This window comes from Pongo pygmaeus, chromosome 11 (genome assembly GCF_028885625.2).
Source record: "Pongo pygmaeus isolate AG05252 chromosome 11, NHGRI_mPonPyg2-v2.0_pri, whole genome shotgun sequence".
Classification (NCBI taxonomy): domain Eukaryota; kingdom Metazoa; phylum Chordata; class Mammalia; order Primates; family Hominidae; genus Pongo; species Pongo pygmaeus.
In genome coordinates this window covers 63,921,447-64,165,239 of record NC_072384.2, presented here as the reverse complement: position 1 = coordinate 64,165,239, position 243,793 = coordinate 63,921,447, and the positions used below count along the sequence as shown (strand labels likewise).

Below are 243,793 nucleotides of genomic sequence, written 5' to 3'. Positions count from 1 at the left end.
CTCATAAGGAGCAACCTAGATCCCTGACAGGCATAGTTCACCAATATGAACTATATTAGATTCTCTCTTATGAGAATCTAATGCCCAGCTGATCTGACAGGAGACAGAGCTCTCGCGATAATGCTGGTTCACCAGCCGCTCACCTCCTGCTGTGCGGCCTGGTTTCTCACAGTCCATGGACTGGTATGGTGTGGTCCAGGGCCCAGGGGTTGGGGAGCCCTGGTATAAAAGATCCCAGAGATCACACCCTCTGTGACCCAGGTCACTTCTGGGCCTTAATTTTGACATTAGGAAAATAAAGAACTTGGATTCCCTGAACTGTGACCCAAGGATTTTCTGTCTTCACGGAGTGCCCCAGGATTCCTCACAGGCTGGGAATTAGTGACCCCTGGGTTCTCCAGTGGTCAGTGCCTCGGTGGGCGAGGATGCACTGAGATGGGGGAGGGGAGCTGCTGCTGTCTTCTGGAGGCAATGTTTACCTTTCCCTGGGCAGAGGTTGTTGAAATTAAGAAAACCTGGTAAAGTAGATGCCAGGGACAGATATTACCTAATTTGGTCAAAGAACAAAGACCCTGTGAAACATTTGGAAATCCTCAACAGTGCATAGGGACGGGCACACTTACTGGAAGAGCAGGAACAGCATCACCCAGCATTTCAGAGTAGGGTTGCTGCATCTCAGAGGGTGAGCATAATAATGCCATTACTATTTCAAACAGTCTGGGTTTTTGAGAAGGAAGCTTCTGGGTTGGAATATTGACTGCACCAGCTACTAGTGCTATGTTACTAGTGCAAGGTACTCCATGGCTTTGAGCCCCAGTTTCCTTTTGTGCAAAATGAGATAAACATCTAATTTATGGAGTTGTTGAGAGGTTGGAATAGGTAGCGTAAGGCAACCTGGAATTCATTAATGTAAGCTTCTCTCATTACCATGAAACTAATAGTCTTTCTAATTCCAGACACCTTCAGGTTTACTCATGCTTTACTGAGAATTCTCAAAATCTCAGTAGTTTTCTATAATGATTGGACTCCTTGCTCCCCATCAACCCCCCAGTCTTTGGCTGCGGAGTGGATGGAAGAAGAGGCACGTGGGGAAGGACTGGGGCAAACCCCCTGGTGTCCTGGCCTCCCGGCCTCCTGGCCCGGTGGGGACTGTCATGGCGGCCCAGCAACAGATTAGGTGATCTCAGATGGCAGAGCAGGAAGAATGCAAGGGTATGAGGGTCAGGGCTGCGCGGACCCCTATCCCGCCTGCGGTCCTCCCGGCAAGCCCAGCGGGAGCGCCCGCTCGGCTGGGTCCCCGCCTCCAGCGGCGCCGGGGCAGCCCAGACCCTGGGCTCAGCCTCGCGCCCCGGTGCCCACCTGGGGAGGCGGCGGTCCCGGCCTCGCGTCCCGGATCGGACGGCGCGGGAGCAATGCCAGCGGTCCCGAGCGCCCCGGGCCACGCGAGGGGCCGGCCAGCCGCTCTCGCGCCCTCCCCGCCCCCTCCCCGCCTTGCCTCGCCGTCCGCGGCCCCCACCCACCGGCCGCTCCTCCCCTCTCCCCACCCTCCTCCTCCGCCCCCTCCCCTCCCCCGCCGCCTCGCAGATTGCTCGGCCGCGCGTCTCAGCCGCCGGGGCCCCGAGCGCAGGCGGCGAGGCCACCACACCTGCAGAGCGCTCGGGCTGCCCAGCCGGCACCTCGCCTCCCGCCGCGCGATCCCCTTCTCCCCACGCGCCGAGTCTCCCATGACGCCCGAGCCCCCCGGCCGGCGACAATGACCACTTCCCTGCAAGATGGGCAGAGCGCCGCGGGCAGGGCGGCTGCCCGGGATTCGCCGCTGGCCGCCCAGGTGTGTGGCGCTGCCCAGGGGAGGGGCGACGCCCACGACCTGGCGCCGGCACCCTGGCTGCACGCGCGAGCGCTCCTGCCCCCTCCGGACGGGACCCGCGGCTGTGCTGCAGACAGGTAGGCAACCCTGGAGGGCGCGGGGGAGTGTCCTGGCTGGGCAGCCGGCGAGGGGGTGAGGAGGCCGTCCTAGGGGGTGAGCCATGTGCCCAGAGCTGGGCCAAGTTTGTAAAAGTCTCTGAAGACAATCCCCTTTGAGCTGGCTCCTACCGGATCAGCAGGACATTGCGATCTCACAGCGCCTTATAAATAGCATCACCGTTTCATTGAGAGCTCTCATCTCTCTCGCCTCTGCCCGTCGATGGTGAAACTAGGAGGTCAGGCTGCAGGTTGATCACCTTCTGTTCCTTCGTGGCCATGCATTTTCACAAAGTAAACTCTATTTTATTTTATATATTTTAAAAAATGGTAGCATAAATGTATTCACCTCCCACATAGAGTCTTACAGCGACCCTGTAGAAGCAAAGCATGGATTGACATTTGAGCAGTCTTGCTGTTCGGCAGGAAAGAATAGAGGCTTTAAAGGGTTTCCCAATCTACATAGCATTCAGCACTAAGTGCCTTTAGAGTTGCACATACTTTCGGAAAGATAAAAGGTTACCACAATACAAAAATCTATAGTCCTTTATATTCATACATTTAAATGTTACTTTTTTTTTCCTGATTTTCAAAGCGCTCCAACTTCAGTGAAGTTAAAATTACTCTCCAGTGGACTATAGTCTATAGTACATTTATACTAGCAAGTTCTATTAACTTACCTCCTCAAAACACTGCCTTGCTGTTTAATATCTATAAGCACTTGAAAAATCAACAGACTGTGTGTGGGCAACATTGTGAATGAAATTTGAAGTGAGATGAACCACAGCTATAATTAATAAATCATAACTTCCAAAAGTGATTAGTAAAATATCATAAGGATGAATGCACTAAATGCAACTTAGAGACTGTCAGTATCATGGATGCATAACAATGTATGACTTCTCAGGTGATGTTTGGATTAGTAATTGTATAGTCTATATTTCTGTTTCAGGAAAATTATCAAAAGTGATGGAGTTTCTATGCCTGGTGATTTAAAGGCAAAAGAGAGAGAGAAGGTGGGGGGGGTGGATGGGAGGAGAGAGAGAGAGAGAGAGAGGAACTATAGGAGATTTGTTTGTATCTAATTAACATACTATATTTTGACCCATAGAAAGTACATCACAGACCTTTTCTGTATACTTTATATAATATGAGCTTTGTCACAGAGTGGTACATGTTCGCCTTAGCACACTTTTTTATCCTGACAGCAATTATATTTTACATTCTGTTTTATGTAAATTACATCCTATGTTCTCTTACTGTAGGAGAAAAAAGAAAGATCTTGATGTTCCGGAAATGCCATCTATTCCAAACCCTTTTCCTGAGCTATGCTGTTCTCCATTTACATCTGTGTTGTCAGCAGACCTGTTTCCCAAAGCAAATTCAAGGAAAAAACAGGTATGCATTTTTAAATTTTAAAATTCAAAAATCTTGGGAGTTCTGAATCCATACAGTCTTTAAGATGTTCCATAATTTACAGTATTAACAAAGGATTAGCATGGGCTCTGTTAAATAACTCTGTTGACTGACATGGTCCTTTGGCATTATTTTCCATTTAGGGCCTTATTTTTCTAAGCTGTATAATGGGAGTGTTAAAACCTACCTCCGATGGTCTTGGGATGGATTAAAACAGAGAATATATATAAAGTGCAGTGGTTGAGAGCAACGATCATCCACCAGATAGGTAGGAGAGATGATCATTTTTAAGCCAGGAATTGGGCAGAGGCTGGGGCGGGGTGGCCAGTAGTAGTGGGGTGAGAAGGGGATTGACTGATTCCTTTAATACTTTCTTTAATTTTTCACATTTTCAACCCAAGCCAACCTCATTTACTAAAGGAAAGTGATATAGTGATGCTGTGGCAAAAGGTACTTAGAGTTTAGGGTCAACATGTCTTCATTTCAGTGGATTCCTCAGTTTGGAGGCTCTGGCTGCAGAAGATAGATGACTTGTAGTGATAATCAGAAGACTAAGGACCATATCTTTATGATTTTCTTCTTTTCTAGTTTGGGACTGACTTAAGCAAATTAGATTTTAAGGACCAAGAAACTAACAGAAAATACATCATGGCTATACATTTGGAGGGGAAAAAAATAGTGTATCATAGAATAATTCATCTCTTGTCATATACTTTCTCCCAGTTTTGACCCAGTAAAACAAAGAGAAGCCTCACTAGACAAAATGCACCTTAGTCTTACAAGGGTGGAAACGATAAATTGAAATAGCCAGGCACTTGAAATGGGAGAAGGATAATGAGCAGAGAGGACAAGACAGTTGGCCATTTTTTTGCATCTATTGCTCTCTTATTTCTGCACCTTTATTATTTCTAATGGGTTCAGCTATGTGTATTTATATTTTTAGGAATGGAGGAAATACCTTAGGAAGCAGATGAATTATTGATCATATACAGCAATGATAGAGACGGTAGGAAATATGTTTGATGGAAGCCCTGTGTATTTATTTTTTGGGGGAGGGGCTTGCGGTCACTTGGTACACAGGTTTTTGGGTAAGGATTGGAGAAAATGGGAGTAAATTTTTCTAGAAGCAGAACTATGTTCTGAATTGGCATCTTTGAAATGGGAAATAAACCCTTAAGTGGGTGGGACTGTAACTTTGTTTGGGGAGACAAAGAGGAGACTCTCTTGAGACCTTTATTATCAGGATGAGGTTTAAAGTCAGATCCCAGGGAAAAAACAGCCCTAGTGAAACTTCCAAGCTGTTTGAGAGTTGACTTTTTGGTTTGGGTAGAAAATGGAAGTAAGGATAATAGATTTGACTGTGTGCCACGGTAGTGGGGGGAAAAAAAAAAAAAAAAAAAAAAGAGGCCGGGCGCCACGGCTCACGCCTGTAATCCCAGTACTCCCAGCGCTTTGGGAGGCCGAGACAGGCAGATCACGAAGTCTGAAGATTGAGACCATCCTGTCCAACATGGTAAAACCCCGTCTCCACTAAAAATACAAAAATTAGCTGGGTGTGGTGGCCTGCACCTGTAGTCCCAGCTACTCGGGAGGCTGAGGCAGGAGAATCGCTTGAACCCAGGAGGCAGAGGCTGCAGTGAGCTGAGATTGTGCCACTGCACTCCACCCTGAACGACAGAGCAAGAATCTGTCCCCCACCGACACCCCTCCCAAAAAAAAAGATTCTGGATTGTCCTTGAGCCAGAGTAAGAAAAGGAAATGTCTGATGATGACATAATGGTCATCTGGAAGAATTTAATAGGTAGTTCCCAAATTACTAAGGGCCTGCTATGTTTCTCACAAATGCTAGGCAGTAAGGCCCCTAGCTAAGCAGCAATACCACGCAAGATATATTTAAAAGATGGGGCTTTGATTTGGGGTTGCGGGTGGAGCCCGAACCAGAAGGAAAGTAAAGGGAAGGAGATCTGGGCTGACTCACTTTAATGCTATGAATGGACACTTGCAGAATGCCTGTGTCTAAGAGATTTGTTGATGATACAGGGTTTGTTTTGAATAGAAAGTGAGAAGAGGTGTTGGTATGCTTATGTTAGTATAGGGGACAAAAGAGAAAGAATGGGTAATGTGCCAGGGTTAAGGCAGGATGTGCCCTAAGTGTGGATAGTCATCAGACTAGAGTAAGATGTCTTAGAGATTGATGACATTTCCTCAGATCAGGTTTAAATTGGAAAATGGGGAAAAAAATAGCAAACTGGAAATGAGGAAAAGGTGATATTGTTATTGACCACAATAGGTTTCCTGCTCTGACCTTGTATCCTGTGTCCACAATGAACTTCTCAAAGAACACTGTACCCACACACACAGCTGTACTGTTCCCTGAGCAGAGAGTCCCCGCTTGATTTTTAAAGATCAATCCCAGAGGGCTGTCCCTACCTTTGAAGGACCCTTCTTGTTGATCTATTCCTTGGCCCAATGGTTGAGATCTCTATGAAGACAAGGGTACCCCAAAGTTAAGGAAGAGGGAGGCTGCTTTTTACTTTCTTTTATGTTTCCTTTTTCCCCCACCTGGACTTTGCATTTAAAACTGATCCTTTTGCTTTAGTTTCTTTATACACACTCAGTTCTTTGAAATGAGGAAGGTTTTGAGAATGGATGACTCTATGTAAGTGAGTCCCCCAACTCAGTAGCTTTGTAACACATATTACCCTTTTATAAGATGCTGTTTTTGGCCCAGTTTATCTGTAACCTTCAGCTGAGATGATGTAAGTGACTGTGCGATATGTTCTACTGAGTATTATTTATGGTTGAAATATTATAGGAGAAGATGTCTCTTTACTTTATATTTTCTCTCACTTGTACTTGTTATTTACAAATCAATGACCAGAAAATTTGAGATAATCCAGACTAAAAATGTTAAATTTCATCTGGCCTTTCAAAATCACAGTCAAAAACCATCTTACAAGTCATAAATTTTGTTTACTATTTGAGATGCCTACATAATGCATGACTGGTAAAGTGCACTGAAGCCACAATTGGGATATGCTTTATCACTTTTTGCAAATAAAATGTCCCAAAGTGTACAATACTGTAGGCTTTCAGTACCATTATTTTTAAATGAAAGCTAGAATGAGAGAGAATCCATATTCTTTTTTTTTTTTTTTTTTTTTTGAGAGGAGTCTCGCTCTGTCGCCCAGGCTGGAGTGCAGTGGCGCAATCTCGGCTTACTGCAAGCTCTGCCTCCTAGGTTCACGCCATTCTCCTGCCTCAGCCTCCGGAGTAGCTGGGACTACAGGCGCCCGCCACCATGCCCAGCTAATTTTTTTTGTATTTTTAGTAGAGGCAGGGTTTCACTGTGTTAGCCAGGATGATCTCGATCTCCTGACCTCATGGTCCGCCCGCCTCGGCCTCCCAAAGTGCTGGGATTACAGACATAAGCCCCTGCGCCCCGCGAGAATTCATTGTCTTTATTCCCTTTCCCTCTTTTTATAATGATGGCCAGATTTCCTAGGCATCTTTCTTTGTGTTTACTAATAAAGCAAATTTAAAGTATGCCTTCCGTTACATACATGGTCCAGAAAAGTTACTTATATTAAAAGTGACTTCCATTATGAACTTAATCTCTTTTTTTCTAATTTCTGATTTAAATTTATAAGGAAATCATCTGTTAGTAATGAACCCTAAACACCTATTGTTTGAAGAAAAGCAAAGAGTTAGAAATCTTTGTTTAGCTCTTGCAGCAGAATCAGTTCTTGTCTTTTTTGTTGACCCCTAGGTAATTTTTGTGCTTGGACATAGCCTGTGTGGTAGCTCTGGTTAATTGCTTCCCAGGACTATGTTGTACAACTAAGTAAGAATACGGCCTCTGAAGGCTTTAGAGATTTAAAAAATGCTATGAAAAACTGAGTCATGAAATGTTTGAGTTGGATGGGATTTTTCACATCTTCTATTCCAATGTTCTTCTTTAGTGATATGTAAATTGAGTTTAAGGAATGCTATGTGGCACAGCCAGCACCTGAAATCTAGATTTCTTGAGGCTTTGACGGTCCCTTTTTAGGAAGGTACAATTTCTAAAGAAAGCGAGGACTGTAAATAAGAGTAGTATAATAACACATGTATACCAGTGTTATTAGTTACAACTCTCCTCATAACACAAGAACAGGGGAGACAAACACCATTTGTTAATATTCATCTAAGGACCTGGAATTCCTCTTTTTATTTCTTCCCGAATTGTAACTGTTTTTTCTTCTAGCTTTCTTCTCCATCTTCTCCCTGAAATTGGTCTGAGAAATCTATTAAATATTTGATTTTATTATCAAATAAGATTTATTAGTATTATTAATAACCAGCTTTTGTGTGTAGTTTACAGTCCACAGGATATTATTTCATGGGAACACAAGAAAATGAGTATGTCACCTGCATTTTAAGATTACAAAAAGAGTATGCAAAAACCAGAAGGGATTTGCCCATGCTTCCACAGTTGAAATAAAGGGAGATCAAAAAGAATATCGTGTCTCAATGTGTCCTGTCCCTCACCACACTGTTTCTAGTCTATTCTTTATTAAATTAAGCCTTTTTTTGGTATGTCTCAGAAAAAGAAAATTTTATCTCAAATAATTAAAAAATTAGTTTTCCATATGCTCGGCCTTTTATTTCTTTTTTTCTCTACCATGTCACGGACTTTCAAAGGATAAGCAGATCTCTGTCCCCAAATTAAAGGGCCTCTTATATCATTCCTTTGTGATGCCAGTAATTATCTCACTTTGGACATGCTGAACTTGTATGTGTGGTCCTATAGGAATCTTGTGTGGCTGCTACATTAACTGAAATTTCATGTACTTGTTTTTCTAGTATACATAGAAGTAAAAGAAGAGAAACCCTATGTACATATTGTAGTTTTTCCAGACTCAGCAATTATCAAGATTTTGCCTCATTTACTCCATTTCTTTTTAAAAAATTTTATTTTCTTTGATAAAGTATTTTGAAGTATATCCTGGACACCCCATCATTGCATCTCTACATAGTTTAGTATTCATCTCTGAAAAATGAATTTTCTTTTATATCCCAAATGCCATTATTCCCTAACAGAAATAACAGCAATTCCTTGGTATCATCTAAAACCATTCATAATTGAATTTTCTCAGTTGGAATGGCTCATGAAATTCTCAAATTACAAACTGCTTAGCTTTCAAATGTCTGAAAATTAGCTCTTTGGAAGTTTAATTTCATTTTTAGATGGAAACAACATCATAAATTGTGTTTAGGCCCTCTGAGCTATTTTACAAAATCCCATTTAATTGGAAACAAAACATATATGCAGAAAGAATAATAGAAACAATACTCTCTCCTATTAGGGTTTCAAACAAATCTATCTTTCCAACGGCCATTTGCTACTTTTGAATGCTGTCACTTGATGAATATAATTTTTTGGGAGAATTTGAAAGTGTGCAGATCTTTGTAGCAGTGTTGAAGCAGGCTTTACAGCTGTGCTTCTCAAAGTGTGGTCATTAAATCACCTTCTTCAGAATCAGCAGGGATGCTTATTAAAAATATGGATACTTGGACCTCTTGCAAAACCCACTGAATAGGAATGTTCTGGGCGAGGTTATAGGAATTTGATTTTTTATATTTTTTTCTCTTTGACATGTATACAAATCAGTGCTACTCTTAATCTCTACCATTTTCAAACTGGGGCAATTGGACCTTTCAAAACTGAGGACAGTTCTGTTTTGTTGACAAAGGTGAGTATGTTACAAATGGCCTTTAGTTGGTATTTTAGCCAGGTATTGATTGTTCAGACAAAACAGAGCCTCAAATGAACCAGCCTGAAAGGCTATGTTGTAGTACCTGAAGGCCAAAAGGTCACTGGTCTCATGAGAGGCTGGAATTGGGAACAAGAAAGTCAGCAAAAATCAAGTCAACCACTTTCTCTATTCTCTCTCTTTTGTTCTCCCACAGACATACCACATAGTCTCTGCCTCTCCTTGCAAATTCACACCATTTTTGAGATTTCTTTGCAGTCTTGCTTGCCCTGATTTCGTGTCAGCGCCAGTGGACCCAAGTGGCTGCTCCCAAGTTTTCCACCTATTAGTGGTTCAGTACTAGGTAACTGACTGGGAACTCTATCTGGAGAGGTATGTTAGTCCAGTGTGTCCAGCTCCTATTCAATCAGATGTGGCCAAGGGGACAGTGAGCCCTGGACCACTGTTTAGTCTGCAAGGGTGTGGTAACATGTGAGAAAGAGGTACAGGTTTAGGAGGTATGGCATATGGAGGCACTGTGTCCTAGGGGCAGCTAGTGTCCTAGGGGAAAAAAAAAAGATCTCAAACAGGACACAAAAACTAATTCTAATCATATTTATATGATATATGATGATCCACCAATTGGTTTATTTGACTTAACGTACCCAGTTCAGAGTGTTCAGTTCCTTTGTCTCAATTCACTTAATGTACATGAAGCATACTTATGAGGCAGTAGTTTCAGTTGATGTCACCCTTCAGGGATGCTCAGCTTCCTTGTCCATTTTCCTGAGCTTACATCTTACTGAGGTCCCTTAATCCCTGATGACAGGAGTTACCAACTCGGGTTCCTTCCCACCTTATGCTAGTTACCTTCACTGTAGGAGAAGTTAGCTTTCTTTTCCTATTTTAAAACTTAAATCCCCTAGCAGATCTTCTATTTGTCAAGGTTTTATTTCTAGTTTGAAGGTTGCCTCTAATTTTTGGTTAATTTGCAGGGTACATTTGCAGTCCAAGCTTTATCTACAATTTGGGTTTTCTTTTTAACGTTATTGAAATCTCACCTTCTGGTTTGTTTTTCCCTAGGGGCATATAATATGTTCTGTCAAGAGAAAGAAAATTGGAGTCATCCATGGTTCAATATAAGTGTGGATTTTAATTAATAGAAAAAAGATTTCTGCAGTCTTATGGATATTGCTTTGAAAAAATGTCAGCTTATGTCAAATAGTAATAAACTCTATTGTATAAGTATATACTCATGTGTATTTCAGTGGTGGTAAGCAGACCTGAGAATTGTCCTTTTGGCATTCCAGATAAAGGTCAGCTCAAGGGAGACCCCAGGGAATGGCCACAAGTCTTTGCCAAGGCAAGAGAGTAGAAAGAAAGGGTTCAGGATTAATTTAGAAGAGAAATGGCAGGACTTACATAGGGAGACCATCCTTTACTTCTTGTCCTTTTCTTTGGCCCACTCATTTAACATTTTTTCAAAGCCACAGAAAAAATAAACACAAATAGGAGGTTTAATATTCTTAACCAGCTTACAAATGCTTGTATTCCAGAAGATCTTTAGTAAATTGGCCATTTATTCACATACATTTTTCCATAGACGTATTGTTACATGCAGTGGTTAGGTTGTCAGGCCAAAGCCTTAAAATCCATAATGACTCCAAAGTATAGTACTCTTACAACATTGCGTGCACCATTTTTAAAATTGCTTCTGTGGAAAGATGTGTCAATATGATGTGATTGAAAGATGTTGGAACAGGAATCAGCAAACCTAGTTTTTAATACAGTCCTACTACAGATGAGGGGTGTTATATCAGCCCATTGCTCACCCTTTCTGTACCTGAGAGCTCTACGATTTTATTGTATTCCTAGAGCAAGTGATTCTTCTGGCTCCAGAAGCAGTAATAGCTCCTGTGCAGCAGATATAGGAGTCGCGGAAAGCAGGGTTTCTTTTGTTCCACTAGCCCTAGAAGCTCCCTCTCAGCCTCTGTTCAGGTATTCCCATATAGTGACCACACTTTTTTGTGATGAAGAGTATGTTTGGGGTGCCATAGGACAAAGAGCACAGGAGTCACATTCAAGGAAATAATTGGGGCAGAAGGGTCTGGTTAAACTAGAAACTGCAGCAAAGTCATAGTTCAAATATTAGACGAAGAATCAGAAAAGGAGTCACATCTAGTAGGAGCCAGCTTGAGTGGTGAAGTTAAAGTACAGGACCAAGTATCTAAACTTAGAAATAAGGATACGAGATAAGATGTGAGCACTTGAGACCGGCATAGGTCCAATACACATTTGGCTGTACTTGGTTTAATAGGTATGGGGTGGTTGTAACCTCTGAATTCTCTAAATTTATCTTTCTCCACCCTCAAATCATCTATTTGATTACTTAAGCCAAAATTCAAGGAGTTCACTTTCTGTTCTTGTTAAGTACTGCTACATCTTTCATCAAAGTAGGCTTGAATCTATATACATCTCCCCATCTCTGCTGCTACCATCCTAATTTAGCCATTGTCTTCTCACCTACAGGAGCCCCATAAATGGCCTCCTTTCTTCTGTTAGCTTATCTTGGTTCATTCTACATACACTTGTTACAGGGAACTTTCGGAAATGTAAATCACAGCATGTAATTTCCTGGTTTAAAAAATTTTAATACCTTAGAATGAAATCCACATTTCTTCCTTTGACTGGCAGGACTCTCCATGGCTTTGTCCCTGGCTACCTCTGAAACCTCATGTACATTCAACCCTTTGTTCATTAGACTCCAGCCACAGTCCTATCTATTTGTGAACTTAGCAAACTTTTTTTTCTATCTCAAAGGCTTTATCTTAGCTGTTTTCTGAGTCTGAAACCTCTTTCCCTGGCTCCTAACATACCTGATTCCTCTTTATTCTCTAGATTTCAGTATAAGGTCATCTCATCAAGGAGATTTATTTTTTTGACCAGCCTAAAGTAGCCTGTTTTTTTTTTTAAATTTTTTTTTCCCATCACATTTCTCAGTTTGTTTCCTTGGCTGCACTTACCGTAATCTGAATTGTCTCATTCATCTATTTGGTCTAGTTGTTTTATTCTTTTTCCCGCTATGTGAATTATCTTGGCTTTATTGTTCTTGGGTTATTTCATAGAAAGAATGAATGAGTAAATGGATTATTGAAGATACATAGTTAAAACTAATTTAACAAATTATATTTTGACATATTTATTCTAATCATTATCAGTCATCTTCATTAAATTAGAATAAAATTAAATTTGATTAACAGATTCTATTTACCAAAATAAATTATATTTTTATTTTTTAAAATTTTTTCTTGACAATTATTTCTTTGTAATGCAAAAATAAAATTAAATCTAGATCCTGGACTAATTGGATTTTAAATGTACGTATCTTTTGCTTTCATTTAACACATATGAAAATTTGATCATGTGTAATCAAGATATTTCTGATTGTATACTTTTTTATATAGTATAATTGTAAGTGAGTGCTCAGTGAACTGCTATACTTTCTTTAGGTTTACTGTGTGTTCATAAGATCCACAGCTTTAGAAAAGATTAAGTGGAAATATTAGTTAGGTTTATAGTGTGAGTCTCTCAGAGCAAGTGGTATATGCTAGCAAATGTTTTAATTATTAAGAATTAATGTCAGTGGTGAATTATTTAGGTCAGTGTTCATCACATGGAAATGGGGAGACATATACCCTTTGAAAATACATGAAGACTTTCCAAGGGTTTTACAAACATAGATTTAAGAGAATCAGTTTTCACTTCCTGAGAACCCACCTGTGCTCCCAGTAACCTCCTCATGGTGCATTACCCTGGGGCATGTAAACGTCCAGGGCATCACACACAGGGAAAGCTTCCTTTAATGATTAATCAAAGCATCACAAATAAGAAGGAGTTCCTTTTTAATGTCTTAAGCCTCTTTCTGTTAAGGGTGAATCATGGTAGAAATGAGGATTTTGACCAGTGTTGAAATATTTTGAATTCAGATAGATGATGGTGTGATGAAGTAATCACAATTTTCACTTTTCAGTTTTTGACTTCAGTTCTTCCATGTCCTGACTGTTGTCAAAGAATATATAATAACCCTTGAGGGATAACTTCTTAAGAGCAAAGCAAGGAGTGCATCAGTGAGAAATATTGATTACTGAAATGGCCTTTTGTCATGTGTTTAAATGTATTATCTGCTATTCTCGATACATATTTATAGGATGCTGAAAGAAATCCTATAAAAGCACTGAATTTATGTAATTTATATAATAAATATATATTTATAAATGCAAAGAAATCCTATAAAAGCTGAAAGAAAATGCACCTACAAACACCTGATATGATATAGGTTAGTGCTGCTAGTGAAGTTCCATGGGAAGTAGACTGGGAGCACAGGTTTCCCTTCAGGAAGTTTGCTGGGGAGAGCTCGTGGAAACAATACTTGTAGGAATGGACACAGGGAGAAGTTGGGCTGCAGTACAGCCACAGCAAAGGTCCAGTTGATCCCACAGGAGAGCTCTGGAGCTGGATTGGCCCTACAGGATTGTTCAGAATTAGGGCACAGGTGCTGGGCTGTCTAGGAAATGTCAGAACTTGGGCATGGCAGCTTTCTTTAGCATAGTGAATGGCAGTCAGGGAGGCCTTAGCCACAGGTCTTAGTGGCTGATACTCTAACAGCTGGGAGAATGAGTGCTTCAGTCTTGAAGGAGATGGGTTTGATGCTGTGCCACAGCATCTGCCATAGTTAGTAACTGATCTTTTAAAATGTTAATAGAAATCTTTTTGGGGACTACCAAAGTTTTCAAGATAAATTGGTGAAAACTCAAGAATAAAACATGTACATGATTTCTTTCAAATTTTGTATGTGTTATTCAATATTGTACTTAAATCTATTTTGGCAAATCATACGATAAACTCTTTATTCCAATTCCAGTCAATTCCCATCCTATTTTATCCTAAAATATTTTAATATTTTCTAATACCTAAAAAATGATATGCTAGCTACTGGACTAGTTTTTTAATGTGCGTGTACCATTTGCATTCCTGAAAAACATAAGAAATTTTTATCATGGTGACTACTACATTTAATAGAACTATTTCTAATTTTATACTTGATTTTTATTTAGTTGTATCGAAAAGCTGAAACCCAGTGGTGGAAATGTACAGTAACACAATTGCCAAAGGAATTCTATGTACTTCCTAGCACTTCATCATACTCCCCAGAACTCTTAGTTCTGTATTAATTTAACTTTTTTTTCTTTTGTTTTTTTCCATTTGTCCAAGGCATGAACCAGGCATTGGCAACTGGGATATATAAGGGGTTGCTTTGCTTTGTTCCTAGTTGATATGAGATAGGCACCATCAATGTATTACTTTAATTTTGATTGCTTTCAGCTATTTCTCTTCTAAGATATAATTCATAATTTATTTTTCAGTGTTTAAAATTTTTTTTTTCTCAAAATGTAACTAATTTGTTTGCTTTTTTTTGAGAGAGAGTCTTGGTCTGTTGCCCAGGCTGGAGTGCAATGGGTGATCTTAGCTCACTAAAACCTCCACCTCCTGGGTTCAAGTGATTCTCCTGCCTCAGCCTCCTGAGTAACTGGGATTACGGGCACTCGCCGCCACGCCTGGCTAATTTTTGTATTTTTAGCAGAGATGGGGTTTCACCATGTTGGCCAGGCTGGTCTTGAACTCCTGACCTCAGTTGATCTGCCTGCCTCGGCCTCCCAAAGTACTGGGATTACAGGTGTGAGCCACTGTGCCTGGCCAAAATGTAACTAATTTGAATTGAAAAGTAAAATTGGACTTTATCTGATAAAATGTAAGTCTAATTTGGCCAATTGCTTTGAGAGTGAGGATTAACTTTCCAATTATATGGCTGACAGTTTTCTTTAGAAACTAAATCTAAAGCCTTAAACTTTTGATGAAAATATATGTAAGACACATTATAAGACAAAAGCATCTTAGGAAAAAAAATTGGAAACGAATCATGCAGAAGCCTCGTACTTTGGTTTGGCCAAGGTATGATAAAATCAACACATTTTCCGCGTGTATTAATTTGAACAAAGTACATTTAAGTTGAAGGGTAAAAAATCATTAATGGCTAATGGTAAAGCTTTGTTGATGGTAAAGCTTTGTTGAAACTATCCAGAAATTGATAAAATGAATGAATCAGGGTGACAAATCTTTATCAAGCCAGATGGTTTCTAATTTGTCGTTTTCAGTTGTATTATATGAGGTCCTTAACTGATTTGCTGGTTGACTGATTATTAAAGATTATTTTAGCTCTGGTGGAGTTCAAAGATTAACATTGCCTTCCACCACCTCTGTGCTTCCTCTTCTCCCTCGCTCAGATTAATTTTTCTAACTAGCATTTATTACTGTCTGACATGTGTTACGTTCACATATATATATGCATTCATCTACTGCCTTTCCCCAGTAGAACATAAGCTCTGTGAAGACAGGAACTATTTTTTAATTGAGTAAGTTTTATTTATTCAATCTCTAGCATGTAGAATAAATAATGCCTGGCACTTCACAGGCCCTCAGTAAATTTTTGCTGAATGAAAGAATAAATAAATGGAGAAATGAATGGATAAAGAGCAGGGAAGTCACTGTTATTAAGGGAGAGAATATTTGGAAACGTACTGATATTTTAATATAAATGATATCAAATGTGTAAAGAAACTTTGAAAAGTGAAATTTAGTTTATTTTCCAGGAAGAGTCTGATATTGTTTGATGTTAAAAAAGAGCCTGGTAAGGATAAATGTTTGAGTATTGATTTACCACTATAAGCACATTCTAAATTTGGATTACCCTTGGTCAGAATGGGTTCTGTTCTTTATCTCTTTGGTTCCCTTGTAAGCATTTTCAGTCTTAGCAGCCCATGTATGCCAGTTAAAAAGCATGCATACTTTATGGGGCTGAGTCCAGCAAAAGCTTTTCAATCAACCCACATTCACAGTGGAAGATTACTTTCATTCCTGGGAAGGGTGACATATGCGTGTGAAACACAGTATTCAGATGAAAGGGCTACTTTGGTATTATTTAACTGTGTATTGGCAAGACTAGCCAGTATCTAGTTTCTCTTTAGAGCTATTTTGCATTATATTACAGTACTCTTACTGTGCTGTGCCAAGGAAATTAAGATCAGCTGGAACACTCTGTAGGTCATTGGCTTGGAATCTTAGGGCACTGGGAACTTGATGTTTTGTTTTAATGACCTCATTTAGGCGAAACCTGCCTTTGTCCCAGAAGCCTAAGGGGCCCTTTACAAAACCATGCCAGCACCTTGGGAAAGATATAGGAGAGGTTCAGAGAAAAATGACTAAATATTTAAAGGTATTGGGTCAACCTCCATGTATAAAGTACTTTATAAATTAATTGACTCTTTAGTCGAGAAAGATAAAGAGGAGTCCTAATGAAAGTCTCTTCAATACAGATTTAGCTGCCAAGTTCCATGATATCTGAAACATACTTTTAAAGTTGAAGGATGTAATTTTAAGAAAAATGGAGGGAAGAAATGATTACAAGTCATGTTGGGACTTATGGGTATTGTGTTGTGGGCAAATGATTTCTAAAAGGGATTTCTAGGGGCAATCACTCTTGTGGAATGATGAACCTCCTCCATATTTCTCAAAGTGGGAGTATAAGATGCATATATGCATATGGGATGTGTGGGGATTGTGGGAGGGCCATATGGGAAGTTGCATGATAAACATGGAACACCTTTTTGGAACATTAACTTTAATTGAAAATATGGGAAAAACAACATTCTTATATTAAAATAAACACTCCTGTATTTATGAGTAGAATACATAATGTGCATGAATTTTTAAGAACAAATTATACGCCTCAGATATTCTTACCCTGAGATGGCAAAGGCTGTGCAATTACTTTCTTTTGCATGTTGGGTACCTCTGGTGGAAACATTTGAGAAGTGCTAGTGTAGTTTTCATTTCTGTGGGAAGTGGCTCCTTGTAACTCTCATGAGGGTTGGTTATCTCTTTCTTCTTTAGCCATAGTCCTTTCTAGAGCTTCTCTGATTTTATTGGTATCTATATCACTACTATGAAAGATAGTAGTGATTTACTACTATCTTTAAAAACCCATATTGGGTTTTAAACATTTGAACTATTTTCCTACTCTACTTTTCTGTAGCGTGGCAGGAAATAGCTCTCAACTAAAGTCTCTGAAGACCACCTTATTCCCGAAGACCTACTTTTGAGTCTTTATGTTGATGTCTGAGCAGTTTTAGCCATTTTGACTACTTTTTCCTTCTTGAAATACTTTCTTGACTTCTGCCTCTTAAAGGTTCTGTTGTAGGATTTGAGTGTTGGTATTCCTTAGGGTTTTGTCCTAGAACTTTTTGTTTTCATTTTATTGCCAGGATGATCTCATCTACTTCCACGGCCTCAATTACAGTGTGCATGTAAGTCTAGGCTAGATCTGTATACTGGGCTGCCTGTTGGATATCTTCATGTATACAGTCCATAGACATCTCAAACTCAGCAGATTCCAAAACAAGTGAATACTCTTCCTCTTAAACTTGCTTCTTCTCTCGTTTTCCTTCCCTGGAAATAGAATACACTCTTCCTGTACTAGAAAATAAGATATCTTAGCTCATCTTCAGCTCCTCTTTATTTCTGTCTCCTCATCCAGTTGGGTACCAAGTCCTCTGGGAAGAACAACTCTTGGATTTATCCACTTTTCAAAACTTCTCTGCTATTGCAACAGCTCAGGTCAAATCATCTCTTACATAATTTCTTTTTGAGACTTTCCTCACTGATTCTCTATTTTTAGTAGTTTTCTACTCCTAGAGGTGTTGTACGCTTACATATTTTTATTAAGGAGATAAAATTCATTAAGCATAAAATTAGCCATTCCCAAATCTACAATTTACTGGCATTTACAATTTACTGACGTAAGTGCATCCACAGTGTTGTACCAGCATCTCCTTTGTCTAGTTTCAAAACATTTTCATTGCCCCCAAAGAAAACTCTATACCCATTGAATAGACATTCTCCATTCTCTCCTCCCTCTCGGCCCCTCGCAACCACAAACCTGCATTCTGTTTGTATGGATTTACCTATTATGGATATTTCATTAAAATGGAATCATATAGTATGTGACCTTTTGCATCTGGTTTCTTTCACTCAGCCTGTTTTGGAAGTTTATCCATGTTGTTGAATGTAATACTAGGATTCTCACTGTGAAGTAATTCCAAACAGTTAGAGAACTAACTTTTTTTTTTTTTTTAAAGAAAGAAGAGATTGTTCATACATGATTGCTTCTGCTTTGTGTCTTTGTTCTCAATCCCATTTTATTTCCCCTTTTTCCTGCTATGAGGGAAACACTGTTCTGAGGTTGGTGAGTATCCTTTCTTTCCATGTTTTTATGCCTTTACACATATAATACTATAATGTGTCCTAATGATTTATTTAAAAATATATTGTATGTCTATCTCTGCAACTTGTTTTCATTTGACATTTTTGATTAATCCATATGAATAAATATAAATCACTTATTTTAATTTTATTTCATTGTATGCATGTACCACAATTTTTTGTTTACCCATTGAAGAAAACTGAGAATTTCTCAATTTCCATCATTAAAGACCACACTACAGTATACATTCTTGTGCCTGTGTGCAAGGGTTTCTCTATTGTATGTATTTAGAAGTAGAATTGCTTGGCTGTAGACAGGTGCATGTTCAGTTTTACTAGGTATTGCCAAATTGCTCTCCAAAGTGGTTGTGCCCACCAGCACTATATGCGTCTCCATTTCCACACTTTCTCGTCAACAGCTAGTATTTTCAGAATTTAAAGTTTTTGCCAATGTGGTGAGTGTAATGAGATTTAATTACCGTGTTCATTTGCATTACCTTGATTATTTGTAAGGTTGAGCATCTTTTTATTTGCTTCTGTCCATTCTTACTTCTTCTTTGTGAATTACCTGTATTATTCTATTGCATTGTTTGCATTTTTAAAAATGACTTGTAAGAATCCTTTAAATGTATTGATACCTATCTTTTTGCAATTGTAAACATTGCAATTATCTTTTCTCAGTAATTGTGACTTGCTTTAACTTTGTTTGTAGTGTTTCTTATGACACAGAATATTTTTGTTTTAATTTAGTTAAATCTAGTTTTGTACTTCGGGGTGTCTTATTTAAGAATTTTTCCCTCTCTGTCATGAATATTTTTTCATCGAGTTAATTTTTTTTTTTTTTGAGGTGGTGTCTCACTCTGTCATCCAGGTTAGAGTGCAGTGGCTTGATCTTGGCTCACTGCAACCTCTGCCTCCAGGTTCAAGTGATTCTCCTGCCTCAGACTCCCGAGTAGCTGGGATTACAGGTGCCTGCCACCACACCCAGCTAATTTTTGTATTTTTAGCAGAGACGGGGTTTCACTATGTTGGCCAGGCTGGTCTCGAACTCCTGACCTCAGGTGATCCTCCTGCCTCAGCCTCCTAAAGTGCTAGGATTACTGGCATGAGCCATCACACCCAGCCTCATGTAGTCGTTTTTATGTTTTACTTTTCACACTTGGGTTTTTGACATAGCACAATTTATTTTTTTAGGATAGGAATTTGATTTTTTATCAAATGACCATCCATTCATACTAGCACCACTTATTAATCATCTTTTCTTTTCCCAAAGCTTTTTAACATTTTTTTCATCATGTATTAAGTTCCCCTTTTCATAGGTGGAAGCAATAATGCTAAATGGCTAATCAAATTATCTTACTCCTAAAACCATTCCATGAATCCCCCTCACTCTTCAGATACTGATTTAAATGGAACCCTGAGGTACTATACAGCTGGACCACCTCTCTAATCATGCCTCTAACCCTTTCCATCTCATACTCTGTGCTTTGACCACGCTTAATTTTTTTTAGTTTTGTACAATGTCTTTCTTTTTCTTACCTGACTTTGGTCTTTACATGAGATAGATGTTCAATCTTCCTGCATATCTCTTTTCCTTAATCTTTAAATAGCTAGCTTCAAATAACATATCTTTGAAGACTCAGCTGTAAGAGTCTTCTCTTCCCGTACCAGATATATGTTAGGGGCCCTGCTTAGGGATAATCTACCAGGTCAATTACATTGCATTATTAGTGTTCCACAATCCAGGAATCTCTGGGGGCAATAGGGATCAGTTGGCTTGGATTCTGGATTCTAGCCTTGTGCCGGGCACATACTAAGTCTTCTGTATATACTTGCTGAATGAACGGAAGTTTCAGATAACACTCTCACCTACAGTAGGATTCATTTTTAAAATATTTGTTAGATGATCATCCATATAATCTCCTCTTGAGCATTTTCAATGATAGTTAGCTCATTAGCTTATAATCAATAAAATCCTTTTATAATGCTTTCTTATGAAGTACGTGTAAACCAAGTTTGTCTGTAATTGTAAGGAAAAAAATAATTGCACTTTTTTTCAGGATATTGCCTCCATCCCTATGTAAATCTCAATTTTGGCCTATTATTCCAGCATGTCAAGATATTATTGAATTTTGTTAATTTCAGTAATCATCTCTCTCATCGTTTCCTTATATGTTCATAGGTATAGAAGATGTTAGTGTCTTCATTCAAGAGTTAGAAGAAAGACTGTATTACTTGATTAAAATTACAGAGATAGGAAGTGGCAGAGGCAAGGTACGAATTCAGACTGCCATATATTATGCTGTTTGCAGACTCCTAATCTCCCTTCCCCTCCCCTCCCTTCCATTCCCTTCCATTCCCTTCCCTTCCCTTCTCTTCCCTTCTCTTCCCTTCCCTCCCTTCCTTTTTTTTTTTTTTAAATTGTAAAATACATTTGGAGACACACAAAAAGTATTTTGTTTCATAAATAGACCAGGCCTATACTATGGATAATATTGCTGAGTAGAATTCCAGAGGTGGGCGTCGCTGATACATTACTCTTACATGGTATAACCAGTGTGCCTGAGGGAGCAGAACCGGTTTTAGATTTATGTAAAGTTTCCTTTCACTGAATGTTAACTTGGACTTCATGATTTTATTTCTAGATATGTAAAATTATAGTAATTAAACAAAATTTAAATATAAAAATATTTTTTACTTCTTTGGGAAAAACAGTTCTTCAAAACTATTAAGATTGTATCCTGAATTGTGAAGGTCTGCAGTTGTAAAGTAGTGTGATTTATTTTCTCTTTCACTGGCTTATAAGGGTGCATATATCGTACCTTTATATTAATGATGACACAGTTTCTCAGATAATTTCAAATATGTTGTTATTTTTATTCTTTTAATATCTGAATGTAATAAATGGAATCCTTAGTTTTGTTCTAGTTTTGCAGATGGAAAAGCATAAGGTCAAAGATCAAGGGTTAAATATACAGATTATGCCTGAGAGAGCCAGGACTTGAACCCAGATTTTCAGATTTCAATCCCAGCCCTGCCTACCTAACACAAAATTCATAGGTAGAATTCTATTTAGAAACTACGTTCAAAATACCTTCTCTGTGCTTTCAGTATTGTAGATGTTTATATAGTGAAATATGGGTTGTGACAACAATAAAAAGAGTTGTCCTTTACACCACCCATGAAACCAACCTTAATATATTCTGATCTCCCTCTACCTCCGTAGTGTTTTTCTTATGGTATCGGTATACTGCCTTTATGAAATATCAAAAATCCTTTGTATTATTGTTTCAGAAAATGTCAGAAATCATTGTTGTTATTATTATTATTATTATTATTTTCAATTTGTAAGATTTTGAATGACTTTCAGAAACTGCTAGGGAAATTGGATCATTCTAAGATCAGGATGTATTCTTACTGAAAGAGCTTAGCTGTACTCTGGGGTGTTAAAATTAATTTTCATTGACAGATCCTTGTCTGGGATTTAACTGAGATTTAAGTGAGTAAAAATTCTGCCCTGTGGCCTAGAGAACAATTGGACAAAGTAGATGAAGTGGAGAGGTATGTGTTTTCTCAACCTTTTTTTTTTCCATTGGAAAGAACCCAGGTCACTTGCAGAGACGGTAGAGATTTGGCAATGGACTGGTCCTGCTGTTGTGTGGTCACTATTAGCAAGCCAAATACTCATCATTATAATAAATGTGGGGCTATAAATATCAGTGCAGAGAATACTGGGTCTTAAAAGCATGGAATCAAAAATGATTTAAGTATTTAGAGATTGAATTAAATTCCATTTTAAAAAAGAAATTAATAATTCTTTATTTTACTTGTCGATATAATTATCCTTCCATCTTGAAAAGTTGTATTACACGTAATGCTTTAGGATGGCAATTCTCAAACCTCAGTGGGTATATCACATGCCTAGAGTATTTGATATAAGTGCAGATCCCTGGGTCTCATCCTTGGACAGTCTATTTCCATAGGCTGAAACATTAAAACCTTTAACAAATACTTGCCGGGAGATTCTTACAATTCTGGGGCAGCTTGACTCTATACCACTTTTGAAGAAACCCTGATATAATCTGATTGAATCAGGGCTTGAAATAATGACATTTCTCCTACAGAAGGAGTGGTCAATCAATACAGGAGGGGCTATTACTCATACATCCACAGGCTTTATATATATGAGGTTCTATAATTTTTTAAAGGATAACCATTGTCTACATCTGTTTGCTTCATCTCAAAGGTATTAGAAATTGCTTGAATTTTAAATTGCATTGATTTTAAAATTAAAGTGTATTTATTGTTTAACAAACAACCTCTATGGCAACGGGAATTATCCTTTCTCTATGACCCCTAAAGTGGTTGCTGAAGTAGATAACACATGGGGGCGCTGTTTAAATATGTTTTGTCTGTGGATAGTTCCAAATCCATACAGCAGAGGGTGCATGCTTTAAATGACACAAGGAACCTGTGACCTGATTGTTTTAGTTTGAATTATTCTAGGTTGCATTATCAATTTAATTTAGACTATTAAAGAAATATGACTTGCTGAAACTTAAGTAAGGATCATGTGAAGTTTTTATAAGTTAATAATTTAGACATGTATTCAAATTATTCTGGTTTCTTTGTGTTTTCGCATTACATTATAAACAGTGACTCTACGTAGCATCTCTTCTAGGTTGGGTCTTTTCTTTTTTAGTCGTAAGAATTAAGATTCTGATGTGCAAAAGTGCTAGTTGATTATAAATCCACAACAGACAGATATCTTCTAGAGATGATTTGCTGTGTAATATTTTATAGTGTTTTGCCTGATAATTGAAGATATACGTCATTCACATCATAATATGCTATTTTTCCTCCTTCCTTCCAGACTTAGTGCATATGCAAATACTTTCTTTATAACTTGTTCTTTTTATGTAGCATTTTCCCATATATGCTTCTATCAATTCTCTATTAGTTACAGTAGAATAAATAAACTTGAGCTTGGTTAGTCAGAAAAGCAATGCCTACTTTGTCATTCTTTTTGCCAAACTGTGAAGTTTTCTGCAGGTAGCGACTGTTCCTTATTCTTTTTTATCTCTTCAGTTTCTGCTATGAAACATTGGACAGAGTAATGTCACTGCTGGTGTCAGTTCCTAGATATAGGCTATAGTGGATTAAAGATGGTTGTAAATTCTTTACTACATTTCTCATTGAGAGAGGACATCTATGTCCTATCCTCTTGGAAGGCTCTGATTATTTTACCCATATGATACTTTGGCAGTGATAGTGTGACCATTTCTGGTCCAAGGCTTTGATTGGCTTTGATTCCATTTCCTGTTTCTTGAAATGCTCTCTTTGGGAACCCTGAGCTACCTTATCTGAGCCCTCTCTGACTATATCGAGGCACCGTGCTGGCGAAGCCATGTGTAGATTCTCCGATAGTCTCAGCTGCTCCCATCTTTTCAGCCATCTCTGCCAAGGTGTTAGACACGAGAGTAAAGCAAGGTTGGATGGTCTAGACTAGCTCATTCACCAGCTGCGTGCCTTTTAGGGAAAGTGACCTTCACTGACACCATGTAGAGCAGAAGAATTGCCTAGATAAACCCTTCTCTCCAATTCCACAAAGTCATGAGATGTAACGTAAGGGTTATTGTTTTAAGACACTGTTTTGGAGCAGTTTGTTAGTATGATAATAAGAGATCCATAACACAGGCTAAGTTCTGGAGAGAAAAGTAGATGGTGGCAACTGGAAGGAAACTTGGAGAACATCTTATTTAACCACATCCATTTATAGGGAAAAACTGTTTTCCAGAGAGATGAAGTGGCATGCTCAAGGTCATCTAGATGGCTATGGTCACTGTCAGGACTCTTATCTGACTTTGTTGCCCTTGCCTTTAGCACATCCTATAAGATCATTGAACTTTTTACTTTAAAACTAGTAAGCGAAGACCAATAGATAGAGTGTAGAGACACCTGAAGACCTCCTACCATGCCAGAAAGAACTTTGCAGTCTCAAAAATACCAGGTTCCAGGAATACCCTGCCCAATCATTTTGTCCTATGTAACCACGATTATAAAAAGTTACATTCCAGTGTAATTGTACATTTAATTTAACATTCAAATATAGTAAAAGATACTAGAAAAATAATCATGTGCGCAGATGTATGCTATCATATATAAGCAGTCACAGCATTTAGGCAATTTGTATGCCAAAAATTCTTTGGTGAATTTGGGAGCTTGGAATGCATTTTCCCATAGAAACAATGCTATTCAAAATTCAATTTAATACCTAACATACCTAAAGTATAGTACTTGAAGTTATCACCATAATTATCAGATTTCTTTGAGGAAATGCTTTCTGAATGCCAACTTGTTATCTATGGACCCGTCAGTCCAACCCTTCCCTTTATTTGGCTTTGGCAGAAGGACTTCCTGTTTGTTGAGCAATGGAGGATAGCACCGTATATCTTGCTCTCAGCACCAGCTTGCATAAGATGTCTTCTTAGGCTTCAGGATGAAGGGAGAGAAGGTTCTAGGGTCTCAATGCAGTGAGAGAATGTCCTCTACTTAGTGAAGAAACAGCATGGTTCAGGACTTCTTGTTGGTTAAATTTCTTAGTTCAAGTCAGCTCTTGGTGATTCCCCTCCCCTCCCTATTTTAAGTATCCTAGGGACTGGTTTACTTGCTTTCCTTTCTATCTGCCCAATAGCTTCCTCTTTCTAAGGTATCAATTTTGAAACTCATTAGAGAACAGGATGAAGTATTTCCATTTTTCCCTATGTTCCTATTTCTAAAACTAAGAAAATGTTTTTATTTTTTGCTTCTCTTTCCTTGTCTCCTCCCATTTCTCCTCCTTCTTCCTCTCTCTCACTCCTTCTTTCTTCCTTCTGTCTCCCTCTCCTCCTCCTCCTGTATCCTCCTCCTTGCATCCCTCCCTCCATTCTTTTTCTCCCTGCCTTTCTTCTTCTCTACCCATTGTCTTATTTTTCTTAAAATCAACCTAGCTTCTTTAGTGGTTCGAGAATTGTTAGCTAGTATAGTTAATTAAATTCCTCAGTTTATTTTTAGATTTAGGGAAAGTGAGTGGCATTGCTCTGTATCTTTGCTGCTTGTATAAATAAGACAAAATTATAAGTGTTCCTACTAGATTATAGGCATTTGGAAGGAGGGGCTACATCTAATTTTTCTTTATAATCCCTATCACATAATTTTGAAATGCTTAGCAGTATTTATTGTGCAAATTAAATATTATAGCTACAGCTTCTCTTTATTAATATATATCTGCACTATAAAAGAGGGTGAAATGCACTGAAAATTATTTTGACATCCTGTAAATCCTTGCACATTGCCTGTGTTTCTAGTTTGTATATTGTATATAGCAAGTGTATGTGAGGTTATAAAGTCAAATCTTGCTGTTGATTTTCTCTTTTACCTTTATTTTTCACTTTTACTGATCGTCTTTCACTGAATTCACTTTCACTGATATTCACGATACTGAGGGATTTTCTTCTTGGGATACAACCAAACAGTGGAACTGTGTAATGTTATGGATTGATGTGGTCAATTAACTAGTCATAAAAAGATATCTGACATTTAATCCTTCCGTTCCTTAGAGTTAGATTAAATAAATGAAGGTTTTGTAGGTTATTTCAAGGATTAAAGACTAGATCTAGGAATCATTTTTTTTAAAGCTGGTTTTTTGATGACAAATGAACTACAGTTCTTTATGCAAACAGAATCATTTGTACAGTGAGTGACGGTTCCAGCTTTCCCCAAGGATGAGACAAAAATTGTGCTGAAAAAGTTCAAGGTAATGTTTGAGTTTAATGTTTGCTTAAGCCTGATTTGAAGTGTAAAAATAAGATGCTAACAAGTCCCAAGTTGAAGAACATATTATTCCACAAAATGTTTTCTTTGTGTATTTATCAGTATTTTACTCTAGCCATTCTAAACTATTTGCTATTTTTATCTTCTTAGACCAAATGTACTTTAAGTAATTCCTCAAGTCATCAAGAAGGAAAACACAACTATGAGAGAATCCTAGATAGTTATTTTAAAATAAGATTAGAATAGCATGTAAGGCAACTTTTTAAAAAGGACTTTGGTTTTTAGTCCTTTCTCTCTGTGTCCTTTATTTTTGAGAAAGCTGGCATCTTAATGACTTGAGGGATAATTACTTGCTTCTCATGTTAGGGTTCAGGATTGCTCTCATTTTCCTTTGTGCACAAATATTTTAGGAACAATATTTCAAAAGACAAAACAACTCTTACTGCTTTATTGATGCTTGATTCATTTCTGTTATGTATTTAAAAAGTAGCTTGTTATGTTATTTCTATCACTGTAGGTCACTTGTGTTTGGGAAAAACTAATTTGTGACTGTGTGTTAAGTAGAATGCCTACAGTATATTCTAAGTTGGGGGTTCACGTTTAAGTACAAATATAGAATTCAGTGTGTGTTTCTATCTCTTTTTTTTTGACGGAGTCTCCCTCTGTCGTCAGGCTCGAGTGCAGTGGTGCAATCTCGGTTCGCTGCAACCTCTGCCTCCTGGGTTCAAGTGATTCTCCTGCCTCAGCCTTCCGAGTAGCTGGGACTACAGGCGCATGCCACCAAGCACAGCTAATTTTTGTATTTTTAATAGAGACAGGGTTTCACCATGTTGGCCAGGATGGTCTCGATCTCCTGATCTTGTGATCCGCCCGCCTGGTGATCCGCCCGCCTTGGCCTCCCAAAGTGCTGGGATTACAGGCCTGAGCCTCTGCGCCTGGTCCCATTGAGCAAATTCTAATTAGATTCATGATCTTATTTCTGCACTATTGCAATAGTCTCTAAGTGCCACCAACTGTTCTGCCAGATCATACCCGTCTCTTCTTCTTCTGTTATTGCTAGAGTGCTGTCTATAAAAACTCAAATCTGAACATCATATTCATCTATGAAAGTCATAGCTGAGGGACATCTTAATGACATTAATTCTTGAGCGGCTCCCCACTGCCTGTAGAATGGAACCTAAGCTCTTTATTGTTTCTTACAAAACCCTCTGTGATCTGACTCCTGACAGCCTTCCCGTGGCCTCTGTTTCATCCTACTCAACATCTTACTTCCCCTTCAGGCTTAGTTTGCTGTCCCAGAGTGAATGATCCCTTTTCTTAGATAGCGTTTCCTAATGTCCTCAAGAAAAACAAATCACATACTCCTTAGGCCTCACTGTGTCCATTGTGTTTGTTTGTTTTCATAGCATGTATAACATCTGTGCCCAAATAGTTTTTTATATCTGCTTTTTGTCTGCCACTAGACACTCAGATTGTTGAGAATAGGGATTGTGTCTTACCCATTGTCAGCACTGAGCCCTTGGCACAGTAAAACTTTAAAAAGTTGGATGAAAGCATGAGTAGGCTTACCAAACTGAAAATTCTTAATGTCTATTTGACTACATAAACATTGATTTATTGCAAAATCCTTTGCATGCTCTCAAGTATTTGATCATCTGGATTATTTTATTCTTCCTTTGATTTATCTAATAAACACATGTGTTTTTCCCTCTAAATACAGATACTGAGCTGGGCACTGGTGAATGAAACAGACATGGACCTATTAATGGATCTAATATTGTCTGATTTAAAGGGCAAAACCAGGGTCTAACATTGTCTGTTAAAGGGCAAAACCATTTTCATGAAGAACCTTTAGCTGAGTTATGGCAGAAACAGACTTTGATGTTTACTGTAAAGTCTGACCTTGAAGAACTACAGGGATACACTTTTCTTTGCCTCTTCTCGAAATGCTGTTTTTATTTTTGTCAGTTTCCTTTTGTTATAAAAGTTTAAAGGAAAATATTTGATGGGTAAGTTAAAATGTGTACACGATACTTATGGTAAAAAATGTCTAGCCATAGAATCACTTATGAAGAGGTTTAAGAAGAAATGGATTGCATCTTTCTGCTCTTAAATGTGGCGACTTCAATTAACACCCTGGAGCTTGTCAAATTATGCGTCAGTCCAAAGTTCTCAGTGCACCTGTGGTAGACAATGAGCATTATTTAAAAATTTCTGAGTAAATAATCACATACAACCTCTGTACTTTATAAGACAGAATATAGGGGAAAGCATCCTGGAGGAAGAGGCCAGAAAGGTAGCTCTATGCATGGCTTTAACAGTCATCAACAGACACTTTACATGTTTCTTCATCAGTAATATACATATGATAGCCATTCCATTTATCTCACAGAGTATCGTGAAGATTAAATATGAAAATAGCCGTGTGGGTGCATCAAATTATTTTGTTTCAAAATAATGCTTGCTTAAGTAGTCCAGAAATAAGTCTTATAAAAATGAGGGAAAGCCCTTTTGTCTTCCTGCATCCAAGGCAAACACTGTCAAAGGAGATAGCCTTTTTTTAATTGAGCAGAGGGTTTTCATCAATATTCATCTACTGTATTGTTAGTCAGCACAAGATAGACTTTTTTTTTTATTAGACGGACTGTAACAAGATATTTTAGATGCTATCTACTGATGGAAACTGAAGATTTTTAGTTTTTGAATAGACTCTCCTTCTCCCCTACTGACAATATGGTCACATCAAAATTTTTTGTTAATTCTGTTAATATGACTATGTAAATATCATTCAGTACTGCATAATGTGTTATGATTATGTTCTTTTGTTGTGAAAACATTCTGTTTTTCCTGTAGTTAATAATTGCTTTGTTGTTTCATTTGCTTCATTTTCTTTGATTCTATTTCCAAATTTATTCTCCTCTCCCAAGAAACGTAAAACAATCAACATAAACTTCCAAGTGGCCAACTGTGCAGGGACTCTGTTGGTTCTGTCCTTCACCCGAAGGCATCCCTCCTGGAACTTTCCATTCTTCTGCCTCTGTTCTGCCCCTGCTGAGAGACGTTGCTCTCCAGGGTTGCCACAGTACTGTCCTCACCTTGGGATTTTGCTTTGCCTTTGTTCTGGGAATTCTTTTTTTCTGTCTCCTGTATTGGATTCCCTGTTTCCAGGGTCTCATGATTTCTTCCTTTTCCTCTTTTTGTGGTGATGTACCTAACTGGGGGAAGGAGGAGTAATTTTTCTGAGTCTTTATTGGACTGAAAATGCCTTTATATTAAGTACAACTCAGAAATACTTTAGCTGAATATAGAATTCTAGTCATTTTTTGCTCAAGGCATTTTAAAATTGTCTTTTATTTATATACTGTTAAGAGTTCCAATTCATTCGCAATTCCAGCTTGCCATCTTGAATCTTTAAATCCTATGAAAACATATTCATTCATTTATTTACTTGATTTTATTTTTTTAGTAGTCAGAATGTATATATAGTTTAGTAATATTTAAAATACATTAAAATTATTCATTGAAAAGTCTTGCTCCCGTTCTTATATTTATCAGCACTTGTCACCTCCCTCAATACCTACAGGGATTTGCCTCCATTAATGTCTTTTATACATCCCCATGTACTTACTTATGTAAATATAAGTAATTGTAGTTATAAGTTTATTATAGGCATATTCTATTTGCTTTGCCTTTTGGCTTAATGGTTTCTTGGTGCCTTTACAGGAAGCACTTTAAAAAGTACAGACCACTATGTAACATAAAGTAATTTGTATTAACTCATAATTTAGGATGGGTTTTTGCACACTTGCAACTACATGTTGATTAAACAAAAGGCTTATCATGGGGAATGACAAAGATGGGAATAACTGATCAGAGAGGTAAAGGCATGGAGGCAGAGTTGAAATGCTTTGAGAAAAGCAGAGCAATATTAAAAGGAAATAAGAGACATGGAGGTGGGTATGTAGAACAACTTTCATAAACTGAGGAATATTTTCACATTTGAAAAAAATTGTTGGTATGATAGAGTGCTTTACTCTATGCGGAGCACATACAAAGTAACAGAGAGAGAAGTTTTACAATGTCATTAAGTCATGATTCTCTTCTTTCAGTTTTTTAGATTGTGAGTAGGTTGCCATGCACATGAATGTCAGACAATGAAGAGGAAGGCCATATGAATCCTATGTGTCTAGTGGCTGATGCTGGCCACAGACTTGGATCCCAGCCTGGTGGTGCCCAAGAGGGTAGGGCCTCTATGTCAGAGCTGGCTTGTTTAGGGTGGGTCCCAAAGGTTTCACTGGGTGTATTAGTCAGTTTTCACACTGCTGATAAAGACATACCCATGACTCGCTGGGCGTGGTGGCTCATGCCTGTAATCCCAGCACTTTGGGAGGTTGAGGCAGGCGGATCACAAGGTCAGGAGATCGAGACCATCTTGGCTAACATGGGGAAACCCTGTCTCTACTAAAAATACAAAAAATTAGCCCGGTGTGATGGTAGGCACCTGTAGTCCCAGCTACTCGGGAGGCTGACAAAGGAGAATGGCGTGAACCTGGGAGGCGGAGCTTGCAGTGAGCCGAGATGGTGCCACTGCACTCCAGCCTGGGAGACAGTGTGAGACTCCGAGTTGGTGCCACTGCACTCCAGCCTGGGAGACAGAGTGAGACTCCATCTGAAAAAAAAAAAAATACCCATGACTGGGTAATTTATAAAGAAAAAGAGGTTTAATAGACTCACAGTTCCACTTGGCTAGAGAAGCCTCACAATCATGGTGGAAGGTAAAAGGCACATCTTACATGGTGGCAGGCAAGAGAGAAGTGAGAACCAAGCAAAAGGGGTTTCCCCTTATAAAATCTCAGGTCTCGTGAGACTTATTCACTACCACAAGAACAGTATGGGGAAAACTGCCCCCATGATTCAATTATCTCCCACTGGGTCCCTCCCACAACACAAGGGAATTATGGTAGCTACAATTCAAGATGAGATTTGGGTGGGGACAATGCAAAACCATGTCACTGGGATCAGTAGCCTATGAAGCAGGCTCTGGGTCAAGTTTACCAAGTGTGTCAGCTCAGCCTCCCAGAGCAATAGATACTGCTTTGGACAAAGCAGTAGGCTCAGAAGATAGTTCTTGAGGATTAGTGAGGAATCATGGGGAAGTTAACTGCCTAAGGCCTTTGGAAACCAATGGCCCTCAGACCAACAACCCTGGGAATTAGAGAAGATCAGGTCTCCCTAGACCTGTACTCTGAAAATTAGCAAATTAACAGAATGATATTGTAGGATGAAGTTGGACCTGAGCAGAATAGCCTTTTCCCTTGACCTCTTTTATTGAAGAACACAAGTACTATTAAGCCACCCTAGGCCTGAGGGTCTATTATAGGCGTACTCTATTACAGGCACCTCTACATGAGGTGTTATTGGTTGGGGGAAAGGAGAATAGCAATTTTTCTTTTTGACCTTCAAGATTTTGTCACTCAGTAGACACTTTCAATATAATGTTTTGGTCAAAACCCCTTACTTAATGGACTAAAGTGGAAGGTACTTCTATGGTATGATGGCAATAGAAACAAAAGCTAGTCTAATCTTCCTGTGTGCTCTTTCTCCATCCCTAGTCTTAGAAAGTCTTTATATTCTACACAGAAGATTGATGTGGAAGAGTATTTCTAACTGCCAATTTATCTATTTAACTGTTGTTTTGAGAGGAAAGCTCAGTTAAATACACAGACAGAATTTCTGTGCATAATCTCCAATCAGCTTTATATTAGAACTGAAAACAGTTTCTTAGTGCTAACAGACATTCATTAGGCCAAATAATTTTGCTGTGTTAACAAACTGTATAATCAATTTAGGATTGCAGCCAAGTATTAGCATGTTATTCCACGTGTGACTTAGCTGTTTTCAAAATAAATCAAGTGGCAGTTTGCAAACATGATTTAGAATAGCGGGACCAGTGCAGTTGTATATTCAGAGCATTTTAATATGAAAATAATGGAGTTAATATTTTCTATTCAAATAATGAAGAAAATGATTGTATCTTATTTGTGAAAATTTAAAAAGGTGAAAGCACTTGTACAAAGCACTATCAAAGTGGTTTCAACCATAGGTTTAGATGAAATGATAGTGCGGAAGAGACATGATTAGGCTTATAGAATTCCTCCAGTGTCAGGGTGCTATGTGCTGTATATAAAGCATAAACTGAATATCAATTTGTGTAGGATTATAATCTGAATAATGGCTTCATTGTTTCCTTCAACCAAACTATTGAACTTGCTTTATTTGAGTGTGGCGTAAGGTCATGAAATTTATTTGTTTATTTTATATCAGAATTGAATTGATACATCCACGTAAGTATGTTCTCATTCACGGTACTCACTGGGAGATAACTTTAATTCTACTGTTATAGTTACTGCTCAGTAATTTTGAGACAACTAACTTTCTTTTCATTATTTATAACCATCTTTTAAGCATTCCCATTGGTGACTGGTCTTAATTCCTTGACAGTATCTGCTTTTGAGAATGAGCAAAAAGTCGTTTAGAGCCAATTCTGGGAAATGAAGTAAAACACTCAAACTAGAGAATATATGAAGAAAGTAATGAGGCTCTGAGTTTCTTATGCAACCTGGACACATTTATTCCTTAGGAAAAATATGAAAATTGCTTGTGGAGGGTAATGGTATGGACTGAATGTATGGTTCCCGCTGCCTACAAATTCATATGTGGAAATTACCCTATGTGATGGTATTGGGATGTGGGGCCTTTGGAGGTAAGGAAGATGGAGCCCTCATGAACAGGCTTAGTGCCCCTATAAAAGGGACCTGAGAGCTAGCTAGCTCTCATTCACCACGTAAAGACCCAGTGAAAAGTTGTCTGCCTGTAACCCAGATGAGGGTTCTCACCAGAACTCGACAATGCTGGCACCCTGATTTCAGACTTCCAGCCTTCAGAACTGTGAGAAAGAAACTTTTGTTGCTTATAAGCCACCCAGTCTATAGTGCTTTGTTATAGTGGTCCAAGTGAAGTAAGACAAGGTTATTCTTGGAATAAGAGTTCTGTGGTTAGGATCTTTGACCCCTCCAAACCTCATGTTGAAATTTGATCCCCATTGGTGGAGATGGGGCCTACTTGTGTTTGGGCCATGGGAGTGAAGTCTTCATGAATAGATTAATGCCCTTCTTGGGTGGGAGGCAAATTAGTTGTCTCTCCGTGAGCTCTGGACAGAGCTGGTTGTAAAAAGAGCCTGACACCTTCTTTCTCTCTCTTGCTTCCTCTCTTGCCATGTGATCTGTGCACATGCTGGTTCCCCTTTGCCTTCCACCATGAGTGGAAGCAGCCTGGGGCTTTCACCACATGCTAATCTTCCAGCCAGCAGAATTGTGAGTCAAATAAACCATTTTTCCTTATAAATTACTCAGTCTTGGGTATTCCTTTGTAACAACATATATGGACTAAGACAAAGGATATAGGATATCAAAACTTTTTCTGTGACATTGCCTGTGAAACTGCAAAGTAGAGCTTATAGAATTTTTTAAAAGGAGAAATAAAGTATTATTGTAGTTGTAATTTAAATGCATTCACATAGGACAGTTTCTTGAAAGCAAAAATATAATAATTATAAACCATTATTAATAAGAGTTGAATACTAATCTTATATTTTAACTTTTCTAAAATGTCTGTAAATGTAAACATTGACTACAAGAGTACTCTATGTACTGTGATATGTACATTCAACCTACACAAAATACAGTCCTACCTCATCAAAGTTACTTGCAACTAATATGCTGGATTTATAACCATAACTACCATTAAATGAATGTTATCCAAAAGCAATTTTTGGAATTATTTATCTGAATTGGGAATTTTAATAAAGGTGTCTTGGAGGTTTAAACAGAAGTCATCTTTTTCTCAAAATAGCCTTCCCTGCAGCAAGCTGAGTATTTAAAACTATTGCATTGATTTTAGAACGATGTTACTTAAAATAGCTTGCAGCTTCTTCCTATTTATGCCAGAAAATAATGATCTCTCTTTTGTTAATAAACTGTCAAATAGATACAGGTGGCTAAAAATGAAAATACAGGCTGATTTTAAACAATTTAGAATGAGGCTCCACATAAGGAGGTCTACCTGAATAACTTCTGAGACAATCACTTTTGAAGATTTCACTCACTTGCTGCATATATATGTCCTGGCATATTTGTTAAATAAGTATAATTATTGCATAGTTACACATCATAAATATTTGAACTTGAGGTAAAAAAAATGCATATTCTCCTATAGTTACGGTTAAGAGTACTTTTCTCTCTCCACCTACGTATGACTCTATAATGATGTCCACATTTGCTTTCTCGATGTTTCTGCTGTGACCACTGGCAGAAACAGCATAGGCGACCAGATGGTCTGTTGATTTAAGTAGAGAAATTCTTTGGCCCTTATTTAATTCAGTTGTTCTACTCAATCTGCTCAGGAGAGTCTAATGAGAGAACATAAGGCTGCTGCTGTTAAGATGAGGTACATTGGCAACATTTCTGCATTTCTTGCCCACCCTTGGCTGGGCAATATTGTTAGTTTTCTTATCTTTATAAAACCATCAAATGAATCATTTAAATAATAAAAATGGTTTGCATGTGACATAATATTTTCAAGAGGAGTTCTAGGTTTAAATCCTGTTACCTACAGAGAGTTTTAGAAGATTGGAAACACATTTATCTGTTAACAGTTGACAAGAAGTTGATTATCTCATTTAGCTTGAGAAATATTTTGATGACCACCATGCTTCCAATGTGGAAAGATAGGAAAGAGTAGTTGGGACGTCCTGAAGGAATGCAGACAGTCCTTTAGAACCGCTTGTTTATTTCAGAAATTATCGTGGCAAACGCTGCCTTTGAAAAGATCCTTCCAGTGCTCACCTCCTTTTAATGTGGACCACAGTGACGCCATTTCACCGCCTCTTTCATGTGATGTTTTACTTCTGTGAGAAAAGCTTTATGTCCAGTGCAGTTTTCTTTCCCATTGGTTTTGATATCAAGAATGAAAAATTTCTTGGGGAGATAATCCTAATTGTCAGTTTTCGATTAGTAAGCTTAGCAGACCTTGCATTGGGAAAAATAAAAATGGGTGAAGATCTTTGCCTTAAATTCTTTATTGGAGTTTAAACTAATTGACGGCCTGACTCCCTCCTTCCTTCCTTTCCTTTATTGGCAGTAATATTATTCGTTAGTATGTAGTATGAAAATTGGTAGATATAAGCAATATGACATTATTAAAGGCAATTCCTATATTAAAGACAATTCCTACCTTAAAGACAATGACTGTGGAGACATGGGGGTTCAGCATGTTTAGGGGCTACATTGTTCCAATAAACTGAATTTTAAAACAAATTATTAACTGAAAGACAACTTTCTTAGGCAGAGGAACTATCTTGAACAAAGTAATTCACCTTAGATAATGAACGTCCAGCACAGTGCCTGAGACATAAAGGATGTTCATTACTGAGGGGCTCTGTATTTAAGGATGTCTTCACTTGACTCGTACTCTTGTTTAATCACTTGCCTGTGTATAGAATTCTAAAGTCAACTTTGAAGATATTGATCCATTGTCATCTGTCATCCAGTTTTGCAAAGGAAAGTTTTTTTGCCGATCTGATTTCTTGTTATTTAAATAAGACTTTTTTGTTTTGATTTGTTGTTGGTTTTTAACTTTCTCACTGGAAACTGCAGTTTTTCTCTTATTGTTGCTATTATGATAGTTCATTAAAATATGTTAAAAATTGTCTTTAAAAAATAACTATTTCTGCTCTGTACTTGGTAGGCTCATTTAATCTCATGCCTACAGTCTTTTATTCAGCAAAGAGAAAATTATGTGTTTAATTATTTTCTTTCTTCTGTTTTCTCCTTCTGGGTCCAAATTTTGCCAAGCATTATGTCAGCCTTGTGGTTTTCAGCAAGTTAACCTCTAACATCTTTGATCATCAATTGCATTATTATAAAGTGGAAATTATAATCCCCAGGAGGCCAGTACCCAGTATGGTAATTATTCTTTCTCCTTCAGATGTCTTGCTTCTCTAAGCTTATCATTTTGATCAAGGGATTTGAATCTAAATATAGACTTCTGGCTCTTAAAGTGATGTCTAGGCTGTTTTTAGCATGAAGGTTATTGGGCATGACTCTGGTCTTCCTCAAGGTAGCACTGGCTCATTTCCGAAAGCTCCGACACTGTAGCCTGTGTTTTGTGGCAAATGCAGAGATCAGCACATAGAAACGAGTCAAAGCATATATGGGAAGGGGAGACATAATGTTAAATAACAAGGAAACTCTTAGAGTTTGTTTTAAGGTAAAAGTCTATAAAAGACAACAGTGGGATCTATAGTATTTTTATGTGGGTTCATCTGATGAATGGCTGCCACATTTATCTTCCCAGAAGAACAGCTGTCATCATGTCATATTCTTTGTTAAAAATCTTAACTGGATCCCCACTGCCTACAAAATTAACATCAGATTCCTCAGCTTAGTTTTCGAGTTGTCCAAAAGATTAACTCCAATGCAACTTTCTGGTATCGTATCCCACTATTCTCTACATATTCCTTCACTCAAATCCAAATATGTTACTCTGTGCTTCCCAGATCTATCCCATGCTCTTTCCTTGGATTCCTTCACTTCCTCCCATTTATTCCAGGACGTTCTTCTCTTTTAAGGTTCGACTTCATGACCTCTTCCTTTAAAAAACCTTTGCCAATCTCTATAACTCGAGGTTCTATTTCTATGTATGCCCCAAAGCACATGCTGTGTGCGTCTCTTATGTGTAACATACTGCATTGAAGTGACTTAAGGCATAATCTATGTCATGCTCATCTGTGATCTACTAAGGTCTAACAGTACTTCACTTATAATCTGTGCTCAGTAGATATGGTTGACTAAGTGACTGGATGCATTGTAGTCATGCTGCATTATGATGTTTTACATTGAGAAAATAAATTTGGAGGTTGTTTTGTTTTTGTTTTTAAAAAGAGCTGACTGGTGACCAAAACTGTGCTTTGTTGACTACATTGACTTTACAGGTTTTTATATTATCTATATGATCACTTCTTAATATTTATTTATTTTCTCAGCTTTATTGAGGTGTAAATGACAAGTAGAAATTGCATATATTTAAGGCATACAATGTGATGTTTTGATATATGTATATATTGTGACATGATTAACATGACTAAGCTAATCCCATCATATAGTTGTCATTTTTTTGGTTTGGTAAGTATCCTTAAAATCTACTTTCTTAGCAAATTTCAAGTATGGGTTTCCACAAATAATGATAAACACTTGCTAATGACACAGGAGTATTGTCAGATATTTGGGAAATAGTTATTTAGCTTTCAGTCTATTTCCTGTCAGAAGTTTATATAAAGAAAAATGAAAATCAAATATAATGGCTGCTTGTAACTGAAAACATTGTGCATTTAAACGAAATTTTTTTGTATCATTTAGCTTGTTTTGCTCTTGAACATTATTTGAAAATAAACCAACTTATTACTTGGGATTGATGGTAGTAAGTGTGCTGAGTGTTGAGATTTATTTCAAAATGCATGGCCAGGTGCAATGGTTCACGCCTGTAATCCCAGCACTTTGGGAGTCCAAGGTGGGCAGATCACGTGAGGTCAGGAGTTCAAGACCAGCCTGGCCGACACGGCAAAACCCCATCTCTACTAAAAGTACAAAAAAAAAAAAAAAAAAAAAGCCAGGCATGGTGGTATGCGCCTGTAATAATGGCTACTCAAGGGGCTGAGGCAGGAGAATCACTTGAACCCAAAAGGAGGAGGTTGCAGTTGAGCCAAGACCACACCACTGCACTCTAGCCTAGGTAACAGAGTGAGACTCCTTCTCAAAAAAACCACAAAAACAAAAGCATATAAAACAACCCCAAATGCATTCTCTCTTCTAGTTCTTTTCCACTGATGAAATCAAAGATACTGAACAATCCAATCTTTAAATTGGAGAATTCCTTGTAAGGAAATGTGTAACTTTTATAAAGGTACTAGCAGTTTCTTGATAAATATAAGAAAGAGTAGAACAAGACATTGTATGGCGGTTTGTTATGTGTGATTTATAATATTTGGGGAAGATCGGCCATAATTTTGTGTCTTTAGTCAGTAGAATGACATTGATTTGTGGCAAGTCAACATATTCCTTTGTATTTTTGCAATGGTGATAATATTTAGGAGAACAGCACTTAAGCCTCCTGAAAAGTATTTTTTTTTTTTTTTAACATCGTAGGGACTTATCCTTAGTCACACATCTCCTAAATATTTAAATATTTTAGTTTTGTTCAGGAAAGGAAACCATTTTCAAATGTATATTAATGGTTTTTTTCTTCTTATAAATGGAAAAGTACTTAAAGATAATTTTGTTTAAAAACCTCATTTTGCAGATAGGAAGATAAAACTGAATTTTATTGGGCTGAATACAAATTTTCATTTAAAATAAATATAGCATAGAAATTGAAATTGGGTTAAACTGTGGCCAATAAATTGAATTAAATGCAATGCTGGCCTGATGCAGTGGTTCACGCCTGTAATCCTAGCACTTTGGGAGGCTGAGGCAGGCGGATTACCTGAGCTCAGGAGTTCAAGAGCAGCCTAGGTAACATGGTGAAACCCTGTCTCTACTAAAATACAAAAAAAAAAAAAAAAAAAAGAAAAAAAATAGCCAGGCTGGTGATGGATGCCTGTAGTCCCAGCTACTTGGAAGACTGAGGCAGGAGAATTGCTTGAACCTGGGAGGTAGAAGTTGCAGTGAGCTGAGATCGAGCCACTGCACTGCAGCCTGGGTGACAGAGCAAGACTCTGTCTCCAAAAAAAAAAAAAAAAAAAAGCAATGCATTCTAAATTCTGCATAATAATATAGAATTTTATTATAATGCCTAAGGGCATATGAGGTCACCTAATTGTGTCAAGGAGACAAAATAAGTATTTTCAGCACCAGGAAAGGAGACTCCCTCAAGTAAGAAAAGTCCAATTTCATCGAACTTTTCCACAATGTTTACAGTCAGAAAATCTATGAAGAAATGATTTCTATTTTAATGTAAGAATGAGTATGATATTTTACAATTTCAGATGTTTTATCTTATATTCTTTTACTATTTGTCCCACCAGTTTTATGTTTCTTATTTTTTCTTTTCTTGCCTTTTTTTGAGTAATCAAGTATTTTAAAATTATTTTATTATTTTACTCTATTACCTTGTGGTTATACACTATTTTACTGGATTTTTTTTGGTAATTACTCTAGATATTGTAATGTGCATCCTTGATTCATTGAAATGATATTGTTAACACTACTTAAATCTGTTCATTTACTTTCCACCCTTAATGTTAATATTGTCATGTTTTTTAATTCTACATAGATCTTATACTTCACAGGACATTAATATGTCCACTCAATATTCACTCTGAATTAGCAATATATTTACTTTTTTCGCTGTTCTACCTCCCCCACTAACTTCTTTTTACAACTGTTGATTCTCTCTACCTTTTACTCTCCTTTTTTTTTCTTTCTCTGAGGTCTATTTTCTTCTACCTGAATATTTCTCTTTAATGTTTATTTTAGTGCTATTCTGCTAGTGACAAATTATCTCCAGTTTTCTTTGTGTGGAAATGGTTTTAATGTAAGAGGGCCGTAGGGAGAACAGTGATATTTAGTGATAAACAGGGTTAAGTTAGAATGAAGGGAAAGTTGAGAGAAGAGGTTGAATTTTGTGGGATTTTGTTCCTGATTAACTGTGAGATTCAGAAGCATAGTAAAAGAATTTTATAGTAGCTGGGGAAGTGTGGATGGTGAAGTAAAACGAGCCAATGGACTGCTCTTCAGTAGAGTCTGGGGCCTGAGAATGGATGACCTGGGAGTTCTGGACCTGTGTTGATTGACATAAATGGGGAAGGGGGAGGGCATAAAGACATTTGTGTTGAGGGACTGAAGACAAGCAATCACAGGGAAACCGTAAAGAGGAAAGTGTTTCTACCACCATACTAACTTCTGTGTTCTCCTCTTAGCTATTTCCATGGCAGTGTGGAGGCCAGAGGAGGTATTAGGTTATGGAGACCTGAAGGTTCCACTTCATTCCTAGGGAGTGAACTGTAAGAGCTGAAAATAGGCCGGGCGCGGTGGCTCATACCTGTAATCCCAGCACTTTGGGAGGCCGAGGCGAGTGGATCACGCAGTCAGGAGTTCAGGACCAGCCTGGCCAAGATGGTGAAACCCCATCTCTACTAAAAATAGGAAAATTAGCCAGGCATGGTGGCGGGTGCCTGTAATCCCAGCTACTCGGGAGGCTGAGGCAGAGAATTGCTTGAACCTGGGAGGCAGAGGCTGTAGTCAGCCGAGATTGCACTACTGCACTCCAGCCTGGGTGACAGAGCGAGACTCCTTCTCAAAAAAAAAATAAATAAATAAATAAAAAAGAGCTGAAAATAAATGGATTGATTTGGGAGATGCTTAGGAAGTGAAATTAGCAGAACTTGGTGACAGAGTGGATATGGATATGGTGTGTGAATAGAGGGAAATGTCAAAAATGACTCTCAGATTTCTGGTTTATGCAACTTGATGTATGTGGTGGCCATTCTGAACCAGAAACGCTGGATGGAGGAAGACTAGGTTTGGGTGGCAAATGGTGACACCATCAGTTTGGCTTAGACTTTTTGAGTTTGAATTGCATGTGAGTCATCCAAATGGGGATATCAAATAGCCAATTAAATATATGAGTCTATATGAGATATCTGGGCAGAAGATAACAATTTGGGAACATCTTTCTATAAATTGTTAATTGAAGTCTTGGGTCTGAATAAGCTGGACAAAGGAGAATCAACAGAGAGAGGCCAGTCAAGAATGCCAATATGATGCTGAAGGACAAATAGAATGAAGACAAGGGTCCTTAAAATTGAGGAGTTTATTGGTAAAAGATAATTTAGCTGGAGGGAAATTTTAGTGTCTTTTTTCTTTCAATCAAGGGGCTTGACTATGTGTAAAAGCCAGTGAGAGGAAAAATCTGCTTGAGAAAAGTTAACTCTCCAGGAAAGAGAAGAGATCATAATGTAGAACTTCTAAGAAGCTGGGAAGGAAATAGACATATATTATTTCCCTCTTGCTGCTGTAACAAATTACAACAAATTTGGTGACTTAACACATATTTATCTCAGAGTTTTGGAGGACAGAAATTTGAAGTCAGTTCACTGGGCTGAAATCCAGGTCTCAGCAGGGCTTCCTTTGTTCTGGTGGGTTTAGGTGGCAGGGCAGGTGTGGAGATCTGTTGCCTTTTCTTTTCCAGCATCTAGAAGCTGCCTGCATTTGTTGGCTGTTGATCCTGAATCGCTTAGATTCCTGGTTTGGTTTTTGCCTTTCTTTTTCTCTCTGTTTTCACGGAAACATTACCTTCTCTCACTCTGATCCTCCTCTTTCTCTCTCTTTTAAGGACCCTTGTGACTATGTTGGAACCCCCTGTATAATTCAGGGTAATCTTCCCTGATCAGGACCATTAACATAATCACATGTGCAAAATCCCTTTTACAATGTAAGATTACGTATTCACAGCTTCCAGGAATTAGGACATTGACATTGGGTGATGGCAGGGGAATTATTCAGCCTCCTACAAGGACCAAGCACAGTTAGAGGGGCAGGCCCTAAAGGAAAGAAGGGAAAATTTCCTAATTTAATTGAAGAGAAAGAAGGTAGAAAACAGAAATATGGGTGGTTTGTATATGTCATAGTGGAAATACAATGTATTTCCTATTTCACTAAAGTAGAGGTTGTTTCACTTGTTTGAGGGAAGAGGCACTGGTAGTAGATCCATAGAAGAAAGTATCATCGTGACAACTAGAGCATGTTTTCACTTAGCTAATAGAACAGCCTGCTGTGTGCCAGGAGCCCAATGGGTAGAGGGATATAAAGATATCCAGCACAGGGTGATTATTACCTTTCTGTCACTGGGAGTTTTCAAAGCATGTTAAGTATACATTTCACTGGAAAAGTTTAGTAAGTTTTCCTGGGTGCTCAGTTACAAAAGATGACTTCATTGACAGTTCTAATATTTGCTAATTGTGTAAGTAATGCATACTTTCTAAATAGAATGTACTTTTTTTTTTTTTCCTGAGATGGAGTCTTGCTCTGTTGCCCAAGCTGGAGGGCAGTGGCACAATCTTGGCTCACTGCAACCTCCACCTCTTGGGTTCAAGCAATTCTCCTGCCTCAGCCTCCCGAGTAATTGGGATTACAGATGCGCACCACCACACCTGGCTAATTTTGTATTTTTAGTAGAGATGGAGTTTCACCATGTTGGCCAGGCTGGTCTCGAACTCCTGACCTCAAGTTATACACCCACCTTGGCCTCCCAAAGTGCTGGGATTACAGGCATGAGCCACCACGCCCATGCCTTTAAAGAATTGTATCATAAGGCTGGGCATGGTGACTCACGCCTGTAGTCCCAGCACTTCGGGAAGCTGAGGTGGGCAGATCACCTGAGGTCAGGAGATCGAGACCAGCCTGGCCAACATGGCAAAACCCCGTCTCTACTAAAAATGCAAAAATTAGCCTGGTGTGATTGGGCACCTGTAATCCCAGCTAGTTGGGAGGCTGAGGCAGAAGAATTACTTGAACCCTGGAGGCAGAGGTTGCAGTGACGCAAAACCACGCCACTGCACTCCAGCCTGGGCGACAGAGCAAGACTCTGTCTCAAAAAAAAAAAAAAAAAAAAAAGTATCATAGAATGCTACCAGAAATAATTGATCAGAAGTAAAGATATAGTAAGAATTCTTAAGAAGTTTTTCTGGATATTTGTGTAGTCAGAGCTCATGGCACTCTATTAAGTACTTACCCTTTAACTTGAGTAATCTGATAGCTTTTTAAAATTTAATTTTTCCACTGATAGTAAATGAATTATAAAAATTATAAGAATGAAAATAGATACATTAAAAATAACCACTTTGTGATCTCCTCTGTTCTCTTATTTTCCTTCCTAGAGATCAAGATTGTAAAAAATTTGGCATAGGTTCGTGGAAGTCCTTTTCTATGGGCTTACCTATGCTCATGTGTATAGCTGGTCCTCCAATAAGGTCATTTTCTTCAACATCATTTTTATCTAACATGGTTGAGGAAAGAAAAAAATCTATTCCAGGATTAGGCCACTGTCTGTGTGAAGTGTGCACTTTCTCTGTATGTCTGTGTGGATTCTCTCCAGAGACTCGTTTCCTCCCACTTCCCAAAGATGTGCAGGTCAGGTTAATTTTGATGTCTAAATGGTCCCAGTGTGAGTAAGAGTGTGTGTGTGTGTGTGTGTGTGTGTGTGTGTGTAAGTGTGCCCTGCAATAAAATGAGGTCCTGGCCAGGGTAGGTTCCCACCTTGAGCCCTGAGCTGCCAGGATAGGCTCTGGCCACCTGTGACCCTGAACTGGAATAAGCTGATAAATCACTAAATCATTAAATCATTATCTCACTTGTTTTTACTCATCCTTCTTAAATGTATATATAGCTCACATTTATTTCAGTGTTTAATATCAGAAGTGTTTTGGGTCTTTATTTAGAAGTCTGGTGATGTTTTTATGACCAGAAATGTGCCATAGGACCTTAACTTATATATTTTATCATTTAGCCCATGGTGAAACTGGTTTAAATCTTTATTACGTCTTTTGGCTTAAAGTCACGGTTTCTAAGAAATGATTGACAATGTTAAGTAAGGATTTACTATATATGTAGAAGTATAGGATATTTTATTGTTTTTACACAAATGGGGTCATACTAAGTAATATTGTATAATTTGTTTTTTTTAATTGGACACTGTGTTTTAACAGTTCTTTGTTAGTCCATACTTTAGTTCTCTTAATTCCTACCTAGTATTCCTTAGTCTGAATATATTACATTTTATTCATATGTGACCATTTCCAGTATATATGGTGTTTCCACATTTTGTAACAAATCATTCTTGTAAACAGTGATGCAGTGAACTCTTCCAGATACTTTTCTAATCATTTATGCTCCTTAGTCTGTAGAGAACCAGAAAAGGAGTACCTATGTCAAGGGCATGGCTTCTCAAGATTTTTACGGGTGCTGCCAAATTTCCTTCCATAACATCTGTTCCCATCTATATGCTTTTTATCAGTATTAGAGAATACCACTCTCTCACTTGACACTTGTAACAGCCTTTGGCTTTATCAGTCATTTACATTTTTGTCCAACTCATGAAGATGCCTTATGTTAATGTATGTTTCTTGTATTACTGATGAGATTATCTTTTTGAGTGTTTATGTTCAGTGGTATATTGTGTGTGTGTGTGTGTGTGTGTGTGTGTGTGTGTGCAAATTGTCTTTTCGTTCCTTATTTTTGTTCATTTTTCTTTTGGGTTTTTTTAAACTTTTCATTTGTAAAGAATGCTTTATGTATTTGGATTATTAGTTTATTCTTAAATATATTGCATATATACTTACTCAATATGTGTTTTGTATTTGAATTTTACTTGTGGAATCTTCTATAGAATTAAAATATTTATGAGTCAAAATTGTTTTTGTAATTCCTTTTAGGTCTTACTTTGGAAGACTTTTCATATTACAAGATTATTAAAGCATTCTGTTTTTTTTTTTTTTTGGACAGAGTCTTGCTCTGTTGCCCAGGCTGGAGTGCAGTGGCACGATCTTGGCTCACTACAACTACCGCCTCCCAGGTTCAAGCAATTCTCCTGCCTCAGCCTCCTGGGTAGCTGGAATTACAGGCACACACCACTAAGCCCAGCTCCTTTTTGTATTTTTAGTAGAGACAGGGTTTCACCATGTTGGTCAGGCTAGTCTCGAACTCCTGACCTCGTGATCTGCCCGCCTCCGCCTCCAAAAGTGCTGGGATTATAGGCGTGAGCCACCATGCCCGGCCATTAAAGCATTCTTGAGTTATTTCTTCTAACATATTTATAAACTAATTAATTTTTTAGAATTTCTTTTTAGTTGTCTGATGTTACAGTCTATTTTAGAGTATGGTGTTAGGTTAAAAAATCTAGATTTTGTTTACTCAGATGGGTATAGTTAGTCTTTTTAGAAAGTCTTATTCTTTATTGATTTTCAGTGGCATCTGTTGCATACATGCACACACAAACACACATGAGTCTGTCAGCACCTTTTTAAAAATTGGCTAACTACAGTTTTATTATGTATTAGTCCATTCTCACACTGCTATAAAGAACTACCAAAGACTGGGTAATTTATAAAGAAAAGAGGTTTAATTGACTCACAGTTCCACTGGCTGTGCAGGAGGCATGGCTGAGGAGGCTTCAGGAAACTTACAATCACGGCAGAAGGGTGAAGGGGAAGCAAGCATGTCTTTACATGATGGCAGGAGAAAGAGAGTTGAAGGGGAAGTGCTATACACTTTCAGACAACCAGATCTCATGAGAACTCACTATCACAAGAACAGCAAGGGGGAAATTCGCCCTCTTCATACCAGATCCCTCCCCAACCATTGGGTATTACAATTCAACATGAGAGTTGGGTGGGGACACAGAGCCAAACCATATCAATTAGGTACACCAGGTATGTGAAGATCCCCCTCATTGATCTTGTTTGTCTGCCTTTCTTGGCTACAATTATACATTTTCTTAACTTTGAAATAGTTTGACTAGCACTGAAATGATCTGTTCCTTAAAGGTTATATAGAATTTTTTTTGTGAATCAAACCATCTAGGATTTGGCCACAATTTTTGGGAGTATCTCTTTGACAACTGTCTTTCTTCTATGGCAGTTAGTTTCTTTGAATTTTATGGAGTCAATTTGTATAAATTATATTGTCCAGAGAATAATCTATTTCATTATGTTTTATTTGCATAAAATTGGGGAAAGTAGTGTCTTATGATTCTTTCATTTCTCTGGTATTTCTTATTTTGCATATTGGTACCTTCTCCCTTTTTCCTCCGAGATTTGTTTCAGTATTTATCTATTTTATTGTTTTCCCCAAAGACCAGATTCAGGACTTACTAGTTTTATCATTTTACCTTTTTTTTTCGAGTTTTAATTTCTACTTTTATATTTATTAGTTTATTCTTTCTGATTTCCTCAGGTTTAATTTAATGATTTTTTTAAAATTTGGGGATGTTAATAAATTTATTTTTGTTTAATATACATGTATTTAAGCTTATGAATTAGAGTCAGAATTGTTTTAGCAGTATGAGATATGATATATAGTGTTTATTATATTTATTATTATTACATAGACATTTTACCCTTTCAATTTTCATTGTTTTCTTTGCCAGAAGAGTTATTCGAAGAGGCTTAAAATTTTCAGATGCTAGGAGCTTCTTAACCCCAGATTGATTAGTGATTTTTCCTTTTACTGTATTGTGATTAGTAACTATTATCTGTATTCTGGAATTTACTGGGGTTTTATCTTCAATGTCCAATGTGATCAAGTTTTTTTTTAAACCAATTTCTTAAACAGAAGGGATATTCTCTGATTTCACCTTAAAGTTAAATATATGGCAATTAAATCTATTTTATTATGTTACCCTATTTATATATTTTATATTTATACCTACTTTTTAATTCTCTTGTTATTCAGGCTTTGAGAAGGTTGGATAATAGTCAATTAATAGTGTGTTTCCATCTGATTATCTTTATACCTATTTTAGAGTTTGCTTTACAAATGTGTAGTATATGACACCAAGACGTTCATAATCATTTTATTTTTATTGTGAATTACACCATTTAGCATTATAGTGTTTTCTTCCTTGCTCCTTCCTTCCTTTTTATTTTTATTTGTCCTCTTCGCTTTTGCCTATTCTTATGAATAGGCAACGTGAAGAAACACTTGGTTATAGGGGGTTCTCTTTCCCATAGAATAGAGCAGAATCTGTTTTATGATTCAACTGAAAGTTTTTCTTTCAATAGGTGAGTTTAGCTCTGCAACATCTCCGAGATAACATAAAAGTTTGGCATTAGTACTGTTATTTTATGTTTTCCAATTTATAGATTTTTGAAAAAAATTCACAGGATGTTCTGCTTTCTTAGCTTTGTGTTTGCTTTCTTTTTATTAAAAAGGTTATATTTCTGTTATGATTATAAATGTAACTGTAGGAAAGTTCTTAATCCTCTCATTTCCTTAAAAATAATCTATTATTCCTTTCTGCAGCTTTTTCCTCTTCATCCTCCCTTTTCTACCAGCTGACCTTGGCATTATAAAATAAATTACTTAGAATTCTCCTATGATTTATCAGTTTAAAATATCTTTTGATCTTAGTTAGCAAAGCAGTCAGCTTATATAGTATATATTGCATACCATGTCCTTGCTCCTTCAGCTTTCATCTTTTTGAAAAGTTTTATCATTCATATTTTCATATTGAAATTTCATAACAATTCCTATATTGTTATGGTTCATATTACTTATGTTTTATTATAGCAACATAATCACATACCTGATTGGAATTTAGTACCATGATTGATTTCAGTGTTTATTTCAGTTATTTCACTCTGGTTTTTACAATCATCACTTGGATGACTAAAATGTATCTTCTAGTAAATTCCTCAAGAAGATCCCATGAAAACAAGATTTTATATATTTGTAATATGTTCAAAATTTTGAACATTGTCTGTTGCCTTTATAATTAATGAGTTTGGCTGAATTTAAAAATCTCATTTGTATTTTCTTTTTTCAAGGATTTCATGCACATTCTGCATCCAGTGGAGTATCTAGAGGGCAGTGGTGTCCACTGAATCTGACTGTTGAATGTTGCTGTGGAGAAATTTGATAACAGACTGATTCCCCCCTTAAAATAAGCTACTAGAAAACTTTTGCCTTGCTGTTCAAAAGGTTTCAGTAATTTTACTAAGAAGTGTCAGTGTCTTAGTGTTGACTGTTTCTCTGGGGAACTATGTGACTTTCACTGAGTTTTTTTTTTTTTTTTTTCCTTCATTTTGAGACAGGGTCTCACTCTGTTGCCCAGGCTGGAGTTCAGTGGAGTGCAGCCTCAAACTCCTGGGCTCAAGCAATCCTCCTGCCTCAGCCTCTTGAGTAGATGGAACTACAGGTGTTCACCACCACAACTGGCCATATTTTTTTTTTTTTGTAGAGACAGGGTCTTTCTTGCTCTATTGTCCAGTCTGATCTCAAATTCCTTGACCTCAAGCCATCCTCCTGTCTCAGCCTCCCAAATGGCTGGGATTACAGGTGTAAGCCACCATGCCTAATGATCAATAAGTTTTGACTACAAAAAAATTCTTATATTTTATTTTATTTGTTCTTTTCTGCTGTTTTGGTTTTCTTCTGTGTGGATTTCAGTTTCTGTCTAATGTTTCTTAAATTTAAGATAATTTTTCTGGCTGGGCATGATGGCTCACATCTGTAATCCCAGCACTTTGGGAGGCCAAGGTGGGCAGATCAGGTCAAAAGATTGAGACCATCCTGGCCAACATGGTGAACCCCGTCTCTACTAAAAATACAAAAATTAGCTGGGCATGGTGGCGTGCGCCTGTAGTCCCAGCTACTCGGGAGGCTGAGGCAGGAGAATCTCTTGAACCCAGGAGGCGGAGGTTGCAGTGAGCTGAGATCGCACCATTGCACTCCAGCCTGGGTGACAGTGTGAGACTCCGTCTCAAAAAAAAAAAAAAGATAATTTTTCCTTTCACTTTGGTTATTCACTGTTAGAGTGGAGGGGAAAAGGGAAAAAATGGCTAGTGGTGGATCAGATCAGCTCATCAATGTAAAGACTGACTCTATGTCATTTACTTAAGGAAGTGAAAATTCATAGTAGAGTATGATGAGCTGGTAAAACCAGAGTTTCTGAATTTACCTCTGAAGATCTAGGCTACATATTTATTGCTGCAACAATCTATGTTAAGAATTTTCTGAGACTGGTGTTCTGAAGACAACATTTAGATTTAATGTTCACACTAGTGATCACTAATAGAACTGTGTCAGATAGTGAAAGAATATCAAAATTTTCCTGTAAAGAAGACTTTGTGCTTTTGTTCAGAAAAAAATCATAAGGCTAACAATTGTTAAGATGAGAAAGGAGGCTTGTCCACTACGTAACCGGAGTGACTAGTCTTTCCACATTTATTGTATGTGAACATAATGCCTACTGTGTACAAAGAACACTCTGCTAGGTATTCTGGGAGAAGCAGAGAAAATAAGAGACTCGGTCCTAACCTTAAGGATTATATTTGTGTTGAGTAGAAAAAGTAGGGCCTGTTGAAGGATTTATAAGTTATCAAAACAATGCATTAGTAAGTATCAGGCAAGAAAGGAGAAATGGAAAAGTTTAAGTCCTAAAAAAAATTACAAAACAGGGAATGATATGATTTATATGGAGGGATGACTTCTTGGTGGAATAAATTTTGATCTATGTCTTTGAGAGAGACGATGAACCTAGCTAGGCAATGAGTTATCCCAAGGGGGCACAACACAATAGTATGAGATACAGGGAAAGATGAAAGGACAGTGCAAGTTGTATTTTGTGTGAGGCAGGAGATTGGTTGGATTAAAAAAGTATTTGTAGGACTTGATATTCAAGAAGCATCTACATTATTGCTTTTTTTTTTTCTCTGTATAAAGCCACCTGGGGCTTTATACGGTCAGATAGACACTGAGATGGTCAGAGAGAAGTTAGACATGCCACTGCCCTCAAGGAACCTCCATTCTAAATAACATAGAATGCGTCCACATAGGAGACAGTAGCTGAAGTTTGAATAAACTGGTGTATGAGAAAGAACAAAGTGGTAGTATTGGAAGGACAGGTAGGGTTTGAATCTGTAAAATGAGATGAAATAATACATACTCTGCAGGGCTGTTAGAATAAAATGAAATAACATATGCAAAGTGCTTAACACTTAATGGGCGATTGATATGTCTTTGTCATCTTTCCTTCCTTCCCCACCTCTCAATTCTGAGATAACTTGTACTATAAAAAGGAGAGATCCTTGAAAGATGCACAGAAGTGAAATTTTCGGAAGAGGTGTGACTGGCCTTGGGCCTTCATTGTGGGGCTTAATGAACTGAGGAACATTATGAACAAAGAGGTGGGAATACAGAACATGCTTTTGGGAGCTTTGTTGAAGTTGAGTGGGAGAAGAGATTTGAAAGGGGAACTTGAAACCTAGAGGTTGGATGGTACTTTTGTATTAGATTGGTGCAAATGTAATTGTGGTTGTTGCCATTACTTTCAATAATAAAAACCGCAATTACTTTTGCACCGACCTAATAGCATTCTTCTTCTGCCCAGATTCCACTTTGTGTACTATAATAACTGATGGTTTATGTGTCACCCTGCATCAGCTTTTTTGGTAAACAGGAATCATGAATTGATTAACTTTGAATTCTCCGTAATAAACAGCACAGCACTTTACCCATAGTAAGGTCTTCAATATGTATTTATAAAGCAGGTTAATAAAACAAACAAATGCTTGGGTACGTCAGAAACAAGGGCTGTATGAATGTGACATTTTATGCTAATGTTGTATCAAGCTATGTATTTAATAATAAAATGTGGAAACACATGTTGTAGAGTGGAATAGTGGGGTGCCTTGGAGAGGGCCAGATGCAGTTTCCTCCCTGGCTTAGTGGCTATGGACTTTGTGAACTTGGACAAGTTCTTTTGCGGTATGTGCTTAAACCCAAGACCGTTTCTTAGCTGCCTGCTCTTCTGGCCTTAATTTCCTCATCTATTCAATACCTAGTACCTTATAGAGTTGTGAGCATTAAGTGAAAACTAGCTCAGTGCCTGGCACATAAGGGGTGCTCACATAAATATTGTTGATAATCACAATAATAGTTATTTTTATTTTTCTTAATTGAAATATTGATATGAACATATTTTAAGTGACAACATTTACTCTTATTCGATCCAATTATCAAAAAAAATTCTAAATAATGTACAGTGCTATTCTGTAATATTTTATTGTTGACTCTGTTGTGTTAAAAACACCTTGTAATGTTAGTTTCGTTTTTGGAGATAAAAGACCAATTCTCTGCAGTGGCATTTTAAGGAGTGTTTTGTTAGTGTCTGCCTTGGGCTCTTCCAGGCCTTCTGCAAACTTGATTTCCTTTGATCCTCACAGCAGTTCTGAAAGTGTTGGTCATAGTTTTTTATCCTCATTTTGCATCTGAAGAAAAGGCTCAGGTGACAAGGTTAGTGAATGGCAAAGTCATTTATAATAATTAATGAGAAAAAGGAATAGGCTGAAGTTAAATTTGGAATCAGTGTCTAAAATAACTAGGAAGTAAGATAAAGCACAGTCAATATGAGCACCTGCAAAGGATTACAGAAAAATGAGATTCCACCTGTCTTAAGTATGCAGCGTGCTATCTTGTTCAGTCTGCTGACTATGAAAAGTATCGGTAAGCTTCATTTTTCAAAGACAGTTGCCTTTTTGATAACATGGTCACAAAATGCCAAATTTTGCCCTTCATAATTTTCCCTGAAAATTTAGAAACTTAGTTTTCCAGTGTTCTGAAGGGATGACCTATCACACACACGTAAGCAGCTAGTCATCTATTTTTTATTAAGTGTTTTTAAGCCCTTTTAGGGCATGTATATATTGCACTGTAATCTATACAGAACCTGGATACTGTTTTGAATTGAAGCATTCATTTTATAAATAGTGTTTAACAGGCTCTATGGTGTGATACAAAACAGCATTTCTAACTTCCCCATCATCTAGACTTCAAACCTCAGAGTAAACTTTGAGACCTTGACCCTGTGTTCACATCAGTTTTCAAGTTCTGCATATTCCTCCCCTCTATTCACTTTTCAAAGCAAGTGCCGTTTCCTTCTTGAAGCCTGCCCTGATCTTACCCCTATTGTGCAGTTGCTTCTACCTTGGTGCACCCTTGATACTTAGCATTTAATCACTATTAGTCTCAACTTACTACTTAATGGGGTATTTTAACTTAAAAATTAATATCTCTATTCCACTATGAGACAGTGACCTTAATTGTCTTAATAATAGTGTGTTCCTGCTGCCTGATACAGGGTTTGGCAAATAGTACTTTGCTTGATAATTTAGTGAAATGAATTGCTTTCATTATGATGGAACCCCAATAAAATTTTTGAGACCAGAGATAACACTTTTTTTTTCTTTTTTTTTTTTGAGACGGAATGTTGCTCTGTCACCCAGGCTGGAGTGCAGTGGCGCGATCTCGGCTCACTGCAACCTCCGCCTCCCGGGTTCAAGCAATTCTCCTGCCTCTCGGGCTCCCGAGTAGCTGGGACTACAGGCACATGCCACCACGCCCGGCTAATTTTTTGTATTTTTAGTAGAGGCGGGGTTTCACAGTGTTAGCCAGGATGCAGCGATAACACTTTGTAATATTTGAAGGCTAAATTGAGAAAAGAAGACAGATAAAGCCAAATATTATGGGTGATATTCTTGAAATTATTAGTTACCATGGTCTTTGTTATTGTTGGCTTGCTGAAAAGCAGCTCAAGGTTAGAACAGAATCTTTTACTTCACAAAATGCTAACCCCCCATCGCTATATTAGTTGGTATTTTCTTTCTTGGTAATTTTCTTTTAAAAGATCATGATAAACCTCACTAGATAAGGATCAAATTAATTAATGCCTCCAAACTAGATCTGTGACTTTTTATATTAAGCCCATTACTGCCACTCCCAACTACCGTTCTGAGGGATTTTTGGTTTTGAAATTCAAAGCAGGGATCCTTGGAGTTGTAGTGTTTCTTTTTTCTTTTGAGGAATATGAGCTCACCATGCATATTAAACTCACTTATGGGTAAAGCAGTAAAGTGAACACTGCCTAGTAGCAGTCAAGATAACAAAATGGAAAGTTTGTGTCTGTGTTGCTGAGAATCTTCCATTTTGCCTTGTTACTACAACAATCACATTGTAATCTAGAAATTACCAGTTCTTCTCCTGCTGAAGGCAGTGGGTCAGGATTGAAGAGCATTGAGCAGTTCAGTAAAGCTTGTCCAGATGTCAGTCCAGAAGAGATTTTACAATTGTAAAAGCTCAGATTTTAACGTTGCAATTCTTTTTGTCATTTTTGAGTGTTTCTTTCATTTTTTATTTAGACTTCATTGAAATTTTTCTTGTTAATTATAGATATTTTCCATTGTAAACCTCCTCCAGCCTCCCTCCCCTAGAAACATTAGAATAAAATTTTCAGTTTTTATGAGAAGAAATGCAAAATGGTCATTAAAATTTTGAGAAAGTTTTGGCAGTGGTTATTTTTTAAATGCTTTTAATGGAATGAAATATGCTACATCACACACATTTGTGCTTTTTAAAAACATAAGTATTTGAGATTGATATATTATAGTTTAATCCCCTCTTTATATTTAACACTATTATTTAGGTTTATTGTTAAAATAATATTTAACAGTGTGTGATATCAAGGATAGCTGGAAGGTTTATAATACAAAAATTTTAGTGTTTAGGAAATGAAAGATATTAATATATATTAAAACTCTTTTATTATAACATAGAAGTTAACACTTTGTGCCAATTCTAACCTCAGGATTATTTTTTGTGCCTCCTGTATGTTCCAGTTGATCTCTTCATCAATTTTATGAATAGCATAAGTAAATTTAGTTCATTAATGTATTTATATACTTTAAATTGACCAATGTAAACAGATTCTTATCTGCCATATGTTGAAATGCTTTAGTAAAGACATAACTGCCTAGTCAACAAAGATGGCATTGAATTGCACTGTTTTGGAAAAAAAGTTGAGCGAACTAGATGCCTGTTAATCTGGTTCTTTAAATATCATAAACAAAAGTATCAGAATGTGTTTCCAAGGACAAAGGCGGGGTTTTCTGGGCTTTGATTGGTTGCTGCCTTGTCCTGTCCCACAGCCATCCTTAATTGGCTTTGGGTAGATTGGAATCACATAAGCAGGGTGACATTTATTACTTTCCTAGTTGTTTCATTGCACTGAGCCCTGAGATTCCCAAGGAGTAACCATAAAAGATTTCTTTTATTTTGTCCATGACCTACGAGAGAGGATCATTCTAAGAAGAGCAGGCATGAGTTTGAGTGCAAGAAGAGTCACTCTGCCTGCAATAACGCCAATAATTCTACAGAAAAGGGTATGTGACTTCTTTTTCCTTTTTTTCTTTAATTTTTCTTGCTGCTTTTTTTCCCTGTTACTGTGTGTTTATTAATACATAGGAAGCTTTACTTATGTACCCTTGAAAGAGCCTATAATTCATTAAAGTTGTAGGTAAAATTAAAGGACATATTATTGGAATTGAACTAGGAAAAATAATACTGCGCTGGAACATCGCTATAGTTAAAGACTTTCATCTAAAAGAAGTTTGATCTCGATTTCAGGTCATTGTGATTTAGAGACTGTATTGAAACTTTTTCTTTTTTTTCTTTCTACTGTAACTTCCATCTTCTTTGTTTTTAGTTCAGTAGGAAATCTGCTATTATGTCTTGTATTTGTTTACTAAGGAATAGTTTCTTTGTTTCACCATAATTCATAATATATCAATCTCTTCATTGTTGAATAGACTATACAATTATTTTACTGTTTAAACATGTGTTACCAGTTTATTCTCAGGTTTCTACCCATTTCTATTGAGCTTCTGCGTATTTGCTTAAGAAAAACTTTCCATTAAATTCCCCTGTGAAAGGGCTTTCTGTTAATTATTAATGCAGTCAATCCTGTGTATGAAAATATTTTATTTATTAGTTTTTTGTAAAGATTATTTTTATGTCTCACTTACAGCATTGCATTTTACAAGGTGGTATATGTAACCATGTCATGTAGCTATAGTAAGCTTTTCTTGTAAATCTCCAAAATAAGAACATTGCACTGGACTTCTTAAAGAATCAAATCTGTCGCATTGAGAAGGAAAGCACTAAAACTCAGTTTTGGCAATATGCTTTCCAAATGGTTTTGGTGACACTAGAAACTGTAGTGTTTATTTTTGAACTCAACTTTTAATAGTTAACTGTTAACTATCAGTGCATTCCATTAAGTCAAAGGTCATGTTGCAATTTATTTGAAACATGGCAAATCTAACAGTTAAAGTGGCTATATTTTTTAAAAACGAAGTGCCTCTTTACTATTTTTAATTTTTAGATTTTCAGCTTATTTTCTTATCCAGTCAACCATTTATATACTGAGAATATTTTATTTGGCATTGGAACAGCTATATGGTAATTTTGCCAACATGAGTTCTTTATCTTTCTTGAGGCCTTTTGCTAATTGTAAGCAAATTTAATTAAAAATATTTTGCTTTGGGTTTTAACTTTTATTTGGAATTGGACTTAGCAGTGCATTAATAATGACAATATAGGTTCCTGGACTCACTGAGGATGTGAAAAGGCATATTAACATTTATCAAGTCTATGTTCTCATGTTTGAGTTCTTCTTTATCCAGTTAATATTGCAGTTTAGATTGACTAAGAAACTTCTATCATATGGTTTGTTTTTGATGACATGTTGGTATGATGGAAAATGTACTATCTGGACTCTCCATTTATTAGCCCTGTGACTTTGGGCAAATCCAGTAAACTCTTGGAGTCTTTACTTCCTCATCTGTATAACAAACTGAGGAGTTTTCAGTAAATAATATCTTCAGTCTTATTTGTGTCTATAATTCTGTGAACCAAATATTTTATATTTTCATGGTTATAGTAAAATATGTAAATTATTTTTATTATTTTAGAATTATTATAAAACATTAGGAAAGAATGCTGTAATTTTCAAGGAGTTTGAACAATTAGCCTAGGGGAAATTGGTTATGGCAAAACTTGGCTAGAAAAATAACTTCTAGCACTGTTTGCCAAGTAGGAAAACAAGATTATTCTGGAAAGCGGTGGTTATTATTGATGTTACATCTGAGCTGCCAATGGTCACATCATTGTGATTTATCGTGGTATTTTAATAATAAGCTTCTTGTCAAGTTTCTATTATAATATTTATAAAAGTCAAAATTCCCTAGACTCAAATCTATGCTATTTTTTTCAGTGAGTGCACATATTTTGGTGTTTATATAATTTAGCACACCATTATGTGCTTCTCCTGATATTTTAACTCAGAAAATACCCATTTTTGTCCATTTGATTGTTCTGAAAATCTTAATATCTTTTATTTTAGGAGTTGGGTATTTTCTGATTTAAAAATCATCCATCTGCCCTGGTCACACCATGATTAATTTTTTCTTCCAATATAAGAAGTTATTTCATACTTGTAATTAATTTATTTTCCATATAGGCCATAATTTTACATGATCTTATAAATCAGTACAAGCATTTCTCAGAGAATTTGGGGAGCAACTTCTCATTTTCCCATGAAGGCAGGTGCTTTTTCCACAGGTTTGGTGTAAAGTTCACTCATCCTGAATGAGTGGCCCTTGACCAATAATTTATCAAATGGAATCCTAATCATTTAAAAGGCTGAGAGCATTTCTGAAAATGCTCCATAGCAATAGGGAGTAATTTTCTTATCAGGTAGTGTGTCTGATCCAAGTGGCTGTAAGAGTCTCTGGTAGTGATTAGGAACTTGAATTTTAAACATGGCCCTTCATGTGGTATAGATCTATTTTGTAGCAGAGAAAGTACGCCTTGATCTTTGAGAAAAAAGGTATTTTGGTAGATTCTCTATCAAGTAAATTGGAAAGAAAATTTTCACTTCCAAATTCTATTAGGATCTGATTTCTCTGATTTAAGTGAATTAGGGTTCTGGTGAAGAAGGCTTCCTCATGTGCCTTAGAAATGATCACATCCTCAGCAAACATTGTGAATGAATCTTTTACCTCATCGCATTTTTCTCAGATCTTTACTAGGTTGTAGCATTTTATTTTTTCAAATGAGAAGACTGAGTCTCTTGGGTGTTGAGTGACTTATGCAAGGTCACCCAGAAGGTCAGTGGCAGAGCTAGAAATAGAATCTAGATCTTGTGACTTCCAGTATGCTTCTCCTAGATACGTGTTACCTCCTGGAATTAATATGGAAATGAAATTGCCTTATGGTGGGTATAATTGCCATTCAAGTCTGGAATTAGCTTAGGCAAATCCTTTCATCTTCCTCTGCACCTCCACCAACTCCCTTATGCTCTAGCATAGAAAACATTTTATTCAGAAAGCAATTGTAAGCAGCCAAGTGTGTGTGTGTGTGTGAGTGTGTGATAGAAAGACAGTTTATACCTGGAACTCCAGATTGGCACATTACATAAAGAAAACATTTTAAGGTCCCAGAGAGTTAACATAAGGCTCAAGTATTGTAAAGTATAAACTAAGTGTAATATAAAATTCACATTCTTTTATAGAAACACTACCAGGTCAGAAGGCCTTATGTCCATATCCTGATTCGGTCGGTTAGACATATTTCATGTTTCTATCAGGTTAACATTTTTTGTTTGTTTGTTTATTTGTTTGTTTTTTGAGATTGAGTCTTGCTCTGTCACCCAGGCTGGAGTGCAGTTGCGCCATCTTGGCTCACTGCAACCTCTGCCTCCTGGGTTCAAGCGATTCTCCTGCCTCAGCCTCCTGAGTAGCTGGGACTACAGGCGTGTGCCACCACACCTGGCTAAATTTTTGTATTTTTACTAGACAAGGGGTTTCACCATGTTAGCCATGATGGTCTCCATCTCCTGACCTCGTGATCTGCCCACCTCGGCCTCCCAAAGTGCTGGGATTACAGGCATGAGCCACTGTGCCCATCCAACATTGTTTTTAAGTTATGTTTGCAAGCATTTTTGCATTCTTCATCCATGCTACAATTACAGGAGATGTTCATAAGCACACAAGATCCTAAAGTGTCTTCTGAAATCTCAGAGAAAAAAAGGAATACTTTTAATGATATATATTTTTTAAAGATTCAAATCCTTTTGAAAATTGTAAATTCATGAGTATAATACGGAGCAATGCCATTTATGAGAAGATCTAATTCCCCATTCATATAAGAGAATAGTTCATGTTATAATCATTTCTTTCCTCATACAATTAGACTCATTGCTATGATTTTCTAGAAGTGATTTAGTGGAGGAACGAACACATATCATTACATCACTATTTTTCCCAGAATCTTGTAAATATGTACAAAATCAGTCCAAGCTTCCTTAGCATTTGCCGTGCCCCAGGGCCTGCCTGGGCCTCAGCCTGCCCAGCTTCCCTTGAAGCCTTCACTGCAGCATGTCGTTTGCCTCCTTGTGCTTCAAACAGCTTTTAACATCTGTATATCTGCACTTCTGCTCCCAGGATTGTGCTCTGCAGCCTATAGACAACACCAGGAAAGCATTTGCTTTCCCAAATGCTGTCTGTTGCCTAAGTGTCGGCTCAGGCTGTGGTCTCATCCTAAAGCCTTCTAAGACTCTCTTGCTTCACATTTATCTTCATGGTGCCTTGATTTAGTATCAGTGGACACACCTTTGTTATTCATTTGTCAGTTCAACCACTACAGCCCTGTAACATCAATTTTATTATTACCTTTTAAATAATATTTAAGTCATATTGCCGTCTATAGGTGTGTACAATATGACTTTCAATTGCTCTATCTTGTTTATTTTTGTATATCTTGGACCACCATTTGGTTTCCAAAAGTTGTCTTTTGATTTTTGGTCTTACAACTAGATCTTAGTATTTTAAGGGAAGAAATCTTTAAAATGTTTTGTCAGTTATGGGCAGAATGTAATTTCATGTAACCAAAAAACACAAAGGACTGTAGATTAAGGAGGAAAAGAGATTTATTTTTCTTTCACTTTACAGGGATAAGTCCAAAGCTAATGTTGCAGCCCCACAATGTCCTCAGGCAACTGAACTCCTTCTCACTTTCTATTATTTCTGCTCTAGTGTGGGTCCTTTTTCCTTTTATGCAAAGATAAATGTAAATTTCCAGTCATCCTGTTTACAGTCTTTGCACAGAGAATGTGAAGGACCAAGAACAGGCTCGTGAGTTTTATACCAGTTAACGTGCCATTGTGGAGTAACCAGGAGTTTCTGCTTACATCTTATTGGCCAACTCTGGATACAAGAGGAGTTAGGAAATGCGGGCCTGGAGTGTAGCACACTGCCCTCCTCACCAGAATCAGGATTCATCACGAAGGAAGAGAGGAAGGGTGGATATTGGTGGATAACTCGCCATCTCCTCTACAAGTGCCTTGGACATTCTAGACATTTAGTAAATATTTGTCTGGGATTTTTATTATTCTGGTGCCAGATATGAAATGTGGCTATGCTTTTTGAGCAAATAATATTCTATTACTTGTATAGGCATTGTAGGTATGGTAACAAGTGGGGAGAGAGATTTCCTGAGCAGAAGAGGGTCGTGGAAGGCCATGGATGGTGGTCTTAGTTTAGATGGTGGACTAGCTTGGAAGGTGATAGTGAAGCGGTAGTGGGCATTGTTACTGCTTTTTATCCAGAGTTCTCATTCTTGCTAAACCTTGATATTTCTCCTGCCCTTTTTACTTTTCTACAGAGTAACTTAGTTGCATACTCAACCCCGAAGGGTGTCACACAGATGAATGGTATTTGCATTTTCATAAAACGTTTCTTTTCCTGAAAAGTGAGTTTTTAGGAAGTGTGATGTAGCAGATTATTTGTATGCTTTAGAGCCAGGAAGCCCAGAGTTTGAGCTCAGCTTCATCACTCACCAGTGCCCTGGCTTTGGGAGCATTCTTTCAAAACCCTCTGAGAATCAGTTTCTCTATCTTGGGGATGATGATGCTTCCTCACACAACAGTTGTGAGGATTCAACAGAATAAATATTTAGAAGCATTTCACACATAGTAGAAGTCTTAACAAATATGAATTTCCCTTTTTCCACACCTGTGAAATGGCATGTTTTACTAGTTTCATAAACAGTTTAAATTTCCCTGTGACTGAGAATTTAAATTTTCTGTGCCCTATTCTCCTAAAGTGGTTATCCAAAGATTTCATAGTAGAAAATAAGTCAAACAAAAAGTGGTTTTTCTTCATAGATTGCAGCCAGGGAGAGAAAGACAATGTATCTTTCAAATGCTTGCTCCCACTGCTTTCCTTTCTGTAACTTTAAAAGGACTCTAATTTGAATTTAAAAAAATGAATCCAACTATATATGCTGATGAATATATATTTTTAAATCTTTTGGAACGTAGATTTAAATACAAGATAGGTGGTTAATTACTCCTCCTTGCAACGTCCTAAGGAGTATTAGACAGGGACTTCTGGGTTGTATATTTGAAAGAGATAAAAGTAGGTCTAGTATTAAGACATTGTTTCAGTAGGCAAGTGGTGTTACTATTAATAGAACCTTAGCTGTATGATGGTGGGAACTTGCTACTTTTGATCATCATCGGACCCCAATGCCCAGCACATAGAAGGCACAAATTTGGTATCTAATTACCAATTAGTTGGATAAAAACAATTTTTGTAAAGGCAAGATTGAGCTCTTTAGATACTGACCTACTGTTTCCTTCCTAATATTTGTCTCTCTGTTGCTTTTCCTTTATTTTTGCCAAGTTTCTCATCTTTTGGGATGAAAAGCTATAATACTCAGGCCTTTTCATTACCTTTGTCTAGCTCCAACTTGCTGCAGTGGGCAATTTGGTATACCCTTCACACAGAGTATTGCCCTTCACACAGAACAATAAAAAATAGCAGCTACAACATGTTCATCATTGATTACACATTCACTTTAACCCTCATAAGAACTTTAAAAGCTTGGTGGCCAAACCCATTTTTGGATGAGGAAAATTGGCTTAGAGAGTTAAGTGTCTTTGCCAAAGCACCTCGCTCATAAATGACAGAGGTGGGACAGAGGTCCAGGCCTCTGCTCCACCTAGCACAGGAGGCTGTCTCTCAGAATTGCCTGGGCACATGTACTGCATAGCCACTCATCACCGTGTAGCTGCAGTAATTTGTCCTCTCACCTGTAGTCTTTTCATGGGACGAATCTCACCTTTTCTGCCAATCTGCCTTTTGCTCTCCTAGTTATTTTTCCTTGCTGTGCACTCTGTTTTGCCTCAAAGACATAGTGATTCAACCATCAGGTCAGAGTTTCTTAGAGCTCAACAGGACTGTAGGGGTCTCTTGGGACTTATTCAGAAATGCGTTATTTTGCTTTCAAAAGTTTATAATAATAATTGCTAACGTTAGTTGAGTGCTATCAGTTTGCCAGCATTTTGCCCATTTTACAGTATGAGGAGTCTAAAACTCATGGCTAATAATAAGTTTGGGGTCTGAGATCTGATCACAGCAGATTCCAGGATCCCCTGTCCACTGTGAACACCTGGGCTGAACCCCCATGAGTACAGTTGCTGGGCATCATGATTTTGCACACTGTAATGCATGTTCCACGTTTGGCAGTGAAGGCTGATTAAAAATAGCTGGGCTAATGAACGTTCTCAGACTGTTGCTCGGGGCGGTCTGTAGGGCTGGCTCTCCTGGCTGTGCCCCAGAACGCTAAGCCAAATATTGAAAATAATAATCTCTTTTTGGCAGGAAAAAAAGAAGCAAGACTTTTGGTAATTTGAGCTTCTAAACCCCTAGAAAAGATAAAGATTTTCTACCCCTGTAGGATATTAAAAATGCTTGCCATTATGATAATTCTCAAAGAGGAATTCAAAATTTGTTTTGGCAAGAACAGCATTGTCAGAAAGCCTCCTAATCAGATATGCATATTTGAACGTATACATTCAGGCTTTGTTTGGGAAAATACCAGGAATTATTATTTTGCAGTTTCAAAACTGAAATTAGCTTGGGTAGTTTTATCAATATTTGAAGAAAAAATTTGATATAACTGTTTGAAATCCCAGCGAAAACTTCAAGTTTGAGTTCTAGGAAAGGTTCCTGGTGAGGTGACACATATGTATATATACATATGCCCCCCAAATCCTTCTTATTAATGTTTAATATGTAGAAATCATTTATCTTAAAAATTCAAATATTTACTAATTCTGAAAAAATAGATATTAACTTTGTCACAAGCTTGTGATTATATCAAACGGAAACCCCATAGTTTTAACAAGGTTGCAGTTTTCGAAACATGGTATTTTCTCTATTTGCACAAACTGAGAAATAAAGACTCCCTCTGCTGGCTACTTCAGTATTTGCAATTATTCTGGCGAGAAGCTGTGAAAAGTGAAAAAACAAAACAAAACAAAGAAAAACAGTCTTTTTTTGACACTCAAAAAGCTACGTGCTTTGGGATATATGTATGTATACATCTAATTATGTTCTAGTGTTTATTTATCTAATACTTTTATCCAAGATGTCATGTAGAAGCAGCAGCTTAAAGCAGCCTAAATACTGGACGAACAGAATGGTAAGAATACAGCATCAGGTGGGAGCCAGAAATGGGGATCTGTGGCTGGCTCGGCCGGTGACCATTTGGAGGTCCTTGAGCGGGTCAAGACTCCAGCTTCAGCTTTTTCATTTGTGAAATGGGAGGATTTCAGTGGGTGTTCTCCAGGAACCCTTGTAACCTTTAGTATTTTATGATTCTAAACAGTATAGATTCCATTTCTTTTACAAGACTGTGCTCTATGCATGTCTTTCACTGATATAAAATAAATATTTAGGAAAATGTAAACTAGTACAACCACTATGGAAAACAGTATGGAGATCCCTTTAAAAACTAAAAGCAGAACTACCATTTGACCCAGGAATCCCACTTCTGGGTATCTACCCAGAGGAAAAGAAGTCATTATACAAAAAGATACTTGCACATTCATATTTATAGCAGCACAATCCACAATGGCAAAATCGTGGAACCAACCCAAATGCCCATCAATCAACGAATGGATAAACAAACTGGTATATTTATACGATGGAATACTACTCAGCCATAAAGAGAAATGAATTAATGGCATTTGTAGCAAACTGGATGAAATTGGCGACTATTATTCTAAGTGAAGTGACTTGGGAATAAAAAATCAAACATCATATGTTCTCACTAATACGTGAGAGCTAAGCTATGAAGATGCAAAGGCATAAGAATGATACAATGGACTTCGGGGACTTGGGGGGAAAAGAGGGAGCAGGCGAGGGATAAAAGACTACAAATGGTGCAGTATATGCTGCTCAGGTGATGGGTGCACCAAAATCTCACAAATCACCACTAAGGAATTTATTCATGTAACCAAATACCACCTGTACCCCAATAACTCATGGAAAAATAAAATAAAATAAGAAAAGTAAGTAAATAAATATTTAGAAAAATGAAGGAAAAGTAAAATTACAAAATAGGTATACATCAGTTGTTCCCAGTGTTTGTTACTGCATGGGAATGTTAGGATCTAGAAAGTGATGTTTTGTACACTATTATAAGTTTATGAAATAATACCCCCAAATGTCCTGGGAAGGTTGAACATAGCATATTTTATTGATTGTATGGCATTTTAAGTTGTAAGAAGCATCATTATTTTATATACTTCCAATAAAACTATAACATACCATTAAGGGTAAGTTACATCCAGGTTTCAGAGAAGTTAAATGTGAAAAAAAATGTGCTTTTAAAAAATCAATGAAATAAGGTAGTTCCTAAAAGGGCTTCAATTGATGCCAGACAACTCAATAATTGCAATAAAGTCTGATGTGTCTTGGGCTCTAGCAAACAGTATCTTTCTCCACCTCACGTTTTCACTCTCTTCTAAACACTTATCCACCCCTCCCCTACTTGTTCTTCTTTCTCACTGTGCGAACCAATTTTTAACTTTTTCACTTAGACATGTCTTATGGCTGTTCTGGGAATGAACTATTGCTTAAAAACTGAAATGAGATCCTGAAATAACATTGTGTCCAACATAAATGCATGGCCAATGGTATTCTGCTTTAAATATGAATTAGCATTAGCACTTGCAGAGGTTTTCTCGTTTCAAGGATGAATTAGCACTGGCATCTTAGCAGGAATTGCATGAGTATTAAAAACACTGGAACTTCAGAGAACACAGCTTTGATGAAATCGTCGGAAACTTTAGTGTGGGATTTGTGATTTGAACCTCTCTTTATTATTCATATTGGATTTAGGTCTTAAAATAACATGTGTGTCTGTGTGTGTGTGTCTGTATGTGATAACTTAGGATATTTTCTAACTTAGTTGTTAATGTTTGCTTTCTTTTATATTGAAATTGGAGCAGTTTCTTTTGTCTTTTTTTCTGCCACATAACAGAGCCAACTGAAAGGGGCTCAATTTCTCTTTGTCAAATTGAACCCCCACTTGAATTGGAGTCCTTCTTTCTACCTAATAGGAAGAAAGGAGGCCCAAAGAATGAGTACTCTTCATGGCTCTTGGCCTGAGACAAGGAGAGCAGAAAAGGTAAATAATAGAGTAGGAGAATAAAGGTGAATGGAGGGGCTTTAAGGAGATGTCCTGAGCCTCTTCTTGCCTGCAGGCTTTTTTTCTCTCAGTTGGAACCCTAGATGCGGCATGCTGCTGCAGTGTCACTGCCCCAGGCTATCTGGTGTGACAGTGCTAACTTCCCTTCTGTGCCAAGTTTAGGGCATTTCCAGTAGTGAGACCACACTGGGCCTCTTTAGCCTGTTGCTGGATGGGAAATTAATGCATCATAAAACCTCATCTGTGCATTTTGAATTCATATCCAGGACTCCTGGAAGTTCTCTGTGGATCCCCAGGAATACAAGTTCTCTATTTCTGAATCTCTTTATCCAGGCATGACCCTATAATTTACTGCAGAAATGTAATATCATACAAATCTATACCAGGGCTGGGTTTTTACAGAGGTGGTGTGGAGATGATCCATCTTGCGACCTTAATCATAAGAGCCATACCTCAAAGATTGTGAAAGGACAGAAAGAGCCTTGGTGAGGGGTGACTTGACCTCACCAAACCCTGAGCTGCCTGCCCTGGTTTCGAATATGAGAAGGAAATCAACCTCAATCTGGCTAACCCATTGTAGGTAGGAATGACTTTCTGTTATTGTAGCTGAACCCTTTCCTAAGTGATTAAGTGTGGTTATTTATCCTGATTCTCTTACCACTTTGTAATCATATTCATGTAAAACTGTCATTTTTATTATTAAATAACATTTGATTTTTAAGAATTATTTCTACATTGCCAACTTTTTAAAAAGCTACCCATCACTTGTGTATCTTGAAAAGCATTTCCTATTGTTGTGGCCCCTGGCTAGTTTGCACTGATGGAAACCAGTGTTCCGCAGTACCGGGTGAAGGCACCCCCTCCTCAGGCTGCCTGGCACCCATGCTTACTCCCTGTCCTCATAACTTAGCCCTGCTGACCTCCATTTAGTGTGGTCTGGTTATTCTTTCCTGAGTATTTTTCACTCCTTTCTTCCTCAGTATGTTTGCTCATGTTTGTCCCACACATGTGTTTTCTTACTTTCTTTCCGTATTCTTTCAGAATCCCAGATATGAAATGGCTCTCAGCAGTCACCTAAGCCACCTTTGTTCAGTCCATAAGTTTCATGAAAATTTGCCTAAATTTTCTCTTTGGTTCACATGTGTCTTTTCTCCCATAGAGGTTTTCAAACTCCATGAGGTGTCAACACTACCATTTTGGAATTCACTAATACTGTCTCATACAGGGGTGTACATGATGGTTTCTTTATCACTGAAGGAATAGTTTTGATTGTCGCTGTGTGCCCCACATTTTGCTCACTGCTGGGGATATAAAGAGGAGAAAACAGTGGTCCCTGATGTCATACATTGTTCTTATGGTGAAGGGCAACGCATAGTAATTATAGTTGCACACTTGCATGCATGCAACAAAGGGCCTGGACCTAAGCTGGAGGGTCTTTGGAAGCTTCCTCCCAGAAATAATGGTTTATCCTAAGATATGAGGGAGCAGAAAAAGTAGAGAGTAGGGAAACCATGTTCTAAGCACAAGCAGTAGCATGTGCAAGGGCCCTGTGTTAAGAAGGAGCATGACTTTTTCAAGAAACAGAAAAAAATGTAGGATTGGAGTCAGAGGACAGGATTGTAGGGAATAAAGTTGAAAGGGGGTACAGGGATGTGGAATAAACCTGTTTGTGTCAATCCTTGTAATTCTGATATTGGTGACAGTATCTGTTTTAAGTAATGTCTTATAACTAATTTAACATGTACTGTTCATGCTCAAGGAAAATGTGTTTTTGACTATCCCTCGCAAGTGGAGAGGATTGGAGGCTTTTCTTACAACCTGATTTCTCAAAACTATGTACTGTTTTTCTCTTAGTAAATATTTGACAGCTAGCAAAATAATACAGGATAGCAATAAGAAAGCAGTGGATATTCTTGAGCTGTTAGGGTCTTTTGGAGCAGTCTTTGTTTTTAAAATGCAAAATTTTAAAAACACAATTGGAATAAGTAATAATGACTACATTGCTTCCCATTCCTTTTCTTTCAAGGGAACTACTGAGTTGCTTAATTCAAGATATCTAAAAATGTCTCTTGTTATCTTAGGACACTGTGTTTCTTATTTAGAAGAATGTAAAAATTCAGGACTACTCTGACCCTGATATAAAAATATTTCACATGACTTAAGTACATTGCCTATCTATAAAAAATAATAAAGAAAAAATATTGAAACATTATAAGCTCTTTTATAATTTTACTGTGGTTAGATGATAAACTTTCAAAGAGCTGTAGAAATAAGCTTAGCTTTAGGACACAGTTCAGAGCAAATTCCTGTGAGCCTTGTTTCTTACTTTTATTTTGTATTAACTATATGTTAACTATACATATATAATTAATAGATAAAATACATAAATTAATGAATTTATATTTATGTTTAAAAATTATATATGTCTCATCATGGTAAGGTCATATTTAAATATGATATTTAAAATAAATTTAAAATAAATATAATATTTAAATTATTTTAAATCGAAGACTAATTAATTAATAGTAATTTAGTTAGGTTTAACTATTGAATTTAAAATTTCCTAAAATAGAAACTTTGACACAGAAGATAACCATAGATAACTATGCCAAAATATCTTTTTCTTTCACTTTTGCTCTTTTTTTTCTTTCTCTTGCTTCATCGTATGGATTCTTACTCATTGTTTTATGCTTAATCCATGCTCATTATTTTACCTGCTGAATGATGATTTCTCTTCCTCTATTCTTGAAGAAACAAAGGATAAGTGGGGCAAACCTATGGCATAATTAATGACTTTCCAGTCATGGCAGATCCAAAGCCCTCTTTTGCTCTGTGACATTCTCAAACGACCATTGACAACGCCGAATTCATTTCAAATATTCTAGAATGAATTCACATTGAAAAGGATCTGGCTATCCCATGCCATCCCATTCCTTGGAGTCAGCAAGGAGGAGGAGAAAGGCTGACTGCTTAGCCTTTGCTCACTTTTTTCCTTAGTTATAGCTTTCCAAATATGTTCTTAGAATTTCAGGTGATGCAGAGAAATACTAAGTATGCTTTGGGAGCAAGCTGATACATACTGACTTGACTTTCTTTTGTTTATTTATTTTTAGAAATGGCCTTTGCCTTTCATTTTAAATATTTTGTCGCTTTTAGTCTAGAGGCTTTAAAAGGCCTTAAGGTTTTTTTTTTCTGAAAAGTTACCATTTCTTCTTGTACTTTAACATTGTTGCGTCTAGTATTCTAAAAATGGGTTGTGTTAGTTTTTTTAATCTCTTTCCTCCACTTACTTTTTATGAAGAGCAGTCTAGGGGAGGAGTTGATGTGTAAAGTGTAGAAACATGCCTTGATAGAATGTCAGCCAAAACAGAGATTTGCTTCACCCACTTTCCAGCATATCCCTGCAAGGGCTGCAGTGACTACGTATTAAATTTGCATTGCTAGGTGCCATGTGCTCCTAGGGCAGTTTTTGAAGCTGTAAACTACTCCAAAGGCCAAGGTTGTTGTGATTGTCAGGATTAGAGTGACACAGAAGGGCTTTCCAACACAGGCAGTGTGTACACTCTTGGCCTTCTTTGGACGCTCTGTTTATGCTGGTGGGTTGTTATAGATAAACCTTATCAGTGCTATGTTTCTCTTGCTAGTCAACTTTCAATCCTTTGATGGAAGAAAATTTCTTCCTATTCTTCTTTAGGGTCCAGGAAGAATTTCTTCCTGTTGGCATCCCATTTCAAATGATCTTGTAAATAAATTGATATGAACAATATACTGCTCACTCTAAAGGAAGCTGTGAATTTGGGCCACTGCACTGGAAATGTATAATATCCCTTTATTAAAGAAATGTATAATATCCATTTATTAAATAGCATGATTATATAATGTTTAAATTTTTTTTTTACCTTTTAGTATGTATAGGAAATAGAATACTAATATTTTGCTTCAGTGGTTCTTAAGAGCAGCTCTGCTGTTTGTTTTTTACATGATCACAAAAGTCTTTAACTTAGTTTTAACCCATATAGTCATGCAGTTTTTGTGATGAGTTGAGTTCTTCTTAAATAGGAAGGTTTAGTGTGGTAATTCTTTGGGCAAGAGGCATATTCAACTCTACTAGAGAGTTAAGGCTTAAGTTGTCTTTTCCTTTTTCATATATATATATATATTATTTGCTGAGTCAGAGTGTTGCTCTTGTTGCCCAGGCTGGAGTGCAGTGGCGTGATCTTGGCTCATCGCAACCTATGCCTCCTGGGTTCAAGCGATTCTCCTGCCTCAGCCTCCTGAGTAGCTGGGATTACAGCCACTTCTGGCTAATATTGCATTTTTAGTAGAGATGGGGTTTCTCCATGTTGGTCAGGCTGGTCTCGAACTCCTGACCTCAGGTGATCTGCCCGCCTCGGCCTCCCAAAGTGCTGGGATTACAGGTGTGAGCCACCACACCGGCCGTTTCATTTATTTTAAGGAGGAATAAATAGAAATTAAATGAGACTTTTTAACAAAGGCACCCCATTCATTGTATAAGGAATTTTCATAATTACAGGCTATATCTAAGAGATGACAGAGATTTACTGTGTGGAATATCAACCTAAATATAATTTCATTATTCATAGATGAATGTGTATTTTGGGTAAGTGTGAGCGTTAAATAGGATTTTTTAAAAATAAGGGCTTGAAATGGATTTCAAAGAAAAATATTAAGTTTTTCTCTCAGCAGGTTTTATTCATTTCTAACAATGAAATATATGCACTTATTCCAGAAATTCAAGTTGGCCTAAGCCCCTCTAAATTTGTGCCTCTCAATTCTTGTCAACTTATGTCTAAATTTGCAGTGACATAGTCTGAAGAAAATAGTGGCATATCCTGATTATTTAGTCACTTTCTCACTTTCTCATTTTATCCGACTTTGCCTCTTGCTCTTTTCCAGCCTTTTTTTTTTTTAAAAAAAAAATTGGTTTAGCCTTCAGAATATCTCTAGTTTTTCATTTTCTTAGCTTCTCTGAAATAAGAGATAGAACATGCAAAATAAGAGGCATACTTCTGTTACCCCAGGTGATGAGAGCTTACTGTAGGAAAACATATGGAGGTAGTCAGGAGGTGCAGAGAACATTTTCAGCAACCCCTAGATCATTCTTCAGGCCCCCCATTTCTTGGCATGGAATGTGCAGCAGGGAACAGAAACAGTGATGTTATTGCTGCCTATGAAAGAGCAGTCCCAGAGTTGGTTCCTCTTGTCCTCTCAGGAGTGGTCATCTTCACATCATCTTTGGCAGAAGCACCCACGAGTGTTTAGTCCAGGCAGTTGTAAGCACAGCAGCATGCCTCAGAATTCCATCAGTTGTCTAGTATAGATGCAGATACTGAAGATATATCCTTAAGAGCAGTAGCCTACCAAGATGCAAACACGAGAAACACTGAGACTCCAAATAGACCTTGACATCATAGTGAATGACATGTATTCACCAAAATTTGAATGAAGTGAAAATTCAGAGAGAATAGCATTTGATTTTGACAGCGTGTTTTTATGACCTTTTTCATATGACTTGGTATCAGCCTCAATGACTTCAAAAACTCAGAACTGCCATATTGAGTCAGTTCCTACCTAGGAATTTGTATGATGAGAAAGTATTTGTCTCTTACTCATTGAGAATATTTTTAATTTCCTGAGCATAAAAATGGTAATTAATTATATACTCAAAGGCAGAAAATACTTTTCTATTAAAATTTGCCATTATATGGAGTACCTACCATATACGACGCACTGTGATAGGCTTTGTAAGTGGTACAAAGTTCCCTCGCTCCACGTATCTGTATTAAGTCATGTATCACCCTGGAGTAGGTTGCTGTGATACAATGATAAATGATGAATAAAGAGAGACTTTTCTTAAAAGAGTTTTTGCTAGGAGAGTAATACAGTTTGGATATTTGCCCTCTCCAAATCTCATGTTGAAATTTGATCCCCAGTGTTGGAGGTGGAGCTTAGCAGGAGGTGTTTGGGTCATGGGGACAGATTCCTCATGAATGTCCTGGTGCCATACTCATGGGATTGAGTGAGTTTTCACTCTTAGCTCCCAAGACATCTGTTTGTTAAAAGCATCTTACACCTCCCTGCCCTCCCTCTTGCCTTCTCTCTTGCCATGTGACACCCCTGCTCCCCCTTTGTCTTCTGACATGACTGTAAGCATCCTGAGGTCCTTACCAGAAGCAGATGCCAGCACCATCCTTCTTTTCCAGCCTGCAGAACCATGAGCTGAATAAACCTCTTTTCTTTATAAATTACCCAGCCTCAGATATTGCTTAATATCAGCACAAAACAGTCTAAGACACATAGCTGGGGAGAAAGACAAGCAAACAAAAAGTTACAAAATGAGAGCACATAAAAGAGGCGCATTATGAACCCTTGGACAGTCAGGGAAGACTTTCTGGAGCAAATGCGATTGGAACCAGGGCCAAATTTAAGTGGAAGTTTGCCAGAGAAAGCATGTTGTTTGTGAGCGGAGCACTGAAATTTCTTCCAGGTAGAAGGAATCACATGTGCACCTAAGAAAGAACGGTTTGCAAGTGTTTGTCTTATTTGGTTTGGATCACATAGTGATCTATTCCATAGGACACTAATCCTATTTATAGGGGCCCCACCTGCATAATGTAATTACCTCCCAAAGGCCCCACTTCCAGATATCATCATCTGGGACTAGGGATTCAACATGTGAATTTTGGAGGGTACAAACATTCGGTCTATTGCATCATGACTTACTCTGTGTGGGCCCCATTTGCCCACAGTTGTTCTTTTAGTAACAGTAGCAGCTCCAGCCTACTTTTCCCAGGCTTAGGTCCAGTAGAAAAGGAAGTGTACTCCAAGGTTATGTGAACATATATCTAAATTGGCTCTAACTGCTTCTGATTAAGTCACATGCTCATCTGTTAAATAATCACTGTTGTCTGGGTACTGATTGGTCAATATAGAAAACATCTTCCACCCTGGAGTTGAGGCGATGGTGCACTGATAAACTGGCTCTAAAAATAAAAATTAAAAAAATACCTTATATGTAGAATTTACTGGTTTATATCATATAAATACTTCCATCATGGCTGATTTTAAGATGCCTGGCTTTTAGAGCTCCTGAATATTTAATAATCAGCTCTTGCAAGCCAGTTCCAGCAGCTCCAGCAAACTGTCACTGAGCTGAAGGTGGAGCCACCAGAGCACAAAGTCTGCTGGTGAGGGAGGGAGTGGTACTCTAAAAGGAAATTTATCTGTCTGTCAGAAGAGGAGTAGGCAACTAGTAGACAAAGCCAAGTAATTTTGCACTGTACCACTGAAGAATATTTAAGTGCTCTTATATCATTTTCTTGAATAACATTTTTAAGGACCATATAATATTCCATTCTGTGAAAATACTGTAGTTTGCAATTTTTTTTATCATTGGATATTTAGGTCAATAGAATGACACATAATGCTTTGCTGGACATGTAATGCCTAAAGCCATTTTCCATATTTAGGTCAGATATTTGGGGTAGTTTGCTTAAGAAAAATTGCTGGGTCAAAGGAATAGACCATTTAATACTTTTGATAAATATTCTCCAATAGATGTACAAAATAGTTTTACCACTTTATATCATTGTAAGAGAGCAACTATTTCATTGCACTGTCATTAAGTATAATTTTTGACAGATAGGACAGAATTGATAAATCATTTTAATTTATAACATTAGCTGCTGTAATAGATAAATCCTAATTCACAGTGAATTAACAGAATAGAAGTTTATTTCTTGCTCATGTCAGAGTCTTATATGGGTTTTCATAGTTAGGCATCTTCTATGTGGTTATTTAGGAACAAAGGCTCATTCTGTCCTATGGCTTTCCTTTCCTCTAGGCCTTTGTAGTCATTCTGTTCAGTGGGAGAATGGCAAAAAGCAATGGAGGACAATATGTAGGAGATTTTCATGGGCCGGAAGTGTAACTAACATTCTATATGCTTACATTCCATTGACTAAAATTCAATTCTTTGACCACAACTAATTGCAGGGGGAGAAAAGAGAAAGGATTGGGTGAACATCTGGCCAGTTTTTACCGAAATATTCATACCTGAGATGGAGAAATCTTTTCATAAAGTCTGATTCTATTCCCTCCTTGTACTACTTGAGTATATCTGCAATAAATCACCCATGTTACTAGGGTTATTTACAGAATTTAAATATAGAATATGAAATTTTATTTTATTTTATTTTATTTTTAGATGGAGTCTCACTCTGTCACCTAGGCTAGAGTGCAGTGGCACGATCCTGGCTCACTGCAACCTCCGCCTCCCAGGTTCAAGTGATTCTTGTGCCTCAGCCTCCCAAGTAGCTGGAATTGCAGGCATGTACCACCATGCCCAGCTAATTTTTTATATTTTTAGTGGAGATGGGGTTTTGCCATGTTGGCCAGGCTGGTCTTGAACTCCTGACCTCATGTGATCCCCCTGCCTAAACCTCCCAAAGTGCTGAGATTACAGATGTGAGCCACTGTGCCCAGCTATAACATTGATAAGAGATACATGGCTTTTTCATAGATCGAAGTGGTGGGGAAGTAATACTAAATAGTTATTGAATTACCTTTAGTTTAGACACTGAAAATGATGAAAGTTGTTGGACAAAGTAGCTTTGGCACATAAACAAGTCTTGGATAGGTAACATTCATTCAATGTATAAGAAAATTAAATGTAGAAGACACTGTATAAGGAATTATAACTGACTAATGTTTGCTGGCTTACTAGAATGATATTTTAATAAAATATTTTAATAAAAAGGCTACCTGTGGTTTGGGAAAAAGTATTTGCAGACCACATGTAATTATAAGGGTTAATATCCAAAATTTATAAATAACTCATACAACTCAACATCAGAAAAACAATTAACCCAATTAAAAATGAGCAAAGGACTGGGTGCGGTGGTTCATACCTGTAACCCTAGCACTTTGGGAGGCTGAGGAGGTCAGGAGTTCCAGACCAGCCTGACCAACGTGGTGAAAGCCCGTCTCTACTAAAAAAAAAATACAAAATTAGCCAGGCGTGGTGGCGCATGCCTGTAATCCCAGCTACTCAGGAGGCTGAGAGAGGAGAATCATTTGAACCTGGGAGTTGGAGGCTGCAGTGAGCCGAAATCGCACCATTGCACTCCAGCCTGTGCAACGTGAGTGAAAGAATGAAACTCCTTCAAAAAAAAAAAAATGCAAAGGGCCTGAATAGACATTTTTCCAAAGAAGACATAAAAATGGCTAACAGGTATATGAAAAGGTGGTCAACATCACCAATCATCAGGTAAATGCAAATCAAAACCACTATGAGATATCACCTTATACCCATTAGGATGGCTGTTATCAAAAAGACAAGAGATAACAAGTATTGGTGAAAGTGTAGAAAAAGGGGAATGCTAGTACACTGTTGGTGAGAATGTGGATTAATACAGTCATTCTGAAAAACAGTATGGATATTTGTAAAGAAATTAAAAATAGAATTGCCATATATGACCCAGCAATCCCTCTCTTGGATATATACTCAAAGGAGTTTAAGTCAGCATGTCACAGAGATGACTGCACTCCCATGTTCATTGCAGCATTATTTACAATAGCTAAGATATGGAAACAACTTAAGTACCAGGTCCCATTGATGGGAGTATATTTGAGCATATGTACATAATCTATTGTATATTTGCATTACACACACACACACACACACACATACAGATACACACAATGAAATACTATTCAGCCTTAAAAAATAATATGCTGCCATTTGCTACAACATGGATGAACCCGGAGGACATTATGCTTAGTGAAATAAGTCCTTCTTTCTTTTCTAACAGAAGGAAAAATATTGCATGATCTCAGATGTGCAGTCTAAAAATAAGTCAAATATGCAGAGATAGAGAACAAAACAGTGGTTACCAAGGGCAGTGGTGTGGTGGAGGGAAATGAGGAGATGTAGATCAAGGATACAAAGTAGCAGATGTGTGGGATGAACACATCTAGAGTTCCAATGCACAACATGAGAACTATGGTTCATAATAGTGTATTGAATTTGGAATTTTGAGAAATGAGTAGATTTTAGCTGCCCTTGCCACACTGGCAAGAAAATGGGTAGCTATGTGAGGTGATAGACATGTTAATTTGTTTTACTATATAACCATTTTGCTACTTATTTATATATATCTCTTAACATCATGTTGTATACTTTAAATATATACAATAAAATTTATCAAAAACACAAACAGGAATATTTTAGGTCTTTTTCTTGTTTCTACCTACACAGGTGATTAAAGTATACAGTGAAGATGAAACCAGCAGGGCTTTAGATGTACCCAGTGACATAACGGCTCGAGATGTTTGTCAGCTGTTGATCTTGAAGAATCATTACATTGATGACCACAGCTGGACCCTTTTTGAGCACCTGCCTCACATAGGTGTAGGTAAGGATACGGAGTTATTGTCTCACATCATTGCTTTTCTATTTTCTCGTTCAGCTCCCTCTTGAACACCAATAATTCTTAGATTTGGTCTTTTGAGATAATTTTATATATCTTGTAGGTGATCTCAGTTCCTTTTCATTCTTTTTTCTTTTTTTCTTCTGATCATGTATTTTCAGATAGCCAACTCATTGATGTTTTCCTCTGCTTGATCCGTTCTGCTGTTGAGAGCCTCTAATGAATTTTTCAGTTCAGAGAATGTATTTCTCAGGTTCACAATTTGTTGTATTTTTAAAAAAATGCAATCTCATTGCTAAATTTATCTTATAAATATCTGAATTGATTTTTATCGATTTTATCCTGGCAGTCACTGAATTTCCTTAAAGGTGCTATTTTAAATTCTTGGTCAGAGCTCACATATCGCTGTCTTGCTGGGGTCACTTACTGGTTCCTTGTGTCTGTTTAGAGAGATCGTGGTTCCCTGTTTGCTGTTGTTTTTGTGGATGTGTGTGTATATCTTGGCACTGAAGGATTAGTTATTTATTCAAGCCTTCTTTGCCTGGCTTCTTTTGTTCTTTATTGGATATATTCCTTAGAGGTTTTTGCCAATAAGTCATTGCCTTCTTTTTGGCTCTAGGTGGTGCCTTAAACCTAGGTTCGCCTTGGCTCTAGTAAAGGTCAGAGCGCTGCACTTTCCAAATGGGAGAGGTTCCCAAAGGGGATATCCCAACAGTGCGGGACAGCTGGTTAGGGACCCATGGCCAGGGGACCTGTGGGATGAACCTCCTATTGTGTGGTGCTGCTGAACAGCCACTCTGATTTGGTGTCTCCTTTGGCTGGGTTGCAGAGCAGAGTTTCTGGGGCTGGGAATGGCTGTCCTGCCCCCTTTTGTGTCTCTGCCTGTTCTCAGGGATATTTCTCCCATCAGGCAATCACGATGCTTCTTATGATTAAGACAGAGACAGATCTCCTGCCAGGGAACCCAAGATGGTGGGGTAGGAGGTTGTCCACCTTAATCTCACTTTTTCTGGTGTAAACACAGTGAGTTGGGGGAAAGTTTTTCACAAGCTTGTGGGAGGGGCATCGTGGTGGATATGGAAGTTTGATTCTCTTACCATCTGGAGCTTTTCTTTACTTTTCTGTCGCCCATGGAACTGTCTCATCTTCATGTTTGAGTTCTGGGATACTTCTGGGGAAAATCTCAGTGCTATTTATTTGGTTTTGGTTTTCTGTTGGGGAGAGTGAAGCCAGTGGCTTCTTTGCCATTATTTTTCAGGAAGTCCTGCTTTTCTATTTATTTTAGTATAGATCCTATGGTGAAGATTTTCTTCAGAGGTACAAAAATAGAAAAGAATTATGAACAGTCATTTCTTTATTCTTTTTATTTTTTGTTATTTGTAGTCACGAGAGAAAGAAAGTAGCACAAAGTGGAAACAAGCCTAGAAATTTTTATAATTTACCCACCCCTCTTCATTTAAAGAATGATCTATGGGAATTTTAGAGCTAAAACAGCTCAAATTGATGGAAGAATACATTTCATAATAATTTTATTAGCACAATGCAAAGTGTTTGATTTATTAAAAAAAGTAAGCTGTCATTTGGACCACATTTTGAGTCAATTGTAGCAAAGACAGGTACAAATATCCATGGCAGTGGTTCTCTTTATGGGAGTGTAGACCCTAAATTTTTCATGAAGAAATAAGTAAGTCCTTCACATTTTAAAGACATAAACACAAGGAGAAGCCTCTTAAAAATGTTTTATTTGGAAATGCATCTCTATTGTGAAGTGTGAAGGGTTTAAAAAAATTCTTTTAATATGTTCTAAAGAATTCGTTCTACTAGAGTGAGACAGGATTTGGCAATAATTTTGTCCCCTGATTTCTCATTTTTATAGATTTGTTTTCAAAACATGTTTACATATAAGTAGATAAGACAGGAAAGAGTTTGTTATGGCAGTGTCATTCGATTCTTTGAACTCCTTATTAGTTTCTTGTGGTTGCTGTTCCAAATTACCACAAACTCGGCTTAAAGCAACAGATATTTATTCTCACACTTTTGGAGGCCAGAAGACTGAAATCCATATCACTGGAGTGAAATCAAGGTGTTGTCAGGGATGTGTGTCCTCTGGAAGCTCTAATTTCTTGCCTCTTCCAGCTCTGGTGGCTGCCAGCATTTGTTGGCTTGTGGCTGCATCACCTAATCTCTGCCACTGTGGTCATATTGCTTTCTGCTCTTCTGTCTGTGTCAAGTCTCCCTCTTTCTTATAAAAGCGGTAACATTTCGGGCCCACCCAGATAATTCAGGATAATCTCCATTCCAAGATCCTTAATTTAATACTGTCTGCAAAAATTTTTTTTCCATGTGACATTCACAGGTTCTAGGAATTAAGATGTGGTTATCTTTTGGGGGCTATAGTTCAGCCTGCCACAAACTTCGTTGCATTATATGTTTAACAACTTTTAGTAAGAAATCATCAAAATCATTTTAAATACTTTATCAGTGACAGCTCCATTAGTTGCTTCAATTTGTTCAGACTTGTGAAAGAATTTTATACATAGTCATTAGAGTCATTTTCTTTCTAGCATAGCTGCCAATATATAAAATCGTCCCTTTGTTTGATGCATTCAAGAGTTTATGCCTCAGAGCAATGTGCCAATGTAAGGTTCTGTTCAAATGAACATCCTTTCTCTTATGAAATGGAATTAAAAATGATTTTGGCAGAAAAGGTGTGTTCTTAGAAGGATTTATTTTTTAAAGATTTGGGAAGTGGTTTTTCTGAACACTACCTGCATTCCCTGAACCATTTAGAAAATGTTTGTACTTCTGATTTGACAACTGGTGTCCTAGGACATGTCAGAACCTCATGAAGGGGACAGAGTAAGGCCTGTGGAGAGGAAGCTAGAATTGTTCCATGGTCTCTTCAGCTGATAGCTGATGAGCTACAATAGTGCAACTGACTTTGACAGCTCAGCCTAGACAGTTATCAACCTGCCAAGGACGCATGCTTCTAAAGGTATGTCATATTGGCCAATATAACTTGTTGCCTCATCTTCTAGGACAGAAAAGGCTCAACATATACTTTCTTTTTGCCACCTGTGACTAGTTTAACTTCTATTTACGATAATTAATCTCCTAGAAGTATGGTGTTAATTCTCAATAGATATCTGCCCTATTCCAAGCTATTTCATTTAGCTCCTAATTAGCATAATATATTATTACAGTATTTTATATTCTTAAATTTTTCGTTCGGGAGGACTTAAATTTTTTTTGTTATAGTCACTACCATTTATCTCTAACAAATAGCTTTGCAGTTCAGTAATAAAAATCTGCTCTGTAAATCAAGAAGTATTTTTCCCTGAGAACACTGCAAATTATTTGTATTAAGGAATAAAATGCATAGGTCTTTTAATGCAAAAGCTTAAAGTGGAACACTGGGAATTTATTTGATCCACATACTAAATTTAAACTTTTAGGCATCAAGTAGTAATAGAAGTTTATTTCTTTATTACTGTATTTTCTGGAAACTGCTGAAATAAAATCAAAGATATAAGCACATTCTCATGACTTCATCAACCATGCATTAGACCAAAGCTCATGAGAAAGAATTTTATTTCCAGAGCCTTCCTGTGTTTTTTTTTCCTTTGGGTTTTCACTCAGATTATATGTTGAAACAGAACAATTGAAAACATTAATTCTACCCCAATACTAATGTGTATTAGATTTAATAGCTTCCAGTTCTTTACCGATGTAACAGGAGAGTAATCACTATTGAGGTACTGTCATCTTCCTCAGCACAAAATATTAACAGATTTGTCTTTAAAATGTTTTTTGTTTTAGTTTTGCCTTTTTGCATAGTTTATTATAATCTTGCAATATCTATTCAGTCTAATAGTGGTGGGAAGTAAAATGTTCAATTTAATTTGCATATTTAAATGAATGGAAAGAACTACAGTGGTTTTTTTCTCCTTAAATGTGATATGCAGCTACAGATGCTCTTTGTTAACAGAATAAACCACTGACATCTTTACTGCAAGTCTTCTGTGACTGCTACTGATGTAAAGAACCAAAGGATGAACTATTTTCCAGAACTTTAGTGATCAGCTAGTGGGCTCTGCATATTGTTTAAGAAACATTCTTGCACTCTTTTTGTCCAAAATGATGAATTTTCAATAAATAAAATTCTATTTGGTTTTCTGTTCCTGTGTTAACTTACTTAGGATAATGCCCTTATTGAATAGGGAGTCCAGCATCCATGATGGCTGTAGGAGTGTGGCTTTATTTCTTTTTATTCAGGACATGATTTCATTCTTTTTTTTTATGGCTTCATAGTATTCCATGATTTATATGTATGACTTTTTTTTTTTTTTTTTTCTTTTCTCAGACAGAGTCTCGCTCTGTCGCCCAGGCTGGAGTGCAGTGGTGCAATCTTAGCTCACTGCAACCTCCGTCTCCTGGGTTCAAGCTATTCTTGTGCATCAGCCTTCAGAGTAGCTGGGATTACAGGCACATGGCACCACACCCAGCTATTTTTTTTAAATTTTATTTTTAGTAGAGATGGGGTTTCACCATGTTGGCTAGGCTTGTCTTCAACTCCTGAGGTCAGGTGATGCACCTGCTTTGACCTCCCAAGGTGCTGGGATTACAGGTGTGAGCCACCATGCCTGGCCTATATGTACTGCATTTTCTTTATCCAGTCCACTGTTAGTGATTCTGTGTCTTTGTTATTGTGAATAGTGCTGCAATGAACATACGAGCGCAGGTGTCTTTTTATTTATTTTGAATATATGCCCAGTAATGGGATTGCTGGGTTGGACGATAGTTCTTTTTTAAATTTTTTGAGAAATCTCCAAACTGCTTTCCACAGTGGCTGAACTAATTTACATTCCACCAGCAGTGTATAAGCATTCCCTTTTCTCTGCAGCCTTGCCAATATCTGCTATTTTTTTTACTTTTTGATAATAGCCATTCTGACGGGTGGGAGATGGTATCTCATTGTGGTTTTGATTTGCATTCCTTTGATGATTAGTGATGTGGAGGAATTTTTCATGTTTGTTGGCTACTTGTATGTCTTCTTTCAAGAAGTGTTGATTCATGTCCTTCACCATTTTATAATGGGGTTGTTTTTTGTTTGTTGAATTAGGTTCCTTATAGATTCTAGATATTAGACCTTTGTTGGATGCATAGTTTGCAAATATTTTCTCCCATCCTGTAGGTTGTCTGTTTAATCTGTTGATAGTTTCCTTTGCTGTGCAGAAGCTCTTTAGTTTAATTAGGTTGCACTTGTCTATTTTTGTTTTTGTTGCAATTACTTTTGAGGACATAGTCATAAATTCTTCCTCAAGGCTGATGTCCAGAATGGTGTTTCCTAGGTTTTAATCGTTTAAATCTTTAATCCGTCTTGAGTTAATTTTTGTATGTGGTGCAAGGTAGGGGTCCACTTTCATTCTTCTGTATTTGGCTAGCCAGTTTTCCCAATACCATTTATTGAATAGGGAGTCCCCTACTCATTGATTATTTTTGTCAACTTTGTCAAAGATCACATGGCTGTAGGAGTATGGCTTTATTTCTGGGTTCTCTGTTCTGTTCCATTGGTCAATATGTCTGTTTTTGTACAAGTATCATGCTGTTTTGATTACTGTAGAATTATAATATGGTTTGAAGTGGGGTAATGTGACCCCTCCAGCTTTGTTCCTTTGCTCAGGATTACTTTGACTACTTGGTCTCTTTTTGGGTTCCGTATTAAGTGGGAGCTAAACATTGGATACTCATGGACACAGAGATGGCAACAATAGACATGGGGGCTACTAGAAGAGGAAGAGGTGGGAGGAAGGGTTGAAAAACTAACTGTCGAGTACTGTGCTCACTTTCTGGGTGACGGGTGCGATTGTATCCAGACCTCAGCATCACACAGTATACCCATGTTAAAAACTTGCATATGTATATATGTATTTCTTGAATTTAAATAAAAGTTGAAATTATAAAAAATAAATCAATAGAATTGTAAAAGGAAGGGCATAGTATCTATTTATTTAAATTTAAATTATTTATTTATTTTTTTAGAGACAGGATCTCTTTTGCCTGAGGTGGAGTGCAGTGGTGGAGTCATGGCTCACTGCAGCCTCAGATTCCTGGACTCAAACAATCCTCCAGCCTCAGCCTCTGTTATTATTATTATTATTATTATTTTTATTATTATTATTTTTTTGAGACGCAGTTTCACTCTTGACACCCAGGCTGGAGTGCAATGGCGCAATCTTGGCTCACTGCACCCTTCGCCTCCCAAGTTCAAGTGATTCTCCTGCCTCAGCCTCCCAAGTAGCTGAGATTACAGGCACCCGCCACCACGCCTGGCAAATTTTTGTATTTTTCAAACTAGAGTCAGGGTTTCACCATGTTGGCTAGGCTGGTCTCGAACTCCTGACCTAAGGTAAACCACCCCCACCTCGGCCTCCCAAAGTGCTGGGATTACAGGTGAGAGCCACCACGCCTGGCCTATTATTTTAAAAGATATTCTAAATACAAAAATAATCTATCTCATTGTAAATACCTCAAAAAATCATGAAGTAAACAAAATTATTCATAATTTCAACACTGAGATAACTGTTAACATTTTTTAAAACTCTTTAATCAGTTTCTCTACTTTAACATAGTTGCTATATGTATTAACTCTTATAGACTACCTTTTTTTTTTTTTTCTTTTGTGCCCTTAAAATATATCTTGAGTATTTGTAGTTTTTTACTTGTCATTTTACAGATGCCACAAAAATCAGTAACTCCTCTTGCCTTCTCTGGCTGCGTTACCCAAACAGTTTAGCAAATATTTATTGACAATTTTGTACCAAGCCTATATTTTGTTGTAGATTCTGGGGATGCAGTATGAGCAAAACAGACAAAAAGTATTGCCCTTGTGAGTTTGCGTTTTCATTGGGAGAGAGACAGGAAACAGGGCCTAATATTTGTTATTCCCATAGGGGATGATAAGCTCTGGGGAGGGAAGGCAGGAGGAAAGAGGGAGAGTGAGTGCTAGAGCAGAAGGGAGATGTGCTTTATTTTTAATTTATTTATGTTGAGAACGAGTCTCACTCTGTTCCCCAGGCTGGAGTGCAGTGGTGCAATCTCAGCTCACTGCAACCTCCACCCTCTGGGTTCAAGTGATTCTCCTGCCTCAGCCTCCCAAGTAGCTGAGATTACAGGAGCCTGACACGACACCCAGCTATTTTTTGTATTTTTAGTAGAGACAGGGTTTCACCATCTTGGCCAGGCTGGTCTTGAACTCCTGACCTCGTGATCCACCCGCCTCGGCCTCCCAAAGTGCTGGGATTACAGGTGTGAGCCACTGCACCCGGCTGGGAGATGCACTTTAAAGAGGCATCAGGGAAAGCCTCCCTGACGGAGTGATGTTTGAGTGGAGAAATGAAGCACATAGCAGGCAGGCTGTGCAATTAAATGGAAGATTGTTCTGGACAGAGGGAACAGCAAGTGGAAAGGCCTGGACGTGGCAGTGTGCTTGTGTTCAGGAAGCAGCCTAGGGGCCATTGCACCTGGAGTGGAGTCAGTAAGGTGGAAGGTAATGGGAGAGGACATCACAGAGTTGCCCCAGGACCAGATCGTGTAGGGTTTCATAGACCAGGAAGTGAGCCTGGCATTTACACCGAGTGAGAGAAAAAGCAAGGGGAGGTCTTTGAGTCAGAGAAGAATATGATGTGATTTAGTTTTAAAAGCATACTACTAAGGAGGCCAGAATGCAAGGTTTGACCTTTTATTTTGCTTTTCCATCAGACTACCTGTGGCTACCTGGAATGATCCCCACCTATCTGTCATTTCTACTAGCTGTGCATGCCCCCATTATACCATCTTCACATGTGGTCTGTGTGTTTATGAGATTTAGTGTTTGTGAGATCCTGAGGCCTCATAGGCAAGGATATTTTGACTTATAGGATAGATGAGAGTTGAGGGTTTTCTGCACTTTGCTCACTTTTAGTGACCAAGATAAGCTTAGGCCAGTTTCAGAGACATTCCGAGTTGTGAATACATATGCTACTATCGTTGCTTCTCATCTGTCTAAACCATATCACAAACTACTAAAAGCAGAAGGGGGATTACTTAATATTCAAAATGTGGTACGTTCCTGAACCTGAAGTCTAATTTCAGAGTTACGTTTTCTGTGGCAAAGGAAACTTCAATCTTATTAGTATTTTTTTTTTTTTTTTTTTTGAGATGGAGTCTCCCTCTGTCGCCCACGGTGGAGTGCAGTGTTTGATATTGGCTCACTGCCTCCTCCGCCTCCCAGCTTCAAGTGATTCTTGCGCCTCAGACTCCTGAGTAGCTGGGATTTCAGGCGTGCACCCTCATGCCTGGCTAATTTTTGTATTTTTCATAGAGATGGGGTTTCACTATGTTGGCTAGGCTGGTCTTGAACTACTGACCTCAAGTGATCCATCTGCCTTGGCCTCCCAAAGTGCTGGGATTACAGGTGTGAGCCACCATGCCCGACCATTATTAGTATTTTTAATATAAATGCATATGTGTGGCAGCTACTATTGGTGTGCATAGAGTATGTATTTTAATATCCATTTACATGCAGGAATACAAAGATCTAGATTCCATCAGGTTCTGTAATCTGCATTTTCCACTGAAGCAAGTTGGTTTCTTCCCACCACAATATTTCAAGCAAATGTTCCTGAGATTCTGCGGTCGGTTTGCCTCTGTCTCACTCTACATCTCTCTCAGGAATGCTATAATTTAAATTGCGAACCACCAAGAAAACTTTCGTATAAACGTTCCTATCCCAGGTGGTAATGAAATTACTGAGATTGAACTGAGCCAACCCAGTTCACTTTATAGCAGAGCCAGATATTTATTTTGGCTGAGCGAGAGAATCATGCTAAAAATTACCTGTTTTTGAATTTGTACAAAACATGAATTGTATAATAATATTATGTTTGGAACTTTGAATGCAATGTCCATGTTTCATATCCTCTACCTGTAATTATTAATATATGGCTGCTGAGAATTTTAATAGGCAGAGTCAATCATTGAAGACAACTAAATATCTTGATTTTGTTATGAATCTCTGAATGGCCTGATTTTGGATCATATTATTATATGGTTCTACTTGTACACACAGTTTGATAGACATTGAATTTAAAATGTCAGCACATCAACAAATATTTCTCCTTTCATGATGTAGTAAACCAGGTTTTGCAACTGGTGTGGTTTGCTTCACAGCCACTGGATGTCACTATAGTTCCCCAGATGGAATCCTCTGTGCTGTTACAATCAATGTAAGAGTAGGGTGGGGGAAAAACTTTAGCTTCAAGTCCTCTGAAACTTAACGGGATCCATGTTTGTCTTGCTCCCATTCTGATTCCTAATTGAAGCCATGGTATGAAGCAGTGGCAATTAACACAATACCTCAAGCGCATACCTACAGACTCCTCGGGAAGAGGAATTAATTGTATTTTAGTATCATTTCTAGGGACAGCTGAGATTTCCATTGTGAATATCATTGTGGAGTGGCTTTAATAAGCAAAATGAATGACTGGAGGCTTTTAATGAAACCATTTTAATGTGTGCAGCTATGCCCACGTGATTGCCTTAAGACAGAAGCGATGCACAGTGACAGTGAGGGAATGGTTCACAGCCTCCTGCTTGGAAGCTGCTCCTTCACTCTTTTTTCTTTTTTAACAAAGGAAGTACAAGTGTTTTTCCTCTTCTGGAGCTGACATAGAGTTGGACTTTCTGTGCAGTTTGTAACATACCAGCCATCAGAGTTGTGACCACCCTCATCACAGCAGAAATCACTGTGAAGCCTTTGGGACATGTGGCACTGTGCTTCCTTCCATAAAGAGAATCATGTGCCCTGACCCTCTGGGCTTTCAGGAGACGTGGTGTCGTGGTGGCACACACAGACCGGAAATGGGCACTATTTAACTAGCAAAGATAGGAAGTGCCCATAACTAAATCTGCTTCTGATTCAGCTGATTTTTTCTTCTACATATTCTCATAGCCTCGGCTACATGAATTCAGGTCCTAGCATCTCTCCCCTCAGGCATTATGTTAGCCTCACAACTGGTCCTCCTGCCTCTGGTAGTACCAACATTATCCATCTGAATGCAGACCTGATTCTTTTTGCATTTGGATCCAAGGTCCTCTGTGGGTCTTGTAGCATCTTGTGACCTGTCTACCCTTCATAGCTGCAGCCTTAATGTCTCACCCCTCCCTGCTTTTAGTTTATACGTTAGAGAACTGCCTGCAGATGCCTGCATATACTACAGTTTCTACTCAGTTTTCTTGTTTGTGATGTTAAGAGTCACAGAAAACCCCTTCCTGTCCATCTTTACTTGGCTAACTGCTATGTATCTTCCAGGGCTTAGTTATTTTAGTTAAAAATGGCAGGAAAGTAAAACCCCAGCCTTTTCTTAAAAATACTTATGGCAATAAAGATGAAAACTCTGAGCTGTCCAAGCTGACTGATAGGTAACCTAGTGTCACAGTCTGGGGAAAGTGGAGAGAGAAAAGCAGTTGGAGGCATCCCATGCTCAGCCTTGTGAAGTAGAGTCACCCTTTCCATCTGACAGCAGGCCGGGAGACACACCTGCCTCTTACACTTGCCTGACTGCTCGGCGCAAACTGCTGCTGCTGCTCCAGGGCTGTTCCTTGAGATGATCAGGATGCTTGCTGCCACCACCCGTACTCATACACCCCTTGGGAAATTGCAAATCCTGAAAACAACAGAGAGCTGCAGGAGGCACTAAGAGTGTTAGTGACGAATTGTGTCCTAGGAGGTGATGCTTCCACAGGACATACTATATAGGTGGGTGTGAGAAACAAGCAGTGTGGACAAGATTTAGATATAAGGTTGTTCAAAGTAGATTGTTTACAATATCAATTAACTAGACAAGTAAAACCTCAATATAAAAGGAGAATGTTATAAATTACAGTACATCCATAGGATGTAATGTTATGCAGCTTTTGATCATGCTTTTATTCTTCCTTTGAAGACTGATGTGGGTAAATGTAAGGTTGTGGTGATGATTGAATAAAATCAGTGTATAAACATATAACATTTTCTAATATTATAAAAAGTATATACACATACACTCATATACAGCAAGAGAAAAAGACAAGAAAGGAATATACTGAAAGGTTAGGTGCTTATTCCTGATTGACAGGTTTAAAGATGTATTGTGATTGTAAGTTATCTGTATTTGTAAAATTTCCTTTAATGGAATGTATTATTTTAATAATCAGAAAAAAAGAAATAAACACAATTTTTAAAACTTTTAAAGAGATTTTTAAAGCCTTAGCTCAGACATCTTTCTGAAGCCCCAAGTTGGACAAAATACACATCTTCTTTGCTGCTGTAACATTTTCTACAACTATCTTAACAGTGATCACATTATTAAAATCAGACAGTAATTCCATGGAGCTGGGGCTCTCTGTACACATGCATCTTTGTAACCCAGGGTCTAAGACAAATGAATGTGTTTTGAACTAAGTCATACTAAACTTTAAGGCATTTATATCCAAAAATTAAAATGATGGATTACAAAGTACATAGAAGGAATAGGCTTGGAAAAGAAGCCAAAGAAATCACATGCTGTGCTCAGATAGAATTTACTCTGAGTCCTTAAAGAATGCTGTGAGAACCTTCGAATTAATGGAAGCTGTCTGTAAGCTCTTCAGATATTTACCCAGTCAACTCAAGATCATATATATGCAGGCATTTTGTGGAAAAATAAGGCTGCCTCTGAATATAAGTTGCGATGGTTGGGTCAGAGTTAATTGGAGACTATTTCCCCTCGCAGAAGAATGAACTGCAGGGCCTTTATAGCCGTCAAGCTGAAGTGTCACAATTTTCCTATTATTGCACTTGGGGAGTTGAATGTGTCTGATGGCAATTTTCTGGGGGATCCTGCTGGTATTAAGTAGTATTCTTAGGTTAAGGAACCTTTTAGAAATTGAGCTGCATTTTATTCTTTGCTTCTCCAGTTTTTGTTTTGCTTGGCCAGAGGCTGTTCATTTTTATCTGAAAATAAGATTGACAAAATGTATGTAGTTTCTACCAAGCATAGAGAAGTACAAGGACCATTTGTCTCCTGGAGTTTCCTATAAAAAAGGTATTCAAAAAATTGTTTTCTGAGCGAATTAGAGGTAAAAGCCACTTTTGTTTCTTCTCTTATCAAGTGAGAGAAGAGTAGGGACTCAGGTTTCTATTTGAGCTCCTCACTGTACTTGGCAGTAGCTTCAGCAAAGAAATCCAGGCAGAAGGTCACAGGTGAGCACTCTCCATTCTTGGAGGATTGAGGTTTTTAAAAAGACTTTGATGTTAAATCAACAGTTTCAGAAGAAACTTCTTGCTTTCTTCTTCTTTTTTCTTTTCTTTTTCTTTTTTTAAAGAAAGAGTTTCTGAAAATTCGAAAACAGAATTACATGTAGTTATCATTATTTGGTAATATTTCTTTTTATTACCATAAGACCTTACTGACCTATTAGAAACAAAAAATACAACTTAAGGCAATACAAAATTTTTGTTTTTGTTTTGAAAAAGCTTTTAAAATGCTTTTGAAGCTTTTCTTTCTTTTTCCTTCTTCTTGATTGCTATGTTGAAGTAATTTAAGAGGGCTTCCCTCCTATTTTTCTACCTACATATCAGTGGTAGTTAACAATTGTAATTTACTTTCCAATGCCCGAAAAATAACGTCAGAAAGTTTTATTTTAAATAGACTTGTATCTGTGAAGTTTTAATAACATGTTTTATTATAGTATTTTAGATGGATTTTATAAAGTTTTAAAAATAAAGTCTTTAAAATAATAATTTTGAATTCATGTGATTCCTACCTGTGGTCACTTCTCAAATGGTAATTCAAAAAGTACCTGAGTTCATTCTGGGTTTTCAACACTGCAGCAAAGAGCCCCTAGTTGTAGAATTAATATTATTCCTTTTGATATTTGAAATAAATGATAAATAACTTAGTAGGATTACTTACTTGGTTAAAATTTGCTTGGTAGGAGAAAGGTCCAAGAAAGTTTATTAAAGGCCTTTTGGTTTAGTGTTTTGTTTTGTTTTCCCTTTTCTTAGTTCTTGGTAATGATGTATTTTGGCTAGACCAAGGCAAGAGAAAGTTGGTCTTCAGCAACATTTCACCTCCTTTTGCATCATTTTTATTTTCTTCTCAAAGTAATCCATCTAGTCATCTTGCATCTTCCTGTTGAATTTTCTGTCTACTAGGGCCTGTATTTAGTCAGATATCTGCATTGAAAAAAGAAATGTTAATTTTATGTGAGATGTGATTAACTGATATTCAATTATGCCTCCCAGGGTTATTTGGATTATTGTAACATTAATCCTTTAACATAATGAGATTGGTTGGGGGAAGGTACAATGCATCCAAATTGGGATGGTGATATATAAATTTAAAAAGAATATGTAATATAATTTCTAAAAATCAGATTCTATAAGAAGAAAATTATATCTTCATTACCAGGCTAGTATATAAGGTAAAAAAGTATAACTGCATTCAATCCTCTTGACTTTTATTAGCTTCCTTAATATGTTATCTGAATGTTTGATAGAATAGTACTAGAAATCTTTTTCGAAGGAATGGAATGTATGTCTTTGGCTTTCTCACATACTGTATTTCGTGATGGCTTTTTAAAAGACGGATTTTTCTTAAATCACCAGATTATTTTCTAGTGCTAGGAATTGCAGTATGTAAATACTCAGTTGTATAGTTCTGTGACATTTTCTGCGATTCTTTTATCCTTTATTTTATTTTTTCAAGATTGCTATTCTGGTTTTTATTTGCATGTAGTCAACAAAACCCCTGACTAGATTCCACTTCTTGGTAACCATACATATTACACTAGTTCTTTTTTATATTTAGCCTCCTGAGTAGCTGGGATTACAGGCATGAGCCACCGAACCTGCTTAGTTCTTTAGTTACACATTTGTCATAGCTGTTCAAATGTAGTTTGATTTTTCAACCTTTTTTGTTTTATTTTCTTTCATGATGCAGTCCAAATTCAAATGATTTGTACTTTGAAGATTGACATGATTTGAAATCTTGCCCATTACTGTTTTGTCCCTTACACTTAAAATGTGATATACTTTCAGTTAATTAGCAAATATTTATTGAATACCTTTCAAAATAAAAGAATTGGGGCCGGGCGCGGTGGCTCACGCCTGTAATCCCGGCACTTTGGGAGGCCGAGGCGGGCGGATCACGAGGTCGAGAGATCGAGACCACGGTGAAGCCCCGTCTCTACTAAAGATACAAAAAATTAGCCGGGCGCAGTGGCGGGCGCCTGTAGTCCCAGCTCCTCGGGAGGCTGAGGCAGGAGAATGGCGTGAACCCAGGAGGCGGAGCTTGCAGTGAGCCAAGGTCGTGCCACTGCACTCCAGCCTGGGTGACAGAGCGAGACTCCGTCTCAAAAGAAAAAAAAAAAAGAGAATTGGAAGCAACTAAGGTAGAGAACGAACGGCAGGAGCATGAAAGAGCAATTTTAGTTGATATAGACAGAATGTGCAGGATGTAAATAGATCCAGCAGAGGTGGTAGGCAATGTCCCTTGGGAGAGAACTTCCACGAAGTTGAAGCAATGTGTGCAGGGAAAAGAACATCAACTTGCGCTCAGACATGTGGTTGTCGTTCAACCTGGGCACTTGGGACCTACAAGTGGGGGCACTTGGGACCTACACCATCCGGTTACCATCCAGCTCCCTCACAGTCTCCACTCCTCCAGTTTCTTTGAATAACCCTTTAACTCTGCCTCTTTTCTCAGAGGGCAGAGGGTGGGTCCCCACAAGTGACAATGGAGGATTGGCTAGGCATGCTTCTTCCTAAACAATTACATTTGTCAAAAATTGATAAAGTCTACTGTGACACTCAAAAAAACAACAAAATGCCTCTTTGCTATTTTTTCCTTTCTTTATAGTGTAGTATGAGGGTAGAATTCATACTGTTTTCTTAGAGGTAGAGAAGGGTAATGGGTCCAAGGAAACACAGGTTGGCAAAGGAAACAAGCAAGCATCTTTATTGATATCTTGAAATTGTCTCCTACTGCAGTTGCAAAGAATACAGATACCGTGCTTAGCACATAGTGCATTTAATAATGTGTACCTGTGTTTCATAATCTTGAAAATACCAGCTGAGTTTGTGTGAAAAGTAAACAGAAGTAAGGACAGATTTTTAAGGATGCAACTTCCCACTTGGTAGCTCAGTGATCACTGGATGTCCCTCCAGTTTGTCTTGCAGTTTTTCTAGCTTATTACTGGTAACACATCCTTCCAAGTGCTAAGGCTGAGAACCTTGATGTCTTCCTCAAGTACTTTCTTTTTCACTCCATATCCAATTTGTCAGCGAATTCTGTTGTCCCTACCTTCAAAATAGATCAAGATTCTGTGTATTTTTTTTAACCACATCAACTGCTACCATGCTAATCTAAGCTGCATCATCTGTCCTGGGGTTAGTTCCAATAGCCTACCAAATGGTCTTTGTGCTTTCAGCCTTTTAAAATCAGTTTTATGCTCCACAGTGTGATCCTATTGAAACTTGTTAGTTCATGTTATTCCTGTGTTCAAAATGACTTCCCATCTAACACAGAGGAAAAGCCTAGCCCTTACTATAGACTGCAGGGCTTTCTACAACCCACTATCTCATCACCATTATTTCCTTAACTTCTTCTCCTGGGATAACCCCTTTTCCTTGTTCAGCATTAGCCACACTAACCTCCTGGCTGTATTTCAAACATACCAGCCTTTCTCTCACCTCAAGGGCTTTTTTTCTTGCTCCTCCTCTCTATCTGCTTGGCTCCTGTCCTCTTCTCCTTTAGGTCTCTGTTTAAACATTACCTTCTCAATGAGGCCTTCTTGGTAAGCTGATGGAAATGGATTCCTATCCCCTTTGTCCTCAGCACTTTCTCTCTCTTCCCTGCTGTATTTTTCCCTGTAAGGTTTATCACCACTATTATGGTTTAAATATTTGCCCCTCCAAATTTCATGTTGAAATGTGATCCCCAGTGTTGGAGGTGGGCCTAGTAGGAGGTGTTTGGGACATGAGGGCAGGTCTCTCGTGAATGACTTGGTGCCATCCTTGTGGTAATGAGTGAATTCTCACTCTATTCGTTCACACAAAAGCTGGTTGTTCAAAAGAGCCTGGCATGTCTATTGCTGTCTCTTGCCACGTGACACGCCTGCTCCCCCTTTACCTTCCTGCATGATTGTAAGCTTTCTGAGGCCTCACCAGAAGCAGGTGCTGCTACCATGCTTCCTGTATAGCCATGAGCCAAATAAACCCCTTTTCTATATAGATTACCCAACCTCAGGTATTTCTTGATAGCAAAAAAAATGGACTAAGACCACTACTTTTTATGATTCACATTTTATTTATTATCCATGTATTCCCATTAGAATGAAAGCTTCGTGAGGGCAGTTATTTTGTTACTGTCTTCTCCACTACAAAATTTTTAGCCCTAAGATGAGTTTTTGACATACTGTGAACCTTCAACAAATATTTGTTGAATGGATGAACAAATGACTAAGTTATAACTAACTGCCAGACTATATGCACTTATCTATAACAAGCAGAAGCAGACAAGCTTTTTGGGCAGGGTTCACATTCATACACATGTTTTAGGAGGTTTGCTATGCTATCAGTGTCCACGTTGGATTAGAAGAATGAGAAAGTAGAGGCTTGAAGATTAGTTAGGCTGAACAAGAAAAGGCAAAGGTCTAAATTGAAATGGTGACAGTGGGACCTGGTGTGGGGGTTGTTTGTTGTGTGAAAGACACTCAGAGGAAGAATCCCTGCTATCTGAGAATTTCAGGAGTAGATATTGGATTAGAGGTAGAGAAAGTTGCAAAGGTGAGTTGTAGTTCTACTTTTTTTGAGAGAATGTGGTAAAAAAGACAGTAATGGAGATAGGATAATTTAGGAAGAAAAAGTCATTTGAAAGGGAAAAATGTAGATGACTTTGTTTCGTTTTTAAGTTTAAAAAGATTTTGGTACCATTTAAAATTTTGTATATGTACAGTTCAGTGGCATTATATGAATTCACATTGTTGTGCAACCATCACGACTGGCCATCAATCTCTAAAATATTTTGATTTTCTCATACTGAAACTCTGCATCAATTAAACAACAACTCCTTATTCTCCCTACTCCCTCCCGCCCCTGGAAGCCACCATTCTACTTTCTATCTCTATGAATTTGACTATTCTAGGTACCTTGTATAAGTGGAATCGTACAGCATTTGTTCTGTTGTATTTGTCTTATTTCACTTAGCATAATAACTTCAAGGTTCATCTATGTTGTAGCATGTGTCAGAATTACATTCCTTTTTAAAGCTGAATATTCCATTGTAGGTACTGCATATACCACATTTGTTATCTATTCATTGTTCATGGACATGGACATTAGGTTTTCACCTTTTGGCTATTGCGAATGATGCTGCTATGAACATTGGTATACAAATTTCTGTTCGAGTCCCTGCTTTCACTTCTTTTGAGTAAACAGCCGGAAGTGGAATTGCTGATCCTATGGTAATTTTATGTGTAATATTTTGACTTTGGTTTTAGACATACTGTATTTGAGGTGGTGGACAGTATAGTAGTTAGGACACGAGCATGGGTGAGAACAATTATAGCCAGAGATTTCACTTCAGAAAACCTGACAAATGAGATGGTTGAAGAGGTGAGAATGGATTAATTTATAGGGGGAGAAAGAAAAGAGTTGAACCAAGATTGTAGGAGGAGAAGGAGCTAGTGGAGCCAGTCAATGGGATAGAAAAGGAGCAATCAGAGTTAGGAATAGAACCCCAAGTGTTGATATATACTTAGCTCAAACTCATCCATATTCATTGAACACTCTTACTTGAACTTCTTTTTTTGGATGAATAAATGTCTATTTAAGAATGATATTACTTTCAAGAGTTTGGGTGTTGTAGGTCACAAATCACTACTGTATGTTGAATTTCTGAGACATAAATGCTTTTTAAAAACATCCTAGAAACAGTAAAACAGCAGAGAATTTCCATATTCCTTATTTGGTTGTTCTCCATTTCCTGTTTCGCGTTGGTAATTTCCAGTTTCTTTTCTTTTCTCCACCTTTTATTGAAGTATGGCATACATTAAGAAAAGTGTACAAATCAAGTGTGCACAACTCAATGAACTCTCAGATATTACATATACTGGAGTAACCAACCCCAAGATCAAGAAACAGCGTTGTACTCACCCCAGTGATTCCCTTCATGCCCCCACTTACTTAATATCTCCAAAACCCTTTCTAGCACTGTAGATTAATTTTGCTGTTTTGAACCTTATATAAGTAGAATCATGCAGTATATACTATCTGTGTCTGGATTCTTTAATTAAATATGGTGTTCATGAAATGCAATATTTATCAATACTGTTGTGGGTTGTTGTAGTATATTTTCACTGTGTGCTTTTACACAATTTACTTGTTCATTCTCATGTCAGTGGGCATCTGGGTAGTTTCAAGTTTGGGGCTATTATGAATAATACTACTGTCAACATCCTCACAGTTTCTTATAAAACTAGGAATTTCGCATGTTATAGTCACCTCTTTAAAACTGCCTTTGCTTACTTCATTTAAGCGCCTTTTCTGCCAAGTGCCTTCCCACCCACTTAATTATCTTCATTGTTTATACAAAATATATTTTCCTTAGTATTAGCTTTGAAAGTATAACGTGCCCCAAGGAATTGGGCTTCTTTAAAAAAACCTGTGTCTTCTTGTATTAAAATTTTCCTTTAAAGCATTTATTTTAATTTTTCTCAGCTATCCAGATTAGTCTGGACAGTCTTAAATGCACATGAACCTGTCAAAATTCTTCATCTCTTAATGAGGTGAATTGTTCAACCTTGAAATAAATATTTAAATTTTGGCACCATGATGAGTCAGAGAAAAAAATAGCTCCCATATACTTAATGCAGATATGTTATCAAACTTATATTATTTACACAGTAATAAAAGGAAATTGAGATAACAAAAAGTACATTATGATATTTTATACTTTTTTTCTTTTTAGACAACAGTCTGCTTTGGTATAAAAATGAACATTAGTAATTGAAAATTGATGACAAATTTTATCAATCTGGCTATTTCATAATTAAGTTGAAATCTGCTATGTTTAACAAAGATGCATAATACATTTTATATGTTTGTATGTGTCTGTGTTTGTGTGTGTGTATATATATATATTTGTCTATCTGTCAACATACTCATTGAAACATTCTTTACAGAAAGAACAATAGAAGACCACGAACTGGTGATTGAAGTGCTATCCAACTGGGGGATAGAAGAAGAAAACAAACTATACTTTAGAAAAAATTATGCCAAATATGAGTTCTTTAAAAACCCAATGGTAAGTGAAATCCCTCTTAATAGTTACGGAAAATAAATGAACCCGTTAAATTTTACGGGAAGAAGATAGTCACTATAAATAAAATAGTCCTATTTGGTAAATTGTAGATGAAGACTCTGGTCCTTTGAAATTATACCCATATTTCTTATGCTAACAATGATGAGTGAACATTATACACAGAAGTTCAGATACACAGGTGTAAAACTTTTTAAAGCCATATTGGTAAAGTCTGAATTGAGATGAATTTGGTTTATTTAATTTAAAAGTATTAGGAAACCTAGTTTTGCCTTTTGTGAAAAGGAAACAATTATACATTTGATGTGGGAAATGAATTTTTATAGGTTCTCAAACAGATTAAGAACAAGTGTTAAGCAAAATATTATATCTTAACACTTTCTACAGAATTTAGGAAATTTAAATAGCTTTCTAAAGTAAAAGCAGACTAATGATTGTTGAGAGTATTATAAATTAGCCAGAAATTAAGATTGACGTGAATCTTCCTATTCCAAATTATTTTGTTTTTGGTGCAGTAATTTTTGAACTAAGTAGAAGTGAGATAAAGACCAGTGCATTATCTAGTAAATACTACTTTCATTGTAGTTCTCTTTAAAAGAAAATAAATGTATGTCACATTCTAATGAAGACTAGGGATCTAGAAAAGTCAGAATAGCCTCTGGGCTCATTATTTTAAATTGTTTTTGTCTCTGCAGCTGAAGCGTATTTTTACACTAAGTTTTGGATGATAATTGGATTGAAATGATTCTTTATGAAAAATATATGATACACACCATAATAGAATATTTTCAAACCCTGAAAGACCTCTCACGTTCTCTTTTATCTTAACCTATTAATAGAAACATAATGGGATGATCTTTGGCAAAGAAAATTAGTCCTAATAAAAATTAAATACATTCAAATGTGAAGAGAAAGTGTTTTTTTTGTTGTGAGTCTTTATTAAAGACAAGAATTTAAAAAGATATATTTAAAGAAATATTGTTCAATGCTTGTTTTTTATTTATTTTTTATTTAAACAAGGCTGGACATTTGTTTTGTGGACCTATTGCAGTGGTTCTTAACTGGGGGGTGATTGGACAATGTCTGGACACATTTTGGGGTGTCACAACTGGCAGTGGGGAGGAGGGCTGCTAGTGAGCAGAGGATAGGAATGCTCTAAACATCTATAATTTGCAGGAGTGCCCCTCTCAACACAGAATTATTAGACCAAAATGTTAGTAGAACTGCTGTTGAAAAACCCTGTCCTAGAGGAAATATAGTAGAATATATTTTCCCAAACTTGTCTAATCGTAAAATTTACTGAGGGGAGAGTGCTTATTAAAAACACAGAATCCAGGACTTGCCTGGCCCTACTGAATCAGAAACTCCAGGAATGAGGCCTGGGAATTCCTATTTTAAACAACTGCCCTAGGTGAATTTTATGATTAAAAAGTTTGGAAAAATGGTAGGAAGAAAGAACTGGACTTTTAGCTCCCCAGCCCAATTTAAGTCCTGACCTCCACTGTGTTGTGGGCTATGACCTTGGGCATACCCTAAACTTTGTACTTCTATGAGCCTTTTCCTTGTAAAATGGAATGGATAGTCCTTTTGACCTGATAGGCTGGTTGCAGGACTCGGGAATAAGATGTGGGAGCAAGCACATTGTCAACTTCAGGGCAGTGTTTTATAACTCCAGATACTTGAATCCATCCACATCAGCATTATCTGGGGGCATTTGCTCATCTTTGCGCCCAACTCCAGACATTCTCATTAAGGTACCTATGAGTAGAGTCTAAGGACGGGCATTTTCAAAAGCACTTTTGGGTGAATTTTAGTCACACCAGTTTAAAGAACTTTTGCTTTTGATTACTATATTGGTCGTAATTGAATCTTTTCTAGCATGAATTTTGTGATAATTTAACTGTGTCTTTTTGACAGTATTTTTTTCCAGAGCATATGGTATCTTTTGCAACTGAAACCAATGGTGAAATATCCCCCACACAGATTTTGCAGGTAAAATATATTTTTATTAACATATATAAATAGTAGCATAATGAAGGAAAACTTTTAAGTCCTTTTTTATACATGCCCAGATTTTGAAAAGTTATGCTTTGAATCATTATTAATATTTTTTGCTGGAGGTAAAACTAAAAAAAAAATGCACCCAGGTAAAGAATGTCCTAAATCAATAAAGCTCTTTAACAATATTCTTCTTCCCAGTTTTAGCCAATTGTCAAAGGATTTTACATATTTAAAAATGTGTGTCTTAAAAGGAAACTTGCAATTTTGTTCTGTGATGTGTGTAAATATTATGTTAGTCTTTAGAAAAATCAAAATTCTTTGTAAAATACAGATATTTTACCAATAGATACTCAGTATCAGCTTTCATAATAAACACCCTCAATCCTATTTGTAATAAAATGTTTAGCAAATAAATGAAAGGAGATAAAAGATACAGGATGCAAATGTATTCACTAGCGTTTGTAATAGCTGTTATGGAAATCCTTGCATAGAATTGTGAAATAGTCTTAGCTGAATTAAGAATACTAGTTATCTAATTAAAAATCTCCTTATTTTTGTGTCTATTGGACTCATTTCTTCCAAACTGGCAGTGGCTTGAAATGGTTATTTTCAAAGACATTGTCAGTACAATAAATGAATAATTTCAGTTATTTTCTTTAATTTTTGATAGATTTGTAGATTTTACATCAGAAGCTCTACAGTTGTTTTTTACAGGTTAATGTTGAGCAATGTCTTTATAATGGTTGCTGTTTGAGCTCAGCCCCATGCATCCCCAAACCCACTCAGTATTCCCTGATCTTTAATGAAGACAACTTTTAATATTTCCAGTATTGTTTGACCTTAAAAATATTAGGTTGGCAGAGCTATCATGGATTTTTCTGTGGGCTTTTTAATAGGTTATATTTCATTTTTGTGCTTCAGAATATTTTTGAAACATGATTAGTCCCCAGAGATTTTTCTAAAAGCTGCTTCTGTGCTCCTGGGTTTTTACAGAGACACCCCGTCAAAATGTTAGGTAAATGGCAGCAGCAGCTGTGCCCCAGGACTTTCAGATCTCAGCCCTCTGAATGCTTCACCACTGTATTACAACACAGTGGTGGGATGGAGTTTTTATTCCACCTCCTTTTGCAAGTCTTCCTGTAGCACAGTTATGTTGCTTTAATGTTAAATTATAAAAACAAGAAAAATCATAGGCTTTGGAATCAGATAGTCCTGCATGTGCCCCTGACCTCTTCTCTCCACTGAGGCAATGTTTCCACTTTTTAAAAGGTTTCTTCTTTTTCTAGTGTGACCTCTATGACTCTCTTTTTAAAATTTAATTGGTTTGGTTTAATCACTTGGAAAGCACTCAAACTAAAAAACCTACTTGCCTGTTTTGCATGTCAATTAATTAATATCTGTGTCTCATTAAATTAAATTTCTTTTAGTAATTTACTTTAAAAAACATAAGTATCTACTATCAGCATTTCCTTTAGTAGCCTTTTAAAATGTGTTACACTATTTTAGTTAATAAATTCCCTTATTTCAAATTTTTTCCATTTGTTTATTCAGAGGGATTTCTATTTTCTTTTTTTTTTTTAATGAGACACTAATGCATTTCCACTGTCTTATTAAGGATGCTGAGCACAACCACTCAGTTGAGCTGTTCCTTTTCATTCTCATTTTCTTGACCAACACATGCCCACTGTCTCAATGAATTATTACCACGTAACAAACTATTCCAAGCCTTTGTGGTTTAAAGTATCCATTTACATTTTGCCAACAATTTGTGGGACAGGCATCTGGGAAGAGTTAGCTGGGTGGGTCATCTCTGAGGCACGTTGACTCAGTGTTGGGGATTGAAGGTCCCCTTCTAAGAGAGTTTTTTCACTGCATGTCGTTTGACACTCCTTGGTGTCTCTCTCTCTCTCTCCCCTGTTTTCCCCCACTTACTGTCTCTCTCTGTCTGTCTCATGTCTCATCCTGCAGGGCTTTTCCAGTTGCATTGGACTTCTTACCTGTGATGGTCTCAGGGTAGTCACATTTCTTATGTGACAGCTGGATTCCAAGGGCCAAGTCACGAAAATCACCAGGCTAGTTAGGGACTACACCTAGAACTGGCAAAGGGTCGCTTCCACATATTGTATGGGTCAAAGCAGTGATAGGCTTGCTCGCATTCAAGGGAGTGGAGAAAGACAAAGACTCCACCTTTTTGTGATTCAGTGGCAAGATGACATTACAGAAGAGCATGTAGGATGGAAGACATTGTTGCTGTCCTCCTTGGAAAACATGACCTGCCACATCCACCCACAACTGAGAACCATAGATGACAAAGGAGAGATAGTTTTGTTTGCTTTACCCGCCTCAAGGAGGTGAACTTGGCTCAACTTCCTGCTTCACAATTGAAGTCAGGATTGTGGTCTTACTTATACCATAATGAAGTTAATAGGTAAACCTGTAATCTCAGGGAAAACCATGGAAAACGATGTAAAGTATATCAGGACTTAACGCTATAGATGACGTCCAACTTTTTGAATGGACATTCAATTAGCTGATAATTTTGGTAGTTAGATAACTATGTACTATCACTCAGAATGTACATTTTGTGAACTCATTTTCATTTGAAACATCTCAGGTTTTTGAAAGACTCTGATTTATTTTCTGTGTGTGTATGTGTGTGTGTATATATACACACACAGAGAGATAGAAAGAGAGAGAGAGAGAGAGAAGAGAGAGAGATATACCAAGGACTATCAAAGCAATGCAGTACACACAAACACATAGTTAATTACCGTAATGTTATATGTTATGATCCTGTGTGATTTTTACATGTTTATATTTGAAATCTTAATATGATTAGTATAAGGTTACCATATCATTGATTTAATCATAGTTTGAAAATATATGAATTTTCTTTCAGATGTTTCTGAGTTCAAGCACATATCCTGAAATTCATGGTTTCTTACATGCGAAAGAACAGGGGAAGAAGTCTTGGAAAAAAATTTACTTTTTTCTAAGAAGATCTGGTTTATATTTTTCTACTAAAGGAACATCAAAGGTAAATTGAAGTATCCATGATGTGTTATGACTGACATATTAAGCTGTAAGTTAAAACACGTTTACTTTGTTGTATTTATTACTTTATTACTTGATGTCAAAGGTTGGTCTTTGATTTTCTTGATTTAAAACGTTTGCCTTGATTATTTAAACACTACTCAGCTTTACTTCACACTGGTTTCAAAGTAGTATCTTTGATGGAGTCTGGATACTCTTATTTCATTACAACATATGTTACTCCTTTGTCCTCACTCTGAATTCACTCCTTTCTCCTCATCCTTGGCTTCAGAGTTTGAAGCCTGATGTAGTGTATACCTTTTCTTTTTACCCCAGGTCATACTGCTGATCTTGTCTACTTCTGAATCTCTGTTGATCAACATCAACAGAACAGAACAGTTAATAATAGAACAGTTAATAAAATGTCTCATCTGAGTCATTTATTGCTCTTTTATTATTGATTGATGGATTTATTTCAATAGGTTTTTAAGGAACAGGTAGTGTTTGATTACCTGAATAAGTTCTTTAGTGGTGTTTTCTGAGAGTTTGGTGCACCCATCAACAGGCAGAATACACTCTACTCATTGTATAGTCTTTTATCCTTCACCCCCTCCCACCTTTTCCCTGAGTCCCCAAAGTCCATTGTATCATTCTTATTCCTTTGCATTCTCATAGCTTAGCTTCCACTTATGGGTGAGAACATATGATTTTTGGTTTTACATTCCTGAGTTACTTCACGTAGGATAATGGTCTCCAGTTCCATCCAGGCAGCTGGGAATGCCATTATTTCATTCCTTTTTATGGTTCCATGGTCTGTCTGTCTATCTATCTATCTATCTATCTATCTATCTATCTATCTATCTCAGAATTTCTTTATCCATTTGTTGATTGATGGGGATTTGGGCTGGTTCCATATTTTAGCAATTGTGAATTGCGCTGCTATAAACATGCATGTGCAAGTTATCTTTTTCATATAATGACTTCCTCTGGGAAGATACCCAGTAGTGGGATTGCTGGATCAAAATGTAGTTCTACTTTTAGTTCTTTAAGGAATCTCCACACTGTTTTCCAAAGTGGTTGTACTAGTTGACATTCCCACCAGCAGCATAAAAGCATTCCCTTTTCACCACATCCACACCAACATCTACTGTTGTTTGACTTTTTTGATTATGGCCATTCTTGCAGGAGTAAGGTGGCATCACATTGTGATTTTGATTTGCATTCCCTTGATCGTTAGTGATGTTGAGTATTTTTTTCATATGTTTGTTGGCCATTTGTATATCTTCTTTTGAGAGTTTTTTATTGATGTCTTTAGCCTACTTTTTGATGGGATTCTTTGTTTTTTTTCTTGCTGATTTGTTTGAGTTCCTTGTAGATTCTGGATATTAGTCCTTTATCAGATGTAGAAATTGCAAATATTTTCTCCTGCTCTGTGAGTTGTCTGTTTACTCTGATGAGTGTTTCTTTTGCTGTGCAGAAGCTTTTAGTTTAATTAAGTCCTATCTATTTATCTTTGTTTTTGTTTCATTTGATTTTGGGTTCTTAGTGGGGAGGTCTTTCCCTAAGCCAATATCTAGAAGGGTTTTTCTGATGTTATCTTCTAGAAAATTTCGTGGCTTCAGGTCTTAGATTTAAGCCTTTGATCCATCTTGAGTTGATTTTTGTATAAGGTCAGAGATAAGGATCCACTTTCATTCTTGTGTGACTTGCCAATTATCCCAGCACCATTTGTTGACTAGAGTGTCCTTTTTCCCACCTTTTTTTTGTTTGCTTTGTCAAAGACCAGTTGGCTGTTAAGTATCTGGCTTTATTTCTGTATTCTGTTCCATTCATCTATGTGCCTATTTTTATACCAGTACCTTGCTGTTTGGGTGACTATGGCCTTGTAGTATAGTTTGAAGTTGGGTAATGTGATGCCGCCAGGTTTGTTCTTTCTGCTTAGTCTTGCTTTGGTTATGCAGGCTCTTTTTTGGTTCCATACAAATTTTAGGATTTTTTTTGTTTAGTTCATTGAAGAACGATGATGGTATTTTGATGAGAATTGCGTTGAATTTCTAGATTGCTTTTGGCAGTATGGTCATTTTCAAAATATTGATTCTGCCCATCCATGAGCATGGGCTGTGTTTCCATTTGTTTGTGTCATCTATGATTTATTTCAGCAATGTTTTGTAGTTTTCCTTGTAGAGTTCTTTCACCTTCTTGGTTAGGTATATTCCTAAGTAGTTTATTTTATTTTTTTTACAGCTTTTGCAAAAGGGATTGAGATCTTGATTTGATTCTCAGCTTGGTCACTGTTGGTGTATAACAGAGCTATTGATTTCTGTATGTTAATTTTGTATGCTGAAACTTTGCTTAATTCATTTATCATTTCTAGGAGTTTTTTGGGGGAATCTTTAGAGTTTTCTAGGTATACGATCCTATCATCTGTAAACGATGACAGTTTGACTTCCTCTTTACCAGTTTAGATGCCCTTTATTTCTTTTTCTTGTCTGATTGCTCTGGCTAGGACTTTCAGTACTATGTTGAATAGAACTGGTGAGAGTGAGCATCCATTTTTTGTTCCAGTTCTCAGGGGGAATGCTTTCAACCTTTCCTCATTCAGTATAATGTTGGCTGTGGGTTTGCCATAGATGGCTTTGATTACTTTAAAGTATGTCCCTTCTATGCCAATTTTGCTGAAGTTTTTAATCATAAAGTGTTGCTGGATTTTGTCTAGTGCATTTTCTGCATCTATTGAGAGGAACATGTGATTTTTGTTCTAAATTCTGTTTATGTGGTGTATCACATTTATTGACTTGCATATGTTAAATTATCCCTCCATCTCTGATATATAACCCACTTGATCATGGTGGATTATGTTTTCAATATGCTGTTGGATTCGGTTGGCTAGTATTTTGTTAAGGATTTTTGCATCTATGTTCATCAGGGCTATTGGTCTGTAGTTTTCTTCTTTTGTTATGTCCTTTCCTGGTTTTGGTATTGGGGTGATAGTGGCTTCATAGAATGATATAGGGGTGATTCCCTCTTTCTCTGTCTTGTGGAATAGTGTCAATGGGATTGGTACCAGTTCTTCTTTGAATGTCTGATAGAATTCAGCTGTGAATCCATCTGGTCCTGGACTTTTTTTTTGTTGATCATTTCTTTTATTACCATTTTAATCTCACTGCTTGTTATTGGTCTTCTCAGTGTTTTTATGTCTTCCTGGTTTAATCTAGGAGGGTTATCTTTCCAGAAATTTATCCATCTTCTCTAGGTTTTCTAGTTTATGTGCATAAAGGTGTTCATAGTAGCCTTGAATGATCTTTTGTATTTCTCTGGTATTGATTGTAATATCTCCTGTTTAAATTCTAATTGACCTTATTTGGGTCTTCTCTCTTCTTTTCTTGGTTAATCTTGGCTAATGGTCTATCAATTTTATTTATCTTTACAAAGAACCAGCTTTTGTTTCGTTTATCTTTTGTATTGTTTTATTTGTTTCAATTTTATTTAGTTCTGCTCTGATCTTTGTTATTTCTTTTCTTCTGCTGTGTTTGGGTTTGGTTTGTTCTTGTTTCCCTAGTTCCTTGAGGTGTGACCTTAGGTTTCCTATTTGTGCTCTTTTAGACTTTTTGATGTTGGCATTTAAGGCTATGAACTTTCCTCTTAGCACTGCCTTTGCTGTATCCCAGATGTTTTGATAGGTTGTGTCACTATCATTGTTCGGTTCAAAGAATTTTTTCATTTCTATCTTGATTTCATTATTGATCTAACACTCATTCTGGAGCAGGTAATTTAATTTCCATGTATTTGCATGATTTTGAGGTTTCCTTTTGGAGTTGATTTCCAATTTATTACACTGTGTTCTGAGAGAGTACTTGAAATAATTTCAATTTTTAAAAATTTATTAAGACTTGTTTTGTGGCGTATCATATGGTCTATCTTGGAGAATGTTCTGTGTGCTGATGAATAGAATGTATATTCTGCAGTTGTTGGGTAGAATGTTCTGTAAATATCTGTTAAGTCCATTTGTTTTAAGGTATGGTTTAAATCCACTGTTTCTTTGTTGACCTTCTGTCTCAATGACCTGTCTAGTGCAGTTAGTGGAGTATTAAAATCCCCCACTGTTATTGTGTTGCTGTCTATCTCATTTCTTTACATCTAGTAGAATTTGTTTTATAAATTTGGGTGCTCCAGGATTAGGTGCATAGGTATATTTAGGATTGTGATTTTTTTCCTACTGGACAATTCCCTTTATCATTATATAATGTCTCTCTTTGTCTTTTTTAACTGCTGTTTCTTTAAAGTCTGTTTTGTCTGATATAACGATAGCTATTCCTGCTCTCTTTTGGTGTCCATTTGCATGGAATGTTTTTTCCACCCCTTTACCTTAAGTTTATGTGAGTCCTTATGTGTTATGTGAGTCTCTTGAAGACGGCAGATACTTGGTTGGTGAATTCTTATTTATTCTTCCATTCTGTATCTTTTAAGTGGAACATTTAGGCCATTTACAGTCAATGTTAGTATTGAGATGTGAGGTACTGAGGTACTATTCTATTCATTGTGCTATTTGTTGCCTGAATACCTTGTTTCTTTTTTCATCGTGTTTTTGTTTTATAGGTCTTGTGAGCTGTGAGCTTTATTCTTTTTTTGTAAGATGGTGATATGGTTTGGCTGTGTCCCTAACCAAATCTCATCTTGAATTGTACTGTCATAATTCCCACGTGCTGTGTGTGGGACTCGGTGGGAGATAATTGAATCACGGGAGCAGGTCATTCCCATGCTATTCTCGTGATAGTGAATAAGTCTCACAAGATCTGATGATTTTATAAAGGGGAGTTTCCCTGCACAAGTTCTCTTGTCTACTGCCATGTGAGATGTGCCTTTCACCTTCTGCTGTGATTGCGAGGCCTCCCCAGCCATGAGGAACTGTGAGTCCATTAAACCTTTTTCTTTTGTAAATTGCCCAGTCTCATGCTGATAAAGTATGTCTTTATCAGCAGCATGAAAACAGGCTAACACAGATGGAGTCTTGCTCTGTCACCCAGACTGGATTGCAGGGGCACCGTCTCGGCTCACGCAACCTCCACCTATCGGGTTCAAGTGATTCTTCTGCCTCAGCCTCCCAGATAGCTGGGATTACAGGCAAGGACCACCATGCCAGGCTAATTTATGTATTTTTAGTAGAGACAGGGTTTCACCATGTTAGCCAGGCTGGTCTCAAAATTCTGCCCTCAAGTGATCCACCCACCTTGGCATCCCAAAATGCTGAGATTTATTCTTTAAAGAGGTTCTATTTTAGTGTATTTTGAGGATTTGTTTCGAGATTTAGAGCTCCTTTTAGCAGCTCTTGTAGTGCTGGCTTGGTAGTGGCGAATTTTTTTTTTTTTTTCTTTTATTATTATTATTATTATACTTTAGGTTTTATGGTACGTGTGCGCAATGTGCAGGTAAGTTACATATGTATACATGTGCCATGCTGGTGCGCTGCACCCACCAACTCGTCATCTAGCATTAGGTATATCTCCCAATGCTATCCCTCCCCCCTCCCCCCACCCCACAACAGTCCCCGAAGTGTGATGTTCCCCTTCCTGTGTCCATGTGTTCTCATTGTTCAGTTCCTACCTATGAGTGAGAATATGCAGTGTTTGGTTTTTTGTTCTTGCGATAGTTTACTGAGAATGATGATTTCCAATTTCATCCATGTCCCTACAAAGGACGTGAACTCATCATTTTTTATGGCTGCATAGTATTCCATGGTGTATATGTGCCACATTTTCTTAATCCAGTCTATCATTGTTGGACATTTGGGTTGGTTCCAAGTCTTTGCTATTGTGAATAATGCGGCAATAAACATACGTGTGCATGTGTCTTTATAGCAGCATGATTTATAGTCCTTTGGGTATATACCCAGTAATGGGATGGCTGGGTCGAATGGAATTTCTAGTTCTAGATCCCTGAGGAATCGCCACACTGACTTCCACAAGGGTTGAACTAGTTTACAGTCCCACCAACAGTGTAAAAGTGTTCCTATTTCTCCACATCCTCTCCAGCACCTATTGTTTCCTGACTTTTTAATGATTGCCATTCTAACTGGTGTGAGATGGTATCTCACTGTGGTTTTGATTTGCATTTCTCTGATGGCCAGTGATGGTGAGCATTTTTTCATGTGTTTTTTGGCTGCATAAATGTCTTCTTTTGAGAAGTGTCTGTTCATGTCCTTCGCCCACTTTTTGATGGGGTTGTTTGTTTTTTTCTTGTAAATTTGTTTGAGTTCATTGTAGATTCTGGATATTAGCCCTTTGTCAGATGAGTAGGTTGCGAAAATTTTCTCCCATTTTGTAGGTTGCCTGTTCGGTAGTGGTGAATTTTTTCAGCATTTGTTTGTCTGGAAAAGACTGCTTAGTTTTGCTGGATACAAAATTTTTGGCTGATAATTATTTTGTTTAAGGAGACTAAAGATAGGGCCCCAATCCCTTCTAGCCTGTAGTATTTCTGCTGAGAAATTTGCTGTTAATCTGGTAGGTTTTCTTTCTTTTTTTTTTTTTTTCTTTGAGTCTCACTCTGTTGCAAGGCTGAAGTGCAGTGGCGTGATCTCCACTCACTGCAACCTCTGCCTCCCAGGTTCAAGTGATTCTCCTGCCTTAGCCTCTCAAGTAGCTGGGATTACAGGCGCACGCCACCATGGTAGGTTTTCTTTTATAGGTTACCTGATGCTTTTGCCTCATAGCTCTTAAGATTTTTTCCTTTGACTTGGCTTTGGATAACCTGATGACTATTTCCCTAGGTGATGATTTTTGTGATTAATTTCCCAGGTGTTCTTTGAGCTTCTTGTATTTGGATGTCTAGATCTCTAGCAGGCCGGAGAAGTTTTCTTTGATGATTCCCTCAAATATGTTTTCCAAACTTTAGATTTCTTTTCTTCCTTGGGAACACCAGTTCTTCTTAGGTTTGGTCATTTAACATAATCCGAAACTTCTTGGAGGCTTTGTTCATCTTTTAAATTATTATTATTTTTGTCTTTGTTGGATTAAGTTGAAAGCCTTGACTTTGAGTTCTGAAGTCCTTTCTTCTACTTGTTTGATTCTATTGTTGAAACTTTCCAGAGCATTTTGCATTTCTCTTAGTGTGTTCTTTATTTCTAAAAGTTGTATTTGGTTTTTTTCATGCTATCTATTTCACTGAAGATTTTTCCCTTCATATCTTGTATCATGGCTTTTTTTTTTTTCACTAAGTTGAACTTCACCTTTCTCTGGTGCCTTCATGATGAGCTTAATAATCAGTCTTCTGAATTCTTTTTCTGACAATTCAGAGATTTCTTCTTGGTTTGGATCCATTGCTGGTGAGCTAGTGTCATCTTTTAGGGGTATGAAATAACTTGTTTTGTCATATTACCAGTATTGTTTCTCTGGTTCCTTCTCATTTGGGTATACTATGTCAAAAAGAAGATTTGGGGCTGAAGGGCTGCCGTTCAGATTCTTTTGTCCCACAGGGTGCTCCCTTAATATGGTGCTCTCCCTCTTCCCCTAGGGATGTGGCTTCCTGAGAGCCAAACTGCAGTGAGTGTTATTTCTCTTTCAGATCTAGCCACCCAGTGGAGCTCCTTGGCCCTGGGCTGGTACTGGAGAGTGTCTGCAGAGAGTTCTGATGTGAACCATCTTCAGGTCTCTCAGCCATGGATACCAGCAGCTGCTCCAGTGAAGGTGGCAGGGGAGTGAAGTGGACTCTGTGAGGGTCCTTAGTTGTAGTTTTGTTTACTGTGCTAGTTTTGTGATGGTTGGCCTGCAGCCTGGAGTTGGCGCTGTCAAGAGCATATCAGCTGCAGTAGTACAGGGAGGATCAGGTGGTGGATGGTGCCCCGGAGCACACAAAAGATTATGTCCTTTGTCTTTGGCTACCAGGGCAGGTAGGGAAAGACCATCAGACGGGCCAGGGTTAGGCATGTCTGAGCTCAGACTCTCCTTGGACAGGGCTTGCTGCGGCTGCTGTCGGGGATGGAAGTGTGGTTCTCAGGCCAATGGAGTTATGTTCCCAGGGGGATTATGGCTGCCTCTGCTGCATCATACAGGTTACCAGAGAAGTGGTGGAAAATTGGCAGTTACAGGCCTCACCCAGCTCCTGTGCAGCCCAGAAGTTCAGTTTAGCTCCCTCCATGCCCCACCAACAGCACTGAGTATTTTTCCAGGCAGCAGGTGAACAGGGCTGAGAACTTGCCTCAGGCAACCGGCCTCCCAACTGAGAAGGCAAGCAGGGATTTCAGGTTTTGCACCTCCCCGCCTGCCAAGGCTTCTGTACTGTGTTTGCACTCCTGATTCACCCCCTACCCCAGGTTCTGTCTAGGAAACAATGAGTCAGTTGAAATTGTTACAAAGTTCAGCTGGAATTTTCCTTCTCTCTGTGGTCTTTTCCAAGTTCCTCTGGCAGCCCTCCCCAGGCACCCCTGTGAGACAGTCAGAAAAGGCTTCCCTGGGGACCCAGAGTGCCCACAGGCTCTTCCTGCTGCTTTTTCTACCCTGTATTTCACTCAACTCTAAATTTGTCTCAGCTGTAGGTAATGTCAAATCCTTCTCCTGTGATCTGGACCTTCAGGTTCCCCAGTGAGGGTGTGTGTTCAGGGGTGGACGATCCCCCTTTTCACACTTTGGGTACTCACAGTTTTTTGGCTGTCTTCTGGGGGCCCTGCAGCAGCAATTCATTTCCTTCAAAAGGTCTGTGGATTCTCTTGGCTTTCCTTATATGTTCTTGTAGTTCTTGGAGCAAAAGTTCACAATGTGAGTCTTCTCATGCTATTCCGCAGAGTGGGAGCTGCAAGTTAGTCCTGCCTCCTGTTCCTTTACTTCTCTTTAGTTATTTTGTGTGTGTTATTTTGTCTCCTTACATAAATTGTAAATTCCTAGAGGAAGTTATGATGCTGTCATCAGGGATGAATAGATATATTTATCTACATGCTTCTATGTTTACCCATATAATGGTTACATAGATATACATGTGCAGAAGTTCATATGCACATACATCATCACTTAAACATATATGTGTATTCTACAGTGCTGCCTGGTTTCTGTGTCTAGTCTATGTCCATTATGTTATATAGTCTTTGGCATACAAGTGTTGACATTTTATGCAACGCATTGGTGTCTTTCAAGTAAAAATTCTTTTGAGAGTTTTTATGGGAGGTTATTGTTATTCTATTTTCATGCATCTATAGTTGTCAGTGACAGCACCATTGCTTCTTTATGGGTTAAACTGTCTTTTTTCTCTAGCAATTTTTCAAACATTCTTATAAACTTTGGTGTGCAGTAATTTCCCTGCTATATTACTAGGTGTGTTGAAATATAGTCTGCTAAATCTTGCTTGATTCTCAGCGCATGCATTCAATCTGCAAACTCATCTTTTTATCATACTAGAAATGTACATCCATTATTTATTTGACTACTTCTTTTCCATTCTTGTTATGTGATCTTTTGCATTTGTCTTAGGATTTTCTGTCTTGGCTAGTTATGACTTCAGATGTCCCATGGCTTGTCTCTGCCTTTGTATTCACATGGCCTTCTCCCTTTCTCTCTGTATGTCTCTTATAACAACACTTGTCATTGGATTTTGGGCCCACCTGGATAATCTAGAATAATCTCATCTCAGGATCCTTAACTTAATTATATCTTCAGTGACCCTTTTTCTGAATTAAGGTTACATTTACAATTTCCTGGTATTAGGGCATGGGCATATTTTTGGGGGGGCTACTATTCAACCTACTACAGAAAGCCATTGAAGTGTTTGAACAAGGGAGTGAAATTACCAAAAGAGTATCTTGAGATTAGTTTCATCACAGGGAGCTTAAAAGATCAAAGAGAGAGAGATTGAAAGAGAGAAAAAGAGACTGAAGGGAAGAAGGCAAAGGAGGCAGAGAGGGAGGAGTGGGAAGGAAAGAGAGAGAGAGAAGTAGAGAGAGAGGGAATTGGTTACAGGCACAGATGCTAATTAGATGATCATTTCATTAATCCAGGTGGAAGTGATGCGATCTAACCTAGGACAAGCAGTGAGAGGAGAGTAAAGGAATGGCCACAAGATTAAATGGCAAAAGGCCAGATTTGTGTGGCTGATTGATGTCAAAGAAGAGGAAGCAGTTAAAAATGTTCTTAAAGATAAAATTGACAATTTAGAAATAGAAAATAAAAATAAACAGGAATAGCATATTTGCTAGAAGGTAACTCTCTTAGAAGACAAATAGTGATCTTAGTTCTGGATATGTTTTATTGAGGATGAAGCAAACAAATGGCAATGCTCAAAACAGCTAACAATGGAGACCAGATGTTTGGGTAATGGTCTTGATAGGAGATATGGAGCTGCAAAATAGTTATACTTGGCTTTTTCCCATATTTTCCCCCAACTGCTCTTGTATAGCTTCCTTCTTTCCCTCATACACAGTTTTCTTTTGTTACTGTTCTTGTGTGTGGGTCTTATGTGTGTGCATGTATTTCCTTGTGGTATAATGCTTCATGAACCACTACCTGGCTACCATCTATGTTTGCTCAAAGCCCTGGGTCTCTACAGTCAGCACGTAGTGAAGCCTGCCAGGCTTGTGTCCTTCCCTCAGGGCAGCAAGTTCCCCCAGCCCCTGGGTTGGTCTAGAGATGCCATATTGGAGCCAGGAACTATAGCCAAAAACCTTGGAAATCAGCTAGGTGTGGTGGCTCACACCTGTAATCCCAGCACTTTGGGAGGCTGAGGCGGGTGGATTACCAGAGGTCAGGAGTTAGAGACCAGCCTGGCCAACATGGCAAATCCCCTTCTCTACTAAAAATACAAAAATTAGCCAGGCGTGGTGGCACAAGCTTGTAATCCCAACTACTCCGGAGGCTGAGGCAAGAGAATCACTTGAACCTGGGAGGCGGAGGTTGCAGTGAGCCAAGATCACACCATTGCCCTCCAGCCTGGGCAACAAGACCGAAACTCTGTCTCAAAAAACAAAAACAAACAAATAAACAAAAAACCTTGGAAATCTACCTGTTGTTCCATTCTACTGCGGCTTAGCTGGCACTCAAACCATGAGACGCAGTCCTTCCCACTCTTCCTCCCACTTTTCACTGGAAGAGGAGCCTCACCCCTGGCCACTATTACTTCAAGTCCCCAGGGAGTACTGCTAGCGACTGCTGATGTTCATCTAAGGCCCAAGGGCTCTTCAGTCATCTTGTGGTGAATGCCACCAGGTCTGGGACTCGCCCTTCATGGTAGTGGACTCCCCTCTGACTCAGAGCATGTCCAGAAATGTCATCCAAGAGCCGAGGCCCAGAACTGGGGACCCCTCAGAACCATCCTGGTGCTCTACCCATCTCTGGCCGAGCTGGAATCGAACATACAAGACAAAGTCTCCTTTACTTTTCCCTCTGTTTTTCTCAAGCAGAAGGAATCTCTCACCATAGTCACCACAACTCGAAATGTGCTGGGTTTCACCTGAAGCCAGCATATCTTAGGATCTATCTTAGGGTCTCTTCCAAGTCCCATGGGTTACTACCTGGATATCACTGCTGGTTCTTCAGGGCCCAAGATCTCTTAGTCAGCAGGTGATGGATCCTGCCAGGACTAGGTTTTTCCCTTCAAGGCAGTGGATTCCCTTCTGGCTCAGGATGTATCTAACAATGTCATCTGGGAGCTACTTTCTGAATGAGGGCCTCACAGCTCTGACTGGTGCCCTGTCCTACTGTGGTTAAGCTGGTATCCAAGATGTAAGACAGAATCCTCTTTACTCTTCCCTCTCCTCTCCTCAAGTGGAAGGAGGGGATCTCTTTTTGGAGCCACGAGCTGTGCTGCCTGGGGTTGTGGGAAGGGTAGTGCAAGGACTCCCTTAGCCACCCCAGCTGTTGCTCACTAGCTTGTGTGCCCTCCAAGTGCATGGCTTCCAATCCCAGCTCATCACTAGGACTTGCTTAGGAGTTGCAGTCCTTGCAGCCTAGACTGCCTTTCATGTCGATTTAGGGCCTCAGAGCAGTTTAGTCCGCAGTTGGGAGGCTTGCCAGAACTCGAGTTCTAACTGCTGGGATGGGAGGTTCCCCACTGGTTAGGGCTGGTCTAAATCCTCCCTCCATGGGTAGGTGTCAGCTGAGTTCAGTCCGGTTTTGCTTTCCACTGTGACAGGGCAGCACTGAGTTCAATGCAGTCTCACAGTTACTGTGCTCTCCCTCTCCTAAGTACACAGATTCTTTCTCCTGCTGAGGAACAGGGGAGGGGAGGTACTGACAATTTAAGACTGTCTTTCCTACCTCCTTCAGTGCCTCTTTCAGTGATATGAAGGCCCCAGGGAGTACTGCAGGGACTGCTGATGTTCACTTAAGGCCTAAGGGCTCTCCAGTCATCTTGTGGTGAATGCACCAGGACTGAGACTCACCCTTCGTGGTAGTGGGCTCCCCTCTAAAACCAGATACTGGGAGTGCTCATCTGATTCTGGTTCTTAGGAAGGTGCTTTTTTTTTTGGTGTAGATGTTAAATTTGGTGTTCCTGCTTGGGGGAGGATAGGTAGAGCCTTCTGTTCAACCATCTTGCTCTGCACCTCCTAATGTCATATACGGCATTTCTACCTGGCAAAGAAACCATTTCCTATCCTTTTCTCTGAGGAGGTCTTGATTGGTTTTAGTTCCAAATTTAGTTAACCACTGCTGCAAGTCTTAAAGATGTGGTCATGAATATATTTACAGAGAAATCTCTAAGTACCCTTCTCTCCACCTCCCCATGTCCATACACATGGGGAGATGTACAAATGTACACATACTTATATTTTGCTAACCATGCCAGTTCAACTTCATAGCCTTATAGTACCATAAGCCTATAGCAGTGGTGGAACAAAAATCAAGAGAAAAAAACTCATCATACCTCTTATTGCCTTCCAGTGTTTCTCGAGCTACCTTTTACTCTTGTTTGAATAACTGAACTATATTGACTTCTACGGCATCAGTGGACAGGGATGGTTTTATTCCATCTTACTAGAAATCAAATATTTTTACCAGCAAATTAGTTTCTATCAAGGAATAAGATTTGTAAAGCCAGGGCAATAAGTGTACCTTTCTCTTTCCTCCTACCTTTTTCCAAGGGTCCTATTCTGGGTCTTTTTAAAACAATTTTCTTTCCTTTCTTATTCTTCAATGGTGTTAGAAACTACAGTCATTCATTCAATTAAAATGCTTAAGAACAGTGAATACAGAGAAACTCTTGGTCTGCCAGTTATCAGAGGTGGAATAACACCGGTAAATGACAGTGAAAGATTCTTTTGGTTTTCGGATTTGAATGGGGTTGCACGTTTTGCTCAGTGTGTTCTTCTGTGGGGTGTTTTTTTTTTTTTTTTTTTCCATTGCTTCTCAAATTTTACTGCTTATGAATCACCTGGGATCTTGTTAAAATGCAGATACTGATTCAGGAGGTCTGGGATGAGCCCTGAAAGTTTGCATTTCTAACAAGCTCCCAGGTGATACTGATGCTGCTGGTCTGAGACCACACTACTAGCAGCAAGGTTTTAGAGAACAAATGCATTTTGGTCAGTTTTGATTATACATTCAACCTCAGAATTAAGCACTTCTCCAAGTTATTAACCTATCATAGAATAATATGACCTAGTGATTTCCCATGACCAGTTGTAAATCTCATGGATTTCCCAGAGAAGAAATAGCTGTTCATGATTCCACTTTGCGTTGAAAATCAGAAACATTCCGCTGCCAGCTAATTTCCCTGAACTCATCTATCTGTACAGACTTTCTTTCTTTCCTTTTGTAAAGTTAGAGATTCCTGTAGTTGCTGCTTCCTGTGGTGTATTCCGCTGTACACAAATGTGAGGGATGACTGGGTGAATGGAGCAAGAATCATTGTCTTGTTCTGTTTTATCTTCTTTAACTGCTATGGAAGCTCAAACCAACCTTCTCCCCTTTGTTGAGCTACCATTATTTGAAAGCTGGTTGAGGAATACATTTCCACAACCCAATCTTTGCTAACTTTTTTCTCTCTCAGATTCTTTGAAACGGTGGTTAAAGAGAATCGGAAGTTTAAAACAGGAACTTATTTATATTATATTGGAAGTTAAATTATAAACAAAATTTTCACTTCTCAAATTAAATAAAATTGTATCCAGCTCCTGGTTAATTAAAGATACAGTAACTTAGATTTTTTCTCTCCTTTTATTTTTGTGGCATCATACTGAACTTCTGTTGGTCATAAGTTTTTGCCCAAGGTATAAATTATATAATATAAACACACAAAAAAGATAATGCAAAAATATGTATCCATCTCAATACTTTTTTTTAAGGAACCGCGGCATTTGCAGTTTTTCAGCGAATTTGGCAATAGTGATATTTATGTGTCGCTGGCAGGCAAAAAAAAACATGGAGCACCGACTAACTATGGATTCTGCTTTAAGGTACACGCTTAATATTTTGATAGTGAATAAAGCAAGCCTCAGCCTTTTAGGTAAGCTTGAGTTTCTTTTAATTGCTTTTGAAAAGAGACAGCTTTCTCTTATATATAGGAGAATTTTAGTGGCTTTTATTTCAACAGGTGTTACCTTCAAGATATGCATTAACGATAAACAATGTGCTGTGGCCTTCTAGCCTAACAAAGCGGGAGGGCCCCGAGACCTGAAAATGCTCTGTGCAGAAGAAGAGCAGAGTAGGACGTGCTGGGTGACCGCGATTAGATTGCTTAAGGTAATCTCGCCAGAGGCATGAATTTCTATTAAATGCTGTGAGTACCATAAAAGTTAGAAAATATCTGTATTTCAGAACCTGAAGTCTCACTGGGTGGCTACATGAGAAAGGAGAAAAATAACCACCAAATGTGTATGTTTTTAAAATTCTAAATGATAAACATTTTCGGAGTAGAGTGGAATAACCTAATACATTTCTCTTTTGTGTGTGGAGTAAGTATTCCATTTGTAGAAGTGTTCTGATTTTTACTTTTGTGAAGGTATTACATAGCCAGTATAACTAAATGAAATGTCTCCTATACATGACTAAGTCTGCATTCTTAAAACGTTGCCAACAATCCAAGGTAAAGTGTATTTTAAAATTTGCCCACCCTTGAGATATTTAATGTAACTGTTTTGTGTTCGATTTGTGTTTTATAAATTGCTTTCTAGTTTAATAAGCATGACTCAAATTATTGTACAGTTTTACTATGAATATAGTTTTTAAACATCTACTCTTGTGCTAAGTAGAAATTACAACTTCTGTAAGCATAATTTGTTGCTGCTGAGCAATTTTGAAATGAGTAACAATATTCTAAAGGTAGACTCTCATAGGAAATAAAAGCAGAACTGATTTCTTCCAGAATGTATAGAAAGCATATTTATTTTCAAAAACTGTTTGCCAGTAAATTGAGCAAAACTTAAACTGTATACTTATAACAATTATCAACTATTTCCTTTTAAAGATACTGATTTGGTAGTCACAGTTAGGGAGGAAATTACAAAATTTTGTTGTTGAAAAGATACAATCCAGGGAAAGTGCCCGTCCACATTAGTTAGTATTGCTGCTGCCGAAGCCAACAAAATATATAACTTATCGTTATTATTAAATTTTTGGTTTAAAATAAGAGCATTAACATTTTCTAAGGTACTCTTTGTAATTTATGCCTAGGAACTAATATAATTTGCCAATATATTGATTATGCATATTATATGTGTATTATATATATATAATCCTTTTCTTACCACAGGAAGATTTAGATTATTAACAATGCGTGTGCTAAAACTAGCTTTTCAGTATAGTTAGAAATGAAAATCAGAGCAGCTGGAGCATTGTGAAGTCCTTAGGTTCCCCCATTTCATTTACCCTGAAGAAGGGGATGCAGTAAACTTTTCAATTGATTTGCAGTTTGTATATTTTCCAGGTGTACTTTTTTTCTTCTGCCTTTGCCATTTTTACCTCTTCTGCTCTCTGTTGACTTTTTCCTAGCATCCGACTTAAGAGAAATCAGGGTAAAGAAGGACAGAATAGTCATAATCAGAATCATTATCATACCAGGTTTAGAAGAAAGTTTTATTTTGTATTCTTACAATTTTTAAATTGAGGTAAAATTCACAAAATATAAAATTAATCAAACTATTGTTAATGTGAATAATTCAGTGGCATTTAGTGCATTCAGTTCCAAAACGTTTTAATCACCTCAAAAGCAAACTCCATACCCATTAAGCAGTTACTCCCACACCCTAGCAATCACCAATTTGCCTCTGTCTGTGTAGATTTACCTATTGTAGGTATTTCGAATAAATGGAATCATACAGTATGTGACCTTTTGTTTCTGACTTTTACTTAGCATAATGTTTTGTGGTTCACCAACATTGAAGCATATGTTAGGTCTTTATTCCTTTTTATGGCTGTGTACTATTCCATTGTATATATAGCTCTCTATATCTATATGTTGGATAAACACAGTTTATCCATTTTTTCATTGATGGACATTTAGGTTGTTTCTACCTTGGACTATTGTGAATAGTGCTGCTATGAATATGTGTATATGTATTTGAGTACAGGTTTTCAATTTTGGAGGAATACATGTTGTAATGAAATTGCTTATTATATGGTAATTCTATGTTTAATTTTTTGAGAAATTGCCAAAATGTTTTTCCACAGGGGCTGAACCATTTTGCATTCCTACCAGTAATGCATGAGAGTTCCAATTTCTTCACATATTTGTCAATACTTGTTATTTACTTTTTTTGGTTCTTGTTCTTGTTAATTATGGTCATTCTAGTGGATGTGAAGTGGTATTGGAAGAAAGTTTTAACAAATGATTTGAATGAAGCTTTTTGTTTAACTGTGAAATTTACATTCTTTTGCTGTTTTGGCAGATAACCACCAGGTTTACTTCTTTAGGAGAGGTTTGCTTGTTTTTCAAATATTCTGCTGTTAAAGTCACCTTCAGCTTTCTGAATTTACATGTGGTCCCCGCCCCATCCTTAAGGATTCTGAATAAGAACTACTAACTTTGTCCAGCCCTCCAGTTTTACAGATAAAGAGGCTGGTACTCTTTGGAAGGCTCTGCTCCATCAAGAGTTATGGTAGAGAAAATACCTTGTGGTTTTTGGTTTTCTCTGTTTTTCAAAACTGGAAATCAGGCTAGGTTGCAAAGAGGATGTTCTTCAACCTTGTTAACCCATCTTCCTCCTTTGTAACTTGGGCTTAAAGTTTGACACCCAACACAGAAGCAGGTGGTAAGCCCACTTCCTTTAATCAGCATTTCACTTAATCTAAGAAGCCATTGGTTTTTACCAGGAGACATCACTATTTTTATTAGCATTAAAAGGAAAAAAAATGATGCCAATAAAATGATGACATGATGCTTTCATATCACTTATAATTTTTGTTTTATTTATTCAGATAGTTTTGTTAGGCTTATTTGAACGTAGATTTTTGTAATTTAATCACTTTTGTTTGTACACACTCAGATATATATACATACGGACATAAATGTATTTTACACATACATATATATGCGTTAAGTATATACACACATAAATATAAAATAAAATATATAAGTAGAATACATTAATTGAGGTATCTTTAAAACTTCTTCTTATTCTAAGCCTGGCTTTTCTGAATCATTTTCATCTCAGAGTCACAGATACCTGTATTTTCCACAGGATATGGCATGGGGCTGTGTTCCACTGATATTGCGTGTGCAAGGTTTGATGCTGGTGATTTCTTGATCCCACCAAAGGTTTCGGGCAATGACAAATCACTGGGTCCATAGTGAATATAAGATGTTATAGATTATAGGATACAGTTGAATTTATAGATGTTAGATTTTGAAATGCACATCAAAAATGGGTGAAATACACTAAAAGCTTTCTTTAATTCTTCCATTTCAGTGAGGCTTATCTCCTGGAAGAATGTTCCCTTCTCACTATTTTTTCTCATCTTACTGTTCTTAAGGCATCTTTCAATCACAGATTCCCAGTTCAAAGATGCTTCATTGTGTTGGTTTTCTATGACTGCTCTAACAAATTAACACCGGGGTAGTGACTTAAAGCAACATAAATTTATTGTTCTTTAGTTCAGAAGCCTGAAATGAGTCTTACTGGATTAAGTCAAGGTGTTGGCAGAGCTGCATTTCTTACTGAAGGCTCTAGAGGAGAATCCAGTTATCTTGTCTTTTGGCAGCCTTTAAAATCCACCCAGACGTCTTATCTGGGGACCCTTTCAACATCTTCAAAGCCAACACTGTCACAACAAGTATTTCTCACACTGCCATCTCCCTGGTACTGCCTCTTCTGCCTCTCCCTTCCACTTATTAAGGCTCCTTGTGATTACACTGGGCCCACATGGATAAGCCAGGATCATCACCCCACCTTACAATCAGCTGATTGACAACCTTAATTCCCTTTTTCCATGTAGCTTAACATAGGCTCTGGAGATTAGGATGTGGACATCTTTGGGGGACCATTATTCTACCTACCACATCCATGTTTCCTGTTCATTTCAATAATGGCAAAGCTTTTCCAGATGAGGCTGAAGAAGGAAGGAGGCATCTGTGAGGCCCTTTATCTGGAACCTGTGAGAACCCAAACAGGAAAGAGATATGATATGATCTCTTTTACACTATAAAATACCCAGATCACAGGAAGCCAGGGCTTGCTCCAGGTCTCACAACACAGACACACTTGTGGCATTCTAATGGTGGAGTGAGTTGGCTTCCCTGGCAACTTCTTGTCAGCAGGGCTCCTCCTCTTGGATCCCCCTGGCTGGTGCAGCTGGGCTCACCTGATGGTAGAAGTGTCTTTAACACCTACTTTGTTTTCTTTTGTTGTCTACTGTGTTATTTCCAGCGTTTACCATTGTACTTAGCGGGAATGAACAAGGAGATATTATCTTGGCTGAACTGGGAGTGCCCTCTTTTTTCATCACACACCACTTGTTAGAAACAGCCTCCTACCAAGAATTTGGCCACTTGTTTTATTCTTATGTCCTTTTCTTTTATATATACGTAAAGTCTTCATATGGATCAGATGGAGACTCTCTTTTTCTCTTTGGATAAATTCGAATTACATAGAGAATTATAGAATATCTGAGACTTAGAAAATGGGAGATTTTCTCATGTGTAATGTCCTAGTTACATGTTGTCTCTTTCCCTTCCCTTCAATTAGAACTCTGCAAGGTTCTCTCTAACATATTTTGGTCCCTTATCTGCCCCTCCATAGGATGGGGAAATGTTAAGGTGACCCCCGCCCTACCTCTTGTCCAGAGTTAAATGCCTACTAAAGACCTCCAGCAGCACAGAGGCAACTACCTAACACTGCAGGTACCAGGGACAATATATCTTTGAAGAAAACAGACTTATTAGTAGGTAGCTGGCTTTTCAATGCAGATAAATAAAAGGTGGCCAAGCAGCATGTTTCTTGTGAAAGTGTTGGTTTGAGGTTATTATATATTCTCCAAAATGAATTTGACTAGGAATTAAGCTCCTCTGCCTTCTTTTTAAAGCTATTGTAGGCTTAGAGTTGATTTGAAATAAATTTCATTAGGTCCCATTAATGTCAATCAAACCTTAAATTAAAAAATAATTTTTAGAAGTTGGAAAATAATTGGATAAGAAGTCAACACAGAGAATTTTAAATGAGTGTGGGTTTGCATTCATGTTAAAAGCAAACTCTTGAAAACAGTGACTCCTCTAGACCCCCTCTGATTTTTTTTTTTTTTTTGCCTAATTACCAAATATATCCATTGTGCTAGAATTGCTTTTGAGGGAATAGTCTTTAGTAGAAAAACAGCTCTGCTGGAATGTTTAAATAGAATTTCTCCTTCGGGTAAGATTTGATTCCATGGTGTCTATTTAATCTCTTTTATATAAAACCTAACTTTTAAGTTCATTATGGCTCTATGAAATGGACAGAATTGCAGAATATAGGGGAAAAAAGGCTGTTTATTCCATTGTTTTCTTTTTCTTTTCCTTCTTTTTTTTTTTAACAAAGTGGCTTAAACCTAAAGGAGGTTAGCTTCCAAATTCAGATGTGGAAACCTCCAGGACAAGTTTGGTTTTGGCAGTTGGCATTCTTAATGTCTTTCAAACTAATAATCCAGTTATAATCCAGACCTGTTTTCCAATTCTGTCCTGCGAGCTCAATCCATATGATGCTGCCTCCTGAAAGTGAAGACACTGAAATTCTTATCTTCTACCACTTACGTTGTACCTTGAAAGCTTTCATTTGAAATCAGCTTGATTCCTCACTATTTTGTTTTCCAGGAATTTGAAGTAAAAAATTAATAATGGCATTAATAGTTTTGATATAAGGATGCTATATTGTCAATAATTTTCAACATAGGGCCATGTTTATGGATTTACCAAAGAGGGAAAGTAAATCATTAGTCATTCATCAGAGAGGTACGATAAATTTTGCACAGTGTTGCTTAGGATGTGTGTGAAATTTTTGGAGTCTTTGTACCAGAAAGCACATCACCCTTCCCAAGTGAGTTTTTTTAGGATATGGCAGTGTACTACTCCAGATAGTTGTGGTACAATTTGGTGCTAAGAATAATGAGTAGAAATGTCAGCTCCTGAACTCTGTACTGGTGAGCTGGACCTTAAGTTGTAGGTCTAAGTAAAAGACTTCAATTGTCTTTTTAAATGTATTATTGCAGGGCACTAAAAGTTTATCTTTCAAAATTTTGGTTGCTTTACTTGTTTGCTTTAATTGTTTTTATATTTATATTGTATAATTGATGAAAGTGTTGATTTTCATAAATTATCAGAGTAGTAAAAGTGGTGGGAATGTGTTTTATTTATTTATTCTGCAGTATGGCATGCAGCTGTACCAGAATTATATGCATCCATATCAAGGTAGAAGTGGCTGCAGTTCGCAGAGCATATCACTTATGGTAAGGACCAAATTTTTGAGCCTGTGTTTTATTTTACATTTACATTATATTAATTTAAATTACATTACATAACAGTATCTTATAATAATTTACGTTATTTTCTGTTGGTTAAATAACTCTTTGGCACCATTCTAGTATAATGGTACATTGAATTTTTTATTCTTGGATTTTATTTACTTGCAATCTATGTGATAAAATCATATCATTATACATAAAGTATTTAATAAAATATATAATAGTATATGTTAACGTGTTAAATATTTGAAAGAATTATGTGTCTTTCTGTGTCATTACAACATTTGAAGATTAGATCTTAAAAATATAATTTATAGAATATATTCCTTGGCATTGTAGATTATGTTTTGTTAATTATTGGTTTTCATTGTGGTTTCATTTTTTATTTTAATACCGATTCTGGGATTGTCACAATCTAGTATAAAGATGCCAGTGATTTGGAATTTTAAAAGCTACAGTGTACACATGTGAGCTCTTTTGCATTCTGGCTTTGTAACAATAATTTTTTTAAGTTCCAGGTCCTTTAAAAGCAGACTGCTTTCCAGGAAACCCAAAAACTGCAAGCCAAAATATAGGTCGTGTGTTACATTAACTCTAGCACTGCTTTTCAGACTTATACTAAATGTAACTTGGATATTTATTTGCAGACACACACAGACACATCTTTTTCCTTCTTTAGGATCTAATTTTAATTTTGTGTGCATTAACATAAGAAATGTATTTCTGAACTTAAGATTTATGTTCTGCTATTTTTGCTGCACTCCTTAAGATAGGGTATATTAGGAATTCAGATGTACGCACATGTGTTACAAATCAGTTAATGTGCATTTTTTTAATCTACATTTTCACTTAGGTTAAAAATATGCTCTTCATGGATGTGACCAGGGAAGGTGCATTTATCCCACATGTAATGTAGTAGATGAAATGCTCAGTTCTAGGAATGAAGCATGAAATAATGTTGATTATGAAACCTGATAGACTATATAGAAAAAGAACTCCAATTTTGTAGTTATGTCACTTTAAGTTATGGAAGAATAACTTTTCATCTTTGTATGGTATTACTTTTAAGCCCTAAAATAAGAAACTAAGGAGCACAGTGAATTTTTATAAAAGCAATCATGTTAAGATGAATGTTTTTACATTTTTTCAGCTTACTCTTATCTTTCAATTCATATGTATATAAAAATAATAATGAATTTTATTATATTAATCCTTTCCTAAACTCCTCCAAATTTCTTTTAGAGTCCAAAATTATTAGGATGAACATGTTAATAGCAGTCAAATATTTGGAGGCAATTATTTAGTGTCCTCTTAATCATAGGAAAAATGGTTATAGATGAAGTTCTTCCTATTCTCATCACTGTCAGCATACATGTATGGTATTACCCTTGCCTTTTTCCATTGAAGGTGATGCTGCTGTTGATCAAGTTGTGGATGACAGTTTAGTTAGTGTAGCTTTCCTTGTTCAGTGCCAGGTAAAGGAAGAGATACTCCTTGAGTGAGTTTGCTTGGGAATAGCGGTTGGAGGATGCAGGTGCCTGTGTGGTAAAGACCTATCCTGTCTGGAGTTGTCCTAATCAGACACAGTAGTATGTGAGAATTACATCTTTAATATTATTAATTTACATGAAGGAAACTTAGAATCTGTTTTGGGAAGTAGTTGTGTTGACTTTGGTGTCTGTATAAAATCTCACTTTTCCAGATTACTTGGGAAGAATCAGAGGCCTAAAAGATGCCAGTACTCTTTACCAGCCTTTGTTGCTTTTCATCCGGGGACTATTTTCAGCGATTAACATATAAGTTTTTAGTATATATTTTAGTATAAAACTTTAGTTATATTTTTAAGGGAACAATATTATTGTCTTTCTTTTCCTAACTTTTCCAGGTATACATTTTGAGAAAGGAAATGAGAAAAAAAATTCTCAAACCATAATGAACATCTTAGCTATATAAAGGATGTAACAGCCACCCCATCAGCCTTTGAAGTGAGAATCAATCAGCAGCAGACATTTCAGGAAGCCAAATATATTTGGTCCTTTTTAGGGAAAACAAAGGATTCATTTAAAGTAGCATTTATCGATATTGCCCTGGCTGGAGTCAGGGGACGGAGGGTTGGGGAAGGCGAGTCTACTCAAGCTCTTTTTATGCTTCACTTTTGACCTGAGGATAGACATTCTAAACTGCAATTTCTCCACTGTAGTTCCCACTCTATGGAACATGAAAGAACCCTACAACAGACATATCTGTTACTGCTTTTACCATAAGCTGCCTGTGTGACTTTGGTCAAGTCACTGGAATCCTGCAGTGTAAAATGAGGGTGATGGTTGTATCATCTAGAAACCATTACATTTCTGATGTCTGTAGCTTTGTATAAAGTAAATGAGAGAAAAATATCTGAAGAAATTGTGTGCCCTCTTGCTAATGATGGCACTGTAAGTTTATCTAAATCCTTCAAATGGGATGATACTGGTTGTCACCTAGCCAAACTTCCTGAAAAACCATTTTATATGCAGCCTCACTAAAAATTAGTAGATGTGATCTCAAAGTGTGGGCTGGATAATCCAGGGTATACCCAGACCTATTTTTTTTCTTTAAAGGAAAGTCATGCCATTAAAATCATGGACCCCTTTTTTAGGGCCTTCTCTGTTCATCTCCTAAGAAGGAAGAGCTAGAAAAGGGGAGAAGTGTTGGAGAAATATAACCAATTCTGAATGTTATCAACATTGCTTTTCTATGTGAAAGACATTGATCTGAAAATGACCTTTTGAGTTTGTCAGACTCTGCTTTACTTCCATTTCTTTGTCCACCAATGGTAAACTATTAATTTTTCATCTACCACCTGCCATTCAGTAGAAAACATTTGTTATAGTCCTGTGTTTTCCCTTAATCTAGTTAATGTAGCAAATGAAAACGTTCCTTATTTGTAGTGTTGTCTTCTTATGTATGTCAAGTAAATAGGGAACACAGGATCTTGTTTTATTTCCTGGCCTGCTATACAAGAGGGAGAAAAATAGGACAACTGATTATGTTTATTTTTTTCTTAATATAATGGTATTTTTATGTTGCCAGGGAGTTGAGATTACAGAACCTACCTTGGCATGTAAAGGGAGAGATATTATAAGGATAAAGCTATTATGATGGAGGAAGCTTACTCTGTGGTTTGGGCAGGTGGATGCTTTTCATTAATGTCAGCAAAGCACAAGTATATCTGACTGGTCTATAGACCTGCACAGAAGATCATGGGGTGAGAAGGGCAAACTAAGGTGTGACAGCAAATAAAGATTACAGAGACAGCACCCGTGTGGAAAGAGCAGCTGTCACTTATAAAGGCTCCTGTAACAAATGAAAGATCGCATGCGAGATCTTTAGAAATATAGATGAACCGTAATAAGATTGTAGGCCACTACAGCATAGTTTGAAGAGAAAATTACAAATGCTAATAAAGTGGGATATGTGATGCAGTGATAAAGGAGTCCTATAGTTATCTGTGGATAAGGTTTTGTTTGAAGCCTACATTTGACTATAGTCTATGCAACCAAGCCAGGTATAGCTGAATCTACATAAAGAGAGACAAAATGCTTTTAAGCCAGGGGGCCCCAGATGCAGTCTGGCTAGTAGTTTACTATTATAACTCCACTTTGGGTTTTGCTTTTCTATTAATTAGTAGAAAATAACTGTTATTTTCCATGAGTGTTTTTAATTTTTTTCTTTTGGAGAATTTTAATTCCTTCTTGATGTTGTATGAACTGAGTGGGATTCTTGACTAGAGATTTGACAATGGTCTTTCTTAGGATTCATGACTTGTTGTGGGGTGGCATATTTGTTAAAAGATGGTTGTAAAGTAGAGCCCCAAACAAGAAAGAAAAAGAAGATCCGGGTTTTGCATATTTTACTTTCAACTCAAAGAATATAAATACAAGAAGTAATTAGCAAAAACAATGACTTTATCATTTGTTTAAACTAAGTTTCTTTAAAGTTGCCTTCTATCAGTTCTTATTCAGGCTTATGTTTGCGGCCCTCATGTGGCCAAGTGTATTCTCACAAGATGAAAATGTGTTCATATGTTAAATCATGGAAATTTTAAGATTATGGAATTATCAGGATTATTCTTTCACTAAATTTTATTTTCTAAGTAAGATGAAAGTTGATGTCATAAACTTTTAAAATACATATTCTAGTTTGCTCCATTATAAAACTCATTAAAAATAATGAGTATTATTTCTCGAGAGATATATGTCAATCTAAGTTATAACTTTGGGGTATCTTGAATCTTAAAAACTAGTTGCTTCGTAAGTAGATGGATTTGACATTTAATTGATGACTGACGGATCTCAAAGCTTAATGGAGACATCAATTCAGAAGCCATGTATCTTTTTAACCAGAGGAAGAGCTATTCCTTTCTAAATGGAAGTTTTCCCATTTTACTAGAGAACGTGAAAAGATAAGTTTGTTTTAGAAGAAAGGCATACTTTAAAAGCTTTTAATCTGTTTATTCAACTCTTCAGTTACCATAACAAATTACCATTTAGCTTTTTTAACAAAAATATTTTTAGCACCTTTATATCTTGAATATGTATTTTCACTTTAAATATTCTGCTAGCCACTTTGGGTACCACCTTTTAGAAAGGAAATGTACTGCCAGAAAAACACTGAAATTGAAAAACACTTTCAATTTATTTGAAAGATAACTTTCAAAGAATATTTTCATAACTCAAATGTGTTTCTTTTTTCCAGAGAAGTATATCAGAGAATTCCCTGGTAGCAATGGACTTCTCAGGCCAGAAAAGCAGAGTTATAGAAAATCCCACTGAAGCCCTTTCAGTTGCAGTTGAAGAAGGACTCGCTTGGAGGGTACAAGTAACTTCACATTCTTCAAAATATTTATGATTTCAGTTTGTTTCACCTAAAAACTTGAGATTTGTTTTCCCCTTCCTTGCTCAGAAAAAAGGATGTTTACGCCTGGGCACTCATGGTAGCCCCACTGCCTCTTCACAGAGCTCTGCCACAAACATGGGTATGTCTGTTCATAGTCATTGCCACTGAGTAGATGGATAGACGTGGAAAGGACATGTAATGAAATTGCAGTCATCTCAAACAAAGCTTTGCATTGATCCATCCTATTTCTTTAGCTATCCACCGGTCCCAGCCATGGTTTCACCACAAAATTTCTAGAGATGAGGCTCAGCGATTGATTATTCAGCAAGGACTTGTGGATGGGTAAGTTTGGTATTTTTAATTTTGAGTACTTGTGAATTGGATTTCTCCTATAAGCAGAAATTATTTATTCCATAACCACAAAGAGTTCTTGATTTGGGCTTATCATAAAACAGAAGTGACATTGTTCTGTAAATGAGGTTGTCATTGTATTCTAACAGTATCTATATTATACCTGGTACATAGTGTGTGTCTGGTATTTGTACATAAATGAACAAATAACGGAATAGAAAGAATATCTTGTTCTTAACCAATGATCACTAATATTACCTATTATGTGCTGATTCTAGCATCTCAGATATCAATTGATGGGGAAAAATGAACTTGTTTTTAAGTGTCAATATTTTGATTTGAACATATGATTTCAAAATATGGTTTATATTATAACATTATGTCAAATGTATTTTTTTAAGGTATGATGCAACATGTATTAAGTAAAAAGCTGTTTCTTAAGTGTTTGGAACACTTATTTTTTTTTGTTTACATCCCTATTGTCCTTTCTCTAAATTTTAACATCTTAAAGTAATATAGACCTGTGAATAGAGTACCTTTCAACTGTTTCTCATGTTGTCTTTTAGTGGGGTACCATGGAATACAAAAGAGAAATATAAAATATATTATGAAAGATTTATAATGTGAAGAATTTTATTTTTCTCAAATTACTCAGTGTTTCAGTTACTTTCTATAATACTGGCTGAATTCCCTTTCCAAATGCAGTACAAATGAGGGAGGTTGTATTGTGGTTTAGATGAGTAATGAAATCATTATCAATTTAAACAAGTGGTGATGGGATCTTTTATCTTCAAAAGTTGGCTTAAGATAATGACAAGGTTTCAAGGTGATTTAATACTGAAATTTGGATAAAAATGCTTCTTCACATGGAAGATTATTAATAGGAAGTCAGCATTTCCCCAGACTGTAAATAAGATATTTTAATACGTTTCTTTGCATGGAATGCAGTCTTTTTGGATATAAATTTGAACAATCAGTAGAATTACAATCTGATGAAACCAAGAAAATAAATGAGTCACAAAGAATTATTAAAATGTTTTGAAAGACTGTAATTTTCTTTATTTCTGAGCCCAGTATTTATAAAGTGAATGAAATGATCGTATAAAAAAAGATAGTATCTTATTTTTAATATTTTTGGTATTCTTTTGGAGAGATGTGATGGTACCAAGTGATCCACTAGGTGGTAGTGGTGATCTGCTTGGGAATGGTAAGAGAATTACAGCTTGATTTACCAGTGAAACGCCCTTTTGTCCCATTTCCCAGTGATGTAATGTCGGAATCTCACACAGCGCAAATGAAATGGATAACCTCGTCAGACATCTGTGATGCTTTAAATTTGGCTGCCTCTTTGCCCAGGCACAGTGAGATTCATATTGGATTCACCAGTGGGGATCATTTACACAGTGTATTTACCAGCAATTAATACAAAACTGGTTTTGCATTGCACTGCCAGTAAATAAGAATCCACTTCTGGCAGCATTTTTCTCTTAGGCCGTTAGAGGCCATGTCTTGGTTTTCTAGCCTGACATTATAGAGGCTTTTCTGCTGCGTTCTTCAAGGTTAAAGTATGTGTTGTTTGGATGATTTTTTTTTTACTTAAAGCATTTTGCTTAAACATTTAATAAATAATTTCAAGATTTTTTTAAAACAATATATTCATTTCTTTCTTGCTATTGTGTATGTAACATTTGAAACCAGAATCAAAAGAAAGGGTATCCAGTATAGAAGATTGGGTTATAATAAAATAAAATTTCAGGCCAGGCGTGGTGGCTCATGCCTGTAATCCCAGCACTCTGGGAGGCCGAGGCAGGCGGATCACTTGAGGTCTGGAGTTCGAAACTAGCCCAGCCAATATGGTGAAACCCTGTCTCTGCTAAAAATGCAAAAATTAGCTGGGCATAGTGGCATGTGCCTGTAGTCCTAGTTACCTGGGAGGCTGAGGTGGGAGAATTGCTTGAACCCCGGAGGCGGAGATTGCAGTGAGCCGAGAGCACTCCAGCCTGGGCGACAGAGCAAGACCCTGTTTCAAAAGAAAAAAAAAAAATCATTCTAAATTCTTACCTTCTTTCAAAACTTAACATGACCCAGAAGGTAAAATAACAATATGCAAATGCCTTAATCTTTAGGCAAAACAATTACATGTGAATACCCAGTTTCCCAGTGCAAAGGGAACGTAGCACCAATTGTTGATGCAGACATAACAGTGTATTGTTTATTGTGATCAAACAATCTGACAAATGGGTTGTGTATTTAGCCTATTAAAATTACAGTAGCACTGATGACAGCTTTATAGTACAGATTATGTTATATCATATTGATTGCCAAGTTGGATAATCCCACCCATTGAATACATAGTAAAGGAGTCCCCAGTTACATTTATGCATACACTTCTTGGATTTATTAACGCTATAGTTCTATGAAATCCATGAGTAAATATAGAAACATTGAAATTCCTTCTCTCTCTTTAGAGTTTTCTTGGTACGGGATAGTCAGAGTAACCCCAAAACTTTCGTACTGTCAATGAGTCATGGACAAAAAATAAAGCACTTTCAAATTATACCAGTAAGTAATTCATGATTTCACATTCGTATATTAGAAATGATCTTAATGCATAAGCTTTTGATCTTAACGCATAAGCTTTTGGAAACTTTGGTTTTCTTTTGGTCTTTTTATTAAATATAATTTTGGAGCTTGTGCTTTGACTAGAGTTAACTTTGGCAGAAATGATTTTATGAGCCTGAATTAATATAAGAAATACAGGAATTGTAAAAATTAAATTTTCCTTTTTCTATGAAATATGATTTAGCAATATTGTATAGACCCCATGCCACCTATTGTTAAAAGGGCACTAAAGCTTCTTTCTCTTGAATTCTACTAACGGCTCTTTAGAAAACATTACTTTAAAGGCCTTTCTCCTCTCTTCTCTCAAAAATGTTTTTTTTGTTTTGTTTTGTTTTTAATGGCTATGGCTAGAAACAGATTCTATGGAACCGGTGTAGACTTCTGAACACATTTTTAAAAGTTCTGTGATTCAGCTTCTCTGTGGCACACAACTTGCTTTGGGATTTCTGTTGCATCTGCTGCTGTGTGTCTGTGTGGGTGTGCATGTATGTATGTGATGTGTATAGTATATTGGAACTGAATGGTGGGGAATGAAGATTCAGTCTTTTTGGAAAGGTATTCCATAATATTGCTAAATTACTAGTGCGTCCTTTTGAATTGCCTCTTTTTGGAGTTATCCAAAGGCTATATAAAGTATCCACCCTACTTCTTTTATTTTGTGATCAATGTCCCCAGCAAATATGAATTGTTTAGTACCAGAAGACTTCACTGATTAAAAAAAAGACAACTGACAGAATGACATTCCATTAGCATAATATGTGATTGCTTCAGAATAAATCTACTGATAAAATTATGTAAATATTCATTTTTGTGGCTAAGTATACAACATTTAGAAAAGGAAATTAATTTCTCAAGTGGGAGCATTAAAATCTTCGTTTACTTTTACTCTGAATATTGTAGATTTCTTACCTTGATTCAAAATATTCATACTGTCTTTACTAACAGAATGCTGGGAGAATTAGAACTAGATGAAGTAGAGTAGCAATGCTTATTGGGGATCAGCTGATTTTTTTTTAAATGCAAGTGATGTTAAAAAAACAAGTAGTTATGCCATAACATCCTTTTCACTGTCTTTTAGTTTTATAAACTTGGCAGTTTTGGCATGTGGAGATAGTTTGCAATCTAATATGATTGTCCTTCTGTGTAATTTATCCTCTTTACTTATTTGTTGCTTTTCCTTCTGCAGGTAGAAGATGACGGTGAAATGTTCCACACACTGGATGATGGCCACACAAGATTTACAGATCTAATACAGCTGGTGGAGTTCTATCAACTCAATAAGGGCGTTCTTCCTTGCAAGTTGAAACATTATTGTGCTAGGATTGCTCTCTAGACAAACCAGAAGTGACTTATTAAACTATTGAAGAAAAAGGACTCAAGAAAAATAATGAAAGACCTTAAATAAGGGTGAAAACGTTACCATGTGAAAAGAATGTATTTTACCTGCAAGTTACAAAAAAATAGTTTGTGCATTGCAAATAAGCAAAGACTTGGATTGACTTTACATTCATCATTTAAAATTCATTAGTTAAAATTAAAACTTAGAAAAAAATGACTTGGTGTGTTCTTGTGTGATTTTTACATTACTATAATATTTTCTTCAAATATGCATATTTAAAACCTGTCTCCCTTATTTACTATATAGCAACATCAGAATTCTGAAACACAAAATATGAAATAAATTGGGGGTCAGAAATAATTATTCGTGCACTAAATTTCAATTATACTATTTTTTAATGTTAAGAAATATGATAATAACTTATCAATTAAAAGAAACTATCCACAACCTGTTAATGAAACTGAAAACTATTTTGAATTATATATTTTCTGGGTTTATGATCATCTTAAAATGAAATCATATTTTGAGATAGTAGCTTTAAACCATTTTGAAATATGTTGATTTTTTCCAGGTAATTTAAAAATATTATTAAATAGTTAATTATAAAATTTATACTGGTATTGTACCCATTAGTGGCATATTGTTCATTGTATTTTCTTCCATTCATTTAATGATTGGCTAGTACTACTTGTTTTTAAAGAAGTAATTGAAATGTAGAAGACATGTATGTAATTTGCACACACCTTCTCATGGTATATAATCTATGACAATGTGACATTGTTACTTTAACATTTTACACTTGCCCCATTCTCTAACTTTCAGAACACTCTTTAGATCTTTTCACTAATAGATCATTAACCAAATCAATACAGGGGAAATCAAAGATTCACAATCTATAAGGATACTAATAGGGAAATCCTTGTTTTTTTCTCCTTGCCTTCCCCCCTTTTCAGTTTCTTACCAGGCAATATCAAGAAGGAAGCCAAAGATTTTGAGACTTGAAATACTAACCTTCCTTATCACTTCTTTGAGACCATCTGGGAATAGTTTTTAGATTCTATGATTCTTTTGTTCCAATTTTTTTGTAGGAAGGATTTTACTTGTTCCTAAAAAAAGAAGAACAAAACATCAAATAGACATTACAATTATACTATTGGCCATCTCCTAACTGACCTTTAAGACAACATTGCAAGAAAGATTTTTAAAGCAATATTCATAAATAGTTTTAAATGAAAGCTGTATATTTTTTGGTGACAAAGAATATGAAAGCATTCATGAAATGCTAATAAAATAATAACTGAAAAAGATTTATTTATTGAATTTTTAAAAATTTAACTTACTTTTAGCTAATGCAAGCCTAATTGCTAAAACGCTGAAACTTAGAACGTTAATCTGATGTTATAAAATACTGGTCTGGTTTCCACAAAGGCTTGGAAGGCACACAGGACTTCTAAGTAGAACAGCATGAGTAAAACACTTGCCTCTTTCAACCTCTCAGAATGGCCCTGAGTATTTCTGATTTAATTTTGATTTTTAAAAAGACTTTGTGTTTTGAATTTGAATACATTTTCTCAGGTTGCACCCAGTTTAAACAGACAGTATCAGAAAATGTACTATTTTGAATACCAAACTCTAGTAAATTGGCCAATTTGTGCTTATCTTTGTTTGTGTCTCTAACTTCATAATCTAAATGTATTATTGAGGGGCTCAGATTTTGTATGTAATTGCTTAATTTGATCTTAAAGTATGAGTGAAGAAACATTGAGGAAAGATTGACAAAGGGAAATCATTATTTTCTTGTTTCCTTCTGAGAATGGGTCTTGGGTGGGTGTGTGTGTGTGTGTGTCTGTGTGTAAATCTAATATGACATGAAATCTGAGAATTTCAGACACATTCACAGTTACTACAGTATTAAAGTGCATTCCCTAGTAAAATGTGAATTACCTTTGGATTACTTTCCATTTTGATTTAGCCATGTTCTGTTATCTTGCACCATTTGGGATAGGGATGAAGACAAATGGTCTCTGTTTTCTTCCATTTCTGTTCATGTTGGAGGTAATATGCTTCACTCTCCCAGAAAGAAGCTAGCACAGTAGACTATCTAGTAAATATTGTTTTTACTGGATAAAAATTATTAGTAGTGCTTCAGTTCAGAACAATTACTTGTTTCATGTGGATAACAGTATAAGCCCTGACTGATTTGAGGAGATTAGATGGACGTTTTTGTTTTAGCTGTTTTACAGTGGGTGACATCAGTTAATCAGAGCCCCATATGGTCTCTGGTTTTTGAACACCGATCATGACAACTCTACGCATGGTAGTTGTATTCTGGTGGTGATGTCGGATTATTTCCTGGATCATAACTTCTCTGAAGAGGAAATGTTGTCATGGGTAATGGTTACAGCTTGGTGTTTCAAGCTGGCTCCACCATCTAAAATGCTCTCTATATTGCCAGCCACTTTTAGGCTTCGTGGTGCCTTGGATCCATTCAGCAGCCGGGTGAAGCCTATGGACCTCCTTCTCAGAAGGTAGAAATGCTGCCATATTGTGACCTGCTGTGTCCCTGGCTGTGTTGATTTTACCCATATAAGACCTCCAGTTTTCCATCTTGAGTTCTTTAGAGAACAGAGTGGGTGATGCCTGGCGTTACAATACCTGTGGGGCACAAAGTAGTTTGCTTGAGATTCAGAGTACTTGTTTCAAGGACCTTGTTGTTACAAGATTATTGTAACATTGAAAATTCACTCAACGAAACCTCCATGCCTATATCTTGTGGGATGCATCACTGCAGCCCAGTCCTGGCTCCCACGCTTACTGTCTGTGACACTCACAGCAATGTGTGGTGATATGAGCCGCAGTGCTCATAACTGGGGCACTGCTTGTAACGTTGCTAATCTCATACTCCTCAGGTCACGATACAGATTTGCATAGACATCTTGGCTGAGCACATAACTATATTCAGCTAAGAGCTCATTGCAGAGATCTGCCCAGTTGAATTTAACTGGCATAAGTACTTGCCTGCGATTGGGATATTATGTGATTAGTTCTTTGCCATGTTAATATACTTTGTAAGTGTGAATAATTCAACATCACACAATACACAAAACTTTAGAAACTAGAGTTAAGATTATAGCTCTGGTATTATACCTTGTAGATTCAAATTCCAAGTCATTATACACCAGCTATGTAGCCTTGGTCAAACCAGTTTCTTCATCTCTAGATGGGATCACTACCACCACCATCATAACCACCACTTATTAAATTGTCTTGTCAGTCAAATCATTGGCTTAGATCTTCATTGGTATATATGTCTGTTACATTAGCGATCATACATTTAGGTCCTCTACCTCCCAGGGACATTGCTCTTCCCACTGAGTGCTATTGCATTGCTACCTCTTCTTCTTCCTGCCAGGAACAATATATTGTACATTACATATTTGCCTCTGCCCTTATTTCAGTTCTTTCTATAAGGATGCTTTTTATGGAAGTAACCATGTGTTCTACAATGGTTGGGTGCTACCTAGTCCATCAGTAGGGACTGTGTGGAAAACCATATTGTGCCCATCTGTACAAGATCATACAGATCACCATGCTGATTAAAAAGATTAAGTGTGACTTGTGATTTTAAACCTGCTGATTAAAAAGATTAAGTGTGATTTGTGATTCTCACATTCATCCTGTCCCCTCTCCCCAAATTACAGTGATTGATAGGATGGGGAATATAGAAGGTTAAAAACCTGCTTTAGAGTTCATGCCTGGACAGTACAGGGTATGGGATGGTGCATGGCTGGGTGGGGGAATATGAAAAAAGCTCTTCCTAGGTGATTGGTGCATCTCTGAAAAATTGATAGACTTTAGCTAAATGAATATATCCTTCTTCTGGCTGATTATACACTCAGTATACCCTGCCCCCCTCAGAAGCTCTTTTGTTGTTAGCAATCTGATTAGGAGCTGAATGTTCTTGTCTTGTATGCTTGTTAAGTTCACTTCAGGATGTATTGAGTACCTATTATGTAGAAGGAACTTTTAGAGATGCAAAATTGAATAATACAGTATAGATACACAAGTGTCTATCCTAGAAGTTAGGCTGGGTAAATGTTATACTATAAATACAGTAGGAGAGAGACATTGCTTACACTTGCTGAAAGATGGGAGGAATAAAGTGGGTTCCCGGAAGGCCTGTAGGAGTTCAATTTACAAAGCCTTGGAGAAAGGACTGTATGGTCTCATCAAAGGGAGAGGGGCAATGCCAGGCAGCATGGAAAGGACAGATACTGAATTTAAGAGTTTTTCTGCAAATGATAACTTCATTGTGACTGAAGTATACAGTTCATTATAACAGAGAGGAAAGTCGTGCAAATAGGACCAGAAAAGCAAGTGGCTGCGGCATTAGGGGGAACTTCAATGCTAGGCAAAGCAGTTTGTATTTTAGTTAAGGAAAAGCATAGCCAGGTACCTCAATGCTTTACCCCATTAAATTTCTACCTGGAATGAACTTTATTTACCTTTTAATCTCTACCCTGCACATTATAAGTTCTCAAAAATTGTTTGTCAAACAAATGAGTGAATTCATTCTTCAATCTAGAGGGTAGAAGTAGGCTGATAATGTCTGGAGTTATAAGAGCAACTGTGGATAAGATGATTAAAGATGAAGAAAGGAATCAAAGGAGGGTGGCGCAGCGAAGAGTGGTTGTAATAGTCTTAATAATCAGGAGAGCCTGTTCTAAAGCAATGGGCATAAAACAGGGATTTTTATGGAGGATGAATCATCACTGACGTCATAAGCAATTGGTTGAGAGGGATAAGAGGGAACAGAGAGGAGTAAAACATGATTTGTAGGTTTAGGGCCAGAGAAACTAGAAGGGTTGATATTTATGGTGGTAAAAAACAAAAAACAAAACAAAAAAAACCAATAATTTTAACAGATGTCATTGAAATTCTTAGAGAAAAAAATGTCTTCATTCAGAACCTTTTTATACAGGAAACAGGCTTTAAGGATCCATGCTGAAGGAAATAGTTAAACACAGAGAATTTTATTTTGTACAGGACAGTAAGAATTAGGGCCGAGAAGTGAAGAAGTGGGGCAGTTAGAGAATAATCAAGGGGCCTAATGAGATGGTGGGAGGCAGGAACCTGAGGAGAAAGATGGTCATTGAGAAAGTCAAGAGACCAGGTGGCAAAAAGACTCTTAAGAACATAGATATTGAATACACAGTATTAATGATGTTTACTATGTGGTTCTACAATTTAGCCACCCTTCATTCTCCCAATCCTGAAAGAAAGCTCCTGCACATACAACTGACCTGGAGGAGTGGTGTTACAGAAAGTCCAGGGAAAGAAAGGGCCATACTCCACACCAAAATGTAGGTGGCATGTAAAGGTAGAATACAGGCAAATGCAAGTTTAGCAGAAATAGGAAATCCAAACTACAGGACCAACTGTCAGAAACTTTGAATTGGACATCATCGGCCTTCCAAGTAGACATACTTTCGTTTTACAAAAACCAAAAGGCAAGCTGCCCTCAGCTAACATGTAAGTTGTACCCTTTATAATAATCAGTTTTTAAAAAACAACACTTCATTGCCTTAGCAAAAACTCTAACTCGCTCTCTGCTTTTCTCACTCATAATCTACCTTCTTGCACATCACCCCTTCTTTACTTCCTGTTACTCAAAATCATTGATGTCTCTTCAACCTCACTGAAACTGATAACTTAAGACTTTTCTTATTTGCTTTTTCAGCAACTTTGGTGCTTTGATCACTCCCTCCTAGAATTACTTTATTCCCTTGATTTTCATGTCAAAAGAGTGCTTATATTTTTCTTGTCCTTCTGGGTACCTCTTCTTGGTGTCTTTTCCATACTCATCTTCCTTTTTACTCCCTTTAAATGTTGCAATGCTTAGCTAGGTCATATACTCAATTCCTTTTTTTATTTTTCTCCATCCCTATAGACTCTTTCCTTTATTCTCATGGCTTCACATACTAAATGACTTTTAAATCTGTGCCTCATTCCTGAACTTTAGATCCATGTACTCAGGCATTTGCCAACATCTCCATTTGTACATCTTAAGGTTACATCAAACTCTACATTTCCATGGATCTCTGTCTTCCCTTTAAAACTGACCTCCAGAGCTTCAGTAAACAGAGAATGACCGTTCGGTTTCCCCAGATAGAACCCTGAAAGGTATCAAGAGACTATCATCTTCCACATCCAAATAATACTGAGTTCTATATATATCATTGTTATATTTGTGTGCTGCCCTCCACCTCTATTGCCATTACACAAATCTGGGCCACTTACTTTCCTCCACTACTACAGAAGACTCTTGAATGGTCTTTCATCCCCTGGTCTTTCTCCACACCTACCTTCCCTCCTCCACTCTAAGACAAAGTGATCTCTTCACTTATTTGATCATAGTACTCTTTTACCTAAAGGCTTCAATGACTTCCCAGTGCCTTTGGATAAAGTCTATTCTTCCTAGGGTTGGCACATACTGTTCCCTTTATCTTCAACATATCCCTTTTCCTTGTCTCCAGTTCTATGAACTCTTTTCCTTTTCAAAAGCTCATGTAATACACCACTTCCTTCAGGACAATTCCCTTGACTATAAGCTAGTTTAAGTTGCCATACTGTAGATTCTTTCAGCTTTTCCATTGTAATATTTATCACACTGTATGAAATTCATTGTTAATTTTTGTTTTTCCTACTAAGCATAAACTCCTGGCAAGGAAGGAGTATCTTATTCATAGTCATAGCCTCAGAATTTAGTCAAGTGCCTAACGTTAATAGTAAGTACTTAATAGAGTTTTGTCAAATGAATCAATATATGAGGAAGTGACATCAATCCTTTGGAAATGTAAATTAGAAGCTTAACAAAAAAGGAAGAAATATAATGTAGTTTCAAAAAAAAAAGGCAGAAGGTTAAAATCTGAGGGTAAAGTGATGTTGATCACTTCCTCCACAGATTTGTAATAGTGAAAAAGTTTTTCACTTTTGTAACAGTGGAAAACATATATATATACATACATATGATTTCAGACATTGTAAGATAAAAATTTGAATTCAAATATACAGTAATAGTCCCCTCTCACTCATGGTTTTCATTTCCATGGTTTCAGTTTTCCATGGCCAACTGCAGTCTAAAAATATTTCATCATAACTCTTGCACTTTGGGGCCATTATTACATAAAATAAGGGTTACCTGAACACAAACACTGGGATATCACGACAGTTGATCTGATAACTGAGACAGCTACTTGGTGACTAACGAGTGGGTAATGAATGTACAGTGTGGAGATGCTGAACAAAGGGGTGATTTGTGTATGGGGTGTGAGGGAGTGGGACAGTGTGAGATTTCATCATGCTACTCAGAAGAGTGTGCAGTTTAAAACTTAGGAGTTGCTGATTTCTGGAATTGTTTATTTACACCACAATGCTTACATCCTTCATCTCACTTCATTATGTAAGCATTTTATTATCTTATCACAAGAAGAAGGGTGAATATAGTACAATAAAATATTTTTAGACACCATATTTACCTATTTTATTGTAGTATACAATTACAATTGTTCCATTTTATTAATTATTGCTATTAATTTCTTAATCTCTTACTGTGCCTAATTTGTATATTAAATTTTATCATAGGTATGTATGTATAAGAAAAAACATAATATGTATAAGGTTTGGTACCATCCACAGTTTCAGGCATCCACTAGGGATCTTGGAACTTATCCCTCACAGATAAGAGAGACTACTGTATCCCCTTACTTTATTTTCCTTTATTGAAAATTTATATTGAACTAAAACTCATTTAAAGATAACAGTTACATTAAAGTCAGTAGAAAACACCTAAGAATTTTCCATTGTTTTCCTGGACCAGTGGCACAGTGTCTTCCCCATTGTGCTTGTAAAAGTAGCTGGAGTCTCAATACTCACCAAACCAATAAATTCAATACAACTCTTGTTAACAATGCCTAGTATATTTATTCCCTTAATGCAATGATTCTAACTTTGTCCACAAGAATAAACATACAAGTATATCCAAGAACATGTAGAAAATAATGGGGTGTTACTACAACACATATTAAAATGTATTGTAAAATAAGAGTGATTAAAACAGTGTTTAAATAAAGACACTGATATGATCATTGTTTAATTGAGCTAACAGGACTTGTTTTTGTTGTAACTGCTGAGGACTCTCCAGAGAAGAAGAAATCTCATCCTTCTTCTACTCTGACTTCAGGAAGCAAAGACCAACTTTGTGACTGTAAACATCTGAGCTACCCATATACATTTGTCTCCTACCAATCTCGAAAGAGATGGTAAAATCTTGTTATTTAGGATTATGGATATTGAAGGGTAGATTATCCAAAGAGAAGAAAGTGTATTACTACACTGTAAGAAATGGAAGTGGCTCAACCAGAAGAGAGAGTAGTCTAGTTCAGCTGAAATTAAGAAACAGACGGTTGTTAGGAGCTTTCCATGAGGATCAGAAATCTGTGCCCCTCTTATATACAGCTCTGTTGTTGAGTGGATGATTGGAGGATGCCCAGAAGACAAGACTAAGCATTTTATATTTTAGAGCAGAGACACGGCTTCTGTGGCAGAATTTGTATTCAGAAGTAGACTTTTTAGAATATTAAGGGTGACCTGATGGCAGAAGACTCATTTGGCATCAGTGTTTTTTGTTTGTTTGTTTGTTTGTTTGTTTTTTAGTAAAAGGATCAAATGTGCTGATCACCAAAATGCAAGATCAAGTCACAGCCCTCATCGTCTGGGACCATGCCTTGAATTTCTATAAAGGTGAACACTGTTGCACTCAAGTGTCATTGAGCAAATTCATCTCTTTCAAATGGAAAAAAAAAAAAAGAGAAACCAGTAAAAGAATCAGGAATTTACATGGAATTTAAAATCAATAAAGAAATAGTTGATTTTTAAGTTTTGTTGGGACAACTAGCATTTCTTAACTCTACTTCACTCTTTATGCCATAATAAATTTCAGATAGGTCAAAAATAATACATGGTATATGAAGTCATAAAGAACTAGAAAAATAATGGATGCATATTTTTTAAAAATGTGGTTGTATTTAATCATGATATTAAAGCTAGAGACAAAGTATTGAAACATACACAATTAAATACAAAATTAAAATATTGTATTAGTCTGTTCTCACACTGCTAATAAAGGCATAGAAGACTGGGTAATTTATAAGGAAAGAGGTTTAATGGACTCACAGTTCTGTATGGCTGGGGAGGCCTCACAATCATGGCAGAAGTTGAAGGAAGAGCAAAGAGACATCTTACATGGTGAGAGGCAAGAGTGTGTGCGGGGGAACTCCCCTTTATAAAACCATCATATCTCATGAGACTTACTCGGATCACCATCAATTACCTCCTCCCCACCCCGGTCCCTCCTACGACACATGGGAATTATGGGGGTTACAATTCAAGATGAAATTTGGATTGGGACACAGACACACCATACCATAATATATACATACAAAAAAGAATACCACAATAAATAAGGCTTAATGAGAAAACAAAAATTTGGATAAAATATTTATAACATTATTGACAATAAATAAGGTTAATATTTTTGTTATGCAAATGCCTTACACATCAGTAAGCAAAACATGCATTCCAGTAGAAAGAAGGCAAAGAAATGAACTGGCTATTTCAAAAGAAGTAAATATCACCAGTAAGTATGTAAAAAGATGTTCAGCCTCATTAATATCCAACAACTAAAATTTAAATCAGTTATTTTGGCCTAATACATTGTTACTAAGTATTGTCAAGGGTGTGGGGGGAAAATTAAACATTCCCACCATGTAATTGGTGAGAATTTCAAGTGTTACATATTTTAGGGAGAACAGTTAGGCAATATTAACAGTAAAGAGATAAGGTAAATTCTCCTTTTGCCAGAAATCTTTTTTTTTTTTTTTTGAGATGGAGTCTTGATCTTCCCAGGCTGGAGTGCAGTGGCATGACCTTGGTCACGGCAACCTCCACCTCCCGGGTTCAAGCAATTCTCCTGCCTCAGCCTCCGGAGTAGCTGGGATTACAGGTGTCCACCACCACACCCTGCTAATTTTTGTATTTTTAGTGGGGATGGGGTTTCACCATGTTGGCCAGGCTGGTCTCGAACTCCTGACCTCATGATCTGCCCGCCTCGGCCTCCCAAAGTGCTGGGATTACAGGTGTGAGCCAATGCACCCAGCCCCAAAATCTATTTCTAGAAATTTGTTCTCAGGAGAAAATTCATTAGGTAACGTATCACGATGTATTTCTCAATTTATTTACTTGTTTGTTCATGCAGTAGATATTTTCTTAATGCCCAGTACATGTTTGACTGGGAAAAACTCAGGTACATGCAAGACATGATCACTGATTTTATATCTTGGTAAATGATACAGACAAAAAAACCCATAAAAACAAATTTAAAAATAGTTCCAAGTTACTTATAAGGAAGTACTAACAGACATAATAGAATGGGCAATGTATATTAAACAAGAGGTCCAGAGAAGACCTCCATTTATGTGGAGACGCAGTTAAAAGGTTCTAACCATGTGAGAACCATGATGGCAAAGAGCTTTTCAGGCAGTGGAAAGAGCATGTGCAAAAGTCCCAAAGGCAAAAATAACACATGGGAGACCAGGATGATTGGGGGTGGTGGGTAAGAAGGGGGTGGCACAGATGATAGTGAAGATACTAGTAACATTCAAACCACACAGATCCCTGTTAGGACAGGAAAAGGAGTTTCCAAGGGCCATGGAAAGCCAGTGATGGCTTATACACAATCAAACAGAAAAGATAAATTGAGATTTATATTTGGGCAACATCACTTTGAAGTTTTGTGCATAATGGTTTGGAAGTGGGCAAGGATAGACAGCACCATTTATAATAGTGAAAAATTATAAATAACAAGTAGTTATCAATAGGGATTGGTCATAACCAGATGGATGATCATATATCTGTACACACTGATATGGAAAAATTTATACAGTTTTTGAGAACAAGTACGCCTCTATGTGTACACGTATGCTAGGAGGATGTTCACAAAAATGATAAAAGTAGTTGACTCTGCTCTTCCCATGATATAAGATTGGTGAGGTGTTGGGGTGACTTTATAATTTGCTTTGTCTTTTTTTCTATGTAACATTTTATGATTGGGCATACTTTTTATAATCAGGAATACAAATAATTTCCTTTTCATTCTAGAGAAAAAAGGCAAGGGAATATTATTTAGCCATCTTAACACTCTCCACTTTCCTAAATTTGACTGTTTACCATTTCTTAATGTGAGCTGGCATTCTTTTCTAATACAATACACATTTGAATTGTTAGTTATGTTTTCTATCTAATCTAGTATTTCAATCTGAGCATGTTACTCCTCTGTCAAAACATGTGGGTTCGTTATTTCCTTTTAGTTCTCAATGGACAATGAACACACACCTTGGCAGATTCCTGCCTATTCCTTAAGGAAACAAGAGAAGTCTAAATTTAGGCTCTCTCCCTAGGCTGTGGTCTTTGTAACTCAAAGGAACTAGAGAATTTTCAATAAAAGAGACCTGTTTTTATCTTCTGAGGCTAGGCTAGCTTCCAGCTTTTCATCCTGAAGGACTGGTAAAGATCACAAAGTGGCTTCAGCTTCAAACTCCCCAGTCTTCTTCCAGTGGCATTATTCTAGACATACATGAATCCTACACAGGGCCTTGGGAGTCTGAAGGTTGTTTGAGTATATTTCCTGAAAGAACATTACTTTCCTGTTGCTGTTAAGTGAAATATAGTAACATTTTACTACTGTAAAAGGAAATAACTTACCTAGAATTGCTATCTACCTGGTTAATTGTCAGCCCCTCCAGAAAAAAAAAAATAGTTTTTCCCCTACGTGCTGGATGCTACCTCTCCTACTCTTACCATTTTATAACCCACCCTTGTAATACCCTTTTCTTGGTTTCTTATAGAAAATAGCTAACCTTTGTGTTTTCTTGCCCTTGTGTCTCTTACCTTCTTGGTGTTTTTCAAAATTGTCTTTCACTCCATGTCACAATTATTAACTTAAGGCTATTACATTGTAGTTCCAAGCAAATACCCAAACTTTGTGCAGTAACTCAAATTATCCATGGAGCTTCTGGTTGATTGAAAGCTTAGTTGTGGGATTTAGAGAAATGATCATGACGATATGATGATGATGATAATGATGATGATGATGATGATGACTGGTTAAATATTAGCAAGAATGCTGCATGCATCATTGAGTGCTCTCTGCACAAGCACTGTTTCCTCAGAACTTGTGGGATATGTTTACTTACACTTAAAAAAATCATGTAAGTAACACATCTTTATTGTAGAAAAATTAGGCAACATTAGCATAAAAAAAACACAAAAAGCCAAGACATCTGTAATTTTGCCACCTGCAAATAACACAGTACTGCTAATGCACCAATATGTATAATGAGAATAAATTATGTATTGTCTACGAGCACTTAATACTAGTTATCCCCTATCCATTTGATTTTACTTTTTCTGGGCATCTGATTTTTATTTATAAAGAATCATAAATTATTTCTATCTTAAATGCACGGTCTGGAAGATTTGGAGAAATGATTTTTCCTTTTGTAAATAAGTTTTAATTGATTTGATGATGAAGTTTTAAGAATATAAAATTTCATATAAAGGGCATTCTTTCTGAAGAGTTTGTCCCTCTGATAAAGTTGAAGCTCTTCCCCTTGTTGCCAAATGTATCAAAAACTTCTCTCAAAGATTCTGGTGCAGGTCTGTAAAGGGACCCAGAATTCTGCATTTGTAATAGACATTCCAGATGTTTATAATACTTATTAAACTTTGAGAAACACGATCTAAGTCCACCTGACTATTACTGCCCAGTACTAGTCCTTTCCAAATGCTTCACTGTTTTCGCAATTATAGTGGCAAGGCAATTTGCCAAATTCCTGTTAGTGTAAAATGACAGTATTAATTTCCACTGATCATGTAACCAGTGATGATGCTTTCTCTTCTCACTATAGTTTGGTTTGTGTTCTTTCAAACCCACAATGGTAAAAAGGTTTATTGAAATCACTCTAACTCTGAATACACGAAGTGATTCTCACGTATCAATGAATTTCAAAGTTTAAAATGTTAGACACAGGATGCACTAAGTGTAACAGACATATAGGTTAATCCAATTGAAGTTAACATTAAGGAAAGGCACAAATATGTAAAACCTGCTGATTCTTTTTCACAAGTCTTGAACTAAAAATCCAAAGTATCAGAATAATGCTAAGGAACAGCCAGTGGATGTCACCAGTGCGCCACGGATTTGTAGAAGCAAGTGTTTTTGCTGTTACTTCTTAGGAATATCTGGCTGGTGGTCTTATACCTTCTTAACATACAATCTTTTTTTTCTTTTCCTTATAAATTATTGACTGATTCTGCACCAATTAGTTCTACCAGTGGGTAGGTTTGTTATCAAGTTAAGCTTCAAGACAAGAACCTGGACTCAAATGATTAAAAATTTAGAGGCAGTTGATTAAATATGCAGATAGTCTGTGAAGCTACTTCTTGAAACTATTACATTGCCTTTTAATACAGATGATTTGTATAATTAATAAAAAACAAGTTTGAAAGCACTTAAGAGAGAAGTGAGATATTTAAAGGGAATAAGGTTAAATGCTAAGAAGTAAGATTATCATTTGATTAAGAAACATTTACCCTAAAAGATAGTAATAGATGCTTTGTTTTAAAAATGTGGCTCCCTTTTCAGCAAATTTCATATTATGGACTTGTACAACTATTTTGGAAGTTATATATTGGATCAGTGAGTTGTCTGAGGGCTAATTAAATACATTTTGTGAATTGTATACTTTTCTCTCCAATTAAAAATTTTAATTACTTCAGTGAATTTTGCCATTTGAAGGTTTGTTGTGAAGTGTAAGCAGTGAAGCATAGATGTCCAGATCAAATAGGGACTGCTGTTGAGATCCTTTGGCTTACAATAAAGCTACTTTTAGTTAATTATAAAATTGCCCAAAGCAGCTCTGACCCCCAAATTCTAAGTTTTAAAATGCATTTTTCTCCAAATTGTGGATTCTTCTCTGTTATGAACATGAGTCTGGAGTCTGTCCACGTCTTTCCATTGTGTAACAGTGGAAAAGACATTTAAACCCTTTATGCTTCTTCTTCTTCTTCTTCCTTTTTTCCCCCCTGTATTAAAAGACAAACCAAAAAATACCAATAGCAGAAATAACTATTATTTTGGAAACTCTGCTAAATGTCAGGCACCACCCTAGGCTCTTTGCACAATTTACCTCATTTAATCATTGAAAAAATCCTGTAAGGAAAGTTCTGCTATTCTGATGTCACAGACAACAGAGAAGTAAAGTGCTGAAGCTTGCTTTCAAATCATGGGATGTCTAACTCAAATGCCTAAGATATTTTTCAAAAGGGTTCTTTTCAATAGATAATGCTGTTGCCATACTTTCTAAGGCCCAAGCATTGCACTGAATATACTCCATAGGTAGTACATTGACCAACAGTACATGCCTCAACATGAGTGTCATTGATGTCAAAGTCCAACGCTCCTGAACAGGAGGTATCTGCCAAGCCTCTTCCAGGACTCTTTGAAGTGGGTTTTGTCTGTGCTGACCCCTGGGACTGAATCCAGTTACTTACACTTTGGAGACTGTGGAGTCAGAGCCATGTAGAATGTTAATGTTTATAAGTTAAGGTTTGAAGCATTATCATAGAAGATAAGAAACTGAAGAAGATATTTTCAATATTAACAGAGATGAAAACCCATGGTGAATATAAATAATAGCCTCAAGACCATTACAGGAATCTGGACTTAATTCAACGATTGACCAACCTTTCTCATGTTAGGCCCTGGATACTCACAGTTTGAAGTGGATTATCAATTCCACTCCTGTTGGAGACATTTTTCCAAAGATTGCTTCCATAACTACAGTTTTTGCTGGGTTATCATTAACTATGTGCTTGAATATCATCCCAAACTCAGCATGACCCAATTATATCTGTGGGTAAACATTGTGAATAAATAAAATAGCAACTTTAAAATGATTTAAAATAGGTTAAATGCTTAAGAAACGATGGTTCTGGTTTTGTAGAATAAATATGTTGAAGGAATAACTTGTTTTCTATTCCTTCATATTTCAGGGTTTGTTTGTTTCTAAGGTTTCGATAAAGCGGTTTTATTTTGCTGTTGCTCATATGCGCTGTTTTGAAGTGTTTAATGATGATTTCCAACAATATGTATCTAGCTATTATCTATCTATCTATCTAATCTATCATCTATCTATCTATCATCTATTTATCTATCTACCTATCATCTATCTTTCAAGTATCTAACCTATAATCTATCTATTATTTATGTATCATCTATCTAGTTAGATAGCTTATAAAATCTAGACCAAAAGTTATTTGTATAGGAACTCTGTTGCAGACATTTCATTTGGAAGGGACCCATGGGAAACAGTCCGCATGAGGGAGGTGGAGTGAAAAGACCATAATTTTAGGTAGGGAAAGACTGGGGGTTCAAGCCCACTTACCAACTCTGTGACTCTGGGACAAATAAATAACTCCTCTGCTCTTCGGTTTCCTTTAACAAAAGGAATTGTCATAAAGATTGACAGAATACATGCAAAACACAAGGCCTAGAACCTGGAACAAAATAGATCAATACATACTATTTTAAAAATCCTTTTCTTTTTCCCTTTCTCTTTGGGAACATAATAATCATTCAATAAATTTTCGTTAAAGGATAAATGACTGCTACTGTATAAGCAACTTTTAAATCAATTTGTTAATTATCATCTCCTTATCATCATTTTTTCATAATCTTTCAGCATCCTACCTTTTAAATTTCTCTAAACGTGAGTCTGTGGTCGCTAGCACCTCTCTGGGTTCTGTTACTGCTGATCACTACATTTGATTCTGGAGGCTCTCATGGTCCCCTTTCACATCTACTCTCCCTAAAAGTAGATTTTTTTCTCACCCAAGGCCTCCTTCACTTATTTAAATCTTGCTATACTTCAAAGCATAACTTAAAATATATGCTTCCCATAAAACCTTCCAAGAGAAGAAAAAAAAGATTCACATGGCAAACAGTTCTCTCAAAATTTTACATTTCTGAGGATAGGTTGAAGTGGTCTCTTTCGAATTAGCATGCGTTTGAAACAGACTATAAGGTCTTCTTGAGCAGGGAATGTATTTTATATGTTACTTTCTATCCTCCAGATGCTGAAATATATGCTGATTTGAATAATAGATACATTTTGAACCAAACCATATCAGAAAGACAGAAGATAAAATAATCCTTCTATAGTATTTTAGAAATAATTTTGCCTATTTTTTTCTCTCCATCTTTGCCAGTTCTTTCTTTTTCTTTTATTTTCTTTATTTTTTTAGGAATATGAAAATAATTTTAAACCAGTTTATATGTAAGGAGATTTCCAAAGTTGTTTTTGGCCATGATTGTTTTTTCTACCTCCAATTCATCAGTCTAACATTTATTGATTGTCTATTATGTCTTAGAAATTGTTCTAGGTACTAAGGAAATGAAACGTATAACGAATAAGGTCCTTGTCCTCAAAGATCTCACAGAAAGTGAGAACAAACCCATTGACAGATAAGTATAAAAACACGGTTAGTGCAGTGACACAACTCATAGAAATAATGGAAGCATCTCAAATGGGCAAATCTAATGTGCTTTTAGCTGCCTTTATTTTCAAAATGAGATGTTCTTATCCCATAGCTTGCCCATGAGGGTTTTAGTTTAGTGAGCCTATACCCTTTTTCGCATCTCTGCACTTCTTTTTCCTACTAGGTTCAGAAAATCTTAAGATTTTCATATTCCATGTTGAAAATTATATGTATGTGTGTGTATATGGCTCTCTGTGTGTATATATATATATGTGTATGTATATGCATACACATATATATATACATTTGTGTATGTATATTCCATTCACAGGCCTTCTCTATTTTATGTATGGAATTACTCTCTTGATTCCTTCCTATGGCAATACTGATAATATATTTTTATTACACCCCTATCACCTTACAAAATAACCAAGAATTTGGACAAGATCTATTCTGTCAATATCTGTAAAGATGATAATGATTATATTTCTATACCACTTGATGCTTTTCAAGGCATTTTTTATTAGAGATCTGAGTTTTGGGAGTAACGTTTTCCAGGAAAGATATGCCACGTTCATTGCAGAGTACAAAGTTCAGAATATTTGGCAAATACCATACGTGGCAATTCTTTTCACACAAAGGCAGTCCAAAATGTTTAAATAATTCTTGTCATGTCAAGGAGTGCAAATGTACTTCAGGTATGGTTGGCTGATTTTATAAATGAGTTTTTCCACTTACCATTGTTACATCAACAGACATTTCATTAAATTATATTTAAAGATTTGACAACACAGGTCCTGTGGAAAGCAAGTTAGCTTAAATTTCACCATCTCATCACACTGTGATTGGTCTAAGTGTGGTAGAGCCTGAAAGGGTGGGCTTAATCGCATGAACATTTGCGGAAAGTAATGAAATTTAATAATAAATAATTCCAAGAGGCCTCGTTAAGCGGGAACATTATTATCAAACTGAATATACATGTTGACAGCTGTACCAATAAATTTGAGAGCTGTGAATATTTACCACATAAAATAATGAAGATCCTTTAAAAGGCCCTGCTGCTCTTGTTCTAGGGGGAAAAAAATGCTTCCTGACTATGTTTTCTTTCTTTACCAAAAAAGGGGAAAGGAGTGGGGAAATAAATGCAGTATGTCTAAATTAACTGTAAGAATAAAAATTCCTAAAAAAGTTTATCAAATTATCTCTGCTATCAAAATTAAAACTGCAGATCCAGCTGACCACGGCACTTTTCTTGAGGTTTTACATCTTATCAAATTGATATAGTGCTTTTGGATTTTAGTTACAAATAAGAATATAAGAAGATTATTTAATCCCTAGATCCTGATTCTGAATGCAAAACAGAACAAAAACTCATTATAGTTGCTGCATTGAAGTTAATAAAATTATGAGTCAATAATTAAATGTTATGCTTGAGGATAGATTACATTATGTTTGCAACTACCAGTAGTTTTCACAAAAGATAAAGGAAGCAGACAAGCTCTGTTACATTCATTTAGAATTTCTTGTTATAAAACATGGATACATTTTGGCATTAAATTGCATTGGATTTAAGAATACCTAGTGTGCAACTTCACGTAGACAACTGCCAGTAGAGATAATTAAAATTTAGCTAAGCTAGAAGAGAATGAAATATATTATGGATGTTATAGTATAATAAATGAATTTGGTAAAGAGAATCATCCTAATAAGATTAATTTCAGGCTTAATTGCACAAACCCTGGCATCACTGAAGATAAACAATATAATCCTCTCAAGAGGTCTTCTAATAAGTCTGTACAAAGTGTATATGGGACATGAACAAATTTTTATTGTCTTATACTGGATCCAATAGAAAGAGGTGAAAGAATGAGAACAAATACTCCTTCTTTGATTTTTGTGTTTTCTCATAAACATTTCAAATTACTAAAGACCTAGCACCTAATTGACAATTACAGTCACCAGCAAAATAAAAGATATCTGGTTTGAGTTGTTGAAAAAACGAAGACCTGAAATACGCAAGTTCGGTATTTCTTATTCAGGGCATCTTGTACGTACTACAATCTCTACACTAAAAGGATTAAAGTTATTTTTCCCCTAATTTCTGTATGTCAATCAAATATTTGAATCTATTGACACTCTAAGGCAGCGCTTTGATAGTCTGCTCCTTCTATACCTTGTCAATCTTTTTTTTTTAGCCTTAAACTTGCTTTCTTCTCCAGGTTTCCTCTCTAGGACACCCGGCTGCACCCCAGTTCTACACCTTGGTAGATATTACTAGTGGTCACTAACATTCAATTTTCTCTAATGTCAGGCATATGGAAGACAGATCCCCGGGTGAAAGGGCCCTGGAATTTTTTCTGGCCAAAAGACAAAGTATGGTGGTGAAAAGCTTGTGTGCTTTTTTCCAGTTGCTCTTGACCAGACAAAGGTGCTGAGAAGATGACATCTTCCAGATAGTATAGCTGATGGTATAGGATGGTAAGCCTCTATCACCTGGGTTCCTGGGTGTAAAAGAGCCCTCCACCAGTCCGCTTTGTACATATTATATGATTGAGAAAGAAACGTTTTTATGTTAAACCAATTGGATTTTTGGAGTTGTTTTAGGGTTATTTTCTGCCAACCAAAACCTAGTCCAACCAAATTAATAAACGTCTTTACACAGGATATTTTCCACTCTCACTCTTCCTATCAAAACTGTTTTCGTCTTCGCTCTTCTACTAGATTAGAAAGGTGTTTAAAAATCTCACTTATATGAAAATATTCATAGATACAGATACCCCTCGGTGGTAGGAAAGAGGCGATGAGAAGCCATGTTGTTACCCAAGGAAATAACTGTTGGTGGAATATTGCAGCCCTACAGCTGACTGACAGGGGAAGGTAATTCAGAGTGAAAGCCCGTCCTTATTTCTGTCTGTGGTTCCAATAAAGGCTAGTGCTTCCTGAACACCTAAACCTTCTCCATTAGCTCATGTGCATCTAAGCTCAGAAATCAGTTGCTTCTTAAAGGGTAGATAGTAGATATTTTTTAAAGTTAAATTTATTCAAGTGTTAATGTGAAAAATAACCATAGCTCTAGTTCAGGAAGGTAAAACATGTGAGAAATGAGATAAGACATTAACTTCCTGAGTATGTAACAAGCAGAAATATTACACACTTCCTCCCCTCTGCTTTATTTTCCACAGCAGACATTTTACACACTCTCCAAAATTAATAAATAATATTTTGTCACATTTACTTCATGCTGTTTTTTTAAAGAAGTAAAACTTTATAGCCTTCTCCCTTCTTTCCTTTCCAAAGGTAATAACATTCACAAATTTTATGTCTATTTTTATATTTCTACTACATATGTAACTACCCACAAATGCTATATGTTATTTTCTGTGTATTTGAAAAAAAAAGTAGTGTTATTATCCTATACATATTGTTCTATAACTTGCTTTAAAAACAAAAAATAAATGTGTTTTTGAAGTCTATCCATATTGGTATCTATCTATGTATTGTTCTGTAATTCTATCTAGCTATGTGTGTGTGTGTGCGTATTTCACTTTTGCTGCTTTTTAAGGTTATATCGAAGTTCATTTCCTGTACGTTTTTATTTGTGTTTTTATGAAGTTTGCACTATTACAAATAATTCTGCAAAAATATTCTAAGTTGTACCTTCTTATGAGAGTTTTTGCTTGTGTTGTTTATGTTGTTTTTGTTTTTGTTGTTAGACTATCTACCTAGGAGTTGAATTGCTGGATTTTAGATTTTGTAAATTTTCTGTATTACATGTACTGCCAAAATGCTTTTGTAGTTGGTCTTAATACTTTACACCCCTACCAGCAGGAGTATGAGAATTTAGTTATGGGGATTACCTAAATCCTCATCAACACTTACTGTTACAGACTTTTTTTTCTTTTTTGCCAGCTGGATTGTTATGAAATAGTATTTTAATAATATTAATGGATGTGAATTTATTTTCATGGGATTGTGTTAATTAAAAATTCAAGTTTCCTCTTCTGGTATTTGTTCAAATTTTTTGCACATTTTACTATTTGGTCGTATTTGTATCACTTAGAGGAGTTTAAACAATTTTTTAAAATTCTAATTCCTGGTCATATGTGTTTCAAATGTCTTCTCTCAGGGTAGGGCTTGTCCTTAAACATTGTTTATAGTATCTTTAGTTCAGAGGCTTTAATTTTGATCTGGCCAAATTAAATCATCCATTCCTTCATAACTTATAAGTGTTTGACATTCGAAGGCCACAAACATTTTACATTTTTTCTTTTTTTTTTTTTGAGACAGAGTATCACTCTGTCGCCCAGGCTGGAGTGCAGTGTCACGATGATCTTGGCTCACTGCAAGCTCCGCCTCCCAGGTTCATGCCATTCTCCTACCTCAGCCTCCCGAGTAGCTGGGACTACAGGTGCCCGCCACCACACCCAGCTAGTTTTTTGTATTTTTAGTAGAGACGTGGTTTCACCGTGTTAGCCAGGATGGTCTCAATCTCCTGACCTCGTGATCCGCCCGCCTCAGCCTCCCAAAGTGCTGAGATTACAGGTGTGAGTGACTGCACCTGGACATTTTTGTCTTTTTATATGTAAGCTTTAATCCTCTTGGAATTTGTATATGTGTATACTGCTGAATTTTATTATTATTATTATTATTATTATTATTATTATTGTTTAGTATCAGAAGCTAACATCTCAGTGCCATTTTTGAATAGTTTGTTAACATATTTTCAATGCCTCTTTTATTATTTAACAGCTTTACCTCTATGCGTACTTCTATTTCTGAGATTCTTATTTAGTTCCATTGATCAATTTGTCTTTTTGTGTTCTATAGCCACATTGTATTAAGTACCATGGCTTTACATACAAATCTTCATTTCTAGTGAAGCAAGACCTCTTTGCTGCTTGCACTTCTTTGAAAAATGTTTGACTAGTCTTAGAGCTTTGTTCTTCTATATAGAGCTAAGAATCAGTTTGTCAAGGTGTATGAAAAATCCTATTGTGCTTTGGATTTGAATTGCATTGTATTTATAAATGATCATGGCATTTTGACTCATCTACATAGTACTAATATATGTGAATAAAGAATTGATCCATACTCTAGCCATTAATGCTAAGCAACAAACAGCATGTATGTATCACTTTGGAATCTAATGGGACTCTCAAGAAATGTGAACCTGTGTTGGAGGTACTTTAGAAAGAAGAGCAGGTGGTGTTTAAAAAAGGAAAAGAATTTGGAGAGGATTCAATTTGAAAAACAGAAATAGGGAATGAGCAAAAAAAGAAAAAAAAATGTAACCATGGCAGAGAATGAAATGACATGAGGTGTGTGGATGGGGGAAGGGAGTGCTGGGAGGAAATCACACAAGAATGCTAGTTGCATTTTGGACCCTTCAGTGTCCTGAAATTGGAAACTTTTCAAGTGTGTTTCAAAGTAGTAACCCTTTCTCGCAAATAACAAATAAATTAGTTTCAATAACTATTGCCAAGTTCAAGCTCTAGAATCTCCTAGTTTAAATGATCTGTGCCAATGCATTCTTGTACACCCTACTTCCCTGCCAGCTTTGTTGTTGATTGGATACTGATGAATGGCATTGCTGTGCTCCACTGCAGCACTTTATAAATAACATTGCACAGTAGATACAGTACAATGGCAATTCCTATTTTTGCAGTGATTGGACTAGTTGGAAACAAATGATTTCCCTAATAGCGGGCTTTGTATGGATATGGGTGCTGGATTCATCTCTAACAGATGTGTCAACAAGCTATTAAAACAAGATGTATATAATTTTATGATGACTGAACATTTTAGGTAAAAGGCAAACTTACTATTTAAACGTACTTGTGCTGCCATAAGTGAAAAAAAAAATCCTAAATAAAACAAATTGATACCAGCAGAAATGTCAAGCACACTGCACATATTTGTTAGATAAACATTACTGTTTGGCATTAACTAATGTTCATATTTTGTGTCCCTAGTGTTTCTCTTTATTATTATTTCTGAAGCACACTTAGGTTTTTTCAAAGACTTGTTTAAATGAAAACATATTTAATTACCAGATATTTGACAAAAATACAAAAGTCATCAGAATTTCAAGATTGTCTACTTACAGGGATATTATCCCTACTAAAAATGATGGCATTAAATGTAAGTCAACTATTTACATCAACTGATTAGGGATTCTGTAATAAGAATGCCAAGTGAACAGTTAGATTTAAAAGACCCATGCATAAATTCTGCAAGAAATTGACAATGGAGAGGATAGGAATTGTAGACTTTGGTAATTATTAGAACTGCAAGGGGCTATATTGTCATTTCATCAAATTCTGCAATTTTATTGATAAGAACCAAGTAAGAAATATTCTCTAATTCAAAGATTACATACAAGATCATTTTAATGTCAAGGTGCTGCTTCCTTCTCCTGTCATATAGTGATACTTCCTTCCTCTATGTATGAAAACCCAAAAACTCCAACCTACAGAATGTCTGAAAACTCTTTGACTTTGTCACACTCTCTTGCTTACTAGCTTTTGAAAATGTTTCTTCAGCTTAGAATGCCATTCCTGCCACCATCTAATCCGCCCTGATAACCTCCTAAATTTTCTTTGCTAAAAACAAGAATTAGTGACATTTATTGCATGTTTACTATCTACTGTTTTAAGCCCATGACATGACTTAACTCGTTAAATCGTCATATTGATCTGCCAAAATATGTAACACCATTTGATTGATGGAAAAACTGAAACACTGAAATATTATGTAATTTGTTAAAGAAGACGAAGCCAGATTACCAGATTAAAACCTAAAGTATATCTTCAGGGCAGGATATCTTGACTTCTGTGTTAGACTGGCACCACACAGGATTCAACCCAAACTTCACTTGTTTTTGCAACTCTTCTCCCACTCAGGGAGTCTCTTTTCTGAGTATCCACAAGACCACTATACACAGCACTTTCCATGGTGAATGTTAATAGATTTCATTATTATCTCTCCTACTGTGAGCATCTTGACAGCAAAAGGCAGCATTATATAGGATTAAGAGTTTGGACCTGGGATTGGACAGACCTGGATTTGAATCCCAGGTCTGTCACTTATTCAAAGTGTGGCCTTGGCAAATTACTTAACCTATTGAAGCTCCGTTTTTATCATCTGTAAAATGGAGATAATATTTGCTTCTTCATAATGTTATACTAGAAGGATTAAATGCATTACAATACATAATTGTTCAATGTAAATTAGCTATTATAATTATCTGTATTCTCTAAGTTGAGTACTGTCATAGTGGTAGATGCATTTTTTTTTGCACAGATAGGGCTATAAGGGACATAGATAAACCAGCTTGTATTCTGAATTTACTAACTAGTGACACATATGTTTCATGAACTCTGAAGATTAACTTTCAATATAGAGAAATACCCCTCGTTTAGCTATGCTGTCTTGCAGTTTACGGTCCTCCCTTCTGCCATCTTAGTTGACACATCAACTCAGGCTGCCTAGGATATCATTTAGAGCACAGGAAATGGATATGTTTTTTATGCATGGGTATTTCCTGAACTGAAGAAGGATTGGCATTGAAGAATCAAGTCTTTTAAATAGCTCCTAAAGCAGATGGAAGGAGCTATGGTAGCGATCTGAGCCACTAAGTTGCTGCATGACCTGCAAGGTTTTATTCTACTTTTGCCCTTGAAAAAAGGAAAACAAAACTACAAAACTCTTGGCTTTCTTCATCCATAGGCCCTCCTGTGTATGTCTGTGTGTACAGAAGTGTGACCCTCACACTGTCTTTGTTGATAAGGATAGGGATTGCTGGCTGAGAAAACCACAGTGAGAGGAAGGAATCATAGTATCCGAAATGTCTGCACTTAAAAATATGGCCTTATAGTTGTAACACTGGAGCTTATGTAGACAAACAAGCAAATAGCATGAAGCAGACAAATAAGCATGAAGGAATGACCTTCTCTCAAAAGAATAAAGCCCCTCAGGAGGAAACCCATTATAGATCCAATGTCAAAGCACAAGGGACTCAGCAGTATGTACATACACCAGTATGTTGCAGCATCAACGGCCCTATTCACTCTGAAGTTATGATGAGCATGACAGTGTGATCAGATACCCAGATAAGTGAGGCACCCCAATGGAGTCTTCTGAGATGATTAGAGGAGGTCCCATTAGCTAAGAAAAGTTTTTCTCAGGCACAATATAAAGTAGCATGTGGCAGAGAGACACTTGTGAATTTCCATGACCAATCTATTCTCCACATATCGACCCGGATAATCTCTAAAAATGAGAATACAGCCTGTCATGCCTCTGTTTAAACACCATCATTGGACTTTCATTGCATTATGAATACAAAGAAAGTTAGTGCTACAACCTACAACATCCAGTATGATCCAAGCTCTGCTCCCTTTTGCATTGCCATGCATTTCTCTCCTCTCTATGCATGCTCCCAGACCCAGGGCCTCTTAAAGTCTCTCAATGTACCTAGTGTCTTCCCACCTGGGGGTTGCCACACATGCTGTTCCCACCACATAAACACTTTCCCCCCAGATTTATGGATAAATAGCTCCTTCTCTTTTTTTTTTTTTTTTTGTTTTTTTGAGACAGTTTTGCTCTTGTTGCCCAGGCTGGAGTGCAATGGCACAATCTTGGCTCACTGCAAGCTCTGCCACCTGGGTTCAAGCGATACTTGAACCTCAGCTTCCCAGGTAGCTGGGATTATAGGCATGCACCAACACACTCAGCTAATTTTTTGCATTTAGCCGACATGGGGTTTTACCATGTTGGTCAGGCTGGTCTCAAATTCCTGACCTCAGGTGATCCACCAGGCCCAGCCTCCCAAAGTGCTAGGGTTGCAATTGTGAGTCACCATGCCCAGCCTCCTTCTCATATTTAAGGTCTCTTTTTAAGTACCATCTCAGAGAGGCCTTTCCTGGCCACGTAACCTCTACACCTTCTATTCTTTATCATTAGCTCTATTCATACCTTCATAAAACACTGCAATTTCAATTATAGATTTTTGTTAGTTTGTTTATACTTGCTTATGGTCTTTCTTCTCTACTAGGCTGTGAGCTCTAAGAGGGACCCTAATCTGCCTTGAGTAGGTATTCAGTAGCATTTGTTGACTGAAGAATGGGCAAATAAATGGATAGTTCCATGAGTTAGTCACATGATTGGAGCCCTAAGCCAAGAGCTTCTTATGTTCATGAGGATCCAACAATTAATGGCCCTGACTTTTTCTCTTTGCTATGGCAGAATTGTGAGTGTGAAGCCAATTTAGAGAAGGACTGCACCTGGCAGTGTGTCTGAATTCTAGAGAAGGTAGGAACAAATTGAATGTTTACTATGTATTTGTTATATTCAAGGGAACTTACGGGATAAAAAGTTGAACAAGATGTGATCTTGGCCAGGTGCAGTGGCTCACGCCTGTAATCCCAGCACTTTGGGAGGCTGAGGCGGGCAGATTGCCTGAGGTCAGGAGTTTGAGACCAGCCTGGCCAACATGGTGAAACCAAATCCCTACTAAAAATGCAAAAAATTAGCCAGGTGTGGTGGTGGGTGCCTGTAATCCCAGCTACTTGGGAGGCTGAGGCAGGAGAATCACTTAAACCCGGGAGGTGGAAGTTGCAGTGAGCCAAGATTGCGCTACTGCACTCCAGCCTGGGCAACAAGAGCGAAACTCTGTCTCAAAAAAAAAAAAAAAAAAAAAAAGTTGTGATCTCTTTCCTGACTCATCTTACAGTTTAGGACATTAGAGTTGTCATATAAGTAGATAAGTATAACATGAATGTGGTAGACAGTCCAGCACCATTTGTTAAGTGCTGTTGTGCTACTGGGTGCTATAAGTGCTATGGGGGAACATAGACACTATTTGGCTTTATAACGCAGTATTTTGAAGGCAGGGATTTCATGCTCTGATTTAATCTATTCTGTATAATCAATGGGCTTATGTATCTTTGGGTCTATATGCCACTGAAAAACATCTAGAGTGGAGCTGGCAAATCCACCTGTTCACCATTCACTTATTGATTATATCAGAAAATATTTTTCAGTCTCCTACAAAGGAACAGGCTCTGTGCCTATTGTGCTAGGTACCAGAGATATTGCTATAAACAAGAAAGAAGTTCTGTGTTCTCACAATGCCCTTACATTCATGAGAAAGGTAGATGTTAAATAAGAATGATAATGTCAGATTTTGATAAGTATTATGATAGAAAGAGAGTGGTGAGATTTAGAACCAGTGGCGTGGTGCAGCTCACTTTAGGTATGCTGATGAGGACAGACTTCCTTAGGGAAGGTGACATCGGACCTGAAACACAAGGGATGAGCGTGAGCTGCCCATAGGAGAGCTGCAGGAAGAGCCTTGCATTCACAGAGCATCAAAACTCAGGGCTCGAGGCAGGACAGAGCTGTGTGTGTAAGACTGTGCGAAGTCAGTATAGCTGAGCCTAGTGGGGATGGGGGTGAGAGGAAGTCAATGTGGCAGAACATGTTGGACTTGTGGCCATGCTTAGGACTTTGAATTTTATCCTAAATTTTATCCAAAGAATGACAAGAAGAAGTTGTTGAAGTATTATAAGCATGGGATTGACGGGTTCTGATTTGTATTATTAAAGGGTTACTTCAGAAGTAAAGAGAAGGAATTCTGCTATGGTCTGAAAGTGTGTCCCAAAATTCATATGTTGAAACTTAATATCCTTTGTGGTAGTATTAAGATTTGGGGTCTTGGATAAAGAAAATGTGGTACATATACACCAAGGAATACTATGCAGTCATAAAAAAGAACAAGATCGTGTCTTTTGCAGGGACATGGATGGAGCTGGAGGCCATTATCCTTAGCAAACTAATACAGAAACAGAAAACTAAATGCTGCATGTTCTCACTTATAAGTGGGAGCTAAATGATGAGAACACATGGACACATAGAGGGGAACAACACACACTGAGGCCTACTGGGGGGTGGAAGGTGGCAGAAGGGAGAGGATCAGGAAAAATAACTAATGGGTACTAGGCTTAATACCTAGGTGATGAAATAATCTACACAACAAACCCCCATGACATGTTTACCTTGTAACAAACCTGCACATGTATCCCACGTGTATCCCACACTTCTTTAACACAAGTTAAAAAAGAAAAGAGTTGGGGTCTTTTGGGAATTAAGTTGCTAGGCCCTCATGAATAGATTAGTCCCTTATGAAAGGGCTGGAAGGACTAGCCTAGGTTCTTCTGCCATGTGACATCACAGCATTTATCCTTTTTTGCCCTTTTGAGCCCTTCCATCATGTGAGGGTACCTAGGTGGCCCCATCTATGAGGAAAGTGTCTTTACAAGAGACACTAGACCTGCCAGCACCTTGATCTTGGACTTCTCAGGCTCCAGAACTTTGAGAAATACATTTCTATTTTTCATAAATTACTCAGTCTCAGATGTTTCCTTATAGCATCACAAACAAAGACAGGTTGTAAAGAGAGTATGAGTAAAATTTTAACTGTCTTTAATGATCACTATTAGACTCATCTTTCTATTTACATAACACAACTCTGCAAAAGTGTATTGAGTAACCTCTACATGGCAAGCATTGTGCAAAAACAGAAAGTTATTGTTGCAGGATTTGATCTACAATATTACTGGGCTTTTCTGTGGGGTCAGAACTGCCATATTTTTCAAAATTGATTTCTTCATTCAATTTCAATTTCCTTTTCATGATTAGCTAAATCGAAAGCAAATGTTTAGGGTCCTTTTAACCTGCTCACCTCAAACTCTCTTTCTCTTTCTGAAAAGATCTGTAATTTCCCAAAGTAGTGCGTGACTGTGGCATATAGTACTTATCCCGAAGAAGCAGGTTCTGCTGGGGGTTCATGCTTGAGTCCATTTTTCTTATCTTTCTCAAATGGCCGAAGTTAACTGATTTGAAAGGGCCTCATTTTAAATTACATTCATTCAGTGAAAACAGAAATTAACACTTAGAGACATCTATATGCTAATGATTGTAGCTCAGGGAATTCACTTCTAACCTTTTCAAAAGGCACTGGTAAAGAGCCATTTCACTTGAAAGCAACTTAGTAAAACTGGTAGATTAATTAAATACCATAAAATTTCTTGAAGAATCTTTATTTCATTTATCATTTATGCCATTATTTTTTCTTTTTTATGTGAGCTACCTTGGTTCATATCGTGCTTTCTAGGACACATTATTTAGCAGATTATTTGACATGAATAATGCAGGATCCAGCATGGTAATGTGATGCTACGAGTTTGGAAGATAGTAAAAGAACAAAAGACAAACAAAGGAAATCTGTTCATCGAGGCCACCCCTAGTTCATGTTGTAGCTTTGTGCAATTTTTTTTTAAGTGCCCTCTGTCAGTGAAGCCCTGGGCAAGGGGATAAGCCCGGGAGTAGTAAATGGAGTCTAGGTACAAACTCCACTTGCTCCTTCAGCCACTTGCCCGGTGCAATGAACAAATTTCACAGCTATACACGGCATCATTTAGTGGCTCTCTGTCTCATTGCTCCATCTTACTTATCTGTGTTCACCTAATCTCCACTTATTTTCATCCATGATTTCATGTCTTCAAATTTTACTATCAGGGAAAAGCAAGCTTTTCCCGTCTACTCATGCCCTGAAGAGTAAACTCCGACAAGGATTCATTTTAGAGTAGGATACATTTTGTTGAGCTGCATGAAGGGGAGACCATGTGCCTGAACAGGGCAGCCCCTTCAGAGGATACATTCATGAAGTAAAAAGAACTTGCTATTAATTGCACATGCAATATATCGCTCTTATTTTTTGAATAAGCAGCAAGAACTGCACATTTTAGGGCATGGGGGGTTTGCAGTCAGACCTGCTTGTGAACCCTGGTTCAGCCTGATACTAGTTGTATGACTTTATGCATATTATTTAATCTCTTTGAGCCTTTGTTTTTTCATTTGTAATATGGGGGCAATAACATGGACTGGGAGGGTTAAATGAGAAAATGCATGTAAAATGCTTGGCACAGGGTAAATGCTTGGTAGAAGGTAAGACCTGAAGTGGTGAGCATAAATTAAAGAAATAAACATTTGAAAACATTGCTGCTTTCAAAAGCTGTACCCTAGAACATCTTTCCCAAAGTTGAAATAAGGGACCTTAGATACCTAAGCTGGCAATATTGTATGACTCCTTTGTTATATAATCTTTATCCAAGCTTCCCTCATACTTTATTTCTCTTTGGACCACATCCTCAAAAATGCTCCTCTGGAGTCATCAGTGTGGATCATTTTAATAAATGGGTCCAAGGTATATTTATTTTTATTTCTCCCCCATTTTTTAACAACTATAAAATTGAGTAAGTTTTTACATATATTTGCACCCATAAAACCTTCACCATGATCAAAATAATAAACTTATCCATTACCCCCAAATGTTTCTTCGTGCGATTTTGTTACCCCTCGCCTTTACTCTTCCACCCTCTATCTTCACTGCCCCTTCCCCATCCCCAGGCAACCTCCAATCTGCTTTCTGTCCCTATAGATTAGTTTGCATTTTCCAGAATTTGATATAAATGGAATCATATCCATCCATATGTGCTCTTTTTTGTTGTTGTCGGAGGTGGTCTGATCTGGCTTCTTTCACTCAGCATAATTACTTTGAGGTTGATTGTTAAGGTAAACATTTTGACCCCAGTGAGACATCATTTCTCCCTGAGCAGCATCCATTTTGTTGCATGTATCGATGATTTATTGCTTTTTCTTGCTAAGTACTAGTTCATGGCAGAGCTATACCACTAATTATTTATCCATTCACCTGTTGATAGACAGTTGGATTGTTTTCAGTTTGGGATTACTAAACTGGAGTTAATAAATTTTCCATGAGCAGTCAAATACAAGTCTTGGTGTGGACATTTTTTCATTTCCTTTAGGGAAATACCTAGGAGTGGAATGGCTAGATCATACGGTGAGTGTGTGTTTAACTCTTAAAGTAATCATTAAATTGTTTTTCAAAGTGGTTGTGACACTTTACACTCTCTCCGTCAGTGTTTGAGAGGCTCAGTTGCTCTGTTTTCTCACCAACACTGGGTGTGGTTGGTCTTTTTAATTTCAGCCATTTTAAGAGTGATGTAATGGTATCTCATTGTGATTTTATTTTTTATTTCCCTAATGGCTGTCATGTACTTCTTCCCAATTCTTATATCCTCTTTGATAAAGTGGCCATTCAAATTTTTTGCTCTGCTTTAAAAATTAGACTGCTTTCTTACTGAATTTTTAGTCTTATTTATATATTTGTATCCAAAATATATACAAATCCTGATAAAAGATTTGTATCCAAAGTATATAATACGCAATTTTTTCCCCTATTTGTGACTGTGTTTTCATGTACTTTATTGCATCTTTTAAAGAGAAGTTCTTAATTTTGATGAAGTTCAATTTATCATTTTATCTTTTATAGATCTTTCCCTAAATCAAGATTACAAAATTTCCTCCTATTTCCTTTGAGAAGTTTTATAGATTCAAGTTTTATATTTAGATCTATAATCAATTTCCGGTAAACTTTTTCATATGGTGAAAGGTATAAATCAATTTCATTTTTTTAATATACAGATCTTCAATTGTCCGGGTACCACTTGTTGAAAACACTATTTTTTGTGCGCTGAATTGCTTTTGCACTTTTGTCAAAAATTGGTTGATCATATATGTATGGATTTATTTCTGGACTCTCCTCAGTTCTGCTCCATTATTCTATTTGTCTATTTTTAAGGCCATGGTATATTTTGAAAACTTTTAATTCTTGAGACAGTTTGTTGAGTGTCATTCCATCATTCTCTCCCTCCTTCCATGTATGTCAACTTGACAACTCAGTATAATTTTCTGTTTTAGTGAAATTTAGACAAAGTGAATTTAGCCAATAATGTAAAATTGGTCTAAAGACTCTCTTTACCTTTTGTCAGTTCTGTTTCCCACTATTCATTTTTATTTTATTTTATATTTTTTGTGCTCTTATGACTGGGGCATGGGGGGTGATAGAGATGTGATATAAATACCTTGACAAACTTTTCTATCATATGTTAACTTATAGAATCTTCAAATTGCTCATGGTGGGGTGGGGAGTGGCAGTGGAAAAATCAAATAAAGAACTCAAAACAAACACTAAACCCTCTCTAAAAGATTCCTGCTAATGAATTCGTCCATTTCTAAATTTTACCTAAGTTTTCTCTGTCCTTTGTTGTATACACAGAGAGAAATATGTTCACTTTTGTTTTAGACATGACAATAGGGGTTCTGGAAAGCAGAGGCAGGTTGGAAATCTCAGGGCAGATCCAGCTGAGCCTGCTTGAGAACAGGGCTTTCTCAGGTAGGATTCCACTTGTAAATCCCGGCTGTCAAACTGTGAGGGACACAGCTTCAGAAGAGGAAAGAGCCAGCCTGTGGGAGGAGTCCAGAGAGTGTGTTTGTTGCAAACTGGAAGGCAGAGGAGGTAGTTATCAGCCCTGTAATAGGTCCAAGCTGATTGGCGAGCCCCTTGTTGATGCTAATGAGGCTATTTTTATACTGATAGCTCTATTATTCCCCACTATTGTCATGGTTACATGGACAAAAGGAGAAAGTGAATGTAAACTTTCTGAATAAAGGAGATAGCATGAAATTGGAATCATTTAATCATTTATTCTAACCAAAAAAAAAAAAAACCAAGTCTTTCCAGAGATGAGTTAATGAACTCTGGTTTCCCCCTGAGGCTATAATCCTCCACAGACATCAGTCTCCTCATCTGTTAAAATGAGGGGGTTGGACTAGATGATCTCTAAGGTCCCTTCCAGCGCTGAAAATTCTATGATTCTATGATTATTTAATCTACTTCCTAGTGACTGGAAGTTTTGCATTTACCATATGTAGAAATGAAACAAAGGAAACCTAACCTGGAAAGTTTGAATTTTATTTGCATCACAAGCTTGATTTTGAAGGAAATGTTTGAATTCAAGAAACTGATGTCCACTATATTTTAGACTACATATAGTCACCTGCCTATCTAGTAGCACACTGAGGGGGTTGTGGGGAGCATGAAAGCGTTCAAAAACCCCTGTGGCTCAGGTTAGAGGTGCAATTCAATATTCATGATAGGTTACCAAGGAAAATAACCTGATATCTGTGCTAACTCCAATCCTCTTTCAAAATGCTTCTCAAACACAATTTGGCACGAACACGTCAAACTAATATGGCAGATGTGGTTCTCACTTGCCATTTGTCAAAGCTGTGCCTGACCAAATCAGAATGTTTATCTCTAGACTTGAGCAGACCCTACAGGCAGTAAAAAAATGAATCAGAATCCTTTCAGACAGATTATTAAGCAGATTATTAAGTCTGTTATATATTTGCGCCACAAATGGGCAGGGCTTTATTTTATTCTATGATTTTTTTTCATATCATAGCATCTATAGAGAATGAGCATATTGCTGGAATCAACTACCTGAAAGTGTTAGCTCATTAATCCCCTATTTCCATTCATAACATCATCTAAGTTTCTTTCAGTCTATACCTAGTGTTTCAGGAAAAAGGTTAAAGATATTGCATTAGATGCATACAATTTTAGCCTTAGCATGAATCACCTTCTGTAGCCTTATCCTCCAGAAACTTATAATTTGCTTGGGCAGATAAGACTTCAACAATAAGCACTCTTAGTAGGGGCCCAGGGGGATGAGATATGTTCATGTATTAGATGCTTTCTGTGTACCAGGAACTGGGCAGACTTCACACTCTGAGGTAGGTGGCCTCATTTATGTTCTATAAATTAAAATCCCGAGTCGAGGGAATTAAAAAAGGAAACACACAAAAACCATGGTGGCATATCTAGTAAACTGTTGATCTGAAGTTTGAATCCTGGTTGATATGACAGCAAGACCTGTCTCATTCCCACAGCACTTGGGATGACACACACATTTCATCCCATCCCATCTGTCAAAGCTGAGTCATTGATGGAGCTCTACTTGGAGTGCTGGTTGAGAATGTTTCTCAGAGCACCTCTGGGATCAGAGGGAGGTGCCTTGGTCCACTTGTGATGTAGCATGGATTCTCAGTATTGCCTATACTTGCCTTATCTCTGGCTGGCTAAATAAGTGGCACACACCTAAGTTATTGGAGAAAAGAAAAGCAAGGAAAGCTCAGTGGAGTCTGCAGTGTTCATGGAAAATTTCTCAGAAAACTTGGAAGATGAACCAGTCTTGATCAATGGGCAGAATTTGAATAAGTGGACAAAAAGCAAACCAGCCCTCTAAAAAGAGTGCCAGAGGCAGAGGCAACAAGAGAGCAGATCTTTAAGGCAAAGATGGTGTAATTTTTATGAAGCTGAGACACTTGCCTTCACGCCTGTGAACAATGGAGCGATGGAATACACGTAGATTGTTTAAACTGGTTCAAAGCCCTTTTGCATTTACACTGCTTGAACAATCTCTCTGTGTTTCATTAGTTGCCAATAAGTTATCCCTTTGTTTCTGCATTTGGTTTTATGGATTCTATTGTTGTAATGATGAGAACACAGGGAAACCATGTAATGACAGGGAGAAGCACTCGCTGGGGGGAAAAAAAAGCACTTTGAAGTGGTGGGACTCCCAGGCTGCATCTGGGCACAATGCCAGCTTTTCTGCAGCTGAAGAACTTGCCACAGAAACAGCTGGCAATAGCTACAATTCACCTGTAATAAAGACAACCGATACCAACCACTCAGCACACTAATCAATGATTTAATAATTGTGTCAATGAAATAGATTATTCAATTGGCTTAGGTAGACTGTAGCCCCCCTCTGCAGTCATATGCTGCCTTTGAGAATGGCCTAGCCTTCCCCAACTGACTCACACATTTCCCTCCAGTACTTTTATTTTAAGACTCTCCTGGTTGCAACTTTTATGTCAAAATATATTGGAACATCATATGCCCCTTAGACCAGTGTTTATTGATATTTATGGAAGTGCTAGGAAATTCCAGTGAGCGAATAGAGCCTTTCCTCACTCTGTCTACCGAGGTTTGCAGAATCTGTCCCTGGTGTTAGCACTGTCCCCTTGGGGGTCATAGAATATCCTTTCTCCAAACAAGCTGCTACTTCCTGGGATGCATCACAGTTCAGTATGACTAAGGGGGTTTGGCAAGAAAGAGTATATATTAGGCTTCATTGCATTTTGAATTTTTACTACTTTTTCCCTCTTCCTCTGCAATACTGTGAGTCGTTCTCAAACTTAGTTAAGGTTTAATCCAATTATAAGTAAGAGTTTCCTATGGAGGATCTGGGATTACTTTTTCCTTCACATTTACTGGTGGACAAATGAGGAAACACACTTAAACGTGCAAAAGTCTATCCTTGGTTTTTCCTTGGCATGCACAGTAGGCTGCTGGTATCCCCCTGTCCTCTGCAGTCCTCTTGCACGAACCCCTCAGACCATGGCCTCTGGAGACAAGTGGAGTTTGGTTGGATAGTGTGGGATGGCTGGTGGTCATAGCAGTTCTCCTGATCACTTTGCTGCCACTTCCTGCTCAAGAAGTTTTCCTACAGTAGTGCTTCTTTTTCCACTCTACCTTCTTAATCTCATACTAAATGATTTAATTGACTACTGTCTAAGTTCTCAGATGTTGGTTAAACCTGGTAGATTTTAGAATTTGAGCATTAATGATACTGGGTCAGCTAGAGTTAGGTTTTCCCAGTTGGGGAACCTAACATAACATTTGACTTTTATAAGAAAAAAAATAGGGATATATGTAATTGCATAATTGGCTCTTAAAACTTGTTGGTAGGTATGTGGGATCTCAAATAGGAAGTCAAATAGAAAAAAAATCAGAACCTACCCCTAACCAGCTTAAACCAGCTTAATTTAAACTAGCAAAATTAAACTAGCTTAATTTATTTTATTTTATTTTTGAAACAGGGTCTCTCACTCTATTGCTTAGGCTGGAGAGCAGTGGCGTGAGCATAGCTCACTGCAGCCTCAAACTCCTAGGCCCAAGCAATTCTCCTGCTTCAACACCCTGAGTAGCTGGGAGCTCAGGCACCCACCGCCATGACAGTCTAATTTCTTATCTTGTCACGGAGACAGGGTTCTCCCTGTGTTGGCCAGGCTGGTTGTGAATTCCTAGGCTCAAGAGATCCTCCTGCCTGGGCCTCCCAGAGTGCTTGGATTACGGGCATGAGCCACAGCATCTGGCCCCTGCATTGTTTTAGAAAACATCCTTTACTGTCACTCTCTTTATCCCTGATTTATTCTGGGTTCCATTAATTAAGGGCCTGATCTGTGAGAAGACTGTGCTCCTTTTAGGGGTAGATGCATTTTAACGGGTTTGCTCAGGGCCTAAAAAAGACTCAAGACACAAAGGACTGGAGTCAATAAGGTTGGGATTTCAGGCAGTACGACAGGTATTGAGGGGGATATACTGTTGGCCAGAGGCCTTGCCTGACACCATTCACATTTCACAAAACAGAAAGTTGTCTACTCTATAAGCAAATGGACAATATCCTTTTCTTATTTTTTCTCTTCATAATTTTGACATAAACTATGCAGTGGAAAGTAGGTACTGACTGGTAGTATTCATTATGTATGGGAGCCAATTTTATTAAAGATCTAGGAAATACCTCCCTCGGTGGCATATTTAGAAAGTAATATTGGCATCCCGTCTGTCCATGTTATCAGAGAATGACATGTCAATGTCTTGATGTCTGATCTTAATTATTCCTGTCTGCCATTTCCAGAGACCTGAGATGGCTTTCGTCTGTGCTGACACATAGAATATAGTGAAGAGCATTAGTGGATTCCAATTATGAATATGATAACAGAGAAGAGAAAGTATCTATACGTACAGGTATATAAAATTACATATAAATGTATAAACATATATACTTATGTAAAGGTTGGTCCATCAAACCAATTTAGAGGAATCTAGCATAGGTAGTGAGAGAGCCATCTCATTCATACATGTAAAAAACCGTAGTGACTTTTCTTTCCTGATCATCCCCCAGAGAGCACACTGGATTACTTAAATATTACCTATTAATATTTATGCAATGTTTCACATTATATAATTTGTAGAGTATTCTTTTGAGGATAAAATGAAGAGATAGATATGAAAATACTTTGAGGATTGGAAACTGGAAGATATATTTCATCATAATTATGATTATGATTATTTACATGTTATCTATTTGGTTTCATGTTTTGGATTACAAATTCCCAGAGAGTAAGGCTGACATTAGTGGGATTTTTGCCGTGAGTAGTTAAATGGCACAGTCATGAACAAGGCATATCACACAGCAAAGCAGAAGGAATAGTGAATTGGGAGCCAAGGAGCTTGAATTTTATTCCCAGCTCTGCTGGTAACAATCCACGTGCCTTGGGCAAATCATTTAATCTCCCTGGGTCTTTGAGTCTTCATCTGTAAAATGAGAAAGTGAATCAGCCAATGTTACATCCAGCTCCAATTTTCAGAGATTTTTTTTTTATATGAAATCTCTCATCAGGGAAATTTCCTACTGCAAAGTTATTGCTTCAGCCACAAAAATTAGTTGGGATCAGCTCGCATAACGTGTTAGGTTGTCAGAATTTCAGAAAACTCGAATATTTTCCAGAAATTGTTTCAGTGCCAACAGGCTGTTATCTGTGTTGCTGCCAAGACATTATAATGTGTGGGAACAACCAGTAAAAAAACATAAAAACAAAAGCTTGGGGGGAATCTTTTGCTGCTCAATGAATCTTGGTTTTGGTCGGATTTATCTGACTACAAAGAAGTAGTAAATGAAAGTTTTTTCTTTCTTTTAACTTTTGCTTCCCCTTTCCTTTCTACCTTACCACCTGAGCCCTATTCCTTGGAGAAAAATAGGATCATTTTAAAACTGCCTTGATAAATTAACTGGTTTAAGTTAGTTGGAGAAAAAATAAATTTCTACATCTCTGAAGGTCTGAATAATGAGGTGATATCAGAACAGTAATGTAAAGAAAGTTGAGGGAGCAAGACTTTATTCCCATCTATGTTGGGCAAGAGCATCAGGCTGAGGGAAGAGCAAGCGCAGAAGCCTAGAGGCATTTTTTGAGGCAGGAGAGTATCTGGTTGCATGAATAGCAAAAAGGCCAGTATTCCTGGTGTCAAAGAGAGAGAGAAAAAGTAGGAGAGGATGGTTGAAGATGAGGAGGGGAAGGCAGGTTTTGTAGGACTTTGTAGGGCATTAATGAAATGTGGAATCATTTGAGTTTTGCCAGAGGAATGACTTCCAAGTGTTGTTGCAATAGGATATTTCTGGCAATAAATAGGGAGTGCAGCTAAGAGACAATAAGAATAATCCCGGGGATGGATGATGATATCTTGGAACAAAGTGGTAATGGTAGAGGCATTGATAAGTGGTCTGGATCTACTTTGACAGGAGAGCTAACATAATTTGTTGATAAATTGGAATACGAGAGAAAGAGAGAAGCCCAAGATGACTCAGAGGTTATGGCTTGAGAAGTTAAAACTATGGAATTGTTATCAACTGAGATGAGAATATGAAGAATATGTCTTCAGATATGTTTTTGATGCCTGGATGAGGAAGAAATGTTTCTTAAATTCTTACTCAGTAAACCTGTATTGAGTAATTATTTTCATTCATATTTAAATTTAGAAAGGAAACTTAGAAATGGGAAAACAATCTAAGACTCGGCCATTCTTTTAATTTCATTCATGCATTCATTTACTAATTTAGTTAATATGTACTGCAATCTCTAACACATTAAAATCACCCAACTAGGTGCTGGGAGAGGTAGAAAATTGTTCAAATGTGAATTATGTTGTCAGCACACATATAATTTATTAGTGGTACCTGATAGAGGGTAGAAAGGTAATTCATTAAAACTGGTAAGGTACCATGATATTTGGATATAGGCAAATGACTATGGCGAGTAGTGCCCTATGAGATGACCTTAAAAATAGGTTGGCATTTTATATTCCTGGATGAAGGTTGCCATATCACCAAAGCCAGAAAGACCATGAAAGAGGAAAGATATTTTCTTATCTGTTAATGACTTTATGAGATTGTTGAAAGTAATCTGAAAGAACAATCTAGATGAGACTCTCAAGAAGTTCTGAGAATTAAGCCCTAATGCTCATTATATGTAACACATTTACTTATATGTAGCTAGAATGGGATTAGTTATATACCATCCTTGGGAGGATTACGAAAATTTTTCTGTGCTTCAGAAAGGCTAATCTAGTCTCTACGCGTCCTAAATTCAAGGTTATATTTATGTATAACTTAAATTCAAGGTTATATTTAACTAGAATAGAAGAGTTCATCTCCTTGTCAAACTTCCATATCTAACTACCTAAGCAAACAAGATGGTGGTAGGCCTGATGTCTGTTGAACTTGACATTGGGTGAGAGGCTGTAGGTAAGGTAAAATAGAAAAAGAAATAAAAGGAATTGCTCTTACCCTTGAGGGTCATGTAATCTAATTGGGAAGGCAAACACAACGACAAATACATAAGAACAGTTTTATAGCATGATCTAAATACTGCCCAGTGATATCATAGTCTTTGAATGTGTACAAAGTGTAGGTTGCTAATTTGCATTAAGGAATAAGGAAGATTGGCTGGGCTAAATTAAAGAGGACATCCTTGAGAATCTAGATCCTAAGGAAATATTGGCAAGTCATTGATTAGTCAATTTTTAAAAATTGACATTTGAGCAGAGATTTTATGAGCTAAACGATTGAGATTTTGTGGGAATGCTGATACATAGATGGCTTTCCTTAATGTTTAGAAGAAATCTTCATGTACAAAAATCTTCGCTTCATTTATGTTTGTACTTCTCGAGTCTACAGGATTTTCCTTTCCTGAAGGCTGACATCTGTCTAATACTTGAGTTGTGAAAAATGTCCCTTTTGATAGGCTCTTTTCATTGACAGTTACAAAATTTCCTTTTGGAAAGCACTGAGTACTGCCTTCACAAAATGAATACTCTAATATGATGAAAACGTTCAAGGAAATGCAAGATCCCACACAGACAAATCCCTCACCCCTGGTGTGTGGATAACTGACTGATAAAGCTGCATCTCTCAGTACATGGACACGGTGAGGGATTTTGAGGAAGGGCTCTTTCTACTTGGCAGGGGCTTACTCCTTGGAGCCGTCCATACAAGAAGCTGGAGACATCCTATACACATTGAAGAGAACAGGGAACCACACTGGATTTTTCCAGTGCCCACTTTATGTAATATGTTGCCGAAACCAAAAATTTATAATGGTAAATATCTGAGGTTAAATGTCAAAGGGGAAATGCTGTTGCAGGTGGAGGAGGAAAGATTGTGCTGTTTCTTTCTTTCTTTCTTTTTTTTTTTGAGACGGAGTCTCACTCTGTCGCCAGGCTGCAGTGCAGTAGCATGATCTCAGCTCACTGCAACCTCCGCCTCCCGGGTTCAAACGATTCTCCTGCCTCAGCCTCCCAAGTAGCTGGGACTACAGGCACGTGCCACCAAGCCCAGCTAATTTTTGTATTTTTAGTAGAGACAGGATTTCACCATGTTGGCCAGGATTGTCTCGATCTCTTGACCTCGTGATCTGCCCCCCTCGGCTTCCCAAAGTGCTAGGAGATTGTACTGCTTTTAAAGGGCACGTTGATTGAGGCTGAAGAAAAACCTGACAGCGCCCTGTGTTACCTGAGCACCGGCACACTGAAATATCACATAAGTGATGCATAGCATTTAATGAGTTGGGACTGAAAACTTTAATTTGCTTGTAGGGCTTCTTATTATTTTATTTTTTGTTCATTATATTTTCTGCTCAGTCTCTGTGGATGTTCTGCATTTTCATCATCAAATGACTGGCTGGCTATTTTTGTCAAACAAGAAGCCTGAAACCATCAAGTCTGAATGTGGAGACAGTCTGCCTGCTCTGTCAACAGGATGAAAGTGAGTCTCAGGCTTTTTTAATTACAAGGATAACATGTTCGCTCATCTAATAATGAAGATGGTTAGCAATTTTAAATTTTAATAATCAATTACTGAAAGTAATTCTCCATTAAACCACAAGAGAGCCATTAAATCTCAAAAGATGGAACATGCTGTATGTAACAGTAGCAAATTTTCTATTTTTAAATATCATTAGGGAATATCTGATTGTTTCATTTCTCTGCATTTCTTTTACCTTTTTCCTCATGCAGACCATCTCATTTTCTGCAGGAAGACAGCACATGATCTTATAAATAATAAAAGAAAAACCTTGCAAGACTTGATCCAGGGGTGTGAAATATGTGCTAAGAATGTAATTTATTTCAGTCTGGCATATTTTGACTGAATAATAAGGAAGGTGGCTAATTAATATTATACTATGCTGTGGGCAAGGCAGCCTAGTGGGCTGGTCCATGCTCCTTTCACCTCTGGAGACCTGCATCCAAGCCTTAGAGGAGTTACATCCGCTGAGCAGGGCTTGGGGGAGGGGAGGGGGAAGCGTCAGATGTCTTTTCTTGGCCATGGAGACCCCTGTCGATATTCTAAAACTACCCTGAACATCAGCTTCTGCTCTGAGGAGATGAGGGAAAAGACAAATGATTGCTAGTTGGCTGTTCAATTTGGCAGACTTATATGTCACGGGGAGAGAGCTCTGTGACAGCTTCAGCTGCCCTAGCTCTAGCCTGGCTTAGCTCTCTCACTTTCATCCCGCCTAAATCTTTGGAAATACATGGAATAAACAGCGTGTATGTGTGTGCATGTTTGTGTGTGTGTGTGTGTATTCAGGTAGGATGTTGGATAGGGGTGACCAGAAAACAGAAAATGACTTAAAATCAAATTAGGTTAAATCTCCATTAGACGCAGCTGATTCCATTTCTACAGTATTCGAATCTCAGAGAGTAGAAAGGTACTGTGATAAGACCCTTGGTTTGCTTTCAGATGATGGGAAGGCCACTTTGAGTCTAACCAGTTGTGCTACACTCAGCACCAACTACCATCTGGTCTGTGGGACGCAGAGAATGTCATTGCTTCAAGTGCCATAAGCAACAGGGCCAGAAATGGGGTTCTTATCACCTCATCATCTTTGATTGTTTTTCTGAAGGGGAGTATGCCCGTATTTCTGAACTGTACTGACCTTTCCAACAAGCAATCCCCTGCTTCCCCCAGAAGGGACTGAAGCAGAAACTGTGCCAAGCCAGGCAGAATTGGGTCGGGGTAGGAGGAAGGTAAGCCCAATTTCATGACACGGGTAGTTAAAATGCAGATTATTTGTACTTATTCACAAGGTATTTCAAGTTTCTTGATATTGTAGTGTTCTTGTTTCTCTCTCATTCTGCTACGTGGAATTTAATAATGACTGCAACCATCAGCAGGGAGAAGCTGGTCTGGTGGAGATAAGGGAAAAGTAGTTGACGTTGAGTAATTTTGATCTTTATGGACACAACTGAGAGATGCCTGGGAGACGGAGGTTAAGAAGAAATTACTGAAGTTTAGATTCTGATGTGAGTTTCTTTTTTTTTTTTTTTTTTTTTTTGAGATGGAGTCTCGCTTTGTTGCCCAGGCTGGAGTACAGTGGCACCATCTCAGCTCACTGCAAGCTCCACCTCCCAGGTTCACGCCATTCTCCTGCCTCAGCCTCCTGAGTAGCTGGGACTACAGGCGCCCGTCACCACGCCCAGCGAATTTTTTTGTATTTTTAGTAGAGATGGGGTTTCACCATGTTGGCCAGGATGGTCTCGAACTCCTGACCTCGTGATCCGCCCACCTCAGCCTCCCAAAGTGCTAGGATTACAGGCTTGAGCCACTGTGCCTGGCCCTGATGTGAGTTTCAATTACCTGGTTATGATGACGAATCTATGTTCTGCCTATCTACTATTATTTGCAAAACTGAGATCTTTGTGTGAGAGTGATATATTCCAACTGGGGCATCACCTCTGGATCGCATAGGCAGGTTTCAAGAGCCAGAAATCCTTTTCTGGCAATAAAAGGAGGCAGTGGAGTCCTCGTTAGTGGGTTTGGCTCTGCTTGATATCTTACTGCCATTCTTGCATGTTCTCTACCCCATTTTCTACAGAAAGAAGTCTGGTCCCTTAAAAGGGCATGTAATAGAAAATACTGCTTCTTTTATTTGAAGTCTATATTTAGAAACAAATTATAGCTCCTTATGCTGTGGTTTAGCCAAATGGCTATTTTGGGGTCATGAGAATCCCCAAAGCTACCTGACAGCTAACGTTGGTTGGGCTGTTTTAGTTTGGTCCCCAGGGTGCACACAAGTAACTGAGCAACATACATTGAGTCGCCAGCTATTTGGTTTGGAGGTCAGGCTGTGGATCCCCTCCCCTAGGAATCTTCACTACTACAGAGTAGGAGAGGGTGAACTCTTAGTGGCTTCCCTGCAGAATAAATGATACTCCACAGACAGTTGGAGGGAAAGGGCAGTGCCAAATCCCCCTTACTGCCCCAGAGGAGTTTGGGTTGTTCCCTGGAGGAAGAAAAACTCACCCCTGGCACAACTGAAGGCGGGATTCTATTCCACAGAGCAGATGGAAAAGTCAGCAGGAGGCGACTCCAGGGACTCCTTTGTTGCTTGCTAAGAAGCAGAGAACAGAATAAGGGCAAAGCCTTAGGGAGGCCTAAGCTGCTAACACCTGGTGGAGGAAAGGAGAGGCAATCAGGTAACCTTTCTAGATGGCTCATGGTTAGAATCATAGAAAGAAGAAATAGGAAACCTCTAGCTGTAGGTTCCTTGCTTACTGATAAGAATTTGAATGACTCGTGAAGATCAAAGAGGTAGAGAGCAGCTCTACCTACACCAAAATGGAGGGCCTCTGATTCAAGGCACCAGGTTTGCTGCGCTATGAAATGTGTACAGTGAAGCAAATGATTTTACACTGAGGTGCAAAGCAGCAAGAGTGTGAGATAGTGACAAGGATCTGGGCTTTTGTAGTTGGATAGTGCTGAGTTTGAGTCCCAACTCAGCCACTCATTAGCCCTGTGACCTTGAGCAGTTTACTTAACCACTTTACACCTCGTTTTTCTCATCTGTTAAACCAAGATTAAAATAGGTCAGGATTTCTCAACCTCAGCACCATTGACCTGTTGGACTGGATAATTTAAAAGCCCCCAATTCAATGTAGGGGCTGTCCTGTGCATTGAAGAATGTTTATCAGCATCCCTGGCTTCTACCTCTCAATTGTCAATAGGACAACCACTGCCCACAAGTTCTGACAACCAAAACAAAACAAAACAAAATAAAAAAAACACAACTCCAGACATTGCCGAATATCCCCAGTGGGCAATATGGACACCGCTGAAAACAACTACAATAGTTTTAAGGTAGGAATAATGAAGTTCTATGTAAAGCACTCGGCATAGTATCTGGCATATAATAATTGCTCAATAGATATTTGTGCTTTTTACCCATTTATAAAAATGTGAGAAGTATTTTTTATTTGATACTAAATAAAGCAGATATTAGGAGATGCCAATCACTCTCTCCATACACATGTGAATATTCTTAATTCAGAGTTTCAACTGGCTTGGGTGCCTTTGCTTTGAACAAGAGGAAGCAGGTTAAGAAAAAGACCATTTTTTTGTGTATGTTCTCATTCTTAGTTCATGTGCAGTATGCAGATGCACTCACAGCTCACCTGGCAGAGGGTTTGCATAACAGTAACTGCATGATTAATTGATAAACATGGCAGTGTTCATAGCATATTCTGGAAGAACAATTACAAGTTCCCCAACGTAATAGATGTCTTGATGTTGAGTAGTTGCTCACGATATCCTGACTCAGAAAGACATTTATGACAGTTATATGTAGGCTTCCATTAAAAATTTACTTATATTGTTTCTGAACCATAGAATATTCACTTGTTTCATTGACATAATCTAACCAGGAAGAATGATATTCATTTCTGTTTATCATGCACATTAATGTCTTATCTCATTTGCTATTATTTGATAGCACGTACAATAATATCATCATTCCAAATGCTATTCTATCTTCTTGCATTCAGTGATTAGAAACAAAGTGTGCATCGTGCACTAAGTCCTGGCTTGACATCAAACTCTCACCACTTCTTCAGCAAAAGCAAACTTCAGGATACTAATAAGAATAGGCATGACTAACCAAGGTAATTTCTTCCTGAATTAATCTTAAACTCTTTAAGAGTCATCAAGGTTTTATTTCTTTGGCTCCAGATTGAACTGTTGAATTTTGCAAGAAGCATTAAAAGTTACACAAGGGGGATTAAATTAAAACAAAAGATAAAACCACCATTAAGACCCCATTGAAGAGAGCTGGAGAAAAATGTGTATTTTAAGCTCTAAACATCAAAAGATACATTTATACATATGTAGCTTTTGTTTAAAAGCTTTTGTGTGTATACATATATCTTTTTTTAAAGAAATCTTTGGGCTAAGAAAACCCACCTTTCAACTTGTATTGGAAATATTTGGGTTTGGTCCTCCTATTTAATTGTAGAGTAAAATTCATAGAGTAACTTATAAAAACATTAATTTGACAGGTGCTCATGGCAAACACTTTGGGCAAATGGTATATTAGATTAGAATTTTTGTTTCCCTGAATTATAAAAGTAAGTTGAAGAACCAAATCAAAACAAAGTTGTTTTTATTTCATTTAAATCTGCTGTGTGATCTTCCAGGCCATCTGTCAATTTCCCTCGCTCAACTTTTCAGCTCTTGTTTCTTGTACACTTTTCTTAGCCCCAAATATAAATTTTCGTGCTTACTTACCTTTTCGTTTTGAGCATCATTTTCATCACTTTCTTAATTCTTTGGGTTAAAACACATCCTTCGCATTCCCTTTCTAAGCTGCACCTGTTGTTTATACCTTAGCCTTCATTTCTTGGGTGGATATTTTTTACTACATTGTTTTGTACTGGTTTGTATATTTTGCTTAGCAGTTTTATGCTGATTGCATGTGTTTTATATCTTTCCAAGTAGATTGTTATATCATGGAAAGCATAGACTGCCTTTGATTTCTGTTTTTCTCGAAGTACCCACCAAAGTGTTTTGGATGTATGAATATTATATTGAACTATTTAAAATAAGTTTTAATGAGGGGCTTTTAATTTAAATGCTTAAAATTATATAATGACTCCACATAACCATCAATACCAACATCAGAAATACCATTACTTAGAATGGTACACCTGTTTAATCCAGTTTAATTCTCATTTTGCAAATAGAAAAACTGAATGGATAAATGATGCAGGCCGGGCGCAGTGGCTCATGCCTGTAATCCCAGCACTTTGGGAGCCAAGGCAGGCAGATCACAAGGTCAGGAGATCGAGAGCAATCTGGCCAACATGGTGAAACCCATCTCTACTAAAAATATAGAAGTTAGCTGGGCATGGTGGCACGCGCCTGTAGTCCCAGTTACTTGGCAGGCTGAGGCAGGAGAATCACTTGAACCCGGGAGGCGGAGGTTGCAGCGAGCGGAGATTGCACCATTGCACTCCAGCCCGGTGACAGAGCAAGACTCCGACTCAAAAAAAAAAAGATCCAACTGGTATAAACTCAGTGATCAAGCCAGAAGTGTACCCTATTTTCACCGTTGAGTACCACTCTCTTCCCCATTAGTTAAATGTTACTAATGAAAAAACACACTAATCTAAAATAAATATAATGATAAGAGGGAGGTCACCTTACATCTTCCTAGAGAGTTAATACATAGCATGCTAGAGTTAAGCTCATGCTTTAGAGGCATGCAAATGGGGTTTGACACTCCTTAGCTGGGAGAACTCAGATGAGTAACTTAAACCTCAAGCTTTGTTTATTCATCTGTAAAATGGGAATTATAATTGTACTTAAATCTAAGTACCTAGCACATCAGATATATTTCGCATGGCATATAAAAATCGGTTAGCACATGTAATTATTAACACTCTAGGCTCTAAAGTTTTAAAATAACTTTTAATTATGTTAATTTAGTGTGTTTTTAGATATATTATGTATGGATATCAATCCATATATTTTATTGTATACTATACTCTATAGTGTACTCTAGAGTATACCTTGACAAAGTCCCCAGGGAAATTTATTTAATAATATACTTTTTTTCTAAATTACCAAGAGAAGAAGATTTTACATTTGAGTTTTCAGCTTAGATAATTTTGATGTTATAGATACTTTCCCTTTCATTTTCAAGAGAGTGCTTAATGTTCTCATTTTAAAAACAGCTGTCAACAACCTTAAAAGTTACTTTATAGATTTAAAGTCACATATCTCCTTAGAGAACTTTTTTCTTTCAAAAAGTGAAATGATGAAAAAGAATACTGAGGGAAATTGCTTATTTTATTCTCATGTAGCACAATATTCTTATAGCTATTCCTTTTAAAGTTATAGATTGAGTAGAATATAAAATTCACGTGACGACCAAATCACAGATTTCTTTTATGAATTCCATATCTTATCTGTTTTAATTTCAACCTATACCCTTTTTCTCAGATAATTAGAAAAAACAACTTTCTGGAAAATGAGTTATATAACATTATTTTTTAAACATTTACTATTATCTAAATTAATCATCGAAAATATTATATTTTATCTAGTATAATCAAACTAGCTAATCAAACTAGCACAAATGCCTTTTCTTGGTCACAAGGAGGTTTGAAGTATGACTATACCAGGGCAAACTCTGAGTACTCTACATCAATTAATATCCCAAAGGAAAATGCAGTATGCTTATAACCGAAGTTATCATTTCTAATACCACCATTAATGCTGATTGAATCTTAAATTTGTATTGAGATCATTTAGTTGAAGACACTATATCTCTTAAAAATTCATGTCAAGTACACCATATAAAGGTTAATCTATAGTCTTGAAGCTATTTCTTAGGCTTTGACAATCTGGAGAAGGTCAGATTATGAATCCACGCAAAAATAAAAGCCTATTTTTTATCAGTTAAGAAGGATACCTATTTTATGGAAAGATGGAGATTGGCAATTTAGCTTAAGGGTTTTATTTATTAATATAAGCATTGATAGACCTTTTAGCAATATTACCCATTTTAAACTCAGTTTTATTTTGTTAATTCAGAATTTTCATTTTAAGGCATTTTTTTCTACTCTTTTTATGGAGAGTTCTTGGGATACGTAACCTCCTCCAACCAGCCAACTTGTTTATGTTCTCCTCCTAATTCTTTCACCTCTTTTTCTACATAGATGGTTGACATCATTATCTATTCAGTTGCTCTATTTAGAAGCTTTTTTGGGAGTCATTCTTGGTGCTCCATTTTGCCTCCCTTAGCATATTCAATCAATCTTTGAGGGCTATCTGTCTTCTCATAAATAGCTACAGAAGATATGAAAGGCATCTACATCTTTTTATTCTCCCTACCATTGTTCTAGTGTAAACAACAGCTGTGTAACCATTAGGCTGAACCATATGAAATTGTCAATATTGTCAGACAAAAATACTCAGATATTGACAATTTATTTAATTCAACCTAAATTATTTTCCTTTCTCTTTAAAAATCCATTTGTTTCACACTGCAGCGAGAGAAGTCTTCCCAAAACACAAATCTAAGCGTATCTCACCCCTGTTTAACCCTTTTAACAGTTTTACATTGTTCCCAGGATAGGGTCCAAATTCCTCTTTGTGACCTACAAGGTCCTGCAAGAGCTTGTCTCTATTGATTTCTTCAGTAGCACTTTTTGCAACTTTTCACCCTTGCAGTTTTTCTAGGTTGTCTATGTCTACTCTTTTGTATATATCATTTCTTCCACATGGACTGTCTTCACTGCCTCTTTTCTTGGCTTAATCCAGTCGATCTTTTAGATCTCAATGTAGCCAACACTTTATCTGCCTCTCCAGGTGTGAGTTAGAAGTTCCCTTAGGTGCTTCTGTAGCATATTTAATTTTCCTTGTTTATTTTTCCATTTCTCTACCTAATATGCTTCATGAAGGCAAGGGCTATGTCTTCCTGGTTGAACTTTGGGCTTCTAGTGCTAACTCATGGGAGATAATACATTCTTGGGCAAGTTACTTAATCTCTCAAGTTAGCCTCAGTTTCCACATATCAAAGATGAAGATACCTTCTTAGGGAGGTGGTGAGAACTACATGAAATAACACATGTAGAATAGGAATTTTTGGCAGGTTACTCTTAGATGACTGTGCTTCCCCTCGCCATCCACTTCCACAGTATTGGTTTGTTTCCTTTCATTTGAGAGTTTTACTTCATCACTAGAGAGGAGAGATTTGGTGTATGATGTAGGGAGGATAGTGGAGGATGGGAGATAAAATGGAATCACCTTTCCAACCCACCACCAACTCACATTTTGGGGCCTACCTTTAGACGACTATAGAGAAAGAGGCAGAAGTGGTGGGATTCTTCAAGGCTGCACGTACCTAGGTGATAACATGGGCAAAGAGTTTGGAAGGAAACACTTCTGCCTTCTGCATGGGACTCAGTATTTTGTGACTCTCAGAGGATTGAGACTTTGAGTTTGCCCAGGGTCAGGTTATAGGGATTTATTTTAAGACTGTATTTGACAGTTAGGAAGGCAGCATTTATCTCATGGGAATACAAAACTAGTAAACATACTATGCCACTCTTTGCAGAGAATAGACCTGGATTCAAGGAACTCTAAGAGACTTTTGTTTTATGGGTCATTTCTCTGTTCTGTCAATGGCACTTTAAGACGTTGTTAGGGTTTTTTGTTTCCTTTTGTCTGCTCTTTTCCCTTCTTGCTGCTAGCTGGTTTACTCATTTACTACTATATATTTCCCTTTTTGTATGTGGAAGCTTTTACATAGTCCAATCATCTATTTAGAGGTGAAATTGTCTTCACTCTACCTTAGAAGATGAAGTAGGAAGCCAGCTCATCATCTGACTTTGAAATTAAGTTCTAATCCTGTGCTTATGGAAAGCTTTATTATATTTACTTATTTATTCACTCCATTCATTTAACAGATACATAGTGAGCATCTCTTACATTTCAGATATTCTTCTTGGCACTACTAATAATACCTATATACTACTACTACTACTACTAGTATCTAAGATGCTCTACACATCAAAGTCCCTGCCCTCAAGATACTCACACCATAGCAACATTCAAACTACTGCAATTAATATTGGAAATGGAAAAGAGACTGAGACTTGAGGTGGAACTCTAGTAGTTACCAGTGTGATACCAGTGCAAGAGATCAGCAAAGTAATGGATGCGACCATGGAGGTCTGTTTTCAGGACTCCTTGACACAGCCCCGTGCTTTCCTTCTTCTCATTGATTGCTTACGGTCTATTCTTTTGTGTTACTTCAAAGTACAATATCTGTTCCTTGTTCCTTTTGTCCCAATGGAACTGCTCTTTGCTGTTCCTTGTTGTCATACAGGACCAGTTTCTCTAGGTCGTGAAGAGTTCACCTGCGAAGTTAATTTATGGGCTGGGGAGCACTAATGAATTGATGCGTATTTTGTCCAGGTAATGTATTTGCATTTTCAGCAGTGAGTTTCTATCATCTTAACCCAACCCCCTACAAAGCACTTCTATTGATAATTTCAAACTTTTTTTTTGGTGGAGGTGGGGGCTGGGGGAAGGGTTAATGGAGAAACAATTTGGGTGACAGGCAGACCTCTATTTGCTTCCCAAATCTTACCCTCCATGTGACCAATTGAAAAATACTTTCTTGAAACTCTGATCAAAAGAGAAATAAGCGAGAATTCTATTCTTTTATGCCAACTGTTGCTCATTTCCTTCATCCTTTATAAAAGGAAAATATTGTGAACCTAAAATATTGTGAGATTATTTCCGAATTGCACTCATTAAAAACATAAAATATGTCCTTCTAGTGTTTGACATTATAAAGAAGGAATCTTGGGTAAGACATTTGAGTGGGATGGGAGCCATCATCAGTGAATAGCTGTTTAAGTACGGAGATGCAATCCAATTACAGCACTGCATTATTTATCATCAGGCTGTTACTGCCATTCCCCTTAGCATTGTTTTACCTTAAATATCAGTACATTTATTGCCTTGAACCCCAAGATTCACCACTCTGGGAGTTGTTGGTTGCTATGAGGGCAGAGACTGCTTTACAAAGCAATAGAAGGCGCAAATCGTGGTGTTTCCCAGCTGTCATTCTCCTGTCATAGCCCTCTTTAAAAGGGTTTGGGGTTCTCCTTTCATTACATATGCATAACTTCCATTAGCGTTAATCACATGCTCCATTTTAGAGCTGTTTTGGCCCCTCCGGTTAAATGGGCGTTTAAGCAGTTTTTAATGCATTATATGTACTTATTTTTTAAACGAGTATTATATGCCCAATTGACTGGAATGAATACAAAGTCCATCAGGTGAATACAGATTTATAATTGTTTTTAAAGCATGTATTATTTACTCAACCAACCATGACAACCCTTTTGGAGTCATTCCAGCTGAGAGGGAAATACATGTATATGTCAATACCAAATAAACCTGCATGAATTCTTTTACTGAGGTTCTCTCAGCTAAGCTTAAAGCTTAACTGGCTAATCATTTTCTTTCAATCTCTCTCTTTTCACAAACGAATTCTCAAAATCTTGTTCACTCTTTTTAGCGAGCATTATCATCATTTGTGAACTAGATGAAAGCTATACAATGTCTCATTCAACTCAAACAAATGCAACAAATTCAGCAAGATATATTGGGTGTATGTACATGGCATTAGGCCCTTATACTGAGAAAGAAAAGATGCCTAGTTCTCAAGGCAAATATAATCGACTTACATAAATAATAGAGGTTAATAAATGATTTTATATTATAAATTATCCAATTTGTTTTAAAATTTGCTAATAGGCAGATTCAAGAGAAATTAAATAGTCTTCCTCCCTTTTCAGATATACAATTAAATTCCACTCTGCTTTTTTCACAGAAGTAAACATGTTAGGTGTCTTTTCATCCTTCTCTGAGTTTGTAGAATTAGCCCCAAATTGTTTTCCAAGCTTATGTTTTCTATAATTGTAGTGTCTTTACTTTTTACAGTAATAATAGGTTCACTGTACAATAGTACACTGGAATTCATTATTTATTAACTTTTAAAGCTCAAGAGAGCTGTATCATGCAAATTCAGGCAATGCATTCAGAACCTATGCCAAATGAAAGATGATTGCTCTAGATCATAATGTAAACCATGTCCTACGGTTGGTAGAGTTAAAAATCCCTATTAGCTTTGAGAAGAAAATATATTGCTTATTACCAGAAAAGTTTAGTACGTAGAACTTCCATTTCCAACTGAATGATGTTTAAGAATTTTAAAATTTCAAAGGAACTTTAGGAAGACCCTGCTAATCTTTGTAGTTCAAAAATGAATGCATGAAAAAGAATATATTTCTTGAGGTCATCAGGAGTAATCCTTTCCGTATTGTACATATGTGAGGATTGTTCTTTTGTTGTAGATAGACTCTGTTAGCAGAAATTGGTGATGTTTGCAACTCTGTCTGTCAGACTTGAGGTCAGTCTGAGACTCTTGCTAGTAGAATCTCCCCATGTGACAGGATGTATTAGTCTGTTCTCACCCTGCTAATAAAGACATACTTGAGACTGGGTAACTTATAAAGAAAGAGGTTTAATTGACTCACAGTTCCTTATGGCTGGGGAGGCCTTAGGAAACTTACAATCATGGAAACGGAAGCACATTATTTTTCACACGATGGCAGGAAAGAGAAGACACAGCAAAAGAAGGAAAAGACTCTTATAAAACTATGAGATCTCATGAGAACTCACTCACTATCATGAGAACAGTGTGAGAGTAACTGCCCCCATGATTAAATTGCCCCCTACAGTGCCCCTTCCAGGGCACATGGGGATTATGGGAACTACAGTTCAAGATGAGACTTGGGTGGGGACACAGCAAAACCATATCACAGGATTTTGAGCCTAGGTGTGTTGCTGGTGGCTGCTACTGTCCAGTGGTTTCCCAGGGGGTGATTTGTTTGTGGTTTATGGGAGTTTGTTGCAGAGGAAATCTTAATTATGACAATGTGGTTCAGAACTGAGGCAGGGATAGGTGGAATGAAATCTCTTTATTAGAAACAAAAACATAAACTTACCTTCCTAAAATGTTTCCTCAGGGAATTATAATGAAGTAAGGTGACCTTATTTAACAACAAATTTGACGCTGAAATTTTTAATCATGGATAAATTATCAGCCCAGCCACTATATTTACATTTGTTTTACTTAATTATGGATTAATGTTGTTCCACATCTGATAGTAAAGGCTGTTTAACTTAATATTGTTACACATTTTATACTACTACTTTTCTTTTGGGTTTTCCTGTTACTTAGCTCCCTTATTCAAGTCTATCCATCCTTTCTTTGATATTTCTTTTTTTTCTTTCCTTCCATGTTTTTTCATCAACAAATACTGATTGGAAATTTCCTACATGTTCCTCTCTGAATTAGGATCTGAATGAAATAATGATTCAAGTCTTTAAAACTGTCATAGTCTAAGGGCGCTCTCTCTCTCTATATATAAAAGATAATAATCCAGTGTTATGAGCGTATAAGTGTAGTTTTAACAAAAATTTCTGGTAAGACAATGTTAGTTGGGATTCCTTGGTAGCTTGAATTTTTAAAATTTTGTTTGATAATGGACATTTCTTTATGTGTTAACCTTTAGCACAGAAAGAGTCTTTCTTAAATTGAAGAAAGACATTTCCTTGGAGGAATCAAAATGACTCTATTAAAAATTATTGGAGAGTGCCCCAATGCCTTTCTGAGTGAGTATCTTGCTTAAATATATGCATTTTTAATAATATAATATATGTAGTAATAAATCCATAAAAGTACGATATATAAGTAAAAGCTTGAACTCGTTGAAAGTACTGTCAGTATCATTATAAAACGTAAACAAACAAAAGAATAACTTACCAAAGAATAAAATTAAACTTTACATATTCATTGTAAAAAGAATTGTAAAAAATACTTGCACTACACTTACTCCTCACTTTTTTAAAAAAAGATTTTAAAAACTTTCCATAACTTTGAGGGAACATTGCTAGTAAATAGTATGAAATCATTTTTTTAACCTCTCACATCATAAGTATATTTTCTTTACTATTTTATAAGGAACTGACTTTCTTTCTATGTTCTTGTTCTATAGTGTGAAGTCCTTTGTGAATGAGCCACATTTTTTACTCATTCAAGTCCCTACAGCATAATCACATAGATTAACTGACTTGGATCGTTAATTGTTACACTTGAAGAACTCCACAAACTTGATCAGAGAGGTGAGTAGCAGTGTGACATTGACCGTGGCATTTTCTTTTCTTTGTTGTTGGTTAGCTTGTATTTTAAAATTGTTTTGTATTCCCTGGTTATTTTCCACTTGAAGAATAATATTACTGAAATGTTTTATTAGAGATAAACTACTTCCACATTTAGCAATCTCTCAAAATACTGAAGCATTTCATTAGCTGGAATAAACTCCAGGTTTCATTGAATTCTTATATTAGTAAGGCTACAAAGTGACATCTTCTTCCATATGCCTTCTATGCTGCCATTAAAATGAAAATAATTCAGTAAATAAAAAGCATGGACATCAAAGCAGTGCTACAGTTGCATTTCAGAAAAATAATCTAGATAAAATTTTGATTTTTATGTTTATTGATATTAACACTTTGAGCTTCTCTTCCCTCTTTTACACAGATGGTGGCTTCAATGAGTACTTTGCTTACAGTAGAACACAACAAAACAAAGAAGACCTAGGCAACTAAAAATACACTTAAAAAATAAGATAAAACATTATGTGACATATGATTGTAAAAAATATTTTCACCCCATTTTTCTTCCTTTCTTTTTTGAAAATGCCAAGTATTAAGGTATACATATTTTATATTGTTTTTTTAAAGTGTGCATGTATTATGTGTTGTCCTCTGTTCTTAAACATTTCTAAATGTGTATTTGTTAAAATATTCAAAACCTACCAAGCTAATGCAAACCAGAAGAAATCAGTTTGGTATGGCAGACATATTCTCAAAAGTAATTTCTTTGCAAAAATCAGAAAATACATTCAGGCTTTCAGAGAAGAGAAATAGCAAATGCATTTTAAGGAGTTGAAGCATTCTCCCTTTCTTTCTGTCTCTCTCAGAACCCTCTGAAATCAACACTGCAGCTGAGCTGATTTCATGTTAGAAAGCTGTCCTAAATACACACTGACAGAGGGACCCTGTGAAGGGATGTAGAGCTGTCTGCTCTCTCACACATGCCACCACACACTCTCAGGTTCTGCATTGTTTAAGAAGACTGTGTGAGGGGTCGTTAAGCTTATTCTTAAAATACAGTCTAGATAAGATGAATGAAGACTCAAGCACCTATGTACGTTTATGTCAAGCCTGGAAACAGTTTACCTGATATTTAGTTTTACATGTATTGGAAAATATAGAATCACTGCCTGTATCTTTATTGGTTAAATAAACATTCTGGTGAATATTGCGATTGATCCAGGCCTCCCCCCAAAAATATAAGTATAAAAAGAGAGTAGATGTGCTTTAAATTGGTGTGGTTGGTTTGGCAGATGCTTTCTTAATTCCCTTGCATGGTACAATGAAGCACTGAGAAGAATCTAGGGTGATATAATGAAGTACAATTCCTGTATATCTTTATTAGATGTGACACAATATAATCAAAGAATGCACATAATTAAGTGCTATAGCTTGAAGCATCTTTGACGCGGGAATTCTGCTGGTTTTTTTTCTATTATTTTATGTGATTGCTTACAGATTAGTTCTCTATTTGCTCCTAAAGAATATACTTAAACACTCAATCAATGAATAACCTACAGCAGTTTGTTGTAGATTCAATAATGGGGAATGGTGCATTGTACCAGGATAGTCAGATATACCCATAGGGAGTGTCAGTGGTCAAAATGCTTCCATTGCCAGAAGGTAGTCTGAAAATGGTCTGGAAATTCAATACAGCATTGACCCTACATTGTATACATGATCCACAGTTAGTTTCTCAGGCATACTTGAAGTTTTAAACAGAGCCATTAAGAAAAAAAGCTAGGAATTTAAAAAAAATCGATTTTAAATGAGTTTTTTTGTTGAAATAGTTTTAAATGTATTAGTTCAAATGAGCAGAATAGCAAAATCCAATCATTTGTATTTTAAGTGTATCTAAAATTATTTTACTTTAAAAATAATTTAATAAAATAATTTTAAAAATTTAAAATTACATACAAACATTTCTATTTTTATATGTGTAGTTCATCTATTTCACCCTTCTAAAATCTGATTATCAAGCAACAAATAGTCACACATAAACACACACCTTTGTGATGTCTGTCTGATTTCTATTACATTTTTTCCTATATTTCATCAGTGAAAACTGGTAAGTAGAACAAGATAAGTAGCAAGGTATCTGAGTAAACATATCAGAGCCATTTACCTAATGTCACACAAATGTGTTTCCTTTTTCCTGCATTCTGAGAATTGCCAGTATCTTTTTATCTAAACACATATCAATTTTACATTTTCTAATTGTTAACTGGTTTCATTTATGTAGTTATTCCAAATTGCTTTAAGATGACAATTTTTTTGTTAGTCTGAAGTTGGAGTAAGATTAGGAATTAGAATTCCTACTAGTAGAAAAAAAATAACAGAAATTGGAATATACTAAGGTTTATAAAAATGTCTTGTTATCTTCATTTACTCAGAGTTCCTTTGCAGAGCTTTAACAAATTGAGAATGTACATTAAAATAATACTACATCAGATGAATCTTAGCACCTATTTTGGAAGTTGTAGGTTTCTCATTTTCAAAATTATAAAGATAGCTACATTTGTTTTTTATGAACTGCAAGGAGACTTGAATGTATTACAGTAAATATATGTAAACAGTGTCGGTGTATACATACATAGGTGTAAAGATATACTTTCAGTGTTTCACTTGGGGATAGTAAATAAATAAACAAGACATAAATTTCACACACTTTAGAAGCTGGTACTAAAATCTTAGTTTGGCATTTATGGTTATTTGGTCAAATGGCATAGACAAATCGTAAAATCATCCTGTAATGTTGGTGCCGTGAATAAAAATTTCTGATGAGCTTTAGACAGTATCTCATTGATTTTTATCATGCAATTTTTATGTTAGATTTTGAAAGTGCTTGATAGTGGTAATAACTTGAATGCTAATTTTTTTCTGTATTGGTGGACAGGCTTACCTTTTTCAGCATATAAAGTACTTTGGGAAGTTGCATTAAATCTTATGGCTTATCAATTAATACAGTGGTTCATTAAGACCTCTTCACAAAATCTGCGTAAGAAAAGTGCTGTTTACCTAGTTACAGATGGAGAAATGGTGGTATAATACAAGTTAACTAATCCACATACTGAAATAAGAGTTAATTGTAATGATTCATTGGTTTTTCTATTGGAATTTCTTCTATTTTAAGCTAAAGACTATGCTTATCTATAAAGTGATTTAGCTGATCTTAATCTTATGAAAGATGTAAATATTCACAGTACAAATGTTTCTACTTGCATCTTATGAAAACATCTGTGTGTAACATATGCAAGGTGCCTGGATTTGGGCTAGGCACATAGTTAGATGTGTAACAAATGCTAACTCTCTTTCTCTGTTCTGCATTCTACATTACATTACAAGAATTTTAATGTTTTGTCCCCTTTTTTTAATGAGAGAAGACTACATTTTTTAATTTGGACAAACCAACTGAGAAATTACAGTGTACATTGAAAATAACACAGCCTATAGAACAAAGTTTGCATAAAGACTGAGCTGAAGGGGGTATGAGGACTAAAAGTACTAGAAAAATTTAACTCCTACACTGTCGCATAATCATAAACTGATAGTAATATTCCTTAAGGGGGTTCTCTGGTTTACAACTAAGTAGGTTCCGGGAGGCCAGGGCTGTGAATTTGTCCTGTTCATAGTTGTTTATCCAGCAACGAGCACAAAATAGGTACCCAGCAAATATTTTTTTACAAGAATGAACAAAATGCTACTTTTTCCCTTTGTTTTTATCTTTACAAAGACATGTACATAAATTAAAATTTTATATGATCTTGTGATATTTTTAAAATAATCAGAACATTCTATTTCAATTCTGACTAAATTATTGTTATGATTATTGCTTTTTTCTAAGACTGAAGCTAAATCAGTTCTACTATGATTATGATTCAGGCTCCTTGTGCTGAGGAATCCCTAATCTGCGTTTCTTTTTTTCTACTCCCCCTTGCTGAGGGATATTATACCTAGCACAATATTCCTACCTCAACTATGGGACCTGTGAGGGTTTAATGATCTTAATTTATGGATCCTCATTTATTATGTAGTACTTGTAAACAACGACCTTTACATTGATGCGTGTGAATGAGACCTCCAGAAGAACTTTTCACATACCTAGAAATTAGTGCATGCTCTACTTTCACTGATGCAAATATTTACTAACAAGAGAGAAAAAGAAAATAATCTTTCTCTCTCGTTTTTTTCCCTTTTCTGAAACCTAAAAGCATTTTGTTTTCTAGAGCTCTATAAAAGTTCAGCACATAAAAGGTTAGGAGCCTGACTTTTTTCTGTCGTGTATATCTTTGAAAAATTGGTTTATGAAGAGTCATACATCATGTAGCCGGACATATGGGAATAGTTAAAGATTAAGGTAAATAGACAAATTGAACTGCTTTAAATCATTTTCCTGGTTTCAATTTTATGAAAGAGCTTATGAACAAAAGCTGACATTAAGCAATCACAATAGGCTCTTCTATATGTTTTAGACAGTGGTAAAGACTTTAGTGTCAGAGAGTGTTGCATCACCAATAGTTACATCAATTTGATTGGTGTCCAGATTTCAAAAATGTTACCTTGTCAAACCATAACCTTTTCGAAGTCTTTCATTTGTCATTGTTTTGTAGATTATATCATTTATTTTACATTACCTGTATCAGAAAGCATGGATCATGGATTATAAGATTTTTTTATTATATGTTGGTTGTTTTTGTTTTTAAAATAAAATTAATACTGTAGGCATTTGTGTTCGAAAGGGACTAATCAAATATTTTGGAAGGAAGTTTGATTTCATGTAACAAACATTACTGTAACTTCACCTAAAGAGACCTTTGGTTCCTTTTTGCTTAAAAATATATTGCAGAACCATTAGGAGAACATTTTAAATAAATTGAGTAAATATACTGAACTTTTCAAGGTTTCTAATACACTAAAATCCTGTGGAGAGAAGCTGGCTGCTTGACTTTAAGGTAAGTCCTAGGAATTTGCCCAGTGGCATGGTGACAAACCCCTACTCTTATGAAAATTGCTGTGAGATCTTTAATGTCCACACAGAAGAGGAAGGATTTGAGGTTTTGTGGTCTCATTTGAAAGACCCCTACATAGTAAACTGCATGGAACTCAATTTATCTACCTCAGAAAGAAGAGAAGTCTTTGTAGCTCCTGTACCTATAAATCTAAGAAATTCTGTGAATATATGCCTTCATATTCATGCAGCACCAATTCCCTTCTTAAAAATAATAAAAATAACAAGGTCTATGATCATCACGTTCATATAGATAAAAATCTATTAACTTTTCATCATCATCACAGTTCTCCTATCAAAGTGTAGACATTCGTGGGGCAAGCTCACCTCCCCTGGTAGCTGTGCAGAGGTAGATGAAGATCTTTTACATACTTCTTTGTTGGTTTGCCTTTTGTAGTGTATGTGCTTGATTTAGGAACTGCTGATGGTAAAAAGGTAATTTAAGAAGACTATAAATATTTGCACAGTTATGTGAACCCAGCTTATAAGACATCCGGCTAACAGGTATTTCCCATAATCTGAGCAAAGTGAGTGATAGGAAAAGAAAGTAACTTCTAGAAAATGTTGACCACGTTTAATTCAGAGCTTGATCTGATTCTCTGTGAGGTAACACATACTTTAATGCCCAATCTGGAGACTTACCTATGAGGTATTGTGCACGTGTTAGCTTTATTTTCTTTCCAAACATTCTGTTTATCACTAGAAAGATACATAAGAAATAATCTAACACAGTTTGCTGCAACATCTCAGAATGTAAATGTATAAACTGTTTCTCCATAAGAAATTTGGGTGTAAAAGAGGAAAACACTATCATGTATATTTTGATAAAATTACAGCAATTTTGTGGGTTGGGAATTTCTCTGGAATTCGGTGCCTCTAGCAATTTTGTCTTCAGTCTTTCCTTATTGTGTGCTTAAGCACAAAACTATGTTGGTTTGGCAGTTTTGATGTACTTAAAGGCCGAGATTTTTGTTTTTTAGGTCAGGTTAACTAAGTAGTTTGTTTCTATAAATACTATTTATGATTGCATTACTATAAATCCATAATTTTGAATTCCTCTTCTACGTCTTTAGTACACCAACCCGGAAAGATGTATCTGTGATTTAAAATTGAATACACATGTCTTTCCTATATTTGTTATTTATGACCATGAAATTCTATTTCAAAATAGAAACAAAACCAGTGTTTTACAGATACTCTTTCATTTTTTCAGCAGGCCCATTGTACGCAGGTTTATTATGTGATTTATTTGTGAAATGAAGGGAGTTAAAACTAAGAGCAAACAAAAGTGATCATTTAATCATTTGATAGGGTATTTTTTGCTCACCTTTACAACTGGTATTGATTAAAACAAATAAGATTAATTAAAAATTTGAATTCAGAGATAAAGTTTTTTTTTTTTCTTTTTCACTGTTACTGGAAACAATGTAAATTCAATCTTTCATTGTACATTATGGCTTTGGGTGTGAAGTAACCTTTTTCTTTAAGGTGTTGTCATTAGTTAAGTTTTTCTCAGTTATCCCAGCAATTTATACAATTAACACATATCCTGAAATAGCCATAAAATTTGACAATGTATTACTGAAGCAGTACTCTAATAAAGTTAATGCACTATTATAACTTAAAGAAAATCTTAGATCATTTTAAATTTCTTCAGTATGCTTGATCACAGAATAATATTAAAACATTTTTAAGTTTAGGAGCACATTTAGGTCACTTGTGATGACAGATATACTTTTTAAAGGTTCTTAATATTGGCCTGTAAAGCAAGTGTCAATGAGCTTGAGCTGCATACAAATGACTTTTCTGCCTTCCACAAGGTTCTTCAAAGCTGTGGGCACTAGAGGGTGCTCTTGGAACTAATACTAACAATGAGAGGGCGAAACTTGTTCTTTCAAATCAATACTATCAAGATCCAAAAATGTTTCTAATGAAATACCATATCGTTATTAGTTTTTAACACTGGGCTCTGTGATTGTCATCAGCCCAACTTCCAAAACAAATCACAAAAACAGCAATTAAAACAAAGAGCTCCATAGTGTGACAATTATTTGTTGTTAAAATCAAGATTCTCCTCCTACTCTTTTAAGTATTCTCCCACTTTTTATTCAGGATGTATACATTTTTATAAATGACAAGGAAAACGGGCTTGTCAGGCAATTAACATTTTATTTGGAATTTAAATGCGCAGAGTCAGAAAAGGTTGTTTCTTAAAGGAAATGTATCAACTCTGCAGTTCAACTTTTCTCACGGTATTTGTGAGGTATTGTGGGCATCCAAGGATGCTTGCACATGAGGATACAGCATCCTTATAAATGTTGTTTTATATGAAATTGTAGAATCATCACCCCCCTCTACCCCCTGCAGTTATTTATAAAGGCGTCATTGGTAGTTGCCTTTCTTAGACCTTCCCTGCAGGCATGATCAGACTCAAGCAGGCAGCTATTTCTCTTTAATTTTCCACAGCAAGCCAGTAATGCTTATGATTATTGTGAAGTCAGGAAAAGTTTAGTTTCATCAAGTGACATGTAGTGATACAATTAGTTTCTTAAGCACTTCTCATAAAATGTTCCACCATGGAACCTAGTTTGTCAGATGCAGCTAAATATTAGCATCTCATATTAAACACAAGAGTAAAGCTGCCTCGTGGAAAGCACAGCTGACAGCTCTCAACATGAGCTGAATGATCATTCTCAATTGTAATCGATTCTGTAAGTACTGAACACAAACCCCCAGGCAATTGAAGAAAATAGGATGATGAAGGACTGCAAACTAATATGTTACACATCTTCATTGATTAGACATTGATTAACCATTATTTTCCTGAATGACAAACAGCTAGTGGTAAAGTAACTGAGGCTTGTGATTTATTTACATCTTAGACAGAGATGACTTCTTTATTCAGCTGATTGTGAGCTGATGCTAAACCAGGAGATAGCGATAGCTAGAGAATCCAGGCTGCTGTTTTCTTTTTCTTTCTTTCTTTTTTAAAAAGAAATCCTCTTGGGCAGCCTTTCTAGATTTCTGGAATGTTTCTATTAGAAACAAATTTAAGTAGATTTTAAAATGATCAGCCAAATTCCAAAATACAGAACATGTACCTGTGGTATAACTGCATTTAAAGGGAAGATCATTTTATAGACTTGGTATTTACAAGCATATTGATCAGTGTTTATTGAACTTTTAATTTAATTCTCTCTTCTCTTCAGTGCCTTATTGGCAATTACACACATTTTTAGAATGAGCCAAATAAGAGTTTCTATGTGTCAGTTACTTATTTTTCTTCTGTGAAGCATATTACTTTAGATCTATGAATCTATTTAAATGTGATACATGTAAGGAAGCAAATATTTTACACTTTAAGTAATTTTTGATTCACATAAAACTTGAATATTATGGACAATCTTAGATTTATGTAGCAAAATCTTGCAGCAGTGTCATAATACTTAAAGCTATTTCAAAAGATTGCAAACAGTATGCCCAATGGAAAAATTTGCTTGTGAATTTTCAGGCAACCTTTTTTTCTATTATAATAAAGGAAAGAGAAAGATACCCAATGAAATGAACTGGATTAACACTAAGTAGAAACTAAATAATAATGAGACTAGCTTTTTTTCTCTTTCTTAAGTACTCCGCATTTTTAAGGTTTGTGGAAAACATTATTTATAAGCAGAAATAATTAAGATGTTCTGGCATTCTTCATCATAATGGTCATGATAAAGACTTTTGATGTTCAAGAAAGCATAATTTGCTTCTCCATTGGAATTTGATTGTAAATTAGCACTAATTAATGTTCACTTAAGTGTTACAGATGTGTGCTATATGTAGTTAGTTACCAAAGGGGTAACTGTAGAAAATTTGTTCTGTAAAAGTATATTAATTTAGAGTAACGATTAGAGTGTAATTTAAAAAATAAGAGAAATTCATTACCATTTCCAGTGTTACAAGTCAATTTTAGCATTTATACAACTTAGGAAAAAAATTAGTAAACCATATCATTTAAATTAATATAGAGATGCATTAAACACCACCCTATTAGTTCTTCAATTATTAGACATGTAATTGTAAAATTTCATTGTCTTTTGCCCTTTAACATAGTTCTAACTCTAGGCTAATAAATCAGATCTGTTATTTATGGACATTGCCAACTTTATCATAATAAATATATGAATATGCTTTTCCCCAAGCAATTTTTGTTAGTCTCTTCTAAGAAACTGGACATTTGTGTACATGTATATTAACTCAAACCTTCCAGCTAAAGATTTGTCATACAGTTTTAGGATTTAAACAATGGGATAGAGAGAAAAATGTGTGAAGTTTAATTCTATATTTTTAATTCTGAAAATTGGAAACCTAGTTTAGTTGTTAAAGAAACCCAGCTTTACTTTAAGGGAAACAGACTTGTTAAGTTTTAAAAGAGGAAGAATACCTAGTTGGGAAAACATGTGGTGCTCTGACTTTTACAAAGGGAGCTAAGTATAAGCTTGACTCACTGAGTTGCCCTTAATTTAAAGTAGATCAGTGGATCCATGCTAATTATAAATCACCTCCTTAGTATTATTTTTAAGGGCTGATCTAAATTCCCCCTTAGCTTTTTACAGTACTCAGAACTTAGGAGAGGAAAAGTGTTGATTGGCTAGTGGAGCGTGAAGAAAGAGCAAAATAAAAAACCATCCAACAGCCATATCCCAGAGGGAGCTTGGAACCCCAGAAAGAAGTCTAATACTATGCTGTTTCCTTGTCCATCTTTGTTCAGGTGAGAGCACCACTGCAGGGGTCTGTGTGTAAATGTAAAAATCAGAAACCTAGAATTTCATAGAAGCAACGATGATGTGATATTTGCACAGCAACTCACCTTTGGGGAAATAAAAGTCACCTCCTTTGGTGTTCGCCGTCTTTTCCTTTGAATGAATGTGAGTGTGTGCATGCACACACACACCTATGTGTACGTGTGAGTGTGCATGCGCGTGCGCTTATGTGGATCTGCTTATGCTCCAGCTTCTTCAAGCATATTTAATATCTTTAAAATTTTAAATGAAAATGTAGCTGTCAATTTTAAACTAATTTGGATGGACAGCAATAAAATGCAAACCTCACTTCAAATTAGAATTTTCAGTGAGGATTTCTAATGGAAAGTAATTGCTGACAATAGGAAATGACAAATTACTAATTACTTAGTTCAATTAGACTTTTGTGCCTTTGGTCCTAAGTGGCAAGCATACAGCAAATCTTGCACTTTTATAACAATTAATGACACTAAAACTATTTAAACTGCCAACAGATGTGAGTAAGAAGACATGAATTGAAACTTACTTAATTTACATACTATCCCGATTTTATATCAAGTAAATGGTGTTTAAGTTTTATGCTACAATTAAATATTACTGGTACAGTGCAATTTTCACAGAACTTCATAGGGCAAAATATCACCGTTCAAAAGCTGGTCAGTGTTAATGCTTCCTTTTCTCTTATCACAGCAGTATTTCTCTTTAAAAGACTCAAGAGTATGAATTTCTATCTATACTGTATTCATGATTACACATCAGTGTTAATTATATAGTGGCATCCTTGGTTTTTGCTTTTTCTCTATTTTTTGTCTATTCTGTTCATCTTTAATTTCCTAACAATCTATTTAGAATCCATATATTTTCTACTTCCCTTCTTTCCCGTAAGACTAAGTCAGGTGTGGTTTTGCGAAAGGATTTTGTTGAGAAGTTCAGTTGCATTAACTATCTCTGTATTGTTAACTTCTGGCTGTAGCTTATAGAGAACTTAATTTGCTATTCCCAGTGCTATCATTTTTTGTAATTTTAATTCTGCAAATATCGAATTTAAAAATGTTTCCAGTTATAATCAGAAATATTTTTTTTTTCCCTCCATAGGTCTGCAGCTTAGTACGCTACTGCAGATACATGTGGACTAAAGAAAGAAAGTCAAGGGATCCAATTATGTTTGCAATGATCAATTTCCCTATTAAGATTTTAAATACATTTATTCTTTTTTCAAAGCATGTAAGAAAGTATTTATCAGTGAAATGAAAATAAAAATGCTGATCAGTAGTGAAGCAAATTCACCTGGCATCTTGTGCCTATGGAGTAAGGGGAATGCTTTTAGGAACTAAACCGGCAATAAAAATAAACTTAAAAGGTTGTTAGAGTAAAACAAAACACAACACTGATACAATTAAAGACTTTAAAATCATTGCATATGTAAGCAAAGAAGTGATTCACATGTAGAAACCCAAACTGGCTATTATATTCCAGAGTTTTCCTCTGGGAATTTCTTCAGCTCATGAGATTCTCTGCATGTCATTAAGAGTTCAGGCATCAGGTACTTAATCACTTTTTTCCTAGTGTTCTGGATAAAACTGCAAACATCCTATCTAAATTAAATGTATATTTCTTATTGAGATGGCGTGTATTGTGTGTCATATTAGTATTGAGAGTTCGTTATAATTGGGGGAATGGAAGCTTTTTTTTGTTCTACTTCCCTTGTAAACAAGAGAAAATGTAAATATACTTTGTTTTATCACATGGATGCAGAAATGGGGGCAAATTGGGGGGCTCTAAAACTTGAGAGCAAACATATTACAACAAGTACTTTCTCTAGGGCTTTTGCTTGATTTTTGCAGGTTTTTTCAAGACATGCAATTAAGCTATTGTTTAGAAGCAACACGGTAAACCAGATCCAAATAATCAAGGATAGTTTTTGGACAAACCTCTGTTGTTTCACCACAGCTGTAGTTTTCTTTTCTCACGAGCCCTGTGAACTTTAAGGGCTAGAAATATAACAGAGAGCATACTAGATAATAGAGGAAAAAGGAAAAGCTTAGGCAGGGGGTAGGAGGCCTGGGCAGGGACAGAGGAAAGAAAGACTTTCACAAATCACAAGAAAAATGGCACTGGCATTGTGCCTAAAAAAAGATAACGTGGAAAAGAGGCAATAGCAGCAATAGACTTAGCAAGTATATTTAGAGCAAGAATGATAGAAGAAAGAAGTGGCCTAATTAGAAGAGAGGGAAAAGGAGAGAGAGGGAGCGGGAGAGGGAAAGGGAGAGGGAGAGAGAGCAAGTGCAAAGGAAGTGTAAGAAAAAAAAAACAGAAAGAAATAAGCCTAGGGAAATTAGCAAAACATATACGAAGCTAAGGATATATCCTCACTTGTGCCACAATACACCATGAAAATAGAATGTTTCGGTTGATTTAAACATCCAAGGAATGAGTCCTGTCTTTCTCAGTTTCCATCATCATTATTGAGACATAAACAACATAAAAATATCACTTTGATAATCTAGATTTCTTTTCTGTGGTTACCTGAGGAATTGAAAGGTATGTACTATCTATATATTATGCTTTATGAAATATATAAACTTGCCATATGCCTATTTCCATCTAATTTATATTGTGTACATGACTTACACATGTTCTGTGCTTAGTGAAAACTTCGGGAAGAAGGTTTTTAAGCTCAAAGAAATTCGAACACAATTATTTTTTAAATAGGCAAGCACGTTGAATTTCTCAGAAGATTTTGAGACAATTGCGTTGTACAGGTTTTTGAAACTTGATATTTTAACATTATATATAAATATTTAAATATCATATGTGGATACTTAAGATTATGCATATATATTTATATATACACATATATATGTATAGCTATATATATACCTCTGTATATAAAAGCTTATAGGAAGGACATTTTCTTGAGTTGCATTTTTTCATATAAGACCTTACTTAGATGAACATGCTATTTTTTAAATTACAATTCAGTTTAGGAATACCCAAGCTTGATTCTTGTCATGCGTATAATCTTTATAGACAGGCATATAGAAGTGTTGGAAGATTGTTGTCAGCCATTTCCTTCCTCCCTCTGTTCCTTCTTTCTTCCCTCCCTATCTTCGGGATATGTAGGGCCTCTAAATGTCTAACATGGCCTATTTGGATGGGTTGCCCATTGGATGGATTGAATTTTATTCTGGATATGAATCTATGACAACATGGGATGAGAGGATCAGAGCAAGATTTTTTTGAAGTAATCTTTGGAGGTGCTTTAGAATATTTGGTAATTCATATCATTAAAGCAGATCGTGCTATGTAGGTACTGCTCAGCAGTACATATATTCTTGACTGCTCCTTCAGGTTCAAGATATGAAGACTTTGTTTGGACAATTTAGTAATGTCTTGATAATTTATGTAATATGCTCCAACTTGGCTTGTCCTGTGGATAGTTGATACCATTTAGGAAATTGATTAATCACTTATTGCAACTATTGGACATCTTAGTAGAAACTTTCCCAATAAGAGGCAGTTTTTGATGTACATTTATCTCTTCATCTATCTCCCAGAGGCCAAGGGCTAACATAGCAGGGATTAAGATACCTACCAATTGGTTAACATTTTTGTTTTCTTGGAAACTGCTATTTTCCTTCTGGAGAATTTTTATTATGTAGACTCAAAATAAAGAAGGAAAAGCTGAGGAACATCATGTGTTTGTACTTGACAGTGGAAAGATTTTATTGATTAGGAGAAATATATATATACACACACATATATAGGTACATATATACATATATATTACTGATTAGTAGAATGATATATATATAAAATAAAGATTTATATATTGTATGAAGTTGATGCAAAGGCAATTGCAATTTTTGCCACTGAAAATAATGGCAAGAACCGCAATCACTTTTGCACCTAAATACTAATAGTAAAATATGTTTGTCAACTTCCATATATCCTTACAAAGTTACTAAGGCTAATTCAAATTTCCTATACTAATTTCCTCAAATAATTGCTTATATACCATGGGATATTTTGATTTACTGAATGGCAATATATACAGATATCAGGTTCAAAATCTTTATTTTCACTGTCACCATTTTTATTCCTACTGTGACATTAACAAAGAAAATATATTACTAGTGTGATGCAAGTATCTTAGTAAAAAAGGTATGGATTTATCACAGACATAGCAAATGGAATCTGAACTCACAAGACATGTTCTTTTAAGGAACATTTTCTCAGTTTCTGCAGGTTTCTGGACTTCAAAAGTGACTCCTCAGAGAATACTTATTGTGCTAGCAACTTCTAGTTATTGTGCATTTTTGTGCATTTGTTGATAATAGTGACTAATGTGCAGAAAGTAACTTGACTTATTTTATATTAAAAGAAACAAGGCATTGCACTTTTGCATAATAAAAAGCCAAAATATTTGGCCAATAAGTTAAATGTACTTTTTGGAATTTGAATTATTTTAAATTACATCTGTTTCTTTTAAAGATGGGAGAGGGAAGGGTCTCCTGACAGATGGGAATTCCTATGTGAGGGCATCTTTCTAGAGATGAGGGGCAGGTGAGGGAGACTTGAAGGAAAGAAATATATACTGGAGTACTGCGTTTCAAGTACAGAATATTTATTGTAAACATCTAGTCAGATTTTTTTGAATAAATAATAAATTTAAAAATTTCAACTTCAAAAACATGAAGTATATTTTTGCTTGGTTTGAAAAAAATAAAATTGAACGTTTCTGTTTTAAACAAAAAAAAATTCTAAAAAAAGTATCCATTCATCCAGCAGCCTCTGGAAGTTAAACATACAGATTGAAATGTACAGAACTCTGGGCTAGAATCAGGAAAAAATTCTACTGCTATGCCTGCCATGACTTGCTGTGTGATTCTGTGCTAGAATATTCATTATAGGATGAAGATAATAATATCTATCTTTTCTACATTTGGTATTGTTTTTAAGATAAAGTGAGGAAATATGATAACTACTTGGTAAAATATCATGAGTGATTAAGCATCAGTAGAAGTTTGGTTTTTATGTCTTTAGTATTCCCTAAGATATTTTAAACTTGCTACTATTGAAGCATTAACACTGAAATGATTAAATACACTTTTTCTAAAGAAAACACTCAATATTAAATGATGCTTCTAAATTCCAAACATCTTAAAATCATTAAAAAACCACAGAAATACAGGAAGCATTCACATTTAAAATTTAAAAGTTGGGAGGGTGAGAGAAAAGAAGTGAGGAATAAGAGCAAAAGAATAATATTCCTAGTAATAATGTTTTAGAATTGCAAAATATTATTTATAACATGAAGGCTAAACTCACTAAAATAAAAAGTAACTTATTTGACATGAAAATAGATTGACAGTTTTATATCTAAAATATATTTTGCCTACAAAATCATTCAGATACTTGAGCAAATGTATTCACTTTACATTTAGATCAAATTTTTATTTATCTATACATTGTATCCAAATTGTAATAAATTAGACAGGATAGTACAGTATGCTAAAAAACTCAAGACTACCATAAATTGCAAACAAAAGCAGAAAAATCAGAGAATGAGGTAACCAGAATTCTGTGGGCCCAGAGGGTTCCACAAATTTAACTTCCTTTTTGATTGAAGAATCTCTTTTCCAAGGATCCCTGAGCACTGGTCTCTAGGCTTCACCTAATTACATCCAGTGATGGGAAGCTCACACTCTCTGTGGCCATGTTTTCAGCAAAACTGTGGGATTCACTTTTCACAGTCTGAATAATTTATATCTACTAATGACAACTTTGGCTTATACTAAAGCTTTTGGAAAATTAGATCATTCTATATTTTTTAAAAAAACAGAAATTGAGTTACATTTGAAAAACAGTTATATACCATGGATGTGCACATCTGAAAGACAGAATATCACAAACATGGGTCTTAATTAACATGTAGAAATGCATAACTAATAAGGAGACTCAGAACAAATAATTACCACATGGTAGAATACAGGTGAAAATAGAAGTATGAGCATACTACACAGGCAGGGTCGAAGAGGATTTAATAAATTTATAAGGAGATGTCTTGTAAGAAGAGAGACTTCACTGAGCAATTGGCATCTGCAATGAATGGTGTGGGGAAGAGAATGTAAGGCACGAGAGAAAGCATATGCAAAGGCACTGAGTCCAAATAACAAGACGTGTGAGAAATTCCAAGAGAATAGCTAAATCAAGTTCCCGCTTCTTTATTTTTAGAATTGATTTTTTAAAACAGCCTTATTGAAATACATACATTTGATATATTTTAAAAACTGTACATGTGTAAAGTTTACAATTTGGTGAGCTTGTAACCATGGCGACACAATCAAAGTAATAAACACATCTATCAGTTCCAAGAATTCCCTTGTACCTGACCTTTCTTTTGTGGTGAGAACACTTAACGTGAAATCTACTTTCTTAATATATTTTTAAAATGAATGACATCATTGTTAATTATAGGCACTATGTTGTATAGCACAGGGCTCCCCAACCCCCAGGTTTGTAGCCTGTTAGGAACCAGGTCGCACAGCAGGAGGTGAGGAAGGACAAGCAAACATTACCACCTGAGTTGTACCTCCTGTCAGATCAGCAGCAGCATCAGACTCTCTCGTAGGAGCACATGAACCCTATTGTGAATTGCACATGTGAGGGATCTAGGTTGCAGGTTGCCTGCTCCTTATGAGAATCTAACTAATGCCTGATGATCTGAGGTGGAATAGCTTCATCCTGAAACCATTCCCTCAACCTCCCAGTCCGTGGAAAAATTGTCTTCCATGAAACTAGTCCATGGTGCCAAAAAGGTTGGGGACAATTGGTGTAGCAGATCTCTAGAACTTATTCAGCTTGCATAACTGAAACTTTATACCCATTAAGCAGCAGTTCCTCAATTCCCCTTTCCCCCAGCTCCTGACAACCACCATTCTCCTCTCTGCTTCTGTGAGTTTGACTATTTTAGATACTTCATATACATGGAATCATGCAGTATTTGTCCTGTGAGTGTATTTTCTCACTTAGCATAATGTCCTTCAGGTTATCTATGATTTTTGCATCTAAATCTAATTCATCTCTGTTTGTTAAACTTCCCCTCATTGAATGGTTTATTAATCCACTCTACAAATGAATATTGAGTACCAACCATATTCCAAGTGCTATTGTAGGTGTTGAGCACAGTGCAATGAACAAAACAGGCACACGTCTCTGCTCTTATAAAGCTGACATTCTAGTGTGGGAGTGATAGTCAATAAGCAGGATAAATAAACAAGATTTATAGAATATTAATGAATACATGTTACAGAAAACATGTAAAGGAAAGGGAGACAGGAAATCTAGGGGAAGAGGAAAGGTGCTAGAATTTTAGATAGGGTAAGCAAGTAAAGTCTCACCAGGTAAAGGTAACAAAATAGTGAGCCATTTAGTTTTTTGGAGTTGATCATTCCAGGTAGAAGAATGAGATAAGTCTTGAGGGCAAAATATGCCTGGTATGTTCAAGGGACAAAAGGAAGATAGTGTAACTAAAGTAGAATTAGCAAAAAGGAGGTTAGGATGAGATCAGAGAAAAAAAGCTGGTTTTGTATGTCACTGCAAGAAATTTGAGCTCTTACTTTGGAAAAACGCTGGAGAATTTTGCATAGAGAAATGACATGATGTGACTTAGAACAGGATCATTTTGGCTGCTCTCTTGAGAACAGACCAAAGCTGACCATAAACAAAAGGAAGGAATTAGGTTTTCGGGGGAATGGGAAGTGAGGTGGGAGCAAGGGAAGCTGCTATTGCAGGTTTGGGTGACTTTGACTCGGATGGTAGCAGGCAAGTAATGAAAATTTGTTCTCTTTTGGATGTTTTTAAAGGTAGAGAGCAGGCAGGATTAGTTGAAGAATAGGATGCAGAATATTAGAGAAGTCATGAATGACTTTAGAATTTTTGGCCTGAGCCAAAACTAAAGGAATGGCGTTTCCATTTACCTAAATGGGGAAGACTACAAAAGGAGTGAGGTAAAGAGGAAATATCAGGAGCCTATGTATTTGAGAGATCAAGTGATTCTCCCAGGAGAAAATGTTGACTAGGCAGTTGGACATGTAAGTCTAGACTTCCAGGAAAGGTACAGGTCAGAAACATAACTTGGAGAGTCAACAGCATGTAGTATAATAGATGCTATTTAAAAATAATAAAACTAGATGAATTATCAAGAGAATGAGTGGAGATAGAATATAGCAGTAATACAAGGACTGAACCCTGGGGTATTTCTACATTTAGAGGTTGGGGAGATGAGGTGGAACTGGTAAAGGAGACTGAGAAGGAGTAGTCCGGTCAGTGGGAAATGTGTTGAAAGTGGTTTCCTGAAAATCAGGTGAATAACATGGTGAAAAAGGAGAGGGAACACAACTGTCTCAAATGCTGCTGATAGGTCACGATGGGAACTAATAATTGACCATTGGATTTAGCAACATATAAGTCATTGGTGATTGCTATGGCTTTAATGATGTTTATTTCTCTGCAAAACTCATTTGTTGAAATCCTAACCCCTGAGGTGATGGCATTAGGACGTGGACCCTTTTGGAAGGTGATTAAGTCATGAAGGAGGAGCCCTTATGATTGGAATGAGTGCCCTTTTAAAGAGATCCCAGAAAGCTAGCTAGCAGCTTCCACCATGTGAGGATACAAGGAAAAGGCATTGTTCTATGAACTAGGAAGTAGCCCTTTGTGACACCAAATGTGCTGGTACCTTAATCTTGGACTTCTTAGCCTCCAGAACTGTGAGAATAAATTTCTGTTGTTTATAGGCTACTTAGCCTATAGTATTTTGCTATAGCAGCCCAAATGGACTTGATATGAGGAGGGCTGCTGGAGTGATGGGAGGGAGAAGTCTAATTAGAATGAGTTGTGGAGACAATTGGAGAAGACAACTCAGGTGCAATGAATAGAAGCAGTTTTGTTGTTGTTACGTTTGTTTTTTTCTCACAAGATTTGCTATAAAGAATAGGAGACAAATGGAGATAGTAATTATGAGCTGAAACTGCATCTATTTTGTTTTTAAGATGAGAGAAATTTATGTACATGGGAAAGAGCCAACAGAGAAGGAAAAACAGTTACTTAGAGGAGAGATGGGAAAATCGCTAAAGCAACGTATGCAAGAAGCAATGACGTGATATGTTTTACCTTAGAACAGGATCATTTTGGCTGCTCTGTTGAGAACAGACCAAAGCTAGTGCAATGTAGACAAGAAGGTATGGGCTAAAGTGTACAATGAGTGGAGGGGTTGGCCATGTTAGGAGATAATTCTCCATGAAATTATTATGTCTTTATGTGTCTTGTGAACAATGTCACTTATTGCCTTTTTGTTCTAGACTCTCTTTTTTAAGGATGTTTGTACGGTAAAGAGCGTGGGAAGTTAGAGATATTATCTATCTCCATTTGGAGAGAAAGCAGGTTTGCTTACTGCCAAATGTAATAAAGATAATGTTTTCCTCTAAGGAAAAATCAGATGAGATTGCTCATGTCCTGTTATAAAATATTCAAATTCCCTAAGCTCAAATTTTGTTACCTGTAATGCAATCCACTGCATATGCAGACTTCACTTGGTCCTCATCACATTGCCCTGTGAGAATTGAGGTTGAGAGAACTGTATTCGGGTTCTCCAGAGGATCAGAACCAATAGGAGATTTTATACACATACACATATATATAACATATTGTGTTATATATGATATATAAGAATAAAATTATTCTGAGGAATTGGCTCACGCAATTATGGAGGTTGAGAAGTCTAAGATCCGTAGTTGGCAAACTAGACACCAAGGGGAGCCGATAGTATAGTTGTAGTCCAAAGGCAGGAGAAGTGCAACGGCAGTCAGCTAGAGAGAAAACTCTTTCTTATTCAGCCCTTTATTCTATTCAGGTGCACGCATTCAATGGATTTGATGAGGCCCACTTACATTAGGAAGGAAAATCTGCTTTACTCAGTCTACAGATTCAAATATTAACCTCCTTACAGACACATCCAGAAAGAACGTTTGACCAAACAGCTGGGCACCTGTGGCCTCCTCAAGTTGACACATAAGATCAACCCTCATAGGAACCATCACAAGCAAATGATGACACTCTAGCTGCTACAATTTCTGTCAGTAGTAAACTGCCCTTTGTATACAACCCAGGAGTGTCATGGCTTTTGGTGTTATCCACAAAAACGTGGTAAGCTAACTTTTTAGGTTGAAAGTAGAGTCAAATCTCAGACCCTTCCTATCTTGACAGGTCACAGCTAGGAAACTGGGCCATTCTCCATGTTAATAGAAGGGTACAGAAGGGTGGATAGTGTTTATGGACAGATATGCAAGTGGTTGGCTGTGATGACTTCATTTTTTTTAGTGAAATTGGAAGCAAGACCATTAGAACGTACTGAGGACAAGAGAAAGTGTTGATGTCTTAAAAAGACAAAAAAGTGTGAAACAATTGTTTAGGAGAGTGAAGGTGTGAACAGTCCAGGGAAATATCAAATAATCCTTGGTGGTATTGAGAGTTACTTCCTCCTGAACTTAAAGTTATACTAGAGATTATGGTTATGACTAGTTTAGTTGCATTCATGTTTAGATTCAAGCATAGACTTAGATGCAGAGGGTGGAAGTTCAATGGAAATGCAAGGGAGAGCCAAGGGAGCTAACTAAGAGCCTGTGTAAGACAATGGTTATAATGACAGGGCCATGGAATTTAAAGTGGCTAAAGAGGGTAGTGAAGGCATCAGGGGCTGGGAAATCAGTGAAGGGTGATAGATCAATGGACATTAGGACTCGTTATCAGAGTGATCAAAGGACTTTGAACTGGTGGTACTAAAGGATGTGAGCTGGAAAGATTGTTCTGGTTGTCTATAATATTTACTATTCCTCCTAGAGTGTGCCATCTAAGTTCTACTATTTTATTCACATTCTGATATTTTCTGAGTACTTTGCTCAATTCAAAATAGTAGTATTTACTCCATTATATTAATGTCAGAGTAACGTTATTAAAAAGACAAATGAGGTCAATTGCATGCCTTATTTTTTTAAGTCATGTTAGTTTCTAATCATTACACTTTAAAAATTATATTTATATTTCTTTATAAAATCTCTTTCAGCATGTTCCTGATTATTGATGTTAGCCTTATAGAACTTTTATTTAGAGAATGCATGTCTTCCAGATCAATGATTTCCAAGTGTTTTTGATAGTGCACCCCTTTCAGTAAAATATTTTTATGCATTTGCACTCCAATATATGTCTAATTATGTACTTGTACTAAAATATAAACATAATGCAAATATGACAGATGTACTATAAAACTTGACCAATTATAGGAATTGAAAAAGTATAAAGATAAATGGAATGCAACATTATTTTTTCAGTGTGAAAACCTTTTCTTCTCATTAGATTTTAATAATTATATTTTAGTCAATATTAATGTTACTTCTATTTTTAGTATTTTAGTGAAAGTTTCCTGACTGCATTAGATCTGATGAGACTATCATTGACCTTTAACTCATAAGTGTCTGGTGAGAAATGTGCTCAAGTAAGAATAGAGATCTTAACACTGCCATTTTCTAATTGTTCAGTTGTATGTGTGTTAATAGAATTGCCTTTGAACTGTGGCTCCTTTGTGGGAGTCTTTTTAAATTTCTTGTTCATTTTGTGAGGGTGAATTTCATTAAAACTAGACAATGTAATCTGTAAATCGACTTAACTGGTGTGCTTAAATTACAATAGTTCAAATATGAGCAAAGGCCACCTGTCTTATTGAACTCCTACTGTTCCATTAGGATGCTTCAATAAACTATACAGCACGTTTAGTTTGTATAGTTTGGGCTATATTTGGTCTCACATTTGGGCTCAATGCGGATGTCCTTGCCAATTTGTATATTAAATATTCATATAGCTTCATGTCTTTTTTATCTTTAGGTTAAAAATACTAAGATAAATTCTAGTATTTTATTGCCAACTGTTTTGGTTGGCTCTGTGTCCCCACCCAAATCTTACCTCAAATTGTAATCCCCATAATTCCCACATGGCAAGGGTGGGACCAGGTGGAGGTAACTGAATCATAGGGATGATTTCCCCCATGCTGTTCTTGTGATAGTGAGTGAGTTCTCACGAGATCTGATGGTTTTATAAGTGTCTGGCATTTCCCCTGCTTGCACTCACTCTGTCCTGCTGCCCTGTGAAGAAGGTGCTCCCTTCCCCTTTACCTTCTGCCATGATTATAAGTTTCTTGAGGCTTCCTTAGCAATGCAGAACTATGAGTCAATTAAACTTCTTTCCTTTATAAGTTACCCAGTCTTGGGTATTTCTTCATAGCAATGTGAAAATGAACTAATACAGTAAATCCATAACAAGAGTGGGGTATTGATATAAGATACCTTGAAATGTGGAGGTGACTTTGGAATTGGGCAATGGGCAGAGGTTGGAACAGTTTGGAGGACTCAGACAAGACAGGAAAATGTGGGAAAGTTTGGAATTTCCTAGAGACTTGTTGAATGATTTTGACCAAAATACTGATAGTGATATGGACAAAGAAGTCCAGGCTGAGGTGGTCTCAGATGGAGGTGAGGAACTTGTTGGGGAGTGGAAAAGAGGTCACTCTTGCTATTCCTTAGAAAAGAGAAAAGTGGCATTTTTCCCCTGCCCTAGAGATATGTGGAACTTTGAACTGGAGAGAGATGGTTTGAAATTGGAACTTAGTTTAAAAAATTTTCCATGTTTGGAAAATTTGCAGCCTGATGAGGCAGTAGAAAAGAAAAACTCATTTTCTGGGGAAAAATTCAAGCCAGCTGCAGAAATTTGCTTAAGAAACAAGGAGCCAAATGTTAATCACCAAGACAATGGGGAAAATGTCTCCGGGGAATGTCAGAGAGCTTCATGGCAGCCCCTTCCATCACAGGCCTAGGAGGGAAAAATGGTTTTGTAAGCTGGGTCCAGGACCCTGCTGCTCTGTGCATAAGCAGTCTCAAGAACTGGTGCCCTGCATCCCAGCTGTGGCTAAAAGGAGCCAAGGTACAGCTCAGGCCACTGCTTCAGAGGGTGCAAGCCCCAAGCCTTGGCAGTTTACACATGGTTTTGGAACTGCGAGTGCACAGAAGTCAAGAATTGAGGTTTGGGAACTTCCACCTCAATTTCAGAGGATGTATGAAAACGCCTGGATGTCCAGGCAGAAGTTTGCTGCAGGGGTGGAGCCCTTATGGAGACCCTATGTTAGGGCAGTGTGGAAGGGAAATGTGGGGTTGGAGCCCCCATACAGAGTCCCCACTGGTGCTCTGCCCAGTGAAGCTGTGAGAAGAGGGTCACTGTCTTCCAGATGCCAGAATGTTAAATCCACTGACAGCTTGCATCTTGAACCTAGAAAAGCCACAGACGCTGAATACCAGCCCATGAAAGCAGCCAGGAACAGGGCTGTACCCTGCAAAGCCACAGGAGTGGAGCTGCCCAAGGCCATGGGAGCCCACCTCTTGCATCAGCATCACCTGGATGTGAGACATAGAGTCAAAGGAAATCATTTTGGAGATTTAAGATTTGACTGCCCCACAGAATTTCAGACTTGCATGGGGCCTGTAGCCCCTTCGTTTTGGCCAATTTCTTCCATTTGGAATGGTTGTATTTACCCAATGCCTGTACCCTCATTATATCTAGGAAGTAACTAACTTACTTTTGATTTTTCAGGCTCATAGGCAGAAGGGACTTGCCTTTTTCAGATGAGTCTTTGAACTTGGACTTTTGGGTTAATGCTGGAATGAATTAAGACTTCCAGTAATTGTTGAGAAGGCATAATTGGTTTTGAAATGTGAAAGGGACATGAGATTTGGAAGGGGCCCAGGGTGGAATGATATGGTTTGGCTCTGTGTCCCCACCCAAGTCTCACCTTGAATTATAATCCCCACAGTCTTCAGGTGTCAAGTGTGGGACCAGGTGGAGGTAATTGAATATTGGGGGCTGTTTCTCCCCTGCTGTTCTCATGATAGTGAATGAGTTCTTACTAGATCTGACAGTTTTACAAGCATCTGACATTTCCCCTGCTTGCACTCACTCCATCCCTCCACCCTCTGTAGAAGGTTCCTGCTTCTGCTTTGCCTTCCACCATGATTGTAAGTTTCCTGAGGCCTCCCCAGCAATGTGGAACTGAGTCAATTAAACCTCTTTCCTTTATAAATTACCCAGTCTCATATATTTCTTCATAGCAGCGTGAGAACAAAGTAATACACCAACCCTAATGAATTGTCTTATTTTCTCTGAACCATGGTCCCTACTATCAAATGATAAGAGAATAAACTTTATTTTTCTTTGCCACATATATGAAGTAATATGTATCATGTGCTGAGTAAATATTTGGTGAGTGAATAAGCCCATATCTTGCCCTGATTTAAGAATTAGAAACCTGCCTATTTCCGTTGTTTGATACTTCTTTGCATTCTGTGATTTCTCATACATTGCTCACATATTTTGAATTTTATCATTATCCTGAAATAGAATGACTAAATTTCATCCCATACGGGACTTATCTGAAAATTTATGGACACAGCCACTTTTAAATGGCCTCCTTCTGTGTGTAATCGCTGGCTATTCTGTTGCTTTTTGTTTTCCCCATGTTATTCTAATACATTTTCCTCTTAATGTTTTTAAACAGTGCATATATAGTACACAATTTAATACAATATGTGATAAAAATCAAATTCCATAATTATTAGTCCATTACTCCATTATTAATCCCATCATAATTTCAAGGAACAAAGTTAGCTACCTTTTCTTTTATCAATTCCCTAAATTCCAACCTCAACTCTTAGAAAATCTAGAGCTATTTGAAAAATGTGTAGCCATGAGTTACATATTCCCCACTGGCATTACTTTTCTCTCATAGAAAAGGAACTTGGTTTACCTAAAGAACATATGGGCAATACTTATTCAGTGAATAGTATATGGATACTGAAATTCCTCATGCCCCTGAAGCTTCTTCATTCCCTAGTATGTATCTCTTACTTTATTCACATTTGCTAAAGATGTAAGGAGTTCTCTTGTTATTACTTCCTCACTTTGCTATGGTTCTCACCTCCACTTTTTCAATGGCTGCAGGTATCTTTAGAGTCCATCTTGAATCAAATATGTTTGTTGTCTTGGGTAATTTTGAAATCTGTCTTTCAGTTTTTAAATTTTTAATAGAGAAGAAAGGAAATAAAAAGTGAGAGTGCTTTTAGGTGATTCCATCATTTTCTTTTTTTTTTCATGCTATTGTATTTTTCTTCCTGGCTTTTCCCTGTGCTAAGCAAGTGACTTCTCACCTCCCTCATTTTTATTTTGCAATACTGTTCAAATCCTTACAAATCTTTTTTTCTGCCATGTATATTCCTGTGTCTCCCATCGATGACAACTAGAGGCTTGTCTGCCAGCATATATGGGGCAAATACGGCAGCACCTTTCCTTTAAACTTTCATTATGTTTACAGAGTAAATGAATTTCCTATTACTTTGTCACAAATGTGGGAAACTATTTAGGATGGACAAAAATACAACTTAGATTTCAGAGGGAGTTTATATTTCAACACTTCAAGTCGTCTGACATTTCTTCTTTTCATAGAACAGTTAAGTGATGAGGGAGAACTTGGAGGCAGGCTCTTTGAACAGATTCTTTTGACAATTCCTGTGATTCATGTTCACATATGACCATTCAGGCTTCTGGAAGACTGATTTGTTTAAAATGTTCTTAAACTAGTTCTCTACTCCCAAGCAAGTATACTTTCCTTAATCAATTGTGACATATATTCACTGAGAAGATGCAAAACTTAAATACTTTTTAGAAGAATTAAGATAATTTTTTAAAACTTGTGTTGAGGCGGCAGGATTGCAAAGGCCAAATCCATAACTAATTAATAATAGTAACAGAAGCTTGGTTGGGACTATTTGTTTTAAAAATAAAATTTAGTGTTTTCTTTCTCATTACAAAAGTGAGGCATATTGCTTATAATATTTAGGATATATGGAAAAGAAAAAGAAAGTTACTGTTTATCACTAGATAAACCTGATAGATTTTTTTTTATGTTCTTGAAAAGTTTATACAGCATGGAAAAGTTAAGCTTAATATTTGATACCTTTTCCCATTTCTTTATGGGTTAATGGTTTATTCAGGTTTTCTGAATCAATTTTAGAAACTTTTTACAAAATCATTTTGGTAATTTTTTGTCTTCTTAGAAGCCTATTGTTTTTATTGAAAATTTTATATTTTTAATTATTGCTATAACTGTAAATTAATTCATTTTCTGATTTTTCTTTGGAATTTTTTAATACTTGCATATTTATTTGTGTGTGTGAGCAGAATCTTCAATATCAAACTTCCTTTTTAAAAATGTATTATTTCATGCCCTTAATTTATTACTTTCATTTGTTTATTTTTAAAATTAAATTTATTTTGTTCTTCAACTTTTCACCCCAAGCTAGTCAATGACATGTTAAGTTCATTGAATTTTATTCTTCCTTATTAAATAATGAGATCATTTTAGGATTCTTAATTTTCTTTAACCATAGATTTGGCTTCAGTTTTTTTGTCTTACTGTAGTTTTTATAGACAATAGCAATTGTGCTTTTTTCTGTTGTCTAGACTACCTTTCCAGTAACAGCCTGGAGCAGGAAGCATGCCCTAATCACTGCGGTGCTATTCTCTCTGAAGCTCTTGCAGGAATGAGTGAAGTAGTAAGAACTACAGCACTATCTGCTTCTAAGAAGGGCCAATCTCCTTCTACGACCGTGGTTCCCATGCTTCTCACATAACGCTAACACAGACAATAACATGTTTACAGCCCAATGGGGTAAATGGTTGAAGCTGTTTCCAGCTGAAATGCCTAGTTTAGGAGCTCTGGGGCCTAGGGTCTGCTCCCTGCCCTTGCAACTAAAAGAGAGCAGCATCTCTGGTCCACCTGTAACTTATTCTTGGAACACCATTTGGGAATTTCTACTTTTAGAAATTGTTAAGACCACTTTCACCATGCTTCAAATAATTGTTTGACTCAGTCAAAGTTAGAAGTCTAAGCCGCCACACTTACCTGTTATCAACTAAATTAAAAATAATTATGAAGGCCTAATTTACATATATTAACATTCTTCCTTCTTACGGTACAGCTGTACGAGATATAACTAACACAGAGTCATGTAACCACTACCACAATAAAAATATAAAATAAATCCATCAGTACAACAATTCTTTTGCATCCCTTTGTAGTCTACTCCCCCTCACCATGAGGACCTAAGAAACTACCAGGCTATAGATTTACCTTTTCCTGAATATGATATAAATTGAATCATAATTATCCATCCTTTTAGATATGGCCTCTTCCACTTAGCATAGTGCATCTGAGAGTCCATGTTGCTGCACCTATCATTAGTATGTTTTTTCTCTTTGATGTTGAGTAGTATTGCATTGTATGGATATATTTCAGTGCCCTGTTGAAGAACATTTGAGTTCTTTCTAAGTTTTAGTAATTAGAAATAAAGCTACTGTAATGATTTCTTTATAGTTTTTTTGAGTGAACAGTTTTAATTTCTCTTAGATAAATGCAAAGAATATAATGCTGCTACCTAATTAACAATAATTTATGTACAGCCATGAATATTGTATGAATACAAATTCATTTCTAAATGGATTTCCACAATAGCACGGAAATCCTACTATGATGCTCTAAGAAGCTAACTTTCCAACTCTGAAAGTCTCTTAATTTCCCCAGATAAAATTTCCGATGTAGACCTTTATTCACTTCATTATTAATTGACAATATGGAAACCAAGAGATGCCAAAATCTGTGATGTTCCCACCACAATGTAAAACCCTACTTACTTTTGCATCCATTTCCTTCTATTTCTGTCCTGTTATAAAGGAAGCAGTTTCATTTATCTTCTCAAAAAAGTTTATTACAAGGCTGTGTTTTATTTCAATGCTTATTTGACCCTCACTCTACTTAAATTTGGTTCCCATTCCTAGTACCCCATTGAAACTACTTTCATTTAAGTCACTGATGACTTTCATGTTGCTAACATCAATGAATTTTTATTGTCTTCATCTTATGTGAATCTCTTCTGTCTTTGTCACTGTTTACCACTGACTTTTATTTTATTTTAAAGCCATTTGTTGCTATAACCAGAATAATATAGTCCAATTTAATTATTTCAAGGCATTTGGAGCAGTCCTCTAATGCAGTATTTCATTTTTAGTTTTTATTTGACTCTATTATGTTCTTTCCCAAAACTTTTAATTTTTAAAATTATCAGATTACAAAATGTTTCAAGAATAGTGAAAATAATACTGATATATTTTTCACATAAATTCTTCAATTGTTACCATTTTGTGACATTTTATTTCTCTTTCTCGAAATCTCTCTCTCTATATAGAGGTATTTATGAGTATCAATCCGCTTTTCTATGAACACTTAAAATATTTTTCTGTATTGTATCTTAGAATTTTAGTAATTTAAATTCTAATTTAAATTTATGTGTTTAGGTCTATGATCCATTTCAGGTTAACTTTTTTGTGAGGTGTGAGACAAGAGGTTCGTTTCTGTGCACATAGATATCCAATTTTTTCATCACCATTTGTTGAAAGATTTTTTTCTCATTGAATTACTTTTTTCTCATTGAATTACCTTATCACCTTTGCTGAAAAATCAATGGACTATGTTAGTGTGAGTATATTTCTAGACTCCCTATTTTGTTCAATTGTTCTATGTGTCTGTCTTACTTCCAATATCACACTGTCTTGATTAATACAGCTTTATAGTCTACATTAGCTTCAATTTGCATATTGTAAGTTCTCCACACTTGCTCTTTTTTAAACATACTTTTTATTATTTATTTATTATTATTATTTTTTAGACGGAGTCTTGCTCTGCTGCCAGGCTGGAGTGCAGTGGTGTGATCTCAGCTCACTACAATCTCCGCCTCCCTGGTTCATGCAATTCCCCTGCCTCAGCCTCCCGAGTAGCTGGGACTACAGGCGCTCACCACCACGCCTGACTAATTTTTTGTATTTTAGTAGAGATGGGGTTTCACCTTATTGGCCAGGATGGTCTTGATTTCCTGACCTCATGATCTGCCCACCGCAACCTCGCAAAGTGCTGGGATTACAGTCAAGAGCCACCACGCCTGGCCAAATACACTTTTTATTTTAAAGCAGTTTTAGATTTACTGAATTACTGACAGCATAGTACAGAGAGTTCCTACATACTCCACACTCAGTTTTTCCCATTATTAGCATTTGACATTAGTATGGTATATTTGTCCCAATTAATGAAATAGCATTGTTAAATTGGTATTAAATAATGTACATACTTTATTCAGATTTGTTCAGTTTTCTCTTAATCTTCATTTTTCTGGTCATAGGATCCCATTCATGAAATTATATAACATTTAGCAATCATGTTTCCTTAGGCTTCTCTTGGCTATAAATGACAGTTGCCCAGACTTTTCTGTTTTCAATGACCTTGACAGTTTTGAGGAGTACAGATTGTATGTTTTGTAGAATATGTCATAACTGGAATGTATCTGATGTTTTTCTCATGGTTAGATTGAAGAAATGTGTTTTTAGTAGGAATACACAGAGGTAAAGGGCCATTTTTATCACATCAGGGGTGTATGATAGGTATGTACCATACATACCTTGATGTATATCAAGAGTAGGTAGTGTGATGTAATAATGACTTACCACTATTGATGTTAACCTTGATTACCTGATTTGAAGTATGCTTTATCTCCTTAACAGCAGTGTATTGATATAAATTGTTTAGAATTTTCTGCATAGGATGTTCTCCTCTATTTATTCATTTATAAAGTTATTTATCAATATCAGTATGGATTTATGGATATTTATTTTATAATTTCGTTAATAATCAAATACTAATTTGTTTATTTTGTTTCTCAAATTGTTCCAGCTTTGGCCATTGAGAACTCTTCCAGTTGGCTTCTGTACCCTTTGACATACCTAATATTGTGGGATCCCTTTGTTTGTTTATTTGTTTCGAGTACTTTCTTACTTTAGTTCACTACAGGATTCTCCAGAATTTGGGACATCCCAGTCCTAAATTCAGCCATTTCTCTAAGAATCCCAGGTTCCTTTTACTAGAGAATCATTTTTGAAATCAAGATCTGGGAGCTAAGTATGTTTGTTGCTATAGTGGCATTATTGCTGTCAGGCCCTCCCAGCTGACAGAACAAAGAGACATATACGTGTGTACACATATCTATAAATATTTTTATATGTAAGCATCTGTGTCTTTATTAACCTAAACATGAGTTTGCATACTGATGTCTTCAACTGTAATCCATTTCTAGACTGTTCATTTTAGCTCCCTGCCCTTGCTATCTGTGATCTTCTACTCCAGCAATAAGAAAAGTGGCTACTATTTCCTGCCATTCATTTACTTATGTGTTTAATTGCTGTATGATTGTGTAGTAGTTTTAGAATTGTTACCCCTAGAGAAACAACTTTGTCAGCTAAAGTACAGTGCTTATGCATGGTTCCTTCTGCCATTTGTCTTACAGTTTCCACTTATTTCAAAGTTACTGAGGTCAGAACAGTTCTCCCTCATCCCTTCCAGTGAGTTTGTTTCATATATGTGTAATCTAATTAGATTGTTTGTCACATTCTCCATTCCATCTTGGAGCCCTGTGACCTCTTATTTTTTAATTTGCATATGTTAAGCTTCACTGTTTGTGCTATAAAGTTCTTTTAGTTTTGCAAATTGCATTGTGTCGTGTATCCACCCTTACTGTATTATACAGAATAGGTTTGCTACCCAAAAATATCCCCTGAGTTTCCCCTATATAACCCTCTATCCCCAAACCCTGGTACAGTGATCAGTGGATCAGTTTTCTACCTTACATTTTTGTTTTTGCCAGATTGCCATATAGTTGGAATCATGTAGTATGTAGCTTTTTCAGTCTGGCTTCTTTCACTTAGCAACACACATTTAAGATTAACCCATGTCTCTGTATGGCTTGAGAGCACATTCCTTATCACTGAATAGTTGTCTTAGTATGTTAACACTGCTGTAATGAAATGCCATTAACTGGGTGACTTATACACAACAGAATTTTTTTCTCAAAGTCCTGGTGTCTGGAAATTTTAAGATCAAGATGCCAGCAGATTCAATTTCTTGCAGGTGTCTGCCTCCTAGATGGCCATCTTTTCATTACAGCCTCACGTGGCAGAAGGAGCAAGGAGCTCTCTCAGATCTCTTTTATAAGTGCATCAGTCCCTTTCTTAAGAGCTTCATTTTCGTGACCTAATTACCTTCCAAAGGCCCCATCTTCTAATACCATCATTTTGGGGTTAGGATTTCAACATATGAATTTTGTGCAGACACAAACATTTGAATGACTGCAATAGTATTCCATTGTATGGATATATAAAAATTGTTTATCCTTTCCCTTATTGAAGGTCCCCTATTGGTTGCTTCCAATTGGATAATTGTAAAAAAACTTGCTACAAATGTTTACATGCATATTTTTGTGTGAATGTAAGTTTTCAAATTAGTTGGGTAAATACCTAGGGGCGTGATTGCTGGAACACGTGATAAAACTATGGTTAACTTTGTCAGAAACTGCCACTCTGTCTTCCAAAGTGGCTGTGCCACTTTGTCTCCCCACCAACAATGATAAGAGTGCCTGTAGGTCTGCACCCTAAATATCAATTGCTATTTTCAGACCATTGGAGGTTAGTCATTCTACAAGGTATACAATGGTATCTCATGGTTGTTTTAATTTGCATTTTCCTAATGAGAAATCATGTTGAGCATCTTTTCATATGCTTCTTTGCCATCTGTATATCTCCTTTGGCAAGTATCTGTCCAGATATTTTGCTCCTTTTTAATTGGGTTGTTTGTGTTCTTATTGTTGAGTTTTAAGGGTTCTTTAATATTTTGGATACAATTCCTTCATTAGATAAAAGTATTTTACAAATATTTTCTCCCAGCCATGGCTTGCTTTATATTCCTCTTAACACTGTCTTTGTAGAGTAGAAGATTTTCATTTAATTAAGTCAAATTTATCAATATTTTTCCTTCATGGGTCATGATTTTGGCATAGTGGCTATGAACTTATCACCAAACTAAAGGTCACATAAATTTTCTCCTATGCTTTCTTCTTGTAGGTTTTTGGTTGTTTGTCTTTCACTTTACATTTAGCTGTAAAATCCATTTTGAGTTAGCTTTAGTGTGAGGTCTGGGTCTGAATTCATTTTTTTGCATATGGATGTCTAATTCTTTCAGTATAATTTGTTGAAAAGTCTATCATTTCTTCATTGAACTGTTGTTGAGCCTTTATAAAAAATCAATTGACTATATTTGGGGGGTCTACTTCTATGTCCTACATTCTGTTATATTGCTCTATGTTTATAATTTTGCCAATACCATGTTGTATTGATTACTTTGCTTTACAGTAAATACTGAAATTGGTAAGTGTCATTTTTTTTGCTTCAGTATTTTATTGGCTATTCTGGGTCTTTTGTCTTTACATATGAAATTAAAAGTCAGTTTGTTGATATCTACAAAATATCTTCCTTGGAATATTACGGGGATTTTGATGACCCTACAAATCAAGTTTTGAAGAATGACATCTTAACAATATTGAGTCTTCTAACCTCTGAACGTACACTATCTTTCCATTTTTTTAGACATTCTTGATACATTTCTGTGTATACATGCATATCAAGGATACTTCTGTGATACAAACTAAAAGTGTTTTGTAGTTTTCTACATACAAGCCTTGTTATAGTTTTTGAATTTGTATCTGAGTATTTTTAGTCCATCATGGTTTGCTTTGAGGCATAAATTGCTTATATTTCTTCCACATGGAAAATACACTCACTTCTTCCAAATCCCACAAACTCTTATCCTATTGTAATATTATCATGAAGTCTAAGATCTCATTCCTTTAAAACAAGTTCAGTTGTATATTAGGCTCCTTCATTTATACTTTCTCTTGATGCTAACTTGTGAACAAAAGATAAGTTATCTGTTTCCCACACACAATATATAATGGTGAGATAGGCATAGGATGACAGCAATAGACTATCCTGCTCAAAAAGGGGGAAAGCAGGAGGCATATGGCAATCTCTGGTCCATAGCAATTCTGAAATTCAATCAAACAGATGTTGTCATTTAAAAAAAAAATTAGATCTCAGTACTGTTCCATGGAAATAATTCTCTGTGCCTATTTGCTTCTCCCTCTGAGCACTTTGTTCTGACATTGAACTCATCTTTCCTTTCTATAAGAAACAGCATATGTTTCTAGCCGAATAGTTTCTCAGCTTTTTTTTTTTTTGCCTAAAGAAAATTAGAAACACAAATACCTTTTGTATTCTGTAATATCACTGTATTTTTTGTCCAACTGATACAGTTTTAAAAAAACTTTGTAGATTTCATGTATATTAATTTATAATTCATGCCAATAGATAACACCACGCCCACAAACATCTTCAAAATAGGCTTTTCTATACATAGGGTACTCTGTGAGGCTAAGACAATGCCTCCAAGATTCTCTGAAGCCCAATATTTTTAAAGAAGAGAGTCTACAGGGCTTGCCTAAGAAGGATTTTTATCCTTAGAAGTTATTTTGTCCAGCTGAAAGTGTTCATAAAACACCACCTTACATCTCTCTGAGGTCTTAAAAAAAGGTTTCACACTTTCATCCTTTACTTCATCTTTACCCTCAGACCTTGCTTTCTAAGAAGGACCTAGATTTGATCTTTTCTATGAGGCTATTTCTTACTTTTAACAGTTTTTGTTGGCTTGGAAAGACTGTCCTGAGCTCTTAGTATTTCCTCCAAATTATGCTAGAAAACTGAGAGATTTCTTCTTTAGTTTGTTTCTCCCATCTTTTATTTTGTCATAGGGAGCTAGACGAATCTGTGCCTACAGATTCCTTAGCAAGATTTTTGAGACTGTTAGGCTGCAATTCTATTTTCCATATTGCTTCAGGCAACAGTTTTGCTAACTGTTCTGTCTGTATATAACTCAGCTGCCCTTTTCACCAGCCTCCAATAGCATTTTCCTCATTGTCCTTGATGCCCTAATAGCCTCCCTGAGGCCATTTAAGGTTTCATGGATAGTTCTTTGCAGTTCCTGATCTCCACTTCATACCAGCCAATACTATAGCTTTCATATTATGGGTTATCACACCACCACACATCTAGGTGCCAAATTCTGTCCCAGTTATCTATTGCTACTTAACAAATTCCCCCAGAACTTAAAGCCTAAAGCAAAACAACAACAACAACAACAACAACAGCAACAAACAGAAAACAAAAAAAATGTATTATATCTCATAATTTTGTGAGTTAGTAATTTGGGCAAGGCTCAGCTAGCCCATGCTTTTGCTCTGCATGACGTTGAATGATGCCATTTGGCAGGATTCAGCTGGTGGAAGGATGATCTGAAGGGTCAATATGACTTCACAAACTTTTGACTGGTGCCTAAGCAGAGATGGCTATATAACTTAATTCATTTGAGATTTTTAAAAATAATTGTTTTACTTTTAATTTTTGTGGGTGCATAGTAAGTTTATGTTTTTATAGGGTATAGGAGATGTTTTGATACAACCATGCAGTGTGAAATAAGCACATGATGGAGAATGGGGTATCCATTGCCTCAAGCATTTATCCCTTGAGTTGAAAACAATCTAATTATTCTCTTTAAGTTATTTTAAAATGTACAAGTAAGTTATTATTGATTATAATCACCCTGTTGTGCTATCAGATAGTAGGTTGTATTTATTCATTCTAACTATTTTTTTTTTGTACTCATTAATGATCCTAACCTACCTCCTAGCCCACCACTACTCTTTCCAGTCTCTAACCATCCTTCTACTTTCTGTCCATGAGTTAAATTGTTTTGATTTTTGGATTCCACAGATAAGTGAGAACATGTGATGTTTGTCTTTCTGTGCGTGGCTTATTCTATTTAATGTAATGATCTCCAGTTCCATCAATGTTGTTGCAGATGACTGAATTTCATTTATTTTTATGGCTGAATAGTTCAGCATTTTGTATATCTACCACATTTTCTTTACTCATTTATCAGTTCATAGACACTTAGGTTGCTTCCAAATCTTAGCTATTGTAAACAGAGCTTCAACAAACATGGGATTGTGGATATTCCTTTGATATACTGATTTCCTTTCTTTTGGCTGTATACCCAGCAGTGGGATTGTGGATCATATGGTAGCTCAGTTTTTAGTGTTTTGAAGTGCCTCCAAATTGTTCTCCATAGTGGTTCTACTAACGTACATTCCCACTAACAGTGTACAAGGGTTCCATTTTCTCTACATTCTGGCCATCATTTATTATTGCTTGTCTTTTGGATACAAGCTATTTTAACTTGGGTGAGATGGTATTTCATTGTAGTTTGATTTGCATTTGTCTGATGATCAATGATGATGTTGAGCACCTTTTCATATGCCAGCTTGCCTGCATGTCTTCTTTTAAGAAATGTCTATTCAAATCTTTTGCTCATTTTTTGATCAGATTATTAGCTTTTTTCCTGTAGTTGTCTGAGCTCCTTACATATTCTGGTTATTAATGCCTTGTCAGGTGGGTAGCTTGCAAATATTTTCTTTGATTCTGTGGATTGTCTCTTCACTTTTTTGATGGGTCTCACTCTGTCACTGAGGTTGGAGTACAGTGGTGTGATTTCAGTTCACTGCATCATCTGCCTCATGGACTCAAATGATCCTCCCACTTCAGCCTCCCAAGTAGCTGGGATCACTGGCATGCACCACCACACCTGGATAATTTTTTGTATTTTTAATAGAGATGGAGTCTTATCATGTTGCCCAGACTGGTCTCGAACTCCCAAGCTCAAGCGATCTGCCTATCTTGGCCTCCCAAAGTGCTGGGATTACAAGCATGAGCCACCGTGCCTGGCCTGCTGTGTAGAAGCTTTTTAACTTGATGTGATCCCATTTGTTCATTTTTCCTTTAGTTGCCTGTGCTTCTAGGGTATTGCTCAAGAAATCTTTGCCCAAACCAATGTCCTGGGGATTTTCCTTAATGTTTTATTGTAGTAGTTTCATAGTTTGAGGTCTTAGATTTAAGACTTTAATCCATTCTATTTTGATTTTTGTATACAGCAAGATACAGAGATCTAGTTTTATTCTTCTGCATATGAATATTTAGTTTTCTCAGCAACATTTATTGAAGAGACTATATTTTCCCCAGTATATGTTCTTGGAACTTTTGTCGAAAATGAGTTCACCATAGGTGTAAATTTGTTGCTGGGTTCTGTATTCTGTTCCACTGGTCTATGTATCTGCTTTTATGTCACTACCGTGCTGTTTTGGTTACTATAGCTCTACAGTATAATTTTAAGTCAGGTACTAGGATTCCCCCAGTTTTGTTTTTTTGCTTAGGATAACTTTGGCTATACTACACTATAACAAGGCTTGTATGTAGAAAACTATTAAACACTTTTAGTTTGTATCACAGAAGTATCCTTGATATGCACATATACAAAGAAATGTATCAAGAAGTTCTAAAAAATGGAAAGATATTCCACATTCAGAGGTTAGAAGACTCAATATTAAGATGTCATTCTTCAAAACTTGATTTGTAGGGTCATCAAAATCCCCATAATATTCCAAGGATGATATTTTGTAGAAATCAACAAACTGACTTTTAATTTCATATGTAAAGACAAAAGACCCAGAATAGCCAATAAAATACTGAAGCAAAAAAAATGACACTTACCAATTTCAGTATTTACTGTAAAGCAAAGTAATCAATACAACATGGTATTGGCAAAATTATAAACATGGAGCAATATAACAGAATGTGGGGCATAAAAGTAGACCCCCCCAGATATTCACCGTGATTTTTCAGGCACAGAATTTTATGTGGAACTCCTGGCTTTATGTCTTATGAATTCTTGCCTAACTCTAGGTCTAGTTACAGACTGCTCACTTTGCTTTTTGATTCTGATACAAAGGAAAAAGCATTTGGAGAGCAGTATCCTTGGTAATATTAGGGTAATAGAAGACTTGAAGAGCAAGTCTGAATAAAGTCTTAAAGTCAAATGTTCTCCAAAACAAAACTGGTCTTCAAAGACAGGTCATTTTTTCTTTGTGGGAACTAGAGGTATCAGATAGGAGTTCAATCATTGGCTATCAATCTGTTATGTGAGAACTTAAGCAACAAGGTCAGATCATGCCTAGCAACGCTCAATCAGCTGTCCAGGGAGCCTAATCCATGACTCTTATATTCTCACAGAATAGCTACAGTATCAGGCCTTGGTCCAGTTTTGCAGAGAGCTTTATCATATTCAAAAACGAGTTGCAATTTCTGTGTTTAAAAACTAAGAGATCTAATAGGATATGTGGTCAAATTTGCCAAATGTGCGATACATAGAAATGAGTGCTTACAAGATTAAACAAGAACATTGAAGAAAAAGGTGAGTTTGCAGGTTTACAACATTCAAGTGAACTTTTCTAGAATAGGAAACAGGTCTACCAGAGTGCTTAGTTAATGTTTGTGAGTGGATAGAATCTCACTGAGGTGGTATAAAAGGAAGCTCAGGAAATGCTATCATGCTCAAATTCAAAATGTACACAAAAGTGATAATAGAAAACTGCTTCAAGGTCATATTTAAGCACCATAACATAAACCCTTCCAGGGTTTGATGCACCCATATCATTTTGAGTTTAATGCTGTATTAGTTGAACATCCTGTGGATTCTGCTTGAAATGTTATTTAATTTTAGTACATGTTTCTCCTTCTTCTATAGTGAGCTTTTATCTAGTTGTAGAACTCAAATATTTTCTTGCAGATTACTAAAATGTATCAGTAGTGTCTGCTCAAGTGACATCAATCTGAATGGAAGAAGCGTGAGCTTTGCACATAGTGTCAACGATAAACTTCTTAATTATGCTGTAAATCATGAGTTTCCACTGTAGTATTAAAAATGAGAGTTACAAGCATGGCTTCTTTTTTTTTTAAAGTATGGCACTACTTTTTTTTTTTTTTTTCTCAAAAGAAGCACTCCTCAGTGCATGGTTTCATGGATATATTCAGTAGAGAGTCATTTGTTTTGATAAGTTCTTTTTTATTTACCAGTAATTCTAAGAATCACTTATGTAAATGATTATAGTAGTCCCAAGACAAAGTTCATTGTTTTCATTTGGTAGAGGTTGCATTATACGGAATGAAATAGACTTTTTTTCCTCTGGATTGTCCTGTGTTTAATTTTGTTATGTCTGCAATAAACTTGTATTTAACTGCATTTTTTTATTATGTAAGGTATTCAGAAATAAAGAAAATAAAAATTCAAAGTCTTTAAAAGTTTTCAAAAATAATACTTAAAAATTCTCTCTGGTTTGTTTTGACATTAAGAAACCCACAAAAACAATAGTATTATTTGACTTGATATTATTTATCTATAATTTAAATACATTTTACTCATTAAATGTAATGCCTGTTAGAATTTAGTTCCAAAACAATAAAACAAATCTTATGGTAATGACAATTCTTCTTTCCATTAAATTGTACATTATGATTGAATTATTGCCAATTATAGAAGGCTTTGTGCTTGTTGTACCTTTTAAATCATTGAGAATAAAAAATGTTATTTTCTAACTACATTTGGAGTCATAATGCCTTAATTTAGCCAACTGTTGTTCAAATCACCTTTTGGCTTTGTTGATAGCTTTCTTTGAAGACTTTCTTCAAGTGTTTCAAAATAAAAATATCCTAACTTCTTGGGCTTTCAGGTATTTATATGATGAGTTAATATGCTTTATATTTCAAATACCGAGTTTTACTACATTAATTAAAAAAAATCATCAGGTATTATACAGTAATATTTTGTTCAAATATTTGCTTTCTGCACACACTGTTGAATCTTATCCATCTCTTACTTGTTCCTTAATGAACTTTATAAGTGATTTGATTACATAATATTTGCACTTGGTACATAATAAGCTTACATTAAAATTTTTTTATTAGTATGATCTGTATATCTTTAGTATGATTTGATAAAATGGCTTTTATTTGCTGCATTTTACTTTTTCCCATCACATTACTCACAATTCAGAGTTAATGTTACTATTTTATAATTTATCAAAAGATTATGTGTACAGAACTAAATCTCTAAACTAAGCCATTGCAATAAAGTGGTGATAGCATTGTAAAAGGACACAGAAGACAAACAACTGTTTTCTTTTGCCACTACTGTTATAACCTGTGGGGCTTTGGGCATTTTATTTACTTTTTCTGAGGTTCCAGGGACACATTTGCAAAATGGGGAAACTAGTACTTACCTGTTTGAAAGCAAGAATGTCTCCTGAGTTACATTATTGCCCTAAGATTTCAGATTCATTGATGATTAATCTCCTTCTTGGTTTGAAGCATTTTAAAGTGTTTATTGACAGGCTCAGTATTATGCCTATAAGCCTTTTAGTAGCTAATCTCTATTTAGAAATGTTTGGTCAGTGTCCTCTACTCGTTTCTACCCTACTCTATGTTTATTTATTCCATATTTATATAATACCTGTTATAAAATTGTTGAGATGTGGTTGGGAACCATTCTAGTAAAGGAACCACATGTGAGCCGATGGTGAAAGCAATATAAAGAGAAGTGCCTATGAGACACACGTTGAGTGAGGAGGTTGCAATGCATGCTAGCTTTATGACACTATCAGAGCAAGAACGACCTGAAATTGAGAGAAGCCTCTCAACACACTGGGACCTTGAGTTATTTGGTGGTAGTAGGGTAGGGATGGAGAAAGGAAGAGCTGTAGGAGGTAGCAAAACTTAGTTCAAGGGATGGGTGAGGTTCTTTCTCAGCATATTAAAGAATATCTTCTATTCTGTTGTATGGATAATATTTAAATACTTCATAAATTAATGTTTAGTGTTGGCCACTGTAGAATGTAATGCCATAAGCTACAGGTTTGTAGCAAACTGCTGATGATATCTCTGTGACCTCACGCCAACTGTACTTCAAGTTACGAAGTTTTTAAAAGTCCCATGGACTCATGGCTATCCATATAATTATGTTTTTTTCTCTATTAGAGTATTTTTCTTCAATATTGCTTAAGAAAAGGAAAATTATTTATTATTAAACAGATCCTAACACTGCTATCTGACATAGTTTGCATAAATACATCAATTACAATTTACATGCTACATTTACATATGATGGTCCACCTAAATAACAATTCTTAGGAGAGTGCATTTTGTGAGGGGGGCAGTATAAACTTACATGAATCAAAATTGTATAATAATTCAATTAGTCTCAAGAGTCTTGTAGAGAAGCAAAACCTCAGAGCTTTTGGAATTTGATGGCTTTTATGAAATTAAAATATTGTCATTATTTTTAAATTTCACACATTTTTACTTATTAATTTGTCAGCTGATTTATGGAAAAATGTGATTATGTTAAGCTAATTTAGTGCTCACACTTTTTTTCAAAGTATTGCAAGATGTTAGATTTTTGACACTCTTTTATAGATCAAAATGTAAACCACTTAATATTCAAATAGTTATTCTCCCAATAAAGGATTTTTAAATGGACTATATTCTACTTAAGTATGTATATTTTGTGATATGTTATGATTCTTACTAAAATAATGGCTGAATCTTTCAGTCAAATTTTTCCACACAGCCTCCAAAAACCATGCAGATAAATGAGAGTAAATAACATTACCCAACACCATGGCTAGACAAAACTAGGAGACAGTTGACTACAAACTACAATTCACATTAAGTGAGTAAACTAAGAATTAGAGAATTAGCCTAAAGAAACTCAGCTTGTCCTAGAGAGAACTGAAAAAATATTATACCAAAAAACATACAAAATAAGCAGAATCAAGCTCTAAATTGTTTGAGAACCTAGTAAATTGTCAACAGAAGAATGAAGAGTGAGGAATGATCCTATCGGGAATACAATTCCAATCACATCTACTAGGGTTTAACCTAGAAGAAGTTAGTCAAACATTCAATGGGCAAAGATTGTGAAGATGCCTGATAACTGGCATGTTAATTTAAGAGGAGAGACTCGGAAAGTGTATTGGACTAGAGGAGCAATCTTGGAAAGACACTACATCTGGGAGACAGAGCAACATCATAGAAGTGGGAGGTATTAATTGGAGGCCTGATAGTGAAAGCATTTTAAGATAAAGAGCTAATGGAGGCAAGAAAATGCTCCACTGTGAATTAGACCAATTGTGAAAACCTCGAATACCAGATTGATGTAAAATAAAAGCTGACTAAACTAGTAGTAATGAATAACTGAGGAAAAAGACAGTTATACCATAATAAAGATTAATTACAAGGTGCCCACAGGAAAGTAGATATGTTTGATAATAGTGAAAGATACAAAAAATACATATGAAGAAATAGCAAAAGAATAAAATTAATAAAGAAAGATGAAAAAAGAGCGGAGAGATAAAGATTGATATGATTGGCATCCAAGAAGAACCAAAACAAAATATTGGAACAGAACTAACACTTAAAATGACAATCTAAAAAACATTTCTAAAATAAAAGAAGACTTGATTGTACATACAGTACTGAAAGTCTTCCGTGTACTGACAAAAATTTACTTTGATATACATCCTAGTAAAACTGCTGGACTTTAGAGATAAAGAAAAATATTTCTGCAGAAGTTTAGATTTTAAAAAAGCCACTTAAAAAGGAAAGGAAACTAAAGTTGGTATCAGAATTATTGACATCAACATACAAATTAAGACAATAATAAAGCACTGTTTTCAAGAGAATCAAGGATAGAATGACAAAGCTTTTTATATCCAGTCAAGCTGTCTTCTAAGAATTAAGCTAAAGAAAAGCAGTTTAACACAGCAAGAACTCAAAAAATAGCGCACCTCCAAGCCCTCCTTGAAGAATCCACTATGGAGCATATTACATCACACCTTCAGATGCTAGAGAAATTTTGGGCAAATGGACTGGTAGTGAGAATTCAGAACATTTGGATGAGTATAAATACAGAAAAGGTTCATGTGATTTCTATATGTGTTTGACAAAGTAGAAGTAAGAAAATGAGACACTTTGGGAGGCCGAGGCAGGTGGATCACTAGAGGTCAGGAGTTTGAGACCAGCCTGGCTAATATGGTAAAAACCTGTCTCTACTGAAAATACAAAAATTAGCTGGGCATGGTGGCTCATGCCTGTGATCCCAGCTACTTGGGAGGCTGAGGCAGGAGAATCGCTTGAACCTGGGAGGCAGAAGTTGCAGTGAGCCAAGACCGCACCACTGCACTCCAGCCTGGGTGACAGAGCAAGACTCCATCAAAAAAAAAAAAAAAAAAAAGAAAGAAAGAAAAGAAAGAAAGAAAGAGAAAGAAAACAAGAGGAGATGAGAGAAAGAGAAAAGAAAACTATGAAAAGCCCATGAACTTATCGTGTATTTTGGAGTCAAAAATTATTTTTTCAAGCTGAGAAATCACATAAGAAAAGCTTAAGGAAAAGGAGGATTAAAAATAATATACTAGAAAAAAATAAAAATCTTCCTATCAAAAGAATGCAAAAAATAAAAAACAGTGAAAAACACATAAATATAATACAGTAAATTGTACATATATATGTATCCATGTGTATATAAGAGCTGAGACCAATACATCAGTCATATTATTACATGTAAATGGCATCAATCATGTATTGAAAAAGATTTTTAAAGGCTTACAAAGCAATACCCAACTCTGCAATATGCATGTGACATATCTGAAAGAAAGTGACTCAGAAACAATAAAAATAAATAATATTGGCAAAGATGCACCTTGTGTATTGAACACCTTGTGTCCAACTTTTAATTATCTCAGGTCCTCATCTAACTCTACTCAGTGCTCTGGCTGTGGGTTCCAAGTAGGCTTTGCGCTAAAGTGCCTCACTTTGCACATGAATCTTAACTATATAACAAATCTGACTTAGACCAATTCATTTTAAAAGCTTAGTTCTATGAAAGAAAAATAACATGAACAATATTCTATAGTCAAATGCAGTAAAAATAGGCATTTAATCACAAAAATCTTTAGAGGCCCTTCTTATCTAAAAGATATCAAACTCCTTATTAAATTCTTGGGTCAAAATGGAAACAAAAGCTATCCCAAAATAATGATAATGGAAACACTGCATAATGTAATCTCTGGAATAACATTAAAGCAGTAGTGGGAAGAATTAAATAATTAGGTCAATAAAAATGAAAATAAAAGAAATATTCAACTCAGAAATGTAGGAATACAGCAACAAGTTAAAATTTCAAAAAGCAGATGGGAAATAATAATGACAAAACCCAACATTTATTAAGTAGAAAATAGGAAACAAAACCCAGTAGAACTAAACAATTAAAGTGCTTTTAAAAATCAGCAAAAGAAGCAAATTGCTAGCAAATTAGTCAAGAAGGACAAATATATGATACAAGAAATGACCATGAAACATCATTTGAACAAAGTATGTATTTAAAAAGGGAGATAATGCTGCTCAATCCTGTGCATATGAATTTGACAACCTTGCTAAAATGGCTAATTTCCTAGCAAAGTATAATTTATCAAAATTGACCCCAATAGAGACAGAAAATATTAAGGTCATACTTTTTATAAAAGAAATAGATAATTAATCAATGAATCCCCCAGAGAAAAGCATCAGGCTTATATATTTGTACAACCCTCAAAGACAAGATGATCCTAGTGCTACTTAAACTGTTCCAGAGCTCAGAGAAGGAGAAAAATTTCCAAATTATTTATATGAGGCCCATATAACTGGTATTTAAATCTGGTAAAGATTTCAAAAAAGGAAGCCAAAGACCAATATCACCTATAAATATTAATGGAAACGTCTTAAATACTAGCAAGTTAAATCCAATAGTATATTTAACAATATATCATGACTAAGTAAGATTAATTTCATTAATGTCAAGCTGTTTTACATGTAATATCAATTAATGAATCTATCAATATAAATCAACATATTAATAGGTTTAAAGAAAAAATAAAAGATCATTTCCACAGATGCTCAAAAGTCATTTGACAAAATGTAACAATTCCTAATAAAAACACTTATTAACAAACATCACTATTAGTTGTATAAAGCAACTATGTTATACTCACAGATCCTGCAGATGAGGATTTTTTTTAAGAAGGTATAGAAATGTACCATTTTATCACAAAGAGTCACACAAAAACGAAAATAATATCTCAAAAAGGAAACTAGACTACCACCCTACCCCTTCAGAACTGGGGCAAGACAGAGGGCAGGCAGTCTGAATTCCCTGGCTCACTTGAGGCCAGTGGGGAGCTATGAAAACAGAACCCATCTAAAAATGGGAGATGTTAACCTCAGGAGACTGAGAAGAACAGTGGGTCCTTAAAGACCCAGCCAACCCTTTTAGAATGCTCAATAAGGGCACCTTTCCAAAGCTACTAAGCAGGCCCATGGCATTTCAGAATTTTGTCTTATGGTTGCATAAAAGTATTACTTCCACCCAGAATTGGCACCTTTTATGGTTCAAAGTTAAAAACTGGGGAGGGATGGGTGGCAATGCAGCTCCTAGAAGAGCTCACCCAGCATAGCTGCCATGGGCTTAGGGCCTTGGTTTCTGTTTAGTCCCTGGGAATACTTATATTTGATGAATTTTTATAGAAATATAAAATAGATAAGTAGAAAATCTAAAATCTGAAGGGTTAGGGGAAAAAGGTGGGAGACTTGGCAAGAAGCCATGAATCAGGAGAGGTCTGCTCAGGCCAACTTGATCTCCTCCTTGATCCCTTTGGCTTCTTGCTTCTCCTCTTTCCTTTTCTCCTCTTCTGTGGCTTCTTTCTTCTCCTTTGAGACTTTCTCTTTTTCATCCTCTGTTTTGACCCTCTTCAAAAGAGCCAAGAGAGTGGACCAGGATTCTGACCAGGCACAGGGTGATGGCTTGTCTCAGCAGCTTGATGTCTGGACCTCATCTGGGGACTAAATGGCTGTGGATAACTCAAAGGCTGGGCGCTGGAATTTTCTTGGGCTTCCTCCATTACATGGTTGGCATTTGGACTGAGATGACCTATAGACTGAGCTCACTTGGGACCGCAGATCAGAACACCTATGTGTGGACTCTGTTTGGTTTGGGCTTCTCAGAGCATGGTGACTGAGTGGTGAGAGGGTGCATGCTGAGAAGGAATATCTGGAGAGCTAACTTTTCAACAGACAGAAGGCTTCCTTTGACATAGCCTCGGAAGTCACACATAACTTCACTTTTGTCGTGTCCTGTTGGTTTTAATTGAGTTGCTTAGGCTGATCCAGATTCAGGGAGAAGGGAATTAGCCTCCATCCCTTGATGAGAGAGTAGCAAGGTCACACTGCGTAGGTAAATTTGGGATGGGTGATAGTACTGTAAGAATTACTGGAAAATGCAATCAGTTACACTCAGCATCTTACTTAGTGGGGAGATAGTAGAAGTACACCTGCCAAAGTCAAGGCAAGATGCTTGCCATCTTCACTAGTCTTTAACAGGAGATTGGGGATTTTTGCAAATGTAATTAGAACAGAACAATTAAAGGTAGCATATGAACTGAAAAGAACTATCTCGTGCACGTGCGTGCACGTGTCTGTATATGAAAGAGAGAGAGAGAAAAGAAGTAAATATGTACAAAATTAAGATGGAGGTTATATAGATGCTCACCGACCTAAGGAACTCAAGAGATGCACATGATTGTTCTAGGCATACGGAGTATATATTAAAAGTAGGCTTGATCTTTGCCCTGTAGATACCTATAATCTAATAAAATATGCAAAAAAAAGACCAAATATACAATCAATAAAGCAATGTCATTATTATTTTTAAAAATACTTCTTTCAAGAAACTGAGGTATAATTACAGGTGTTCCAAATACAAAAACCTTCTGAGAAGAGGCAAAGCATGAAGGAAATTGTAAGAACACATATGAAGTGGCAAGCAGGAGTAAAAAAGAAACGTAGACATGAGGACTAGTTTGGGAAGAATGCAGCTGTTTGTATGAAAAGTCCTTGGTAGCAGAGTTGGTAGCTTGAGCTCATGCATACGTGAAAGAACATTTCGGACAGCTCCATATGCTTCCATGTGGGGCGAGAGATTGAGGAAGGGGAAGGGATGCATGTGGAATGTCAGTTCCCTCTATCTCAGTTGTTCTTCTGTTCAAAAGTTTGCAGAGGTTTGAGATCAAAGGTGTATAGTAAAAGTAATAATAATAAGAATAGAACTAACCTTTATTAAGCCCTATTGTATACTAAACATTGTGCTAAATAAGAAATGCTAGGCTCAGTGCTCCTAGCGTTATTTCCACTGCACAGCCCCTTCTCTGAAAATGCACATGGCCTCTACACGGTCACAGAAGCCTGAGTAGAGAGCACACAGGGGGCTGAGATCTCCCTCCCAGTCAGTGATAAGTGGAGGGGTACACTGTAACCCACCTCCCATCTGTGTCCGAAGTCCAAAGAGAAACAGAGAGCTCAGTGGGTATTATTTTACATGCCCTTTTCATTAGCATTCAGTTTTGGTCTGTTGCTTATGATGAGATAGGACAAGCATTTTCAGGGTGCTCCATTAAATTTCTTCCTAACGCCTGAATCTCTTCACGATAGTGGGAAGATAAGATGCCCTTGTCCTCAATGTCCTTTTATTATTCACTCTAACCTGGTTCTCAAGTGTCTCCATTCACCCATTCTGAAGCCTTCTTTTCCTAATCTTTGTAGATTATTTCTCCACTTTTTGAAGTCCGGGCAGTTGGCTCTTAAATGTTTCCTGCGGTCCTTTCATTTCACTGAATTTTAAATATTTCAGCCAATTTGAAGAGTTCATAATGATGAATAAGATTAAGCTTGGAGCTTAACCTTTTGAAACTGGGTGACGCGTTAACTCGGCTGGAACGCTGGTTAATTTAACAGCAGGAGTTGAATTAACTTGTCACAGCTCTGCCATTGTTAAATTTCCTGCTCCTGATCCTTGTCCCAATCTTGCACAGCTTAGTTGTCCTGGGACCAGAGGATGAGCTGGGGTGAAGAATAGGGTGGAAATGGGAAAGGAAAGATGGCATGCCTTGTTAGGTTGTAGCAAGGTGACCAGAAATGGCCAGATGAGGTGTTTCTTTTAGTTGGGGAAGACTAGAAAGGGAGAGGAGAGGAGAGGAGAGGAGAGGGAGGGGCTTGGAAACTAAATGGTGATGCGAGGGAGTCATGGAGGAGTGTAAAGTGATGAATAGAAAGGAGATGAGATACAAAAGAGAGGCTTATGTTAAGAAGAGGCAATGGATGACGTTACATGATTTCCTGGGAATGCATTACATTTTGTGCATTTGAAGCTGTTAATATTGGCAGTCTGGCGCAGAAACAAAATTGTCTGCTTAAAAATATGCCTTGCATTGGGCAAAAATGAAATTGTTGAAACATTGGAATAATTTCTGACATGATCTCAACAACAGAGATGTAATTCTAAACTCGGCTTAGCAGAATTATTAATTTTGCATATTTGCAGATCCTTGTCAAATATTTTGGCTTGATGCAATATAGTCAGGAAGCAGGTGTAGGGGAGAGAGTAAAGAAGTAGAAGAATTAGTGGGGGAAAGCTAATCAGGGAACAGTGAGTCAAAGGTGGGTGGGCAGAGGTAAGAGCACAGCATTCTTTTTTCCAGGGAGGAGTGCAGAGAGGGCTTTTGTGGAAGTTGGGGGCAGAAAGCAGGATGGAAGCAGCTATAGCAAGCATGTCCACACAGCTAACTTAAACAAAGTAGCAGGCGTTGCTGGGCTGGAATGCTCTGTGCATGTATTGCTTGCCCCATGAGTAACTCTCAAATATGCATTCTCTCAGGTTTGCTATTCATTCTCAGACAGGAAGCTCTGTGCAGTTAAATAAGCTGCTTGGTTTTCAGGGCAGAGGCCTAATGACACCGGAAATGTAGGCAAAATGACCAGACTGCTTCTAATCACCAGCCACTTTGAGGTCCGTCAATAGAGATCACCTAGAGCCTGTCTTCCTTTCAATTGTTTCAGTGGTGCCTTAAAGTAACACCTAAAGGACATTTTCTTTTATTTGTATGACTTTGTTTCGGGGCTCATGGTATTCCACAGATGCTCTAACAGGTTTTCAATTTCCAAGATAGTTGCCCGAAAAGACGGTTGGCTGTTCAGGAGCCTAACTAGTGCTCAGTAGCTGGATCTGAAGCGGATTACTAAGGATTCCAGGGCCTTTTGCTTCTGTCCAAAATTACTTTAAGGTATAGCTATCAGATGGCTGGGCTGTGTCTGATGGATCAAGAGAGTGAGGCAGGTGGAGAGAAGGTGAAAGGGATAAGCAGGAGATAGAGGACAAAAGGAAGATAAAAAAAAGTGCAATAAGAGAGGAAAAGAGTGAAGAATTTCTTGTTTAGTTTCAGGATAGAAACTAAACTCTCATGGCATTTTAAATTCATCAATTGCTGCTAAAAGGCACAAAGAAAGTTTTAAATCCAGGTATCTAGAGATCAATGCACTGCAAAGTAACCACAATAGAAGAAATTGAATGAATTAGTGGGTAGGAAAGTATTATCCTCATATGGCAAGAGCAGTTTGCTGAATGCAGTGCTTATTTTGCTTCAGACATTCCAAGCAGAAGTACTGATGTTGGTGAAGGTGGGGCAGAATTTTGGGGTATAAATCTGCATAGTAGCTAATACTGCAATAGTGTTAACTACACACGGCCCCTTTACAACAGTGATAAAATTTTCTTTTTTCTTGTTTAGAGTCGGGCTTCACTCTGTTGCCCAGGCTGGAGTATAGTGGTACGATTATGGCTCAATGCACCCTCCAACTCCTAGGCTTAAACAATTCTCATGCCTTAGCCTCCCAAGTAGCTGGGACTGCAGGTGCATGCCACTTTGCCCAGCTAGCTTTTTTTTTATTTTTAGAAATGGGGTCTGGTTGTGTTGCCCAGGCTGGTCTTGAAACAGCAGTAAAATTTAAAAATGTTTATCACCATCCAAAAAGTCTATAATTCTCAAAATAAAAATAACAGTTAGTGTAAGGTGAATTAGCTTTGCTCTCTAGCATAAGGATTTAGTTTTTTTTCAAGTTCTAAGAGATCTTTAACTTTTTTGGTTTCTAGATTAGTTAAGGACAGCCCTATGTAGAACCTCTATAACTATCTTGTAACATATTGCTTCTCAATTTTATTTGGAATAACCTGAGTTTGGACTTAGTATTTCTGTTAGATAATGAAGATAAAATAAGGAAAATTTAGATTAAAAAGAAGAGAGGCACAAGAATTTCCTGAGACCTATCAGACCTGTCATTTCAGATGACTAAAGCAGTGATTTCCAAACTATGTTTCATGGAATAGCATATGAAATGGTATTTCATAAAAAATACATTCCAATAGTTTATTACTACATGTCTTCAGGATGTGGCAAAGAACTCTCCAAATGTATTGACTATGGAATCACTTTTTTTAAGTCATAGAATACTAATTCCTACATTTTAGAACAGGGCTATTCTTTCTAAGAATATTACAGTCATTCTTCCGCTGATTTTTCATGACAGGGCTCAAAAATGACTTGGACATACAGCCTATTCGGAGAGAGGAGAGAATTCAACATTCTCAGTCCCACCAGTGTTATTTGATGCAGTAGGTCCCACATGAGACATATTCAGCTATTTGTGTCATGCTAGCGTGGGCATGACCCTCAGCTTGGAGTGGCTTTTATTTGTGGTGGACAGTGTCCGAGGAACTTTATGAGTACAAGTTAAAGAGGTGCCATGGAGTTGCTACCAGGAAAACCAAGTCTCGAGGTTTCCAGGTTTCAATGTGCTGAGTGCACATTTTACAGCTACAAAGCGGGAGACGCGGGCTGTTCTGGTTCATCTGGACAGGGCATCTGTACTCCTAGTCAAATGGCCATCCAGGCACCTCGGTGCTACTTTATGTGCCTGTAATTTCCATTATGACTTTAGACTGTCATCTTTCAGCATATTTTCATTTATTGTTTTTAGCTACAATCAGGGCTGTAATAGGAGAGCAATTCTAGGGAGTGAGTGTGCAGATAAAATATGTAGACCCCGGCAATAGTGAGGTCTACTTAGCCACACCTCATATTTCAGTTCACAGAAATGTGTGTGGGGGCTGACATAAGTACTCCCTGTTGTGTTATTGCTTATGGCTCAGTAGCCCTTTGAGAAGACCAGAGAATAAAGGACTGCAGAGCGCGGGTGTTGAAACAGCAGTGCTAGAGAGGGTGCCTCCATGCACCCGAGAGAGTTTTATGTTTTTTAACAAATGCTTCTTGATGTTACCTTTAAATCCCACATGCGTTTCCTTCTCTTGCCATCCACATCAGTTAGCTCTCTGCTTTTCAGGCTTCCTTTTGAGGCATCAATGAACCTAAAGGAAACCAGCATGGTGGGAATTTCACGACAACTTGCAGCATATCGCTCTTTCTTGGCAAGGGAGGTTATTGAATGGCATTCAGACTCTCACTGCAGGGCCACAGCTGATCAATAATTTTCAGGAGCCCCTTCTGACTGTGTCAGAAGCAAAAACCAGGGAATGTCACCAAACCAGTTAGAAATAGCACCCTGACAGGAAAATTCCAGAGCAGTCAAAAGATAAATTGTAACATTTGGTTATATTACTATGTGCTAAGGCTCTTTCTTGACAGGAGACATTTGGTTCCCATTTTAAGGTTGCAGAGGGCATTAACTAAGCATGGAGATAGGGCTGTGATGAAGGAGTGTTTCAAATAGCTACATTAAGAAACTGAGGTTGTCAAATCTCCCCTTGTGATTTTGAGGACGAGAAACGACCATTCAGGTACATACTGAAAGATTCCATTAGAAAATTATTTTAAATGCTGTTACCCAGGTAAAGCCTCCCCTGATGAAATGGAAATAATGTTATGATTTCTAAACTATTTTTTCTTACTTTTCTATCTGGAAAGTCTCTCATTTTTAATGTAGTACAGTTACATTTGGCTTAGCTTATTTTTTTGAAGTGGTAGTAGTAGGTCTACCTAGTTGCTGCATGATTAACTAGAAATTCCAACAGTTCATTATTTTTTAAAAATCTTAAATAATGCAGCGCTTATACAGAACAATGGTAAATATAAAATAACTTGGTAAGTATTTTGGAGTGATAAAGAATCACAATATCCATTTTCTTCATTTGTATTGTTCATGTAGAGAGAGTACAGCAACAATTACAAATATCGCTGTGATCAAAGCCATTTACTGATAGGTAGCATGTAGAATAAAATATGGTTGGGGATGAGAAAAAAGGAAACTGAATTCTTGGACTTCCTATCCTCTTTTTGTAAGTTAGCAAACTGATGGTCAGACTCGTTAAGTAGTCCTATAGGTCATGAATAGTCAAGGTAGAATTTGAAAGGAGATGTAACAAACTCTAAAGTGCTTGCTCTTTCTTTAATACAAGACAGTGTCCTTGTCAGTAACAAAAAAGTGGGACTAACAGGTTATTTATTCTGTTTTCAGCTTGAGTTTGTTCATCTGTAAAATGGGGGATTTTATTACATTCATTACATACATTTTAAAACTGTTGCAAAGACAGGAGATAATTGATATAAAGAGATTAATATAGTAGACGCTTAATTAATAGTATTCTTTGCCATCATGATTATCCTCAACCAGAATTGCAAAGTGACTTGTAGAGTTAGTTAAAATAGAAATATTTCTGAAAGAGATAAGGTTAATATTGATCAGCACTTTGAAAGGGCCAGACTTGACATAGGAGGGGAAGGTCATTGAAGTTAGATTCTCCGATTTTCTCTGTCAAGAGAATGGGAATTGCTTTTAGAAAGATTTTTATTTTGAGTAACTCTACAAGTCACTTTGCAATTCTGCATTCTCAATGAGGGAATGTTTTGCCATAACCTGGAAGCAGGATAATTTAAATTTAAATTTGTGGAGTCTTTTACACAGGACTCATTGGATAGGATTGAAAGGAAAATTGTCATATATAAAAATATGGTGATGGCAATTAATAGAGTCTTCATTCATTTATTGATCAAACATTTAATGGGTGCCACTTCACACCAAGCAGAATACTAGGTTCTGGATTTATAAGATATATAAACCATGATTCCTCTATTCAAGGAGCTCACAGCTTAATGAGGCATCAAATAATGAACCAATGCTCTTCTGAGTGGAAAGTGTTATAAAATAGAGATGTGTAAAAGGTATGGTGATGGCAATGAGCAATAAGAAGCTGACTTTTTTCTTTTGTGTCTTTCTACTTATTTAAGTGTTTATTAATTTCATTCAATGTTCTCAAGGTACAAGTCTTACACTTTTTTATATTTCTTTTTTGGTATAAATCAAAGAGGTACAAGTGCTGGTTTGTTACATGGATATATTGCATAGTGGTGAAGTCTGAGCTTTTAGTGTAACCATCACCCAAATAATATACATTGTACTCATAAAGTAATTTCTCTCTCCTCACCCCAGCTTCTACTCTCCTATCCTTCTGAATTTCCAATGACTATATTCCACATTCTGTGTCCACGTGTACACATAATTTAGCTGCCACTTATGAGCGAGAACATGTATTATAGTATTGACTTTCTGTTTAGGATAATGGCCTCCAGTTCTGCAAAACACTATGATTTTATTCTTTTTTATGGTTGAATCATATTTCATTATACTTAGTTAAATTTATTCCTAAGTATTTTATCATTTTTGGTGCTGTTGTAAAAGGATCTATTTTCTTAATTTTATTCCTATATTGTTGGTGATTTATAGAAATATAATAGAAGGAAACTTTGCCAATCTGATAGAAGATATTTATGAAAAGTCTACAGCTAACATCATATTAGTGGTAACTGAAATATACACTTCTAAGATCAAGAACAAGAAAAATATGTATTCTCTCACTGCTTCTATTCAGCATTTTTGTAGGGAAAATTGTAGCCAGAGCAATTAGGCAAGGAAAAAAAGCCCATCCAGATTAAATAGGCAGAAACAAACCTCTATCTAGGTATAGTTTTGGTTTGGAATATAGAAAATCCTAATTTTTTAAAAAACACCTATTGGAGATAATAAATGATTTCAGCAAGTTTGCAGGAGCTAACTTTCTTGAGAAGACTGCAAAAGTCTTTTCTAAAGAGTGCTACTTAAAAACAGCACTTTCCTTTGAAATTTCAGTTTGAATTTCAGAGGGTGGACAGCCCCAGATTGGCCTAGGGAAGTGAAATAACAGAATCAAAACGTTTGGTAAAGAAATTCCTTTACCTGTAGGATGTAGTGGAGAGTGGGGTCTGAAATATCTGAAAAAATGTTACTGTGCATACCACAGAAAAAGGATAGAGACTAATCACAGATTAATTAGGAAGAATTAATGGATTATGGATTCTGCATCGAAGATAAAATGAGGGACATAGTAAATACGATATATTTATAAGCTTAAATGTTGTCGGAGATCATCATGCCTGTGACATATACATAGAAAGATAAAGAGCCATACAAAACATCAGCTTGAATGAGAGTTAATTATTCCCAGCACAGATAATTTCAAGAAGGTGTCAAGCAATGGGACCAACTGGGAAAACTGAATAGCTTACAAGCACTTTCTGAATTGAATCTATTTCATTTTGTACAGAGTCTGCAACGGTATTGTTGAAAAAGAGGAAATAGATATGTCTGAGGAATTATGAAACCAATTCTTTTTTCCTTTTTGAGTTTGTCAAGAGTAGGGATATAAAAACAACATTCCTATACAAAAAAGGAAATATCCAAACCCACTTACTTCATAGCCCAAAGTGACTTTGGGATTTTTCCCTGTTCTACTCTCTTTGATTCATATCAATAAATGAATTGGCCCTATATGTAAGTGAGATCTTCAAAATAAGATATTTCTGTGTTTCTTTAAGTAACGATATATGAAGACAAAGTACAAGTGTTTTAATGGTATCTTCAGGAAAATTCTTTATCTTCAGTTAGTCAGCATGGTTATGATTGTTGTCACTCCAGTCCTGATAGCACAGATGTCATCATTGTGTCCCAATGGTGTGACTTTTTATGTTCTAATATGACTGAGTGGACAGAAGCATGTCACATTTACTTTCCAGTGCTGTGCAAATTTTCTGGTTTTCTGAGGCTCACCATATCACAATTATTTATCTATTGTTTTTAAAATCTCCTGTTACTCAGAAAGAAAAATCTTCTTGAAATAACATGAAATGAAAACTCAGGTGAGTAAATAAGAATCTGAAAATCTACATTTATTTCTTTCAGTAAAGAACTATGACATGAACAAAGGATTTTAACTTTTGTTGAATGGGAGCATCAGTCTTGCTAATCTTGCCTTCATGAGGTATCAAAATTTAAAATCCTTGAGCTCAAGAGTGCATTCCTGGGAATATATAGGAAATTTAGAAGACGCAGACCAGGCAGAAATCATTTGGTGGTTATAGTTGAGTTAACAAAAATCCGCGTGGTGAAAGAGAATCCTGGGATGTTCATGTTTGTTACTTGTACATTGAAATGATTCTAAACTCCAAGATGATATTCAGGAATAGTATAGTTTACTGATCAAGAGCATGGGCTTATCATCAAACAGACCTGGATTCAAATCCTTGCTTCTCAACTAATTATAGAATTTTGTGCAAGTTTTTTTTATCTTTGCTGAACATCAATTAATTCCCTTATCCTAGGATGGTGATGAAGATGAAATGAACCTAAGAGGAAAATGTTTACAAAATACTCAGTACAGTGCCTGACATAGAAAATGATCAATAAATAGTACTAGCTTTAAAATTATATATTTCTTTCTTCATATCTAGCTTCGAGATTTCAAACCAAATGAAAAATTTCCAGCATTTGTGGGCAGGGGATTTAGTTACATCTTACCTATCTTCTTTTTGTACGCTGCTAGAGAAGTACAGCAACCAAACTGATTTAGCAAACTCAAATCAGTGTTCTGCCACTCTCTCCTAGACTTTGGATAACTATCTCTTTACAAGCTGATCCTGACAGGTCAGCCCCCAGCACTACTTGCTGGAGACAGGGCCTCTTAAATGAATGAGCTTCCAGTGACTAGGGCTTTCCTGTAGTTGTTGGGCACTCTAGCCTGTGGCTTTGCCCTGTTGCTCTTACATGGAGAGTTTTGTCTGCCCCTTTAGCCTTCAGTCCTTTTTGGTTTCTCCTTTATCTTATTTTAGCTCCTTAAGAAATGGAGAAGAAAAGTGAATTTATAGTTTCAGTCTCTGATATGGGGCTTGTGACTTTGCCTCCAATGGCTGACTTGAAGACTTTACCCATCCAAGCAGAACTTCCCAACACTGCGTGTCAATTTCTTATCTCCAGTGTACTTATTTTGGAGAAGGCAATGGATTCTTCTTAGACTTTGAGAAATCATTAAACAAACATTTATTGTCCCACCTAAAAATTCCAAATGTATAGGAGGAAGAACTTCCTTCCCCTCAACACAAGGCTTACCTAAGGCTGTTTGTTCATGGCTAAATATCAATAGGCAACTTCTGTTGGAGCAACTGATGTTAGTGACTACTCTTCATGCTATTGAGAGCATTGCTGCATGCTCTACCAGTCCCAGTGACTCCAGTGACTTAATTTCTCTTCATTTCTATTATAGGGAGATTAGATGTGCTAGTGTAATAAGGATTATCCTAGAATCCTATCTACTCTTGATCCTGTGGTCTTGGTATACTGTACTTTATTTTATTTTTAAATTTTATTTTTGAGATGGAGTTTCACTCTTGATGCTCAGGCTGGAGTGCAATGGCACAATCTCGGCTCACTGCAACCTCCACCTCCTAGATTCAAAAGATTCTCCTGCCTCAGCCTCCCAAGTAGCTGGGATTACAGGCGCCCCACCACCAAGCCCAGCTAATTTTTTTTTGTATTTTTAGTAGAGATGGGATTTCACCTTGTTTGCCAGGCTAATCTCAAACTCCTGATCTCAGGTGATCCTCCTGCCTTGGCTTCCCAAAGTGCTGAGATTACAGGTGTGAGCTACCATGCCTGGTCTTGGTATACTTTAAACATAAAATAGATTTCTTGTAGGAATTCTCCAAAGATGAAAAGGAGGCCAGGACCTGATTTGAAAGAAAGCGCACTTTTGGAACCTTGGAGGCAGCTTCTGGAATTGATTACTCAGGGATATTCAGGGGTAATTCAGAGTCTCCCAGTGATTTTCATCGGAAGAATGGAAATAGTAGTTTCTCTTCTTGGAATTTGTCATTTTGTCACTCATATTATTTAAAGTACTAAAGAGACCCAAACACACACACACAAAAATGTTGCCATAATGGCATAGTGAATTAATGTTCTTACAACTAGTGAGCCACTTAATGCTCTCTAAGAATTTGGCTCATAAAGAAAGAAAAAAAAAACACTTCTTGTTTTATAACAATTTCCAAGATTTTATATTTCTTTTCTTCTTTGAGGAATGGGAATTGTAATAATAGTATGGCCATCATTTGAAATTAATTTCAAAGGCCTACCCAGTTTACTACTTAAGATCAAAGCCTACATTTTTCTGACATTCTTTTGATACTAATTACCATTACAGTTTAATTGACTTCCATTCAGGGAAAGCTATGTATATGCACACACACACACACACACACACACATATAACTTTGCAAGACTATGCTTTATACACATACATATATATGTATGTACTTATATGTCCATAATATGCTGTTGTTAGCAGTTATTTAATAAAAAGCAGTAAAATAACTGGGATTTAAAAAATCCAGAATTGATTTAATAGGGCATATTAAACATGTTTAACAAAATAAAATACAATAGAAACCAAGCATAAAGGTGAGTTAAAGATTTTGTGTGAGAAAATATTTTATTCTGGCCACCATACCACTCTGTAAGACCTTTTCGAAATGTAGAAGCACAACCACACACCATTCTCCCAGCTCTCTCTCTCTCCTTTTTTTTCCACATTTTATAAAACTGCAGTTTTATCGCTAGATAATACAGTAAAAAGATTCATTGTAAGGGTTACCTAACAACGTTGGTGGTGTTGATGAATAGTTGCAATTAATACATTCCCTTAATTAGTCTGATACCCAGAAGATGCACCTGGCAGGTCATTTTAATACTACAATTGATTTATAGCTGCTAGAAATGATTTTACCAGCTATCTTCAGAGAGTACAATTAGAGTGGATTTCATTTTTTTATGCATTTTCACTGAGGAATAAACATAAAAGGTCTATGTAATTCAGAACAAAGCAGCTATAATGTACTAATGGTTTATGGATTTTATTAATATTCAGCTAACATTAGAGGCAATTTTAGGGGAGAGCAACCTATTTCCTTTATGAAGTATTCAGTTTTTTAGTATCTGAGTGCTTTGTTTAAAAAATAAACCTTGATATCTTCTGATGACTTGCTTCTATTTCTTATAGGAAAAATGTTACGTGTTACAACATAAGAAAAAATAAAATAAAAACTTTAAGTGCTATTTATTGATTGCATGAAGATGCAATTATATACTGCATATTTACTTCTTAAATACATGTAAATTTTTAAAAAGTCGTTAGGCATTCACGTGATTTAAGTAGTGCTTCCATTAATATAATTGTTGAGCTAATGGATGAACTCTATTAGTAATGGAGGGAGTTGCACTTTGTGGTTGAGCAGGTAACAAAATATTTTGAGTACCCGATTACATATCTGGCTTTTAATTCTCTGTTTATCTAGGATATTAATTTTGCTAATCGGGAATCTTTGTCCTTCTCGCTCATCATCCATAATGTGGGCCCAATATGCTTGTTTAGTTTAAGATAGTAAGACAATGAGAAATCAGTTCCACAGATAAAGCCCATAGTCCTTTTAAAAGTATTAGTACTTAAATGCATGATTCCTATGACTACTATGAACTCTATCTAGAAAACGTCTGTATCAAAAGGGCAGTGGACCTCTGTAAGCTCAAGGGAAATTTACATATAAAAAATCCAAAATTCATTTAAAATTTATTCTTTGACTATTTATCAAGGGCCTACTACGTGTAAGATACTAAGACCAAAATTGCTGTGAATCAAGAGAGAAAAACAAAAGGTTTCTTTTTACAATCTAGATGGGAAGAAAGGGCAGAAGGACTCATTGACTGATCCACAAAAATGAACTCATAAGCCATTGAATTCCATGAAGGAAAGGTTGAGCCTATAAGAGGATATGGCAGGGAGACTGGATTGCTTTTGCATCAGTGTATTACAGATTCTGAACTGGAACTTGATGGCCCAAACTACACAGAAATGCTCCACAGCACCCATAATGTCTCTTTAAGAATATCTCTCCTTCATCAATAATGACAATTCTTCTTCTGAACCTTTACCAGTAGGTGAGTTTAGCTTTTTGTTTTGTTTGGTTTGGTTTTCAGTAATTGGTAATAGACTTGCAAAATCATTCAGTCTCTGGTCCAGATTTCCTTCTTTTTAATGCTACACTTTACAAAGACAGTCAGCTTGGGTTAGCAATAGAGTTTAAGATCAGGTATTCTAATTCTCTGGAAGCTGATAATCCACATAAAGTATAATCTGTCAAATCTTACAATATATTTTTTAAATAAAAATTGCTCAGCCAACACCATTCTGGAAAACTGATGTTCAACATTATAGTTTTATTTCCTTTGTCTAGAACCATTCAGGCAACATGATCTGTCAAGGGTTTAAGGCCTTTGATTCTGTACCTTTTGTGTAAAAACTACAAGTTTAAAATAACGGTGCTTTATTGAGTAGTTAGCATAAAGTTTCTAGATTTCCTGGTGAGTCTCCTAATGCTTATAAGGGAACTACAAGATGACTTCTACTGGGATGAGAGGGTCACCGGAACCTGGATGTTTTGAGTTATTGGAAGCAACATTTTCTCTGCTAACATTCTGGTGTGGCTGACAGACAGTTAAAGCATGCTGCCTGTTGGCTATTAATGCCTGCTAACCCTTTTACTACCACTTCTGTTGTTATCCTGAAGGAGTCAGTAACCAGTTCCTGAATTATAGAATTGGGACTTGAAGAGGTCATTTTACCCATCCCCCTGCTTCTGGGCAGGACAATACTTAATGATCTTGGCTCACAGAGCTCTCTCTGAAACCAATTGATGCGTAGATGCAACCATTCACCTCGGGGGAAAATGATGCTATGTAGATAGGTTGTCTTTGTTTATTTCCTTTATTGGTGAATGAACATTTAAAAGTGAAATTCTCTCCCACTTGATTTTGTTTGCAATGTGGTCTAAATTATATTCTGCTCTGGTCCTCATGCTGCAGGAGGTTTTTAATGCTGACCAGGATCACTGACAGCCATCTGTGCCTGGCCCCAGGCATGGACTCTCTTAGGATACGTCCGCACTCACCTGGCGGCACTACAGGTTTAGGCTGCTAATATCATTTGAAAACTTTGCATTGAAAGAAATAGGAATAAAAAGATAGTTTTACATCCTGTGGGAGAGTCATTATTCTTACAATTTGTTGAACAGCTAGCTCCTCCTTTCCAACTTCTTTACTGCTGGCTGTTGAAACAACTCATGTTACCTTTTACTCTTTTTTTGTTTCTAACTTCTAGGTTAAGTGCTGAAGAGTTGATGCTTCTTTTCCCAGCTTCCCACTAACCTTTTTATAATGATGCATAAAATAATGAAAATGAAAACCCAGAATTAATCTGTAGTTTGTAAATAATTTTTAAACATGAAACAGATCAGTCTCAATCATCTACAACAAGGTAGCCAGACGCTTTCTTCTTTCAAAGTGTGTGCTCACTGTTTCAAACCCAGAGACCTAGGGACTGAGAACTAGCAAAAGACTACCAGGCATCTCACCCTTGAATGGTTGGGTTGTGGGAGCTGGAGAGAGACATTGGTCTGTCGACCAGCAGCAAGCCCATTGCTTGTTGTAAGAAATGAGGACTCTTAGATCCAATCCTGACCTCTGAATCAGAAACTGCATTTGAAGAAGATCCGCAGATGATTTGAGTACTCATTAAAGTTTGGAAAGCACTGCCTAAAACTTTGAGATCATCTTCTAATACACTGCATCAATAAATAAAATGTTGAAAGAGAAAATTATAGATGTTGAGGATGACAGTTTTAACCAAACTTGGTAGTGTTCTGTTTCACCTGATGCTAACAATTTTTAGGTTAGGGGACCTAGGAAAAATGTCCTTTTGTCTCTACCAATTGCTGGTTAAGTGGAACAATGAAGTGTCCTTTTTCTCCTTTTTAAAATTTCCGGGGTACTTGAGTAACTGATTTCTGCATGTTTAAACTTACATTAAATGACCTGAGAGACAACTTTTGCTTTAATTTGACGGAGACAATCCAGTGGCAGTTATCTGTCACTGATTTCATCTCAACTTCCTTTTCATCTAAGATCTCTGAATGATTATGTTAAGTACACTTAAAAACCAGAGAATACAAAATAATCTCAACTATTTTTCAAAAATGCATAGGAGATAGTCTTTTAGGAAAATACAGTGGTAACAATATTCACCAGAATTTTGGATAATTTCTCTTTCTTCATTTTAATTTTCTGTCTACACCAGCATGTAGTACTCTTATAGTCGGAAAATCATATTACAGTATTTAAAATAATGCAGTTTTGTTTATGGAATATAATGAAACTATGTACAAAACTAAAAATGTCTGGAAGTATATTAAACTATTCTCTATACTTCTCTGTATTTTTAGTTTTCCATGTTGAATATGTATTTTTTCTCTATAGCAGCTGCCAGAGGGTTTCAGTAAATGACCAAAAAGTATTTTTTGAAGG

At 36.7% G+C, this 243,793-nt stretch overlaps 1 protein-coding gene across 2 annotated transcripts; it reads left to right on the top strand.

The window, feature by feature from the left end:
- Positions 1–1,580: 1,580 nt before the first annotated feature.
- On the top strand, positions 1,581–130,028 carry GRB14 (growth factor receptor bound protein 14). 2 transcript variants are annotated; one of them, XM_054478739.1, is made up of 14 exons: positions 1,581–1,944; positions 3,228–3,360; positions 74,805–74,961; positions 94,222–94,343; positions 96,276–96,350; positions 99,259–99,396; positions 113,650–113,760; positions 113,951–114,046; positions 120,134–120,214; positions 124,964–125,080; positions 125,171–125,243; positions 125,359–125,446; positions 127,924–128,017; positions 129,264–130,028. In XM_054478739.1, the coding sequence occupies exons 1-14, from the start codon at positions 1,754–1,756 to the stop codon at positions 129,408–129,410; spliced, it is 1,623 nt and encodes a 540-aa protein (XP_054334714.1). In that variant the 5' UTR covers positions 1,581–1,753; the 3' UTR covers positions 129,411–130,028. The 2 variants fall into 2 exon arrangements, with proteins under 2 accessions (XP_054334714.1, XP_054334715.1); XM_054478740.2 differs by lacking the exons at positions 1,581–1,944; positions 3,228–3,360 and adding an exon at positions 54,074–54,345.
- Positions 130,029–243,793: the final 113,765 nt, after the last annotated feature.

Bases quoted from the DNA above. Each gene is read 5' to 3' on its own strand.
- GRB14 (XM_054478739.1), top strand. From the start codon at position 1,754: ATGACCACTTCCCTGCAAGATGGGCAGAGCGCCGCGGGCAGGGCGGCT. The intron at 99,397-113,649 runs GTAAATTGAAGT...CTTTTTTTTAAG, and splicing joins CTACTAAAGGAACATCAAAG to GAACCGCGGCATTTGCAGTT. The intron at 120,215-124,963 runs GTAAGGACCAAA...TCTTTTTTCCAG, and splicing joins CGCAGAGCATATCACTTATG to AGAAGTATATCAGAGAATTC.